General features: G+C 39.7%; 3 protein-coding genes and 1 long non-coding RNA gene across 10 annotated transcripts; 2 read left to right on the plus strand and 2 right to left on the minus strand.

The window, feature by feature from the left end:
• Positions 1 to 20477: 20477 nt before the first annotated feature.
• On the minus strand, positions 20478 to 63676 carry CENPF (centromere protein F). The gene is given in 21 exon segments (XM_032989519.2): positions 20478 to 21169; positions 23709 to 23902; positions 25906 to 26382; positions 27078 to 27264; positions 28870 to 29031; positions 29772 to 29948; positions 31035 to 31187; positions 31743 to 34019; positions 35603 to 39054; positions 40351 to 40486; positions 44193 to 44315; positions 46927 to 47055; positions 49101 to 49226; positions 51969 to 52171; positions 53694 to 53958; positions 56661 to 56752; positions 58835 to 58950; positions 61106 to 61302; positions 62669 to 62793; positions 62796 to 62872; positions 63574 to 63676. Coding segments are annotated over 20 exon segments (8835 nt in total). The 5' UTR covers positions 62830 to 62872; positions 63574 to 63676; the 3' UTR covers positions 20478 to 20959.
• A 10341-nt stretch (positions 63677 to 74017) lies between these two features.
• PTPN14 (protein tyrosine phosphatase non-receptor type 14) lies at positions 74018 to 197829 on the plus strand. 6 transcript variants are annotated; one of them, XM_032989567.2, is made up of 19 exons: positions 74018 to 74228; positions 118623 to 118948; positions 126313 to 126482; positions 153365 to 153462; positions 155665 to 155732; positions 158647 to 158717; positions 160468 to 160555; positions 163022 to 163110; positions 164783 to 164870; positions 165617 to 165699; positions 167994 to 168051; positions 171289 to 171367; positions 172997 to 174486; positions 177135 to 177278; positions 178306 to 178524; positions 182510 to 182638; positions 183587 to 183821; positions 185956 to 186119; positions 190986 to 197829. In XM_032989567.2, the coding sequence occupies exons 2-19, from the start codon at positions 118775 to 118777 to the stop codon at positions 191112 to 191114; spliced, it is 3576 nt and encodes a 1191-aa protein (XP_032845458.1). In that variant the 5' UTR covers positions 74018 to 74228; positions 118623 to 118774; the 3' UTR covers positions 191115 to 197829. The 6 variants fall into 6 exon arrangements, with proteins under 6 accessions (XP_032845458.1, XP_032845459.1, XP_032845456.1 ...); XM_032989568.2 differs by having other exon boundaries at positions 74018 to 74223; XM_032989565.2 differs by lacking the exon at positions 74018 to 74228 and adding an exon at positions 74762 to 75292.
• Positions 197830 to 199080: 1251 nt separating this feature from the next.
• SMYD2 (SET and MYND domain containing 2) lies at positions 199081 to 229244 on the minus strand. Of its 2 annotated transcripts, XM_042789291.1 has the most exons (12): positions 228921 to 229244; positions 225740 to 225803; positions 218264 to 218374; positions 216562 to 216622; positions 213913 to 214037; positions 210332 to 210399; positions 208455 to 208557; positions 205999 to 206109; positions 204091 to 204211; positions 203102 to 203276; positions 201538 to 201646; positions 199081 to 199483 (listed from the first exon to the last, which is right to left on the minus strand). In XM_042789291.1, exons 1-12 carry the CDS (start codon positions 229106 to 229108, stop codon positions 199403 to 199405), a joined length of 1317 nt encoding a protein of 438 aa, XP_042645225.1. In that variant the 5' UTR covers positions 229109 to 229244; the 3' UTR covers positions 199081 to 199402. The 2 variants fall into 2 exon arrangements, with proteins under 2 accessions (XP_042645225.1, XP_042645226.1); XM_042789292.1 differs by lacking the exon at positions 225740 to 225803 and having other exon boundaries at positions 228921 to 229002.
• Positions 229245 to 229391: 147 nt separating this feature from the next.
• Positions 229392 to 241337, plus strand: LOC116960761. The gene is made up of 3 exons (XR_004406555.2): positions 229392 to 229608; positions 230979 to 231148; positions 237132 to 241337. It is a non-coding gene; the product is annotated as an uncharacterized LOC116960761 (long non-coding RNA).
• The last annotated feature ends 47021 nt before the right edge of the window (positions 241338 to 288358 follow it).

Genomic DNA, 288358 nt, shown 5'->3' on the forward strand with positions numbered 1-288358 from the left:
GTTACTTACTGTGTGAGTGATGTAACGGAGTCCTGGCTTGCATTTATTTCCAATTCAGATGTGTGCTGAGCATGGAAGCAGCAAGTGCCAACTGTAAAAAGTAGAGTGATTGTCTTCTCTGTCTGCTGCTTGGTATTAAGAGGAGGAGACAAAACAGTCATTAGTGGCAAAGAGAAGAATTAAAAGTAATAACTTATGACTTGACCATTGATTAAACTGGAAGGGGTTGTGTTTATATATTTACATGCACAGACCAGGATCAGCAGAAAAGAGACAGACTAATTCAAGCCCTTGGGAAATATAAGATGGATCTTGTACATGGTCTTCCTGACCCACCATTCAACTCCAGATGTGTTTCTCCAAGCCTGCAGAAGGTATGTGACATCCTGACAGTGTAGGACCTGTCACACAGGTAGCAGCAAGTCGCGTGGAAGGGACCGGTTTCCCCTTAGTTAGCTGTACTCTGAAGCGCTGGGGAGTGCCTGTGACACAGCAGTGAAGTGCAGGTTTATTCAGCGTGGCTTTTTATAGTCTAGTCAGAGATAATATTTGACTCAGTTTTGCCAACTGGCAGCTATCCTCTCATCTAACTGTTGCTATCGCTACATGGCCTACAATGACAGGTACCCATCATGACTACAGGTAATTGAGTAAATGGTGTCCCTGCACCACCAGCATGAATGTGCACATGCCACTCACAAACCCATGTGTGGGTTTTGCTCCTTTGGCAAATGGAATTAGAAGTTCTAACACAGTATTACATGGGTGCCCAGAAAAAAAAAAAAAAAAAAAAAAAAGTGAACTTATTGAAATAATTTGCTAATTTGCTGATGTGTGTAACAACATTCTTATTAGGGTGATTTCTGTACACAATATTTTCAAGAGAACTAAATCCCAATTATTTTCTTAGTATTCTCACTGAACGCAATGCAATAACTTTACATTGTTTTGCAGCATCCTCTGAATTTCAGAGTAGTATTTACTGGTAAAAGCAAGACCCTAAAGTAATTAATCCAAATTTTATATATTCTGCCAGATACCAGAAACTGTACAACCTCATGCTAATGTGAGTAGGCCTGTTCTTCACCAAATTCTGCCAGTAGACCTCACCTCAACAGACAAAGTCTTGCAACACATTTCATTCTGCTGTAGTCCAGAGTCTCTCTGGGGCAAAAATTCCTCAGCAGACTATATTTAGATTGTAAAACTTTCTATTTGTTGAGAATTATAGTGGGTTTACCACTGGATGACCAATTATGCTGTTTATAAAGAATGTAATCCAATTCAAACATGTACATTATTTTGATTTGTAAAATCTTGCTCCCACTGAGCTATATAGTGAAATGATCGGCCAGAATTTCACCAGTGACATCTGTGAGGATAACGGTGGTTCTGTCTGACTTCAAACTCATGAGATGGAGTCACGCTCACACCTGCATGGGCATACAAGGGTAGAGAGTAGAAGGTGACATGGAAGACAGGATGCGAGATTGCCATTGAGACATCAGTTTCATAGATGAGAATGTACAAAGTCCAAGGAAGAAAAAAAATCTGTTCTCCCTCTGTGTGCCTTGGCAAGCAAAATGGAATTTCTGTAGTTTCCCAAGACTACTTATCATTATCAACCTCAACCTTGTAAAAAGAAGGAAGGAAAAAAAAAAACAGAAGGAGGACTCATTAACTAGCTCTAGCACAGTGGCAGTGGCTTTACTCCTCACTGTGGTTCCCAAGACTCGGCGAGTCATTTAGACCACTTGAGATGGTTTCAAAATAGTTTCTTAAAGTTCCTTCTGTGTGAATCAGCTTGTAGGAGACACGCCTCAGTGAACTGCTTTTGCGATTTTTCTATCAGCTATTTTGTTTTTTAACTTACAGGTGAGGTGGTTGCTGTTGGAAAATGGTCACTTATATTTGACATCTGGTCAGAACAACTGTTCCAGGACAAAGAGAGCGCAGCCCCCCTCTGTATCTTTTCAGAAGCTCACTTCAAGGACTCTGATGCCAGCTCCTGCTGCAAGAAAGACTATCCAAAATACTGCTCAGCATGCTTTGTCTCAGACTCTTGTTCATAACTCTAGTACAGACAGATCATCTGCTTCACCACTTCTGCAGTCTCGCATGCATTTAGGCAGTCACAACAGGAAGAAGGCATTTCAAAAATCTCTTAATAAAACACACTCTGGGGACCTCCTTGACAAACATTTGATTTACTTCACAGAAAACAAGCAGTGTTTTACCCCTCGAATCTTAAAGACACCACACCAATCTTTTCTTGTAAAACATAGGTGTTATAATCCTCCTCCGCAAAAAAAGGAGCACCTCCCCTGGCAGACCATCACTTAAATCAGCAGATGTCAATAACAAAAAGAAGAGAGAGTTGCACATGTACTCACTCAGTTTGTATATACATCAGTTCTAAAAGTTAAGTAATTTTACTCTCAAACACATAATTTGAAGCATAACTGGTTTTCACAGTGCTTTAATCTTTCAGATTTTAGAAGATGCACATGTGAGACCACATTCAGTTCACTTTTCTCATCAGCCACTTAAGGTAGGTATACCCTGTTGGTGCAAAGAAAAAGAATGGAGCTTGCTGTTCATACACAAAAGTCATCCTGGTGATGTGGAAATGAGATGGATAATGGAATCATTGGCTTTGGGAGTATATGTTAAGAGCAAAACAAAAAAAAAATAAATCATCTTGTGAGAAGTCACTAAGATTGCAGTTGAGAAATCTAAGCATATGTGGCTAGCTAGGGTCTACAAAATTCTGTGAATAAAACAGGAACTGCTAAAGTAACTGGTCTCTCTAAGGAGCAAATGAGGCATTATGTGATGTGAAAAACAGTGTATTCCAACACACATCTGTTCTTCTGAAAGCAGACTTTTTTCTTACTTGTCTGACTTCTTAACTGACTTGACTTAAAATTTTAAGCAGTCATTTCAGCCTTTGGTTGATTTACAGCCTTTCACTCCATCCAAATAACAACTTGGAGCCCAGAAACATCTGGGTAAAGTGCTAATCGCTGAGCCGATGGTCAGTACTGTAGTACGCCATACAAGACTTTGTCTGGAAGTTGCACTCCATTAGTCACCTGGATTTTTAAGATGAATGATGAGGGATTAACTTGGTGAACTTTAGTGCTCTTAAAAATAAGGGATGCTTAACACTAGCCAAAATAATGCATGATAGAAAGGTTTTGTATGATTCCTTGGTCCGCTTGCCCCTTTACAGAATCAGTGTTGAATTTCTGTACAGCTCAGCCAAGGCACCACAGACATGATTTGCAATAGCCCTATGCTAGCTAGGAATATTCCATTCCTTGTTCCAACCACCAAAACCTTCATTTTACAATACTATAACAAGAGGAGCTCCTATTCCTGTTTGATAATCCACAGCAAAAGATAATTTCAATATCAATCTGGTTTTCTAAGTCCTGTTTCAAAGATACAAATATATTTTGCACATACTTTTAAAGAGAAAGCTCTCCTACTTGAATGAGGTCTGCAAATATTTTCTGATTTGTCAAAACTTATTATTTCCTTTATAGCTTTTGCATCATTTTTCTCAGGTTATACAAGCTTGTTTCCATTTTTGCTAACACAAACCTAACCAATTAAAATACTTTTTCTTTATTTATATATCATATAAATACACTCAAGACATTTATTTCACATGAGCTGGTATGTCATTTTAGTATGATGATGATGTTGTGATTTTGATATGTTATGAAATCAGATCACTTCCCCCTGATGATCTGAATGGAAATATAAAATGTTAATACAAAGGTAATAAAAAAAAGTCTACTTTTCCTCTTTACTTGTTTGTGGCAGAACCATGAATTATGGATTCCCAATTCTGAAATGCCACTTCCTCCAGGATCACAGCTTGAAGAAAAGTAAGATAAATATTTATTTGTCCCTTGTTTTATATAAAAATCTTAAAGTAGGAATCTAGTGGAAAATTGAAAACATGGCATAGAAGGCAATTACCAGTGGCTGAATGCAGTGAATAGAAAGGACTCCATTGGAGATGCAGCATTCAGCTACTTGCTTGGGAAGTGTGGGATCAGAAAGTTGGAAGAGATTTTCTGAGTCGTGTCACTCAGTCTCCTCTTACTGTAGGCAAACTAAATATGTTAAGAATAAGTACATAATAAATAAATAAACAATGTTAATAATAATTTGTCTTCTAATACCTACACTTTGTTAATTAAAACTTTTTTTTAAACTGATTATTCAAAAAAGACATATATTCTTGATTAATTAATGGATTAAATTAATTAGGGAGATGATCAACAGAACTGTGAAAATCAGTCATTTAAAAAAGTATAAACCAGAACAGTAAAAAATTGCAGACTAGTAAATAGATTCAGCACTTTTGGATATGTTGGCAAAAGTCTATTTATTTGAGTTAGTTTAGTTACTCTAAAGCTGCTACCTCTTTGGATGGTTTTGTAAACCTTATTTGTATTCATTGTATGTTGAAGAAAGATGCTGACAGCTTGTGTATTTGTATAGAGAAGAAGAGTAACTTAGTTTTCTTCAAGATCTTACAAATGATATTTTGATTAGAAGTTGTTATCACAAAGAGTAAGTGCCTTTCATTTCTTATTTATTCCTTTGAGTAACAGAGTTTTGACCAATTATTCAATCAGTGTAAAGAACTGATGGTTTCGATGAGATTAAAGTGAAACTTAAAATCAGTTTAATTTAATTAATACTTTTTTGACTGCGCTTTATAGAGGTCATGATTTAAACCAAGTAGCTGCACAGAAAATATTTTCAACCAGCCTTGTATTTCCCAGTGGCTTCTAGTAGAAACATGGACACATCGTGTTCTCTGACCCTGTTCTCAGCCTTATTCCCACATATAGTTATGGTGATAGGCATTATTTTTACAATTATCTCGTTCCAGTTCCCCGTCAATCCTGAGCTAGCAAGCCATGGAGCTACAATGAGTCTTCCCTAGCAAAGTGCATCATAGCAAGATTTGGTATTTAGAGTTCTTCCTCCCTCCTATAAGAGCAAAATAAATAAATGCAATAATTGCTTTCTTTAGGGTGTACGTGCTATCAATCAAGTCAATGATCCATATAAAGGTGAGGGCCAAATGCAGCATCCTTTGCTGGTTTTGTGTTCTGTACGTGACAGCCTGCCACACACACACCACCTCATACTCCCATTTCTAATAGAATTCTATCACATTTCTAATATTTTAAGAGTTGTAATAAACCACAGCTCTGTTTGTAGGCCTGCTAAAAATGACAACATTATGTGCTACTTTCCTATGCCATTTCCTGGCCTGAACCTTAAATGGCAGAAACTCTTCCTTTGATAGAGGATTTAACCCCAATGTTTAAGATTTCAGTCTTTGTCAAGTGCTGTGCTTTGATGCTGGAGAGGTGTTAACCCCCTGAAATAAATTAAACTCAGTCTGACACCAAACCAAGATATTTCCCTTTCAAACTAGAGGATTTCAGTTAAAATTGCTAAGGCTCTTTTAATGGCCACTTTAAAAAAAAAAAATATATATATATATTTAACACAAGTGGTTAATTTGTTTTCTGAGCAATCAGTTAAAGAGTTCTCCTCCTTCCTTGTAGGTATAGGAGTTTTCTGAGAAACTTCAAGGCCCAAACTGGAAGTGAATTTTCTGGTTACACTGGGAGGAACAGTAGTAGATTTGAAAAACACCAACTCACCACACATTGAAAATGTTGCTAAGTATCATGCCTGCCCATACATAAGTTAAAAAGAAGATAACATTAAAATAAAATAAAACCTCAAAATATTACTGTGTGTCAGACGCCTTATTAACAGGGGGATTAGTATCCTTCAGAAAATAAGTTTTTTCTCTATACATAGTGAAAACCAAACGACAGAACACAAACTTGTACCTGTACGATGCGACAGCAGCCGGGGTTGTGCGTATGTTTGCGCTGAACCCAACTCAGAACACTGTGGGGCACCAGGGCGTCCGTGCTCAGGCATTTAGGGTGAAAGGACCGTTCTCTGTTGACTTTAGATGCTGAGCACTCTTCTCTCAGAAATAAAGGCTACTAAAAATACATGAAAGATCATCTATTGTTTCCTTGGGTAGTCTCTAATAACAGAACTTATTTTTTCTTCAGAATGGAAGTGAACATTCAATAGTGGCCTTTCATTTTAAATCAGTTGAATTTCTAAATAGATTTTGTGACAGACTAGAAAAGACACAACTAATGGCCTTAGCTAACCTGCTGTAGGGATAATATGATAGACACATAGTTTAAAATCTTCATTTATTTAGACCAGTTTCTCTGGTCTGATAAAATTGTAAATGCCCTCCTGATTCAAATATACAGTATACAACCAAAACAGCTCTGCTGAGCCCTCCAGCTCATTGCAGATATTTTCATTTTTTATTAATGGCTGAGAATGCTAACATTGGGTTAGACTTAACTGAGTTGTGATTATAGAACCCAGAGGCTTGATTTCCCTATTCTGTTAGGTCTTGATTTTTACCAGTGCTTATAATCATAAGCACAACTTTTGCTTGCAGCTGGTCATATCCATAAAAAAAAATATTGAGAGCACTTTCTGAAAGCATTTCTCTTTCCCCAGTACACCTGCTTAACAAAACTACGACCATGAAAGTTCTACCTTCGGTGTTTCCCGTAAGAGTTACTGAAAAGGAGGCCCAGGAAAAAAGACACCATGCAAATGACCTTCAGAGGTCTAAAAAGTGTTGGCTAGAGGCAGTTCAAAAGTCCTCTGTGAGTAATGCAGTATCCTGGGCAAAAGAATGACAGCTATAAATGAATCTAGGAAGCTTCCTGCAGTACTGCCCAGCACGCCGGTACCCTCAGCAGTTTCACCCAGTTAACATGGTGGGACAGTACTTGACAGTAGCAACAGACACTTAGGGCCCCAAAAAAATACAGAGGGGGACTCCTGCATTCTGACAGAGCGCTCTTACGTTTCTATTAAATGTGAAAGAACAAATTGGAATTATATACATGAAAGACCGTCCCTGGCACAGTCCCTGCCAAACTGCATGCATCTGGAATAAGAATATTCAACAACCTTAAAATGTTTCAGATTTTATTTTTTAATTCCATTTACAGTTATGGTAGAGACAGGGATGGGATGCAGCATAAGTAAAAAGTTGAGATTTATTTTAAGTGATCTGAAAGACAGGCTAAGAGGTATTTTTCATTTGGAAGTATATGGCCTTTGAGCAGTCTTTTTTTTTTTTTTTTGCACTGATGTTCCTTTTTTTTTTTTTTTTTTTTTTTTTAGGGCATTAGAAGATGTATTTCAAATGCACATTAAAAGTAAGAGGTATAACCTTGATGAGGTGAGCAAAAAACCTCTATTATTAAATATACTGTCACCTCCAGTAGAAATGTTGTATATCAAGACCAAGCAACAATTTATGTCCTATTGACTGCTACACAATTTAAATACAAGGCAAGGAGAAGCTAATTCTACAAAAGCAGCAATAAGGATGTTTTCCATGGAGGATTGGTAAAGAGAGATTTTTTCTGTACATTTCTAATAAGGTTTCTAAAAGACAGATAATGTACTTAACATGCAGAATGGCTTTAATTACATAAAACCTGTTTACAAAGAATGCTTGTTGTTGCTGCACTTTTTTGCTGTGACTGCTATTTTCAGGAGTAGACCAGCAAAAGAGACTTGTAGACTGCAACTAGATCCAGTAAGAAGACCTTGTTTTTTAATAGCTTGTTTTTACGAGTTTGGTTACCAGAGCAGAATATAAAACTCTAAGTTCAACATTAAGGCTCCCCCTGTGGTGCCTGCTGAGACTCATACACCTCAAAATGCTTATCTGAACATCTCACATGCTGAGGGAAGTGGCCTGTAGAGAGACGGTAGGAAATGCCAGGCACAAATACACAGCCACATTCCTGTCCCTCTTCTCTGCAAGTCTGGCATCTTATTTAGGATGAGTGAAAGCACCTCTGCCTGTTTTAAACCAGATGTTAGAGCCCTCTCCTGAAAGCAGGGCTTATAACTGCTCTTTGAAAAAAATGGAAAGAACACACAGGTTTCCTTTAAAAGTCATTTACAGAGAAGGTGGTATTCAGGATCATTGTTGTCTTTGCTGTTATCCCAGATGGGTTGAAGCATTTGCCCCTGACATGGGGTAGGCATGTTCCAGTGCCTTCCCCAGACTGGGGACACCCAAATCCAACACCACACCTCATGAGCAGATGACTCACCTGGGCTTTTGAACTAGTTCCTCTAAGGTAGAGAGTATGAGCAAAATGAGTGACAGTAGCACTATAAGCTGAGGTTGCAGCACTCATTTAAAAGGCATTAGGCTTTCCTTCTTCCCAATAACTGCGAAATGTAAATTTCTTTCTTCTTTACAGTCTCTGCATTAAAGAAAAAAGGAAAGAAAAACGCGTTCCTAAGGACCTGGAGCAGAACTGTGAGCTCCACAGAGGGTGCAAGAGTTTAATCAGCCTTTGACTTGCATTGCCTGCCAACTGCTTGTCAGAGGGCCCCTGCCCAGTGCGCAGGGCTTGGGTCCTGGGGCTCTTTTGTCCCACATTTCTCCTATGTCCACCCAGTAAGGCTGCTAATTCTAGCCTTGAGCAGGATTTGGCGCTCGAGTCCTCCTCTAGATCTGACTTTAAAGGCCTCTGTAGAAGATGACATTTAATTCAGTCTGATGATCCAGAGGATTCATGGTCAGGGGTTGGGACTTTGCATTCTAAAGCTCATATTGCTGCAGCAGATTCAGGTGGGAACATTTCTGAGGAACTGCATAGTGTGGCTTTTAAATGGGCTACCTTTGCTTCTTTGTGCAGATTTGTAACACTGCCATTTAACACTGTGCTTTCTTCAACACTAGGCATGTGCGAGTTACACATACGCTTTGCACAGTGAATGAATAACAAAGGAATTATAAAATAATTAGAATGTAGAAGGTTATTTTGTCTCTTAAAATGCCATGATTAGGGAAGAGGTGGTGTTTTGCTATATGTTTAGATGCTGGTCTGAGTGACAGTCAGTAGGTAGCAAAAGTGTTTGAGGAATAATCAGAGCTGAAATTAGTGATTTTTAAGTTGGTTTTGTGGGGAAAAAAAAAATCAGCAACTGTACCTCGAGAGGATATGCAATTTACATCTGACCAGAGGATGTTGAACATATTTGTAAGGTCAACTCTTGCAAGGCTTTGAGTGCCTTAGATATAGAGCTGAGAATCCTTTAGTAGAAGACTGAAGGTACTTGATTCCTCCCAAAAGAATGAGTTTGTAAACAGTAGTGGATTTTTACTATAACCTGTTGCAACATGTTTGATATCTAGCAATGTAGTGTTCTGCACCTGAGCTGAGATTAAGCCTGGTGTTTTCCTCTCCAAAAATACTGGAGACTTTAAAGAAACTCAGAAAAGAGGAATAGAATTAATCGGCTAAGAACAGATTCAAAAGATTTTTTCAAACCACGTGTTCCTGTGTTTAGTCATGCAACAATGGAAGGAAAAAGACCAAAACTGCCTCTATATATTAGAAAGACATAGCATGCACAGGAGAAAGCAACATTCTTTGGAAAGATTAAATGAGAAGTGTAAACATAACCTACATCAGGAGGAGCTTGCGGGCAATGACATTTATTAGAATAGGCACAGTTCTCACAAGAGAAATAATGGAAGCTGAATCACTTTCAGACTTTTAAAAGTGAATTGGGCAGTGGATGGAATGGAATTCCAGTGAGCAGACTTTTTGTCCTACAAAAATATATTTTTCCCTTTTACTTTGTTGTCTTCAAACCAAACTCTTTTTATTCACTATCACTATTTTCTGAACCAGATAAACAAAATAAGAAGATGGAAATATTTGTCAAGGTCTTTGCAGTATTTTTTTTAACCCATGCTGGATGCCTGCCAACTTGTTATTTGGGTACTTCCTTCTCCGGGCTCTGCTCTTCTGTGTACTTGCTATCCAAAACCCACACCCCTCTCCAAGTTCCTGCTGGCACTTACTCCAGCATAGAGTCTGAGATCTGTTCCCTAAAACAACCTCCACTCTGGTCTACTGCCAGCTCATGCATCATGAGGATGCCTAAACCCACCCAGCTGCACTGCCTGATCCACTGTCTGTGCCTGGCCATGCATCACAGCCAAGCAGTGCTCACCACTTACCAGGGAATTCATGGCTGTAGTACCTGTAGCCTCTTCTCCAGCTTTGAGAAAGAGAGTAGCACCATTGCTCTTCATTGGAGAAGGCTGCACACTCAATGTGATGTTACATGGTGACTGAGAAGAAGAAAGCAATTAATTGCCTAATTTTCTTAGAAAAAATAAAATATGGTAATTGCATAGCAGGGAAGAAGACAGTGAAGAAAAAATACAGGAAACACATATATGGAAGAAAGGACAGTGCCTCAAAGACAAGAATCTTTTGAAATGACTAGCACCTTCACCTTCAATGTTATTTTCTGTGTAGCTGCATGGCAGAGTTATTGGTGCAAAGCGGGGCAGGGAGGGCAGGTCTTTCACTGGACCAATGTAATTTTCAATCTGGTTTATCAAGGTATGTCTGAGGAGCCATTTTCTCTGCTTTAGAACATGCAATTTCAAATAGTGTGCCCAGGAGAAAGCATGCACCAATCCTCCCACCAAGATTTATTTCTGTTGTTCACACTGTTTTACTATCTCTGCAGACTGCATTCTATGGTCTGCTTAGAAATCTTCAGCTGAGGGTTCTTTTCACTTACCCAGCTCTTGAGGTTCAAATTTTCCTTTATGTTTTAGAACTGTATTTTTTTTTCTTTTCTAGCACTTAAGAGACTGGATAGTTTTTCTAACAAGTTTTCACAGAGCAAACATATTCCCCCATTTTCTGTTAAAGACTTTTTATCTAGCCGCTTGCTCAAACCCAACATCAGGCGGTTTTATACCTTTAGAAATGCAAGGATGACATTTCAGTTGCGGAGTAGTGGTCCCAAAACCTGATCCATACTCAGATACAATTCAAGCAGCCATCAAATCCATTAAAATATTTTCTTAAAAAGAAAAATAATGCTCTTTCTTGCTAAAAGGTAGAGGTAAAAAAGTAGTTCTTAGAATCCAGGAGAGTGCAAAAAATGTCGCTCCTGGGCTTGAAATAGCCACTGAAATGGGTCTGAAAGCGCATCAATCTCAGAAAATTGATGGGAAACTAACCCAGTACCTGCAGGGGTGCAGGATCTGGTGCCCATCTCTCTTCCAGTGAGCAAACTGTTCCAAATAACTTATTTCCTGGAACTTTGTCATATAAAGCCAAAAGCTCCTGAAGACACAAAGTAGTATCTTACGCTTGTTTTATGCCTTTGCTTTTAGGAGGATCATAAAGCATTCATTCTCAAAAAAAAAATGTAGTATGAAGGCACCAAAAGATTTACCTCAGGTGAGGGGGAGGTGAAGGGCAGCTGATGAACAGCATCCAGCAGTGTCACCAAATATTTCAGGACTGGAACATAGAACAGCTGAATGCCACAGTGGTGTGGAAGCTAAAAGGCCATTTTACTCAACCAAATAAAACTATTTGCATTGATTACGCTGTTAGTATAGCCTCAGTTATAAGACCTGGCAGGGAGTGTCATAGGGTCTTTCATAGTCAGTAGTGGAAAGGCAAAAAAATCCTTTTTGATGTACCACACCCCTGAAGTCACACCGAAGCAGACACAGGAGAAAGCAACCTCCACTTAATCCCTGGCACTATCTCCCACATGGTTCTTGCACTTTCCTTCTTTAAGTGCCATACCCTTTCTACTTAGCCCATCTCATCTCATGGGATTGCCTTAGGAGGAGATCTATCAGCAGACGAGTATGGTTTAGGATGCTAATGCAATAATTACAGGCTTAATCATCAAAGTGAATAAGCAATTTACCAACAGTCCCTTTCAGCACTGTGCACTGTTACCATTTAAATACAGATTTTTGTAATGTACCCATAATTAGATACTGCACATGGGAAAGTTTTAAGAGTAAACCAGTAAAAATGAAAATGACTGCTCTGAGATGAGCACAGGACCCAAGTTTATTCTTCTCACAACAGAAAATGTCAGTGATCTGGTATGTGGAAACTTTCTTCCAAACCAGTACTGACCCAGTGGCCCCATCACAGGCTGAAGGAGAAATGTCCTGTGAAACAAGTTCTCTTCTGCTTTCTCTTCCTGACTTAAAGTGGGAATCTTCTGTTTTGGCAAAGTGGCATGGATAATATTTTTAGAAATTCCAGTGTGAATAGTTTCATTTCAATTTCATAAATTTCTTCTGAAGTTTCAACTGGACATACTCAATTCACTGCCTGCTCTGGCACTATATGCTTCATAGCTGAGTATACTGAAATGTTGCTCGAGTTCTTCTCATTTCAGATGCACATTCAACTGTGTGTGCATGAAGTGGCAAATATCAATTTCTTTGAGTACACAGGTATCTACCTATGTAAACCAGGGTTTCCACACATGGAGAAAATTGGAAAATAAAAGTGGATGAGTATCATGTAAACATGATCCATTTCACAACCACAGGACGTGTACAATAGAATCTTCACGCCTGTGTAGCTGACCGCTTCAATCACTTCAGCCACTGAAACCAAGCCTAACCCAGACTGTGCTTTAGTTTTATGTCAGCAAGTTTCAAAATGAGATCTAGATTGGAAAAGAGAAGAAAAGGTGACACTCACATAGTTCAAACACAGGATCAAATCTGCTGGCTCAGCACTGTGTAGGTCTGGCAACAAGTTCTCACAGTCCTCAGCCTTCCATAGCCTTAGCTGCCATAATGGATTTTTCCCTTTTGTTGAAGGTTCACTTCAGTAGTCAACTCAGCAAAACAGAGCACAGAAGATATAAAATTACCTTATATTTACAAAGAGCAGTCTTGTGGATAAGTTTTAATAACTTTTAGATTAGTTCAGAAATTATTATAAGAATTGCATTAGAGCCATGGAAGAGGTTTTAAAGTAGCTCTTTCACTGTTCTTGGGCATTTCTTAATGTCTATCAAGGCCATAAACTTCTCAGAAGTAAAAGAATTCCCTTGGCATTGAAGACGTCAAACTGACAGGTGAGATTTGCAAAAGCATGTGCACAGAGAAATCCATTGGATCTCTATCACAAGGAGTTTGGATTTTTCTATATTTTCTGAACACTAGTATGCTGAGCTAGGAGAGCGATTCTTTTTGAAGTACTAGAGGTTACATGTTTCGAGCTCATGAAGAGCGGATTATCCATTGTCCTTAATATGTTTCAACAAAACCAACTAATTTTCTGTTAAAATGCTTAAGATTGAATGCCCATCATAATGACCTTCAAATTCAATTAGAGTCTTAAAACTTTCCCAGTAAGTTCCTCAGAATCTGCCCACCCTTTTTCCTTTTCTACATGGCAGCTTCTATACTCCATTGTGTTAGATACCCACAGGTCGTCTTCCACAGAACAAAGAGAAGCCATCATGATTGTCATCTCTTAATAAAGCAAAATTCTGTAGGTATGCTCTAGCAATCCTAATTGATTAGCACATAATCCATTTTCCATTTGATCCATTCTTACCGTAATATTAATAATTTCCTCAATCTTGAGCAAGTCAGACTGCACTGGTCAGGTGCTCTCAGTCCATTCTGCAATCATCTGTCATTCAGAATCTACTCTTGTACTTTTCAAGGTGGGTGAACTTTTTGATTGCTTACTAACTGGCTGGAATCCAAACTGCAGGCTGTATATTTCATCACCATTTCCCCTTCTCCCATTATGATTATACTGGATCTCTGATGTATTTAGCTCAAATGGTCTTGACTCTTTGGAAGGCTGAGATAGATAAACATATGGGGTCACAGGAAAACATTTAAGAAAGCAGCCTGTTTTGCTCCAATGGATTCTGGAACTTCAAGCTGGTGTCTTACCTCCGAGAAACCTGTGTGTGTGGTAGGCATAACCTTAGACTATATGGAGTCCTAGGCTATGATTTAGCAGCTGTCTTCCACATTATTCTTACAAAGAAAAGGTAAATATGCTGCTACGTTATGCAATGTGTTTTGTGGAGCTCTGCTTCGTGGTAGCTTATCGCACACAGGCTCTTCCCGCAGGCACTTAAGACAGAACAGGTCACACCGAGGGAAGGGGGGATAAAGGTGAGAGCCAAGTGCTTTCAAGCAGTTACCGGCACTGTAGGTGCCTAAAGACATTCTTTCACAGGCACAGGAGTACCCCAGATGTTGCTCAAGCATTGCTAGTGCTGTAATAGCTGCAATTTTGTAACGCAGTGCTTGCTCCTAACTTTGTCTGGTATTTAACATAGATAGAAACTGCATTTGCAACGTTAAAACTAAACTCTTCACTGTGAAGTTACCAGAACGTTCCTGTAATTTGCTGTGACTCCTGACTAACTCAACTCCTGTGCTGTTACTGCAGCACAGTTTCAGGCACGTGGCCTCTTGCCAGGGCTGGTTGAAGAGTCTTCTCAAATGACCAGCTGTGTTTTGCTTACCTGCACCCACTGCAGTTTTGGTTTGACACTGGATTGCTTTTCACCACCTCTTCTGCAGTCTTGCCTCTGTGCTTCTTCCCTGCATGGGATGCATTTTCCAGGGGGATTTATCTATAAGAGATAATCTGGACTGCAAAATTTCTTGCAAATGAAAGATAAAGTCTCTGAGACTACCTGAGTGAGTTAGAGGAAGTAAATGAATGAGATAGTGGGTACAAAAGTGAAACACCTACTTAACTGAAACCTCATTTCAGTCTTTTTCTCCAGTTAATTAAGTATTGAGGAAAATGGATGCAGAAAGCACAATTTAAAGCAATCAAGTACTGCCAGAAATCAAACCAGCAATTTGAAGAGAGAACAACACTGCTCTCTGCCATCTGACAAAGTAAGATATTTGACAGGGAACAATATGTGCTGTACCGGTTAATTGAGAGGCGAGGAGAAGAATAATCACAGCTGCATTACTGAATTTATAGAAGTATCTCCAGTGCACCACAGGGACGATGTGAATTTGTGGAATCCTCCTGCCTGCTACAGCAAGCCAGCAATCACTTACATTCTCATCAACAATTTTACAATGTACCGTAGGCAGCAAAGCAGAAATAGCAACTGTGGTGGCTGAAACTGGGAGTCTCGCCTTTAAAATGACTAAAATCACACACTTTATTCTGCTGGTGAGGAGATATGGGATAAGAAACAAATGGGGAAAAAACCTTTGTTAACGCTTGCTCTCCTTTGTCAGAGCTCATCAGAGCCTGGTACAACCCTTTACCAGTTCACAAGGTATCGAATATAGCTATTCCGGCACCGGTCCTACACAGGTTAGGCTGACTGTGTTTTATCAAAAGATCAGCTTTAGAGCAAAGACAAGACTTTAGTTTTCCCATTTAGTTCTAAGCTGTAGCCAAAGAGTGTGAACTCTCCCCACTAACTTATCTATAATTTGGAAGCTCTGGCAGAACTTTCACAGCTATATTCTTTCCTGCAGTTGATTCACTAACCTTCCATTTTTTCCATGCCATTTTAGCACATTAAAATGATGCTTACAACACAGGCAGTGTGCTGCTGTGTCAAAGATGCCAGCAATGGGGATCAAGATACCTGAACAAACCAGTCGATATACCCTTCCCATTCATACTAAAACCAGTGTGCAAGGGGATGTGCAGCTAATGAGATATGGTTATTTAGATTCTTTGATATAAACCAATACTTCCACATCTAACAACCTGTGCCAGCAGATTTGTTGATCCGAAGATAATATTAGGAGCCAGACACCAAACACTTAAATGAAAAGAGAGGTATAAAAGAGCAGCTAACCAAGTTAAACAAGCAGTTAAGCAAGTAGGAGATCTGGGAATCACAAAACAGATTCTTTCCCTCTGTAATTGCTCACAAGAAACTGACATGAAAAAAAATCCAAAAGGAGGAAGTATCAGTCATCTCCATTACTACTTTTAGCCTCCACTATCTGAATCCAAGTTAATTTAAAAGGATCCAAACTATGCTCCTTAGGAGAACTAATATCTTCGATTGCTTAGTGACAGACAATGACTAAAGCCACACGTATCTTTAAATATCAACAATAGTACTGAAAACAACTTATTTTTCAGCACAAGGTCAAAATACAGAACACTTCCCTTTATAGTGAAAAAAATTAAAGCAGTCCCCAATGACAATTAATAATTTCCCTCATCCCTGTTTTGTGTCTCAAAAAAAAAGAAAAAATCAGTAATCTGATATAGATACACAGACTTCATGAAAAAGGCAATCTTCACAATATCAAATGCATTTACAATGTATTTCACGTGGTACTCAGCAGGTCTTCTAAATAAAGGAACCCTGAAACACCATCCAGTACTGAGAACAGATTCTCACTAAGCTTACATCTGTTTAATTTATGAATCACAGTAGCAAAAAAGCAAAATAAAGTGGCTGATTTTTCTGTGCACCCATCAATCGTCAGTGCATTCACCTAAGTATTTCAACAGCTGAATTGTCAATAGAGATCATGATTTGTCTGCTGTTAAAAAGGCTTCCAAGACAACAAATAAAACAATGCAAAAAACTAAGCAGATTTAGCTTTTATGGCTAAATCCTATTTTTTCAAGTTCCATAGAGTTTCTGAACTCTACACTGAAATAAGTGCTTGGGTGTGCCTGTAAATGTTTCAGAAAACATACACACACACACACATATATATCTATCTCACACTGGAACTATAGATAAATTAGTCCATATTTTAAGCAAATCCACAACATTGCTTTGGAATACTGCTATCGCAATCTGCTTGCACAGTAGTCCACCCTTTATTCAGTTGTCAACATCTTTAAAAAGTTCAAATGGCTGTTTTCAATTACTGTTTTCTGAAGAAAATTACTGGCAGCCTTTTGTAATTTGTGGCTATTTAGGATAAGGTAGCAAAAGCAGAGAGAGGTGGAGTCATTGTAAGAGTTGACAGCTGAAATCTCAAACAGCAGGAACAAGGATCAGACAGCTGAAGAAACCAGTTCTGGGACAAATTCAGTGTTCTCAGCACAGAGGTGGTACTTGGGCCATGGGGTGACACTATTTTCCCTACTGTGCAGTGTTTACATTGTTCATTTATGTTTCCCTGTCTAAAATGATCTCATTTACAATGTACAGTACAAAGAAAATCCCCATTAGATGGATGTTGCACTTTCCTCTTTCATTCTCTTCAAGGTTTTAGGTCATTATAGGATTATTGTCCAATACGTATACCTAAGATTAGATAGATTGGGATTCACCACAGCTCCACCTGGCATTTTTCTTCCTCCATCTAAAGTACATTAATTTGCAGCAACTGTAGGGCACATAAACAAAACTAATAAACTGGGTAGCAAGAATGTTTCTGGTCAGATTCTTCCGAGTGATCCTGCTGTGAGCCAACAAACATTAGTGATGGCAGCACTGTACCCAAGAGTGGAACCGCAATGCAGTTGCAGAGCATCTTCTGGAAGCTGATGTTTGAGGAAATAGCACAGACTCATTTTCAATAAACAGCATTTCTCATACTGAGGATTAAGTCTAAAAAGTTTTGTACAAACTTTACACAAATGGTGGTTGATTAGACTGCGGCTAAGTCATGGGAAGTGCAGGGCTGTCTCAGGCCTGCCACTGCTGTGCTGTTCCTGCACTCGAGGCTTGAGGAACCCCTGAGCATCTCTGCAGCTGAGCAGGCTCCAGAAGTCAGGGCAGGATCTGACGGGGAGAGGGATGCATTTTGAATTCTGACATATGAGAGATCAGTTCAAACAGTGGCCTTTAATAATAAACTTGGAATACCAACAGCCAAACAAGTCTCCTTTTATGTTTCCCTTTCTTTACTAGGTAAAAAGGAGAAAAATAGTTCGAAGCCTGAAGAAAGCTGAACATCACAAACCAACCAGGCCCTTCCATCAGCTCTAAGGGTGCACAGCAGAAGGATGCCAGCATTAATGTGACATGCTTTTAACATACAACTTTGGGCATTTCAGAGAGCATTCAAAGGACAGTAAACTAGATTTTTCACCAATTACAATGTTAACCTTCAGCAAACAAGAAAATGAAGAACAGATCCAACCTTTGGTGGAACAGATCTTCCTATGATGTAATACAGTATCACTAGGGCAACACTCAGGGTAGCATGCTAAGAACACCACTGTAGCACCAAAGACATTTTTACAGGGACTTTCACAATCAGAGTAGAAAGCCCGATACAAGTGTCCTTTCATTTGTTATGGACAGCTGACACTGACAAAACACACACTATGCAATTCTCCTACTAGGAATTCTGATGAGGTATTTTGATTTTTTCCTCCTGCACGCTTGATTTACATATAGGTTGGAAATTGACATGTTTCAAAACCCTACATGTATTGTGCCCTGAAGTCACAATATTCTACATCCTCTTGCAAACTGGTAAGTCCCATTTTCAAGTGATTAATCTACGTAACTTAAGAACTCTTGAAAATCTTATCCTCTATTAGCTCATATGCTAAAAAGCTAAGATTAGCTAGTGCTATGATACATACTAGTTACTGAAAAATAACAGGCATTGTAATCTTTCAAAATGCAACCATTTCACACTTAGTGACATCTAAAAGGTTATAAAATACAAACATGGCCAAGTAGGAAAATATGTAATTACTAAAGCCTCAATCCTTTCTTTTAGTGATGATACTTACTTCCTTCATTGTAACATAGTTGTTTAAATTTGTCTGGTTAAGATTAAACAGCTTTCTAAAGATAGATGTTTTTTCCACACTCTTCTCCAAGTGGGACACTTTTCAAGACATCAGATTAAAATAGAAAAACAATGATTGGGACAAATAAAACATACCAGTTTTGTTAGGGTTTTTTTTTATTGTCTGCTACCAATGCATCTTCACACCCATGCTTCTACCTCAATAATTATTTTGTGGGTTTGTTGCTTTTTTTTTTTTTTAATTGCTACAATTTCACACATGATCCCTAAAATAATTTGAAGATATAAAACCTTATCTTTAGATAATTTAACTGTTATGAGCAGCTTCGTTGGTATACTGACAGAAGATGAGGCAATCAGAATGCATCCATTAAGATGGGCCTCAGTCTCCCTGGAAGATGCCTCTAGGCATAGTGCCACAAGGATTGTTTTAATTACCTAATGCTTAAGTTAAACAACTGAGATATTTAAGAAAAAACTACAAGACCTACTGATCCTACACCAACCACAGGTTTATCTAGTTACTGAAGGATAGCTTGTATATAAAATTTTTGTTAGTTTGAACTATATGGAATATTTTCATTTGTCTTATTCTGTTAGACTTGAGACAAATGCTGAATTTCTTTAAAGGTCTTTAAGTTAGACTGATGAGTAGATTACTTATGTTCATAAACTGTGTTCTAACAGAGAATGCAGTAAGCAAGGCAGAATAATGGTGTTTATATATATGTAAATAGAGAAAACCACTCTGAGTGTAAAATCAACTCAAGTAGAATCTTGTCTTTGGATCATTAGAGAAGCACTTATTATATTTTCAAAGTTCAACTTAGAACAGAAGTATTGTCTTATTTCAAGGAATCTTTTTCAAGGAGTAGAAAACATTATTATCCAGTTTAGTTGAAAGGAGAAACCACATCTTTCTGATAGAAGAATAACATGAAAAAGCCTCTCCGCTGTGCAGCTTGGAGTCTTAGGGCACTGCTGCTCATGTACAGGAGCTTGATTTTCTCAATACCTAGTCTGGGTAGGCAAGCATAAACAGTGTGAATTACTGGAAAGTAATTTCTGTTCAGTTGGAAAATGACTGATTTAGTTGATGTCACCCTTTTCTCTTGCACAGAACTGCTCCGCACTACTGAGCAAGCCCAATTAGACGTTTGAAATCCACAAGTATGAGCTTGTTGTGGTGAGCTAATTTGCAATGAACCATCCTAAATTCAAATGCACTATCATGAACTAGATGGAGATATTTTCTTATATTGATGATGTCAGAATCTTAAATGCTACTTCCAGGTCAGTTACATTCTTCTGGGACCTCCAATAGGATTTTTCTTGAATGAAAAAGGGCTAATTCAGGACAGTCTATGCAGATTTTTTTTGACGCCTGACATGCCTCCAACACATCCACTCTCATTACATCAGGTATAAGTCTGAAAAGATTTTAAATAAAGTGACACATTTGAGGCCAAGCATTGTCAGGGTGGAGGGTGACCTGCAGAGAATCGGCAGAGTGAGCACAGTTTGCTGTTCTGATGCCCTTCCTGGCCAGGTACATAGTGCCCATGCCCAGCTTGCTGAGGATGGCTGGCTGGCCCAGGGCCATTTTGCAGAGGTGAAGATTTACATTTTAAGATAAAACCAGTGCATACTGGGAAGTACAAAGAGATGGATTGGCAGATGCTTAGTTTCAGGGAAAACAATCCTCTCTGGGTTTGTTCAGATCAGGTCTCATCCCAGTTTGCACAATGTTATTCCACCTGGAAGAAGGGATACCAAGACACAGTGCTGGATGCATCTTATATCTGGTTTTATATTTGGTTTTGCATTTACAAATGCAGTTACTGCTTCATTTTGAATCATACAATAGTGTTTGCCTCATTTTTCTTGGAACCTAATATTTTTAGAGATACTTAAGTGAGTTTAGTACCTGTTTGTAAATCAACCTTTGGCACACAGAAAAAATGGCAACAATGAACTACATGCCAACATGTAGTCTGCTTTTTCCATGATTTAATTTTTTAACAGATTTGTGAAGAATTATTTACAGAAAATTCTACAGAGGATCAATTATATGTTCCTTCATTATTATTCCACAAGTTAGAGTGACTATTGGTATTAGTAAATATTGAAGAACAAGCTCTGAAGAACCCATATACTGTTAATCATTGGATAAGAGAAAAGGCTGCCCTCCATATAGTTCTGATAGTTATTTCACAAACTGGTTTTTGATTGTCAGTTGTTCTGAGCTGTAATTAAGTCCACACAGATTTACTGCACCTTACAATTTTCTTTTTGTTCATCTTGCTCAATTAGTCCTTGTTCATTTAAAGAGCTTTTGGCTTTATGCATCATATGACTCCCCCTGGTATTATCATAGACTGTTTTTGTGGATTGCTTATATGGGCAAAGTGGTGACCTTGAAGTAGATCTCATTGGTGGAAGAGCAGTTACTTCTTGGGACTGCTGTTCATTATTTACCTGTGAGACAAACAAAAATGTCCTGTTTTACTGCAAATGGAAAACCATATTAGCTTTCTGCAGTGGGTCAAGTCAACTGCAATAGATTAAATATAGGCAATTTGCAAAAAACATGTACATACATACTGAAAACAGAAAAAAATATTTTGAAGACATATTTCACTTTAAGTATACAATACAGTGAGACTTGATATCAATCCTTTTGGTGTGGCATAAGTTGGAGTACCTGCTACACATCTGGCAAGCTATTTGCTAGGAGCAGCAAAAAGATACACCAGGAACAGACAGCACTCAACCTGATCACTAAAGTACCAGGTATTGCATACCGAGATCTGTATTTCATTTTTCCTGTACATATTCTGCAAACTTAGAACATAGTTGTCACTTTTTTTGCTGACATCTGGACAGAAACCACTGATTTCACATTTCAACTGATGTGCAGTCAAAGCTCTCAGTTTAAATTCTACATTAAATTCACATAGGAAAGTGAATAAATTTATGTATGAAAATGACAGGGCATATTTTAAACACCCTGAGAAATTTGCAACAGTTTGAAATGGGGTGTCTGAAATGAAATACATATAAGTACCTGTCAAATAGAAGGAAACAAGCCTTATTTCACTTTTAAAATAAGATACACTGTTTACTATATTAATATAAAGCATGAAACAGCATGTTTTGATGGTTTCAACAAATGAAGAAATGATAGTATATGCAATTCCTCCACAAATTCCCAGATGTACGTCACCTTGAAATAAGCCATATACATATATCCAGCAATGTCCAAGAAAGGAGGACACAAATTCCTGGAACTGATGACTTCTTCATATTTATACATGGCGGGTGGGAAACCCTGAAATCTTAATTTCTCCTATATAGTTGAAGGTAAGGAGTATCTTTGTCCTTAGACCTAGACAATACAACCTTAGGCAAAGAAGAAGACTGTTTGGGAAATCCCTCATCCAGTTAAAATAAAAACAATTTATTTCTGATTACTTGTTATTTGCTGTAATCTTGACTACAGTCAGCGAGAGCCTACAACAAGCTTACACCATCCTGGCAGGTGATTACTATACAACTTTCTGCAGCGAGGACTTCCTTTCTTTCTTGCACTACTGAGTTTCTTTACAAGTAACACCCTCAACTTTTTTCTAAAGTTACAGCTAAACATGAATATATGAGTGTAAATAAAAGTTTACTGACATCACTTAATGAAACAATAATAAAAAACAGACCTTCCAGGCAATGTCTGTAAGAAGCAGTAAATTTTGGCAAGTAGGGTAATTAACCCTTGAAACAACATACACGAGTTCACTGGACTCACTCTCACTTCAAAATACAGATTTTCTATTGCTATAGCTCGAAACAAATTATGGCTCTGATCTGATCTGTCTTCCCAATAGTGTTTTCTGCACCCAAAACCTATACATCCACTAACTATGTGGCTCTTGCCTTTCCTTACTTTTGCTATCTTGTCAACCTACTTCATGTGCTAACATAAAATAACTGCATTTAAAAAAAAAACCCAAACAACAACCAAAAAAAAAAAAAAAAAAGGAAAACCCAAAAAAACCCAAGCCCAAACCCAAAAATTGTACTCTTGCTTTATGGCTTCACTTTTGGCCGTGTGGCAGACTCCACTGATTGCCAAGAGAACGCTATTGTGTAACCTCGCAAACTGGAAGAACTTTCATCTACTGGCATATTTCTATGTAGACTTCACGTAGAGCAATATCAATATATAATAACTATTCTCTTATTGCTCAGCTTGAGATAGCATGGTTAAGAACTTTGGAGAATATTTCAGACAACAGAAGATTTATTTCTGTCCTAAAGCTGGAACATTTTTCTATGATCTGCAAAGCATTTGCATCAGCTTAGGAAGAACACCTTATTCCGAGGTACTGTGAAACATTCAGTGTGTCATATTACTGAGAACACCTGCAAAGTTAATGTAAACTTCAGTTACTTTCAAAACTTAACTCTGTAGTATTTATTTGTTATGATAACCTTAAAATCTGGTAAACACTAACATTAAAGTCTAGTTTCTTTACCATCTTAATGTTCTCTATTTACATGTTTAACAGTCTCTCAAAGATCTGTAGTTATTTTATAGCATCTTGAATTCCAAGAAAAGTTGTTAGTAGAAAACTTTAAGCTTCAACTCTGATTCCCAGAAGTTAATTATTTTGCTGTTTACTTTTCCTGAAATCTAAAAAAAACACATTATGAGGAATATCTGATCTTTAATGTCCAGTATAAGAAATTGAAAATATACCTGTATTTAATTTACATTTCTCAGTGGATTTCCCTATGAAGCCACAAATTACAACACAAGAACAATTTGCAGATTGCTAGCATGGTTCAGACCTCTGACATGTTTTAGTGATTTAATATTTATGATCTTATCTTCACTGTATTGCTGAGAAATTTAAAGAATGATGATACGTCCTCAAACTTACTTGGCAAGATGAATACTTTTAGTGAATGTATTAGTTTTCCCCACAGCTTTCACGCCCAGATAATTTTTTGTAGTTACCTTTTGTGGTTTGCTGCCACCAGGTGTTGAACAGGAGAGCTCACCAAGATTGTCTGGTTCGCATTTTTGCACATCTTGTGTAGGCAAAGACAGTTTCTCGCTTGGGGAAGTCAGATGGGGACTGGTTCTTAGACCTAGGGTGGTTCTGCGTAAGATGTAGGGGCTAACCTTTCCACTGGGGATATCAGCAAACCCTGAAAAATAAACAGCTTATATTAAGAACAGCTAAATAAGTTACACTTTCTCAAATGGATCTTCTCTTTTATCACAACAGGGATAAAAAATAGCCGATTAAAATAATTTGTTCTATTGAAGAAAAAGGATCAAAAACATTGCTGAACAGATCTTGCGCATTCCAAAATTCATATGCAAGCCCTGAAAACTGTAGACAAGGTAAAACAGTAATTCTATAGAGCAAAGTTTTTCAAACAAGTGTTTGGTGGTTTTCTTTACAAGTACATTATTATTCAGAGAATAATTTCAGTCTGTAATCATGTATTGGTTTTACTAGAATTCAACCAGAACACAATGCCGTGACATGATATTCTTAATTTTTCATCTTTTTCTCTGTGTTGAACTATTTTGTCTATTAACTCTCTATTTAGTCTAGAAGTCAAACATTAACTGGCACATATGTTCTCAGAACAGGTGTATTTCCAGAAAAATAATAATGCTGACGAGACAATGAAATGCAAATAACGTGTAGACTTGGAAATCCCAACTTCTGGGAGCAATCACTGAAGTTGAGGTGATTAAGTATTCCTATGGCTTGTCTGTTAAAATTGCAATTGCATTTATTATAAAGGCGTACTTAATAGGTAGTTGAACATACAAGATATTTTTCAAGCCCTGATTTGTGCTTTCTGCTATAGTGAACCCTTATGTGGAATATATCAGGCTACCTAATTTCACTGTATTCGTAGTAGAATGAAACTGAATTCTCATGAAGATGGTAATATATTGCTGCTACAGGCCAGACAGTTTCAACCCAGGGAATTTTTATCAATTTAATATATTGCCCGTTAACACACTTTTAATTACTGATTCTGATACTGAAAGAAATAAAAGCACACAAATAAACAAACATTTTGGGAAAATACCTTTGCTTCCCTCCAGACACCTCTCCTCCCCAGTTTCTGGTCTCCAATCACTCCTCTGCATGCTACACCTTCAGAGAGGTGATGGAAGAGCAGGAGATGGGGTCAGATCCTACACCTTGTTTTTAACTCAGTTGTTCAGCCATGGAGAAAGCCACTGGCTGTAGTCCCTCTGGGGTCATGCTTCATCCCTCAGTCTCCTCTCAGTTCCCCCCCTTGAGCTGCCCCCAGCTCCTGCCCCTGCTCAGGCCACCACCACAACCCCTCAGCCCCACGTCCTGCTCAGTATATGCTGTTTCAGCATTACTCCTGTCCCTTCAGCCCCAGCATTGTTTTTCCTTCATCTCAGCATTTACCACTTCCTTACTCACATTTTCTCAGAGACATGACAAACACCTCTGACTGGTTCCATTTTGGCGTGCAGTTTTGTCCTTTGGAGACAGCTGGTCCCATCCGTGTCTGGCCCAGAGCAGCTCTGATCTCCTTCCTCAGAGTACCCCTTCAGCCCTCACCACCAACCGCTTGCCAGTCAGACCCCACATGGCTATCAACCAGCTTTTTGACCCCATAAGGAGTAACACTGAAGGAACTGTGGGGCAACAGAAGGAGCAAACATGACTCCATCACAGCATAGTAGTCTAGCAGTCCAGTCCTGCAGCCTTTAGGATTATATTCACTCCACAACTGGTCTCCTGTAAGTTTCAGTGAATGGTTCAGATAATGCTTTTAAGTGACTAGAGCAAGTCTTCTGTCAGCAAAACTTTGTTGCTGTTACATATCATATGCTTAGCCTCTAATATATGCATCAACGAGGAACTACAAAGTTGTGACTGCCAGGACCATTTAACTCTTAGCAGAATGGTAGTTATTAAACCAACATAAACTTCTTATGCTGGTCTAACAGTGCAGCTCCACAAACACTAACTTGGCACTAACTGGAACATCTCCCACTGACTACTTTCACCTTTCATCGTTGTCACCAAAAATGTTTGCTTAGTCACCTACTCACCCAGAGTAAAACTAATTCAGCAAAACAAAAGACAAAAAAAAACTACCTCTATGCTCAGAGAATGTTTGCTTTTATAGAACACTATAAATACCTTTTTTCACTACTTCTGGAAGGCCATCTGGCTCACCATCTGTATTCTCCTGACCCAGCAGATATTGACAGATGTCATCCTTCCTTTTTTTTTTGGACAAAGTCTCTGGCACAGGGGATCTTGGTTCTCCATTATCTTTCTTGTTGTCTTCGTATCTCTGCCTTTTACTTGAAAGCTTAGTAGTATCTTCATCTGACCTCATCTCTTTGACAGATTGATTGCTCATTGCTAATGAGTTTTCCAAATTCAGCAAAGGAGTGCTGACAGCATCCCTTGTTGGCTTTTTCAGCTGAGCACTCAACAAATTGACTTGTGTTTTTAGCATCTCATTTGCTTCCTCTAGTTTATAATATTTAACAATTAGAGAGCAATACTTCTCTAAGTTCTCATTTGCTTCTCTGGTTTTAACTTCTATAGATTCCTGTAATTCTTCCAGTTTTAACTTAATTTCTTCTGTAATGGCATTCTCATCAGCACCTTTCAAAGCAAAATATCATTACTCATATAACAGACATAAAAAATGATGCATATATAAAAATTTATAATGCAATAATCACACATCTTTTAATTAAATATACATGTTCTTTAACTGTGCAACTATAAAAAAAGTGACAGTGTGACAGTGTATAACAAAATCAGTAATATGTTAGACATAATAATATATTTGCTAAATAGAGAACAAATGCAAAATTCAAAAAGAATCCTTGACTAGTGCACGGGCAAACATTTTTCCCTGTCATTTTGTAACTTCTGAACACTTGAGTTTGCACCCTTAAGTATCATTTAAAATACAGTGCATCTCATGAGATGAGCCAAAATATAAAGAATAAAGCATGAGAATCAGAGGGGAAAGCTTGCTGGAAAATTATAAAAATCACTAAAGTTTGTGTACAAGTTCTAAGAAAAACACTCCCCTTCTTAAGTCACTTTTAACCACAAAAATGTAATATTTAAAATATATATTCATAATCCACAGTTGCCTCTGATACTTTAAGGGAAAGATGAACTAGATTTTGAAAATGTTTGACGCATTTGCAGTTGTACTTTATACTAGTTAAGAATTATGCTCTGTATTAAGAGCTGAATATGCAAATGGATATTTTAGGGAAAAAAAGTTTTACAAACTACTGCACTGCTAAGAAAGCATTAAGATTGAATATAGATTGAGTTACCTTCTTTCTCATTCTTTGAGACAGTTAGATTTTTCTTCTTCAATAGTTCATCATGTTCAGCTAGTTGTTTCTGCAACATTTCCTTTTCCTGTTCCATCTGCTTACATGATTTCATCCACAGCTGCACTCTACTGTTGGCAAATTCATTTTCCTTCTTCAGTTGAACTATAATGTTAATATTATCAGCCTACAAAATAAGAAATGTAGTTATTAAATCAGAAACATAATTCTTCCACTTAAACATTACGACGTCAAACAGAAGCTCAACTGTTATGCAGTATTAGCTGTAGAGCATGGTTATAACATATACTTGTTTGCTAGTTTCTGTGCAACCTCATTATAGCAACTCCTTTACTGCAGGAAACAAGAAAGTTCTCGTACTTGACAGGTACACCTCAGCAGAAAAACAAGAATTCAAATACCAATAGGGGAGACAACTCTCTTCAGATGTACCAACAAATAATGAAAGTTCAGATACTGATGTCAAGACTAGCATCCTACCTATGAGAAAGCTGTATGAACTCTGAAGCAGTAGTCTTTTTGCCTGTTATCACTTCATTGACATGGCATATGAAAGTGCTGCTTTCACATAACAGATTTCAAACCAATACTCTACCTTTTAAAGTCCTGTCTCCTAGTCTGAGTCTCCTTTATTCTTCTTTTTGTCCCTAATGCATCTTATTACTACAGAGGCAAGATAAGCCAGCCTGCTTTGCACTCTAAAATTCAGCTCAAAAATACTATTCTGAGCAGCAGCAAGTAATTTCTTTCCACTCACTTCCACTCTCCTGGGCTGCTCCCTGCCCACCTGGTCTGGTAACAACCTGTGTGCAAATACAATACAGTGAGCACAGCTGGAAGCCTTGTATGCCACATTTATACTATTATGGGTATTGTTTTCTGTCACCGACACATATCCTACAGTACTATATAATTGGACTGCTGGAATTAAACAAATTAACATCACAGTGGAGGGCCTGATGGAATAAAGAACTGTTGAGCAAGATGAATGTATTGCAGTTCAGTGTTTACTTGCCAGTAAATTGAATTGACTATGTTTCTTCAAGAGTGCATTTAGAGAGATACTCATTCCCAAAGTGGGAGTAGAGTTTGAGCCAGCAATCACAGAAGCAGAACAGAAAAAAAAAAGATAGATGAGATAAATGTAGGGGAGATTAATACAGAAATTCAGTTGTATAGACAGTTAAACTTCACCTGTGCTACTAGAAAGCAAATCAAGTACATCTAGAACTGTTCCCAGCTATCAGTTGTCCACAGTATGTGGAGCTCATGTTCTATCATCACTGAGAACAGTTCTGTCATTTAGAGAATTATACTAGTTAATAATTGTAATGAGAATTCTATATAAAATGGAATTGATAAACTCTCAAGAATCAAGACTAATGCTTAAGACAGAACATGGTATCTTTTATGATCAAAGTAATTCAGAAATAGAAAACAGAGACACTGCAAAATCTCTTTGAGTGTATTCTAACCATGTTTTAACTTTAACCCAGTTGCAATGTTCAGCATAGACAATAGAGTGCTGTGTTTAGTATCACATAAACCAATTCTAGGTGATCTCAGTCTTGGCATAAGTAACAGAATTTTTTCTAATGTAGATCAATAGTAACAATATGTCCTTGCTGCTCCATATTCTCATTAGTGAAACAAAGGCTGTATCAAAGTCAAACCAAAACTCTGGAGCAGCGGTTCTCAATCCTATGTTTATTTTACCACACAGTGCCTTGCGTCTCATGTAATTGGCAATGATTATATATTTTTTTCTTACCTTAGTTTTTAGGAGTTCTTCTAAGGTTCGATTAGCTTCTTTAAGGGTATTATTTAGTTGTTCTTTATTTGACTTCAAATGCTCAATTTCCAGTTTCTGTGAGTTGATAAAGTGCTCCAGTGAATTCATCTTATCTTGACAGGCCTCAATTTCTACTTCATTCTAGAGAAAGAAAATGTGCCTAATTACTATGATACTAAAAAGGACATTGAGTTGTCTTTTAAAGATGTACTTAAGAGCATATCACAGCCCCCAGGAATTCCACAGCAAATTTGCTTGATATGTTTTAAGGAGTTTCAAACACAGAATAATTTGCCTCAAGTATACATTTTTAATACCAGAATCTTGCCTCTAAGAAGTCCGTCGTTAGAAGGCCCTTACATGTTACTATATCTTGCTGTTAAATTTACTTTATATTCACAAGAATAATTATTTCTTATAAATTTTCATAGTAAATTGTTTTCCTGTGTCTTACTGGCCTCAAGTACATATTCAGACAGATACTTCTGCAGAAAAGATGATGGCTCTTTGTATACTGCATGGCTGACATGCATTTCCAACAAATCTGCCCTTATATCCTAAAGTGGTTAGTCTTCCTTCTCCTTTCATACCTAGACAACAATTTCCTGGACTGAAACATACTGTTGGTTTACCTTTTTCAAGTACGTAGTCCCAGATCAATTATATATACACTTAACACTTACCGAGTTCGGAGGTAAAGTCACCTTTCACTGCTTGCTATATGGAAAAAATTTAACACTTTCTGAGTTCCAAGGTAAGTATAGAGTTTGGAAATATTGTTTACAAAGACAATTTCTTTCGCAATGGCATCAGCAAAATTTTGGAACACACATAGAATTTAATTGAAAACTCACAGAACCATTCTTCCCATTTTGATTTACCTTTCGGTTCGCTTCTGTCAGAGCATCCTGATATTCTTTCTTTGCTTGAAGTAGTCTGTCTCTGTATTCTGATATTTCTCTTCTCATTTCACTTTCTTTTTCTTTTAGTTCTTTCTGGACCATCTCCAAACTCTTAGTCAGTTCATTTTTTTCTGACATAGTTAGATGCAGCTGAATCTGTAAACAGTAACAGCACATTCTTTGGTATTTTGTATTTTCCCTCTGGAGAAACAGTTGACCCATTAAACTTTTTGACTTTATATCTGAAATGTCTTTGAATTTCCAAAAACAGCTTGGTAAGAAAAAAAGTATTTAACAGCAGCTAAACACACTGTAATCAAAGAAAGGAACATGTGAACACAAAAGGCGGGAAAGGAAGCAAAGGAGAGTCTTCTAAAAAGAAACGTTATGATCTGAGGGGTATGCTGAGTGCAAGTTTGCCAACACTGTTAAATCAAGCAGTGCTGCCAAAACCAAAGCTTTACCTCTCCAAACATTGTTCCCTCAGAGTGACTTGAGAGGTGAGGGGTCACTTTGCTCATCCTCCTTAAGATGACAAAACTTCTTAGGTATTTTTATTTTGATCCACTTTTATAACTGTACTTTTTGGAGAGCTAGCCTGTATTTCCATACAGGATTTCTGAAAGTTGCAGAAATGTCTTTTCTTTTCCCACTCAAAATCCTCAACACCACAACAGAAACAAGTCACTGGTTATAAAATTTTGTACATGTTAGTAGTAGATAAAAAGACCACTTAATCTGGTTTAAACACATAATATGTTCACAAATGAGACCTGCAGTCATCTAGATGGTAAGACATCCTCTAAGAATTAAATATGAACAAATTAAAGACTCTAAAACTGTTTCTTCCTTGACTGTCCTGAAAGTACTTTAATGCTACTGAAACACTGTAAGTAGTTTAGTGTTAAAACAAACTTGAGAAATGTTACATTTTTTTATCCATCATCCTCAGACTGGAGATTGAATGACTGTAATAGAGAGAATTTCTTGGCACTGCAAGATTTCTAGATATCCATCCATGGCCTTTATGACAAGAAAACATAGTTTTAATATACAGAAGAGGGAAAAAACTATTTACTAGTCAAATTCCATCTCAAAAGAGAACATTAAATTTTTGGAATTTTGGAATCAAGAAGCTCTAATACCGCACATTAGCACAGCTCCCTTCACCAACCTCCACATATTTACTGCACTTGAACATCTGGCCTTAAACATAGAAATACCATACATGGAGTTACTAACTTTGTTCTTTTCTGAATGTTCTTGAATAAACTGTATTTCTTCGGTGAGCTTGTTTCTTTCCGTAGTAAGTTCTTCCTGTAATTTGAAAATCTTCTGTTCAGTATCACTTAGCTTGACTTGCAGCTCAGTGTGACTTTCAGTCAGTTCATTTACCTGAAATTAAATTTTCCAGAATTATTTTTAAATCAAGTGTCATGATCTATAAATAATTTTTCTATATGCAACAAGCAGTTTTTAAGATGGGTTGTCTAATTGCCATAGCTGGTCTAACTCCAAGCAAAAGTCACAACAGGCTAATATTGCTTTCACATGGCAAGTATCCAATTGTTGTTTCACTTTCTTTTGAGCTCCTAAAGTACTTATTCTCGATATAAAAACTCACTCACCCAATCCTAATTTGTTTTTCCTCCTTTTCTTCTACAGGATTGAGGAAACTATCCTGCATTGTTTGATTACTTAAACTTCTATAGCTACTTCCAAGCAACCTTCCCATTCATCCTACACAGAACAAAGCCATGCTTTCCAGCTCTGTAGATTCAATGCAAATTCATAATTGCATTGGAAACATAATTTTAAAAATAGAATGCTTACTGTAAAAGTCTGAGGTTTAGTTATTTTTAAAAGTAATTTATTAAGGAAGTAATAAGCCCTGAGGACACTGTCCTTACTCCTAAAAAGGGAACTCTACCCTAATGGAAATGGTTTTACCTTTTTACATAAAGTGCTCTTTTCATAAAGGGTAGATTCCAGTTCCTTCTCAAGGTCCTTATAAGACACTTTTAGAACATTCAGGATATCCGGAAAGGTTTCATTATCAGAAAAATGTTGCTCCTTCAGCTTCAACTCAGCAATCAAATTCTGCAGGTTTTTTTTTTCCTGGTGCCAGCATTCATGCTCATGTTGCATTTGTGTCAGTTGTAGAGACAGCTGCTCTGTTTCTTTCACCTGCTTTTGAAAAGCACAATTTTCCTGCATCTTTTCCTCAAGTTTTTGTTTGCAATCCATCAATTCTTGAACAATTACTTCCCTCATTTGATCCAATTTGGTATTTTCATTCTTTATTTCCTGACATTCCTGTAATAGGATTGCTTTATCCTGCTCAAGACAAGCCACCTGATTAATCAAGACTTGTTTTTTTGTTCTAGCATCTGCTTCCTCCTTGCAAGAAAACTCTAATTTCTCACTTATATCTTTGAGGTTAGATTTCAGCAATACCACAGTATTTTCAAACTCATCCTTGATTTTCATCTTTTCTTCCTCCTTTTCTTCTAGCAGTTTTGCTGTAGTCAAATTCAAAGACTCTAGTTCAAGGATTCTTTCTTGCTTTTCTTTCAAATTTTTAGCCAAACACTCTTTTTGTGAGGTGAGGACATCAATCTGCAAGTTAAAACATTTTAGCTTTTCAGTCATCTCTTCCATTTCCATTGTTAATGTTTCTGTCTCTGCTTTAGCAGTCTCTGACTGAATAATTGCATCTTCTAGATTCTTCTCTGACATCTCTAACTCCCTTTCAAGCCTCTCTATTTTATCCAGAAGAGAGTCAGCTTTCCGTTCACTCTCTTTCAGCTTTTCAACAACATGGTGTTTTTTCTTCTCATCAGATTCAATTTTTACTTTCAGCTTCTCAATTCCATATCGCATTTGGTCTACTTCATTCTGTGCTGAGCTGAGTCTAGCTGCAAGTTCACCTTTTTCCATTAACAAGCCTTCCAAAGATCTGGAAAGCTTTGAATTTTCCAGTTCTGATGAATGTAATTTACTCTGTATCATTTCCAACTCTCTTACAATCAGCTCTTTCTCCTTCTTCAAAGCTATTGCTTCGTTTTGGAGTTTTTCTAAGGCGAAAGACATAGCATCATCTTCCAAACTTCGCAGCTTCTGCAGAAGATGATCTTTTTCATTTGATAACTGATTGGCATCAGATTTTGCAGTCTCAGGCAGAGTTGTTTGTGTTCTCATTTCACCCTCTAACCTTCTAACAAATTCAGTAGAATTCACCTTAGTTGACTCTAGCTCTTTGAATTTCTCCTGTAGCTTCTGATACAGTTCTTTTTTATTTTCAGACAAAATACTCAGTTCTTGGCCAATATGGTTTCTCTCAGCTGTGACTGAAACAAGGTGTTCTTGAAAGCTAGAAATAGTTTTCAGATTAACTTCCCTCTCTCTTTCTAATTGCTGACATTTTCCCTGAAGCGTTTCAATATCATGCTCTTTGAACAAGGCATGGTTCTCAATATTAACTTGCTTAGATTTTGGACTCCTCTGGTCATTTTCTGCCGCAAGAAATTGTTCATGACAATCTCTCTTGGTCATTTCTACATCATCCAATGTGTCAGCTGCATTAGACAATCTAACGTTATATACCTCCAGCTCAGACTTTATGTTCTCAGGTTCTTTTTCTAGTGAGACTACTTCAGGATGCAATTGCTCCTTATTGACAGAGACTGATTCCAGTTTTTCCTTTATGTCACAGTTTTCTTCCCTAACAATAGTAGCTTCCTCCAGTTCTGCAAAAGCTGAGCTCTTCAGGGTTGGTTGTGCATTTTGAAAATTTAGCTCTAATTGCTGAACTTTCATTAGTAAATCAATATGTTTATGGCTTTCTTCTGTCTCATAGATCAGCTTCAAATTTTCAGCAGTCTGTTGTTTTGCCTTCTCCTGAAATGTTTCAGTGGTTTTTTGATTTTCACAGAAATCCCCTGCACTCAAAAACATACTACTATTGGAAAATGACAATGCACTGGCATGGTCTGAAGGGCTGGTTAATTTTCCTGAAGTATTTCTACACCCGTGTTCTCCAGGAATCTTCTCAGTATAATCTTCCATTAATCTTGCTTCAGTGGTCTCAGTTACATTTTCACACACAGAGGTATCTCCTACAGCCATTTTCTCACTGGAGATTAGTTTAAGGTTATTGCTTTTCAGTGCTGAGTTTTCAATAGGCACTCCCAATTGATAAGGACTATTGTTTCCTTGTTCGGTGTTCTGCAAGGGTTAAGAATCAATCCATTAAAAAAGTAAAATATTATATGTAAGAAAAAAACAAGTTGAGTTTTAAAAGATTTTTTAAGTTAGTAAAGCTTCTCCTCTTATGAAAAATGAATAGATAGCATCCTTCTCTACATCAGAATCTGCTTTCTCATTGAAAGGATTTACACTTATTTATACACACGTGCATCTCTGGCCAAAAGGTTTTAAAGATATTGAGGGAGAAATTTCAGCCAAATTTACTGAACGACTAAGTGCAAAGATATCACATGACTCCATATTTTGGAAAGACATGTGTCTATGTGACAAAATGAAAAATTATTAGTATCACTAATGGGGGAAAGGTTTACTGCTCACATTCTATTAGACACCAGAGAATCCTCAAGGGACACAAGTCCAAATCCTCAAACAATCCCTTTTCCAAATTACTATTGTTTGTCAGAGCTGGACTTACATTTGGCGCCACCTGATGCTCTCATCTGAAATAATACAAATGAGTAACTTCAAAACTTGAGGACTCCAAAAAAAGAACTGGGTCTGAAGGCAGCACCTAAATGATCTGTATGGAGTTCTTCATCTTAAGAAAGCTCCAGCTACGTATGGTAAGGAACAGTATTTCTTTCTTCAGGTGTCTATGTATCAGCATGGATGCTCTATGTGAATTGCAAGCAACACATACAACTTAAAGATTTTCTTCTCTGCAGGAAACAGTTGCTCAGTGCTGCACAGCTGGACAAAATGTAGAGCTTCAAGATGCTTTGACTGTGAGAGCAGTTAAACTTTCTGAGTCAGTGTTGACTGGGCACTGGAGGCCACTTGCACAGAACTTAATGGTCAAAATGGGAATTCTCACAAGCAGAGAACACACCTGTTAGATTTACTTTTAAGGGGAATTAGTTTCATACACTGTATGCAAGAATTAAACTGTTTTTCCTCCCTTCTGAGTGAAGCTCTGATTCTACCACTCCTTCTTACGAGGAGCAGCAAAATCTAGTTCACCAGTTACACGTCATCTACAGCACTGAAAAAGAGAGACAGAGCTGACTCCCAGATTTCTTGTTCCCTTTGGTATTTTGAAGGAATTCAGGCTGAAATGAAAATTAACTGTTCTGCTACCAGCTCATTCTGTTCTGCTGTTGATGGTACCGAAAGGAATTAGAGGTGTGGACACAGTCCTAGATTTCTTGTCCCATGAAGGGACATGGGAAGCCTGTGCATCTTTAACCAGCTGTGTTAAATCAGAGATCTAAGCCTGTAAGCACAATACGGATACATACAGTGCATGCACACCCACTAGCACAGCAGGATCCACACTGACACAGATATGAAGAAAACCCAATAAAGTAGTATTACATAACTAATAGACAATTTTTTTTGTTTTGTCATAAGTTATTTCTCATGGTCCTTGTCATGCATAAACCAGAACTAAAGGTACAGATTTTTTTTTCTACTTTCTCTAAGGAACAGTACCGCTTCTGTGGGACACAATTTGAAACACATTTAATTTCAAAATTTAAATTTGGCTTGCCATAAATCAAATGGTATACATAAAACTGATTTGCATGACCGCAGTTACTTACATTTTCAATATCTGTGCACAGCAGTGAATGAGAACTTAAATCAAGGACTTGTAGTTGAAGTCTTGCTGCTTCCAGCTCCAAAGACAGATTCTCAGTTTGTTTTCTTTCTGCTGCCAGTTTGCACTCCATCTCCATAGTCATGTTATTCAGTTTCTGTTGCCATTCTTCCTTGTCAGATAGATTTTGCTGTTTGAGATGATCTATTTCTTTTCTTTCAGAGAGTATAACTTCTTTCAGCTCTTGTATTTCCTCATTTTTCATATTCTCTTGAATGTGAAATTGGGCTTCAAGCACCTTGATGGCCTTCTCATATGTTTGACACTGCATCTGAAGTTCTTCAATTCTACTCTCAAGGTTAGAATTTCTAGGAGTAATACTCCTAGGCTCTCCAACAGAGTCCACTTTGTGATCATTATGACAGTTTTCAACCAAAAGTTTTGTTGTACCTCCTGGAATTTCTTCTGCAGAACTGTCCAGCTGACTCATTTCCTCTGTCCATTTGCACGTACCACTGTTACAAGAATCAACCACCTCACTTACTTCTATAAAACAGGGACATTCAACATGATCTGAGGAAGAAATCGTGGACTTAGTTTCATCTAAGTTAGATAGTGTGTCATTTTGGCTAGAAGACAATGGCACTCTGATAGAGTCTATATGAGCACTGCTCAGACTTGTCGACAGTGCAGAATTTTCTGCCTTCAGTATTTCAATACAAGACTGTAGCTCAGATATCTTTGAGCTCATACTGCAGTGTTGTTCATATAATTTTAGATGTTCATTTTGGAAAGACAAAAGCTTTTCCCTTACTTCAGCAAAGTGTACTTTAACTTCTTTGCTGGACAATTTTAAATCTTCATAGTCAGAACTGGGTCCAGTACTGCATTCTTTAAGTCTGAAGGGCATTTCCTTACCATCAAAATATATTCTCAGATCACTGTTATTACTTTGATCCATAAGTTCATCAGAAAAAATAGCTTTCTCTGCTTTTAAATTTTTATCTGCATTCATTATGTTCTCTTTCTCCTTTGTCACTTTATTAATACCTGTGATGTCATTGATTTCTGAGTCTTTAAATCCAGAGGCTAATACAACATTCTCACTCTGCAACCTCTCACATATTTTCTCGAGCTCACTCAGGCTGTTTATTGCTACCTGCAAAGAGGATGCCAGCAAGACAGATGAATAACTTTCATCTATTCCTCTTTTGCCACAATTCTGGGAAGCACTATCATAATTACACTCCAGTGGGTGGCCATCCTCATCTAACACTGTAAGTGGAGAATGGGAAGTTTTCAACTCTTTAACAGACAGTAGCTCTTGCTGCAGGCTCTCTTTCTCTCTCACACTTTTCTCAAGTTCTACTTCCATGACTTTTAAAGCAGTCTCCAGCTGCACGACTTCTAACCTGCAGTTCTCTAGGGAGAGTTCTCTGTCCTCAAAATCCATTTGAAGAAGCTCAAGTTTAACTTGGTATTTATTCAGCTCAACATTCTTTTCTTCCATGGACTTCCTCAACTGTTCTGAATGGAGTCTCCATTCACCACTAATGTCACACATTAGAGGTTCACTTTTTGTTTCTAGTTCCTTCCCCAATTGCTCCTTGTCTTGAAATATGATACCACATTGATCTTGCATTGCATTTTGTGTTGCCTTGACATTTAACATTTCCTGTCTTAAGCAGTCAAGCTCCATAGAAGATACATGTTGGATACTGGAAAATTCTGACTGAAGTTGCTGAAGTTCTTGAACCAAATCCTTTTTTTTTTCTTCTGAAGCTATTAGTTTATATAAGATATCTTTATTCTCACTAAATACCTGTTTCTCTTGTTCTAATTTTGCTTTCTTTTCCTCAAATTCAATTCTCTGTTCTCTCAAAATGCTCATCACATTTGCATTTTCTTCTTCTACCAATTTATACTTTTCTTGCAAAACTTTCAGTTCAGTTTGGACTTCTTCAGTTCTTGATTCAATACGTTGTCTTTCCTCCTTGTGTTTTCCAGACATTTCAGAAATTATTTCTTCTCTTTCCTTTAAACTATTAGAAATATTTTTATTTGCTTCCAGTAAAGTTATTTGTTCTTGCTCTAAAGCTCTGCTTAAATCCCTAAGGGTTGCATTTTCTTCAGTAAGTTCCTCAATTGTTTTGCTATATGAGCAAATCATTGAAGTCATGTCCTTCTTCTCTGAATCCCATGTTCCAGTCATGAACTTCAGCTGTCTTACTGAATCCTCAAGTAATTTATTATTGATCTTTAAATCCTGAAGCTCAGCTTGTCGGTTTTCTAATCTTTCATTCAGAGTTTGAAGTTGCATGTCCTTTTCCTCAAGAATAGCTAAAGTTTTTTCAACTAATTTCTGTCGTGCTGAAATATCTGCTTGCAAGTTACTAATGTGCTGTTTAGTTTCTGCCACAAAGCTTTCATGCATCTGTTCTACATTAAATAATCTTTGCTCCGTTTCACCCTTTATTTTCAGTAAGTCTTCATACTGCTGCTGTTGATTTGAATTCAGCTGCTTTTGAGCCACTAAGGAAATCTCAAGAGAAGAGATCTGGTCTCGTAAAACGGCCAGATCCTTAGTTTTTTCTACTTTTAGAAGAGTAGGACATCTGTGATCCTCACCAAAGGAGTTATTTGCTGCAAGCTGCGTATTATCTAAGCCAGTTTTATCCTGACCGCTTCCTAAATTACCTTCTCCATCTTCTGTCATTTCGGAAGTATCTTTTGCTTTTAGAAGACAACAGATTTTTTCATATTCACCAAGCAGGTCATGGTAACATTGCTCCCTTTGCAGCCCTTCACTTGCTGCTAACTGTAATTTTTCTTCTAGTTCACCTACTTGGTTGGTAAGCTGTAATATTTTACAGGACATATTTTCTATCTCTTTACAGTAATTTTTATCAGAACATTCTGCTTTCCACTGAAGTTCATCAAAAGCTTTTTTTTGATCTTTTAATTCTACAATTTTACATTCCAGCATGTCTTTAAGTTCTCTAATCTCTGTGCTTTTTCTGCCACTTTCAGTTTCCATCATTCTGACTTTCTCACTGTGCTCATGATTTTTGATTTTCTGACTTTGAAGGGAACTCTCCAAGTCATCAATACGAATTAGCATACCTTCCTTTTCAGACTTAAGTTTATTTATAAGATGATCGTTTTCATTTTTCCATCGAGAAAAAGCAGTAGCCTCTTTCTGCAAATCTTCACATTCTCTCTGCTTGAATCCAAGCAGCCTCTGCAAAGCTTCTGATTCTTCTTCCATTTTACTTATTTTGCAGTTTTGTTCTTTAATATGATTATCTTTTTCCTTGAGCAGGTCTTGGGTAGAATATTGTTGCTTTTCCATGTCAGCTAAAGCTATTTTCAGCTTCTCCAGTGAAAGGGAGCTCTCTTGTTTCTTAAGTTTCTCTTCCAGTAACTTCAGCTCTGCTTCCTGAGAAGTATTCTTACCTGGAAAAGAAAACACCATCAAATGTTTGCCAGTCAATACTGGCAATTCCACTTATAATTTTCTAGATGAAATATTACTATTTACTTTTTACTATTTTCAATTCTTATTCTAGTGCAAAGCATTACTCTTAAGTTATATCACTAGATAAAGGATTGTTTATATCATCTTAGGCTATTGGACGCTATGTACTCATCGACATTGACATCAACCTTCTGCTCTGCAGTCTGATACAAGCCTGCACTCCAAGGCAGTCAGTCCTTATTTCTCAGATGTAACTACCTGTTGTTTCTGTGTCTTATTTTCACCAAATTTTTATATAAAGTAGTGTTGCTTTTTTTTTAAAAAAAAAAAAAAACAGGACAGGTCTAATTCCAGTATGTGACTTTCCTGTGCATCATTCTTATATGCCATTTCTGCAAAAGAAAATCTAATTCTACATCATCATTCTCCAAATTGTCATAATTGTTTCTCTGCCCTGATAGGAACAGACTATGAACCACCAAGGACAAGTACAGGGCAGGGGGAGAGGGCAGGGGGAGAGGGCAGGGGGAGAGGGCAGGGGGAGAGGGCAGGGGGAGAGGGCAGGGGGAGAGGGCAGGGGGAGAGGGCAGGGGGAGAGGGCAGGGGTGAAAGCATTACACTCCACTAGCTAATTCATAAAGGCTGCAAATTTTCTACACAATCAAAACCAAATCATCAGTTGAAAGGCAATGAAAATTTTGGTCATTAATTTTAAGGAGAACAGAATCAAGTTCAAAAGCTTCATTATGAAATTTTACCTGAAGTTTGATAGATGCACATCAACAAGAGGCATTCTATCCCATTTTTTCATTAAGATCCAGCAGAACTACAAGGTCTATTTCAACTCAGTTACTGTAAACTGTGTTCTCAATTAGAAACAAACACTTCAAGCAAGACTCAACTATTAGTGATTATTTAACAATTTAACATTTTCCTACTTTTTAAAAAAAAAAAAAAAACACACCTCTGTGAAACACATAAACGAATTATAAAACAGAAATTTTCTGGTTTAAATAGATACTATGAAATTCAGTTTGCCGGTAAGTTCAGTACACTTTCACTAATTTCAAAATTGTTTATCTTCAGGAACTGCATATATTCCTAGACAAAAATTCATTTCCACTGAGGACAAACTCAGTGTTGGTTGAAAACACTAACTGTATCCCACAGCAGAAACCTTTTTACTTAATTCACAATTAAACTTACAGGATTGTAGGAAACATACATCATTACACATGCAACAGGAGTTCTATGAATTTAAATCCGTAACTCACTTTTCATCTCTTCTGCAAAATTCTGGCTCTGCTTTAGAGACTGCTTGATTGTATTTAGTTCTTCTTCAAGATGGTGGATCTCTTGCAATTTTTTTTCAAGTTGACAGTCAAGAAGGTTTTTCTCCTGCTTCACTTCCTAAAACAAAACCAAGTCAGACCATATTTTTTGTGAATTGCCAAGAAAATCAAAGAATTCAGTTCATTTAAATCAAAAGAAAGATATTCTATTAGGTCCTGTTAAGTCTTTGGGCAGCTATACCTGGGTCCCTAAGCACTTTCTGGGAACATAAGCTAAACTACTCTTAACTAGTTGACAGCATCTGAGAGATGATGCCAGTTGATATAGTTAGTATGCCTCTTGTTTGCATATTGCAAACAGCTCCACATGACCTGCCCCAAACAGATTGAGACAGGACAGGTCACATCCTAATAAATCGGAGTTACTGAAGTTAGGCTACATTCCCAAAGCAACAAATGAAACAAATCTCTGTGATGGCGTCAAAATGAGCAAGAAATATATAGATCTGATTTCACCTGTCGTCCCGTGTAGGGACAAGTTCTCTTTCCACTGAACATCATCATCAAGGCAACACTGGTCAAATTTTATTTATAAGTGTTTAAAATTTCAGAGGATTGTTTTGCCATTAAGAGTATTTTCTTCCAAATAAATTGAGGTTAAAAAAAAAAACAAACTTAAAACAACACACAAACAAAACTATGTAACTACATTGCATCTAAGAAGCCGAATAAAAGTTCTTTTAAGGAAATTAATCCTTTTTCTCCAAACTCCTGTGCTGCTGGACAACAGATGGCATGGAACTGGCATGGCCCACTTGGAAACAGGCCATCAATTATTCATCCATTTACTACTAGCAGATGGGCAGCAATTCACAAAAGCCAAGCTCAAGAAATGGAAAGGTCCAGATGAAAAAAATTAAAAGCTTTCTGGCACGGCAAGCTTGTTTTTGTAACAACATAAATAAATCACCCTCAGAACATGATTAAAATTGTCACTGTCACTAACAGTTAACTTCCCTTCTACTCATAGCCTTCCCTACCCACAATTTAAAAAACACAGAAACAGTCACATGCAAGTTTCAATGAAGAATGTTTGCTAGTAATCTTAATAATTTTTCAAATAAGTACAAGTGTCCAAACTTCTTGCATTCAAAGCACCATACACAGGTGCAATCCAAGTACACGAACTAAACAAGCCTGTTCATTAGAAAATCTAGCAAGATCTATGAAAAGAAAAACAAACAAATTTAAGCAATTAAAATGGTTGAAGAGTCCAATTATTTTTATTTGGTGCAAACATTCCCAATAACCAGCACTCAATAAAAAATAATCCCAGAAACCATAATTTAATGGACTAAATATCTGATGGTAACTAGTCATTTACACTTTTCACAGCTATAAGCAAAAGAATCAGCTTGGTTTCAATCCAGTTATTGATTCTACTTGTACACTGTATTACTCAAGTCCATTCTGAAATTATCTCTTGAAAAAGCAAAAATGAAACCAAAGCAAATTCCAGAACCCATGTACAGGTAGTACTATTATTCTGGAGAAACTCCGCACAGCGCAGGCTTATGAGCAGTTAGGGAATGACTGACCAACTTTTCCAAGAACAGTTATGGGCTTGCTTGCACCATCAAAATGTAAACCATATGCTAAGATGCCAGAAATGCTAAGCTACTGATATCGCTGTTGCAAAGCTTAGCAGTCCTCAGACTAAGCACATCCTGTACGTCACACAAGTATATATTTTTGGCAACATTTTTGGAACACCAGTTGACTTATACAGTAAAGACTAAACACAGCAGCAGATTAACCACAGGAAAACAGCTGTATTCTCCTCTGGGTAGTTAGACCATCATTGTAAGACCACAACAACTTCCCTTTAATAAAGGAAAAGAAATGCCAATCTCACTGTTGTTTTCTTTTGGTATAAACAAAAATCTACTGTCAACAAAGCCTCCAAGACTTCAAAACAATTAGATGCAATTTCTTGCATTATACTTATTTATAGGAGTAAGGAAGACAAGCCATGCCCTAAATTCTGCTGACATATACCATGCTTTCTCATGTGCAAGTCTTAACATAGAGAACTGTAGTGTTGCTGATCTCTTCAAATATTAAGCTTTTTTATAAATCTATTGGTAACATTCTAATACATCAACACCATCATCAGCTATTCCAATAATCTGACCAATACAAACAAATATGAAGAAAAAAAAAATCTGACTATAGTTACAGGCTAGTAAGATGGATGCAAGACTGGTAGATAAAATTAAATACTTACAAGAATTTGCAGCAAAAAAGGTATTTCCACAAATTAGATGCTCTTTGACAATAGGATCTCAAAAAACTGTATCTGATCTAACTTCACTCCATAATTCCAAAGCCAGAAAGGGCATGAGGCCACGATATCTGATATAAACTATCTTTTTTTGTCTAAAAATCTGAAAATTTACATTAAGAATGTGCAGAAACTTGATGGAAACTTTCCTCTTCTGGGATACATTGGAAGAACAAAAATTATCTTGATTACCCTTACCACTGGAAGGCACTGGTAACATTTATTTATAAATAGGTTTCAAGGACCACTATCTAGCATTGAGGCCAATTGGCATGGAATAGCTCATATCTGTACCACTAAAGTCTTCTGTCTTCCAAAACAGGTGGCTCTAACCAAACCACTTGCTGGGAATGGTCCCAGGCTCATGTGAACTCCCAAACTGTGCCTGGGAATTGTATGAAAGAGTGCTCATCATCTGGGCCAAAGCCATGCAAAGTGCTGTTCTAACGATGAACATTATAAGTAGTCACATTCCAATAGCTGGGAACGTTCCCAGACATTGAATCTACCAGTATGAATATCCCTAAAGTTTCACAATACACTCAAGTTGTACCAACATTTGTGCTGATCTGAACAAAACCCACTGTTTTATTTTGATTTTGTTCATAGAATTTTGACAGGTAAATTTTTGGCAGAAATTATGTCAGATTATTTTATATCTGCTTATGACAACAGGCAACAAGCAAAATCAGTGTTTAAATAAAACAAACTGTGACATGGATTACGTAGGTATTGAGCTCTTTTTTTAATTCTGATTCTCCACATAAAATTTGCATTGAGAGGTCTCTAGTGGTACAACTGTAACAATTTCAAGTGTAGCTGCTCTAATGGCCACCAAAGCAAAACAATGTAACTGAAAAGACAAAGGAGACATTAAAGAGAAAATATTTCCGCATGTGAGAGTATGGCATAGTATGGCAGCACCCAAAGACTTCTCTGAATTTATCTTCATTTGGAGCAAAGTTTTTACAGCAGTGTATATTTGTTGGACTGTGCTTCTAAGAAAAATGACCTTTTTTTTAAAAAAAAAGGATGATAGTAAGTCTTTGTACAAAATTGCCGAGTTTGGCAGTGTGCATCAAAGCAGTAGTCACTGATTCTAGAATTTACATTTTACATCAGATAAGTATTGATGTATTTTTATTTCAGGACCAAAAGCAAGAATCTCTTGAAACAAAAAAACTATTTTTGATAAAAGGTAAATCCAACATGAACAAGAACTGTATCAGCAGCATTAGCATAGCATAGCACCGAATCCTAACTGCACAGCCAATTCCACAAATTGCATTAATCTACATGATGTTAGTGAAGACCTCATTTTGTGTTAAAACTAAGGTATGTTATTAAGGTAATCCATAAAAGTGTTTAAAGGTTGCTTATGGGAAAATACTCTATGTGAGCAAATGCTCAACAGCATTAGTGTTTTCAGATTGCCAATTTCTGCTATTAATTGTATCAACTACTGCTCTGCATTGGTTACCTCAAAGCTTCTTGTCAAATCTGTTTCCTTAGCCTGGGCTACTAATAAAGCCTGCTCCGCTCCACACAGCTTCTTGGAAAGATTACTGGTATCATTTTCCAAGCGTTGTTTCACTGCCATTACCTGTAAGAACAGTGAACATCGATACTGCGTTAACAGCATATATAATTTTTTTTTAAAAAAAACCCTCCCATTCTTGAACTGCAACACCTTATTACAGAATAAAACTATATTATTTTACCCCACCATGAACCTAAGGTTGGTTTACTATGGTTCAGAAAATAGCAGCTTATTGCTTTTCCACTCCTTTGCCTCTGAGCAGAAAGATGATATGTCTCTAGAATACATATATTTCTAGACTGTCTGAAATTGGAGCTACATCACCACAATGATATCTGTAGGATACAAATGAGGTTGGGAATGCTTTTTTGCTAAGCTATAAGAATCAGAAAGTTAGGATCACAACTGCACTTACGGCTCCACTGACAGAGATTTTATAAAAACTGAAGAGATTTTAACTCTTTCAAAACAGTCCTATGATGTTCCAGATTAAAAAGTAAGGAAATGTCATTATGGGGTCAAAAAAGGAAAAAAAAGTCTATTCTGTGGTCACTGGATAATGTCCTGGGTTTGAGTGCGTGGTGGGACTTTTTGGTAGCAGGGGAGTGGGCTATAGGGGTGGCTCCCTGTGAGAAGCTTCTAGAAGCTCCACCAGCTCCAAGTCAGCTCCATCTCTGCACCAAAACTGAGCCAATTGGCTGCGCCTCTGCGATAACGTATTTAAGAAGGGACGTGGTGACGAGCAGTTGGACTTGTGAAAGAGGAGTTGCAGCAGCTGTGTCAACACCAAGGTCAGTGAAGGAACAGAGGAAGAAAAGAGGGGGGAGGTGTGCCGGAGCAGAGACCTGTGGTGAGATGGCAGGGTGCCCCCCTCCCCAGTGAAGATCTATGGTGGAGCAGACACTGATTTATGGCCTGTATGTTTCACCTGGTTGATCAAGGTGCTGTGCCTGAAGAAGGCCAGGGTCTCGTGGGAAAAGGTAGACCCCACTATTGTAGTTCAGCGCTGGGAGGATTGCAGCATGCGGGGGTGTCCCACGCCAGAGCAGCTCGAGAAGGGCTGCAGCCCGTGGGAGGGACTCCAGTTGGAGAAAGTTGGTGTCCCACGCCAGAGCAGTGTAAGGAAATGCTGCAGCCCATGGGAGGGACTCATGCTGGAGAAAATTTGTGGAGGACTGTCTCCTGTGAGAGGGGGACCATGATAAAGCAGGGGAAACAAGTTCTAGAAGCTCCCCCCACCGAAGACGGACGAAGTGGCAGCACTGACTGCACCCTCCATTCCCTGCTGCTGCGGAGAGGAGGTAGAGATATCAGGAGCAGAGCTTGAGCCCAGGAAGAAGGGAGGGGTGGGGGGAAGGTGTTCAAGATGTGGCAATGCTTCTCACTGTCCTACTCTGTTAAGTGGTGCTAGTGTCTGTAATAAATGTATGTTCTTTTTTTCTTCCCCTAACAAGTCTGCCTTTTGCTCATGACCATAATGGGTGATCTACCCCTCCTAGTCCTGTCTCAAACCCCCAGCCTGGCTCATATGCCCCTTCTCATTGCTGGGAGAGAAGGAGTGAGAGTGGCTGAGTGGTGTTTGGCTGTCAGCCAGGCTGAAATCACAACAGGTAATAAATTATCTTTCTTGAAGAAAGAACTAGAAGGCACCTGTTCTTTTCTCTATGAAATCAATTTCTTCAGTAAGCATATACAAAAGAATGTACATATAAAGAAACCTCCACCAAAAACATTTGACTGAATGCATCCCCATGGTTATATTTCTAAAACAAAACAAGCCTGCAAGAAAGGTGTTGTCAACTTTAGAAACGCTTCTTTCAGTTCAGCCTGCCTGCTAATAGAGCTTCTCAACATGACTTTCAAAAACTTGTGGCCCTTTTTAGAAATTCAGTTAGCTCTGCTGCTTTATAGCTGCTCTCAAGTTTTTTTGAGGTTTTTAAATATTACTCTTTTCCGGTCACCCACTCTTCAGGATTGTGATGCTTTCTAACTTGCTTAAAATTGTGGTTTTGTAATAACTAATATGTTCTAATAGCTAGTTGCTGCCAAAGCTGTGGAAGACCTCCTTTGTACTGATGTTCCTCCCTACACAAGCCCTGACACTCATCTGACTTTTCTAGAGAACCAGTTCAGGGAGTTAAACTGGTAGCAAACACTTGTGCCTGTGTACGCATATGCTAATTTATATATAATTTTTTCTTTGCTCTTTTTGCTCCTGTATCAGCTCTCTGCAGGGTCACAATGAGGGGTAGTACTGCTAAAAAAGTAGCAGGAATGCATGGCCATGGTGTAGGAAAAGGGCAATTACCCAATGATCAGTTTAGATCCATCACCAAACTGCACCTCTGCAGGTTTTCTGTACAAGGTGTCTTTTGTGATCAGCCTTAGCTGAATATCTCTCGGATTTATTTTAGCTGCACTGTTCTGCAGTCACATCTCCCTCCCTGTGGGAAGTGGACTAGCCCTAAACTTTTAAAAGACTGTAATTCACATTTCAATACATAGTATTTTAGTGAGAAGTGATAAATACAAAACAGCTAATACAAACTGTACAAAACATTAATACAAGTCCCCACAATTATTTTTTGCTCTATGTATAATTAAATTAAGGCAGTACTGCCGAGACAACTAAATACGAGCTCTAGTAGAAGATTTTAAGATTAAAAAAGCCTACTTTGTCAAATTCTGCCTGCAGAGCGTTGAAGTCATTTTTGGATTGCTGTAGCTCCTGATTCAGTTTGTTTCGTATCTGGTTGCACTGCTGATCCAGTGTCTGTAAGGAACGTTGCTGACAAGAGAGTTCCTAGGAAACAGTGGTACAGTAGCAAAGAAATAAACACATAACCTCAAGAAGTCTCTCTTTTGGCTACTGCAGCAATAACAACCGATTTTCATTAGCAGATACTGCCTGCTCAGAAACACTTGTCCTACACAGTGAACAACAGTTTAAAACAAACTTTGATGCATTCAGCAAATGTCACATGGGCAAGAATGGCCCTAATGCAATTTATGTCATCTGATTAAAAACTCCATTATGGCAATATTTCTATCACAGAAAGGGAAAAAAAAATAAAATCTAGAACTAGTGAAAGTAATGGTATTAAAATTCTACATCTTAAAGATAAGTTTCATATAAGAATTACATTACACAAGTGGACAAATTAATCTCTGTTATTATTTACTTACCATACTATAGTGTTGATTTTTTTTTCCAAAATGTGTTTAAATCTTAAAATAATACCTAGCATTGGGCTGAGAAACAAGGTAATCTTACAAGAACAGTCATGAAAAGTGCACAAAAAATAGCATTCTCAAAGCAGACTTCCTGAGATCTGTAGAAGGACAATATAGTTCATGTGGATCTTACGACATGCCAAGTAGGCATCCATTAGTATAAACAGCTGTACTTGTCATTTCTCATGAGGCCTGTTCCTATGCTTTTGGATCTTATAGTTTTGATTCTGCACAGATTTCAGAGATTTATTAGGATGTAAAACAATAAAATGTGAGGGTAATAAAAAGCAATGAAGAAAAGCAACCAGGATATTTATCAGCAATAATCACTGTGCAAAAGTTGTAATATGCTCCACTAACAAATTTGAAGATACTTGTGAAGAGGAAAAGACAATAAAGCTCTTATACTCCAAAACTAATATGAGAAGCATAAGTGTAGTTACTTCTTACAGTCAAGCTGCTTCACTAAAAGACACGGTATCATACTGTCACCAGTGAAACAAAATGAAAGGAAAAAAAAAAAAACACACAGAAAAACCCAAAGAAAGGAAATGTTCAATGTCAGTGCCCAAGGGGCACACATCAGGCATAGCAGAGCCAGTATAGACTAGGTTTGTAAGGAGAAACCATGAGAGGAGGTTTGTGGGCCTTCAACCAATTTTTTCATGCTACAACTACTCAAATACAAAGATCAGTTGTTCTTATTTACCACTTCTAGAGAAGGTTCAGTATCTCTTTGAGACCCTGAGTTAGCATCTAGACTAACAGACTTTGTGAAACCACTTTTTCACTTGAGAACATTGGTAGCAGCACTGTTCGTCAGCCACTCCAGCAGAATTTCTCTGCCAATTATTTTATCTTTCTGGATATACCTTGGAGAAAAGGTTTCAGGTTAAACATTTTACACAACAGCAGTCTTCAGGGCAATGCCTCACCCAATACCCCAAAGCAAACTTAAAATGCCCATCTGAAATGGCACTATCACTTCCAAATCTATGTCTTGGATTTCCTAATGCTGATTATGTTATTAAGTCTAAAAAGAAAAATACAAAGAGTTTAGACCTAATCCAAATCAGTCAGTGGTAAACATAATATCAAACCAGAAAAGTTCCTGGGATACTGCTACACTTTGCTTCCTTTGTGCCGGCTCTTGCAGAGAGACAAGTGACATGCTAGTCCCATATTTTACCATCTTCCGAGCATGAACCAAAATTAGAGTAACAGAGATTTAATCCTAAAGAAATTATTTTCTTGTGTACAGATGCATGAAAAATTAACTCAGATTCCACAGAAATAACTGACTCTGTTATTAAGTTTGAACTCACACATACATAATTCTGTGAACAATGAAGCTTAATTTCTCATGAATTTGTATCTCAATAGGGTCTCTCATACATATTCTCTATTGTCTAGTATATATAATACTAACATAGTTCTACATCCCTCCAACAGTCTCTCCCCTCTATTGAGATGTTTGCTTTTAGTTTTTCAATTCCCTTTGCAACTTCACCTCTATATCAAATGTGATTGCAATTAACCAAAAAGCAGATACACAAAACCAGCCATGTGTTTTCGTCTCCTCAGGAAGTCAAATTTAAACAGTTCTTGCCTTACCTGTTGGTATTCCTTTTCCTTTGCCCTTATTTTCTGTTCTAAAGACTGACGAGTACTCTCAGCATTTTGTCTTTGGCAATTCAGTTCTTCTGACAATCTTTTCACCTTTTGCTCCATCATTTGGACCTATAATAATTTAGTTATTAATCACAAGTGTTAAAAACGGAAGTGACATTTCATTTAAATTTATATGCATTAATGTAAAAAGACTCCTTTCACCTACTATAATTGTTCTAGCATTCGTATAACCTACAGTGTAACTTTAGCAGGTACCATATAAATTCTTAGCAATTCAAAGTACTAAACTCACACTTGCTTATGTTAGTGAGAATAGATAAATATAGAGAGAGAATATATATATATACACTTATACATTAATACATATATAGTTGTGTGTATATGTATATATATACACACCTGTACACACACGTATGCACACATACAAAATAATAACACCTTCAGAAAAATCAACGTCTTTGACAGTCTACAGAAATGTACTGTATCTGACACTAAAAACAGATTAAATTTTCATACCTCAGGTTGCTATGAACTAAAGAATGACCACTAAATGCTAAACAACTATGTGTTTAGACTGGAAATAACTGTATATCCCACTGAATTTCAGTGATTCAGTACTTTGATTTGGATAGGAAAGAGGCAACTACCTTAGTCTACTTCAACAGAATAATGTTTTTTGCAATTTAAACTTTGATTAAAAAAAACCAACCACCTTAAAAAAACAGTAGCTGATGTTCTAGGTTACCTTCCACATTAAGAGCATGTCAACTTGTTATCTAATTCAGTTTATTATGTTAACATCATGTTACCTAAGAGTGAAGCAAAGTCCACCTAACTCCCTGAACAGAAAAATGCATTTTTATTACAAAACCAAAGTAATGAAAAATATGTACAATTTTTTTTTTTTTTCTTCCCTGGGACTAAGAAAAATGGCAAAGAGTGAACAGGACTGTTTTCTTTTCCAGCAACAAGGGTTGTTTAATGAGTTAGTGAAATAATAGTCCACCTGTATCATGAGAAAATAAGCAGCAGGTATTAGTACTGGGATGTCCGGTTATTTGGCACAGGGATTATAAACTCCTTTAAGATCATGTGAAAACTTGCCTGCAGAAGGGCTGCAGGCCTCACAAGACGTGAAAATACTTGGCAAGAGAGGAGCTGGTGTGGTCAAGGGCTGTGAATAGTACCAGTGACAGAGAAGTGCACAAGGGACATGCCAGAATTAAATCCAGGCTATGAGGTGGGAAACTAAAATCCAGGCTCTCAATGTAGTTCTATGTCCAAAGTGCGAGAAAGAAGAAACAGAACAGAAAGGAGCAACCTTCAGATGGCAGCCCCGAAGGAACCTTCTGAGACAAAATGCTGTGCTGCACCTCAAGGATGGGCTGCACCTCAATTCAAATGGGGCCAGTCAATCCTACTCCTCCTCACCTTTCCCCAGGCATGTTCTTAGCTGTATAACCTTCCCACTTCCCTTGTGCCAGATTTAATGCCCCTTTGATTCCTTAGTAAAGCAGTTCAGCTCTCAAACCTGTAGAAAGTTAACAAAGCAAAATTGAATACCTAATATCCTAATCATTTAGGAACTTGAATCAGGTCATCTGGGCAATCAAATAAATGAAGAGACTTCAGAAGAAGCGAGCTGTTCGGTTGGGTCAGCTGTCTTCCCACAAACTCACTGTGATGACAGTGCCTTTAGGTATTCAATAGACTGTGTCAAGAATATGATTTTACCTTACTCCCAGACAAGACTTCCTCTAACCAAGTTCCTCACAGAGCTAGCAATAGCTGAATGTTGCTGTCTTTCTCAAAAGGCAGACTGATTAATCCTCAACATGCAAATGTTTATTTTTTTTAAGGACCAATATAGGGGTTGTGGGAAACAGCAGTTTCCCAGTATACTTAGGTACCATGAAGAAACTTGACGACAAAAATGGATAACAATTATTATACACTGAGAAGATACACACAGAAATGTCTTTTTTTTCCTATCCTGTAGATGAATCAAAGTAATAGAAAAAAAAAGGGAAAAAGATAGAAATATGAAGATTCAATAAATTATGATGTCTGTACACTACTTTCAGATTTGTCAAATGTGAAAAAGGATTTTAGGAAGGTAATATAACTTGATTAATCAAGAAAAAGAGAAAACTCTTCTAACTTGTTATCATCTACAGTTTGAATTAAATTATTTTAACCACTGGCATTCTCTTCTTCACGATTATGAGCAAAAATCTGAACCACTTCACATTTTTATATGTATGTATTTAAATACACTCTGTAAATTCTGGACTAAGCAAATTCTACTCTCCTATTGTTTTTTTACTATGAATCTAAACTCCTTAGGATTAGGTTGTGAAATCCCATTTAGAAACAACATATATTTGCAATTGTGCGTAGCATTTTTACCTAGACTTTATTTCACACAAATAATTTACAAAGAGTATGCCCCCACAACATTATGTAGTTATATAAGTAACAGATACTGATTTTTAGCCAAAGTTGCACAACAGTCTAGTTAAGGTCAGAATTTGCCACCAGATGTCATTGTTGCTCTATGCAACTTGATCAGAAAATATTTTTCAGAATTAGTCAATCTTGCCTGAGGATGAAACGTATTTCTTTAGTAGTGTAAGAACCTTCCAGAAAATGGGTGACTGCTTACCAAGTATTTACATTTTTACAGGTAATACATATCAAATTAACATATACTTCTCAAAACTTGATCCTCAGCAAATACTCAAGAAACTTACCTGAGAACCTTGGTTTTAATAAAATGTCTGAAAATGATACACATTAACACTGGGAATTAATTGTAGGGACAGTGAGAAGTGTGATGAAACATTTTACCTGTGTGGTAGCTTGATCAAATTGTGTTCTCATTTGAGTCAGTTTATCTCTGGTTTTGTTCAGAACTTTATCCTTCTCTGTTAATTCCAACTTCATTCTGCCCAGCTGCAGTTCAGCCTCTTGATGTTTATTCATATGGGATCTCTTCACTTTTTCTTGAGCTTGCAGTTGTTGTTCTAGGTCTTTAACAGTGGAATTGAACTCTGAATTTGAAAAACAGTAAAGATTAATGATACTTTCTGCTTTGAAAGGTACCTCTTCCAGGTACTCAAGTTTCCAGGTGTCTACACATTCTAAAATATTTAGTATGTTTGATAACAACCCAAGTTCCTGACACAGGCAGACACCTGTAAAATGTTCAGCAAGCTAAACTAAAAGTTTCAATTCTCTTCTACTACTATATCAATGACTAAAACTATCAAGAACAAAAGATAGTTGACTCTATATCAATAATTTCCACTTCGTAATATATGAGAACACAGCAAAATGTGAGGTCAAGCACAAATGCTACAAAGGCAAAGACAACTTGTTCCTCTGTTGGTTTGGTTTTGTTTGTTTGTGTTGTCTTTAAACACACAGAAACAGATCACTTGACATATCTATTTTTTTTATTATTTTTAAAAGGAAAGATACCCACTACAAACAGTTGTTTGGGGCAACTGCAAGCCCCTGTTTCCAAAAGGCTTTTCGGCTACTAAGCATCTGTAAATAGAGTATTTTATATTGTAGTATTTTCCCTGTACCAAAGCAGTATACATATAAAGCAAAGTCAAGTGATCTTGTCACAATATACATTAGTAAGAGTATACCTTCCAAAATCACAACATAATTTTACAGTAGAAAACATTAGTCAGCTACATGGAATGTTATACAGAATTACTATTATCTGGTGATTAATTTTGTTAAAATAAAACCTGTCTTCCTGGTGCTGAATTTATATGGCTTCCAAGTTAAAAATGCTGCCTAGATTGAAGTTATATATGTAGGTATTTGAATAAACAGTTTGGAGAATACCGGCACTTGTAAAACAGTTCTACAAGAAACAATGGAAAAGCTGGTCCAAATAGTAGGCTTAAGTAAATGTTCACCAGAGCCACAACAAACCAACTATTTGCTCTCTTCCATCTATCAGGTATCAGGAATGAGTATTTCTTCATATCAACATGTGCAATACAAGTTCATATCTTGCTTTTTCATTGTACTTTTTGCATCATACTTCATTCTATGCTTCCAGTAACATCCATTGTGGACCAACTCAGTTATGCATCAAGCAATCAATTAATTTAACACAGGTATTGCTCAGCCATAAATCTCAAGAGTCATACAAAATTAAAAGAAGTAATATAATTGAATTTAACAGTGACACATTCTGAAATCCTGAACAGGTTTTTAACTCTAAGAGAATTATTCCATGAGTGATTATTGGAGAAGGTCATTTTCCTTTTAGCTGATGTCCCTTACCCACCCCAAAAATACAAACTCCTGCCATCTAACTCTCACAACCCCCATATAAAGGTACCACAGCTTGTGGATAATCTGTGTACTGCCTGATCACTGAAAATACAAATACCAGCAGCCAACCAGGCTAGCTGCCAAAGGCAATAATAGGTATTTTTCTCTTTTCCTCACTAAAGCACTCATTTCAGTACTCTTCTATCCACACACCAGCTTTCGTGAAACCATATAGGAGACTGCCTCTGGGTTTTAAAGAAATGTCCCAGATACCTTGGTTCTGTGCTTTTAGCTGGATCACGAATGAAGAACTGCAATTCTCAGCAAAGCTGCCGTCGAACTCATTCTTCTCTGATATGCTAGAATTTGTTTCTTTTTCCCATGGAAAAGAGGATGTTGTAGAACTTCCCCTTGCGGGTGTTTCTTGATTTCTAGGTGGTGTCTTTTCTTGTTGCCATGAAAACACAGATGAGGAAGCCTGATGCCGAGCGATCTCCCTGTGACTCAAAGAGCTTTGAGGATGAGGCTGACTTATTTTCTGTGTCCAAGAAAAAAAGAATCTACCTTTACACAGCTCCATATCCAACACATAACAAAATAATCCATTTGTTAGTCAGTAGATAATAGGTCATGGTCATTTCATGTTTTTATGACACCACATCATCCACCAGTGCTAACTACTGATTCATATTTTTTTTATACTGCATAAACAAAATAACTTTAGCCCAAGTATCCAGGAATAGCCGATAACTATGAACACAAACCAGGATCTCTAAAAAAGTAGCTTGATCTGTATACCTTTATAAGTAACATACCCAGAGTTTTTCTTTTTCAAGAGAGATCCCACCATTTACCACTTACATTTTTACAGACAAGTGCTGACACAAGTAAGCTGCAAGAAATATAGAAGTCTAGACTAACATATCTGACCCCCATTTATTTTCTCTGGACAAACACAGGTAAACTGAGAAAAGACTTATTTGAAGTTATACACAGAGAAAATCCCAAAATTGCAATAATAAAATATGCCAGATAGCAGTTTTAACCCTCCTCCTATGGAAAAATTAAACAAAACCAAAACTGAACAAAAATAGTAGGAGTTTTTTTTTCCTCCTTCCTAAGTGAAAAGACTGAAACAGTAAAGCTCCTATTGTATTTTCAACTGGATTTTCAAATGCGTCTCATTTGAAAAATTCTTTTAAAACTAAAACCCTACCCCAGGTAATACACAATGCGACTTCTCAGTCCAACCAGAGAATATATTATGTAGGAACAGCTGTGCTAAGACCAGAAATCTATACAGTCCAGAATGCTGTGTCCAATCCTGTAAAGTAACTTGTTTATAGATGAAAAGCATAAAAAGCTAACCATGCACACAGTCATGATTCTCCTTATATGCCATTTAAATTTACAGAGTTTCCAAGACAAAAGTTTGAATCCGGGGAATTAATAATCATTTTTCATGAAATAGTTTACAAGTACTCTCTCTTTTGGATGCTTGCATTTTTTAACAATACTCTGTGACAAAGAGTTCTGCCATTTAACACAGTACGGTGTAATAAAATAGTTTTTGTTCTGAACCTGCTGAGCTGGTACTGTAATTATGTCCTATGAAAAGCCGGAAAATGACTGTTCCCTTTTTCCTCTCTTCATCTCACTCATCTTTGCACTGTCTACTTGTACCATATCTGTTTAGAGATGAGATGAACAAAATTTAAAAGGAATATTCAAGATGCGAGATCCATTTGGCTATATATAGGCAAAGAATATTTTCTCATTGGTTCTTAATTCTCTTCTTTAAAAATTATTTTTCATCATTGCTGAACATAATAATGAAGTTTTCAGTGAACCAGCCACAATAATTACTGAATTGCTTCCTGGAATCATTTCATTAAATTTGAAGCCTGAATGTAGCTGGTATGCATTGTTCAGATTATATTTTCCAAATGCATTACTGCATTACTTCACTTTTTTTTTTTTTTTTTTACACTGAACTTTACTTACTATCTTAATTACTGCAATTATTTACTATTACAAAATACTGTGTGGTCTCCAGCCATATTATTAAACTCTTTTTCAGATAATTAATGAATATGCTGAATAGCACAGTACTCTTTACCAATCCTTTTCAGGCTCTGCTGTTGATGACTCCCCAGCTGTAAAAGCTGACCATTTACTGCCACTGTCCTTTACTTTTACATTAGCAAGAACTCCTCCCCCTTATCAAAACTGTTTCATTTTTTTTCAGGGTTTTGTGGATATCCAACAACATTTTACCGAGTCACTTGACTTCTTTGATTCATTCTTCAAAAAACAAAAAATCTGAAAATATGTGAGGCATGATATCCCTTTACAAATAAATGGTTGACTTTTTCTCCATACATCATACCTATGTATGCATCAATAAACATCTTTAAGTTTCTAACAATTTTACCAGTACAAAAATTTGGCCTGAGTACACTACATTTCCAGGAAACGGCACTGTAAAGTTTTTTTTAAAAATGGCATCATCCATGTCACCTCCCAGTGTCAATAGAAGAATGAAATAAATTGCCCGTCATAGTGATTCCTCAGTCCTATACTGCAGTGCCCTATCAATTCATGGATAAATATTATCTGTAGATTTTTTTTTTTTATTTCTATTCATTTTATCAATCTATTTTAAGACTACTGAATTTTCAGTTTGAGACTGTGCTACAGATTCAACCCAAATAAAGAAAGGCTCTGATGTAGAAAATTTCCTAAGCCTTCAGATAGTAAATACAAAAAAAAAATTATTTCAGCTTTTCTGCAATGGCCCTTTTTTCCTTGAGGTCTTTCACATCGGTTGGCCTCAGAGATCCCCTAATACAACTCCTACTAATGTGTTTGAAAAATTTACTAGTGTTTATTTGCTAGGCAAGTTTTCTTATAATCTTTTAATGGCTATTTTATTATCCTATCATATTTAACTTGGAAAAACTGACAGTTTTCTCTTGTTCTTGCTTGCTTGAGACTTCCAGTATTTGAAAGTTGTGTTCTCATTTTCAATATCCTTCTTCCCTTTGCTATTCAATTATGCTAGCTTTTCTGGATTCTCCAAGATTACTTCTGAATGGCAGTACACACAGATTTTTTTTTTTATTTATTATACATTAAGTGATATAGAATATATTTCACTAGTTTTCCACTCCATTTTGCAAGTTCACTCAGTAGTTACTTTCTTAGATATCACACATACAATTCTCAAGAGATACTTACTTTAACCTGGATAGCTCTCAGTTCTAATTCTAGCTTTTTTCTTTCTTGGACTTCCTTCTTGTATTTTTCTTTCAGTTCTTCAAATTTGGCATCTACAAAGACATGATAAATAATTCTTCATAATCTAACTCAATACACAGGTAATCTTTCCTAGCCTGTTGTTACCACAGGAATTATAAAAATGAACAGCTATCAGAAGTGTCAGATTACAAGGAAGAAACAACTGAATATACAATATGTTCGGTAATTTAGAACTGCAAAGTATACTGGTGGGATATCTGGAACTCGATGTTAGAATGAAAACACAACTGTTAAAATTAAGTATCCAATGCCAGATTGTTTTTTTTTATCTCCCCAAAATACGTGTGTATATATATATATAAAATATATATACACGTTTTAAAAAATATACCACATATATATGTTACATTATATATACACATATATTATATGCTTTTTTTTTTTTTAAGGTTTCCTACCAGCAGCCCAATAGCATTAATATTACCAAGAAATTACCAGAAAATAAGGCTGGATCTTTTCCTCTAATTCCTTTCAAATGCAATAGGAATTGGACAAAGAATTTATTTGGGATTCTTCAGCTGAATTTTTAAGAGGAGCACATCAGTCCAAAACAAAAGTCTTGCTTCCCTTTTCTTGAATTTATATACAACATTTTATATATTTGTACAACTCTCAGAAAAATACTAGAGCTAGAATGCTTTGTAGCATTCTAAGGAGCAGTTGAGAGAGGTGACTGTCCCACTCTACAGTGAACTGGTGAGGCTCCACCTCAAGTACTTTATGCAGTTTCAGGCACCTCAATGTAAGGACAAACTATTAAAGCATGTCCAGAGGAGAGCAACCAAGATGGTGAAAGGCCTCGAGGGCAATTTACGAGGAGCAGCTGTGGTCACTTGATTTGTTCAGCTTGGAGAAGGCTGAGGAGTGACCTATCCCTGCCTACAACTTCCTCGAGGCGGGCAGCGGAGTGGGGGTGCTGATCTTCTCTCTGGCAACCAGTAATAGGACAGGAAGAAATGGAATGAAGCTGTGTCAAGGAAAGTTCAGACTGCACATCAGGGAAAGGCTCTTCACTGAGGGGGTGGTCGGTCACTGGAACAGGCTCCACAGGGAAGTGGTCACAGCACCCAGCCTGTCAGAGTTCAAGGAGCATCTGGATGATGCTCTTACTCATATGATTGAGTTTTAGGTAGTCCTGCACAGAGCAGGAAGCTGAAGTCAGTGATCCTCGTGGGCCCCTTCCAATTTGAGATACTCTATCGTCTTAAAGAATTTAAGACCCCAGCTTTCAAAGGAAAATGCCTCCCCAGCAATACCACTTTAAATACAGTTATTTAAATAATTTTAATATAATCCCCATTTCAGGAGTACCATATTTAGTGGAATGCTTGACATTGGCACTACTATAGCCCTTTTCAGATACATATAAAAAAATTAAAATAAATAAAAGTGCAAGAAAGTATCTCAGATTTCCCCTCAGAGTAAGACTGAGATGCCAAATTCACAAAACATTTATTCAAAGCAAAGAAAGATGTAAACATCATGCATAATATTGAACCCATCAAAGTTTTTCAGCATAGACAGCGCAAGGATGTCTGGCTACAGAAAGTTTACCAGTTAAATTAACTTTTCCAGTTTATTCAAATATTTTAAAACTATTTGGTGTCACTAATTTGAGGACAGAATTGATGCTTTGAAATAGATAAAGTGCATAAATTGTGCAGATTATCATGTACAATAATAGTCTAAATAAAAAAGAATTTTCTAAAGAAATAACAGATATGACTGTTGACTGAACTTTAATTAAAGTACTTGTGGTACATGGAAGAAATTTGATCTTCACTGCATGAAGGGAAGAGCTCACATTAGGACAGGAATTCAAAAAATAGCTGCAGTCTGTTGATGGATATTCCTATTACTATTCCATGTCCATCAACGTAGTGCTGGAAAGATGTAATATTAGCAATAAGTTTTCAATCTGCACTAATAATTTTTAAACTTGGAACCTGTGGTGCTATGATTTAGACACTCAATATAAGCTATGTAATAGGCATTAGGCAGCTCGGTACAAGTGTGATGTCCAAAAGATCCTACACCTTCCAAAAAAACCTGACAGTTAACTATCTGTGCTAGATGAAGAAAAAATAATTTACCATTTTGAGTTTGAACTGGTGTTAAAGGAGCAGTAAAACTTTTCTGTGGAGTGCCACTGAATGATAAGTCTCCTGTAATCGATGTTTGATGACTTCTCTCAAGCTCACATTTGTATCTGTTTAGGAAAGAAGCAACAGCAGCAATCAGTAATGGAAACTAAAAGGTTAATTATCTATTTTTAAAAGCCTGAAATACACAAATAAGTTATATGATTTTAAGAACTTAGTTTAAAGATGAAGTTGAGATACAGCCACTGAAAATTTTTAGCTATTATAATACAGAAATAGGAAGAATTTATTTTATTTAGTTTCAACATAGTTAATTAATTACATAGGAGTCAAAGATAAAGAACAAAAACAAACAAACGCAAAGTAGGTGAAAATCAGTTCAAACTGCTTAAGATATTGCTGTATGAAGCTGTAGTCCAGCTAAACACACCTAAATCACTGCAAACATTGATAAAACTCTCAGTCTTCAGGAAATATCTTTACAGTAGGAAGCATACTATTATTCCATGTTCTGATACCGTGCACTTTGAGAAACTTATGCATGTCTCATGAAAATGGAAGGGAATATCTTCCCAACAGTGTATTTTTGCATGTACCGTTTTCATTGTAACCCAAAACACCACAGCAGACTACCCATTCCAGCGACTTTTGTGAGCGTGAAGCTCATCCAGTGAATCTGGATAACTAGTTTGGAGATTATACAGCAACTTTCATCCTGCTCAGTGAGAAAAGGTTATAGGGGAACGGTTCCAGTCTGCAACCCATCACATGAATGACTCCACAACTTGCCTTCCCATTTCTCCCTCCCTTTTACAGTAGGACACCAAGAACTCCTCCCCAGTGGATTGTGAGTTATTATGAAGTAGTAAACGATAAATTATCAGCATAAAACAACACAGAACCAAATAAAAAACTGAAATCCATCACCAGCATCAAGCAACATGCAGTAACTGATGATCTTCTGTAGTGAACAGCTATACAAAGTAATATAATGGGAAGGAGAAAATTCAGTAAACTAGACTTAATTTGGGGAGTAAGTGGAACATGTATCCTTAGTCTGCAACCCCTCCGGCCCAACATTTGGCAGCTGAGGGAGAAAACATGAGTGATTCTATCAACCCTGTTGAATCTCAGTAGATTTCTTTGATGGATCTCAGCAACTCCTTACACAAAGCTGGTGTTTCTACATGCCATAAATTGTTTTGTTGAAATTAGAATCTTCCACAGCAGTCAAATACTTCAACTATCTTCAGTTTTCCCAAAGCAGGAGGGACGGGCAAAGGGAAAAACCAGAAACACCAACACAGCTTCCTTTATTTGCTTCTATTAGGACATGTAGGAGGCATACCATCCAAAAGTTAAAGGAAACAGACATACTTCATGACATGAGAAAAACAAAAACACACCAAAAATCCCCATCAAACCATAAACAAACAATAAGAAAATTGATATCACAGACTGACTCCTCTCTGTGGCAGTAATTCTGCATTACTCGTACTAAAACAACAGTTTACTGCACAGGCGGGACAGTCAGCCTTACTGATGCACACAAAGTTTCAGAAATACTTCTTCCCAAGAACGGAGGGTGACTTTAGTATGAGAGCAAGTTTAACAGGTGACAATATTCACTTCACTACAAGCAACTGTCCCATTTGTGTAGCACCCTCAGATGAAGGATTTTGAGATGTGTCTATCTTATACAAGATTTTTTTTTTATTATATGAATTGCATTCCACCTCTGCAGACAGTACATACATACTGTCTCAGTAATAACACTGTTCACAACCTGAGGCATTATGAATTAGGCACTTCTTTACCAAAGCAAATGGATTCCATGTTTCAGTCACAGCACCATTGCTTTCTCTTCCACTCCAATAGACCTTCATTCCTCCTTCTTCCAGCCATCATGTATTATTGGTAGACTTGATTTTACAGACTGCGTTGTCCATGTACTTTCCTTACAACTCCAAGCTCTTTGTAGGTCACTTTTGCCAAGCAACTCAGTTGTGCTAGCTTTTTTGTTTATTTGAAATCACAGAATGAATGGGTGCTAACTGCTTCAAGCAGCACATAGATTTATGAAGAAGTCCATATATGCATGTGCGTATGTAAGAACAGGGTGATGTTTTGAGATTTGGGCCACAAAATCTAAACAAAATATGAAATTAAGAGAAACTAAAGACCATGAAGGACACATTAAATGAGCAAAACATGAGAAAATAACCACTTTACATAGGTTAGAGCCATATGGCAAGTCCTCACCTTTTCAGTTCTTGTTCTAGCCTTTCAATGTCTTTCTTACTGGAATTCAGCTGCCCTGACTGAATGTTGAGTTGAGATTCTTTTACTTGAAGATCATGTGAAATCTTCTGTTTTGCTTTCTCAAGACTGTCACACATTTCCATCAAGCTCTGATTCTCTCTTTTTAGTGTAGCAGCTTCATTTTTTTCATTTTCAACCTAGATGGAATATAGACCACTTAAAAAATGTCTCAAGTTCTCTACACTTCTGTGCAGTTATTATTTTAAAAACACCAAGTTTACATGCTGTTATTATCTTCCTAGCATTTCAAAACTCTGACAGCACTGAAAACCTCAGATATACACATTGTATAAATATTCTGGTGTATGAACAAAACCACATTTCCTAAAATTCAACTCAGTGACATTAAAAAATTCTATTTATTGACTAAACACAAGCTCATAAAAAAAATTCATCAATCCTTAAATACTAATAATCCACAGTAGTCCACATTCTCCACTGATCATCTTGCTTCTCTGTCCATCCTATCAACTTTAGCAACCAGGATACTTTGACTCACTAAAGAATGCACAACGATTATCAAGAGTCATGGCTTTGAAATCGAGTCTGGCAGTAGAGATGTCCTCCTACTCCCCTCCAGCTTCTGGCAGGAAGGCTACAGTCAGGCTACAACTTTGCACAACATTATTCTTTTGACTGAGAAGTAGTGAGTTTTAGCTGCTGCTTCTGAGTTTTAAAGCACAACTATTCAAGTGCCTCCCTTCTTTTTGTGTGAGGAGCACAGCAGTTCCTCTGGTAGGTGAAGTAAGTTCCTGGAAATTCACAGGAAGAAACTCAAAGAAAACTACCAGGCTTACGTTTTGCTAGAAAGTTGTAGCACCCTAAAGGGAAAAAAAGAGAGTCTTTGTAAATTGCCTCTAAACTGTATTCAAACATTACAAAACAAAATTCAACTATATGGGTCACTTCTGATCAGAAGCATGGCAGGACGATGACCAAGAGGGTCTCTGGTTTCCTGCCTAGAGGGCTGATAGGGTCAGATGAGGTGTAAAATTACAGCTCTAAGAAAGAAAAAGAAAACCAAATCCCAAAATACAGTTTCTACAATGAAAAACCAGAGGTTTACATAAACTAAGTAAAAGATGATAGGTAGCTGCAGGCAAAGTGAAATAGTAAGAGGCTTTCAACTGTGCAGCACTGTTACACAAAACAGGCTGAGTCCTTATCAAGATTTTTAACAAGTGTGACAATAAAGTAATTACTTTTCCTAATCACAAGATGTAGGAAAGCCTCAAAGTAAACCTGAAAACCTGGAGATGGATAATCATGTCAAACACAGATAGAAGGCAGGAATTCTATTATCAGTCAGTGAGAACTAAGCAGAAGGGAGAATATGATGAGTATGTTTATATTTCTATATTTCTATGCTACCTTTCCAGTCAGCAAGTGGGAAGAAACAAAACACTAACCCACTCCCTAACCACCACCAGATACTAAATCCTTAGAATGGTGTTTAGCATGGAGAATGTCATTTCAGGGAAAGGACTGCAGTACCTACGTTACCTTCTGTTTTTGTTTTTGCAAAGCTGCCTCCAAAGACTCTAACTGGAACTGTCTTTGCTGACGTTCCTTTTTAAGCTTGTCTACTTGACTTTCTAGCTCATGAATCTTCTGAAGGACTCTGGGGAAAGACCTTCTTTCCATTCCTCCACAGCCCAGCTCATATTGACAAAATTCTTGTATAATACAAGGTGGGTAGTACTACACCTGAAACACAAAAACAACTAAAATTAGACCTTGAAAGTGGTTAAATAAGCTTCCCTTTTAAATCAGTCACATTTTTAAGCTTAGCTGTGATTACAGATATATACACAAATACAGTATTTCACAACCATGCCAGTTTCCCAATCTAAACGCAAAGCAGCAACTTTTAAGTGCTACTTTGACATGCTTCTATGCAGCTGAGATTTTAAAACTTCATGTTAATCTATATCCTAACAATAACAGGATTTATATTCTTGTAATTATATTTGACTGCTGTATTTCAAAAAGTTTCTCTTCATATCTTATTTTGATGTTCACATTTCAGGTCATTAGCACTTATGACTTCATTGTACTTCTGGTGTGTTTAACCTGAAAGCCTTACCAAAAAACCCCATTGCTTTAAGTAGCAATTATGCTTCTTTCTTTACAGAAGTTTTTCAAACCAATACTGCTGAGTTCTGGCCACTTAAACTGCTGTACAACGCTTAATCCTTAAATAGAGATTCGACACACTCATACGATTTTAGTTTTTTGTTATTGTAATGGCTCCGCCTTTAGAGGCTCTGGCATGGGCCGAGACACTAGCACAGCTCAGAACTTACTTGTGAGAGAGAAAGTACCTAAAAATAACTAAAAATGGAGATCAACGACGGGCGGACATAACCCACCCGGGACTGTGGGGCTCGGAGCGCGACGAAACTCACCGGGCTCGACCCTCGTCTGAGGCAGCGGCTCCCCGGCTCTGCCGTCCCGTCGCAGGGACACACCCCCGCCCTCGGGGAAAGCCGGGGGCAGCACCAGCGGCAATCACCCAAACCCCGGCTGCCTGCCTGCCTGCCCGCCCGCCCTCCTTCCTGCCCGCCTGCCGTCCGTCCGTCCGTCCGTCCGTCCGCTCCGGCTCCCCACAGCCCCCCGCCGCCACAACAGGCTCCGCTCCCCCGCCCCGGCAATTCAAAGCTGCCGCCGCCCGCCCCAGCAGCCGTTTAGTGCCCGCCCAGGCAACGGCGCTGCCCGCGCGCGCTGATTGGCCCCGCCGCGACGCCGCTCGCCACGCAGACCCCGCCCCGTTAGCACTGAGGGCGCAGCGCCGGGCCGCCGGCCCTCCTGATTGGCTGGTTCGGAAGTATTCAAACTCCATTGGCGGCGGCGGCGCAGGGGCGGGGCGGAGGCGGCTCGTGGTTGGCCCCGGAGGCCGTTGCTCGCAGCCGGCTGAGGTGCTGGGAGCTGAGGGGGCTGCGAACACCCCCCGGGCACGGCGGCCGCCGCAATACCGCAACGCCGGGGGAGAGCCCTGCGGCCCGGCCCGGCGAGGCGGGAAAGAGAGGGCTGTGAGGAAAGCGCAGCTGATGTCGGGAAGGGGGCTGTCGGGGTGTAACGGCAACATCTGACCTTTTGTCCAAAATCGCTTTCCCCATCTTCTGGAGAACCTGGGTTTTGAAAATGAAACGTGTCCTGAGGATAACCTATTCACCTGAAAAAGCTCTACAAAAGGATCACGAAGTGGTTCAGGAGTCGGTTCTGCACAAAGTGCTCCTGGGAGTTGTTTTTTTCTTGGGGGGGTGGGGGTAGGGGGAGAGGGGAAAGCAATTCAGCCTAATACTGCACGTTTTCTACCCTAAAATAGAAACACAAAATTAAAACAAAACAAAAAAAACACTACTTCTGAGTGTTTGCTAACACGGATCATAGAATGCAAATGGCGACAGCAAAGGCTTACGGATTCTAAAGCTTCTGTGAACTTCTCTGGGTGTCTGTGGCAGGTTTCCAAAGCTTACTCCAGCATTCCCTCCCTCCCTGCTCCCCCCGACCACCACTGACAGGGGGTCAGGCTTGAAACAGAATGATGTTTTCCATCACAATCTGGGAATTACTGATCTGATTATCATTCCACCTAATTAAATGTCTTGCTTCTCATAATCATTCTGAAAATATTTATACCAGCACTGTTCTTTTAATCATATTTCGGAAATTGAGTTAAACAATTCTTCCTTGATAAGTTAAACAGCCAACTCACGAGAGGTCTGATTACAAATAAATATGGTACAACAAACTCACTAGCACATTGTTATAAAATCTCTAAACTAGCTCCAGAACAAAACAAGCCATCAAATTGACAGAACCAATCCATCATAAATACCTCTTAGCAAATGACAATTAAATAAAATAAGAGCTAGAAATTCCATGATGAACTTTACACACTCTTAGAGATGACTGTGCGGGTGTTACTGAGGGAACAGCAGAGAACAGCAGAGGAGCGGGAAACCCCTAACACCGTACTGGCAATTAATTTGTGAAAGCTGAGGACCAGCCAGAACTGAAGGAGATCCTCCACTTGGCAGACAAGGGGCAAATGTTCTGTAACGAGTAAATACTCATTATATATTATATTTAGTAAGCATTTCTCATTTGACAGTAGCAAATGTTACTTAATCAATTGCAACTTAATCAGTTGCAGAAGAGGAAGAGTTTACACTTACTGAAATGCTATTATAGTGGGACCACTGATGGACAGGGAGCGCTAGTATTTAAACTACTGCATCATGATGAATCCCTCGGGGAAGGCTTCATCGAAACAGCTTTAACTTCCAAGATTGGTGGCATATTTTTCAGGAGGGGAAAAATGAGTGGAGAAAGCCTTCAGGGTTCTTATAAGGCATGAAAAATTAAAATCATCTGGTGGGTGCAAAGCTTCTAAGATGCAGTCTGATGGATACCTGGATAGCTGAGGCTTAAAAAAAAAAAAAGAGCCCAACAGCTGTTGTAAACTTAAATATGAGAGAACACTTGTTCTGAAGCCTGTTTCTAAGAATGGACAGATTTGTACTGGGTTTCTGATGAAAAAGATTTACAAATTAATTCTTTCATATTTGGCATCCTTTACTTGACTATCACAGCAATTAACTAATTATCATGAAAAATAAAAGGCCTCATGTAAAGTACAGAAACATCTTCTTCTTTTGCCATATCAACATTAGTTTGCCCAGTAGCTTCATAAGTATTATGTATATTAGTTATCATGTAAATATAAGATACAAAAATATTATTAAACATTGAAGTATAATATTAGTATAACATTAGTATAATATCATATTAGTATCATATTACATAAGAATATTAGTAAGGATTGAAGTATAAGATACTAGAATCAGGTCAAATACTCTGAACAAATAATAACAAGTTATAAAGGGTGTTAATAGCAAGCATCTGTTTGCCCAGCTCTTGCAATTACTTTTATTATTCTCTACTGGCTAGAGTTCTAGAGGTCTTTCTAAGAGGGTCTCAAAATTTCCTGATTTGGAGCACCTCACTCACTACCTCAGCCCTGTGAAGTGGCTTTGCTCTGTCCTTGAAATTCCATTCAGTTCTTACCAAATATTAAAAATCACCATTTACATTTTCTCACCTGCATTCCTTACTATAATTTTTGGCAAAGGGCCAGAACTGTAAGGAGAACACAAAAACAACTAAAGGGTGAAATCATATTACTGCAGCTTATGTCAAAGCACACAATGGAACAAAACAGAAAGGGAAAGAGCAGGAAAGAGCTTCTGATGAAAAATCCCACCTTGCTTGGACACTATGAGGAACAGAAACCAGTTGAGAGCTTTTCTCCCATATTCTTCCTTGCCAGACTCAGAATCTGTCAGGTAAAGCATATTTCATATATATATATATGTATATATATATATATATACATACACATACACATCAAAGAGCACCTGAGGAGCTGGAGCAAACCCCTTCACGCAGAGAAAGAGAGAAGCAGGCCAGGTGCTCTGTGCCTGACATGGTTCTAGTTTCCCAGCTTCCCTGCTGAGGCGCTAGAGGCAGACACTCAGCCAGGCTGGGTGTGAAAGAGAAGAAAACCAGATCATTTCCCTTAGCCTCACCCAAACCCCACCCTGTACTAAGTGATGCCTCTTGACTCTGGAAAACAATATTCTTCATCTCTGCCAAGGCAGGTAGGTAACTGAGAAGATGGCAGTTTAGGTGTTAGCACTGGAGTTGCAAGGTTGAGTCTGCACTAATAAAGCCCAGTTTGCTCCTGTGGTAAAGTACAATGTTTGATTGCTTATATACCTTCATATAATTGTGTTTCTCAACGGGACTCATACCTTGTTTGGTGAACAGAATAAATGTAAAGGAGGGTGCCATTAGGATGCATAGAGAACCTTACACCTTAGATTTCTTAACTGTCTAGTCTTACGCTCTTAAAAAATGTTTAAGTAATCTGCACAGTCTTTTTAACAGTTCATTAACAAAATCAGAGACCACAGCATATCACCAACAATAAACTGTAACACTGCTCCCAAAAGAAATGGGATGTTTGTCTAAGTGAGTATTTCTTACCTACTGATGGAAACTGCTACTGAAGCATTCATGTTGACACTAGTGCTGGGTCAACTGGATGAACATATTACTGGATAAAATACTTCCAGTTGCTCAGTTGTTTGATAATCACGTTGCCTAGTTTAGCCTACTAAACACCAGTGGGTAGGTTTCCTGGTATTGAGTAGGTGACTGAGGTTACCTGGCTTGTCTAAGGTGACACAGTGAATCACACGCAGGTGCTGGACAGAAACCCACGGGTGCGGCTCCTGGCAGTTGAAAACACCTCAAAGCAATGTTGCCACATTCCCACCCTCCCTCCTGTCCCCCACCTGCATGCTGCCACTGCTCCCTTAGGACAACTTCAGAGCTGATCTGAACTGCCAGGTGAGATGGTTAAACTGGTAAGGGATATCATACTATGCAAGGACCTTTCTGGTAACATCAGCTTGGGTCTCCAAACTGCTGCAATGTGGGGTCAGATACATGCCAGACCCAGATCAACAGATGGAACAGGGATATGCAGAAGAGAGTGGACAAAACTATAGTCACACCATCTTAGATCAGTTAAAACATTATGTAACAAGACCCTAAATCCCCATGCTCTAATCCCTAACACATATCTGTCGTATATGATAGTAAGAAACCTTCCCACAGTAAATGCATTCTTGTGCTTTTATAACTGGTGTGTTTTACAAGGAGAAAACTATCTTACAGCTTCTTCTTTCATTTAAGTCTCTTACATATTAAGTGAAATTACTCTGAATAATTTTCATCACAGGAAAATATTCTCACATTTGCAAGCAGTGTAGTATTATTGTGATTTTTAATAATCTACAGACTTCTGCAGAAGTGTTAACCTCTGAATTTAAAGCTGATGAGCAGTTACACGGATAAACTCTTTACCATAAACAATAGTAAAATTATTTAACAATAAGGATTGAAAACAGGGTGGGGAGGGGGGCTTGTTAGTTGTTTAACATTTGTTAGTATATTGGAAGGGTGGAAGAAGAAAACAAACATATTAAAAATGTTGGTTATTTAGTTGCACACATACTGTCTTGAAGAACTGTGAAAGGTTTGCAGCTATAGTAATGCATATAGCAGCAAAAAGGTATTTATGTCTTTCCTTCCTGTTCTAAAAACATTATTTTTAAACATTGAATACATCCATTAGCATAACGCTTAAACAACTAATGTGCAGTGAAGAAAATGATAAATAATTACAGCAATTACATTATGGTATGACACATCAAGTCCATATTGTCTAGGGCTTCAAATTACCAGTTACTGCACTGTAAACAAAATTGGAACTCTAATTTTTTCTCTTAATGCTAAATTCCCTCTCTTTATAGCTCTGCTGCCAGCTAGAAATGGCAATACCAAGCAAATCTTTCACACTACAGATACTAATACCAAAAAATACATTCATGATCCAATCTAATACTGTTAACATCTTATGGGCAAGGAGTTACCAGATTTCAGGGGACATTTGGTAAGATGGAAACCTGTTTCCTTTATGGCCCTATCCTCCCTGACTTTCATGGGTCTATTGGATCTCCTTTGGCCACCATTTTTGTTAGGATTGTACTCCTAACCTACACAAGTATATCTACACTGAGTATCATTCTGTTCAAGCAAGGGAGAAAAGTGACACTACACATAAACTAAGTAGCATACGCCTTTCCTAGCCATCTCTGCCTCTTTCCATCTCTTTATGACCAACTTCTTAAATGGGGCATGTAGAAAATGCCCACTCCTAAGTTACATTACCTCCTTCTCTTGTTAGGCATCTCTAGATCTGGTTTTTCTTTGGTTTACATTCAGTAATTTCCTCCATCTATCACCTTTAACTCTTTTATTAACTTCTTTTTAACTACTTTTTAATTTCTCTTTTCCCCAAAGGCCAACTCTCACAGTCATACGTGGCCATCATCTGCATGATTGCCTTCAAAAGTCTGAGTTTTGCTTCTCTGTTGACCTCTCTATTCTAAGTTCTTCATCATTTATCATGGCTGCCCTTGTGCCTAATCTCCAGTTGAACATCCCATTCCTATGAACTACCTAAATGAAAGCCTTGAGCTCATACTTCGTTTATTTTTTGTTACGGCCTATATGCATATTTATTATACACATATAATTATTATATATATATATATTTATATATATATAAAGTTATATAACTCTTATGGAGCTATTATCTGAGAATCTACACTTGCTTCTTATTGCGTTCACCTACTGTGAATTCTTTTATCAGTCAGTGACATAATTAAGAACATCACCTACACCATTCATAACAAACTAATCAAATTACTTATTAGCCTCTACCTTTCTTAATGCTGTCTCTCAAATCTTCCAGTGTTTCTCTGTTAAAAGTTTGAATAGATAAGACAAAAGTACGCCTCCTTATCTTACACACATTGTAACCACCTCAACATTACTTCTGCCATTTTTGCAGGCAAGTTATAGAATGAGCTTTCAGTCACCCAACTAATTGCAGTGGGAAACCCATCTCAAACAGCCATAGTTTATGAACCACTAACTGAAATGATCCAATTGAATAAATAAATATTCATGGCGAAAACAACTGCAATCTACATCTTAATGACTTTTGTTATCACTTAATCTCCTCACCTCTTCCAAGTCTAAATTCCAACAGTTTTATTGGTATTTCTTATACCATTTTTGTATTAATCCTTTCCAGGAAAATGTTTGTGTTTTAAATCTTTCCAGGGTATCTAGTGTATCGTACAAATGATAGTAGGCATAGAAGATAATCAATATTTATATATACCTCTCAGCATTCCCAAATTTCTCTAACTCACAGAAAGTTTCCTGTTAATTTTGACCAAAAGTGAAAATGCAAATCAGGGCTCTTTTAGAAACAACATACAGACTTCAAGAAGCTAAGGTAACTCTAGCTGAGGTTTTATTCTTTTATAGTGCACTTCACTGTTAATTTCAGAAAATCATCAAATTCGGTTTCACAGTACTCTCATCCTCATGTATGGTGGTATACACATTTCACAGATATAAGCAAACATTAATGACTGAATTCAAGTTACACAAGTTTGTGACAGTCCCAAAGCCACATTTTAGATTATAACATTAGCTCTTTGCTTTCTCAAGAAACTATTTATCTCTAAGCGGCAACAAAATATTTTCAACTGGGTGCTCACAGTCAGACTCTTAAATCCATGCTGAGATGCATAAAGGTTATGATTATCAGGAGTGAGAAGGCACTAAAATACCTATAAATCAGTGGTGTATGCTGACTTCTAGGATTGCTGCTATATTAACTTCTGTTAAAAGCTGGTGAATTTTTTTTTTGCTCAGGAGCCCACTGTTTTCAGAAATCTGAAGACCTAATGCTCAGGCTAAATGATACGTTTAAAAGTACCCAAATTGATAACCCATGAAAACTGGAAAAATGTTATTCGTTCTGCCATTAGACTATTTTAGCTTGGACAGCAGTAACAGTTGCATAGAAAGTTATATTCCTCATCTAAATCCAATTTGGAGTACTTACAACTGTGGAATCAAAGGTTCATTACTTTACTCACAAATGCTAAAAAGTTTTTCATTTTACAACTATTTACTTGAAGAGCTGAAAAGAGACACAGGCATTAAGTAAGTCCTCAGGCAGAATACAACTCTATGCAAACTAGAATATTCAACACAGCATAGTTTATTTGCACAGATAATCAACCAAGACTTCTGGTCTACAAAACTGGGTGCTGGCTTACTTGTGATAAGCTGTAGAGTACAGTAACATGTTAGCTCATGCTTGGTGGCAACAGGTTTGTTTTCCAAGATTGTGTAATCCAAATTCCTTTTCTAAGAGATGATTTTGAGAAGCACTATTAGATGGAATAATTAATGAGAGCACAGAATACTAGAGAAGTAAACTTTTTTTTTTTTTTTGGGTTGTGGTAAGCTTCAAACATTAAAAGTATCGATTTATAAAGAATTAATATGATTTCAGGAATGGGAATTTCTGCTAGTGCACTAAGTTTCTGCTTATGTTACAATCAGGTCAGCGTACCCAGCTGTAGCACATGACAGAGATTTTAGGAACACAGTTAGGGTCACATTTACAATACAAATTGGGAATGTGTTGCAACTGCATTCTTTGATTTGATTGTAATGTAGATGACTGTAAGACTAATTAAACATCATCTACTGTTCACAGGAGAAACCACCAGCTGTTGCTTAAGCAAAGTTTAAAGACAGTTTTATATGAAACAGGTTATGACATGGTCTCACCAACCAACAAGGACTGAGATTTTTCCGTGTTATAACAAGACTCTAGAATTACTTTAGCCTCAGTTTAAAGACATTCAAAATATGTTTAATATAGCTCTTGCTAGCAAGGTGCTAAGACACTTCAAAATTCATTTCACATAGCTTCAGATAACACTGACATAATAAATGTCTCCTGTATTTTGACCCAGATAAAATCAGTTTTCCTCTGCTGATAATTAATCATTTGGTCAAGTGGAATGGTGTTGGGCTTTATTTTCACAAGGGTTTTAAGACAACATTCAGGCCTGTCAAATCCACAATTTGGAGAAAAAAAAAAAATAATGTTTCTCTCCTATACAATGCTTTCATCTGCAAATCAAAAAGCACCTACTTAAGATCACTATCATTATCTCAATTTTCAGAGAAGAAAATTAAGACACAGGGATATGCTGCTACATGCCCAAGATCAGACCGAAAACTGGTAGCTAAGGTAACTGAGGTACAGTCCTATGTCAATAAGTTATTTTGCATCTACTCTAATATTTTGTAGAGTATCTTAATATAATAATCCTGATAAAACTGTAGAAGGAACCAGCATAAAAATTAATTTATACCAAAGCAGAGTGAATATTTTGTAGGTAAATTCCACAAATCGTTACAGCGAGTCAATAAAGTCTGTAAATTTAATTTATAGTTATCACCTTTAAAAAAAAAAAAAAAAAATTGCTGTAACATGATTCCTTAACAGCATAGAAAGATAATACATAGTCCAGCCTACATATAATTGATAGAAGATTATCCATCACAGTTTTCTGGACAAATCTGAACCAGCACAGGGGTTTGGAACAAAATCAATGATTTGGATCATTTTAACATCCCATTTTGAAACAGCATGAGGAACATCTAATCTCATTTTAGTATTTTATGAAATGACTCCCAAGTAGCAGGTAGGAACTGTTGGTTTTAATCCCAGGGTCGTATATTCCTGCCAGTTCTTGGGAAGCAAATGGGTATGTAAAGATTCCAGGTTTCAGTGGTCCTAGAAAGTGGTAGTAGCACCAACACAACAGATTTCTGTATCAAAGACTCTTTGCAGTAACTGGCTATAATCTCTGGAAAGCTTGGTTTTTCTAAAGCACCTACTACTACAATCTCTGAGAGTCTAACACAGACATTAATCACTGTACTAAGTGACATCATGAAAAAATCATGATCTTCATTCCCAGTTTCAGGAGCTTCTCTTGGTTGGGTAAATTTGAAATACATTTAATTTTGCAGAGTTTGTTGAGCTGACCTTTTAGTAAAAGCTCGTGCTGACAAGTATTTTGATTTTATTTATTCTAGCTGGTTTTATTTCTTCTAGGGTAGCCCATCCTGCAGGTAACCAATACATAAAATCTCCCCTCCAAATCTTCCCGTCAGCATGTTTATGCTTCTTGCAACATTATTTCATTTGCAGTTCAGGTCAGGTCATTAAATAAGTTTACTTCAAATGAAGAGAGACCTATGAAAGTGAAAGTGGCCAGCTGCAAACCGGGAATTTGACTCAAAGACTCCAGGTAGCCAGCACACCACTGTGAGGCACAGATGCAAAAGTCCGTATTTATTGTCTGAAGAACATCCTTACACCTTCCCCAGCATGGGGACAACCCAACAGGAACCAAACAAGTTAAACCCTAGTTCTGATGCACACTACCCTCTCATGCACCTTCCCCCTCAGCAGGGGAAAAGCCATTTTCTGGCATAAAGCCGAACTGTATAAATTCAGAGCACAGTGGCTCTATGATCCATCTGTCTTATCTCATCCTGACACCTGACATTTCTTCCAGATTCTTACTCAAAGATCTGTATCTACATGTGGTCAAGTATAACTCAAGTCAAGGTCTTAAATGGTGTCACTTCTTAGAGCCTCCGTGTAGCCGTATGCAAAATGGGGGTAATTACTTACTTCACTAAGGTGTGGTGTTTATAAAATGTTTGAGAGCCTCAGATGAAAAGGACTTTCCTTACAAAATGTAATTATATTATTATGCCAGAGGTAAGGCATAGGCTTGTGATTCCACATACAGTATTTAAATACAATTACTTATCTATCAAAATCAAGAACCTGTGCTATTTCTCCCTCTCTCAGCTCCTGATCCTCTTACCATTAATAAACTGAGTAATCCTGACTCCAGTGAATCTGCTGACGTACTCCTTCTGTAAGGTGTACAAGTAGCAAAAAAAAAAAAAAAAAAAAAAATCACAGCAACTCAAAAATAGTATAATTTCTCACTTATTATTTTTCATGATTTCCCCTGTTTTGTAAGAGTCCTTAAATTCTGGTGTCCCAGTTTTAGAGGGATGCCTCCCTTCGACATTTCTGCAGGTGCCCGCCGGTACCAGAAGTATTTGCACATGCTTTTCAGAACGTGGATGATTTTAAATAAATGTAGTCTGAAGCAAAAATAATTTTGCAAATTGTCTACCAGCCATGACACGTAAGAGCCCCTACGCAATTTCTAATACTCTCACTGATCTTAAGCCTGCTTGGTCTGGGATGATCCCCTCAACATCTCCCGACCTTCCGGACCATACTCATCGCTTCCGACAGCGAGGTGCGCTCCCTGCCCCCTCTGCCCCCCACAGCAGACACCGCGAGGGCCTTTCCCGCCTCTGCCCCGCACCCACCGTCCTGCCCTCCTGGAAGTGGGGGGGTCACGCAGCGAGCGGGAGGCCCGAGGGGCTGAAATGCGGAAGAGCGGGAGGAGCGGAGACGGGGAGGGCAAGGAGAAGAAACGGTGCTGTAAGGCAAGACGGAGGGGGATGAATGGCGGGTTGCGGAAGGGCAAGGAGGGGCAGCGGGAGGGGCTGGAAGGGGGAACACGAGGGCTCCAAGGCCCACGCGTGGAAAGCCTGCCTCAGCGCCGCTCCCCACTCCCGCCGAGCCTTTCTGAGGGCGTCCCGTGTGTGTGTGGGGGGGTGTGTGTCCCACCCCACGCCCCGGGCCACGCAGCGCCTCCCGGGCCGACACGTGCGCGGAGCCCCACGGCGGGTCGCGGCCGGCCCAGCCCCCGCGCCGACACGCGTGGCGGGGAGGGGTGTGTTCCCCGCGGCGGGGCGGGGGGGCGCGCCGAGGAAGGCGCCCCGCAGCTCTGCCCTCCTCGGGAGCGCCGCAGCCGGCACCCGCCCGGATTGGCAGGACCGTATGCCCTCCTCTTCCTCCCTCCTTTTCCCTCCTCCGCGGGGTGGGCTTCAGCCCTCCTCCTTCCTTGGGGAGGTGGGGGAAGAGTTTTAAAAAAAAAAAAAAAAAAAAAGGGGGGGGGGGGGGGAGGGAAAAAAAAAAAAAGAAAAAAAATAGAGAAAAGAAATCCTAAGTCGCGTCCCCGACGTCTCCGGGCCCCGCGGCCGCAGCGGCCGCCCCACATTCCTGGCATTCCTGGGCCGTGACTCCCCGCGCCGCCCCGGCCCCAGCCCGGCCTCGGCCCCGCCGCCTCCGGCTCGCCCGCCCGCCGGCCCCGCTCGCCCCCGCGGGACACCAGTCCCCTCCCTCCCGTCCTGCCTCCCTCCTTCCCGCACCCCGCGGGCGGCAGCAGGAGCTCCGGGCGCCCCGGCCCTCGCCGCCCCCGCCGCCGGCGGCCCCCCAGCTCCCGGCCGCCCCGCCGAAGTTCCCCGCGGTGGTGGCCGGGCCGGGGCGGCGGGAGCGGGTCTCCATCCCCACCGCTCCCGGGGAGCGGCCCCACGCCTTCCCCGCCCGCTTTGGGTCCCGCCGCCGGCAGCCGCCGCCCCCCGGGCCGGGCCGGGCCGGGCCGGGCCGGGCCAGCACAGCCGCCTCCCCCGGGAGCGCACAAAGCCGGAGCCGAGCAGCAGGTAAGGAGCCGCCGCCGAGTTTGCTGGAGTTTGGGCTCGGGCTGACTTGGGACCAGCCCGAGTTATGGTTTTTACTCCGTGTGTGCGGTAGGCAGCGTTCGGGTAAGGCTCGCAGCGCTCGGCAACGTGCAATTACAGCTCAGCGGCGTATACGCTGCAGTTTGCAAATTACGAAAATAGCTACGCTTGGGTTACAGATGCCAGTCGGTGACCTGCGATAAACAAGCCTCGGATGGTCCGTCCAGCCGGTGAATTTAATCTGCCAGACACCTAGATAACGCGGCATTTGTATAATCAGGAGGTATTTGTCAATAGGCAGGGCGCTGTGCTGGGCTGCCCGTGTTTACACGGCGGCATGCACGGGTTTGTCTCCCCCCGCCCAGGGGTTTACCTTGTCCTTTGTTAGTTACAGCCGAGCCTAAACTAGCTGCTCGTCCTCAGCAGCTGTGCAACGCCGAGCCCTGCAGAAAAGGTCGCAGCGAGGCAGGGAAGGCTGACATCTGCTCTCATTTCTGATGTGGCAAAGTCAATGAATTTTTAAGATCTCAAACTAGCTCTCTTTATTGGAGTGTATTTGGTATGGAGCGTTACATAATGTATGTGTGGTATGTGGATATAATGTGTGCTGGAGCTTTCCTATCGAGAATGTTTTATCTCTGATTTGCATAAAATAATCATATGTTGCCATTATAAGCAACTCTTCGGCTGGTTGTAACTTTAACAAGGTGGGAACAAACAGTGACCGATAAAGGCTCCGAGTCGAGATGATGTTGCCCAGAATGTTTTCTGGGATTTTTGGCCTGTAGCCTGAAACCATTGCTGAAAGAAATACTTTTACCAGAAGACAGTTCTCTTTTCTTAAAACTCTATGCAGATTATCACTGCTGGGTTTGGTTATTCTGAAAGCACTGTTATCTGCTGAAGCTCTTTTAGAGTTTGGGAAAATATACCTATAAAATGGCTCCCCCCCCCCGAATCACAAGTCACCACCTGCCAACCTCCATATTATGAGAGCAGGCGGTCAGGTCTTTTGGGGGAGAGATTGTGAGGGGAGGCAGTCCCAGCAGGGACTGCTCTCTGGTTATCCAGCTGAGAATGTCCTATCAAATATGAGTGACAAAATACAGATTACACAGCTTTTGCTCTTGCCCTCTGGGGGGTCTGTAGCTGACATCTAGTACTTGTTACATGGTATAAAATAAAGCGTGTGTTGATATTATAGTAATGCAAATAAGCTTTAGGCCCTGTTCTGTTATTGGCAGTACTTTCTTGAACTTTTTTTGGTTTCTGTAGGAAGCTGTGCCAGAGTTGCTTACAGGCAGAGGGCACTTGTGTGTATCTAATGGGTCATGATACAAAAGTTGGGAGCTTTGAAGTACAGCCCATCAGCTAAAAGTTAGTCCCCAAAATCTGTGGCAGAGCTTGTGCCCATCAGTTCTGCGAGTGCATTTGTGTGTGAGAAGCTTGAAAGCACGACTGTCTCCATGCAACCTCAGAAAGTCTAGTGGTGCAGATGAAGGCCAGAGCAAGGACTGTGGGACTGATCTCCGTACCGAGCAAACCAAGCTTTTGTATGTACGTTATACTTACAGTTTTAAACGTGTCTTTTAAATGTTTTTGTAATAGTATCAGAAGTAGTTTTGACGTTGTTCATGAGAGTTAATTAGCAACCAATGTTAATACTAATGGCTGACTTTTCTCCTGGTCTTTCTTGTCCAGCAGAAGCCTGTGAGTCAGTTATTGTAACTTAGGTATAGAATGGCTTTCTATGAAATACATCTGCTTTTGTATACTTAACAAATTGTCATGGCCACCAGTGGCTCCTCCAATCTTAGAGAAAGTATTTAATATATAAAAAAAAAGTGTTTACATACTTCTGGTCACTCTATGGTTTCCTTTTTATGTGTTTCTTTTGTACCACTACAGCCAAAGGGGCTGCTCTAAATTCTGTTTCTCTTCATATCCAGTGAGGCTGTATTTGGTTAAATGTTACATAAGTAGCTCATTTGAATCTGCATTTAAGTTTAGTAGAGATATATGCAGTGTGAAAAGTGTACTTGAACTCCAGCTCCTCAGCTGGAAGCAACTTGTCCTCTGTTGCAAGGGTTAGTCGGCTGAGGGGGTTTTCTAAGCTGCCGGTAGTATACAAAGGTAAAAAGTTTTCAGCAGGCAATGCTGCTCAGTAGTGTATGGGTCCGAGTCCTGCAAAGACCCACCCATGTGCTTAAATTCACATTCATGAGTAGTGCTTTTGAAATCATGGAATTTCTTTTTTATACATAATAATAAACAAGTATACAAGTCTTAGCAGGAGCCAGGCTATAATACTTACTATGCAATATATTTGTGCATGTGTATCCAGCTCAGTTACAAGAAGATTTCAGTAAAGGCTTAATTTTTATGCTGAGCAGATGCCATAAAAGTCTTTTTATGTCGAAGTCCATTGTGAAGTGCAGCGTGCCTTGGCCTATTACACTTTGTGGAGTTCCACTGGAACAGCTCCTGATCTGTGAAGACAAACCACTACCCTGTAGATGTTCTTCCTGTGCGGAGTATGCCTGTGCACAAGATTCTCTGAAATTCTAAGTGAAAAGGTCTGGTTCCATTTTTTCAATCTATTGGCTCCCTATTCAGAGACTCTATGAAAGCTGCTGACTCTACCTCTTGGATGGTTTTAAACAAATATATTAAAAAAATAGAAAATAAAGGCTAGATCCTAAAGGAACTGAGGTAGACCTGGTCTGAAGTCCAAGGTGATGATAAAAGTATGATTTTGGTTCCCCTGTCTAACCTCATCCTCCTGCACCTAGTACAGTAGACCTCAAAACTCAGTGGGCACCTGTAGCTTCCTCTGGTTGTGCTGGATCTGGGTCCATGTCCGGAGTGAGTGTAGCCTGTCCTGTGCAGGTGCCCATCTTCTGCTTAAGGCCTTCTGGCTTGATGTGCCCTCGGAGCACAGATGAGATGAGGAGACATGACACATGCTCTGAAGGAACAGGGCACCTCACAAATGTGGAAATAGCCCTGGGAACAGGACCTGCAGTCTGTGACTCTTCCCCTCTTTCCTTTGGGCAGTAGTGGGGTGAGTAAGAACTCTGGGGTATGAAAGGATCAGAGTAGAATGTCCAGGTGTCCAAAAGCTGACAGTTAGGTGTTCTATCAGGGTATGAGGCATTTGTTGACTTGGTGTTCATTTCTTCTGTGAAACAGTGTGATTTAGAGGCAGTAACATTGCATCTTTATTTTGGAGTTGTGTGCCTTATTGGGATGATGTTGGTTTTGTTTTTTTTTTTTTTTCCTGTTTCTTGATAGTATTTGGCTTGACTATCTGATCTTTGGGGATAGTATTTTGTTCTTTTACTGTAAAGTCACCTGACAAAATGAAGCTTATGATTGAAATGTCTGGATACTTTTGTAATGATAAGCAACCAGAACACAAAATTGGAGCTTGCTGAAAATTTTTAAGCTAAAAGATATATCATGGTACAGCTTATCTTAAATATATGGGAAATCAAAATTGTTATTGGCGTTGTTATTTTTTAGATGAAAACCAGATTTGGCTTTGCTATTAAGTGCATACATACTACCCTTTTCTTCTGCTTGCAACTCTTCTGTTCGAGTAAACATTTCTAAAGCAAACTTACCAAGTTCAAGGATGACTTCATGTGAAGGTTTGAAGGATTAGGAGCATTTTAATTTAATTGTCTTTAACTTTCAATGTCCATGCATAATATAATGAAATGTGGCCCGGTTTTAGTGAATTGTCAAGATTAGATTGTGGTCAAATAAAGGTAATGTAACGATGCAAACACAATGCCTTGCCATCTGAATTATGTCAATTGGTATTTTTGGCTTTAGATGCAGAGGAGAGTAAAGAAGGCTTTAGATTGCTCTTTAAAGTGTTTCTCAAGGTCTGCAAATGAATGCTAAAATTGCCATCTGGAATTAAGGACATGAGACCGTGATGCAGCACAAAGCATGTAAAAGGAATGTGCATATTTTTTTGAAAACATATTTCCCCCCATCATTGCTGCCCTAATAAGCACTTGCACATATTATAGTCAACTATATGTGAGCAACTTTTGAAAATACCTAAGGGACTGTAAACTTAGCACTAATTAAGCATAAATTTATGTAACATTAAGAAGGATTTCTAATCAAATAATTTTTCTGGAGGAAGTCAGGTATGTGACATGTTGGATGGGTAATGTCCTGGGAAGAAGAGAATGATGACCTACACCCCCCCTCTAATGTCCTGTAGACATTGTGACTGTCTTGCATTCTGCTCACATTAAGAGTTTAGATACCTAGCTTTGCTTAAAACCAAGCAAGTCCTTTGGAGACTGCAACTCTCCTTTCTAGTTCTCAAAGAGTGCTTTTTCTTATGACTAAAAATTTTTTTTTTTTTTTGTCAGTAACAACGTAAACCCTAAATTACCATGTAATGTAGAAACAACTCTGAAAAGAGGGTGGTGAATGTGTATGTTGGTGATCTAATAAACTAGATGAATGATGGTGTGCCAAAACTTGCTAATGATGCAAAAGTATTTGGATTAGGCAAGATTGAAGAAGACTGAGAAATTGTAAAGGGAATCCAAGAAAGCTGGGTAAAAGGGAAGCATAGCAGATGATGTTGATAAATTCAAGAATATGCACATTAGAGGGAATAATCATATTACTCGTTCATGTTACTGGATTGTAAATTAGCTATATTTATTAAGGTGGAGAGGAAGATTTCGACAATTTTGTATTTGAACTTGTGCACCTCCTTAATGCTTAGCATTGTGTAGAAAAAAGTGCCACAGTGATTGTGCAATGCTGTGTTAATAACACAAAGGACATTATTAAACTCGTGCTCAAATTGCCGTGGAATAATCAATTTGTATTCTATCGAAGAAGAGAGATGGGAAGATATTCATATGAAGTTGAACTGAAAATATTAGTGTTGCTTTGTTTCGAGGAGGTCAATTAGAAGAGGTAGGTTATATATGTGCAAAATAATGTTTGGCCATTAATAAATAATAATTCTATTGTCCTTTGATACAATGACTAGTTATATGGAATAGTTTGAAAGACAATGTATATAATACCCCTAAATCACCATTAAAAAAAAAAAAAACACACAACAAACAAACAAAAAACAAACAAACAAAACCAAACAAAACCCAAGTAATTACAATACTTTCCGCCAAATGTAAGCTTATAAACCAAGAGTCTGGTCGGATGAAAAAGTGAACTATTCCCACGGACAGGAAGAACAGTTACAACTACAACCAAAGGGATGTTAACTGAGATGCTCTAGGGCATAAATCAACAGCATCTGATGAGGATTCAGAAATTTACCTTAGGACAGATCATGTTATTAGTGTCTGCTGTGATATTTCACATGTTTTCTTCTGGAGGACATAGGGTAAGTTGCTGTTAGAAACAGGATGTTGGGCTGATGATTTGACCCTGTATAGCAATGTAATTTCTGTATTGTACTGTGAATGATGGTGGCTTTAATTAAATAATGCAGGTGGAATTGAAAGATTTCTTTTTTATGTAGGTTCATGCTTCATAGAAACTATATACTGGACTCTAACACAATAAAGTTTGATGGTTTAATTTATTGAAGCATGCTCTGCTGCGGCCTGGGCTGGTATAGAGAAGAACAGAAATGATGGTTAAGCTTTATTTAAAAGGCAGTTAGCAATGGTATCTGTTATAAATTGATTTGGTTATGATGATCAATGATTTCTAGTGTTTATTTTAATGGACAAGGAACATTTTGTAATTTGTTTAGTTGATACAAATATTTTTTTCATTTTCTAACAGAATGATAGTTGTATGTCTGATTGTGTGATAAATAGGACCAGTTTCTGGAGGTAGCTAGATCTTTTGTAACTTAGAGGGTCTTTAAAAGAAAATATTGTCAAAGCAATAGTGTACCAACACCATAGAATTCTTGGACATCTCTAGACCGCAAATGTTACTCTGTTGCAGAAGAGAAAGTGGGGAAAGAAATTGATTTAGTAGCAGGCAGTGTGACTGATATAATAACACTTCACGTTAACAGGTGTGTGTAGGGTGTAACACAGTCAAGATTTATCAGTAGAAGTTTCAGAAAGCTATACTGTAACCCAAAGTATAAAAAGCAAAGTATCTTTTCACTTTTAGGTGTTCTGACCAACCAGAATGAGTTGTCTTACAGGCTGCCTGGCAGCTATCTACAAAATAAAACATGGACTGATATTCTGACATCCCTGTTGAAAAGGCTGAAGCTATTTTGAAGGTGGCCTTGCACTGCTTCTGTGAACTCAGAAAATAAGGTTTATGGGGAGGTCCACATTTCTGAAGATGCATAAAGGTAGTGTCCTCTTTTGGGACTCCATCCTTTGAACATGGGGCTCGTTCAAAGCATCGCTACCTGAAGGACACTGGGCAGGGCCAGGAGAAGTTGGCTGTGGAGGAGAAGCGCGAGGTTACCAGTAGTTGTTTTAACTTGTGCTTGTGCAATTTTTTTCTTGTTTTTACAACTGAGAAAATAGTTTGCATTCCTTAGGTTTTTTTAGATTACCTCTTATCATGGAACTCCCTCTTTTGAGAAGAGGCATTCACTACCTTGTAGATAAAATGCCTTTAGCTTTTTATTGATGATGATAATTAAGCTAGGTTTTTGGACAAGCCTGGGCAAAATCAGGGGACTTTGCCAATCAGAGATTCAGCTAATAGAAGCCAGATCCCATTTTTTATGCCTACAGCTACATGCCATTTTTATTTTGACCTCTTTCCTCAACACTTTAATTTGTTCTTTCAATGCAAAACTGTACGCTGTTGGTAGTGGAAACCCTGCATTTTCCAAGTATGTGATATGCAGTGCTTATCTCAGGTGCTTTAAAAGCGAGACAGTGTGTAAAGGAATTACAACACAAAACTCTGTGCCTGTTGTTTACCAGGACAGAGGGAGAGAAGAGGGAAAAGCAATCTATGCAGTGGCCTAATTCGTCTTGTGCTGAGGTGGAGTAAAACTTCTGGTGCCTTCAGTAGGAGCAGGCCTTGAAAGTCCTACCCCAAATATAGAAAAGAGAGATTTCTGAGAAAATCTGAATTCTCCCTTAAGAGTTTTCTGAAATGCCCGATGTGAACAGACCTGCTTCAGGAGAAAGAACCCTGATGAGCTTTGAGGGTGATGGGAATTTATTTCAAAGGTCCTGGAAAACAGGCATCTGAAATGATCGTTTGTTGGGGTTTTTTACCTTGGTTGGCATACTTTAAGAGCTACTGAGTAGGATTGCTGGCTATTTACATTCTTCATAGTGTTGTGAGGATTCAGTCTGTTTAGGAAAATGCTTTGGTTAGCTTACCAGATAAAGAAGTTGGCTGCTATCTTAAGGGGATAGCTGATGCAGTCTTTTGCTGGTAGACAGAAATATTAACGGAGATTCAGAGCTCTGGTGGCTTCAGAACAGAGGGTGGACAGGACAAGTTTCTGCTTGTGAATAAAACAATTTATGCAGACATATTTGAGTAAAGGTCCTGTCATTCCTTGCACCTTTGCCAAGACTGTGTTTTGGGAATCTGTGATAGCAGAGGAAGCTAAATCACAGTATTGACTCTTGGGTGCTGCTGCTTCCCACTTTGTTGTGGTTCTTTCTGAGAACAGAGAAAGGCAATGACAGGGTTTTCTTGCAAGTTTTCTTCCAGGTGTTTGTGTTCCTTTTAGTAACTTGGTGCCCCAAAATGTGTTTGTGAATAGCTGGAAATCTTGTTCATAAAATAGTAGTAAAATATATGCAGGAGAGCATTATTGAGGCAGGTTAGCATTTAGCATTCAAGCATTCATTGCTTGTAGATTTCACTTCCATTTTTTTTTTTTTTTACATTAACTTTCTTTCTGACAAGTTGGAAGTAAAAGCTGCCATTTAAAGATAAAAATTGGTTTTGCTTGTTACATATTTTAGGGCTTTTGGTATGCAGTTTAATGTTTCTTACTATGTAATGTTATGTAGAGAAAAGTGTTTAAATAGCTAGAATGTTGCATATGGAAAGATAGATGTAATTGAATAATTAATGTTTTTTAATTCCTTTTTGCATTGCAAAATGTGCTGGGTGCTTTACAAATAGCAAAAGACACAATACATGTCTTGAATTACAGTCTAAGGAAGAGGAGATTAAATGGTTTGGTGCAATAGGCAGATGGTGTGTTGAGGAGAGCTGGAATGTATCTGAGGATTTTGGTTTCTTTGGTCATAGCCTGCCCTCCTCTGTAGCTGGTTAATTTCTCAGAAGTTATTCTGGTTTCTGTATTTAATTGGTAAATTGTCATAAACATGTGCATTTAAATATGCAAATTCAGGAAGGCACACTTCCTGCAAATTTACAGTTCCGTAATTGAGACAGTTGTTTTGGAAGGGAATTACTGATACCATCTCAGGATCTGACTTTATGAAGTGATGAACATTTCCCTGGAGCTGGAATAGAGGGAGGCATATTCAAGTAGAATACGTCAGTTTGGATTATGAGAACTTCTCTACTTGCTATATATTTTGCTCTAGCTCTTCTTGTTCTTTGTTGCTGGTGTAGTAACCTAAAACAGTTGCTCACTAGAACAGCTCTGAGCTTTTGTAGTATACATTTGCATATAACTCTTCACTGCTGAAAGGATGAATGATTAATGTGGGTAGGATGTGCTTTCAAAAAACATTAAACCTTGTCTAATGATGGCCCAGTTGTTTCTTCTGATGTACAAATGGGTTTATCCAGAGAGACTGATACATTCTTACAGTTTTCCTAGAACCTGATTTAGGTATAAAGATTGTCACCCATGCGTTAATTAATCTGTCAAAACATCTGACAAGGGGTGGGTGCACATGGGACACAATTAGTCATTTTGTTCTATTTTGTCAGTAATGTCACCTTCTGTTGATGTGATATAAGGTTTCTTTCCTACCTCTGTATTTTCAGCTTGTGTTACAATAGAAGTTTGTTAACATGTAGCTTAATTTTCATGTTAGCTTTATGTGTTCAGTGTCCTTGACAAGTACCACTGACTCTTTTCATACAGAGTGAAATTTTGTACTTTCTTTCCCTCTCCCCCTGCCTCCAGAGCAATACACTGAAATAGGCATGAGTGGCAGGACTGTGAGCTTGAAAGAACACCGTAACTTCCAAGCAAATAGATCTGTTAAATGATTGGGCTATTCAGATAACTTTGGATTAAATACCTACTGTTGAAGACCACTTAATTTTGCTTTCTCTGTTCTCCTTAGTAGTGTGGATTTATAATGTAATTTAATTTATTTTTTTACTTGTAATGGAATCAGAGCAAATGCATTTCTTAGTCTCTTCGTGTTGTATGTTGCAATTAAACAGAGCAACAGAGGATATGACAGTGACAGGGAAGGATATCCTCAATTACTCAGATATTTTCTTAGGATGAAAAAAATGAATTTGTGTGTGTTTATCTTCAAAAGTCTTTTTGCCATAGCCTGAGCGAGCTGTGACCACAGTTTGGAAAGCAGAACATATTAGTTATGTTGCGTGCCTTTTTACAAAAGTTAAAATATGGGAAATAAAACAGAATGACATTTAAAAGTTACATGTTAAAAGAGACCCTTATATAATATGGTGAATAAAATAATTTTATAAGATTAAGGTACAATCTATCTTGTTTATCAGGAAAAACTTCCAATAATGAGCTCTATGATTTACTGTGTTAATCTCTCAGGAACAGTAGCTCTGTTGTGCGGACCATGTTGAAATAACACTAGACAGTCCACTAGAGCATTCAGTGAAGGGTCTAAGTCTCCATCAAAAAAGCGGACAAGGTTCTGGTTTTGTAATCAGATAGGTCTCTTTCTTCATAGTGGTTTGAAATAATAAAATTTTAAAAATTTAAAACGTGATATTAGTTCAAGTAATTGTTATTTTTTTGCAGGTCTAAGGATGAGGATGAGATACGTTAATGAACTTGAGAAAAAGTTGTTTGTTTGTTTTCTTTTTTTTTGGCTTGGTTATTTAATGCACATTTTTTAGCAAAGAATCTGGTAAAACAGTAGTATAAAACACATCCAGAGATCTGTAAGTAAGTAGTTTTGGCAGTATAGTGTTTTGGGGCCTTCATGAACAAAGTGTTCTCCTTTGCAATATTTCATACTTTTGTGCCTGTACTTTATGTGCCGCATTTGCTTTATCCTGATGCATTTGACAGGCCATATATTCATTCATCCATGTGTATTCCTGCTCCGGTTATGACTGTCTTGAGGCACGATGGCCAAGCTAGTCTCATGCTACCTACGCTGGGTGCTTTGCACGCCAGGTTTCATCAGACGTTGTTAGACCTGCCCTCTGCAACATGCTTTAAGCAAGGGGCTAAATTAATCTCATGGAGAACCAGTGTGGATAGGAACTGCTTGTGTGATGATTTAAACATAGATTTCCTTCACTGCCATCTCAACAAAGTTATTTCACTGGCATGTGTGGCAATCTTTGTGTACAGGGGTCAAACCTGAAAGAATTTGATCAGTGTAACAAATTGATAGTGCTGGGTATCAAGTGCTGATTGCAGCGGAAGGGAATGTGCACCAAACAGTGCAGAATCTGTTCTGGATGATGTTGTCAGTGCTGGGTGTTCTATTAAATCTTTATGCAGTGAGTCTCCCTCCTGTTAGGAAAAGAGATTGAGAGCTTGAAATGTTGTGGGATTTTGTTTTGTTGTTGTTGATGTTTTTTAAACATGATATATCTCTCATCCACATAATTATAGAGAAATATAGGAAGGGCAAATTAAGTTTAAAAAAATTTCAAAGGTCTATGGCTTAAGAGGAGTTCTGTCAACTGATGAAAACCATTGATCTGCAGTATCCCAAATGCGATGTGTTTTATTGCATACTATGTACCACTGCATCATGTGTTGCCTATCACCACAACTGTTGTGGTATTTTTGCATTGGAAAAGTGATGTCTAGACAAGGCCATAAGCTTTACCTCTACAGTTTATATCTCTCAGCACTTAGAAATGTGTCAGCCAATGAAAAGTTCCGTTTGTAATTAGGAGACTTTGAAATACTGGAATCAATTACAGTATTTTATTGCAATATTTGTCTGTATATGCCTTTAAAGACTATGTGTCAAATATTTTGTATTTTATTTTCAGTGATTTATATACTTTCAGCCCTTCTTGACTTAAGAAATACGGCAATGAACGGTGGTTCTGATGATCTGGTGGAAGTGTAAGCAGGAGTCTTTATCGAGTATGTGGAAGCAGTTTATGTACTGAGTTTGTTTAAAGACAGATGCATTAGCTCATGAACAGCAAGAACTTTACAAGGACTGACTGCAAGGTCAGAGGAAATTAAAAACAAAAGAACACCCGATTGTCGTATCTGGTAAGACTGAGCACAGATTACTCTATCCTTGTCCTGCTAGGATCATGGTGATGACAACTGTGTCTTATGTTGCACGACCAAGTAGTCTGTAAGGCATAGGTAACTGAGACTTTGTTAGGTTAAATTCAGACCTTTTCCTGGAGGAACTTATGGAGCAGCATAATTAGACAGAAAGGGCTTGGAATCTTATGTAAGAGAAGCCTGTACAATCCACATGGATTCTAAGATATGAAAGTTTAAGTGTTGCAGTTGGGTACATACTGGCATTGTAACACACCTCGCATCATTAGGTTACGTGCTAGGAGAGCGGAAAATTACGACTCAGTTATTCAAGACTGTACTAAATCTGGTTAATACCTCATACTTCTGACACATCTGTCAGTGTGGTATCATGATTATTTACCTTGGCACGGTAAGTTCCGAGCAGGAAGTCCAGTTGGTGAGCACTGCATCCCAAAGCCTCCGGCATACGCTTACTGGCCCTGCTGCTGCTGGCGTAACCTGCAGCCCTGCTTACCAAACCAGAGCGTTCATGTGCGTAGAGGTTTGCAGGATCAGGACATCATTTTGTAACAGGAAATTGTATTTCCAAAGGTGAGTGTGTGAAAGGGGTCAGTAACTCTTGACAGTTTGGTGCAAAGTAAGTTCCATTGGGGGATTATTACTTGTGAAGTCAATTGCTATGATTTTATTTTAAAATAAAAAGCTGTAGTGGTAAAACTGATGTGCTTAACCTGAGTTCTTTTAGCACACTTTTTAGCTAGGTCTGGGAAAAAGTAAACACCTAAAATAATCTCTGGTTTTGTCATCTCTTTGGTAGTGTGCTTGCTTCCTGTGTTACAAAAGTCATCATTAGATTAGCTGTGTTTAAGCTTCCTGTCTCACCAGGGTTTTTTCCATTATTTTTACAATCTCTTTCAGGAGGCACCAGTATCATGTTTCTGTAATAAAGGTTTCACTTAAATTATGGGGTGGGTTTTTTTCCTGTTGGGATTTTTAATTTTTTTATCTCCCCTTTATTTTGTCTAAAATAGCTTTTTAACTCTGATATTTATAACTCAGATTATTATTCTTTAATGGCAGATGCTATTGTAATAACATACATGCTAAGAAAGCATAATACTTCTGTATGCAATTGGTGCTCTATAATAATTTGTATGAAAAGCTGAACAACCTGTTTAACTGTATCACTTCTTATTCCCACTCTGTGAAGTACCCCAGGCTTTTAAATGAACTCTTAAGTATAGTGTATGTGTTGTAGGAGCAGCGTCCTTCACTTGGCCAGAGACTGACAGCTCCAGTTTGCATGAGTCAAAAGAGATCCTCAGCATATGGCATCATGGTGTGGGTGTTCTGGTTGCTTGTTTTTGGTTTGTTAGATGTCTCTGTGTCAGGAAGAGGGGTAAACTCACCTGTGTGATATCTCAGGTTGGACATTGAAAATGGCATGAGCTGTGTTGTTTACCTGTTCTAACTAACTAGTATGCTGCTTTTCTTGGCCTCTTGTGGGGAAAGTGCTGTTGTTTAATAGATGACCCTTCAACTGTGAACTATGGCTGAGAAAAAAAGCAACTGAGTTGAACTATGGCATAATACATAAGTCTTGAAATGTATAAATTTTAGCATATTCTCTTACCATTTAAGCATGGTAACTTCGGGCACTGAAAAGAATTGACATGCTGTATTTCACATGTGCTTATTTATTTATCAGAGCAAAAGGCAAAAGTAGACATGAGGTTTTCAAGCAAAAAGTGGAGCTGAATTTTCAGAATAGTGAGGTAGAACTTTTCCAGGACAGTCCCACCTTAGACCACGGGCAAACGTTTTGCTATTGCTGCACACCCTGCTCGAACTTCTTTATGTCCCTTATGGTTAAGTCTCATTTTCCATTAATAGTCATTTGCTTGCCAGGGGGTATGTTTGCCTTGAGTGTTGGTGAGATTGTAGCTTTTAGTGTAAGTGAAGATTGAAGCAACATTTGAATGTGAAGGCCTTTAGGCTTGTCTTCAGGTTTTACCCCTCTGATTAAACTCTTCTGGCTTTGCAAATGCAGCTGCTGCCTTGCCAATTGATGTTTCTTTGTGGATTTCTTATCAACTTTTGTGTTATTGCCATAGAGTATGCATTAACTTTTTTTGTGATCTTTTGCCTTCAAGTGTAATACTGAATTCGGGAGTTACCAGGATAATTTTTAGATTTGTTTTTTCATATTTTATTTTTTTGGATGTTTCTTGATTGATTGCATGCTAATCATTGCCTACAATTTTCCATGAGAGTTTCTTTCTGTGCCTGTTGATTCATTTATCATATCTATGCTTTTTCTAAATATGCACCTGTGGTAGACTTGAATGGGAGAGTTTGCCCCAGTTTGATATCAGCATTCATGTTAATCCACTAACTCAATTCTGTGTTTTCCTAAGCTGTGGCAGCGGCACTGTGGTATAAAATCGTGATCTTGCTTCATAGTGGTGTTTCTCCTATGTTGTTACAGTCATTTAATTTATTTGCTTCTAAAAAGCTATCTATTATTTTACTAAGTGACAGGTTTATATTTTGCATTTTTAGCCTATGACCACAGTAACAAGTAGCCCCTTCCTTTCCCTTAAAAGATAGTTTCGGGGTCATCCGAATTGATTGCTTTCACTCACTTGCCTATGTTGCGTTCTTCATTTGAGCATCATTGTCTTGATGGTAATTAAACAAAAGCCCAATTAAGTCTCACTCTATACTGGGAAGTAGCTTGCCAGAATTTGACAGTAGAACAAAGGACGTTATGTTGACAAATTTCTTCAGAGGAAAATGTCTCAGTGGAGGTCTGTAAAGCAGCACATATGATTTTAGGCACTTACCAGCTATCGCTTATAAATTATTTTAAATCTGTGGCTGAGCCTTATGCTCTGCTCCAAAGATGTGACTCAGAACACTACTTGTGCTGGAGAGCTAATTTCCATCCATCGACAACATGAAAGCTCCCTTGAAATGTCATCTTCCCAAAGTAGGCAAGATGAGACTAAGCGACCTCTTAGCTTCTTGGAATATTTCAACACAGGGCTATATGATTAAAAAGGATTAAAGATTTTATTTTTTATCCAAAATATAAACTTGTAAATCCCACTTAACTGAAGCCATCATAGTTATTACTCTTAATACTTTTGTTTTTAAAGCTATAAATCTGAAGAGTAGCTTTAGGAGTGGAAAGAGAAGAATGAATTAGACCATTGTTTTTTCCAAACTGTGCCTTGCATGGCTGTTGGCATTTGTCCTGCTGAGTAAAGTGGTTTGAGAAAGGGGAGGGAACATGGAAGATGAAGAGGAAAATGGCTGAGAAAAGCCTGCTTCAGCTGGACTGTTTAGAATAGTTGCAGGACCTTATTGCATGAAAACTTGTAAAATGTGTGAAAAGAGAATTTCAGTTGGGTCCCCAGTTTTCTCTCTCTTTTACCATTAACTTTTTTATTTGAATGCCATAGCGCTGTATCCCTGTATATCAAAACCAAGACAATAATAGTCAACGGTTCCAAGTACGTGTGTACATTATGTTTGATTTCCACTGAGCCATAAACACTCTTTGTCCTTTGCCTTTTACTAGCTGTTGGCTTGGCTATTCCTCATGGACAGGAAAGCTGTGTTTAATGCTTTGTAAAGTGGCCATCAGTTCCTTGCTTTTATCTCTATTCAGCATAAATTATTTTCGACAAGGCCACAGAACTGTTTTGGCCAAGATTTGCAGGTGTCCCTTGTGGAGAGCTATTTCAGGATAAAGGCTTAATCTTACTGTTTCTTTCCTTGCCTTCTCTCTATTTCTTCTCTCCTTGAAGAACACTAATCCTGAACGATAGAAGTCCATGGTTGGTCTGCTCCCTCTTCCATGGCTCACTTCTGTTGGGTTTTTTGGGGTTTGATTTTTTTTTTTCTTACCATTTCCAGAATTAACCCTCAACTGGATAGGCTGAAGCATATTCTTTTACCCTTAAGCTTGGAAACTTGATGTGCGCTGCCATTGCAATATTTCTACGGGGAAATTCAGCCCCTAATTATCAAATTAGATGCACATTCTGGTTCTTTGGCATGGCTTTACTTCTGCCCATCTGTTAGGTTGGCACTCTGCCCTCTCAGAAAGTAGCTGACCAGTTTCAGCTGAGCAGAGGAGCCAACCAAAGATGGGTTAAGAGAGGCAGCCTGCAGAACACTTTATGTTGATACCTCTTGCCAAAAGCTCTTCCTGTTTGCAAACAATGTCAGCTTAAGCCCATATGCTTCATTACATGGGATGACATCTGTGGAGACAGATGCAGGGATGGCAATACAAATGACATTTGATAAGGAAGGGCATATGTTATGAAACCAGACACTGCTATGAGTTTAAGACCCTGTCTGTGCTGCACGTGTGTACACAGAAATATAGATTGCTTGTATATTTTGTTATGTGAGTGCATCCATCAACCAGGGTTGGGCCTTTGAAGTTTTTCAGTGTTCAAGGTTTGTGTTAGGTATAACTGCAGTGGTATGATTCCATTGTTGCAGATTATTTAGCCTGGACCGATATTTTGCTTCAGTATGCTTTGAATGGTAATGTGCATTAAAGGTCCAGTTGGTCTCACCGTGTAAGGAAACATGTTTGGATAATGCCAATGAAAAAGGAGTCTGTTGTAGACAGAGGATTCTGCTGTGGGCTGTTTCCCTGAAGGATTTCAGTAGTATCTTCCAAAATGGCTTTTAGGAAATTCACTGATTTGAGTGTTTAGCAATACATTATTTGGATGTGAATTGTCCATGTCTGAGTAGAAGAGCAGTAAAGCCCCCTTCTTTTGGAGCAGTCTCTTCTAGATCGTGCTGCTTTTTCACCAGAGGTCAGGTTTCTATCTCAAGCTACATTTCTGCAATACCTTTGCTTTTTTTGCTTTACAAGGTGAAAATTGCATTTGAAAAACAAAATGTTAAGATTAGTTATTGGAGACTTTAAAGAGATACCATCAAATCAAGATCTAGTTAACTCTTTTAAACTGACGTTCTAAGCCTGTCTGAGGCAGTCATTTATTTTTCTACTACAAAAATATTTTCTGTTGTTGCTATGTGTATGGTACAACAACATATGTGCAAACAACAAGGGACGTAGGGTTATTCTTGGAGCCTTCCAGACCAGCCATGTCCAAGACGTGATGCAAAGTTACAGGAGAGGAGAAGGGAGAATGAGCAGTGGCCCTAAGGGGGGGGGGGGGTGGGGTGGGGGGGTGGCACTGGCAACCGTCTGTCCTGAAGGTGGGAAGACATCAAAGAGAAGTGATTTCCGAGAGCCCAAAGGAAATAAAGGGGTTCTCCAGTACAGTGGTTTCAGTTGCCCGTGCCACTGCCTTCAGAAATTCCTGGATTACATTTAGCGGAAGAGTGATTTTGCAGTGATAATAAGGAAGCAGTAGTTGTTAACAGATGCAGAGAGGGGTGGCCTCAATCACAACAGCTCCAAGTAGGAAGGGGAAACAGCAAGTGAAGGTTCCCACTGGTTTGTGGCAAGATATGGAGGACCTTAGTCTATGTGGAAAAAGTGCCCTTCTCTGACTTTGATGCATCCTGATGTTGAGACTATCAGAAAGATTGAAAGATTCAGATCTTGAAAGAGAATTAGCAACCTTCTCGTGTTCTCCAAATTGCTAAGGCTGATGGAAAAGGCAGCAAGTTTTCTTTAAATAAAGTTTGCATACAATCGATATTAACAAGCTGAAGAGAAAATATTTTTTAACATTTTCACTTTGATTTTTGTGGTCAGTAAAGTGTTAATCACAACAATTCCAAGCAAAATGTTCTGATGCTGAGGTGTAACATAAAGTGATATTTGTGACATTCACAGGCAAGTTAATTTCTTTGTCAGATTTTAGTGTGAGCTACTATTAACTTGGTGTTTAATTTTAAAAATCTACACTGAGTAAATATATTATGTTGGTTTAGAGCACAAGCAAACAAACAAACAAAAAGTGCAGTATTTGGAATAAAGGCCTTGTCAGCCATACTTGAAAACTACATTTTTAGTGTTTGGGTGAATGGAAAACATACCTTTCAAAGAAGATGAAAAGGTACTGGTAAAGTGAATACTTCCATTTAAAAAAAACAAAATATCTTGCACAGAGGTATGTTTTCTATATTCCTTTAATGGAGTTAATATTTGGTGTTCACAAAACTGAGAATGGTTTTTTTTTTTTTTTGACATTTTGTATGGCTTTTTATTGAAAAACTTTTATCTAAGTGAAACAATGTAATTATAATATATTTAGATATGTAGAACTGGGATGAACAGTTGCAGAAATATACCTCATTTCTCTAATAAGCTGTTTTGATAGTTCTTACACATTAAAATCTTTCTGCTTTACTTGAGGAACTTGCTGTATTTTCCAAATCAGGTCTGGTGATTTTGGAGTGTAGGTGACTTCTAATTTTTCATTCATTAGGATTTATTTTTGGAGCATTTCTTTGAATGATGACACTCTTTCTTTGTTAGCTTAAGGACAATGTTGTATTTGCTAACTCAGAGAACTCCTAAAGTGTATGTAGCCGTTTGATGCTTGAACCGAATGTGGTTTGTTGAATTTGCAGTGTTGTGGGGAAACCAGTCTAGAGGAAGAGGATTTCCTTAATCGTACCGGTACGATCACTTTCTCTACACAGCTCTTTTTTTTTTTTTTTTTTTTTTCCACTTCCGGAAGGATAATTTCATTTCCAGTTTGGATTAGACAAAGGAATTCTCCAACGCGTTGAGGAGCATCAGTTTCTCTGGGTCACTGGGTTTATCAAGAAACCTTGAGGACCTCATTTCCATGTCTTATACATCTCAGTTGTTTTATCTGTAGTAAAGGGATAATAATAATATCTGATTTTTATTCTGCCCCTCCCCCAAAGTGCTCCATCACCATTGTAGAAAAGCTACTGCCAAGTATATTTTTCTATGTAGTGTAATGTATTACTCAAGTTACACTCTTTAACTCTTTCTTTAAAGTGCCTCCATCCAAAAGGTACAGATAAACACTTCGTTATTTCTTTTCAAAACTGGTTTAGTAGCTGCAAAATGGGATTTATGATAGCTGTCAAGACTAGATGAAAATTCAATGCAAGTAACAGGGATTAAATTGTAGAGACTGAGATCTGTACTTCTATGTCTTTTCTCACTGTATTGAACTGCTGAAAATTGCACCTATTTGTAAACTGCGCATATTTATATTAAATTATCTGGGTTTTGCAGAAATACAGTGCTTCTGGTGCATTTAATGTCATTCCATTTTGTACAGTTTTCAGAAAAGCTGTCCTTATTTTGCAAGAGATTGAGGATACCCTTATAATTCACTTGTAAATTTTTTTTGGTACATAGAGCCTGTGTTTAAGTGTGCAGTGCTTTCATTTATCAATGGATGTCCCTGCATGTATATCTATGTGTACTTCTTCCTATTGGAGCATCAAAAAAGAATTTTATTTGTTTGGTTACATACTGAATTGCATTAAGTTACTGCTTAGTCAAAGTAGCCAGAGTAAAGGCTTTGGCCTGCACAGTATTTTAATGGCAGTGTTGCTGGAGACAACAAGCACTACTACAATGGAAGAAACTTGCTTGACTTTCCCTGTTTTTTTCCTTTCTGCATTGATTGTCAATGTTGCTGTGCCTTCTGTATTTCAATGTTGCTACAGAAGAGATATTCTGGGCTTTTTTCTTTTTTCTTTTTTTTTTTTTTTTGGTGACTTCTGAGGTTGGCTTGGGCTGATGGGACAGGAAAAGGACTTCTAGGCATGAGGCATTGCACAAGGTGTTTTAGTAATGGGGATCGTCTTTTCTTTAGTATTTACTTTTAGAGAATTGTTCTTCTTGCCTCCTTCTGTTGGTGTTAAGTGTTTTCAGTGTGTGGATTTTTCTGTGCAGGCCCTGACATTCTGCCAGTCATCGGATCAGGCTCTCCAGTCCAAGCCAACCTTATAGCCTGCTGCAATTTTAGGATCTGCACTCGGAGAGTTCTGAGGAAATCCTTTGCCTGGTGCTATCAGCCCAGCAGCTGCATGAGACTTCAAAGCTCTAGTCTGACACACTGGAGAAATAGTTTTAATTTACAAAAACTCTTCTGTCAGTGCTTATTAGAGAATTTTGACATTACGAACTTCCTTAGATAGATCATCTCCAGTAGTGATGGCTTGCTTTGAACAGCCTATCTGCTGGCCCCTCTGGTACAATAGTGGCAGCTATCTGGAAAGGAGGCATCAGACAACTCTGAGATGCCATCTGGACCAACTTGGGGATCAAAACAATTCTCTTTTAGGGAAGCAGTGAAAGGAATTCCAAAATTGAAGGCTGCCCCATCTTGCTAACCAGATGCTCTATGAGTGCTGAATACATTGACACCTGCCAGTAATTCGGAAAACAATGAGTGTATGACTTGCTACTTTTTTGAAATGTGCTAAATTAAACTGACAGATCTACTTAAAATAGATAGCACCACTGAATTTATTTTTTTTATTTTTTTTTTTTTTTAGAAAAAGAATAATGATGATGCCTGCATTGTTGTGGCTGAAGAATAGATCAGTAGAACATTACTGAAAAAAAGGGATTTTCAAATAATCTTGGAAATTCCATTCCCTTAATTACTTTCTTTACAGAGACAACTTGCAGTTTAGCTCATGGTTGTTACAAGATTCAGAGTGGTTATGGCATTGCAGATCTCTCTTCATGATATTAATCCTAACCATGATAACTAATGATATTAATCGTCTGATGCAAATTTTCCGCTACTGTGATCATTTGTGCACAGTGCTTTGAAGACAGGGAGAAAAAACGTCAGCAGCTAGATGGTTACTTGAGGAACATGGAAGTTAAACACCTGACATCTGATGAATCATCCTCTAAGTACGTATGATTGAATGATGGTTAACTGATTGCCTCAGCTGATTAAGACCAAGTGTATCTGAAATGTGAAACACTTTATTTTTGAAGGGAGTAAGAAGTGCACTGCAAACACCCGTAGTTGGCAGACCTTACTACCATATAACTGTCTGTGAAAACCCTCACAGTCGTCCTCAGGATTAGGTTTATGCATTAGGTGTTTGTTGTTGCCAAGCAAGTATTTTTAACACACTTCTTGAATGTTGTTAATTGTTTTCTAATGATAATGAGCACTGATGAGAATTGCTACACCTAGTTTTCTGGTTGATTCCTTTTTAATGAAGCAACTTGCCTGTTTAGAAGTTTCCACACTGTCTTGAATTAAAATTGTAGCTGCGCTCTGTTTGTAAGAGCAAAATGTAAATGGTGTACCAACATTTTTTTTTTTTTATGGTCTACATGTTCAGCAAGACAAAGCAGAGACTAGCGTAAACCATGGTGAGATATGTCCTGTAATGTACGTGTGTTGGGAACACACAGGGTAGGGATTGGAGAAGTTTTGGCCTATCTGATGCAATAGCTGAAGACAGAGGTTGTTTGTTTTTCATCACAAAGTTTCATTCAGCTCTATCAGCTTTTAAGAGAGAACAGAATATCATCGAGTAAGCCACAAACAACTGTTGTAAATAATATATCATTTAAAAATGTGATTATGGTTGTAATCCTGCAGGGTGCAGGTTGGGCCCGGGCATTGACAGACAGGCCTGTTGGAGAGGCAGAATGCCGCTTCGCCTCCTGCAGCTGGGCTCTCACTGACCATTGGTTGTACAAGCAGCTGGTTATTTAAGTGCTTAAATATAGATTGAGGAACTTAATAGTAAATAGCTATTTAAACAATTGGTGTGTCTAGTACAGTACTTAAGCCAACAAGTACTGCAGCAAAATATGTCTTGAGCAAACAGTAATGATAGTATGGATTAATAAAAAAAAATACAAATAGTGAAATTTTGATCTGGATTCATTAGCAGTAACTCATTGCTGGAATGTGAAACAGTAGTCCAAAATTAGTTAAGTTGTTTATAGATGGGTTATTGAAATGATGAAGCTGTTTGGAATGTGGGGTTTTGAAGCAACTAATCCAGGGCAATGCTTATGTTTTGGTAGTTTTGTAGATGCTTTTATATCTTTGGAAGGACTTATGACCATTGTTTCTGGTATTGTACATACTTGGTGCATAAACTTTTAGTAAATTACCATTGTTAGACGTGCATCTTGTTAAACAAACATAGGTTGAAACAGATTCCGTGCTGTAAAAACAAATGCATGCAAGCCAACTTTTTTGTGCATGTGGGTTATGTATCATTTCCCCTCAGGAGTTAACAACATACCTTGAACTCCACTTTTTAATATGATTGAAAGAGAGCCTTGCACACAGAAGAATAAAAGCTCTTGGACTCTAATCTCTTAATCTCCATAAAATGCTTGAATGTTTAGCTTTGATAATATATATATATATATGAAACAAATCTGGTGGTCCATAACATTTCTGATGTGCATTCCCTTTTTTTGCAGCAAAAAGAAATCAAAGCAGACATAAACCAATGTATGACAGATGGGTTGGTGTTGGTGAGAGTTACCCCTCAAGCATGAAGAAATTCTATAGCTCTAACTCTCCCTTCTAATAGGCTAGTGGAAGTCATTTTGGTGGCCTGATGATGATTCCTTTGCCAATGTAACATAGATTTCCTGCCATTGGGCACTATGCAATTTGCGGACTTCTGTATCAGGCCTTTTGGTACTAGAGAAGAGACTATCCAGAAGTAATGTCAAGAAGTGGAACTTTTTGACTAACAAGCTTTTGCACTTGGAGACAGCTTTTCTGAAAAGTATGTGGAGCCCTCCTTGTGCTTGGGATCAGTAACTGGTTGAGATTCAAAATCGAGTGACTGAAATGAGAAGATGCACATAGCAGTCCCAGCTCTAGCATAGCTTTTACAATCAAAGAAAGAGCTTTACAAAAGTAACCTAAGCGAAGGGAGAGAAAGATCTTTCAAATCTGTTTTCTACATATATTTCCAAAGGGAGACAATTCTTGGGGTCCTGCAGGATCCAAAGTGGAACTTACTTCCCTCCCACTTTCCTCCAGGGTAGCAGGAGAGAACTGAGCCCTGTTTTTGGCACATACTCATCGGTGAGGTGATCTCCAAACATGTTGTAACTACTCTGCTATAATTAGTTCTAGTGCAAGGAGCTTCAGCTTCTGGTTTTTAATTCTCTAGGGATGGAAGAGTGGTTTTTTGTTGGTGGTGTTTTTTTTTTTTTTTTTTTTTGTAGGTGCAGTGGTTTGATCTTTCCATTGTAAATATCTCATACAAGTAGCATGTCCTGGTTGTCTAAATGTAAGCAAAATACACATGTGTTAGAACCATTTTAAGAACTAAAAGATACCTGCTGTTTGCATTGAACCACTTGTCCCTGATATTTTTCCAACCTCTGGGCTCTTATACTGGGATTTAAAAAAAAAAAAAAAAAAAAAAAAAAAAAAAAGAAATGAAATGGCTTCAGAGGAAGATTGCCTGATTGAAGAGTCTGCTCCAGAAATGCTTGTAGCACCTAGTCAGAATAAGAAACAAAGAAAATACTGGTGTTATATGATGCATGGATTAGATTGGCAGGAAGCTGGACCATGTTTAACTTCACTCGTGTACTGAAAACAAACGAACCCCACACCCACACTGTTGGTCTTAGTCTTTAAAGTTTTGTTGGCAAAGCTCTGCCTTTTAGGAGTGCGAAAACAAGTCATACCCACAACAGACACAGTTACGCTGGCAAAAAGCTCAGTGTAGTCTCTGCCAGTTGAATGAAATCCTTTGGCGTATGTATTTTATTCCATTCAAGGAAGAGCCTTGGCTACCTCTTCCATGCTCCCCAGCCCTTTTTCTCCAGCCCAGCAGAAACTGCATCTCCGCTAGCGGGATTCATGGAGATAACACTGGCAGTGCAGTCCCTTTTAAGCATTGGTAAGTCATTAGAAGAAGCTACCGTCATCTTGGATCTTGATTTGTTTCAGTAGATAAAGAGAAAAATTCTATCAGAGGAGGTAGAGAGATCACTTGGGTGCAGAAATGGCATGAAAAGAGTAATGTAAGTCCTATCAGAAGTGCCAAAGCCTCTGATGAGATTCCTTGGGACTTGTCAGTCTTAGTGCACCGACTTAACTTTCTCAGTGACATGGTTTTGCTTGGAGGCAGCAGTAAACCACCAAAATATAACAGGATATCCTGGCATGACAGAGAGATGATCTCAGGGCTCTAGGTCTCCCAAGGCTGTGACTAGCTGATGTAAGCGATTACCAAGTGGAAGCCTCATTTTTGGAGTGATTTTTAATTGTTTGTTTGTTTTCTTTTTTGAAAAGAAAAGCTGCATGGTTTTTGCACACCAACAACTGCTTGTGGAAGATAAGAAATTGCAGCAGCCAAAGCTTTAGATTTATTGCTGTGGTCAATTTCCTGTTATTTTTAATAGGATATGGCCCCTCTACTTCTAAACTAGTGAGCTGTATCAAAGAGACTGTATCATGTTTCAAACCACTCTGGCTGTCGGGTCTTGGACACATACATGCTCATGACCAGGGTTTGTGCTTCCTAAGCTGCGTTATATCTAGTTTGACTTTTTTTTTGTGTGTTCATGGACATGTTTCAGCTCTGCGTTATGGGATTTCTTAGGAGCCTTTGCTTGGTTTGTTTTAAAGTTGTATTGTTTGAAAAGAATAATTTGTGTCGAGGTTTGCTCAGTGCAGACAGCAGAAAACAAGGTCTACTTGATTATCAAGGTACCTCTGGCCCAGCGCTCCAGCCCTGGGTCACTGCATGGGTCGGAAATTAGGGAATTCTTGGCTGGCTGCTGGGAGAGAGATTCAGCCACTTTGCAGTGCCTGAGTGGCTGGAGCAGGGGGAGGAAACCTGGCTGGTAAACTTTTAGCAGATAAAATTTGGGTTAAAAAGCAAGGTTTTAACAGAGGGAAATGAGTCATGTATCGTTATTTTCTCTTGATTAATTTTATTCGAATTCTTTTGACTATTTTAATTCAAAACCATTTTGAATGCTATAGTAATCAAAATATTCCAGTGTTCTCGTGTGTGATAAAAATAAGGAAACAGAAAATTAAGCCAGGCACTAACAAAGAACCACAAATAGAGGAGGGAGATCAGCTGTTCTGTAATTTATAAGGTCTTGGTAGGACTTTGAGATGGCAGTGTTATTGTCCTGCATGGCATCCAGCATAACTTGCTGAAATTACACAATGCAGTTGTAATTTGGCAAGCTAAATTAATAATTGTAATTGTTCAGTGGCTATTTCTAGACTTTATAGTAAATTTCAAAACTGCCCTTTAAAAAATGCTTTGTTATTTTGTTTTTCAATTGGGCTTTCTACAGACTTTTTGTTCTTTCCTGGGCTTGGGTGGTTACTTTGTCCTCAGACCATCTATTTAAATTTTATTAGTATTAATGAGCAATTAGGTTAACTTCAGTTGTGTATATGTTAATGTTTTTATTAGCCAAGATAATTAAACTGCAAATCAGATTGAACAGGAGGTACGTTTCTGACTAATATTTTACCAAACTTAAGGCTAGGGAGATCTACCTCTTTGGATTTAGCATTAGCAACTTCTTGGTTTGGACAATGAATTTTTTGTGTCCATACTTAAAGTCATGAGCCCTGTCATATTTTTGACATTATGATAATCCAATCACTTTTCCTTCCTCTGTCCTGGACAAGATTCTTTTACCTTACATTGATGATATTGTCAACAAATAAAAACAAGCATTTAAGATCATCCCGAAATTGCTAATTTGACTTATTACGGTATTTGTAATTGGTACAATCCTGTGGGGATTTTCTATGAGCAAGAGCTGGGGAAGCAAAATAAAGATAATTTTCAAGTCCAGATGACCTGGAATGTTTAAATAGGATTCAGCATGCCATGAGGACTGGTAAACTTTCGTCTGTTGATTCTGGACAGGAGATCAGAAATACAAGGCAGATTTCAATTCTGAAGGTGAGACAGCAATTCTTATTTTCATGGATCTAGTTAATACTATACTTAAAGAATTAAAGTGTTTTATAAATTACAAAATACAACCTGAAGGCATATGTGAATTATAAAGCTTGTTCATAATTGAAACTAGCTAACTCAGTTGCTAATTAAACAGTTTGTAATTCTGAGGAGCCATATTCTGTTGACAGGAATAAATTTTGCTGGTAGTGGAGACAAGGGACTTTTACTGAGGAGAGTGTTGCTACCTTTAACAGCTGCTTAAGGTAAATATAAGGGCCTTTTCATATCTTGGTTTTGGCATCAGTTTTCCAGCACTGATACTCCATTTTTAAGAATAGTCTGGCATTTTGCTCCAGAACCCATTACTACAGGGTTTTTATCCATTTTATCTTATTAGATGCTTGCCTTTGTTGTTTACTGGAACCTCCTCATACAGGAGCAATATGTGCCCTAGTGAACATAAATATTTTCCTTTAAAGGTTTCAATATGTTTATGATATTGCCTAAAACTCAAGTAGAAAATAAACTTTAAAATTCAAGCATGTATGATTTATTTTTACAGGGAAAATATTTATAATCAGCATCTAAAGTATTTTAAAACATTGCATCTCCAAAGGTTTTCTGTAGCTTTATGTCAACAGCGAATGCATTCACCACAGAAGCTTTTGTGTTGGCAGTTCTTATTTAAGAAAAAAAAAAAAGTTACTTTTTTATTTCAGAAAATTCTTTGCTAGTAGTGTCTTGTGTTTCCTGGCTAGATCGCTTGCTCAATCAGGTCTGTTGGCTGCTTATAGCGTTGTAGACCATCTACATTTATATCCAAGTATTTGAGAACTTTGACTTTTTTTTTTAGGGAAAAAACAAAACAAAATTCAACTGTCTCAGATTTTTTGGTTATTCAGTCTGTATTCCCTCTGGGATGTTCATAGTACATTTAACATGCTGGATTTTACTCAGTTTTTCTTGCAAGAACTATAATATGTGATGAAAGTGTGCTTACATGCAATAAAACTGTTTAGCTCTCTGCTTCAGATTGTAGATATGAAAATCTCCCAGTTAAGTTTCTGAAGACTTCTGGCCAAATTCTGTAAGCCGCAACCACAATGACTTTGGGAAAAAATGCATATGAATTACATGCAGACATCACAGTTCCTTTCATGGAGTCATAATATTGCCAATCTCAGTGCTTTCTAAACATGATATAGGGCTTGAAAATGGAGGCAAAGGCTATAAAAACATTATCCTTCTCCAAGCTTTTCCATTTTAGAAAAATTAGCTTATCAAGCTGGCAAAAAGACGTGATGACTTTGATTGTAGTCAGTCCATTTCAGATGCAGAGCCCACAGAAGCCTTGTTTTCCTTATGGGCACTTGTCTGGCTTAGTCTTTACTACTTTCTGTGCACATCATGTACTGTCATAGTTCCTTTCCACTATGACTTGTGGTAACTATTTGTTTCTTACCATCTTTTTCCCCAGTGCTGGAGCAGGAGAACTCTTTGTCTTTCTAAAATTAGATATCCATGGATACATATAATATTTTTCTGTGTTTAAACTTGGCAGTTTAAATTGCATATGGAAAAGAAAAGTACGTTCCACTACAGGAAGTCTGCATGCTGTATTCTTCATTTATAGAATAAAATGTTACATGGAATATCTCACTCTTTGTTATGTAGAAGGAAAACAATACTTATAAAAGCAGGTTTATACTAATGTCTATAGCCAGCCTCTTCCTCTGTTTTCATTGTGCAGTGTTCAGGGTACCACCCTATGAAGGGAAGCTGACTATGTATGGGATATGGCTAAAGCACATAATTTTGATACCACTTGAGGGGTTTTATGTCATTCCTGTCTTGTTTCTGCAGCTGAAAGATGGTGTTCAAACCTTCTCAACTGAATCATTCTCTAACGTAGGTCTTTCCTGAAGATGTCCCTTCAGTTCTCAAGATCCCAGATAATCTTGTCTTGTTTGTAATTTTTTAAGACTCCACAGGTAGCTATAGTAGTGGTAGGAAATTATGTAGTACTTTTCTTGGCTATAAAGGTAGTTGATTTTTTTTTTTTTTCTGGAACCCCTTAAGATACATAAAGACTGCTCCAATGAAAAGCAAAGTGAGAATTTGGGAAGCTATTTGATGTCTAGGGTGGCAGGCAGTCTTGATTCCAGAATGGGCTACTTTGTCTTGTTAACTTTTTGAAACTACTGTAATACTTTTCTTATCTGTACACAAATATATAGTTCTTGCTTCTGTAAGGTAGTAGAGGATAGGAATATGCTAATAGAAACTTATTTTCATGGAGTGGTATAATTGCTCTCTTCTGATCTCTGAATAATAACCCACATATGTGGCTTATCTTGCCTTTTGAAAATGGGTAATGAGTAGTTATGTTGGACCTCTCTACTGAAGGAGCTAAAAGATAAGTTAGGTTTGAGGTGGTTTCTAGCTTTGTTTTTGATCAGTGGTTTGAGTCCCAGATTTTTATGCATTTTTTGTTTAGAACACAAGTTAGATGAGTTAGAGTTGTTTTTCACTAGCTCTCTACAAAAAAAGTAGATTAACTTTGGCTGCAGTGGAAAAAAAGTGCAGCCTGAACAGGCAAAGGAGTTTAGGAGAAGAGTCTGGTCTTCTAAATTATGTATGTTACATAGAACTCATGCCACCCGTTGTTTTACTTCTTCATAACACTTTTGAAACTTGTACAAATTGGGCAGCAACTGTGAAGTTTTTTGCCCTTTCCTATCTGCACTGAAGAAATGTTTTCTCCATGTTCTTTGCTTATTTTTGCCAACCTTTTTTCTTTTTCTCCCCACTCTCTCTCCACTTTATGCCAGAGAAAGCAATGGGTTTTTTCGCCTCTGCAAACTAAATACTTACTCTGGCTTAAAAATTAATAAAAAGTTGTTTGCTTGTTTGTTTGGTTTTTTTTTCTCCTGTAAGGCTGAATACTTTCATATGCCGTGGTAAGGAGAGGGTGCTATCTGAGTCTCACTAAGCAAGCAAAACATTGTTTAGCCCAGTGACCTGAAGAAGGATCCTGCAATATGAGCCTGGTCTTGTGGCTATACTAATTTATTTATTTATTTTTCCATTGTGAAAACATGGTAGAAGATTTTGTGCTGTCAGAAGATGTGTATCTGCCAGTGCATACATCCTACTGCCAGTTAAAGTGATTGGTTTACTTGAGTGTTTAGAGATTGTAACAGAGTTTTGAAATTTGTCTGTCATGAGTAGCCAGTGTCAGGATGGTCCATCTCCCAAGCTGGTACACGCTTGCTCCTGTGGGAACTGAAGATACCTGTCACTTTTAAGAGTTGAATTCACGGCAGGTTATTTATGGCGCAGCCGGGTTACTGCTTTCAATAGCCGTGAACAGCGAACACTGTGTGCTGCAGGAGCTGATTGCTCAGATGGGATAACATGGTTAGGAAGAGGAACAAATCCTTTCATAGCATGATGTTTAATGATCCCCAGTGATGCTTTACTTGGAAATTAGTGATGATTAATTTCCTCTGCCAGAATACCTGATGGAGTAGGAGGATCACAACAAGAAGCAGGTTCTTGGTCTGTCTTTTAGATTTTCTTTCTGTGACCTTTTGGGATTCCCTGTCGGTCTTCTATCTGTGAGGGTTTGTTGTTTGTTTTTTACCTGTTTACTTTTCTTCTAGGCTCCACTTTTTTCCCCTTACTTTTTCTTGATATAATTGTAATACTTATGCTTGGATATTTTGCAGTATTCATTTTCCAGTTGAATTCTAGGCTTTGTGATTCAAATAGTTCCATATTATTTTTGGCATAAACTGTAATATTAAGGGCCAGCTATATTTTATTCTGACAAGTTTATATATCAAAGTTTAGAAAAAAGACTGAAAAAATGTAGCAGCTTGATTTTGGGGTATGTAATCAATGTTTGCCAATGAAAACTGATGTTATGAAATCCCCTAAGAATATGACCATATTCCATCAAGTCTTCTTGGCTTGTGACTGAAGAGAAACACCAAGGTATATGAGTAGTTACTTAAGAACATTTCTTGGTTCCAGAAACTTTATAAATAAAAGTTGTAACAATAAATTCATTATTCTTACAAGCATATGCTGAATATGACATGCCAGTATATGACTTTGAACTGTAGTCTTACTTAGAAATGGAGGTTGTTTTGGAGATAGCCCTTCAGAAGGATTCTCCTATTTATGCTATGTGAATGCCTGCGTTATATTTAGGCACTGAAAATACTTTTGGACTGAGTGTCCTGTATTCTGCAGTGGGGGAGAGTGGCTGGGGAAGATATGAGCTGTGCTTCCTTTCACAAGAATACTTAAAACTCTTTCCCAGTGATCATGTTCCCTCTTGAAGAGTTAAGGCTGAATTCTGCTGCCTCCAGTCTCCCTCCCACAAGAGCAGGTTATAAACCCCCTTTACGCTGAGGTGCGGGACAGTGGTTTGTGCTGCAAACGTAGCTTTTATTTAGCTGAAAAGGGAATACTTCAATTCTGTCATAATTGAGCTGGATGCCTTTGTAAACAAAAGCAAGGCAACATCACATCTTCATAATGTCTGTTGTGTGGTGGGCTTAATTTCTTCTTTATTTTTCTTCTTAAGTAGATCCAGTGTGAGGGTCTTGAGTCAAATTTTGTATTTTCATTACAGACTATCAGTATCAAGTGGGAAGAGCAGAGATGGTGCTATCTCTGAGCTGAATCTCTCTTCACAGCGATTGTCAACAAATTGCATGAGTTTCTCATTCCTTACTCTGCATGGTCTTTGTAATTGCTTTATCTGCCACTTCATCCCTGGCATCAGTTCTGTAAATAATTACCCTGTGGCCCTTTGGTCCTTAGTAACTCTTTCAAAAGCACAGCTAATCATTTTATAAAAAGGTCAGACCAGTTAATTCTTGGCAAGTTTGTCTCGGAGCCTTGTCTCTGCAAATGGAAATGATGAAGTTCAGCACTAATAACCAGCTTGGGTGGAATTGCAGCGCACTGGCCACTTGGTGGGGTGCACTTTTCTTTCCCTTCCACTGGCACCGTTGCTTTGTTTGCAGTAGATGTTGCTGTAAGACAGCATCATGTGTGGTTTTGTCTTTTCTTTTTCATCACATACAGCAACTTACTATTCAGTGGTAATAGGAATTTGTATTATTGCAGACTTGTCTTTGTGATAAATTGTTGAATAAAATGCACACCGGTATCACATCTTGGTCTGCAGTTTGATTTCTGTCCAACCTGTTGCCATTCTGCACTGCTAATAGAAAGGCTGTAGTTGGAGACATGGCACAGTCCTACTCTGTGGAAGTACAGGTTAATTGATTTCACAGGAGTGGTGGCCACATTTAACAGTACTTCAGTAGTCACAAGTGTCTTGACAAATGCCAAGGACCGATTTTCCTTTTGTTTAATGCGACCAGTACATCCATAAGGCATTGCCTACTTCTGCAGTAGAACTGGGGATTATGATGTTTTATTTCCTTTTTCTTCAAAGTGGACGTAAACATAAGATTTCTTGCTATCCATCTTGTAGCTTGTAGGCTTGCTGTGCTAAATCATTTAGCTCCTTTAAGACGTGAGTATGATCTGTTGTCCATGTCCACATTAAGCTGCAGAGGGACGTGAATATCAAACTTCAAGTTAAAGAAATGAAGTGCTTCCAGCTTGCTGACCAGAGACAGAATTACAGGAAGGGCTGTACCGCATGGGCTTTCTCCACTTATTTTTGCTCCTTGTTTCTTCTCTTGCTTCTCCCTGCATTGCAGTTAATGTTGAGTGTAAATGTTAGGGATACTTCATCTCCTTAGACTTCTGCAAATCCAGTTATATGATAGCAAACAAGAGAACATGATATATACAGAGAGATGGTTTAACCATTTTTTTATTTTACTTCACCTTCTGTTCTGGTGTTTAGGTTTTGTACTTATAAGAAAATAAACTTACATAATTTACATATAATATTTTTCTTTGCCTGCATTGAGTAGCACTTCAATGGCCACTACAGTGGATCAAAGGCCTATTTATGCCACTTTGATATGCACATACAATAAATACACCTACTTGTGGTTATATAGAAGATGTTTTGATTTTGTGCAAGTTGCGTTTAGATCTGGGTTTTTATAAAGTTGTGCAATTTAAATTTGGAGTAACCTTACTGTTTTTCATATGAGAATTTGAAGTCAGACTAACTTCCATGTTTTAAATCTGAATTGCTTGTAAGTAACAGCAAAACAAGAAAATCTTAATGTTACATGTTAATGTTTGTCCTTTCCATTTTAACACAGAAAGTCTATTTTGTGAGCTAGGGAGGGTCACAAGCTTACAAGTCAGGCCTTTGTTGCTCTAGTCATATGCTAGAATGTTAACATAAAAATGGATTAATCTGAGCCAGGAATAAAGCTGGTTTATTTTAAAGAATAATTTATTTTCAGCTCAGGGCTAATTAGAATTTTCTGCAAAGTATTTTTTCCCTCTGAAGTGTTATGAAGCAACTACCTTCTCTAATAGGGTCAGTTAACAAGAATTAGGATGTAATCTCATTAAAAGCTGATAACCTCAAGTATTATTCCAAATAAAGCTATCATCATATGTAAGGAGTGATTATTTTGTCCAGACTTATGGGGAGAGGTAGTAAAGCATTCACTGAAGCACTGTTATGAAAGCTGAGCAAAGAATGGCACGGCACAGTTTTTAGAATTTATTACAGTGGTTTTGTTTATAAAGCTGCAATTTATGTTTTACACTCCAAAACTAATACAGTTTTACTAGCCTTCAGTGCAAAGCTGTTCTCTTGAGTAGAATTAATGACAAATAATATGTTGGAATAAATAAGTAGCCTAACTAAACTTTCCTTTTTAGTTATAATCATACCATAATAGATAAAATTACACTTTTGTACAATGACACAGTATAGGATTACAGTTTGCACAGTTCCTTCCTCTGCTGATGCAATTGGCTACACTTACTGGAATGCTTTGGAAGTAAATTAATAATTTTTCTCCCAAGCTCCTCTGAAAGGTTTTGAAAAGAATACTAGTGCTGAAGGATTAATTTTGTTGACTTGAGTGGTATTTGAGGCATAAGAGTTTCCCTGCTAAAAATTAGTAGAAAAAACCCATGACATCTGTTGTTAATATCATCTCAGTTTCTATGTGCTATCCAACTCCATGATACTCAGGTAATTGTTTTCAAATCTTGAGGGCTACTCACAGAGAGGGGTCCTTTTGTAGCCGTGTAATTCTGAGCCACCAGTCAAAGAAGTCAGTTGCTTCAAAGGCCCTCGCTACCGCCCTGTCTAGCCATAAATCTTCTAAGTATTTTGACTGTTTCAGACTAGTGATTAAGCCCACACAGTGGGCACTGGAAAATAATCCTTTAATACAGAAAGAAAAGTACCATTAGCTCATTTCCGTCAGATCTTCTGTATTTCAGATGAGGTGTTTTGCTGTCGAAACAAATGCAGTTATTCATAGACTGTGGATGCGTGATTTACATCAAGGCCTATATTCAGTAAAGATAACAGATTTACTTTCTTCTTGCATGTACCCACAATATAATCCTCCTTTGATAGAACTTGAAGGAATTTTTTCAGCGTCTTGTAGCATCAATGTTTTAATGCATTGAGTAGTGGAGAGGCTTTTTGCCATGCAAGCTCAAAAGTTCATGTTGTGATCTTGTATGAAATATCTACTTATATAACTAAATGTGCCCGGTTGTGGGTTAGGATGTGCAGTATGCATGCTTTTTTAATTTTATTTTTTCACTCTCCCTCCCTTCCCTGTCTCCTCCAGCCCATCAGACTTGGCTCTCACCGCTTATCTGCAGCCACACTTCCTCCACTGCATTATCCTTGTTCATTATATAATACCTGAATGGGATTAATTGGGCCTCTCTTGGGAACTAGACCATTGCTCCAAACTTCAAGAAAAGGGACAAAGTTTTATTCCTGCTCTAAGCCTGCAGGTATGGGTCTTGCTTCACCTGGTGCCAGTCTTGTTACTGACATCAGTGGGGACAGTCCTGGATCCTATTCCCCTAATGAAAAGGGCAGATTTGCAGTTTGGAGGGGCCACCACACTGTTTACATTTGATTTGCTGCAAGTTGGGTGCTTCTTGCTGATCTTTTCCCTCTCCCCTAGTTGTTCATGTTGATTCTTCAGGTTTTACAAGACAGATTGTTAAAAGAAAACATTTTCTTTCCTGGTGGGCCAAGAAAACCTAATATGTTGGAACCTCCTTACATTAAATGGGTACCTTTTTGACTTTTGCAATCTTTAGAGTTAGAGGTAGTGTGATGCATTTTGGAAATCGGTAGTTACAACCCAAGTTTTCCCAGTTTCTGCTCATTTGAAAGACTATAATCTTCCAAATGTATACATTAAAGGAAGCGAAGGAGAATGAGAGGTACACAAGCATGACCACTGTTTAAGTATAAATTATAGAAACTCAGTTATATAAACCATATTAAAGTCAGAAGAATGTCAAGAGCAGAAATATTACACTTGTATTAAATGCATAGGACCATATTTTGCTGGGGTAACGTTCTGTCCTGGCAGGGTCTTGGCTGAGAGCAGCATTGTGTGAACACAGGTAGGCAGCTTTCTGTCCTTATCTGGCACTGGAGCGGTGGTACTTGTGTAACGAGCTGCAGGCAGGTCTTGCAGTCTCACAAGTGTTGTGATTATTTGCTTCTTAGTCTCCAAGTGCTCTCTTGTAAGTGTCTTGATGCAAAATCCCAATACAGAAGTGAAACTGCAGCCAGCTCTTTTTCATTAAAGCAGGATAGGTGATGTTTGAGCTTTTTTTTTTTTTTTTTTTTGTGGTCTTTATTTTTAACAAACTTTTTATTTCATCATTTGAAACTATACAACATCTGGCACCAGTTTGTGCTAGTGGATGTTTAACTAGTGTGAATGCACGGGGGTGTATAATTTTCCTCTGTATAGGCTATTTGCCTCTAGTAGAGCTATTGCTTCTACTTTTCATGTTATCCTGTGTTTAGGACTTTTATTTTTAGCTTTACTAATGTCTTTGTAACATGAGAGAATAATGAAAACACACTGTAAGAAGTTTTTCTGTGGTTTTTACTAAGCATATCCTTCACTGTTTTTATAGTGGTTTTTCATGCCTATCAATCATATTTAGCAGGAAATGTGATCTCTAAAAATCACTATAGCTCCAGCAACTCTGAAGGAGTTGAAAACCTTTCAAAAGGGAGACTAACTGAAAGGAAAAGTAAATGGCACCGATACTATGTTGCTACTGATTGTAACCAGTGGGGTAAAGTAGAGACAAAAAGTGAATAATCCTGTCAAATCTTCTGAGAGGTTTTAAGTCACTTGAATGTAATTAATTTGAAATAGTTGACCCAATAATGGTTAGGTTTTCCTGATATTTGATTGCTAGAAAGTATTTCGTGAAAATTTAGGATGCAGGACCTTGTGCCTTTGGTGCTTTTTCTGAAGGGTGGCACTTAGAGAACAGTGTAGTACCAGTTCTGAAAGAAGGATGTGCCAAAATACCAGAATGCTGGTCTTGCTTCTCTTCTGACTGGTTTGTCCCTGTAGCAAACATAACCCATGTAGATTTTGCAATATTAACTCCTCTTATGGTCAATTACAGAATAAATTGCTTTATTTTGAAGAAAAAAAATTAAAAATATTGCAATTTGAATCAACTGGCTGTTTCAGAGAAAATAACTTTTATTCTAAGGTAGCTTTTCCATACAGGAAGAATGAGAATGTGTTCTGGCGAGTTCCGTTGCCTGTTGAGACCAGGCAGCCTTCCTTGGGCTGTGATTTCACAAACTGCTCAGCTGGCCTGACCGACTGCTGTCAATTAAGATGGAATTGCTCTTATTTGTCCTTCTCTGAGCTGTGTGGTTCTGCTTCCTTCCCTGTGCCAGGTGAGCCACTCATGCTGGGCTCCACCACGAGCTATTTAAACTCACTAGCCAAGCTGTAAAGGATCCTATTCTTTTACTAAGTTAGGGAGGTGAAGTGGCTCAACTGGGAGGAGGTCTCAGCAGATTGTCAGAGCTGGTGTAAGACAAACTGTGCTCTGAAATTGGGGGGGGTGGGGGGTGGGGGGCATGGGAAGAGCAGGACCTCCCTCCCATTCCTGGCAGTAGTGAGCGCTTAGATGAGACTGCCGCAGGTACAAAACTGCATCATTGGAGAAGTGCCACGCAGGCACCAATCGCTGTTGGCTGTGTCTAATTTGAGGTCTTGCAGTAATACAGCCAAAGGGTGAGAAGGTTGTAAATGGTTAACTGCTGTACCCTGCGGACCTAAACCCTGCTGTGGCAGAGAGGTGGAGCCTGCAGACACCTGGCATGGACAGACCGGCAGCCCTTCCAACTCGGGAGGGAAAACTACTGGGGTCTGCCATTGTTTGTAGGGGGTTTTTTAACTTTAGAACACAAAATCCTACAAGGTGTACAGATGAGTCTTGAAAACTCCAGCTTCATTACTGATATTTGTGTGGATTAAGACTGATCACAATGGCAACCCAAGTGTCATTTAGATATGTTACTTTATGCAGATGTTACTCCTAATTTGAATGCTTACACTAACTTAAAAACGGCCCTTCATCAGTGGTTGCATTAGAAAGACCTCTTGGATTGTTGAGGGTATTCTGGAACGATGACTAAGGAAGTAATGGATAAGGTGCTACTTTGCAGTTTGGGAAGTTCACATCTTTACTGTCATAGAGACTGTTGGACACTGACTTAGTGAGATCCACAAAAAAGCTTGGTACTTGTGCACCTTGACACAGAACAGTAATTAGGTGTCTGCCTGATAGATTTGTATCCACAAAACTCCATAGTTCTGTGGATGCACAAGAAAGGTGTTTTTAACCAAAAAGAGTGGTGTTTTAGTAGGGGAGGAGGGAATAACAAATGGTGCACCTACTAACATTTATGCACTTCAGAGTCAGTGAGTACATGCTGTCACAGATATTGCAACAAAAGAGAAGAAAGAAAGGGCAGAATTTTAACTGGTCTGAATTGGACTGGTTCTTTTGGCTTTATTTAAACCTCTCCAGATATTTTATTTGGACTACTGAAAGCAGAACTTGACCCAAGTGGGGTACAGTGAAAATACACAACTTAGATTAAAAAAATCTGTTACAGTAAGGATGGATCTGATGGAAAATGGAAATTCTCCTGAAAAGGGAAAGCTGTGATAGAATTGGGAAAGTAGAAGTGCTAACTGAGATGATTTTTGATCTTTGGCCACTGTGTGTTGGTGTCTAATGGTGCAGAGTACTAGTGACAGTAGCAGTTGTCTTCTGCTGTGAATGTTCTGGAGAGTCCTTGGCATCTGTTCATGCATACAGGTATGGGCTCTCTAGATGGTTAGAGACTTTAAAGTTCTGCATAGGACATTGTAAGAGTTACAAAAATGAAATTAAAATATAATTTGACTTCCACAATTCTATTCTTCCAGAATGTAGAGGTGAGAGTGTTATCAGTTTTATTACTATTTGGATTAGGGTAATACTTAAATCCTCCCAAGAATTTTTAAAGATTTAAATGCCTGAGAATGAGGTCCATGTCTTGCCAGGGACTGTATAAACAAGCAGTTGAAAACAGTGGCCTTGCAGCAAGAGGCTTGTATTATGTAAGGGTTAAAACCCCCTTTCATCTGCCCAGAGATGAATTTGTCTCATGAGAGTTTATCAGGCTTTATGGGAATTCCACCCATGACTGGGTGGGATACAGACACCTTGTTAGGCACAGAAATACTCCTTGCTGTGCTCTACCTGCATGAAACTCTCTCATGGGAGCAATCAAGTGAAAGCAAGCTATTTCACAGGGAGAGATCTCCTCCTCTAGACAGAACTCAACTAGATGGAGATGGATTGTGCCAGACGTCCTGTCTCCTGTACACTGTTATTTTTATTCTTCCCTAAAACTGTAGGCTAGCACACCACTTGAAGCTTACATCAAATGCTGTGGTCTTGCGCCCAGCCCAGGGTTACATACTTCTGTTAGGTGTGCTGCTGCTCCTGCAGTGCCAGGAATGCTGGAGGAGTGCCACGTGCTGTTGGTAAATACAGGCTGCAGTTTGACAGTAATTGCTTTCTTCCTGGAGTTTCAGAAACTACGTATAAAAGCAAATGAAGTGAGAGAAAGCATTCTGCTTTAAGTGCATTTCATATCACATGTTTTTTTGTTTTTTTGTTTTTTTGTTTTTTTTATGCTCCTTTGAATGTGGTACAGCTAAATACATGAAGTCTGTAATAGAGGAGCAAGTCACGTACTTGGAAATGTTCTGAGAGTTATCTTGGCCTTATTAATTTATAAGCCTTTCTTCTCTCCTGGTCTTTAAATAAATTTAAGGAAGCAGGAGAATGCCCTGTGACTGGAGCAGTACCCTTCACCATGCAAATCAGCTTCTGATATATGGCCTCTTCCTTGTGTAAAACCTGGAAGCTTCCCTTGCTCACTTCAGTCTGTCTTTTAAAACTACTAAGAAAAAAATCTGGCTAGCCCCAGCTGTCTTTGAGAGAGTGAAGGAAAAATTTTTCATGTTTCTGGCTTCTTTTGGTTTTAGATTTGGAAATATGTAAGATATTCCTTTGTTTGCTTTTTGCATACTAGTGGTTTGACCTGGTTTTGCTGTAGTGTCTCATAAAGAAAAAAAAATATACTGTTTTGGAAAGGCACAAATTTTTATCTGCATCAGGTAATTTAAGCCCATAGGGATATTTGATGTTTTATACAGAAACTAATCAAGTTTTCTTCAAAATCAGAAGCAATTCTGCGTTACATATCACAGTGTGAATCTGACCTAGTTCTTCATGGAGGACTGGCCAGTGAAGAAGGCTGGTTGCTAATAGGTAGTGCTACTGCTCCAGGTCATGATTAGCCTTTTCCTCCCTAAACTATTACAGCTTTGCCATCTGCAGCTTGAAGATGTTTCAGTTTGGTGCCCAGTGTTGTGCTTGGAAGATATTCTTGGAAGACAGGTGGTTTTTCCTACCTCTGTGTATGTGAATAACAGTATTCTGTTGCTGAATGATGGGGTACTGGTACCTCTTCAAGCCTCTTTTGTACAGGGAGAGATTTCTTGCAGGAATGCTGTGTGATTTCTCCTCTCTCTCCTTGCAAGATGCAGTGGTGTTGTTGGGGAATCAAATACCATTGCAGAGCTCATACATTCATATAAGCTGCCTTTGCATGGGCAGTATGCTGCTGAGGCTTCAATGCAAAGTAGAGAGTGAGATAGGTAAGCATGTCTTGAGCTAAGACATAGATGGTTTATTATCAGGCTCCATCTTTAAGTTGCTTTCTAGTGAAAGCTATTAAGAGAACTTATGTTCTGCTTGGAATGAGATCGTGGGCTACAGGTTTAGTTTTATTCTGTGTCAAATCTAGTTTGACTTTTTAATTCTCTTTTGACATCTTCGGTCTTCCCATTCCACAGCCATTGACTCTATCCATACTTATTTTTTGTCGTTTGTTTGTTTCAAGTAAATAACATAAGAAGTAGGATTCCAATGTCTGTGATAACAAAGGGGCTGGCTCGTTGTTCAGTTTTTCCTTGGTCTGCTGAAACAGTGGAATATTAAACTTCAACAATCCAGTGAGATATGGTATCTCTTCATCTTTGTACTGATGAAATTGCATTTAGGATAGATGTTTTTTTCAAAAAGTTGTTTTGATTTTACATTTTATAAACAGGATTTGTCATCAAATTGTTTCAGAAGAAATATTTTGCAGAATGGAATTTGTCTCAGATGAGCATGCACTGAAAGAAGTTAAAGGTTTAAAATGCAGTCAGAGTACTCTGCTGGCCTAGTTCTGCACCTGGATATTATGTCACTTTTTCTGGCCCTGAGTGCACCCATCTGCTGTCTACCTTAATGGCCCTGACCAGCCTCACCTGGTGCTTCCACCCCACCCTCTGCCCACAGGTCTGGGACCTCCCTTTCGGATCAGCCCCGGGGCTGTCAGTCTCTGCCTGGGCTATGGGTGACCTCCAGCCCTCTCCTGGCCCCCAGCCAGGGCTCCCTGCGTGGCTTCTGGACCTGGTTGAACGCCGGCCATGCCTGGAGCTGCCGATGGACCCATTTGTAGCACCCAGCTCTGCTCCTCCGGCTCGTCCTCTGCGGGACTGCGCTGCGGTGGGGGAGGACCCTGTCCTGCCGGGGTCACCCTGGGCTCCCAGCTCGTCCCCCCTTGCGGGGCAGCCCCTGCTCCTGCAGTTCCCTGGCAAGGCCTGTGCTGTTGTACAGCACTGTCCTCGGCACACTCCCATTTAAGCATTACAAAAGTCTTAGTCTCTCAAACTGTTACTTTCTGAGATACTTGAGAGTTTTAGTGCCATGTTTTTGTTTTTCAGAGGGACCCTATTTCAACTTAAGATTTTGTAGTTTCATTTTTGAATTGATATTCATATCAGATATTAGTGATGGCTCACTTATAGATGAGTGATTAGGTAGACAAGTAAATGTTTTGTGCTTCTGCAAAGGCGCTTTTTTTTTCTTTTTGGTGACTTTGGTTTCTGGGAAGTATTTGAGGGACATTAGGTTTTTCTGTTTTGTATGCCTACAAAGTATGTACTCTAAACAAATGGAATTTCTATTTAACAGAATGTTTAAATTCTCAAGCATATGCTCTGATTAAAAACTTTTTTTAATTCAGCATGCTTGATAGAGTATGCTTAATTCACAGAGAACAATTGATACCCAAATCTGAAGTATGGGGTGGGGGGAGGGGAAGAAAGACTCCAAAATAATCAAAATGCGGAACAGAAAGAGAAGAGGAAAAATACCCAAAGTTTAAAGAGCTCTGTCTAGTTACTTTTCAGAAAAATAAATCCTTAAATAGAAGATGTCAGTTTAAAAGTTGTCATCTCTTTCATAGCTAAAATATTCTTAAAATAAATCCTTTTTAAAAAATAGAATAAATTCATGGTTATCTGATGAGCTGTTTATAGACTTGCTTTAGTTTTACTGTTTTTGTGTTGTTTTAAGCGAAAGTGTGAGTTTGAGGAGGGGACTGTTGTGAACACCTGCATAGCTGGGTTAGCTTGGTTAGGGACATGGCTGCTCCTTGGCAACCCTTTAACCAGGAAAGGATATCCTGTCATGGAATAATCCTTCATTTGGAAGACCAAAACCCTTCTATCTATCATTGTCATCTTCTTTTTTCAGTTCTCTGCAACATAACTGTGAATAAAAATGGGTGCTCCTGATGCTTTTGAGACTATACAAACATAAAGAACCTTGTTTGGTTGAAGAACCTGTAAGTGATCAGGGCCTGTGAGATCTTATTTAGATATCACTCTTAAGTGTAGGCTCAAAAGAAAACCCAAGTGCGAAGTTGGTCAAACATCGAGAAGATGTGTAAACAGACAAGTTAGACATGTGCCTTGAATTGAGAATTAATAGTTGTTACAGGCTGGGCCAATCTGAGCTGTTTTAATTGGTCCCAGCCTTGCCATCCCAATTCATTCTTTAACTGGAAAGTAATTCAAGTGTGATATTTTACATGAAAGAGCTGTCATCAGGTATTCATGTATATTTAAGTGAAATGAAAAAGTAACCCAAACTGTATTACACAAAGTGCATCCGTTAACGCATTTATATGTCTGTGTCTTTAGAAGACGGTGCTGGCTGATTGCCTTTGGCAGAATTGAGAGAAAGCTCCCATTGCTTTACTTATTTTTGAAAAGTGGGGCAAATACTGGCCTTGTTTACCTGAGCATATGATACAATTTACCGAGAAATGCATTTGCAATTCATGTCGACATTTCTGTTGTGCAGGAATTGGTGTGTTTATTGCAGAATAACGTGTTTGCACACATCTTCCAGGATGGCTTATCCTGCAATAGCTTTAGTGTTTAATGTGCCTGATCAGCAAGGCCAATCAGTTGGGTTTCTTTACTAACATTGATTTCATCTTTAGGCTACTACTAAGTACACAATTACTGTACAGAGGATGGCTCATGTTCTGCAAGGAAATGTGTGCAACTAACCGTAATGAAAGATAAGTGGAGTTTTTTCTTTAAAATGAATTGGCTAGCCAAAACCGTGCATGTGTCTGACGAATAATCTTCAAAGGCAGAGACTGAACAAAAATGCTGTTCTTGATAAGATGTAGTCCTCCACACCCTTCCTTCTCCATAATTTCCTTCCATTCTTCCCACTTTGCGGCTTCGTGCTGTAGTATCAGATAGGTTGGTCAGCAAGACAATTGCCAAATAGTTGGCTAGGGATGAAGGCAGTAGCCTGGACTCTGTTTTAGTACCTAGATCTGCTGCCATTCTCCCAAGTGATGTTGGACAAGGTAGCTAATGATTCTTTCAGTTCCTCTTCTGCAAGTCACGGGTAGGGGGGACCCCTGCCTCGTTAGATTGTTGTGAGGATGTATTCATGTGTCTTTGATGGCTTCTGATGTTACAGTGATACAAGGTATAACAGCGCTCTCATGCAATCATGTGAAAATAATATATTATGTCTATACCCATGAAAGTTAGAAATGGGAGATTAAACTACAGTAGCTGATTTGATAGGTTTGTTTGCACTTCAGTGAAATAGCACGTGCCCCTTTGCAAAGCCTCCAGGCTTTTCTCTGGTGAAGCTAGTAGACTCCCAGGGTAGTCACCCACCTAACCAGTGAGAGGTTGCTTGTGGTTTTCTGTTTGTGTGTGGGTTTTTTTTTGTTTTGTGTTGCTTTAGCCCCCTAATAAATGCCAGGATATACTGGCTTTGGAAAATACACTTAATCACATGTGTGATAGTCATGTTTCTAGGGTAGTGATAATCACTGTAGTCAGTCGGGCTGCTTTTAATAATGTCCATATCAACTGCATTTAGTAAAAAGTGAAAATAACTGATTCATGCAGTTCTATGCCAAATGATACATGTGAGCAATGTACTATCTGTTTGAATTGTCACATTCAGCTAAATGATGCATACTCTGCTGGCAATGCTTTCCACTGCTTCTCTTAAGAAGCAAGGAAATGGGAGCTAGTTTTTGTTTGCAGTACAGTTTAAGCGAAATGAACTTTTAAATGCCAGAGGTAGTGTCCCTCCATCTCTTTCTTCAGAGTATTCAAAACAAGATCAGGAAGGCTTGGGAGCAAATAATTTGCTTTTTATTTAATTCCCCTCTGCACACGGACAGTGACATTTTAAAGCTGGTTATACCAGTGCAAATGCTTTGTTTTGGTTTAGCTTGAACCTACTCCTAATTAAACTCTTTTTTTTTTTTTTTTAAAAGTAGTGTATCTTGCAGATGACAATCATAGCTTCTTAAATGTCATTATTTCTGTATCTCTAGTTCTCCCGTCTACTTTGTATTTTGGCTTAATGGTTGCATGTGTCCCTGATAAATTTTAGGACTAGTAATTAGAAACAATACCTAGAATATGTGTTCTCCTCCCATGCGCTGTTATCCTGGTCTCTCACAGCTATGTTCGTGTAGTTACTCATTCTACCTGAAAGGGTGAAATGCAGAATTGCTTTGGATCTGGAAGGAGCAAAATGTCAGGGATTGCCTCAGAGGAGCCTTCTCTGAAATGGCTGGGATGTTTCTTGCCTTTCACATGCATACTTCAGGTTTGATTTTTTTCAGAGGTGCTGAGCGCCTGCATTTCCTGCTGACTGCAGTCAGCCTTTCTTCTTTCAAAATCACACCTCTTTTAAATGCCTCTATTCCTTAGCTTTTTAAGCTAGCTTTCAAGGCTGGCCTGAGGGCACCAAAATTTAACTTGAAGATTATATTATAGACCCCTGTGGTGGGGGTAATGGTGGGAGAGTTAGCACCTCTGGATGTGTGCCCTGTAGAGTTGCTGTTTGTACTGAGCTTCTCAAAGAACGGCTTTGCAATTAAAGCCATGCTTTAAATTCAGCGCCAAAATAGAGTTTTGAAAGATTCCTTGTATAAGGTGTTCTTTTGGGAGATGTAGTAAGTGCCTGGCAATCCTGTGTGTGGAGGTGTTTATTTTATGGTTTTAAATGTGATTCTTTTTCTTTTAGCTTTTTTCTTCTCCACTGATCTTTAGGAACATCTTATTTCACACTTAATTCTATTTATTGGTATGTATTTTGCAGAAATCCCTTGAAGCTCACCCTGGGAATGGACAGCTACCTCCATTTCTGGAGGAGAGTAGTGCCAATTGAAGAGGCCTTCAAGGCAAGTCAACAAGCGCTCTGATAACTCTCGGAAGAGAACAGGGAAGGGACGACCTTCCAGGCCACCAGCCATGCCTTTCGGGCTGAAACTGCGACGGACCAGACGTTACAACGTCTTGAGCAAGAACTGCTTTGTGACAAGGATCCGTCTGCTGGACAGCAATGTGATCGAGTGCACTCTCTCCGTGGAGAGCACGGGGCAGGAGTGCTTGGAAGCTGTTGCTCAGAGGCTGGAATTACGTGAGGTAAGAGTAACCTGGGGAAGACCATCTGTCACTGTATAATTTGACACGTTTTTAGCTCAGGCAGTCTGTTTGTTTGAATCATGTTGTTCTCAGGGCTGGCCAGATACGATCAGCATCTGGAGCCTGGACAAATGTAATCTGGTTGCATGAAAACTGAAGGCAGAAGGGCACTCAGGGTGTTGTTGCTGTTGCTCGTTCTTCTTAGATTTGTGAGCTGTTTGTAATACGAAGATGGGTTTTCTTCTTTTCTTGGAAAGTGATGGGTGTGACTTTCTGAACTGGTGGATGCCAAGTTACAGTAACTTTTATCTGAATGTGACCCTGGTTTCACCAACACTGCTGGTTGAATTATGCCAGTGGGAAGGAGACCACTGGCTTTTAAGTATGCGCCTTTGTATAAATATGTTCTTGTTGCTAACATATTGCAAGAGGCGATGGTGGTTTTGTTCTTCCTTTTGTTTAACTGAAATATTTCATATCTGAAACTCTGAAATGCTGCTTTTACATTCCCAGTGCTTCTGAAAAGGCTGAAGAAACCCAGTCTTATTTTATTAAAGACTTAAATCCTTTATTTTCCACTTGTTGCTGTAGAGTTCAGTGTTTAAGCGTTGAGGCCTTTTGAAATGAACTCTTCAACATGAATGGCACAAATGAACTGTCTTTTCTCACCTTCTGTGGACTTCTTACATGTATCCTGCATGTTTCTAGGCTTTTGCAAATCACACGTTGAAAACCATTGCCTGGAAATTGCTGCATTATCATCTCACTGTCCTGGCTGGTGCTTTCTGTAAGCACAGCTGGGAAATCTAATAACCTTGCAGTGTCTTACATTTGTAGGTCCACGGCCCTTTGTGTTGATGGCAACTGGAAGGTTAACGTACAAATAACTAGTGCAGATGAAAACTAAACAAAAACTCCTTTTTGTACATCAATAATGATAAAGAATGAGAGAAGAATTTCACTCTGTGTGCAGAATAGGCAGGAGAATATGCAGGCAGGAATAGAACAGAGAATCAGAATATTGCATTGTGATTTTTCATACTTGTTTGTTTGTTTTTTTAATTGGATTTTAGCAGAACCATCCTCCCCCTCCCCTTCTAGATACGAAGATTTCCCAGTAATTACTTTTCTTTCTTCTTTTTTCTTTCTGTTGGTGATACTTTAGGGTGTCCTTACAGAGAGGTTAGGTCCTTCCCTTTCCTTCCAGTGCAGAAAGGAGTGAAACGAATGAAGTGGTTCTCCTCGTATTCCCTGTGGGATTATCTAGTTGGTGCAGCAGAACTCTGGGACCCAATGATTCTCTGGAGGTCCACCTGCCTTTGCGAACAATAGCTCTGTCAGCAGGTTAGCATTCTTTTCCACAAAGCATTTTGTGATTTCAGAACGTGTTTTGTTCCACTTTGGAACAAAGCCTGAAGCTTCAGAATTTTCCGGAGGAGAGAGATTGGATAGAAGGGTAGCAGAGGAAGCTGTTTTGGTCAGTGTTCAATTTCATAGGGATTTTCTTTTGCTTTGAGTTTTTTCATTTTCAAAATTATTTGTCATGCAAAAAGAAATATGTCAGCACAAAAAGTTTGTGTTTCAAGATAAAAAAAGTATTTTAACAACACAGAAGAGAATGCTTTGATGTTGTTGGAACACTTTTTCCTTCTTTCATCACCCTCCCCACTTTTTTTCTAAACAAAGCTTTGGCAACGTTGAACCAATTTTGTGAAGTTCAGATTTCAACAGTACAGCATTTTTTGACAGAAGTTGGGTTTTTTTGTTTGTTTGTTTTAAATCTTTCTGACTGATCCTGGTAGCATCCATTGCAGCTTTAAATGTTTAGGAGAGAAGAGAATTACTAATTTCTTTCAACTCTGAGAGGGTCTCTGTGCATCCTCTCTTTTCATGAGGAATAATTGGAGCTAGCAGACTTGGAGGTGCCTGGTGATGGGTGCTGTCCTTTCCCTCAGACCCAAAATTCAATTCTTCTGCCCCTCTAGTCTTCCTGCTGTAGTTTGCAGTGAAACAAGGCTGATGTCATCTGGTGACTATCCCCTTCCCTCTCTAGGTTTACCATCATTTTTGAACTTGCTGGCCAATCAAATTCTACAGAAGGGTAAAAATACTTTGACAAAGCTCAGATTTCTACAAGATTAGTGCAACTGGCTATCTGAGTACAGGAGGGAAGCCCATTAAGTGTAGCGAAGAGAAAATCCTTGCAGTTGTCCATATTGGATAGAGACTTTTTAAATTCCCCAAATGCAGCAAAAACTTCAGCTGGAATATGCCTTTTCTAAGAAATCCTGATTAGCAAACTACGATATACGAGTAATGAAGAAACTAAGCTTCATTAAATCCCATGCTTACAAAACAGTACTAACACCCTGTTTGTCAGTCTCAGGTGAGAATGTGTGTTCTCTTAAAAGTAAAGATCAATTTTTGTTTGATACTGTAGTTTGGTTTTCTGTTTAAATAAATCCCAGGTGTACCCCAACTTTTACCTTCGTGTTAAGGATACATTCATATTTTACTCAAGCTGATTTCTTACAAATAAACAAAAAACTGTCTAAACCCCCCCTGCTAAAAAGTAAAACTGTTTGAGATTACTGTATGCACTGTTGTGACAGACTGTCGATCATTATACCACACGTGACTGAAAAACAGTATCTAATTGATTATGCATATTTCCATTTGATCTCTGGGGAATGCAGCTCCCTCCCTGACTGTATCAGGGTTCAGGAACAGGTCAGTAGAAAGTGTGGCCATGTAACTACTGTAAAATCTAGTTTTCTCCTTTTCGGCAAAGCTCTTGACAAAGCATCAGGTCTTCTAATTGTACAGTTAACCAATTTGAATAAAATGAGTTCTTATGCCAACGTTATGTAAAATAAAGACGAGAAGGGGGAAGGAAGTGAAAGAGAAGAAAGACAAGGTCAAAAATGTCATTTTGCAATCTTGTCTGTATGTGCATGGATTCTAAAAAGGATTTTTTTTTTCCCCAGTATGATGGCATTTTTCCCTTCAAGTGAGACTAAGTGAACCTGCTTGAAATAGCACAGTAACCTGTGCAAATCTGTCGTGAGACTTCATGTCTGTCTCTCCTTTTTCTTCTGCTTAATTCACTTTATAAAATGATTAAAAGTTTAAAGATAGAACATTCTGATGTATTGTAAGGTTGGGAGATGGGGTAAGGTGACAAGAAGGTCCCTTCCAACCAAAATTATTCTTTTAAGCTAAATTTCACAATAGTACCTCCAGCACTATGATGCTGCAAAACCCAAACAAGAGCAGGAGGATGGTGGGCCAAGCACCACAGGTGGACGATGATCAGTGTGCAGGGGTGGCTGTTTGCTGCTATTCTGACCTTTTTTGTGTGTCCTAGAAGGTGTCCCCTCCTTGTAGGACACAACTGAAAACCTGTGTTCGGCAGCCAGGTTGCCTCAAAGTTTGGCTTGATTTGACTTGTTCTGCCAGCAAAGCTGGGATGGGGTTGAGGCAGCACTTGGACAACAGACCTTCCAGGAATCACTGGCTGCTGTAGGTGGTGCCGTCCCCTCTGTGCGAGCGCCCCAGGATAGCAGGGTTTAATGCTTTTTGCCTGGAGGAGCTGGAACTCTGCCTCTTTCTCAAGGATAAATATTTAGTTGGCTGCTTAACCAGATGCTTTACTAAACACCAAGCTGGTCTCGCTGGATCCTTTTGAATGGGATTTGCTGGTTTAGTAAGTGTCTGTCATCTCCTGTTGTTGACAAGTCTACTCTTTTTGTCTGATATAAAGCCAGGGTTAGTTCTGCACTTGGGAGTATAGCTCAGTCCAGAATGAATGTGTTGCCTTCTGAACTGGCAGCTATAGTGTCATCTCTAAGACTTCTCAGCATAGGTTTTGTGTATCCAGTTTTCTTTTATGGCTCGCCATATTTTGAGGATCACCTTTTCATGTCATGTTGTTAGGGCATGCAGGTGCTCTGGTTCTTGTCCCCTGCTGCATCAGAGGACAGCAGTTCTTGGAAAAGTGTAAGCCAGTTTCATTGTACCACACATGAAGTCTTGCATGGTAGGTAAGACAGATTTAAAGCCTTGCGAAAAAATAAATGTAATCTATTTTCTAACAGAGCTCTTCTTGTATTTGCAGATTAGGCAGACCAAAAAGTGCTAGCAACTGAAGCTCATTGTCTGCAGAACGGATGTGTGTGCATACATTTAGCATTACGGAAAGTGTTCCTTTGGGGTGTATTGCCAGTCTGTCAACTGTGGCTGGAAGAAAGATTTTTGCTTTTTAAGAAGTGAAAGCATCCTTCACTTCCTTTGCCACTGACTGCTGATGTACCTGCTAGATCAGCCCATGTTACTTCAGAGCCTGCCAGGTGTAGGCGTAGATCTTTATTCCATGAAAACTGGAGTGAAGTCAGTGGTTCATTTTGTACAGATAGAGCAACAAACCAACTAGGTTGGAATCAACCTGGTTTTCAGCCAGCTGCTTATAGGGAAAAAGATCGCATTTTTATATCCCCTCATCTAATTTATGTCATGTCTGTATTGTAAAAATGTTTTGTGGCTGGAGTGTATGGCAATGCCTGACTTGGATTCTGTAATCCTGATCATTGCCTGGTCATAGCATGCTGAACTTGATGGTCCAGCCATTTCTAGTCCCACGTTCCTTTGTTCCTGTTCGGGAATTACTAATGTTCCTAGGGGAGAAAGTCTCTTCAGGCATTTGTGGTAGTGGCTACAGAAGTCCTTCCCCACTGTGGGTTGTTTAAAAAACTCTTAACATTTTCAAGAAGTGAAGTTCCTGTCAACAGGGAGCTGATATTCAGTTAACTGTGTTAGTTGTCTCTCTAAAGTGCATGCATTTGTGCCTTAAGCTCTGCTCTGCATTCACTGTGCTTCATCTGCAACTGCTCGATTCTCTCCAGGCTGCTTTCCAGGAAAATGGTCATCTTTTACTTGTGTGAAATGCATGCTGCCATGGTCAGTCCACCGTATCTGCTGTAGTATAGAAGCTTAAACACTGCATTCTCTTCACTTTTTATTCCTTGGAGGTGAATCAGGATTCTGGATTTGGTACTTGAAGAGCCTTCCTACTGTAGCAAATTAAATTTTTGTTGTCCCCCTGACCTCACTCAAAGGGGAGGAACTGTGTTCATTTAAGCTGTTTAATTGCAATACCCTTAACCCCTCTGATAACTCTTTTAGACTTCAGACTCCAAATCATTTTAGTTGCTGGATGTTTTACAGGTATTTGGCACTGCAAATTTGGGTCCTAGGTGTTGTGAATGTTTACTTTTTAAAGTAATATGGAAGATCTGTTTTCACAGCTCTGCACTGTTTCTTGCTGAGGATGAGCTGCCATTCAGTGATTTCTCAAGAGTTTGGATGCCCTTATGAGGTGGTAAAATCACTGTTGTTTTTTTTTTGCCTTCACATTAATTCCTTTCCTTTGCTGTCTCCACTGTCCCTCCCACCTTCATTTTAATCTAATTACTATCATGGTGAGCTCCTCAAAAAGAACTTTTTATTCAGTGATGACTACAGAGGGAGAATAGACATGCATCAGTGAACTGGTTAGTTTTGTTTTAAGTTTATCCTATGGGAGATCTTGACTTCTTGATTTATTTGTGCCCTGGATTGATTGATTTGATAAAGATACCTTTAAATTCTAAAAGGAAATGCTACATTGATTCTCTTCAGAAAAGAACTAGCTTGCTTCACTCTATCAAACTGAGCTTAAAGACAAAGGACTGAGCGGTGTTCAAGCTATACTGCAGGTTCGTCAGGCTTAATTGTGGAATCAAGTTGAATTAGTTAACACCTTAGTTAAATGCTAGCCTGGATGTTCTCCAAAGCTGAAAATATGTACATAATGAGACCCTAAAGTAAATACACCTGCACTCCAATTCAGAGTTTTTGCATATGATTCTCTCTTGCATGCCCTCAGCTATAAAATAATTGGAACAATGTTGCTTGTGCTGTCTACTTGTCATTTCTAAGCATTTTAATTTTTCAATATGGCATTAGTTGTTCTTGTGTTGAATGCTAAGTCATGGTACATGCAATGGTTTTTAGAGCTATAACAACAAAATAAGTAATTTATTTGTTCTAGGTTTAGTCTAATTTAATGGAAACTACTGGAAAGTTTTAATTGAATAGGGAGTCAGTTGGATTAAACACCAAGAAAGTTTACTGAAATAAAATGAGAGAAATAGGCAGAAATAGTAATGATTCTATTTTCAGATCCTAAATCTGCTTGGTGTCCACCAAAATTCCTCTCTAAGTTTCTGTTTCGTACATTCCAGTGTTAGTACAGCATGGTATTTCATATTGAAGGCATTGCTGGAAATTTCCAGATGCTGTCAGCTGAAATATTGAAGAAAAAGATGTTGATACAAACTTCACAGTTAGGGCTACAGTCAGATTTCCAAGCAGCTGATGGATTAGTTTTCCTTTGTTAAACATAAGTACTTGGTTTTTGTCTTGTCTTCAGATCTGTAGTCGTAGTGCTTGCTGTTATCATATGAATTCGCCTGCAGTAGTAGATCAGTGTGTTCAATACAGTGGTTTAAGGGCTTTTCAATAGAATCCTTCATGATGGATTGGCTACTCTTTCAGCTGCTTATTACCAGTTTGGACTGTCTGAAGCTCTAGTTCTGAACACTGTTCCTCATTAATTGCTCTCCACCAGCAGCAGTCCCATGAGGTTTATACAGGAGGTACTACAGCCATTGAGATTTACACAGGATAGGGAATAGCTGAGGTTTTCAACCTGATATTTCTGGAAGAGCACAAAGCAAACAACTTGTGTGTGAGATGCACATTTTAAGTGTAATACTTGTCCATCATAAAACCTTGTGAGTGCGTTAGGAAAAAAAAAAAAGGTGAATGTGTTCTGTACTAGGTAAATGGTTATGGTATTGGTAGGTATGTTTTGACATATGTGTGTGGTTTGCATTCTTTTTTATTGTTGGAAGAGTCCTTATCCTTTGCCTTCGGTGGGACTGATCCAAAGTCTAATGAAGCCTTGGTGCTTTGATTCAGACTTAGTGTTTGCTGTCTGTTCACAAGGCACAAGTGTAAAAGAAAACAAAGACACTTTCTGTAAATCATTTATGTCATCTGTGCCATAGTGTTAGGTACAGCTCTTTAATATGCATTCAGGGGAGATGGTAAGGGGCAGTTAGTACTCCAGTGAGTATATTATATTGCAATATTAATTTGTCATTGTCTTCAAGATTGTCCTAAAAAAAAAAAAAAGTAAAAAAGATTTTGCATATGGAAAATTTTACACCGTGCCATCTGTTCTTATTTGCATTTGTGTCATTGATTGTGTGTGTGATCTAGCTGAAAAAGGTAAACCGACACTGTTTTGTTTCTTTATCTAGACACACTACTTCGGCCTTTCGTTTCTCAGCAAGAGCCAGCAAGCCCGCTGGGTTGAACTGGAAAAGCCTCTGAAGAAGCAGCTGGACAAATTTGCCAATGAGCCTTTGCTTTTCTTTGGGGTAATGTTCTATGTGCCCAGTGTTTCCCGACTGCAGCAGGAGGTAACAAGGTATGTGGTTTCCCTCTGTTCACACTACTGTGGTATAGCTGGGAGGGAACGGGCACTTGCTCTGTTTCTGGCATTCAATATTTGCTCAGGTATCATCTGGTTCTTTCCATTCCTCATGATTGCCCAAATGGAAAAAGTGAGAGAAGTCACCACTTGATGATATCCATTGGAGGGGTCTGAGAAAGCAGAAATGGTGAATGATTATACATGACCAACTGCAGAAACAAAATGGGAGTAATAGATATATATATATAAAAACCTGACATAAATTTTAGAAGGGACCATGGTGACCATACTCTTTTCCTGTAACCTTCTACTGATTAAAAGGAAGCCATAGGCAAAGGATCTCTATATACAGTTTGAGTTTATTATTCTTATGTCTACCTGTACTTTGCTGAAAGTGAACTTTAGCATCTTTTCTGGGTTTTGCCCATCCCACTCCTGATTCTTCCCCTTACGCTTCACAAAAGGATTAAAATTGTTAGTCCTTTAATTATCATCAGGGTGCACCTTTGCAAACAACTTCAGTGGGAATTACTGTTTTATTCAGAGCCCTGTGCTGCAGTTGTAACAAAGCAACTGTTTTGAGGGGCTATTCTTGTAAACCACATCACTGTGTGGTTTTTGCACATCTGTGCTTTATTTAAATAAAAAAAAAAAAGAGAGCAGCAAAAGCCCACCTCACCCAAAAAGGGGTGGGCTTGTTTTCCTTTTAACCAAAATTATTTCATTTATCTGGTCTAGAGCAAAGTTGCATCAGCACAACTAGAGGTAAAACCTGGAATAAGTGGGTGAGGGCTACAGGATGGCAAAAGCTGACAAAAAAGTTCTGTTGCTGCAAATCTGGAATTCACAACCTGGTTATCATGTCTAGAAAAGATGTATAAATAATGGAGAAAGAAAGGCTTTAATTCTAGGAGGTGTGCAATGTATGAAGCATTTTTTATATTGCAGATTGTGTATTTTAAAGAATTGTTTTCTTAACACTCAACTTGAGAATTTACTTTGGTAGGACGTGAAAGATTTGATTCTTAAAATGACAGCTGTTAAGCGGTCTATTGACTACTGTATATGCAGAATTCTTGCCAAACAGTGGGCTGAAAGTACCACAAAAATTTTCCTGAGAGTAGACTGAACATCAGTGCATGTCTGCATCTCTGTGTTCCTGCTTTGTACCTGCTCGGAGAGGGAAGACTCATAGGTTTTCCTTCAGAATTATTTAACATGCATTCGGAATGTCTGAACTGTTCTTTTGCTCACTTTTGTTAGCCCAATCCTGGCTTGCCTGTGTGCAAGGAAGCATTGTAGCTACTTGGATGCTATTATCTCTTCAAGCCACAGCCTGCAGTGCTGATTGCTCATTCATAGCTCACCTGCAGAGGTGTATTTGCTCATTCTGCCCAGGTTGGTAATAACAAAACATTTCGGTGACAATTGAACTTCACAGCACTCTCAATCGGAGTAGCTGATGAATTGTTTTCTTTCTGAAGTGATTGATAACATAAGCTGCAGAGTCCTATAAGTGCCTCTTGTATTTCTTTAAATATCTGTAGCAAAACCAGAAGCTTACTAATGGATGTCAGGTACAAAATAGCCTGTTAAGGTGGGGTTTTGTGTTTTTTTTTGTTTGTTTGTTTGTTTTGTTTTGTTTGGTTTGGTTTTTTTTTTGTTTGTTTGTTTGTTTTGTTTTTTTTTTTGTTTTCCCCTGAAGTGGAATTGCTTCACTGTAGATGATGTGATGGCAGCAAACTTTTCAACTGTGCAATTCCAGATCGATGTGGTAAATCTCATGTTTGAAGCCAAGTAGTGTGGGGACATGGAGGACTCTTCTGAAACAAATGGTGGAGAAAGGCTTAGTCTAAAGTGTAGTTAAATGGACAGATGTGAGGGTGTAAGGGTTTTTTGGCTTTGTTTGCTCTTGGTAAACTGATTAAACATTTGTTTTAAAAGCAGCCAGTCTCAGTCTCAGGATTAGGCTTAATCATGATACGATTACCTGTGATGATGAGGTAGGCACCAGACTTGCCTACTCAGTGCTTATGCATTTGACTTAGATTTGTCATTTGTATGTAAATATGTCTTAAGCAAAACTCATGATCAGACACTTCATATGCTTCTGAGAAGCTGTAGAACCATGACAAACAAACAAACCCAAATCCAAAACAAAACCATCACCAAAGGCTGAAGCTGCAGAGTTAGTGACAGCACTGCTAACAGCGAACCTGTTACCTTTTTAACCTTCTCCTGGTGGAAACATCTCCAGCCCTGAGCTTCCCTGGCCATGTTTGGAGGTTGAGATGAAATCCATCTTTCAGTCCAGGCTTTTAGTTAATGATAAACTTCAGAATTTCAATGGTTGATTAATAGTCCTTGAAGATGATGAAAAGTCATCTGGGAATGCTGCAGCAAACACTTATATAATCCACATATATTCAAAACCCAAGGAATTGGTTTTCTGAGATGGTTTACTCTGCCTCTCATCTGTAGGATTATAGACTTTGGCTTGATAGCTGGTTTTGAGAGACTTGTCCTGAATTGAATATTCCTCCCTGCTTCCAGGTACTGCAGCCCCCGACACGTCATGTGCTGTCATCACAAAGAGGGAAAATTATCCAAGGCTTTTAGGTTTTGTTGGTTGAGAGGAGCATTACCTTTGGGGTTGGTCAGTGGCTGTGAGGCGGTGTTCCTTAATAATTTTTTTTTTTTCTTTTTGAAAGACCATCTGACTCTTCAGAACTGCGGGCTGCTTTGTGTTCTGCTTTTGTTTGGTGATTGGGACTGACAGGAGGAATCCTTGTAAAATAAGACAATTCATATTTAGGTGAAGCCATAATAAGCTATTTATAAAATCATAACATCTTTAAATTTTAGCATTACTGTTGGAAGTCTGAAATGCTAATTATGCCTGTAGGCTCCTGGATTTTAGCTGCCTGCAGGTGTTGGTAGTGGTCAGGAGCTCTTCATGGTTTTGCTGGTAACTTCCTGTGTTGCACAAGCCAAGTGTGGATGCAGAAATAAGGATAAGACTGTTCCAAGCACTATGTCCCCCAGTGGTGAATGGACTCTATGGAAACTTGTCTTTTTGTGATGTGCTGGGCGAGCAGTGGAATAGTAATCTGGTAAAAAGTCAGTGCTGTCCTTAAGAGGTGCAATGTGGGAGTGTCAGTTGACTTGCTGAAGCTAAACTCAAGAAGCAGTGCTAACCACAGAGTTGCAGAATGGTTGAGGTCGGACGGTACCTCGGGAGATTGTCTGCTCAGAGCAGGGTCAACTAGAGGAGATGGCTTTAGGACTGTGTCCCATTGGGTTTTGAGTATCTCCATGGATGGAGAGACTCCACACCTCTGGGAAACCTGTTCCAGTGTTCAATCACCCTTGCAATAAAGGGAGTTTTATGTTTAGAAGGAATTTATTGTATTTCAGATTGTGACCTCATTGTTTCAAAGGTGTGGATAGGTATGGAGTGACTGAGTAGGTGAATGAGTTAGCTGGGTTGGCCATGTAACTGGTTATTGAGGACCTGTAGAGCTGCAGGCGCCCATCGTATAAACAAGCACAGCCGTGACTTACCGTGGGATGCCTGTAGTTAATTTGTAAGAGGTATTTCTGATAATACGAGAAAGAAGGACCTGTGGGATCCTTGGGAAAGAAGATGAAAAGACAAGAGCCAGAGCAGTTTATTCAGCTAACAGCTCTTTGAAGTCAGCCTCTGAGGCCCGCAAGAAAAGATGAGGCAGAGTGTACTCTGGGGGACACATTGATCGTTTTAGTAGGTCAAATCTGACTCTGGCTTGCAGTTCTTCACTTCTTTTTTACAAAAGTGACACTTTCTTAAAGATGCAAACATTAGTGGTGTGTGGATTTTTTCCTCCTCAGGCAAAGTGGAGCAATGGGACAGGGTAAGAAGCACCAGCAGGACATCATTAGTCTTGTTCGGTTGGTGATTTTGAGTGCGAATGGTGAGGTTTCTCAGGACAGTGAGTTTCTCCTACACCTGTGACAGAAGCTTCCTGTGGATGTCCTAGGGAAATGTATAGAAAAGAGCCGCCAGTTGCAGAGTACATGTCTCTTCTTTCTGGTACTGGCAATGAAATAAATGTTATTGCTATGTCTTCCTTTCAGCATAATCGCATTGTACTCTTAGTATTGGGCCTTCTCTTAGGAGAGCTATTTCCTACCCTATAGTCCTCTTATTTCCCTACTCCTTCTACTCTGTTTCCTTTGTTTTGGGTTGAAACTCCGATCAGTACATATCCCTTGGTCTTAATCTTGTCTCCTCCAAGATATGAGCAACGCCAGCATCTCTCCTGCTTCCAGTCCTAGCATTCTACCTGTACCCAGTCCCATGGACATTTTCCAGGAGAAATTATGAATTAAAGCCCCATGATAATTTCTTAAGGTGTCAGTAAGAGTTTCACCATGTTATAATTTGAAAATTTCTAGAAGAATTTGTGATAAACGAGAAAAAAAAAAAAAAAAAAAAAGTCAACAACCAACTAGCCAGAAAAACTCTCCAGGCTTGATGGCAGCTACAGCAGGAGCCATTTGGGTGGGAGTATGGGGGTTGGCACATTAGCAAAAGGCGTTTTTCATGGAAGGCTACTTAGACAACCTCTTTTTAGTCATCCAGCTGTTCTCAGAATGAGCAGCCATTGCAGGTGGAGATGCTGCATGTGCTTTTGGCATATTTAAAGCACCTGGGATAGGCATACTGTGATATAAAGCAGTCTTTGTGATGCCCTGTAGAGTAGATATTTGCATAGATTAGAAATATAAATCTGCCTTTTATTTTCTGCTCACTCCTCAGAGGGGAGGCATCCTTTCAACCATTTATTTTTAAAAAAATAAGTCTTTGTACAGTGTCTAAAGTAAACAAGCTTGCTTTCACTGTGCTCTTGTTCCAAAAACAGAGAACCCACACACTCTTGTGGCTTTCTGAAAATGTGGGTGCGATGCTGCTTTCTGTACAAGTAACAGACAATCCATGGCTTTCTTCTTTCTTTTTTTTTTTTTTTTTCTTCTCTTCTGTTCCCACAGTTTTAAAGGAAAACTGAAGTTATGTTTTGTTCCCCACAGTACCCTATCTTCACACGTGATACTGCTGTGCCTCCTGTGATGGAATGTAGGTGTGCTTTGGTCTGGTTTTCTTTCCTGGAAGAAGTGTTCAGTATCTTACTATGTGCTCTGTACCTAGTAATATCCAGTGGTGGTTGTGCTGTTGCAGATTGAGGCATAATCCTGCAAAATGAGAGCAGTTCCTAATGTGGGGGCCGCCAGTAGGGCTGGGTCCCCATGGTGCTTGGCTTGGTAGGTCTGGTATGCACGACTGGGGAGGGAGGGACATAGTCCAGCAGCTGCACAGTGCTGCATTGGGCTTTTGCCCCACATTGAGCTGTCAGCTCTGCATTTTCCCTGAAGAACATGCTGTACAGCTTTCCTGTGAAAGAAAACACAGTGTTTGCAATGGTCTGGCTGCACCTGCAAAGTATGTGAGTGAATGTGTTTGCAGGTGGAAAATTAGAGCCTGTGGCTGCCAGGCCTCTTTTTTGGAGGGCCTCTGAAAAACAGCCTCAAACTTACTCTCCTTTAAGTGAACTCTTATTTTCTCTGATGTTTTGCTGCCTTACCCTTTTTTCCACCATTTCTTGTGGCTGTTTTTTTCTGTTTGTCTTTTAAGAAAATATTTCTTCTTTACAATTCCTCACCTTTCCCTTTCTTTATTTTTTTTCAAGTGTTAGATGAATTATTTTTAAACAGACATTCTTCTAAAACACACAGAGCTACAGAATCCTAGGACTGTATGAATTTTTAAATCACGTGAGGATAAAGTAGAGGGGAAAAAAATGGTATTCAACTGCTTCATATTTACAGGGGAAAATGTTCTGGCATATCTACTTTTTTTTTTTTTCTTTTTTTTTTTCCCCTAATAAATTCTGGACTTTTCCTCTTTTCCTTCCCCTCAAAAAAGTCCTTCTTAAATGTCTTGCCTTCTTGAGCTTATCTTTGCTTTTAGTCTACTTTGCTTTACTTTTTTTGAACAAGCTAAAGTTTCACATCCTCCTGTGTTGCTAGCTTTTAATACAGGTTCAAACAGCTGGAGTTTTGTACCAGTCACTGCTGTCTTTACATCAAGCTTTTAATTGCTGTGTTAAGTCTGGATATCACATATCTTCCTGTGCCAGCCTGGTTTTGTGGCAAGCTCGGCGATGTGGAACTCTTAGCTGTTAAGGTTGTAAGGTACATGAGGCTGCTTTGCTTTTCATGCTTGGTCACACCTGTGGCTGGTGTCTGAGAAGTCTCTGTGTGTACCTTTGAGTTCATGGTAGTTAATTTGAGCACTGTGGTGACTTCATTGTCCAAAATTATTATTTTATGTATCACAGTGTGTCAGAAAAATACAGCATGACATGTATCATCTGATTTGTTCAGGACAGCCTTGACTGTGCTTGCCTGAGGTGATGGACTGTGACAGGTTGCATGGCCATGCTTGTGAATACACCTCTGTTAGGCCCATAGGATTTTTTTAATGCCAGCGGTTCTTAAAAATTTAGCAAAACTTAAAAATGTTTTTTTTTTCTATGAAAGTACGAAGAAGTATCATGCAGGATAGGAGGAGAAGAGAAATGTGTGGTTAAGTTGGATGCATCAGCAAATGAGTGAGAATTGAGTGATATACAGCAAGTGGGAAGGTGGATTATTTAAAAAACAAAAGGCCAGAGTTTGGTGTCTCACACCTGGAGATCTAAGTCAGGATTTAACCATTCAGTACTACTGGTGTAACTGAACAGAGAAAAGTTTGGTTTTCTAGCAGTGGAAACCTTACTGCCTTGTCCAAATTTGTCTCTTCCCAAGAACCTGCTTCATTTCACATTTATGGTGTACTTCCGAGCACATGCTTTAAGAGCATGCCTGCTCTCTTGAAAACAGGATGTCCGGGAGCAAGCTGTGTAGCTTCCAGAGAAAGGAATGCATCCAATTTCTCATTGCCCTCTCTTCTGGGAAAGGTAGTAACTGCTGTGCATGTGCCGATCGGCTGTGCTATGCTTACGGAGCAGCTCTGCTCACACCATGCAGGAAAGGCCACAACACATAGCCCTGTCTTGGCACTAGGAAGAGCTGTGTGGTTTGACCAACTGGGAAGGTGATGCATCTCTTCACTGAGAAGCAAGACTGTTCTCTTCAACATAAATATGATATTAATGATCAGAACGGTCCCATGTCTTTAAGTATTTCCAGTTAAAAAGTGCCTGTCGGTTCTCTTTGTCTGTTTCTTATATAAGGGCTGGATTCTTGTGTAGCATAAACCAGTGTATCTCCTTCCTTCTAACAGAATATTTCCAACTTCATAATTATATGTATTTTTATATATCATATTTCTGTTTTATAGAGCACTATAGGTCAATGGACTGTAATTTTAAATGATTCACATGAATTAAGACAATCACTGCTGTACATGGAAGTCATATCAAATGAACAGAAAAGGACAAGATGTTCTGTCAGAATAGCAGACCTTAGAAATGGAGGATAATTTCATCCCATGAATGCTGTCAAACCTTTTATTCTCAGATAAATGATTTGGAGAGTCAAACTACTGGATAATTTTTACAAGGGAATGGTGGGGGACAACTGTGAAGTGACATGGGGTGCCAACTGACCTATGTGTGGAAGTACTAATTCTTTTTCTAATTGAGGAACTAATATATAGTGCTGTAGGTAGGTGCTGTGTCGTGAAACACAGTAAAAGAAGAGTTAGGACAAGTACCAACGTAAACATCTTATTCATGAAATGTTAATGAGACATTGTGGTGGGGTCTCCCAGAGGAAGCAGAAGGAACTCTGGAGCTGAAATTTTAGAAATTGACTTGAGGCAAAGAAATTTATACTAGAACAGAATCCTGTTTTGGTTTAAACTGTGGTAGCCAGCCTACCTGATCCTAGAGGTCCTGATCCTGATCGTGGTCCCAGTGCTGATCGTCTTATGACTGGAACGGCACTGCATCTCCCAAGGCTGGGAGAAAGGCAAGCTCTGGGATTCATTCCTAGGTGAAGGTAGTTGTGAACGCCCAGGGAATCCTGAGTCCCTGGGGATCCTAGCTCTCTTCTGTTGGACAAGACTGTGGATGGGTCCTGAAGGAACTTGGTAATGTCAACGTTTGTTTTTTTCTTTTTCTTCCCATTGCACTAATTTAGGACTGAACAGCAGTGCTCTCAGCCACTCCAGCTACTGTCCAGGTGCTCACATAGCCCAGTCAGTGGAGCAGCTGTGGAACTGCTTTCAAGCTGGATGAGTCCTAAGATCCCTGGGTGGCCACCCAGGCTTAGACAGTTTGGGGTGTTTGTGTTTTCATGCCTCTTTTGGTTCTATTGGTTTGTTTTTAATTATTAGACATTTTTAATATTAGTGGCTACTGCAGCATAAAAAAACACACATCACACTTGTAGCCTGCCTTGTTGTAAACAAGCTGATACTTAATTATCTTTAATGTTGTTTTTAGAGGACAGCAACAACAAATAATGTGCAGTATTTGCTTGGGTCTTCTTGTGTTCATATTATTGCAGTGTATGTGTTGTTTTGCTTTTCAGTAATATTCTTCAGTTGGTTCTTCTTGGATGTGTATTTTAGTGGATGTTTAAACTTTGACTTTAAAATAAGAACTCCTTCAAGCCAGACCTAAGATTCAACATTAATTCCCTGTTTATAAAATAATTTGCTGAGGAGGGCAAACCCTTCTCCCAGCTGACTTTCTTCTGTGAATGGGGAGCTTGTTCTCTGTGTGTTGATTATTGAAAGCTGAGCTCTTTGTGCCAGATATTTTAAGAAACTGTTGACGCTTAGATCTAATCTATTACGTTATACTGTGCTTTTAGACCAGAAAGTGAATGCGTTTTCATGTGTGTGGTTGGGCAGTACATATGTAGCAATTATAAAAAATGGTATTGCATAACTATAAATGCAGTGTTGGATACTTCAGCCTGCATTCTTGCTTTAGTGTGTTTTGAAGGCAGTGGCTGTGATGGCTAGAAATGTTGTAACAGGAATGTCTCAGCATTAGGCAGTATCATATTTACATCTGATCATGAGGAAATAATACTTATTTTATGTTCTGGGTCTTAGTCACGTGTTCTTACATATCAGTCTCCTGATAGGAACTATTTGTACATTCAATTTTAGTAGAACAGATACTTCTGGAGTACTCTGGACTTTTTATTGGGTCCTTCTAAACGTCAGCAATGGTTACATTTTGAGTTTCTACTCTTTTCATATGATAAAGATACACCATTTACACACAGTGCCAGAGTTTCCCCTCTAGTCTTACTTAGGTAGGCCAGCTTGAATTCTTCCATGCCAGTCTTGCTGGTGGAAGCATTTGCACTTGGGAGAAGGCACTTCATATTCTCCTTTCCTGTCTACGTGTGCTGTTGGAGCCATTTGCTGAACCTGTATGTTGGTTGGGTGGCCTGAGCTTACACTGAATGCTGAACAGCTCTTGCTGATTCCTGCTGGCGGGTGAGGAATGTGGATAGCTTTTACCACAGCTGGAAACCAGAAATGATTCCGATTTTTTTTAAAAATTCTGCATCTGAGTAGAATGATGTAACAATTTTAGTGTCCATGCTTGTGGTTTTTGAGTATGTTAGGGTTTTCCTTAAACTTTGCAGCTCTTGAAATGAGGTAATGATATGAATTTCAGCCTGAGATTTTTTTAGATGCTTGAAAAAAATTCAAACTAGATTGGTAAGACAGCAAGGAGACAAAGGCTTAAGAGGTATGACTCTAAGTACTCGAAAGTTTTCAAAAACCAGAAGAAAAAAGAGCACCTAGCTCTACCAAATAAGGTATCATTCTTCAGTAATAGCGTGACTTTGAGGGGGATTGATTCATGGCTTGTGAAACTTCAGAGATGACAGTACATTAATTTTGCATCCATTTCAGAAGTGCAGAGGGAGCCAGGTGGATAGAAAATGTAGGTATGTGCAGCAGGACAGAGAGGGAATCATAGAGACCTAGAATATCTCAAGTGGGAAGGGACCCATAAGGATCATTGAGTCCAACTCCCTGTTCCATGCAGGACTACCTAAAACTCAATCATATGAGTAAGAGCATTGTCCAGATGCTTCTTGAACTCTGACAGGCTGGGTGCTGTGACCACTTCCCTGTGGAGCCTGTTCCAGGGACCGGCCACCCTCTTGGTGAAGAACCTTTTCCTGATGTCCAGTCTGAACTTATAAGTATAGAATAGTTTGGGCTGGAAGGGACATTTAAAGGTCATCTAGTCCAACCCACCTTACAACGAGCAGGGGCATCTTCAACTAGATCAGGTTGCTCAGAGCCCTGTCCAACCTGGCCTCCACTGTTTCTAGGGATAGGGCACCTACTACCTCTCTGGGCAACCTGTTCCAGTGTTTCACCACCCTCACTGTAAAAAATTTCTTCATTATATCTAGCCTGAATCTACCCTCTTTTAGTTTAAAACCATTACCCCTTGTTCTATCACAACAGGCCTTGCTAAAAAGTTTGTCCCTGTCTTTCATATCAGTGCCCTTTAAGTACGTCCTCTGACACAGCTTCATTCCATTTTCTCATGCCTTATTCCTGTTTGCCAGAGGAAGCAACTGTTCATGATTAGGACATCGCTGAAAACCACCACATAAAAATTGTCTTGAATTGCATAGGACAGGCATGATTTAACTTTAATTTCAGAAAGAAGAGCTGAAGGTCCATTAGACTGTTTGAACCTGATACTTAGGACATTTTATGATCCTTAAAGAGAAGGAAACAAATGAAGCATTTTGAAACCTGCTTTGGAGTTCTAATCAACTTTTGATGCAGGAGAATCAGTCTTCTGCCTTCCTGTGAGGAAACACAAACCTTTTGAAGGACCTATATGTTCTGTGATATCTGACAGTTGAAATGGTGCTGAGGCTAGAAATCTGGCCTTCTGTTTTTGTCAGTGAAGAGCTTGCTTTGTATACGAAGCCGAGTGTTTGGATGAGTCACGCCTACCACATTTATTTCTTAGCTTGTAAGGAAGCTGTCCTCAGCGCTGTTGGTGATAAACCTTTGTGTTGTGTGGATCACTGGAATAACCCAAAGCATCAGTTCTCTTCCATTTAAATACTGTCTTTCTTGGCCTTTGGTTGTCCCTTGTTAGATTTCCGAGTGCCATACACACATATATGGTTGCATATTCTTAGCTGTATTGTTAACTAGTTTTCCAGTATTGTCACTGGGTACTGTTAGAAGTCTGCTTGTATGATCTGAGCATGTTCCTCTGTTCTTGTTTTGCGTTTGTAGCAGGTTATCTTAAATAGTGCTGAAAAGCAATTTTAAATCTTGCTGTAATTGGCAGTAGAGCAACCTAATGAAAACTGCAACTTCTTGGAATGCAGTGGAAAGTTGCTTCCTGCCTTTTTTGAACCGCAGACTGTCTTAAAGTGAGTTTGAGTGTATGGATAGTGAGCTTCTGCATACACAGCTGGAGGATTTGTCAGAAGTTGTATTTAACGTTGCCCAGCTAGAACTACTCACTCTTGAAGGCTCTATAAGAAACTTTCAGCTAGGTATTCACTCTCGAGGACTGTCAGGCTTAAGATAGGATTTAGAGATATAAAATGACAAACAAAAAGTGGACTTTATTTTACTGTAGTTATATTTCTAAACAGAAATAATATTTGTAGACTTGAAATTCAAGTCTAATGTTTCTTGACGGATGGGAGCATGCGTCCCATCACCACGATTGACAGGGGGTTCCCTGCCGCCTTCGTTCCCTTCTCTGAAGCAAAGACTGAACTTCGGTCGGGAGGTTTCTGTAAGCGTAGTGAAGAACCTTCTGCAGTGGTGGCTTTTGGAATGACTGTTGATAGGATCAGTTTTGATGGATTTTGTTCCCTGAAGGTTGTCTTCTTAAACCAGGGACGCAACTAAAAGCAAGTAGAGGGATTGTTTTCTTTTCCTGTAAGGCAGATTTGCTCCTTTAATTTACACTTCATGACATTCTGCATTGAATGAAGAGAAAAGACAATTTGAAGTAAATTAACCGTTCACCGAATTTAGGGGTGAAGTATCTCTTTGTTTCTTGGTGCACACATGCCAAGAGTAAACTTCTTTAAAGCTGAGATACCTTTTTAAAAATCTCTTTTCTCCTTGTTTCATTTACTACTAGCATCAGGAAGAGCCCTGAGAAGAGATCACAGTACTTGATGACATTTTCCTGTACCTTAAAAAATGAAACAGCAGCAGAGGCAGGAGGAACATAGTTCCTTGCCTTTGCTGTGCAGCAGTTAAAACATTTAAAAAATTTGTAAGGACAGTATTGTTTTCAAAAGGGAACACTACTATCTACTGGCAAACTGGCAGTGTTTCAGGGCAACTGTTATATTGTCTTTTCAGTGTTTCTAGTGGTCTCAAACTGCATCAAAGATCTTGATTCTGAGCTGCTAGGTGGTGTTAGTTGCATCTCCCACAGGGGTTGGCCGCAGGTAAGAATAGGGTCTGGAAGCACTTGGTAAGTGTAGTAGTTGATGCAGTCCCGTTTTGTGTGTGTGTTGTTACAGCACATCAATATAAATGTTGTATATACAGGTATCTCTCTGAACTGGTGGGTTGCATAGAGAACAGGACTTGGTTTGTAGCGGCATGGAAGAGATGCAAGAAGTAATTTGCTAGCTTAAAAATAGCCCATATTTTAATACAGTTCTATGAAAATAAACAAGCCTATGGAGTTCTAGTATCAACCAAGTGACATGCTGGTACTAGAACTGTTTCCTTTTGCTTCCTTAATTGAGGACAATAAAGAGAAAAAAGAAAATAAACTCACGTTGCCCATAAACTAGAAAGAACATTTGCATAAAATGATACAGATTCGAAGTAAAGGCCAAATGATGCTTGCTTACTTGTGAAGGAGGAACCGCTTATCATCCACTTCACTTGTGATTGCCCTATGAAGGCCCTGTCCAACTTTTCAGAGCTTGGTTCTGACCTGTTACACTTAGGGTCTTATTAAGCAAAGCTTTTTTGATAGAAGGCATTGTGCATGCTTATGAATATATTTGTCAACTTTTTAGGCAGAAGAAAGGAGTTATTTCAGCAAATATCTATTTCTAATTTTTCATTTGTGGCTAACAGTGAGGAGTTTGAGAGTTATTCTGAAAATTACTGAATACATAATATCTGTTCTATGCCTCTTCTGTGAAATTTTAGTACAATAGCTATAGTTACTGTCATGAAGTGATTTTGCTTTCTTCTCCAATAAAATGTTCTTTCTCCTGTAAACTGAAAAAATTAAAGCGAATGAGAGAAGTGGAAAAATCGAAGAGAGTTGTCATCCCTAGCTTCTTGAGTCACAGAAGCATCCATCAGCCTTTATGCATCTCCTCAAATGAAGATGAAAAGATTCATTCCTCTTTTAATCTATGAACTGTGCCGCTCTCTGTCTTTGTCATTTAGACTACTGCAAAGTGCTTGACTGCCTTTTTTACCCCTTAAGGTGTAGTAGCAATGTATATCATTGCAGAATGAGGTTGCCCATTCATTAAGGTGAACTGTGTACACAGTGGATATTATGGCGTACCTCAGATTGGCGTGCTGCTTCTGACTTGGCTCCCAGTGTAGTTTAAGGCACTGTTTTTGACAGATGAATACGTTACCTAGATTAGGGCTAGTACTCTCTTTATCTTCCCATGTGATGCAGTAGCAGTGGCTAGCAGTTTCTCCTTAGGGAAGTGCAGACTGCTACTAGAAATACTAAAAATCTTTATGACCCAGATCAATCTTACCTCAGTCATGGTGTTTCTCCTGATGAAGCCTCAAGAATGAAGGTTGCTCTAGACTTCCTGTGTAATCAGTGAGAAGAAATGGGCATTTCCACTGCATGATTCAGGAGTATTCAGTTGTGCATCATTTTCTGTAGGTGATTCATTCTTTCTTTTCTACTGCATGTTTTTAAAAAGGGAACTGCAGCTCACTGGTCTTCTGTTTAGAACTCCCACAGAGATGTCTGAAATTTGGCTACAGCATCAGAAAGAGGGTCAAGCCAATAACAGCAACCTGTGATTTTTGATTGGGGTTTCTAACTGCTTTTAAAATTTTGAGAATTCAGTAGGCAGTGGAAATCTTGCTTACAGTAGCATTGCCAGTCTTTAATTAAATTCATTGAATTTTGATGGTTGTACTGCAGGCTGAAGCCAACTTTTCCCCTTCTCTCATAGCTGAGACACAAACCACAAAATCTAGTTTTAAATATACCCTTTCTCAGGGAGCTGAATACCTTTAATACTTTTTGCCTTGCTGGCAGGGTATGAAGCTAAAGAAGCTGCAACTGGATGTCAGTACAATCCCAAAGTCTCTGTTTAAAAGAAGTGTTTGTATGGAGGCCCTTATGCAGTTGAAAATCTCAACAAGAATTTGGCATAAATCTCAGTGTTGGAAGATGGCAGATTCCTGTGCAGTGAGATGTTTACTGGTTCACTGTTTTATCTTTGGCAGCTGCTTTTGCACTTGATATCTTCAGCTGTTTTTGAAGCCTTTACAAAGAATAATTATTCATTTCATGAAATGGATCTACTTTACTCACCCAACAGGGCACTGATTCACATATTTCTCTGGCAACATCCCGTTGTTATCAGAGCTGTGTTCACTTTTGCAGGGTTGCGTTCACTGGGACGTTAGAACTTCCTGGGCCATGGTTTTATTGCATGATTTATTGATGTGTGGGGTGACTGTTTTCAACAATTCCTGTGAAAACACTAGGGTCACCAAGCTCTTCGGGAGGTGGAAACAACCTGAGTTTTCCTGTTTTCTTCTGGCAGTGATCACTAATGTAGGTGTTTCAACAATCTTTTCACAGGAATATGAGCTATTGTACTGATGGCCTGTAGATAGGCAGCAACTTCATTGTATCACATTTCAAGCAGTATTTTCTTATTACTAGGGCAGAATACTGTAAAAAGCAGTAGTGAATGGACTGCATTTTAGCTCCCTACAAGGTAAAATTCCACTAAATCAATAGAGCTTTCCTGGACGTTGATTATGTGAAGTTGGGATACTACCTAGAGTTTTTACTGATAGGGTTTTTTTTTTAAATGAGTTCCATAAAATCATGAACAGGGTTTCACTGCAGGCTACCAGAGCATTTATTTTTTTTAAAGTTCAGGTTAAACACATATTCTGTAAGTTTGAACATGTTCACTTGCTGTTTGAATAAAGGAACACCTGAATATGCTTGCATGCGGCTCTGTACCCACAAACCAATCATTTTGTGACTGGCTTCTGGATGTTTACATATGCATACCAGTCATTCACTGGTATATGCGTTCACTCTGTTCAACTTCTGCATCAGTGCATAGTGGTACATTTAACCAGACTGGTGGACTTAGTCATTCCAGATTTTAGAGCCCTACTAGAGCAGAATATGTAAAATATATAGTGAAAAATGAGACAGAGTTTATGGGGCATATACAGTAAGCTTTATTACTCCAACTGGCATAATGGAGATGGGGAGCATGGGGCAATCAGAACTCTTCATGTTTGTTTTGTGTCCAGAGAATAGTTCAGAGTTATGCTTGTACTTAGCCCAATTTTTAAAAAGAGTTATCTATTTGTTTTCAGTGTTGAAGAGTACGAGCTCAAGTATACATATGTTCTGGTTAACTCACCACATTTTTTTAGCATGATATTCTAACCTGTTTGGCCATTAGCCTGGCTGGCTACCAGGAGAACTTTCAAACTGTTGACTCATATTGCTTCTATATGTAACTTAAACCACCTTTTCCCACAGCAGAGACAGCTTGAAGGTTAGCTGCGTTTTATTTTCAGGGCAGGGAACAGCATATTTTGAACTGAGTCAACACATACAAGTAAAGGAAGTAAACCTAAGTTGTTATTAACTTTTTGGGGTCTAATCTCATTTTTGCTGAAATCATTCCTGGTTCCAAATCTTTTTGTGCACCTCTTCCCCTTGAGGTTTAGTAGTCTTCAGCTTACATAGCCGTGGCTCACCTTTTAGTTTTTACATCTTTGTGAGGATGGATTTTCACTGCTGCCATTACTTTCATGCTATTTAGGGGCATGAGTTGCTCTCTGTGTGGAACCCGATGTTTTGAGGATGTGACTAATTAAGTGGGAAATGACATGTAGCCTGCATGCTATATTATTGAGCACCTATATATAGGTGGAGCCTATATGTGGTTGGAGCTCCTATTTGTAGTCGGAGCCCATGTTTTCTGTCATGCAGTGAAAGAGGGGTGATGGCTTCTAGAACCGCTCTGCAAAGTGATACAGATCAGTACTCTACAGTGTTGTCCCTCTGATTTTGCTGTCAAGCCAGATGATGGCTTTGCACACAAAAGCCCTGGCAACTCAAGAGTCCCACACCAGAGCAATAGCCACCTCTGGTACACACAGCCCAGGGTGAGGAGAAGGAGCCCTGAGATCCTGTGTGGGAATGGGGGAAGTTGTGTTAGTAGGAAGGTGAAGGTGGAGGCAGCAGTTGTGTGAGACCTTCTGGGTTTGCACTCAGAAAAACCCCCTGTTGAGTACTGATATTTTTTTTTCTTGCAGACTGCACAAAAAAGCTGAAGGAAGTTTAACGAGGGATTTTTCTCAGGCTTTGATATCCATTTGACCTGTGGATCCTACTGATGAAGAGGCAGTCTGGTTTTAGTTCCAGTGTTACTACTATTATGGGAAGTTACATCCTTCCTCGGGCCCCTGTTTTTTCACTGTGTTGGGGTTTGTGGTTTTTTTTTGTTGTTTTGTTTTGGTTTTTGTTGGTTTTTTTTGTTTTGTTTTGTTGTTGGGTTGGTTTTTTTTTTTTTTTTGTGATAGAGTGGGAGGGGAATGAGAATGCTGATCTTCCTCTCCAGCATTTAAGATCTATGTATGAAAAGCTGTACAGGTATTGCTGCAATTCACCTACCTGACTCAGTTTTGTTTTTTTGTGTGTGTGTGATCAAAAAAAGAAAGTGAAGTTAATAAGAAAAAATAGTCTTCTGTATTGTATCACATGCATCTCTGTAGCCAAATGCAATTGTTCTGCTCAATTCAGGAGACATGAGTGTGTAGTTAGTTGTGTATTTAACTATGTGAGTAGCCTGAAATCAATAGGACTGCCATGTTCAACAGTAACACTTTTAGCATGTTCTTAAAACCAAAACCAGATGGATACATGTTTTGTGTGGTTTGTTTTTTTTTTTTCCCTCAAAAATATGTGGCTAACAAACTCTTCACTCCTGAATGTTTTATTCTAGTGTTTCCATGTAATATTTATGCTTGCATTAAATGCTGGTTTTCAGCTGAAAACACTAAAATGCAGATTTCTTTGTTACATGATTGTGATTGTTTTGCTTGACTTTTGCAGTCCCACTCCAGCCTTTATAAGGATGAATGCTAGGGTGGTGTCACCAGGGCCTGGCTTTGTTGGACTCGAGCTTGCAGAGACCAAATGTAGCCTTTGCTGTGAGAGATGTCTTGGAAGACAAGAAAATACGGCTTCCCCCATTTTTTTACTCTGAAAGGCATGTTGGAGTTTTGTGCTGTATAATTCTTTAGGCATTTGGATTAACTCTGATAAAATTATAGGTGGTTGTAAGGGAGTTTATTGTGCTTATAAATTGTAGTGGGGCTCCCTGTAATTTGTTATAATTAATTCAAGAGTTCAAGGGCAGAAAATCAGGATCAGGTTGTGGCATGCCGTCCTTTCTTGCTAAAGCATGCCATTACTGGCCTTTTTATTTAAGGTTTAACTTCGTGTTTGTGGGTTTATTTGAACTTGGAGTATCCAAAAAGTATAATACATTCTTAACAACAAGTACAAGTACAGAGAATGGACCTGCTGTGGTTGGGGGGGGGTTCCTTTTTAAATATAGATAAATTAGTGGATACTGTAAAGCTGCATCTGCTGGCTAAGCCTCTTGCGAAAGGAGTGCGCATTTTGGAAGGCTTGTGTCGTGTCTGCAGGCAGCAACAAGGCCTGGGTGCATGTCTGTGCTTGTGGCCCATCAGAAATGGCAAGGGAAGAAAAACACCCGCAGAGCACTTCTTTGCAATCCCAGCTCAGCCTTTTGCTGCCAGTGATGGTGCTGAGTGTGATGCTGTTATCTTGTGTCCAACTGCTAAGGGTTTCACTAGCTATCCGTTTAATGCTGGATGCCAAAGAGCCGCAGCACTTTGACACCAGGCTATACTGGAAGCAGCTGCTTGTAATTGAGAGGTTATAAATTGTGTGTTACCTTCCTAAACAGTCCCATGTCCGCTTGCAATACATGTATTTTTTTTTCTTTTTTTTGAGTGCTCAGTTTTGCTGCAGAAATTTGACTTTGTCTGATTCGCACCAGAAAAAAAAGCTTATTCCTCCTAAAACATTCATACTTTGCCTTTGCCTTTGAAATCCTCCATCAGCTATGTAAAGAATTGATAGAGGTGGAGATCTGAAATTTTAATAGAGTCTCTTTCAGGGAATGCATGCAAACGATCAACCTTTTAGTAGTAAACTGATGAAATAGAGGTGGTAAACAACAACTAAGCAATGCAAAATTGTGATCAGACTGTTTTTAGGTGCACAGAAGTTTTCCTGTTCTGGTATCCTTAGCCAGGTGTGTAGCTGGACTTTAACCTTTGGGAAGACAATGGCCTTTGGTAGGAACTTCACTGGACAGATGTGGTAGCTTACCTTTCATTGTGTGCCTCATTGCAGCTCATACAGCAAGCCAGCCATCAAGGCTGTGTATTATTTGTCCTTATGCTCACAAGTTGCATATCAAAACAAATGGAAAGAGACGATCATTGTGAAATTATCCTGTTTTAGCCAAAGCCCCTTTTCCTTCCTTTCAGCTCTATACAAACTGTTGCTTTTAAAGAGAGAAATTGAGCTATGTGGAAGTAGGTGATAGGGACTGTGATTTGATCTGGTCTCCTTTTTCAGTCCTATGTGTGAATATGATGCTAACCCAGCATTGTTCTGTCTCATTAAGAAGGGAAAAAGAATGACACAGATCTTTCCATGTATTTCATTTATTTTATTTTCAGTTTCAGTCATGTTTTCCATCTAGCTGCTGGAGGCAACCAGGATGTAGACAGTTGGATGCTGCTTTTGAACAACTTAATTTCTCAGGTACCCGAAGCTAACCTTGACCTGCCTTATAAGGTTGTTGTGATCAAGGAGTTCCTACCCTAGAAACTGTTATGACTGTGTTTTTACTATTGGCATTGACAGTTTGAGCTTCTGAAGGAATTTCTTCCTGCATGTGTGACAAAGGCTCTTTTGTCTCCTTCCCTTTTTTTCTGGCAAGTCTGCTGATCTTTCTGGTCTGTGACAGGGTGTGGTAGACTTGTTCTCCATAATACCCCTTCCAAAAATATTACCCTTTAGTAGTGGAATCACAGTCGTTGCTTTTTATATTCTACCACAATTCACAGATAAATCACTATTGTCTAGTACTGTGAAACATCAGACTTTCCCTGGGAGAGAAGTTGATGAAATTCCAGAGGAGCGAGCTGGAGATGTTCTGTTTATCAACACCATCTAAGTTTTTTACAATGGCAAAGCCAAGGCCTTAGCACTGTGTGTTACTGACAATGACCTCATCAATGGATATACCTCTTTTTAAAAAGTTACTTGAGATTAAGTTGTGCTGACTGAATCCTTGCATCTAAAATATGTTTCAGCATGCTCAAACCCAGAAATCATAACACCATCCTTGCCAATATACTGAACCTTGGATCTGAAAAGACCAGTCTTGTCTGCCTGCCTGCCTTTCTTGCCATATAAAATCCAGTCCAAGTTTGCAGTCAATTCTGTTGCAGCATATTGAGTGACCCACATGAAATAAGCAGCATCCAGTAAGTAGTACTTTGGATTAAGATTTGGGAACAAAATCTAGATCTCCCAAATCTTCCTTGTTTCCTGCCCAAGTTTACACAAGTAACTTCACCAGCCATGTGCATCAAATACTCTATAAAGTTAGGCTAATGATCATTAATACCATTTAAAGCATGTGTTTTCTCAGAAAAGCAACCAGTAAGAGTTAAGTATTATTATGATTGTCTCAAATATAATAAATAACAAGAAATAAGCTTTTGATCATTATCAGTTAGTTCTTTTGTCCATTGAATAGCTGAGTCATTGACACATCTAAGTCAAAGGCTGAGAAAATATGAAAGACCCTGTGTTTAAAATAAAAAATGGGTTTCTCTTTAAAACATGGCATATAGGTATCTGTGGAATCTTGTTGCTAAATATCGTCAAAGCCAAGATCATGGCAGATTTTAAGGTGTGAGATGAACAATAGACACATCAATATCAAAGCTAATTCTTAAAATAATTTTAGTAAATTATAAAAGGCCTCTGTTCTAGAGAAACTGCTTCCCTTGTGGGCAGATTATTGCATAAGTGTACATTGCAGTGTCTCTGCTCAGAAGTATATTACCATACTAAGATAAACCCTAATGAGCTGAGCTGGACTGTTGTTGTGATGCAACGACCCTCTTACTGTGTTCCTAAATTTAGAAGATCATATTGTACTCTAATTGCAATTTTTTTTTTTAATTTGGAAAAGAGCTGAAGGTCTTGAGCTAAACCACTTGTGGGCCAATCTCTTTCTCCTTTGAGTCTTAAAGACTTCGTATTTTGGAGATATGAAAAGGTAAAGCAGTTTTCTTTTCCTCCAAAGAAGTTAAACTACATAGCTATGCAGTTATCCAATAGATAGGCTTGATGCCAAAAAGGTACCTAATGAGTTATAAGAAAGTTAGTCATGCCAGTAATTGCATCATTACAAACGATTTTAAAGGAATTGTACTTCTTGGGTAACTAATGCCTGTTTTGTAGTGCTTTGTGTATTTTCAGATACACTTAAGGTAAATATATATTGGTACTGAAGCTGTAATGCATTTATTCATACCAGCTTGAAATTTCCAGAAAAACACACTGATTAAAAAAAAATTTTTTTTAAGTGTTTCCTGCTGTACTAGAGATAACGCATATATTCCAAACCCTTCCTGTTTCTGATGTACAGAGAAGGAAAGTAAAACCAGGGAAAAATAACAAAAATCCACACTGATCACAATACAGCATTAAAACAGTATTAATCCTTATTATCTCAATTCTGTCATCTTTTTGTATAAACATGTAGATCTATGTATGTGTATGAAATGTACACTTAGATTGTAAATCCCTGGGGCAATAAGCATTTTTTTCTTATGTTATTGTACATTTCCTAACAGAATTGAATGCTGCTTGATTACTAAGGCTACCAGGTCTGAAAATATTGAATAATTATTAACGAAGTATTTGCCTTGTGGTTCTTTGTAGAAGTCACTAGTAGGAAAATCATGAAGATGCAGTGCACCAGTGCAATTACTCTGCAAAATTAACCCACATTCTTACTTTTATCAACGATCCTTTAATTTCTCTACAAAGATCTCACTTCCAGTATTGATCAGGCCAGGTTCTGGTTGGCTTGTGGTATCTGAAACGTTAATTGTTGAAGAGAAATCACTAAAATTAATGTACTTATTTTCTGCATATGTAAAACAGCAGCAGAGGTTATACACCAGATAAACAGTGGTGATGGAAGGGTGCAATGAATTTGGTGACACTACACACACGTTCTTTTTTGAAGTGACAGGAGAACAAACACGAATCCTGATCTTGGGAGGTCTATGCAGAATTGTATGGGCAAATGCAGTTTTTCTACATTTACACAGCTGTAGCTGAGTCTGAATTCTCAGTGTTGCAATTAAATTTTAAACCAGTACCTTTATCTCATGCTTACTAATACTATTTGTGTTTAGTTTTGTGTTGTTTTGTTGTTTTTTTTTTTCCCCTCTGATGCAGTATGGATGGCTAAAATGCAGATGTTCATTCTGGTGTTCAGATGTCTCCTAGTTGTCCAGTTGCAGCTTATTTAATTTATAAAAAGTGTGTTTTTGATGCAATGGATGCAAATATACTTTTAATGTTTTCTGTGTTGGCTAAATAGAGTTGTGGGAAATGATATCCTTATAATTATGGCTTTGTTCAGACTTGTTGTCCACTCCCATTCCCCTTGGAATTAGCTACAGGCTGGCAAACTGTAGTAGCCTTTATTATATTGAATACACAACAGCTCTGTTAAAAATGTTTAACCCCAAATGAGCAATGAAGGTGAGAGATTTCTGCACTCAGCCTACTTGGCTATGTTGGTGTCTCTTCTGCCCCGGACTCCCCCTAGTATGCCAGAATGGGTCTGTGATTAAAGCTTTGTAAGTCTTAATTTTGAATTTCTTGCCTTTTATTATTTGGGGGTTCAGATTGCAAACCTCTCTTTTGTTCACTTTCCATATGCTTTCCCAACTAAACCACCTAATAGGAGGCTTATGAAATGCATGTTTTTATCTGCTGTTCTGACACAGCTTTCCTCGGTGAATCTATAGCTGAATCATTTTTAAAATCTTTGATTTCCCTCAAATTATAGATCTACTTTTGAAATCCAAGTGAACAAAGAGCAGTCTCAGCTAGCATAGTGACATAATAACAGCATTTAATGTAATTTCAGATGGAGGAGCCTCAAATCCTTGACAGAATATGGGCCAGTTTCTCCTCTCTGTTGGCTGGGCAGACAGCCTGACCACAGTTTTGCAGCACAGCTGAGCCATGAATCTGTGGCTGGTAGAGCTATTAGATCCTGCTAGCAGAGCTTCCTCCAGGGTATGCTCCTCCTCTTCCTTGACAGTGGAATTAGCCACTCCAGTTCATGCCTTGTGAAAGGAGATATCCTAGTTTGTGCCTTATGTGGCCACAGTGAAAGGAGATGTCAGAGAACACCTTAGGTGAGTGACCATTGTCACTGTCAGTCCAGGGGTAAAGATGAACCTGGTACAGACCATTGTTTTCTGCCTCAATCTTCTTCAGTTTGTCTTGGCACTTCCATCGGAAAAGGCATTGGAGCCATAGCAGGTGATTGATTTTCAGTGGGTTTGCCTGGGAAAGGTGACAACTTTTTCCATGAGGTTTTTCCTGATGGATACACTAGTTAATCTCAGAGAGCTAATTATACAAGTCTTTAAAACTCTTACTGCATGTCAATCTAAAATATATATAATAAATCCTAAAGTTTTATTCTGCTGCAGTGTTAGTAAGCACAATGCAGTACCATAATATTGTAGATTATTCCTATTAAAATTTTTAAATGTGACCTGTTTCTGATAATCAGAGTGAAACACCTGTAAAAGGGCATCTTTCTCATAAAGTGGGTGCTGATTGCTGTCGTAAAACAATTTTTCTGAAATATTGGCAACTGAAATTGCAACTAAAACCCCATATCACTGTTTCTTTTGAAAGTCTTGATTGTGGTATTTGATACTACAGTAACTGCATTGACACTGTATTTTTGATGATGCCTACCTCAATAATCCTTTCTATGGATTATCTATAATTTTGTGGGCACTGTGGCTGAAACCATAGCTCCACTAAAGCTGACGACACTTTTGACTTCTGTAGAGCTAGGATCTCAATATAAGTGGTGGTGTTCAATGGTTGGTGTTGGAACTGGTGCTGTTTAACGTCTTTGTTGGTGACAAAGACAGTGGGATTGAGAGCACTTTTAGAGAGCTTGACTATGATACCCAGCTGTGTGGTGGGTGACAGGCTGGAGGGCAGGGATGCCATCCAGAGGGAGCTGGGCAGGCTGGAGAGGTGGGTCTGTGCAAACCTCATGAAGTTCAACAAGGCCAAGTGCAAGGTCCTGCACAGGGGTCGGGGCAATCCCAAGCACAAATACAGGCTGGGGGATGAATGGATTGAGAGCAACCTTCTGGAGAAGGACTTCGGGGTATCAATGGATAGAAAACTGACTGTGAGCCAGCAATGTGCACTCACAGCCCAGAGAGCCAACCTTGTCCTGGGCTGCATCAAGAGAAGCGTGGCCAGCAGGTCGAGGGAGGGGATTCTCCCCCTCTACTCTGCTCTTGTGAGACCCCCCTGCAGTGCTGTGTCCAGCTGCGAGGCCCCCAACAGAAGAAGGAGATGGACCTGCTCGAGTGGGTCCAGAGGAGGCCATGAGGATGATCAGGAGGCTGGAGCACCTCCCTTATGGGGACAGGCTGAGAGAGTTGGGGAAGAGAAGAGAAGGCTCTGTGGAGACCTTATAGTGGCCTTCCAGTACCTGAAGGGGGCTACAGGGAAGGTGGGGAGGGACTTTTTACAAGGACGTGTAGTGATAGGACAAAGGGCAATGGTTTTTGACTGAAAGAAGGGAGATAAAGATTAGATAGAAGGAAGAAATTCTTCCCTGTGAGGGTGGTGAGACACTGGCCCAGGTTTCCCAGAGCAGCTGTGGCTGCCCCCTCCCTGGAAGGGTTCAAGGCCAGATCGGACGGGGCTTTGAGCAACCTGGTCTGGTGGAAGGTGTCCCTGCTCATGGCAGGGGGGTTGGGACTAGATGGTCTTTAAGGTCCCTTTCAACACAAACCATTCTATGATTACATTTTATGGTAAAATTTTGAGGTTGTTTTGACATTCATGTAGTGTCTTAACTTTGTGTTTGTTTTAACAGTAGCTTTACCTTTATGGCAGATGTGGATTTTACTTTGTTCTGTTAGACTAGAATATGTAGCTCATGCGTGTACATGTAGCATTGACATAAATAGCCTGCTTGGGGATTACAAGTCTTGAAGACCAAATTCAGCGAACACTTGCTTGCCTGTATACTTGATAAAGCAGCTTATGTCAAACTTGTATGCAAGCATGTGTGTTTTCAGAATTGGGATTTAGTCATCGCAAAGAAGTGGAAACAAGCTGATTTGTCTCCTGGACTGAGCCAGTGTTAAACCTGGGACTGAAGCACAGGGCTGAAGCTGTGAAGCTGTGTACTTTTTACGCTGCCTCTCTCAATCAAATTTCAAAATTCCCTGAAGTTTTAATCTTCATTAGGCTGTGTGAAAGCTGAATCTAAACATTTTAAATGATATTATATTTTTCCTGTTTGAAAATGTTCTGCGTTTGGTGTGGAGGGAGAGAGGGGAAGAGGAAGCCTAAAACCAGTAACCCAACAATTACTTTTTAAGTACAAGTAAAAATTTTGAACTCCAAAGGGAACTTCTCAGATGTGAAGAATACGTGCACAGGCCTTCCCTGGGAAGATTGCTCTGCTCTGCATTGCCTGTAGCCTCTAAACACCCTGCTGCCTTCAGAGTACGGGTCTGGTCAGAGCGTTGGTGCTGTCTAGTGGCAAGTTATTGTATCTCACATCACTGAAGGAAGAGTTAACTGAAGAAAAATGTAAAATGCTGCATTTAATTAATAGCCCTCAAAGCATGGCTTTGGGTTATGCTGGTTTTGAAGCACGTAGGTATTTTCTAACACCTCCACACAGAATTAAACAGTAGCATTTGTGAGTATAGTTAAGGCAGTGCAGTCCCTGTAGCATGGGTAATGCTACAGTGGCTCTTCTTTCCTGTTGGGTCTGGGAAGGTGAGTTACACTCTAAAACAAGACTAGAACAGTTTCTTTGCTATTCCCAGAGGTTCAGAGGTAGGGTCAGATGTGTGCTGGTTGCAGCAGAGTCCAGTGAGTAGTTTAGTGCCCCCAGTTTTTCTGACTGCTCTTTGCTGTCCACCTTGCAGAGGCTGCAGTTGCTGAGACTGGTTGGCATGCTTGTGTACCGTTTCTTTCTAACCCAGTTTGTGTCAGGTAATTATTTTTAAAATCCATTCCATTTTAACCAGGTGCCCTTTGTGTTAGGAGGGTGAACAGACATGCGGCAGAAGGGAGCAGTAACCTCATAACCTGTTTCAGCTGCAGCCAGACTGGCATGTCTGGTCACAGCCTAAGAAACCTCTTTGTTGGTTTTTGGGGTTCCCTAACTTGTGTCACCTAGGTGTATCAGTTACTATCAACCCGTCTGGGGGTTGGGTGCATGAGGCTGAGTGCACACTGGGACTGTGGCTATGCTGGTGCAGTACCTCTGCCTTTGGGCTCAGACCTGGTGAGGGGTTGCATGAGAAGGAATTCTGTTTCATCTCAGCTGGGATAGGTTACATATGTCTGCACCAAAAGTTTAAGCTGATGAGCAGAAGATCATTATATCACCATACTTCAACTGTATAACAAAGCTGTCTCCACTGGACTTTAAGCTGATATGCTAGAGGGACAGGTACCTATCCCTGCTGCTTTGGCCAACTCCACTGTGGGTCTGGTCCAGTTCAGCGGATGGGAGAGATGCATGGATGGGGACAGTAAATTTGTTAAGCTTTATGTGGAAAACTTCTTGTTTGTCTTAATCTACTGCATTTCACATGTAAAGGTGAAATGTGACTTCTGTTGCTGTGGTTAAAACTAACATAGTTTGTCTTGTGATTAGTTACTGCAGATCAGCAAGTGCATGATATCAGAAGCTGGTTTTGCTTGATTTGTGTGTCTAAGTCATCCTTACAGACAAGAGATGCCAATTAAAAAAAACTTCTTATGGGCCATAGTTAAAGTTGTGCCAGTAGACCAAAGTATATTGCTAAATTTCTTTTTCTTCTATCAAAATGGTGACACTGGAGCAAAAACAATAGAAAAAATATGGAACAGCCTCTTTTTGTATTGGTGACTGCATGGTCTTCAATAACCTCTACAAAATTTATGGAGGAGGTAATCCCAGCAGGTGTCCCTCTTCTGTGTGGAAAGACAAATCAGAACTCTTTATTTTCCTTTTCATCCACCTGGAAGGACTGCACATATAGGCATCATATTGATTTGTTTTGATAATGTGGAACTTCTGAAGCCAGGTACAGACTGCTGTTTAAGAGCCTGATCTGTTTGTGGTGAGTTTTCTTGCTTTCAGCAGTCTTTTTTTTTTTTTTCTGTAGAAAATGTACAAACATATAGAAGTTCCAATTTGTGCTCTTCTTTTGTTTGTAGATACCAGTATTACCTACAAGTGAAAAAGGATGTTCTTGATGGACAATTACTTTCCTCACTGGAGCAGGGAATTCGACTAGCTGGTTTGGCAGTGCAAGGTAAGATGACGTGACCTGACAGTCCTTTTCCAACATTGGCTTTTTTGGTTTGTTCTGTATGTTGACTGGGCACTAATTAAGGCCTTGTATGACTCCTACACACAACAGCTGGGTTTTCTATTGATTTAAAAGTGCATAGGTGGACTGTCGTTGATGAAACACACCCTCAGGGAGGGAATCATGGACCACATCACAGTGTTCAACTTTCCTATTTCTAAAATCCACGTAAGTGAATCTGAACAAAACTTCACTTCTTCCAACCCCAACCACGGAGTACTTTTCAGTAATGAATTTGCTTCACGTTCTCTGGTTTGAAATGCAATTACATCAAAGAGCATAGCAGCAGCTTTAATTTTGCCTTTAATTAAAAACTTGTTTTGCTGCATAGTGCTGTCTGAAGTATGAAAGAACACATGACCGTAATTGTTATGCGAGTTATAAATTAAATGTAAACGACTTCTTACAATGTGATTTTTATTCTGAGCCTCCTAAGGACATCGATAACAGTGGGATCATATAATGTGTATGGGCAGAGGAAGAAGCCCTGTATTTGGAGAAGGTATGTTTCAGTCTACCCACAACTGACTGTGAGAACTTAAGTTAGAGTTTCAGCAACCATGCTCTGTGCATGTCCTCCGATGGGAGGGAAGGGTGAAGTATATATATAAATAGCAAACATGAAGATCTGATCCTTGAGAATTAAAGGAGAGTAATACTAATATGATCTTTCTTAGGGCAGTAGAAATTCTGGTGTATTATCTTCTTGGTTAAAAATTGAAGAAAACAAGTTTCCTGTCAAATCTTGAAATAAAGCTAAGTACATGTGTAAGATTCCATACTGAATCTTGAAACTTAAGTAAATTAAGTTTTTCCAGTATATAAGTTAGGGCTAGGTAGATGCTGACTATGTTTTACTGGTCCTGTGTTTTTGAAGGGTTTTTTGCTAATTTTGAGAGAGTCGGTCTTTGTAATCAGCTTGAAGTAATCACTTTTATTCTGAATTTTCTACATAGTCTATTATATTTCAGACCACTGCATCAGAATCCTGCACCTAATCTTGTTTGCTTTATACCTGACCTTGTATTACTCCCTTTGTCCTTTGCATGTGATGCAAAGGAAGATATTTGAAATATTTATTTCTTTTAAACTTACAGACTCTGTTTCATGTCCATTTTGATTTCTTTCTGTTTATGTTAAAACATAACTCAGAGGTGAAAACAAAATGAAACTGCATTTTTGGCATCCTGCAATATGTGAAGTTGTCTAGAAGCTTTGAAAGAATGTTTAGATAATATGATTTATGGCGGGGATTTCCAACTTCTATAATATGAGAATCTTGTAGATGGTGTTTGATCCAGTTCAATTAATATAAAATAAAAAGCTCCTGGCAATATATTCTTTTGATATAAGCTGTTGTGTGTTTAACAGATAGATAAATATAGGCTTTGTTTTGTATTTTTTAACATAGTTTAGCCTTTAGGAAGCATTTTCAAAACTCCACGAGGACATTTAGACAAGAATCCTCAACCTGACATGAGTGAATGGGAGCATGGAGATGAGTACCTCTTAGAGATTTGCAAGAAGTAGAAAATCAAGTAGAAAGGTGTGGGCCAGTCAAACTGATACAGTGCCTGTACTATTGGCTGCAGAAGGGTAAGACACCCACATACACACACCCCCCCAAACCATGTTCATGGTTGACAATTTTTAATAGAATAGACTAGTGGGTTTTAACCTCCTAGGCTGTAAAAGTAATCATTGTTTGTACACTTGTGTAGAACAGTAGCAGAGGTAGGTTAATTTTTTTTTCCTTGGTCAGGGTTGTAAACATTGGAGAAGCAAAAGTGTGCACCATTTTTAAAGAGGCTGAGCAGTGTCAGCCTTGTTAGGTGGTGGTATTAGTTCATGAAAGCTACAGAAAAAGAAACTCTTCCACTCCTGATGGTTAAGCATTGCAAATGGTCATAATATTAGGGATCAAAAGAGAGAAATTACTTGTTGGCTGTTATTTGATCTTTGGTAATAACACTATTATTTTCAGACCTCCATGTTAAAAGCTAAAGTACAAGTAGAAATCTTTGTGCTGGTTTGTGGCTTCAGAGAGGACTCGCCCACTTGAAATCAAGCATCTGTGCAAAGGTTGAGTGTGGTCTTAACATCTGTGGAAAGTGCTAAAATGAGTAATTGTGTTGTTTTTTCCAGCCGATTTTGGAGACTATAATCAGTTTGAATCTCATGACTTCCTCCGGGAATATGTCTTGTTTCCTATGGTGAGTTCCTTATCCCCCTTTTTTGTGGTCTTTTATGAATAATTTCTCCATGCCTCAGAGATGGCTTTGTTGATAACAGAGTAAAAGTACCAGCGCTGAACTCTTAATAGTGGAAATAAACTTTGCTCCCCAAAGCCTGCAATATACTTGATTGTATCTGAAATAATATATGCTATGGAAATTTAGCCCTTTTTCAGTTTCTGTTAAGCCTCCACTAGAAATAGGTATCAGCAAAAGAAGTGTGCTTCTTTGAATCAAGGAAAGAATTTGCAGCTATTTAAAAAGGTGTATGTTAGCAGTACTGCAGTATTAGTAACATGGAATAACAAAGGAATATGAGGGCTGCTGATGTAGTAAATGTTGTGTTACAGGACGAATCATGTAGCCTTTCCTCAAGAGAATGTGAATTTACATCAGGTGACTATCAGACTCAAGTGAAGTGTGAATCAGGTCTTCTCAAAATGTTCTCCAGAGACTATGCTGTAAATTTGTTTTAAATTTACACTGGAAACTAATAAATAACGTGAATGCTGAGGGAAGTGTTTTAGGTCACTAATGATGTTAGAAACTCTGGTGACAAATGCCAAGCACTTGCAATCCCTGACACTGAGCCTCTCTGGGAGGACAAATTAGAGAGGAGGAAAAAAAACAAAACAAAACAAAAACCAACCAAACAACAACAACAAAAAAAAGCCTGTTGAGGTTAAAGCTAGATTTATTTTAGATGAACAAGTCCACCAGCACGAGTCTTAGTAAGTGTAAGCTTCATAAAATGTAAAAGATCATGGAATTCTATCTAACTGGAAACAAAATTTAGAAGTGGGGTGGTGTTCCCATGCCCGGAGTGTAGCTGCCTAGAAGTTAAGGCATCTGGTTTCCCTCTGCAATTAGTGGAGCGGTAGAGGGAGAGTGATTCATCTCAGTGTAATTTGAAGGCTTGAGAAAGGCACTTCCAGAAGCATTTAATCCCATTTACCAGTACAGGAACTGCAATGGATAGTCCCTTCTGAAGTCCAAAAAGGTGGCAGCTGCACAGTGTCTTGAAGTGAAAGTGCGATTTTGAGCTGGTAGACAGACTTCAATACCACCTGAAAAACGGAGTCATCAGGAAGAAGGGGAATTAATGAATGTATAGAGATGTGAACATGCCTTGTATAACTAGAATGTGGCTTCAGTATTGAACTTTCACTAAGAAACTTCTGTTAGCCTAACTAGTGGAGCAGGATTTCTTTGGTAGGCCACCTTTATCTGTTGATAAGTAATTAATGATCTTGTGTATAGTTGATGGCTTATGAAGTTGTGTATGATAGGCTAAGTGCAAAAGAAGATGTCTGTAAGTATAGGCAGGAATGTGCTGTCAAGCTGTCACTTGGTAAATTACTGAACTTCTGCAAAGTTCTTTCAATTTACTGATACCATTTTTCTATTCAGAAAAAAAAACAGGGGAGGGTTTAGGCCTCTAGATGAGCTTTCAGGTAGTTAATTTCGATGTGGTTCAGCAGTTTACTCTTTGGGCCCGTCTCCTAGAATGAGAGCCTCCCATTTTTCAGTCAGCTGCCTACATGGTGGTGTGGTCAGCGCTCTTGTGTTCAGCATGTGCTCACTTTGTGGTATCTTGCCTTTCATCCATGCCACTATTGCTAAATTTAACAAGTTCAGCAAAGTGTCTGCTTCCTACAGTCTTCAGAAACCTACTCTGAACTCAACTGTTTCTCTACACATTTCTTTACTTGTCTTTGCTCTTCTGGGGAGGAGTGGATAACGTAATAGTAAATATTTTACTGGAAGTTCAGTGACAGTTGCTAAATGCTGCAGATATAAATTAGTCCTGAAGCAACTGTGAGGATTTGAGTGAATCTCAGGCATAGAAAGAGCCTCCAACAAGAACTTTGCTATAAATTCATTAGTGAAGAGAGCTAGTGGATGAGGGAGGGGCAGCTACATTTGTACTGTTTGATCTTGTGAGGCTACAATGTGTGTCAAATGGCATTTCTTCAGCAGTGAAAAGAACAAAGTTATGTACACAGTACACCCCACAGGTGTGTAGCTGTGCATAGGCATGTACCATGCCATTTTTCATTAGCATGCTACCACTTTCACATTTTTTTGTGGCAGAAGCAAATATCAGAGGGAGGGCCTCATTGAGCAAGAAACAGGCAGTGTATTTAAGTACATTACATGCAGCCTCAAGGCTTTTTTAAATAAAGTAAGAACTTTGAGGTTTTGCAAGAAAGTTTTTCAGCTTCCTTTTTTTTTTTTTTCTTGAATTTTTGAGCAGCCTTCCTTTATTAACTTGCTCCCAATTATTTCAGAATTGTTTCTGCCACACATTATTAAATTTGCAGAAGATAAAAAATTTCTGCTCAGAAATGTGTTGCAAGCATAAAATACAGTTTATTACATATTTGAAGACATAGAAAAACTTTCAATCCCTTTTAACATGAGGAAGGGAGTACCTGTAGATTGCAGGACAGAAAATACCTGTGACTTCATTTTCCATGGTCTATGCATTATTTTGGTCAGTTTTAAAAGGTATATATTAATCTGTAGACGTCCAAGTGTTTTTAAAGAGTTGTTTGGTCCTTATCCAGGAACAGATGCCTTATCCATCCTCTATACTCTGTTCTTTATTTTGGAATAATAAGCATTTTACTGCTATTTTTAGCAGTATCTTTTCATCCTACCCCAAAAATGTATTAAAAAAAAAAAAATCAGACACTTGTGTTCTCCTTGGGCATTTTCAGCATCCCATGGTCTGAATCTTCAGTGCTGTTGGTGATAGATTCTCTCTCTAACTACCTGGAAGAGCATGAACAGGAAACAATCTCAAAACTGCTGCTGTAATTCCTGTCTTGGATTTTACCCTCTCTTTCTTTGTATGACTAGTTTTTCATGCTACTTCATATTTTTACAGGATTGGACCCAGGATGAAGCTGTTTTGGAGGAGCTGACTCAAAAGGTTGCTCAGGAGCACAGAACTCACAGGTGAGTTTGACGTGTTAGGGTTCGGATTATTCTTTTTTTTTTTTTTTTTTTTTTTTTTTGACATCATTCTCCCAGTACTTCCCTTTTCTCCCATTCTTTTATGGCAAAGGTAAACTAGCCTATCTTCATGTTACTATTATGCTACATCTTACTGGATTTTTAATTAGTCTTTTATAAAAGATTATCTGCCTCTTGTGAACACAAAATGGCAAGGAACTTAATCCCAAATAAATGAGCATTTGCACCATAAGGTTTAATAAGCATGTGTAACAGTACTTACAGTGTGTAATAGACTCCTTTTTCTTCGTAGTTTCATTTAAATCCTGAGGGTGAAAGACCCTGTGACTTGGTCAAAGGTGGCCTGAGGGTTTTCTCTCATGCAAGAGAAAGGGGGATACACATGCTTCCAATGTAGTGGAAATTAAAATAACTGGAGTTGGGTTTTAAGTCTTGTTGTGGAAAAATTACAATATGGTGTTACTAGTTAACGAGCTAGGAGTGTATGTATTAGTGCTTCAGTACAAATACCTTCCTTGTAAGCAGGCTTCTTTCATGTCATCTAGGTGTTTTGCTGGTGGATGTATTCCAACCTCTAGAGTGCTGTTCTCAGAAAAATGGCAGTACCTGTATGTCATTGGAAATAATCTTTTTTTGTTATATTATGATTTTGCATTTAAAGCTTTATTACATGAAATGCAATAGCAATACTATGTGAAGGGTACAGCACTCCCCATTATATGACAGAAAATGGTTGTAAAGTGGAGCATACCAATCTTGGTGTCTAAGGCCATTCTCAGTCTGTGTTTAAATGCAAGCTTGGGCCTTTGATGCAACCAAAGGGTTATCTTCCAAGCTGGCCACGAACAGGCCTGGTTCTGTTCTTCTCTCTCTGCCATGGGCTGCTTGTGTGATCTTGGTTAACTCAGACTTGAAAGGAAAGATTTCCCTCCCCTGCTGTGCTCTTTAGTGCTATTTCTGCAACACAAAGAACAAGCACTTATCCTCACTTCAGCAGGTAGATCACAGTCTACCTCCTTTCTCTCCCTTTTTTTTCCCATTTGTCTGGTTCCTATATTTCTGTTTGTAAGCTGTGTGAAGGAGGAGCAAAGAGGAGAAATACTAATAGTGGCCTTCATTTGGAGCAACCTGCAATCTATTCTGACCTGCTTTTGAGAACTGAAATCTGTCTGAATTCCTGAGCTGTGTGACAGGAGCATGTGTAGACACGTGTATAAAAGCTTGCAGCTGGTTTGTTCTCTGTTATGAAAGAGTATCTGTTCAACATTTGGATTTAGTGCCTGTGTTTTTGAACAGGCAACTTGAAAATGTAGGTCTTCCCTTTTAAGAAATTTTAAGAAACTTCAGTGGATTTGTATGCTATTTATGCAAATTAGGACCCATATGGCTCAAATTCGCCATCCAACAGTAGACACAACCTGATGCAATGCCCTGATGTTTTAATAAAGCCTGGAAAACATTTGATGTGTGAAGAAGAAAGTGAGTAATATGATCAGTTCAGTTTGTTCCTCCTCTAATTTGAATTCTGCTTTGTACCTTCAACATTTAGTAATATTCCTCCCACTGCTGATTATGATCCTAATGTTGGAACTTAGTTTTACGTTGTGCATTTCTAGGCAGCATCTCCAAAGGGTCTTCTAAAGTGGTTTGTGAATCCCCCATTTCTTCACTAGTATTTTTTGTGTGCATATAATGTTGAACCATTTGCTGTCTTTTGTTACTCTAATTGCAGTGGCATTACAGCAGCAGAGGCTGAGCTAATGTACATCAGTGAAGTGGAACGCCTTGATGGGTTTGGACAGGAAACTTTCCCTGTGAAGGTATGTCAGTGTATATTATAAAGGAACCTCTGAATCAAACGATGCAGCGACCTTTGGAACACATGCAAGTCATGTTTGTCTAAAAGAGACAAGGCTGGTTTCCCTGTTCTGTAGGGTGAAATGACTGCTGGTGGTTTGAATGGGCATTGCAACATGAGGGTATCTTCAGCCTGTAGTGTTACTTCTCTTCCACCAAAATCCTGTTCACAGAAGAGGTTGTTATGTGCTAGGGCCTGCTCATTTGGGAAGCAGAGATGCTCCTTGCTCTTCCTTGAGTGCTGCCTGAGGGAGAGTGGCTGGGGCAAATGAACCTCAGCTCTGGTTGTCTTTAACAGGATAGGAAGATAAAAGCTTTTCATGTATGTCTAAGCTGCTGTTTACCAAGCATAACTTTACCTTTCCATAGCTTTACATATGCACACAGGTCCGCCACATGTTTAAAATTGAAGGGGGGGGGGTTTCAAGGTTTATTTTACATTTGTAGTCACTTTACCTTTGGAAGCTCCTTTCTGCCATGGATGCCTGGCCTTATGGAACATATTGCCACCATGATAAAGTTGTGCTGAGAATCAGGAAACTGCTTTTACCAGCATGACCTATTTCTCTTTGCTAACCAACACAGTCACTGTAGGTGGTGGACTGCTAGCAATTTTTCTGTTAGTTAAAGATTACTTTGAATTTAAAACCAAACCAAAATGAAGAAACAAAACCCAACACCAATAAAAAGACCTTTCTGCTGGAGTGAAAATTGATCCTTTGGCCAATCTCAAAATTGACCTGAAGAGAAGGAGCTGAATGGCAAAGACTTCTACACAACAACAAAAATTATGGAATGATTATTGCCAATGAATTAAATCAATGTTTTCCTCGGATTAATTCAGATTAATGTTGCATGCTGCTGTGAAGGATTTCTGTGTTGAAATTGTCATTAGATATTATCATGTGTCGTTAAGATATATATGAACAGTGGACTGGGTGCTCTACAAAACTGCAGGAAGTTGTTATCCTTGTATCAAAGAGCAGTGTGTTGGCCTTGTAGACAAATCAAACTGCATTCAAAGAGAAAAATTAAAGATTTCTTTTGTTCCGGTTAGAAAATGCTGTTCAAAATATGTTTCTCTTTCTTTTTATATAGACATTTATGCATATACACATGCACATATGTATATTTGTATGTGTACAAATACATACATTTTCCCAATCTCTTTGCCTTCTAAAACTGCTTCTGGGATGAGGCAGAGGAATGTGTAGTCCTCTAATCACACCAAACTGAAGAATTTCAGCCACAGGACCTCTGCTGACTTGTATATGTGGAAGAATGCTGGCCTATGCGGCACCGAGAATCGGTGCATAGGCTGGGGCTTGAAAATTGGCATCCATCATTTGTTTGCAAAAGGCCTAACACTTAGTAGTTAGAAACAGGTGCAGATACTGTATTGTTGCCTTCCTGAGATCAAGTACAGCAAGGCCATGAGAACAGCTCTAATCTGATCTATTAAAACGCAGGGGTGCCTGATGATTTCTAGAATTTGCTCATGCGCAGTGCATTAACTTCTCTCATATCCTTTCCTCTAGCAATTCTTTTTAACCGCAGTCTTTTTGTTAGCGTGATTTTTATTTACCACTTTAAAGTGTGAATCAATGACTATATACGCAGTTGAGGGGGAGTTGTTTTTGTTGGTAAATATAGGAAAACCTCTTTGTCAATAGCATTAAGCTTTGGTAGGAAAAAAATTTAAAAAAAGGGGGGGACATTTTTAAGAAAACAACTGATGGCAAAATAGAACAGAGAACATGGTTTTCAAACAGGAACCTGCATGGAGACATGGGTAGGCACAAAAGCAATAGAATTTCTGATAAACAGTGCAAAAATAGTGGACATTGTGGTGCATGCAGATTAATAACCCAGTAATTGAAAAACACTGGAGGATGCATCTATATAGGGTACAAGTCCTTTTTAGGGTGACATGCTGTGAAACCTCTACATGGAGTACTGGAAGGAGGAAGCATGAAGGGTATAGCGTTTGAGAGGGATTCCATCTCCAGGTGTGGTTTTCTGAAATCTCTACATGTTTTAACAGATGACTGGAGAAGTACTGTGAATGTGAAAGAGGACTATTGCTTTTGGTAGTCCTACAGGCTCTAGATAGCTATGATCACAATGATAAGGGATGTGGGGTATTATACAGTGAATGGCGGTTTGTGGTGTGCGTGTTTGATAGAGGAGAACCTTGGGCTCGTTTACCCTTTGTCTGTTCTCACTAATCAACAGAATGAATCCAGCTGTGTGCTAACTGCTTTGAAATAATGAAAATCAGAGTCCAATCAAGCAGCAAAATATAGGTTAGTCAAGGATTAGTCCTACATTCATTTTGAAGAAGGGCTTCTGTTTGGTAGTTCAGCATGAATTTGTATGCATGTATTGGCCAGTTTCTTTATTAAACTAAATATATTTTTTCTCTGCAGGATAATCATGGAAATGACATACATCTTGGAATTTTCTTCATGGGCATCTTCATAAAAAACAGAATTGGAAGGACAACTGTGATTTATAGGTAAAAACTAGGGTCTTCTGTATTTAAAGTGAGTTTCTTGTCAGAGCTCCACATGTGGGGTTTTTTCCCTTACATATGTGACTTCAATAGTGCCAATCCTCTAACTAAGGAGTAGTCACCTCGCTGTTTTCAGGATTGGCCTCTTGGCCATAAGAGATGTGATAAAGAATAATTTCTGATGTCTGTGAATAGGTTTGGTGGCAAGAAAGAAATAGTTGTCTGTCATGTATTTTTTCTGCTTACAAGGCTTTGATCCCTTTTCTTTTCTTGCCTTTGTCTGCTGCTTTGATGCTTCTGAATGCAAATCTGTTAAACCTCACGGTTGGCAGCCTAGGCGCTCAACACTTCTGAAAATCTGGTTGTCATATTTAGATAGCCCCACTAAAAAAACCCTGAACTTTCTCATTCTGTAATTTTGAAAATCCTGGCGATGTCACCTGTTTATCGATCTTTTTGTTTATTTTGGTTATTAAGAATAACGTAAGCCTTTCCATTAACTTTCTTTCATGGGTGTTGCTTCTTATAAAAATTTGTTCTGTATGAAAATGTTGTAGAAATCTCCATGATTCCAGGGAGGCTAGGGTTTCACTCATTCTTCTTTGCTACTGTTCTGGTGGGTATTTCCATTACTGTTGATGTTAACTGGAAGAGGATTTTTACTAGTCCCTGTTACTAGAATATGAACATTTGTGCAGCCAACAAGTTGTGCTTTATGAGGTGCACTAATTTTTAGTGAGTAGCTAAGGCTTGTGTCAGACTTAAGCTGGAACGTTGGAGTTTTTTTGCCTTAAAAGGGCTTTTAATGGTCATCTTCAAAAATGTTAGGGCTCCCTTTTCCACATAACTGATGTTTTGCATATTTAATTTTGAGAAGAAATTAGATAATCCTTCAACTGCACCAGGTGACAAAGCAAGAAGTTTCTTTACATGTAGAAATGATAGTTGGTGCTGGGATCCTTATTCTTTGGAAATATGCACTTCAAGCATCCTGCCATGACATGAAGAGGAATGCATGCTGCAAACAGAACAAACAAGTCCTTTCCATCCCTGTGGATTGCATGCAATGTACGCAAATGTCTGTCAGCTATTTGTAAGAAGATTATAATTCCAATCTTGGGTAACCTGACAATTACTTGAAAAAAAGATTGCGAACATAAAACCAGAGTATTAACATGGTATATATAGCCTACTTAACCATGTTGTCAACTTAACTTTCTTTAGGAAGAATTGGCACTGGAGGAAAGTTAGAAACAGCATTTGGAGAGGAATGGCACTATAATTCTTTTCTTTTTTTTCTTTTTTTTCTTTTTTTTCTTTTTTTTTTTTAAATTTCTATAACATGTGGCTAAAATCAATCAGTTCAAAATTGCCATAGTTCAGTAAAATATTTGTCACTAACATATTTTCATTGTTTTTTCTATTATGAGTCTTCAAATTGGTGTTTTTAAAGAGAGCTTTTAACCTTCCTCCTTTGGGTTAAGAGCTGAATATCTATTTCGCCTTTAATCAGAGCATAACTTCCTTATTTTCCTGAGCCATGTTTTTTCACCAAAACAGCTACTGAAAAGCTTTCACATAAAATGAGACTCATGTTGACTAAGGGATTCTTAATGTGTTTGTGAAATGTTTGAATGTATGCATTGGCAAACTACTGCATTTTTTTACTCTGCAGGTGGAATGACATTGGGAATATAGCACATAACAAGTCTTCAATTGTTCTAGAGTTGATCAACAAAGAAGAGAATGTACTCTTTCACACAGTAAGAAAAAGATCTAATCAGTGTCATCAAGAAAGTTGCTTATGTAAAAAATATACCTTTAAAAATCCACTTTCCCAAAGGGGCTTACTCACCATAAACCCTTCCCTCCTGACCCCCAGGTCACATTTTATTTTATGCAGAGAGTGAAATGAATTTAATTTAGCTACCAGTATTTGTATTCTCTTCTAAGCATCTCCAAAGTATGCTATGATGGGAAGTCAGCAAAAACCTGAAGCGCTTGTTTGGTGAAACATCCGCAGTGCCACACTATCTTTCATGTTGGCATAAATATAGCAGCATAAGCAGTTGTAGAAACCGGGCATAAGCTACCATGTGTGCACATATGGGAACTCAGAGGGCTGCAGTGCTGTTCTGTGCTATTTAAAATCACTCCATATCTCCCTGAACCAAGGCCAGTAAAGAAACTGGACCAGCAAGCTTGAGCCATTTTTTTGTTGTTGTTGTCACTCCTCTTCTACTGTGGCTTAGCAGTGAAGTGGCAGCATGTAAAGGCATGCCACTGTATTTCAGTAATTCAGTGCCTTGAATGCTCTTGAGGGCACTAGACATGTTCTTGGCAGCCAGATTCTCTACCTGACAGACCGGACCTTACCAAACATTACTGCAATTGGATTTTTAAAACTCTAATTTGCTGCTACTTGGTAAGAATAACGAAAAGAATGATTATGTTTGTGTATATATATGTGTATATCTATATGTCTTCCTATTTTTTCTTCTGTTTAAAGGATGATCTTGAAAATGCCAAATATATTTCACGGCTGTTTGCAGCAAGACACAAGTTTTACAAACAGAACAAAATCTGCACAGAGTGAGTACTCTCTCTTCAGAGTTGTTTTCTGACACCCTGCTTTGGAATTGATCCGAGTTTTGGCATGTCTGGTTTTGTTTGTTTTTTCTAGTCACTCGTGTCAGTTATTCTTTTCCCTTTCCCTTATTTTGTTTTAACCACCAGCAAGAACAGACAATTAAGAATGAAATTGCATTCTGTGCCTTGAGAGGCTTGATGCTCCCCAAGCAGCCAAACCTGACAGAGCCTTGAATTGAAGCCCTTGGTCTCTGTTGTTCATAACCCAGAGTCTTACTATAAACTGGAGTGAAAGGTGACACATGTTAACATGCCAAAATGTGAATTGCGGTAGCATTTTGAAGATGCACTACCTATTTAGCAGCTAAGGTTGGTGGAAAACACAGGTTGGCATCTTCTAATTTGGACAGTATAATTTATCTGCTGCTTAGGTGCCCCAAACAAGGGAGGACACCTGGGACTGTTAATCTGCATAGCCATACTAGCACAATGCAGCAGGGACTGTAAATCTGAAGCTGAAGTCTCCTTTAGGCTCTCCTGTGAGCACTTACAGAGGAACTGGCCTTGAACTAGTCCTCTCGCACAGGTGGATTCATCCTCACTGAAGGAGGAATAATTCATGAGGGTTTAGTTATAAGTCAGAAGTCTGTTTGTTAGCTGAGGATGTTTCATTTTTACCGCCATGCAGCAATTTTAGTTTGAGATAAATTTAGCTTACAAAAGTTTAGACTTTTGAGAAATTTTCATGATGTGCTGGGTTTGTATAGCAATGAGAACATGAATTCCTTGCAAAACTTATCAGCTTAGTTAGCTGGAAAGATATGAAGAAGTCTCATCTCTATCAACAGCTCTAGTTAGAACTGGACATCCCATCTGTTCAGCTGGGTGATGCCATCTGTTGGAAAATAAAGCCAAAACGATGAAGGAAAGATTGGAAGGTCTAGCTTCTTAATATTACGTATGCACACATTATATTAACATATGGTGAGTTAGAGTATTGGGGAGACCAATGAGTTGAACTGCACAGAATGATCTTTTCACTTACAGAAAAAGAGATGTTGATTAGATTTCAGATGGTGCTTACAGTTCTTGGGATGTGAGTGGAAGACCAGTAAAGACATTTCTTAGCAGCATATAATGCATTTCAGTAGTCCAATACTAAATTAAATTTTAATGGTTTCAGAGGAATTGAGTTCAAAGGAGACTCCTGATTGTCTCCCCTGTGACAGTCAAGAAAGAAAACAAAATACCATAGTCTGTCACTGTGGAATATTTCCCCTTTGCAACTGTATTTTAGGGTCAACAGAGAGGACTGTTCTGTTACCAATAATAATCCAGACTGCAGAAGCAATAGCTTTTGATTGTGTTGATTTCTAAACACTGAGCCTTAAGTATGTGGGTACCATGAACTGGATGCGTGTAGCAGCTTCATATACAACTTACAGATATTTGGACTAATAAAGATAGGGAATGACTGAGATAACTGAGGTTTAAATGTATTTTTGCCATTAAAACTGCTCTTCTTACCACAGTCTCATGTGGTATCAGGTTCCGTGTTAGAGCCACAGATATTGATGACAGCATATGCCAATGTGTGTTTTCTAGCCAAATAATTTTCCTGCCCTCTGTGTTAAAATGATAGTTGTTTGTTTTCCTGTGTGCATTTCCTCTAATCACACATAACATCATTCACCAGATCAGAAACTGTAAGAGGACAAATTCTACCTTTCCTCTCTTCACGTAAGCACTATATTTCTGCCTCTTTCAACTTGTTTCTCTCCCTTCCTCATTTTTTTTTCCTCCTACACTCCTTGTTCCTTCCACTGCACTTGGCAACTCTAACGTTGTATGTAGCTCTGCTATTATTATCTAACCAGCTGCCTTTTTTTTTTTTTTTTCCTCCTCACCTGTGTGCATTGCTTTGGAGTGATTGCTGTGAATTTCATAAAATTGTCATTGTTTTAATGTTCACCTTAAGTTATTTGAGACTGTGCTTGTGCGCTGTGTTCAGTTTTTATTGCTTAAGAGACTTGATTCATTTTTTTTAAAACCAAAGTTTTTCTTTCTTGTGTTTCCAAGTAAGCGAAATAGGATAATGAACAGAAGGCATGTATATTTTGGAACTGGAATTCTTCCTGTATTTAGAGAAGAACCTGAATTATTTTCATTTATTCATATTTTTTAAATTCTCAGTAATGAGCAATACTTACTGATTCTTCATCTCTTGTTTTTTCCCATTCATTCTTGAATCAGAATTGGAATATTGTAGTTTCTAGTATTTCTCTTTACTTCCACAGACAATCAAGTTCTCCTCCCCCTATCCGACGACGGCCCACTTGGAGTAGGTCATCCTTGGTATGTGCCATGGTGGGGTCTTTAAGAATGTCTATACCATTTGTAATGGGATGGGGCATTGTGTAAGATGGAATACTTTCTAAATTTCAAATAAGTGCATTAACTCATTTCTTGTAGGCAATATGATTGGAATGAATTTCAAGGGTGTGGCTGCCCAGGTTGATTAATTTAACTGGATAATATCACCACTGAGTATTAAAAATTACAGTCTTCAAGGCATTATATTTTTATTTGCCCTGCAGAAACTGAGCATCTTTTCTACTGGATTGAGGTTATTTCAATATGTAGAGAAAATAATCCTCTAGAAAAAATTTGAAGTGTCTTGTGCTGTATACATCAAAACCTAGTCATTACATAATTTTACAGCTTCTCATTTCATGTTTCTTCCATTCCCCTTGTTTTTATATAACTTGCAGTTTAACTGCTTCCTGGGTTAAGAGCCGATTTTCTGTGCAAAGTTACTGTGATTTTAAGTAAAACTATTATAATCAGCACAGAATTGTGTTTCAGAGTTTTTCTTAAGCTGTATTTGTTTCCATTTAACTAATCTCCATTAATACTATAAATCTGACAAAACTTGGGCAACTTTTTCCCAAAATCTTTACAAAAAAAAGTCTATGGGAGTCTTGGGTTTTTTCCCAGTCAGTTCTAAGGACACTGTTTTTGCATCCAATTTTAACATCTAATACATCAGTATTTCTGACAGTAATTCAGAGTCTGTTAAATAAGCGTAGCAACAGCACTGCTGATTCCTTAGACAGAGGGCAATATTATCTGTGTGCAGGTTGCTGGTTTTCATGTGTGATATAGGTTTTACCTGCTGTGTGGACCTTCCCAGAGTGATAACTCCATTAGCCTATAGCTGCATGGCAGAAAGCTAATGTGTGCAGGGGTGTTTTCCTGACACATCCCCATGGTGTGATTACAGCTTGTGAAAATGTTCCAAAATTAAGCTTAAGCAGGTACTGATATTAGGATAGCTTTATCTTTGCAGGTTTCAGCACAGGTTATTTTCCTGTGTGCATATATATGGTCCGTTAGATCTAAAAGTTGCATTCTGTGTTTCCCAGCCATTGGCAGGAAAGCTGTTGTAGCTGGCTCTGGATTTCTTTGTACTTTCATTCTTAGTGTGTTTCTAAGGCATCACGATGCAACATACAGGCTGTGTATTAGGTTCTCTGAGACATATTTACAATATTGTTGGTATCTGCTAGTTTGGTCCCTGGAGGTGACTATGAAAAACTGAAGGTGAAGAAATTGAAACTTGCTTTGCATTCTTGTGATACATCTGAGGCCATAGCATAAGGGGAAGAAGGGAGCTACCTTCTATATTAGATATGAAAAATGGAAATCTACTTTTTAAAAGGAAAAATAAATCCTGCTGTCTCTTTATGTTTTGAACATAAGCATGCAACAAGTTTTAAAAAAAAGCCAAAGTCTCAGGAAGATCAAGAGGAGGAATGTATGCTCATGTATTAAAAAGCGAACTGGGCTGCTAACCATTCACATTGAAATTTCAGCTGCTTTTTTTGTAATTGTTTTGTTAACTTGTTGGAACAGTTCTCTTTGGGGAGAAGCTAAAAAAAAAAGCCCTCCTGACTGTTGTCTGCACTGTACATATCTTTATACACCTACCTATTCATTTGTCTTGTACAGTAATAAATCAGTAGGCATAAATGGGAGGTGAGGTGGAATCTTTGGGGTGAGGGTGTGCTACTTCACTGAGGATCATGTTCATTACTTTCAGATTAAGACCCTTTATATGGTTCTGGCATCATGGTGAACCTGTATTTTATTAACTATTACTTTAAAGTCATTTTATGCTGTTTCTTTTTCCTGTTAGGCCACCCAATGATGCTGTTTCTCCAGCAAAACCTCCTTTTCTGTCAGAAGAGGCAGATGGGCCTTCAAAAACAAACAAACAAACAAAAAGAATAATCCCTAATTTCTTGCAGATACCTTTCATAACATCTGCCACAAAGAAAACTGTCTGCTCCAGATCTATACATTCCCAGTAGAAATCAATTCTTCCTTGCACTTTTCCTCCTCCCCCCATTTGTTAAGCTTTCCAACATCTTGGTTTGTCCCAGACTAAGCTCCGCTACTTGAGTTGCCAGCAGCCCAGGTTGTTTGGTGAGAGTAGGGTTTTATACCCTTGGAAGTTGTAGCAGAAATACTTCCTGTCATCTTCCAGCTCTGGTTTAACAACAGCAATTTTGTATGCAAGAGTTCATATGTATGCTCAGTTTCTTTGATTCGCATTCCTTCTCACCATTTACATAGAAAACGTGAATTTATAACACTTTCCCCACCCTCTCTTCGGTAGCTAACTTGCATGGTGCTCATTTTGGGCAAGTGCATGCAGAAGTAAATTATTTTGTGTTTGTTTTTTGCCTTGGACATCCACAGTATTCCTTAATAGTTTGAACTACTTGAATCAGCCTAGATGAAAAGCCCTTATTCTGCTGTTAAGAAAGACATATTTGTGTGACAAGAGTGTCTTCCTTCTCTTTCTGCTTACTTCTTATATCAAAATATGTTTTCATAAACTTTGCTTAGTGACACCAGACAGGACATTACAGTGCAGGTGGTAAAAAGTGATTGCAAAACACATCAGTTTACTGGTGGACAAAGCTGGTGAATGCGGTGTGAGCTGTGATTTATTTCACTGCAAATGATCCTGCTGATTTAATGCTGAATTGCCCCTGTGACACTTGTGTTAAAAATGTTGCTGCAGTTCACATGGTTGGAGGAGGGCTCCAATTCATTATCTAGGGAATCCAATATGCATATAATTTGCAGTTATTTTAAGTCTATGTGTGTTCCTATTACTTGTTAGGTCCTTGAATTTTTTCCATCTCCTGCCTTTGTCCTGATTTAGGTGTTTGGGATTTTTTAATTCTTCAAGGGCAAGAGCTTTTAACAAACTTTTGAAAAGTTTGAAGTGAGCTGGGAGCCTGGATGTTGTTTTCTGAAGTGGTTGAGCTTAAAGGAGTATTAACTGGTCAGCTTTGGGCTTTGTAACAAACTGTAGCAAACAATTTACAAAATGTTATTCTCTGTTCCATAAAGAAATGCCAAGCCATGTGTCTTTGGCTGGGTAAGAAAGAGCAGAATTCAGTGGAAAGGGCATAGAACCATTTTTCCTGTTTCAGCTGCAAAAACTGTAGCAAGCAAAGTTCCTAATGTTTTTTTGGTTGTTGTTTTTTTTTTTTTTTCCTTATGCTTTTATTTCAGCCAAGACAACATCCATTTATACTGCCTCCTATGCATGTCCAGTGTGGAGAACACTACACTGAAACACATAATTCACAAGGTACTTAAAGCATATATTTTTACTTTAATGGACTTCAATTTTCTGTGTATGCAAAGAATCTCCTAACCCTTATGTCTAGATTTCTAATGCTGTCATGGTGAAATGGGAGCTGCTGCTGGAGGAGAGCTAGCAGTTTTATAGTTAATGTTGCAGTAAGTCTTCTGTTTAAATTCCAATTTCAGTTTTCAAATTTCTCCAAAATGTCTATGCATGATTATATGGACCTTAAACTTGGTATTCCAGTTCAGTGAGCTGAAAAAATAATTTCTAAAGGAAGTATGATGGCCGTACTCAAAGGCAGTGCCAGCTGGAGCCAGGGAGAGAAATGGAGTGACAGAAAAGGAGACAGCAAATATATTTTACTGTAGGAGAAATCATAGTGCCCTGGTCACAAAACTGTATATTTAGATAATCTTTTCTGCTGTTTTTTTACCAATATCTGCCTACACTATTAGTCTTACGGACATAAGGAGGGTTAACTATTTTTACCCCTGTGTTTGACAAATAAATTCTCTAAGAGGTTGTACGAGGTTACTTTGATCAAGGCTGGGAATGGAGCCCAGCCCTGAAACACCTTGAGTCTCACACCCTTAACCACACCACCTTTTGGAATACACGTAGCCAGGTCTGCTGGGCTATGTTCTTTGCAGTTCATGAGAGGTACAGTTGAAGTGTTCTCACCAGCAGAGGAGCTCTTAGTCATACCTTATGGCATTTTAGAGTTGTGTTGGTCTGACTAATTTAAGGTCGATTTCGGTAAGTTTTGAAAGGAGCCATTCAGTATAGTTCCTTGCATGCAGTAGGTTTAACTTAGTGGCTGCTACTGTTTTACTGTGAAGCTGGGGCTCTGAAGCAGGGGATATTCTGTATTTTAGAAGAATTATAAAGTTCCCTTAGTTTTTCCACAGACCTCTATTGTTGAAGAACTAGCAGAGTTTTGGGAGCTGCTGCTCTTTTCTTAGATGGATAGTCTTGCAGTAAAGTTGTGGTCCACCACCTTTACCACCTTGATTCCCTCTCAGTTATCCTTTGCTGAAGTATTTAATATTCTTTAGCACGTCTGTAGAGTTGGGGTTTCTTCCATTCTTTTTTTTTCTTTTTTTTTTTTCCCCGAGTCTTGGTCACTCTGATGTGTTTTATTTCAGATCCTCAAAACTGTTGGTTGGTCTGACGTAGGATTTTCAATTTCATAGTCCTCTGCTACTTGGAATTGCATGCATCAGTGCATCAACAGAAGAGAGAACTTTTGGGATTACCATAGGCTAGCAGGACTGGACTTTTAAGGTGGCAGCAGCAGTGAATCCTTACAGGATGCTGAGGGAGGAGATGCCCCTTAATCCTTCCTTGCCACCCCAGGCAAAAACACTTCCTCTCTTTCCCCTTTCATGTCTCCCACAAGGATCTGAACTACCTTATTTTGCTAACTGTTGGGAGTGTTTACATGAGTAGCTTTGTTTCAGTTCTATTTCAGTGACTCAGTGATGCTCCCAAGACCACACATTCCCTGCAGCTGTTGTACACTAAGATGTCTGTGTATTTGTTGGTGCGGACTGCATGTGAAGTTTTGTTAACATCGAATGACTTCTTGTATATTAAAATTGTCTGTGTCTTTATCTCTGCTCTACGCAGATAGCATTTTCCATGGAAATGAAGAAACTTTCTACTGTAGGTCTCAGACCAGTTTGGATAGGTGTCCAATGGACTTCAGCTACTTGAATGGTAACGGACCCAATGGGAGTGTATGCAGTGCCCACAGCATGAACTCCCTCAATCGCTCACAGAACTTCATCCAGGCATCTCCCATGTCTTCAAATCTGAGCATCCCTGGAAGCGACATCATGAGAGCAGACTATATCCCCAGCCACAGACATAGTGCAATCATAGTACCGTCTTACCGGCCAACTCCAGATTATGAAACTGTCATGAGGCAAATGAAGAGAGGAGTGATCCAGATAGATAGCCAAAGTCAGTCTTTGAGAAATCTCAATATTGGAAACACACATGCTTATAACCAGCCAGAAGACCTAGTTTATAGTCAGCCTGAGATTCGAGACAGACATCCTTACACAATTGCATACGGTCCCCAGGGTAGTGGCTATAACAAGCCCGTTGCCCCGTCTGACCAAATGAACCCTAATACTGCTGCTCAAAATAAGACAGCAGCCAGTGCCATCTCCCACACTGTCAGCACACCAGAACTGGCTAACATGCAGCTGCAGAGCAGCCAGAGTTACAACACTGCTCACATGTTAAAGAACTATCTCTTCAGACCCCCACCTCCATACCCGCGCCCACGTCCTGCAACTAGCACGCCGGACCTGGCAAGTCACCGGCACAAGTATGTCAGTGGGAGCAGTCCCGACCTGGTCACTCGCAAAGTCCAGCTCTCGGTAAAGACCTTCCAAGAGGACAGCTCGCCGGTCGTCCGTCAGTCGCTGCAGGAGGTCAGCGAGCCCCTCATGGCAGTGAAGCATCATGCAGCTGTGAACAAGCGCCATAGTTTGGAGGTCATCAGCAATATGGTACGTGGTATAGAAGCCATGGCATTAAAGACTTTAAATGCCCCTCTGCCACGCAGGAACACTTTGCGGGAGCAGGTGCAGCCAGAAGAGTCGGTTCAGATGGCGCATGAAGTTCAGCAAGTTCCTCATTATCATCACAAAAAGACATTCTCTGATGCCACGATGCTAATACACAGCAGCGAAAGCGAAGAGGAAGAAGAAACCCCAGAATCTGTGTCACGGATAACAGCTCTCCATGAGAACATGGAGTACAGTGCTCAGCTGCAAGCTGCCTTGGCTAGAATACCAAATAAACCTCCTCCAGAGTATCCTGGGCCTCGTAAAAGTGTCAGCAACGGAGCCCTGAGGCAGGACCATGTTAGCATTTCTGTGGCTGTGGCCAGGGCCAAGGCCATGAGGCCAGGGCCTTCCAAAGCCATTAGTGTCTCTCGAACTGATCAAATGGCAGTAAATGGGTCTTCGCTCGGGCCCTCTATCTCAGAGCCTGACCTCACAAGTGTGAAGGAGCGGGTCAAGAAAGAACCTGTCAAGGAAAGGCCTGTGTCTGAAATGTTTTCTATTGAGGACAGCATTATAGAAAGAGAAATCATGATGAGGGTAAGTGCTTTCCTCTGTTGCAGTGGCTTCTTGAAAATTAATAATCATGCAGGTCGGTTTCCATACCAGAAAACCGTTGGATCAGTCAACTGTGGGGAACACGTGGGCGGGAAGATGTGGATTTGCTTAAAGCTAGGAAATGTGATATGAAATGCCACATACAATTTGGTTTCGTGGGTCTGTATGGCAGCCAAAGGCGCCGATCCCGTGCACTGCTATTGGGCTCATCTGCTTCCTCCGCTCTGGTTGTTCGGCATCTGGCCAGGTCCACGTCTGACCCAGGCGACGGTGCCAGCCCCGGGCGGGGGGCAGAGCCTGTGGCCGGGTGGCGAGGGGGCTGGCTGCAAAGCCCCCCTCAGTCCCTGCTCCCCTTCTGCCCGCGTGGCCCTCTGGCTCCTGCAGATTTGAGGGCAGGCTGAGTCTGAAATGTGTTTGCTGAGATGGGTGGGAGATTGGATTTTGGCTCTAGCATTTTATTCTTTCTTTGCAGAGGTGTCGAGTTAAGTATCACATAATATATAACATAATGGAAACTCTAGAGTTTTTCAAATTATCTCTTTGATTGCCCTTCCTGCCACTTTATATAACACAGTTATCTGAATAAAACACTGTTAGCTGTAGAATATGGATTGCTGGTTTTGCCAATAACTAAATGAGTGACCGGATATCTAATTACAGAAGCAGCAGATGTAGAGGCTGTGTGGTTGAGGATCTGGATTGTTTATTTTGAAAAAATGTACTCAAGTATGAGAAATAGGGTCCTTTTAAACTTGCAATGAATTTAGAATAAAAAAGCATTTAAAGGCTTCAATGCCACTTCAAGCAATGGCAGAAATATGAGGGGTGCTTACCGTATAGTGATTTGTGTGCTTGATGTAACTCTGTGGGGTTTGCAACTGCAGTTATGGAAGGCAAAGTGTGTGCCATAGTTCGTTCTTTCAGAACTGAGGCCTGAAACAAAAACAATTCCTGAAACAAGTTAATGAAGCATCTAACTGGTCCAGAGTAGAATAGACTTTGTAATGTACTATATCAGTAACTGGTTAGATTTAAATACTACTATATATTCAAAGAAAATTTCTAAACAGATGTATAGTGCTTCTTGTTAATTAGTGATAATTACACTGATGTAATTGTTAGAAATCAAACTTGGGCCACTAAGTTGTATCATGGAGGCTGAATTTACTCCTTGCAGAATCTTAAACTTTAAATGTAAAATAGACACTTGACTAAAACATAATCTTTCATGAATGAATACTGTAGACGTTGATGTAACAACAAGCATATATGTGCTCTTTTGATCTTCTGAGGAAAGACAACATTGAGAAGCAGGAACTCAAAGGATTTTAGGAGGAAAGGAAGGTGAGATTAGAATTTAGGGACATTGTTTCAGTAGTCTTCTGAATAATCACTCAGATCAGCCTTTGGTCAAAAGGCGCTGCTTTGTTGTTTTGAAAGATAGAGGGGGTAGTTTTAGCAATAAGCTCTTACGGTGGTTTCAGCCTCAATCATCAGTCTTAACACATGCAGACCTTCCTTTTGTCGTAGGAATCACATGTTATATTAATGGTAATTTGATGATCTTGATTTTTTAAACACAGACTTTTCTATTCTACCTCACAAGTAATAATAAAATCTCCAAAGAAAGAAAAAATACTTGCATTTTTCCGCTTTCTGAAAGTATGGAGAGAAAGCAGAGCAGGTTTGCATTTTTGTTTTGCTTTTTTGTTTGTTTTTTTTTTTACTCAGTGCTCTGGAGGAACCCAGTGGTGAGGAGAAAGCTCACGGGCTTTTGAAAAATCATTCAGGTTCAGTAGTGTGTTTCTAGGAGCTGAGCTCAGCCTGTGTGGTGACCACAGTTTCTATATGCATGCTGAGAACCAGGCTTCCCTTGTGTTCATCTCTCCTTCCAAATCCAGCAGAAAGAACTGTTAAGGAAATGGAATAAAACATTCCTAATTTGTGTACTTTTGGAGATGGTCTGTCTTCTTTGCTGATGTTTCAGTTCCCAGTAGCATAAGGAGGGCAGCAGCAGGTTGAATTTTAAATTCATACTCTGGTTGTCCATGTCACAGCATAATACGATGCATGAATATGATAAATGATATCCTTCCCTGGCTGCTGTTACATTCAATTTCTGGGATGTGCGAGCTCACCATAATAGTTGAGTGCATCAGAAGACTTCTCATTTTAAGTATTTACCATCACAGAAGAGAAACAATGACCTGTGTTTTAGTGTGTGTTGTAATAGATTGAAATTATTGCTTTTTAAAAGATGCCCCTGGTATCTTGGCTGTGGTTGTACTACTTTAACGTAACAGGGTGATGCTTTATGTGTCCTACATTCAGAATAATGTTTGCAGAGAAATGCTTAAGATTGTATTTGTATGTCTTCTGATGGCATGTAAACTGTATTATACATGGGGATGGCTTCTTTGAAATTAAAATTCTGTGCTCATGTAGGAGCAGGCCTTTGAGGAATAACAGGAAGAATAGAGGTTGTATTTGAATTTATGATGCTAATGGTGATCATCTGCATTCCTTGGCCAGAGAGTTGCAGATTTTGGAGATTAAAAAAACATTCCAGCATTTTACTGGCATTATAAATAATCACACAGAGATGAAAACGTGCCTTTTCTTGCCAAAAGAATCTAGAAAAGCAGAAGATGGCAGGCCTGGAGGCCCAGAAGAGGCCCTTGATGTTGGCAGCACTGAACGGACTCTCAGTTGCTAGGGTTCCGGTGCCGGAGGACAGCCAGGATGAAGTCGCCAAGGTGCCAATGGATGAGAGGGTAAGATGGAGGCTCGTGAAATGTTGCTTGTTCCCTTTGTTCCTAGCAGGATGAAATTTCTAAAATATTAAGATTCTATTTAAAATGTGAAAAAAATTATCTTCAAATTTTTCAGCGCCTTTAATGGAAAAGACCTGTGGTTACCACTAGCATGTCTTTGGATACAGGCAAAGGGTTAAACATCTTGAACTTTTACTGAAGTCGGTGAAAACTGAGGCTGTTCACTGTTTCACGTGGCCATACAGTTGTACAAGACCAAGCTGTAAATCTAACATTTTGCACACTTTTCACTTGATCAGTCAGTCTTTCTACAGTGATCATCCATAGACAACATCTTTCATGTTCTGTACAACTAGAGTTCAGTTAATGTCTCTTAATGGGATTAAATTTAAGGAAAGGAAAAAAAAAAAAGCCGTTTACTTCCTGATGTTTGCACACGTGGGTGTGTGCACATATATGAAATTTCAGAAATTAAAAATAGTTACTGCTATTAAGATTTGGGACATTTATTTGCAAAGAAGCTTTCTGGATAGAAATTTGCAGCCTTGTGTTGTCTGATATGCAGCTGACAGAGCTTAACCTCCACCTGTGTATGTGGGGTTGTGTTCAACCACAGAAATGGCAGACTTGCAAGTTAGGGAGTATTTTGAAAAAGTGGACCACGTCACGCTTCTCGCAGTATGGTCTTCTTCCTAAAAAGATAAAATATTTTTACAAGTATCTATTGTGGTGAAATCACATACAAATTCATACTGAATCAGGATTGTATTTAGCATGGTTTTGCTTTTTATGGTATCAGTCTTAAAAACTGTGGGAGTGGAATGTAAAAATGTAAAATTTGCTTGTGGTTTCATTCAGTAGAAAGACTGTGTGGTGTTTCCTCAGAAAGCAGCAGCTGTAAAAAAGCAGTGAGTGAGAGGATGCTATGGCTGTACATTAAAATTCAAAGAATGGATGGAGGAGTCTAGTGGTAAATGTTCTTCCAGGAAGAATTAATGGCTAGGTGTTCCTTTCTGTTAAATCTTAGTGCAAAATCTTGAAGAGGAAGTTGGAAGAGGGGATGGTGTTTACAGAATATGAGCAGATTCCAAAGAAAAAGGCAGATGGGATCTTCACCACTGCTGCCTTGCCTGAAAACACTGAGCGCAACCGCATCAGGGAGGTCGTTCCTTATGAGGAGAACCGAGTAGAGCTGGTGCCGACCAAAGAAAATAATACAGGCTACATCAATGCTTCACACATAAAGGTAAAAACTTTCTTGAACTTTTCTTTGCAAATGAAGGTATGTTAAAGCTTTGTTTGCATTTCTGGATACGCAGTGGAATTTTCTGTAACTCTGGAGCTCTTGAAAAGGTAACTTAGTTAGAATGCATCATTGTACCTTTGTGTCAGCATGGGCATCTTTAAAGTTCCCTGTCAACTAACGTACATGAGTTGATTTAATTGCTAGAGTCTGCGAAGTTGTTTTAGAGATGCATCCTTACTTTTTTTTATGCCCACCTCTGCCAGCTGGTTGTGGAATGTCTCTGTTGGTTAATGTAGAAGGAGTTGCCATGTTTCTTAAACCTCATGAAAATGCATTAGATCAGCTCCAACACCTGCAGTGTAATATGGTTGTCATGACCCGGTACCTGAAAGAATGAGCAATCAGTACGTGTTCTGTTTTATGAGTCCAAATAGCCTTCCAGGCCACTGGGGAACTACAGCAACCCGTGCAGAATGAGTCCCTGCAACCGACTGGTGCAGCCTGAAAGAAATACTGCACAATATTTGACCAAAATATTTTTTCCATTTACTAGCATATAGGGTACAACTTTTAAAAATCAGGGGTGTGGCTCTGTGTATGCAGTTCCATGTCTAAAGACAAAGTATGTGGTTATGAGTAATGCATGTTCACATAGACACTGCAATTATGTATATAAATAATGTATTTCTTCCTTTTATGATAAGAGTTGAGCAATTTTAAAATAATTTATTTTTAAGTATGCATTAATAAAGAGAACACCTTGCTAATGAGGTCCCTGTGTCTCTGGATACTGCGTTGAACTTCTATGTTTCAAAATAAGTTTTTATCAAGAAACTTCAGATTTCTTGTTAATTTAATGTAGAAATAATTTAAGATATGATCTAAGTATTACTTACAAACATGGCCACTTTTAACAGTGAACTATCCTGCAGTGGCTACAGACACTTGTTTTTCTTTAAGTTTCCAGTACTATTTGCAAAGTCCTTTGTTAGTTTTTACTCTACCCTGAAAGAAGTACCAGCACTCCTCTCCCTCAGATGACAGATTTTCTTGTCAGAGGGCTGTCTGCTTTTTTTCGTTGTCAAAATCCAAATTAAAAAAGAAATAATTTAAATATAATAAATAAAATATCCTGTTAAATTAATATTTTCCTGGACTAAAAGCCTTTTAAAAGTTTAAAGAGACTTGCTGGCCAACAGTGTTAAATCCTGTTGATTCAAAATAATTTCTGAACCAGGATCCTGGCATCTTATCACTCTTCTACATAGTCTGGTAGTTAGCAGATACTGAGTTTTTACATAATCAGACGTTGCTATGATGGTGGATTTCTGAGCCCGAAATTTTTCATCTACTTTGTAGGAGGCCAGAAAAAAGAGATTCCTAACATAAATTATGCCCACAGAGCAGCACTAGCCAGAAAAGAATTTTCCCTGGCTAGTTTTGCATCCACTTTTTATCTTGTGTGTCATTGTTGGACACGCACACATCTCGCATTCATAGATCACCCAGGAACACGCACAAATGTTCTAGCGTGTGACATCAGTCCTTGCCAGTATTTTCCTCGCACACTCGTAGTAGTGGCGCGTACAGAAGCCAAGCAGATGTGCTTTTGCTTAGAAGGTGAAATTGCATCTGCGAAATTTACCTCAGTAGCACAGTACGTGTGTGTTTGCAGCCCAATATGCAATTTTTAATATCCTGCAGTTAGGGCATTAAAATGCAGTAAACATTCCAGGCATCCCATTCCCTCCAGACTATTTATTTATGGTCCTTTCATGTCATGTGCCAGGAGGCTGGATATTTGGACCAGAAGTCAGTAGACAAAGAAAACTCCTATATCATCCTGATAAGATCCGTGCCTGGAGGATTCCAGCTCCCACTGCTCAGTCTGTGAGCCCCACAGTTTTACAGCATTTTTCTGCTTATTTGCCATAGACCTTCACTGTTAAGATGGTCATTTATATCAGAGAGAAAAACTGTAATTAAAATTATGGGTTAAGCACAAAAGTTCTTAAGACCACTTCATCTGACTGTTTGGGTCAGGTCAGTGTTAACTTAAAAAGCTCAGTAATGCTGTACCAGCACTCAAAACCGCCGACAAGCATGCAAGCACAGGACCAGTCCGAGTGCAAGAAGCTGGCTAGGGCTGTACAGGTTCTATTCATTCCCACTTAGTATAAGAACTTGAGGAGTCTACCTGCATTGGTCTTGCAGATTTTAACCATCATTCAAAGAGAGGAATGCTGCATAGTATGAAATAGGAAAATGAGTCCATGTACAGGGTTGAAAACAGTTGTCAATGCAGTGGAAAACTGGTTATCATACAAATGTTGTGCTAGTTACAGGTGTAAAAACCCAAGTATCTCAGCTTAATGAACAGCTATTTGAATAACAAATAAATTGATTCTCTTTCTGAGAATGTATTCAAAGCTCTGTACCTCAAACGTAGGATATGATTAAACCTGTCAGAGTTACTGATTGCTCCTTGTAGCGTTATCTGCCAGTACCTTGATATTTATGGACATGTCAGTATCTCTGTTGTAAATCTTCCTCTCTGGGATTTATAACATTGTTGTGAGAAGTGGCTCTGGGCTAATATGTAGAATTAGGAGGTCTTAGCCTGAGAAGGAAAAACATTTTAACATTTCAAAATAATTAGTTCATCTGGTTTTCCTTTTTGCTGGTAAGCATATTTTCAAATGTTATCTAGTAGCTCTAAAGGTGCTTTGGCTTTACCTAAAATGTTGGGAAAAAAATTTTGTTATAAAACTTCCTTGATGTATAGCAAATAATCTGTCATTAAATAATCATTGTTTTAAACACAAGTGGTTGTGGATGTTTTGGGGGTTTTTGTTTGTTTTTGTTCGTTTATTTGTTTGGGGGTTTTGTTTTTTAAATTGCCTAAATATGAAGATGTGCCTCAATCAGGTAGATGAAGCAGTGCTTTACACTGGTTAATTCCAAGGTAACACTGGGTCTGTACAGGGCACTACATAATATATAGTGAGTAAATCTGTGTGTTAGTGCTCTAGAAATAATTTCATTTATGTCGTCATGCAAATACACAAATATATAAAATATGGTTGGTAAACCAGTTAGGTATTGGGAAACAGATTTATATGACTACAGCTTTAGATAATTTTAAATTTCATGTGGCATTTGAAAGCCATTTAATATGCTGGATTTACTTTGTAGTAGTTTGGAGCTTCTGAACTGAAAAACCCAAGATGAGTGAGGAAGAGTAACTTGAAATAACTTGAAAGGAAGCCTGTCTGAATCTCATCACTAGCTGGCAACAGGCCTATCCGAGCTCTGTGTTACGTACAGCGTGGGGGCATGGCTGCATCCTCTGGGGACAGCTTGGCCACATCTTCAACAGTGACCAGTGTCGTAAGAGTCTCTATAAAAAATTATTTTTCACCTGAGTGGAAAATAATTGAGGGAGGATCTAAACAGCAGAGGCCTTTAGCTTTTGTTGTGCAAAATGTTATTTGCATTCAGGCTTTCTACACTACTGTGTGTTCATTTGCAGCAATGCAATGACTTTTTAATGCATATAGACACTTCCTCTGGTGCTCGGTTTTCCTTTCATCATGGGTCTGTCACCAAGCCTAGGGAAGTCAGTCAGCTTCTTATTTGTATTTAAGCCATATCAGAAACAGAGCCTCAAATAAAAAAAAAAATTTATTTTTTTTTTTTTTTTATCTGTATGATCCAGATGCAATGGCAAAAAATATAAATGGCTTTTTGGTCAAAACTTTATATTTATGGGCATCAAGAAAGGACTTGGAAGCACCAAAGATTGTGTTTTCTCAGATTTGCTCTTATCAAAAGGATGATTCTTGTTCAAAATTTGGAAGAGAAGTGGAAGAACAAGGAAGTAAAGATTTAATTCTGTCTCTTGTTTAAAGTGCAGTTCTGGCACAGACACTGCTGAGAATTTGGGCACTGACTGTATTTTTTTATTTTTTTTCCTTACTCCCAGGTTTCTGTAGGTGGAGAGGAATGGCACTACATTGCTACCCAAGGGCCTCTGCCACACACGTGCCATGACTTCTGGCAGATGGTGTGGGAACAGGGGGTTAATGTTATAGCCATGGTCACAGCTGAAGAGGTACGTAAAATCACAGAATACAGTTCTTTCTGATGTGAGCAAATCTCCTGTTATCATCACTTCCCACTCCAGTAGCCTTTTCTTTTTTTTCTATCAACAGCACTTTTTCCTCTTACTCTGTTTGAACATATGCCTGTACTGCTATAATACTATACTTTGTAACTTTCTGATACTCAGTTTGGCAACTATTACAGTGAAACGAGCAGAACCCCCCTTCCCCCTGCTACAACTCAGTTTGGCCAAACCAAACAAAGATGTTTCCATTGGAATGTGAGAGCGCTGAACTGCTGCTGGTTAAAATGACACAGACTTCCACCCTGTCCAAGGCCAGTTCTGTGTACCATCACTCTTATCAGCTGAAAAGAGACCAGAAGCTGTTGTTTCCATAGAAGTGTCCATGTTTGTTTGTTTTTTTTTTTAAAAAAAAAAACACCATCTTTTTATTCTTATGCCAAGCAAAATAGTTATTTCTATTGTAAACCAAGAACTGTGTGCTATGTTATAAAAACTGGCACACGTTGCTAACTAACACTGCATTCAGCTTTATGCCTGGTTGCTTTTAGCAAACACAGGGAGTGCCACAGCACATCAAGTCACTGTCCAGCTCCCAAGGCTGATCAACAACAGATACTTAGAAGTTGTGGAAGAAAATCTCCTTCCATTTAAAGGAGAGGCGTCCCTAGGAGAAGAATATTCACTGAGGTGGTGTAGGCAGTAGCTGGCCTTCGCCACAAGACAAAAGTTAGTTCTTCAAGCATTTTTACACTTAAAACTTTCAGCCATGTAATATTTCTAAGTTTTAATGCATATTTACTTTACTGGAAGAGCAAGGAGCATCCCACAATTTGAAATAAGAATACTTATCTGCAGAGTTTTATGTCCTCTGTTTATAGAGAATTATAATTGCAGGAACTAATGGCTATTTTTAATTTTTTTTTGGTCATTAAGGAGGGAGGAAGAAGTAAGAGTCATCGTTATTGGCCTAAGCTGGGCTCTAAGCACAGCTCAGCCACTTACGGGAAGTTCAAGGTGACAACTAAGTTCCGCACAGACTCCGGCTGCTATGCTACTACTGGTCTGAAGGTCAAGCATCTTCTCTCTGGGCAAGAGAGGACAGTGTGGCATTTGCAGTATACTGACTGGCCAGACCATGGGTGTCCAGAGGAAGTCCAAGGCTTTTTATGTAAGATTTCTTTAACTTGCATGATAAAATACATGAAGGAAAAGGTTGCTCACATTGGATTTGGTTCACTGCGCCTAGTTACAGCTGGGATTTATATTAAATGGTTATTGGTGTGGCATACAAAGGCCTCAACTAGGTTGTACTTTGCTGTGATTTGGAGAAAAAAAATGGGATTCAAGAGATAGGAGCTAAGGTGATTGAGGATCTTGGTCCTGAAAGACCTGACATAACAGGAGGAGAAATCAGAGGCAGCAGGAATGCTAAAGACTCAGGAAGTTTTAAATAGGATACTTCTGCTGGCTGATCTGTCAGTATAAGTTATTGCCACTTCCAAGCTACCTAATGAGTGTAGGAGCTACTAGGCTGCACACAAATGTGATTAGAGAGGTCTGGGTGAGAGATGTTCAGATGTTAGTGAAATATGGCACAACTCCTCCAGTTTCATGGGAGGCCCTTATTGATGACAGCAGCATTTAGTAGTCCAGGGGCATTGGATTTGTTGCAAAAGAGCAGAGGGCTCCATCACATATGCAGCAAGTCTGAACTCACTGCCACTCTTCTAACCACATGTACCCAGGGAATGCTAAGGGTCTGCCCAGATAAATATGGTCCTCGTTCATGCATTTCTGAAAATGCAGCCATTATAGTCATCTGTAATGAGTTAATAATGCTTCCTACTTCTTACCAAGTAATAAACACTACCATATTAAGTAATAGGAATTCAACAATTATTTAACCAAAGCTGTATCTTTGACACTACAGTAGAGTGTGATGCAGAGATCTTTAGGTTACCACTGAAGGAGTCTGTACACAGTGTACTGGTGCACTGGAGATGCCTGCCCTCTTCGCTCCTGAAAGCTTTGCAGCTGCAGCAGCGTAGCTCTGTCAGCAAGGTCCGTTGGTTCAACTTCAGTCTGGGCACAGCTACAGTCCTTTAGTGATCCACTCTTCTTTACATGGTGTAAGCTTGATGTAAATAACTTCTCCTTTTCCCAGCTCTGTCACCAGGCAGAAAATAAAAATGACATTTCAGCTTTGGCAAAGGAGTGCCATGGGATCTGTCTTTAAGGCAAAGCTATTGCCCAATTCCTAGTTTGTTTCATACTTTTTCTCCTACCAACCCCTGTAGCTGTGGTTGGGCATGTCAGTAATTGGAACCTGATTGTCCCCATTTCCTCTGTCCCATTGTTGGCCACCACATACAGTCCCATTTCACTGTGTGCATTAAAATGCAGCTTCTCTGATGTTCGTAGGCCTCCAGCCACAGCCTGCCTGTGTCAGAAGGACTGCTCAGCCTGCAGTGCCATGACACCAAGAGTCAGGACAGGAGAGTTTAGCTTAGATCTCACTTTCCACTCTGACTGGTGGGAAGCAAAGTGTCTGAATTATGCATCTCAGTATATCTTCCTGTTTGAGGTCCCTCATCTGTCATGCATCTAGACTATGCTAGAACCATGTTTAGAGGTCAGAGTTGTAGTTTACGGTGTGTTTATCTAACCAGGTAGGCTTCCAGTATATAAGGTTCTCTGTGCTGTTTGACAGTAGAATGCATTGAACAACACTTAGGACAGCTGCACAAGGCAACTGTTCTTGAGTTATGCACTTCCTAGAAATGACTTCAGGAAAAACAAAGACAGTGAGCTCCCAGAAGGGAACAAACCCTGAGCAAAGAGATGGGTGAGATTCTGTCTCACTCTAGATCAGGGAAGAGAGAGGGAAACAGGGCATCTGGATGCTTGCTTCCCATCTGATATTGGCTTTGACAGGCAGTAGTTTCAATGGGACTTAGCTGTTGTTTTGATCCCAGCCTGTTAATAGCAGGAATTGCTTAAATAATGTCTAGAATCATCTGGTTAGGGTATCTGGAGATTTGCAGAGGGGAAAAGATAATTTAATTTTTTAAAAGAACTATTTAGTTTAAAGGAGCAGACTCCCAAGTCATAATTGACACCGAGCTGGTACTTGCTGGATTCAGTGCTGTTCACTGCACCCTGACCAGAATAATTAGTATGTTTTAAAAAATGTAAATTATTGCCACTTTGACAAAGAGTGACTTTCCTATATTCTTTTTTTCCCCAGTTTTTACAGTTTGACATATAGATCTTTGCAACCTTGCCTGCATTTTACCTTGCAGCTTACTTGGAGGAGATACAGTCCGTGCGTCGCCACACCAACAGTGTGTTGGACAGCAGCAACAACTGCAACCCTCCTATCGTGGTTCACTGCAGCGCAGGGGTAGGAAGGACCGGAGTGGTTATCCTGACAGAACTCATGATTGGGTGCTTGGAGCATAATGAAGTAAGTCAGCTTCTTTCTCAAGACAAACTCTGAGCTCGCTCCGTGACTAACTAGCTACATTTCTGAGGTTAAAATTAAAAAGTATGGAAGTGCTTACTTTCCATCACCTTTGTGAGACAAGGGTCTTAAACGCAACAGGCGGAGACTTCCCATGGCGGGTTTTTTGTTGTAGTTTTTTGTTGAGTTGATAGTATGCATTTTTTTATTAGTATTATTTTAATACATTCAAAATTAGGGCTTTTTTCTCTCTTAAGAATTTAGTCTAATTCATACCTGTATCTAATTAACAGTCTAGAGACAGCATGTTTACAAGGACTACCTGAGAGAGACTAGAGAATAATGTCAGCTTCCTTGCTCTTCTAACAAAAGTTTTCTGCTCTCTAAATTCACCCCTTGGGCTCCCGTCTCTCTCCTGTGTTGTCTCTCATCTCACCTGGAACAAAACTGTGTCTTAAGAAAAAGGTGTGTGTTATGTCGGGGAGTAAGGCTTTAGGAACTGCAGCCAATATTGCAGGACTAGTAATACATTTTGAAATTAAGAATAGAGCATGAACAGAGAAATCATGTGTAGCAACTTACTTTTCATCTGTGTCCTGTGTCACTGGGGAACTGTCCAGGAAGAACATCACGTCTTGAATAACAATGTACCACACAGTTTCAGCGCAACAGCTATTGAAACCGGGAATTTCTGTTGCCAAAGAAACTGCTCAAAGACCAAAACCTCTTGTAGAGATAAGAATGCAGCAAGAGTGACAAGTAGACATAGATCATCTGTCCATACCATTAATCATCAACTGAATGAGTTGCTTGAGGTTCAGGGAAGACTGGATTTACACACCTGAAATGCTCACCTACTCTCTGTGTTACTGTAGAGGAGTTATAGATTGGAGCCTTTCTGTGCAAGGCAGTATGCAGAGTGCAGCTTTCTGGCTCATTCAAAAATGTGGGTCCTAAAGCAGGCAAGTACCAGTGCACTTTCCTCTTCATTGCTATTTATTAAAAAGTTGATGCAAGATGTAATTTTTTTGTTCTCTACTCTGCTATACCCCTCCAGCAGCTTGTCATTCTGTAGTTACAAGATCACCTAGAGATCCTGGGCTCAGTTCAGATGAGATGAACCTACTCCCTCTTTGGTTGGGCCTCACTAGGGTTGAAGCTGCCCTCTAGATGTGTGTCACAATTTACACATTTTTCCTTTCTTTTTTATCTGGGGGCAGGGTAGGTGGGGGAGGAAGGGGAAGGAGGAGCTGGCCCAGACAGAAGGGACCCACAGGTGTGTGGTTTGGGAATCCTGCAGCCTTCCCTGTGCCAACTGCTGTTCAGTAACTGCTCCTGTGTGGGGCAATGACTGTGACTCTTGAGCCTGCTTGACTTCTTTCCTTACGCCCAGGCATCTGGATGTGGCTGCTTGTGTTCTTCACACAGCAGCCATGAAATTTCTGCACACCCGAGGAAATCTGGATAGTTACAGGAGCCATACCTGACTTGACTTGCTTGTGAGCATCAGTGTAGCTGTGCCTGCTTTACAGTAACCTCTGCATGCTAATGGTGGGCCAGGAGCAAACGCTAACTGGTGTGCAACATGCTCTGGCCACCGCCGTTTGTCTGTGGTTTACAGAAGTCACCTATTTGGCAAAGAGTAGCTGAGTAGCAAGTGAAGATAAAGGCAGTACCTCTGCTTCTGAGCATGGGGGTGAGCCTTGATATTCAGAAGAATTCTCATCAACTTCACTAGGAGCTGATGGTAGTGCTCAATAGTAAGGGATTTCTCTGATGTCCCTTAATTAAAGCATTCTTTTGTCTTGATTAATAGTGAAAATCATAATTAAAGACAATTTTCCTTAAGGGCTTCACTGCTCCAGATTGTACTAGCTTAATAGTTTTGGTTTGTTAAAACCTAATTAAAAATCTTAACAGTATGGTTTTGGTTTGTGACAGATACTGCATTCTGCAACAGAGAGGGTTCCTTTTCATGCAGCAGTTTTACTGGTTTATTTTGAAGTAGGATTAATTGACGTTTTTTTTTTTTGAAATTAAATTACTTGTTACTTAAAATGCTTTAGTCTTATGAATTGGTTGATTTCCTCAGAAGTATCCTAGTAAGTAGAGGTATTACTGCTAAAACATTAGGGAGGGAGGTTGAAAATCCCGACACAGACTGTCTTGGAAAGTCTGCAGCGGTGCTGGAACTAAAATGAGAACTCTTGAGTCTGAAGTTTCAGGTTTGGGTAAAAAGACACGTTTAATCAAATTCTATACAGCTTCAGTCACTGTGGCTTCCCAGCAATTGCTGGTTGAGTCTAAAGCTGTGTATCTCATTGCAGGGATACAATTTCAGTACCTTACTGTATAGTAATGTGTCACATCATTACATCCTTACTGCTGTAGACACGTAGAGCAAGTAAGTAATTGAGATTCTGCTCTACCAGCTTCTAGTTCGGACTTGGCACTGGGATGTTAGCTGGTGATTGCAGCTGCAGTGCATGTTCATAGGGCAAGTCTTTTAGTTTGGGAGTCAGAAATGAGTAACGTTTTTGTTTGTTCTTTTGGCAAATGCTACCTTAGCAAAGCATTACATGTCTTTTTTTGACATGTATGTTGTGATGAGAGTTTGAAGACTCTGCTTACCTGGAGTAAAATGCTAAATTGACTACAAATAGCAACTCTGCATAGGCAGGATGGGGTTTTCTTTCATTTCCGAGATAAGCCAAAGCCTAATACATTTTGAGGAGGTGCACAGATCAATGTGTGCCCAGTAAAAATCAACGAGCTGTCAAGCACTGAACTGCTGAGAAATGAATGTGGTGTGCAGGTTGAAGCTGGCCTGCATATTTGTTGCAGTTGCTCAGGTGAGATCAGGTTCTGCATGACCCTGCTCAGCAAAGACTGCATGGCTTTTGGAAGCATCCGAGTCCACGGGGAGGCTTTCTCAGAGTTAGATGAGTTAATTGGAAAGAGCTTGTGTTTTCCTTTGCACTTGTTTGAAAATAATATAACTCATCACAGATCTTTATTTTTGTTGACTCTCTAGAGATGGCCTTTTAGAACAGCTTGTTGGTGTATGTGGCAGAATATTGAGTCTTGTTTTCAGAAAGTGATAGCCTATGAGTTAGGGCTTGTTTACATGGAATGGAGATGCTGAGTTTTATATATATATGGAAAGAAATGTGTATGCAGTGTGATTTTTTTTTTTTATTATTTATTTTATTTTTTTTTAACTTTCCAGAAAATTTTCAGTGTGCATGGAAGCAGACTCCATGCTCAATTGCGCCTCCAAGGGTTTGCAGCAATCTTAATTTGTTTCTCTGTCCGTTTGTCCAGGCTTGTAACATTTCTCATCTCAGCCAAAAGACTTGCAAAGTTCCTTTTTATGTTTCTGGAGTGGCAAATTGGCATTACCTGTTGCCTAATAGAGTAACTGTTCTTCAGTTTTATACCTTGAACTGCTTAAGAGCTTCCTCAAATAGCGTACATCTTAGTGCTTGCGTTTACTGCTGCCATAGAAAATTTGTATCCCTCATTTGGGGTCATATTACACGCTCTTTGAATTTGAGCCTGGCAGGCTGAGCTTCATGGCTCAATGACTTCTGAATAGCTCCTCGTGTACCTGTTGTAACAGATAAAATGCAGTAACACCGTAGGCTTTTTGCTCCCTAAATGTCAGAGATGACGGTAACACCGAATGAAATTTGCAGTGATTTCTAACGCTTTACCTGATGGACCTCTGTTTCACATGACTCATTTGGTTTTTAATTTGGACCATTATAGGGTGCCTGTGCCCCAGTGTGCTCGATGGGGTTAGGGATGTACTTCACCGTGGATCTCCTGATCCATACCCACCTACTGTGCTTTAGTTCCTGTTGCAGAGCATTTTCAGGGCAAGTGAGTGAATTTCTTTTGGAGGAAATTAAGCTGGAAGATGCTGCCTTGGAGAACACCTAACGTGTCCCAGCTGTTAGTGGGCCTTCAGTGGATGGCAACAGACCAATGCTGGCCCGAAGTCTGAAAAACATGTACTGTGGATACGGGGTCCTCGTTTCACTTTACAGGTGTATTTCTTCTGGAGCATTATTTGCTAGCATAGACTTGGCTGTGGGAGGGCAGGTGTCAGAGTTGCTGGATCTTTGGTGACAGTGAGTTCCCTTCTCTTTTTGTGGAAGGATCAGTATATTTGCCTGCACTCCTAATTTGCTCTTATGATCCTGCTGCCTGCTTGCCATTTGAAAAAATCTCTCAGATCCTCCCTCTATGAATAAGTTTGACCACGGATCAGAGTGCAGTATGCAAGTGGCCACGGGGCCTGTTGACGCACTCAGTGGTAGAGACTGAACTGAGCTATATAATACTGGCTGTTTAAGTTTTGTACTAGACCTTCCTGATATATCTAGCTTTTAACCTGAGATTATACAATATATTTGGTTTATTTTGCTGAGTTGAAAATGGGTATGTTGAAGCAGAAAAAACTCTGAAGAGAAGCAGCCCTTTATTAATGTGTTCAGTTGATGATCGACTGAGAGGTAATCAGTGATACACAACTGGAAGACAAGTCTTTGGTCATCTGCCCATTTACATCAGTCCAGAAATTCCTATAAGCTTTAGGGGGGAAAGCATTGCATACACAGTAACCTGTATATATTACTGTAAAACTCCTTGAAATGAATCCAACCCAAATCATTCTATGATTCTATTAAAGTTGTTGGGAAAAAAAAAAAAAAAAGTAGCATTTCACTACAGTTGGTTTTAATTCATTACATTATATAACTGCAATACAGTTTCCTGTGTCAGATAACTGATATTTGAGACAATGATTGTTTGATTTTAATGAACCTACATCCTTAAGCTCTTTTTCTCTCCTTTGTTTTACAGAAAGTGGACGTTCCTGTGATGCTGAGACACCTGCGGGAGCAGAGAATGTTTATGATCCAGACCATAGCCCAGTATAAGTTTGTCTATCAAGTGCTTATCCAGTTCCTGCAAAACTCCAGACTTATTTAATCTTTTCAAGCATCCCAGACCAAGCTTTGTGGATCTGACTGAACCTTACTGATGAACAAGGGGAACTGCCTTGACAACACTGTGTGCATATATTGCACTTTTTAAAGTTGTCTTGAAAGTAAGGAATGATTGTTCTTTACTAGAGTCTCCCATGGATTATTTTATACAAGATATAATTTATTTTTCTTGGAATAACTTGTGAATTACTTTAATAACTTTTAAAACTTATAGTGACCTTCAAATTGAACCACATTTGACGTGACTGGTCTGCATTGTAACATGTCCATAAGGAAAGCAATCCTTTGTAAAGGTAGTTTTTACTGGCTTTTATTTTGCTACACAGCTTCTGAAACGAACAGTTATTTGGCAGTGGGCTTTTTCTCACATAAGAACATTTTGGGTGTAAATAGATGTCTTCCATGGTAAAATCAAGATCTGCTACATGTCAGCTCCACCTCTGTATGAGTAGAAGCTGAGGGAACACGGTCCTGGAGCAGGAAGACCTGAGCCGCTGCACATGCAGCAGGGCACGTTACAGAGGGCACAACCACAGGACGTTGTGAGGGCAGAGAGTTTTGGGTGCTAAACTGTTCAAATTCCACAAGAATTACGGTTTTAGATTAGTCCTGGAAAAAAAAGCAATATTGGATCTTACAAACAAGGCCTTTGCTACTGTCTGCAATCCTTGAAGGGATTCTTGAGAGTTGTTGAAGCAGTGCAGGGTGGAGTGCAGGGACCCAGAGCAGGCTGAAGTCAGTGAGTGAGTCTTTCCAGTAACTCTGGTGGACTGTGGGTTGAACAGCAGAGGAAATTCAAGTAAATGCAGCTGAAAAAACCCTCAAATCAAGCACCTTCTCATTAATTACATGGAAAGTTTTATTGCCTTGAGCTCACCTCCCGTAGAAATGGAATCTCATTTAAGTTAGGCATCTGCAGTTGCCTTAGTCTCACATGTGAACTATTGTCTTCAGCACGGTAATCCTTTTACTTTCTGCTCATTTGAACTTTGTCAGAATGATCAATATAGTCTTTCCTCCAATCTCTAAACAGTGACCCTTGAACTTTAGCTCAGTCTGTCTTGATTCTTCCCTCATCACTGTCTTGTGTATGAACATACAGAGCAGTCTTCCTTTTGGTAGTTGAGGCAAACCTCACTTTGTTAGGGTGGTTTTTGTATTAAATTGTACAGGTCCTCTCTCTTCTCTCTCTGGTCACTTTGGATTCTCCCCCCTATTTATTATTACTGTTTTATCCTGGTGGTGTTCAGGGATTCCAGTTAGGATTAGGAGGATGTTGTATAAATACATAAAGGAGAAACAGTCCTTGCCTGAAGTTTACAGTCAGAACAGAAAAGGGAAACAAACCTCATTCGCTGCATAGCTAGGGCACAGATTTTTAACTGGCTTGCCCTAGGCCAACAGTGAAATCTGTGACAGGGCTAAGAAAAAAATCCATGTGTCCTCTAAGTACCTCAGCAGATAGACCTGTCCTCCTCTCTCTTCCTCATCCTCTGTCCCTCAGTATCGGCTAGCTGTTTTGTACAACTTACTGCATATCCCTTTTTCCAAACTGTTGATTTCACTGGAGTAAATGGGGTTATGAATTGCCTTGCAGTGTGTGCATGGCAGCATTTCCTTACAGTTGTTTAGAAGTGATAGTAACTGCACTTTTAAAAATTTTTAAAAGGGAAAAAAAGAAAAAGCTTTAGCGAGTTGTTGTGGGACTCCCACGTTGTTATTTCTGGTGTAAGAGAGGGAAAGCTCCTGCACTGAGGTTGCTCCCCTCCTCACACTGCTGAGTCCTCTTCCCACTCTTGCCACCCCCCTGTGGGCAGCCCAGCCCTGCTTTGACTTGGCAGTCCTGCCTGATGGCGAGAGAATGGGTCAGGCTGGAGAGGAGCCCTGGAGGCCCCCGTGCCAGCCCTGCTCACCCCACAGCTTGCTCAGGGTCGCATCCAGTTTCAGAAATCTCCAAGGGTGGAGGTTTCGCAGCCTCTCAGGGCACATGATGCAGTGCAGTTACTCTGTCATGGTGAAATTATCTTTCTTGGCATCCCTTTCCCAGATAAATTTCATCTTTCAGTCTCATCATCGTTTCTTTTCTGTTGCCTCCCCACCTCCGACCCCCTGGCCGATATGCAAAGGCCCAAGCCTACAAGCACTCTCAACTCCAGCGCTAAAGGGACCTACGCACCTACCTTTCCCTAAAATCCCTAAAAACTAAGGCTCTGTACCAGAATGTTTCTTAAATGTATTTAAAACTGTGCTGTGCCGATTTGGTAGTCTGCAATACAGGCCTAACAAGGTGACAAGGATTCTGGTGGAGACTTCTAGTTACCAACAAATCGTGAGGAGCTATTTAGCTGTAATATCTTGACCATGGTCATTTTAGGGATCAGCTGAGTTTTCAGTCAACTTCCGTTTTCCTCTGATTACTTCTGCCAATGCCAACATATCTCCTGTTAAATTAGCAGCAACCATTTAAAGTCTTTTCAGCAGCATCTGCATGATAATTGCAGAGATGCTTTATATCTGGGAAACAAGCCAAGGAATAAACCTTGAAGCAAAGTGTATTAAATTAGTTATCTTGTTATAACTTTTTGAATAATTTCCTAATGATGAATTAAGTTTGAACTCAGATCTGTCAAGTCCCATTGCTCTACTTGGATGTGAGAAGTAGAAAATCAGGAGGGAAAAGAATCTGTTCCTGTGTTGTCTTATTCAGCTGCTCTTGGATGAAACGTATACTTCTGTTTCTGCAGTGAGCACAGGAAAGTTATTGCATAAGAGAATGTAAAGAGCTGTGTTTGAAAGGAAGAAAATTAAGCAAATGTTTTTTATGCAAAGATGCATCATAGGTGTCTTAGAAAAATATTAATTAGAAAATGGCACCAAAAATCTTTTCCAAATTAAGTCAGTGCCTATTAATGAGCCAAATAAGTGGCCACATAGTAAACAGTCATTTCCAATTAACTCCTAACGTGGCTGGTATGGTAGATAGAGGCCAATGTGACTCACTTTTTCCCTTTCATTGTCAAAGAATGGTAATTTTAAACTTTTCCTTTCATCTGACTTCAATGTATTTTTTCCTACTAGATTTTATCTTGACTAGATCTGCTAATATCGTGAATTGGGCTGGTACACGTCTTCAGAGGTTCCTTTCCACCCCAGCTTGCAACCAAACCTCAGCATGCCGATGCTTTATGATTGAAATGCGATACAGTTTTGTAGGGGAAAAACTGAACCTTCTGACTTTGAACCTGTGGTAGTTTTATCAGACCGAAATTGCCTGGGCAGTATTTCCTCACCTTTAGGGAGGGACAGGAAAATGCATTTTGCATCCAATTTTATTAGTCATAGCAGGAACGAACACATGAGACTTAAAGCAAAATACTGTTTACTTTGTCCCACGGACTTTAACAGCAGAGCCCTTAAGTGGAAAAGGAGGACAGTTTGGAGTTGCTGTATGTTGTGTTGCACAGCTTTTTTAACATCAAAGCATGACAGTGGGTAGGTTCTAAGACACCGGTTTCATCCGTTTGGAGTAAAGTCTGGATTGAAAATCTTGAAGATGCATCAACAGTCAGTGAACAGAGCTGCTGACACAAGCAGTCTTGCCCCAAGGCGCCCATGTTGCAGTCTGGCACATTCAGCCTACGCTCCCTGACTCTTTCCAAGAGGGAACGTGGAGGGGATGAGGAAGTCTGACTTGGGAATCCATTGTGTATGTTTTCCTTTTTGTGCCCTCTTCACCTGTATTTTACAACCTTTTTTTTTTTTGTTGTTTTTTGTCTTTAAACTCTTACCGATGATAGTATTGAGGTTGCTGGTGTCGAATTTGTGGTCAAAGTTACGGTCTGAGCATTTCATGCCTAACGCTGCCCGATCAGGGAGGGGAGAGATGACAGCTGAGTTCTGATGCTGCTCAGGGCTGTGCGTGTCCAGCTTCCATCCTCCTCGGGCTGCACTGGAGGATGGGGGGCATGAGCTGCCCAGGTCCTACTTGTTTCAGCTCCTACAGAGGGACCTTAAATGCTCAGCCTTATCAGAAATACCTTTTCCCTAAACTAGCTTCAGCTGTCAGGAAACACATCTGTGAGAACTTATTCAACCTATTGCTAATGCAGTTCTTTATAAAGGACATTTCTGTTCCACTTATTTCAACCAGTTGCCTCAGCTACAAATATTATTAAATATTTGCATGATTTCAAGAGCTTTTTTTTTGTTTGTTTTTAAATTACTTTCTTGTAAGCAGAAATGCAAATGGCAAACCATAGGTTAGGAAAGAATGAGTAAGTCTCAGTGCTTCAAGAGAGATGGTCATTTTAAGCTAATACACTATTTTTTTGATCCAATGCCTGCTCTGTCTGTGTAGCCCACAAGCGACTCTAAAACAAATAGTGATGGGCAATCTCATACTTGGATACAGCACACAAACCTGTGGGGAAAATTCGGCAGCTACTGACTGTGCTGCGTTCTCAACAGCTGACTTCCCGCCGGTTTCCTGGGAGGAGATGATGACTGAATTAGCTGTTGTCAGTCTCACTAACAGTTTGTGAACTGTGTGCTCAAAAAGTGGAAGCATCAGTCTGTCTGACACCTGCTGCAACAGCTCTCATGCATCACAGGGAGGTCAGAGCTAAACTTTGGTGCTTGTCTGTGTGGAAAAGAATGCTTTACAACCAGAGAGCTAGGGTAGCACCCCCTGCATGAAATAAAGGATGCATCATATTGAGGGAGCAAATGCCAGAATTGACCTTGAAAGGGATGCACTCCATGAAAACATCATTTGGCCACCTCTCTACAAACCCGGATATAATATAAATCTGCTGATGTGTTGTTCAAGTCATATGGAGTTTGGAGATGGGTTTTGATGCCAACAAGAGAAAGGTTGCAAGTCCAAAACCCCAAGTGCAATTGCCCCCCAGCTTGTTCTTAACATTCTAGAGAGGGGTTTCCTTGTAGAATCTGGTGCTGTGGGAACTCCAGCTGCCCTCTGAGTCTTCAGAGAGGAGGACATTATACGTGCAGCCCCACGCAGCCTTGGCTTGCAGGGACAGTGACTTGAGGAAGGGAAGAGCTGGCTGCTAGGGCGGCGAGGCAAAGAACAGAAGATGGAGGTCTGAACCATAGATAAACTATTGTTAGAGTGTGAAACAAACATTTAGTGCACAGGTCAAAAATAGCAGTGTGTATTTACTTTAAATATTTATATGCATTTTGTCAGTGCTTTTAGAGGATGTTAGACTACAGTTCTGTTGGTTCCTCTCAGCCTTTTTTTTGGCTGGTGTTTCTTTGAAGTGTTGTTGCTTCTGCTTTATGTGTACCCTCACTGTGAGCTTTCCCCATGCTACAACAGCAGGACTTTGACATTGCAATGTGAACTGGAAGTCAGTAATTAAATAGCAGCTTTCCCTGAGGAATCCCAGCACCGTTTAACAGCAAGGGAAAGACTAATACTTCAGCTGATCCCTGAAATGAATGCAGTGCACTTAATAGTTTTCCAAATCATCTACATAAGGAGTCAGTGCTTCGGATGCTCAGGTCCAGGTGTTTCAGGGGCAGCGTTCCCTGATTAGGCAGGCAGGAATAAAAGAGGAAGGCTTCCCACAAACGACTCCTTACTTAAGGAAGAAACATTAATGCATTTAGAAGAGGGAGAGGGTGCTCAGCCCCTCTAGCCCACCTGGCAACCCATCCTTTAGGGGCTTCCAGAGGCCAAAGTTATATCCTGCTCTCTGTGCTTGGTAACTACCGATGGAGCCACTTCCCATGAATCCCATTATCTTCGCTTTAGAACCCTTTAATCCTCCGGCCTTCACAATGTCCTGTGGTGGTAAGTTCCACAACTTAATTATACATCACATCTACAAGACCTTCCTTTTTGTGTACGTTAAATGAAAGTATATTCTTGCTGCTACTCGGTCTTTAAACAGAAACAAATCTTTAGTGCCAGAAACGCTATTAATAGGGTGTTTCTCCTGTTGAGATTGCTCCATATGGAAAACAGGTTTTGCTCATTCATACCTTTCTTTTGCTATTTTACAAAGGAAAAAAGTTTACACATGCAGATGACTGTAATATTCCCATGTATAATTGTGTGGGACGTGTTAAATGAAATAATATGTTTAAATTTGATGTCACTGGATTTTACTGTCCTGTTTTACTTCAGTATTTTGATGCTTCCTGTTTTATTTGTTCTGTAATTCTGTACACAACAGTTTAGCACAAAACAGTGATCTGAATCTCACACCTTCATTGTACGTACACATTTTGTAGAGAAATGAGACATCAGTTATATGCCCTTCCTGCCCCCACTCCTTCCTCTTAGGGCTAAATGGCAGAACTATTCTATGCTATTGAAAGCCTTTTTTAAAAAACAAACAAACAAACAAACAAACCTATGCATGCTATTTTATATTCTAATGTATTATTCATATCAGTACATAAGCTTATGCTTGTCAGTTTTATCTTGTGTATAGAACTGATTACTTTTGACAGTATTTTTGCACTGTTTCTTTTTCTTCTCTTTTTATAAAGTTCTATTCAGCATTAATTGACTGCAATAATTTTTTACCCCTTTCACTGCCTTTGTGTAAATAGTTTCTTATATGCTTTTGCAAACATGAGAATGTCTTCAGTCACTAAGGTTTTTTGGTAAGGCTGTCCTTCATATTCACAGTATACAATAAAACATTTTTTTTTTTCAAGGAAAACCATGCTTGTGTTTCCTGTACCAGCTTAAGCTTTTGTATTTGCACCTACTGTGCTGGTGTTCGTTTCCCATGGTAGGCCCAGCCAGGGCCACAGTGAGCTTTGAAGAACCTCCTGCAACCAGCAATCCCAGGTTTCACAGGGACAAAGCTCCTACAGGTGCTCAGGCCGGGCTCATCCTGTTCTTTAGTGCTGAAGTAGAGTCTGGACTGACCTTCTGAAATGAAGGTGCCGTTTCCCTCGACAAGGGTTTACCTGACAAGAGAAAGTTAGGATGAAGAGAGTCAGCTGGTGCCCTTGTGCTAGGCTGGGCTGTAGTAAAGTGGCCTTGGCTTTCCAGTATCATAAGATCTGGTGCAGTTTTATGTACTCCAGCAACAATTGCTGGCTAGAGAGCAATGAAAGCTTTCAGCAAAACGAGCTGACAAACCCTTGTTCTGGAGCAGTTTTATTTTCAGAGCAGTGCTTGCTTATGAGAAAAAAAATATGATTAAGTTCTTAATGGTGATGTGTTCTCTCTCATCTCATCATACTTTAAGCTGTAGTTTTACTGTGCAACATATTTCAACTTCAGTGCTGCAAGTACACAGCCACACTCTCCCTCCTCTATCTTTCCCCATCCTTAAAAGCAATCTCCTGCCATTGATCTAAATGGAGAAAAACAAAAACCACTCTGGTCTTATATAGGGGCAGAAAAAGCCCAGCCCTGTTTTTTTTTTTCCTCAGAAAATGTCCTTGTTCCTCCATTAAAAGTAATTGCTAACATATTAACAGAATAGTTTTAATCCACTGGAGGGAAAGGTATGGCTGTAAGGAAATACAAGCTCTCCTCTATAATACATTCACTTTAACTTGTAAAGGGGATCAAAAAGCCAGAAGTTGCACAGTTCATGTCTTGTGCAAGCCTTCAAGCTCTGAGGTAGGTGCCAGCATTCTCTGTACAAGCCCTGGTGAGCTCTAGGTCCTCCCAGTGATGAATCCCCACCTGCCAGGAGCAGCACTGGGCCTGCAGCTTCACTGCCTGAGGGAGCAGCGGTGGGTGGCTCTCCTGCACAGCACACAGAATTCATCACCCCCCTTTCTCTCAGCTAAGCCACTGCAAACAAAAATGATTTGTGAAGAGACGAATTAGATACTAAGTCACAACAGAAAAAGTACAGCTTTTGCTAAATAATTTGTCAGATTAAATGAAACAACTTGGGCAAATGCAGATGCCACAAAACTATTGCACCCATGTACGTGTACAAGTGGAATCAAGAAGGGTCAACACCACTTTATTTACTTTACACAAATAAGATACACATTCAAATGCGTAAAGAAAAAGATGACCATTTTTGCACATGAGCTGTCAAAAGGCATAACCTTGAAGAAACGAGGGATGTTTCCTTAAAAAAAAAAAAAGGCAATTGTAGATGTGTGGAAACTAGGAACATTTTGCAAGGCCTAAGTGTGTTTGTCATTCCAATTATAGGACAGAACTGTGTTCATACTCTACCGCTTTTCAAAGCGCTCCTGAAGGTTTCCATAACAAGGCTTTTTAAATAAAGGTTTGAAGGATTGCATAGTTTCAAAGGCTCAGTGGTCCTCTAATTCCTTTTTGATCTCTGAAATGTATGGATGATCTTTCCCATGTGCTACTTCCATGATAGCAATTGCCTATGAAAAGAAAAAAAATATTCACACAATTGATTCATATATAACACCAGGCTATAAATACTCTCTTTAGAGGTTTGAAACAGTCTGACACCTCTAGCTACTTTTTGTCCCCTTGTAGTCATAAACCCAGTAGGAAATAAAATGAAATTCAAAACTAAGTAATAAAGGTTTTACATTCAGAGACTACGTCTTTCATCTTAAAGGATCCCAAAGCACCTTTCAAAATTATATTCCTGACAAAACTACTTTGAATGCTACCAGCTCCAGGACAGAAAACTGTAAGTGGGGTGGGTAATATTCTGGCAGAGGACTTAGCCAGTATCAAACCGACAGAGTTCTGTTCCTACCAATTTATCCTTCAGCTGTCTGACAAGCAGGCCTGTTGCAGAAGTTACGCTAAGGCGCTTCAGGCTTGATTCTGTGAGCCCTCCGCATTTCCAGGGGCCACCCATGCTTTACAAGGGAAACAACTGAGTAGACAATCACTAAGACAAGAGTGGGGTCTCATCAGATTTGGACAGAAGCTGCTACGCCCAATCCCCTTTTCACCTACAGCCTGCTCTGACCCTAAGAGTGAATGTTTCAGGCAGCCAAACCCACTGACTTGCAGTTTCCTGCCACAATCCCCACTGGACCAGATTCCCACTTGAGAAAAGGACAGCAGTGGCCCCAGACGTACTAAAAGCCAGCAGTAGATTGGATTGGAAGAAGCAAGTTTGGAGTAAGCCTGACAATATTTAAAGACCAGTGTTAAGATAAAGCAAGGAATTGCAGCATCCTAGCCCCCCGAGCAGTCAGTCATTTTTCTCCTCAGGAAACTTTTATGGAATTATGCTCTTATATTTATTAAGACAGTGCAACAGGAGCCTTAGGTTCCACCTCAGCAGCAGTGAGAAATGACTCCGTTTCCCCTCCTGCCCCAAAGAACAGAGGGCCTTCTGGAGGAGCTGCTTGCAAACTGACAGAGAACAATGGTTTTGTTTTTCCACTAAATCCCAAATATCAGGGGCTGGGATAACTTTGGGCAGTTCCTGTAGGCAGTTTTGGGAAGTGAGTCATTAGAAAATGTTTGTGTTAGGAAGCTAACTATGCCAACAAATCTACCTACAGTTCCCAACCCTCCATCCCAGGTTCCTACTGGCAAAAATCCCAGTTTTAGTCAAAGCTTTAACACCACAGCAAAGGAAAACCTGTGCTAACTTTAAACTAGGTAACAGTTAAATTTTAGAGCATATATTCTTGTAGTATCTTTCACCATGGCTGGATGGCTCTGTTATTGCTGGCTAAAAACTTGTCAGCATCTAAAAAGGGGAAAAAAAAAAAAGAAAAAAAAAATAGTGACATTCCACACCAAGCCATTATATGCTACAGTAGTCACTGATGCTTAAGAAACTAAAATATACCTCTGTCCAACAACAATAGGGGAAGAAAGTCAAGAAACGTGGTACAGACTAATAAAAAAAATAGAAGAACAAAAAACTAAAGAATAAGGAACAGACTAATAAAAAGGGGTGAAGAAAAATGTAAAACCAAATGCTGTATTTGCCAATTTCAGCCTTACCAGATGCATTGAATTCCCTTCAGCTATTTAAAAATCAATTGGTTCCAGAACCAATAACTACCAAAAACACGCCTAGTTTAACTTGGATATAGAAATCACAGACTTCAATGAAACACTGTGTGCCTTCTGTAAGAGCAAAGCTTTTTTTCTGTCTTTACTTAGCAAGTGAGGAAAAGCTAGAGTTCTGCTTCATTTACACGAGCACAGCTCTAGCTCTGTGAAGAATGTATAGCAAATGTTTAAGCATAATGTTCACTCCAGCTGCTGCTGGAGTAGAAGTCCACTGTGAAAAGGTAAGAGCCCTTGTATGCGAGAACAGACCTATGCTGCATCTTTGGAAAAATCAAAACTGAGCCAAAAATCCAGTAACCAACTATATTAACACATGGTGCATTTCCTACCGAGCCAGGCTTACTGACAGAGAAGCACATAGTGTTTCAGTGATCCCATGCCTAAACTGGTATTATTAATGAAGAAACCAGGAAATAAATACCCTCTTCAGAGCTTTAGCTGCAGCCATTCTGTTCTCCAGCGCCATATACAGTCTCCCTAATTTCAGCCACATGGAGGCAACGTTCAGCGAGTAGGAAGGATAATGTTTACTGCAAGAGAGAAAGAAATTCAGCTTTATCAGACCTGGCAGTTTCACAGCATTTTCCCAGCCCCCGTCCCCCTCTCAGGGGGCAAGAAGCTGCCTTTCGTTGCCCCTGCCCATTCACTGCCCATCCCCTCTGCCACGACTGCCAAGAGTCAGTGCCAATTGTGTCTGGGATGGGGACGCCTGTCAACTGGGAATTGAACTGAAACCACCATATGCCTCCGAACAGCTGTCAGATGGCAATGACTTTCTGCCACTAGTTTTAATCTAGCCAGCTACAGAAAGAGACTGCATTGTTACAAGTTTTTGGAGCCACCCTACACCCGCAGAAGTAACTCTGCCTATTCCACAATAGTTGGTCTTTAATGGAAAGCGAGGGGCCCTCGGCAGCGCGTACAACACACATGCCGTTCTGTACTTGCACACACGGAGCCAGCGGAGTCCGGTTCAGCAGAGCTGACCTGGAATGCCAGGCTCGGAGCCAGAGGAGCTGGGCAAGTCCCAGAGAAGATAAATAGTACTGAGCCCCCAGGGGGGGAATGTTGGCTCTGTCTTTGTATCGCTGCTCTCTGCCAAGTGATCTGTGACTTTACGTTGGCATCTGCTCCAAAGGGAGAGCTTTACTTGCACTCCCCCGAGCTGGCAAGAAAGTCATGTCTCAAGACAAGAACCTGCTTGGGAGATTCATGGCAGGATCAGATACAGCGCGTAACTGGCTGGCTCTAACGAACGAGAGCACTGCTGGAAAAGCACAGAAAAATTTATCACAGTATTATTTTTTTCCTGCAGAGGCTGTGTGCTGTCTTGCCCCACACAGGGCTTCGGCCTGCACGGTCTCCCACGCCTCCCGCTCTAGGGCAGGGGAGATCAGGGCCATGGGCACCCACGGCCCCCGAGCGCAGGAGCTGAGCTCAGGGGACACAGGGCACCCACGGCCCCCGAGCGCAGGAGCTGAGCTCAGCTCCAGCTCCCTCTGCTGCTCAGCCCCAGCCCGGGGCCAGGGCTCTGCTCTCCTGCCACCATGACCACTGTGCAACTGCAGAGAGAAAGGACTGGGAGAGGGCGGGGGGCTGTCGGCAACACCAGGCTTTGCCTCCATTACCTTACACAAAATATTGACCGCAGATGCATTTCGAAGCTCTGCTTTAGTAAAGGATTAGAATATTCAAAAAAACCCGGCATTTACCTAGCTAAGCAGAACTAGCAGAGTACCCAAGGTAGTAAACTTACTCTGAGAACTCAAAGCAAGGACTTCAGAGTCACCTGCTATATATTGCAGACCACATTCTGACAGTAACAAATCTGTCCCAGCTTTTAAACATTCCTTTTTGAGCAGTGATGTCATGGGTAGTATGCTTATACCATTCGCACTGAGAGAAGTGATCTCTGTCCCAACATGTCTCAATTATCCAGATTACTGAATTAGAGCACTAAAAAAAACAGTGAGTCTCATATTTACCTGTATGGTCTGATAATTTTTTGCCCGTAACGCAGTGCACCTTCCCAGTCCTGCACGTAGAGACAGACACCCATGGCCTGATACATCATATGTAACATATAAACATTACTGTCTTCAAACACTGCACCCATCTTGTCCAGGCTGAGTTCACAAATCTCCAGTAATTCACTAGGAGGTATGAAGAAGTCAAGGAACCCAATAAATAGATGGCCTCTCATTAGACAACTATTGGGTAACGCCAAAGAAGAATCAACTTAAACTTGTTCAGAATGGTTCTGAGAAGTCTTCATTTCTCTCAAACGGCACCAAAGCATCCCTGCTACAACCCCAGAGCTACTCTGAGAGCTATTTTATACTCAGAGGTATTCTGCTTACGAGATTATTCCTCCTCTTACTCAGATATCCTACAAAATTAGCTTTCAGATTTAAAAAGCAACGAAAAAAAGCGGCTTTCCTGCATCACCCCCGCACCAGCAACGTGTCAGAAGAAGGGCGAGTAAAGTTCCCCACGCGGTGAGTGCTGAACCAGGCATGGGACAGCCTGGTCTGCTTCTGCCCCAGTGAATCTTGCAGTTTTGTCTACATGGCAGCGCTGTTACAACAGGCGGCAGGCTCGTGACCACCAGCAATAGCCGCAGCCTCGCATGGAGTCTCTCAAAAGGGGGCAAGGCTAGAGCACGCTGACACAGGCACTCACCGAGGCTCGCTCCAGCCTCTGGCTTGCTGCGTGGACAGCCGTACGCTGCGCTCCATGCAGCTGAGAGCCGTCCACAAAGGAACGCACACAGGGGCTCATGATCCCCCAGCCCCTGCAGCGGTAAACTGCCCCTTGTCTCCACAGACTGCTCTTCAGACACGAAGAGGACAGAGGGAAGCTTAACTTCTAATGGTCACAGTATTTCTCCTGCAGGTACTTCTGAAGCAGTCCAGCAGGTAAGATTTTTAGGTCACGCACCAAGCCGGCAGAATCAGGGTGAGACAAAGGATATATTTGTACTGTTTGGCTCGCCTGAATTCCTCAATCACATTCCTGGCATATTTGATCATGTCCCGTACAGTCCCTGCTGATGGAGGATCATTCAGCTTGCGGATTTCCAGTTTCTCTTTATCCTGAAGGAAACACAATGGATGTTATAAATGCAGGTTCCAAGCCCTACAACTAGAGATGCACCTGCTACACAAAATCGCTCTAATAAAAAGACACAGATGGGAACTTAAGCTCTTCAAAGAATGTAAAAACAAACGTAGAATGTGCACCTGCAATTTTTCTCTAAAGCCTTGGCTGAGAATCCTAGAATACTCTGCGCCTTCCAGTTCATCTGCCATTCTCGACTTTCATGAAGTCCCTTTCTTTTGAAAGATCCAAGAGCTTTGCGATTTTGTGATGAAAGCAGTTTTACATAGGAAATTTCACTGCTTCCGAGAGATTAGGGATTAAAACAAATTTAGTTTTAAGGCTAGAAAAGTCCAAATACCTTAGGCCTGCTGCCAAGTGATAGCTCAGTGGAAAAGGAGATGATATTAAATACAGAAAAGGATCCTTCATATCTACAGGCAAAATCCCATTTCCACATATTTTGTGTTTTTTGCTGGACAGCTCCACTTACTCTTATCTTTCTGTCTAACTTCCTCCTTCATGAAGAGTAAGTCAGCTGCAATCTGCAGACAATTTTTTGCTGTTTAAGCCTCATATTGTTGCTAGATTTCTTTTTCCTTTATTATTTCATCTGCCAGCTGAGAGGGCTACAGGGGACTCTTTCCAGAGCTGAAGGAGGCTGAATGACAGGTGATTCCAAGAGTAGCACGTTGTTGGAAATCACAGTTGAAATCCTGGCTTTGTTAAACTCGGTGGCAAAATTACCAAGGTAACTGTGGGGAAAAACACAACTATGGTATCAACAGAACAGCCTCAACAAGAATACTGGGTACTATTTGGAAAAAAGGTTACGAAAGATGACAGCATTTAGAGGAAGGAGATGCTTATCTGGTCAGTTTGGCAAGCAGCTCTTAGAAGGACACCTTTGTGAAAATGGGAGGGGAAATGAGCTGGAACTTAAGGATCACATTATGCCAGTCAGACTGATCTTGGCTGGAATGACAGACGAGCCACACAAAGCTCAATTCTCCTAGGACCTTCAGTGAAGGAGGTCCAAGTGGTTGCACAGGCACAATTGTTTCAGTATCTGTTGGGTTTGGGTACCTTCTTCTCCCCCCCCACCCCAAATACTTTTCTTCAAAATAATGAACACCTTTTTTTTAAGGAACATTGTCTGGATGTCTTTGTCCTTTGAAGGGCACCAGGTGTTATCTAATGAACATATATCTGGCCTGCACATTACAAGGAGCTGTGACCTAGGACCAGCCTGTCTATCAGAAGACCAATATGATGCCATGGCAGGAAAGCCTGTTTTGCAGATTCTGCTGGGTCTCCAAACTGTCCAGCAGTGTCATACAACACCACCTAGAACTGTCCGAGATGTCCCAGCCAGGAACTGCAGCAGGACTCCATCCTAGAACAGGACCCCAGAAGTGCCCCAAGCAAGAATCACCCACTGGGAGTTGACAGAAAACACACAGTTACACAAAAACAAGTTCTGAGATAAATTCTTTTGGCCAGGTAGAGTAGGCACAGTATAATTACTGACTTTTAACTAAAGTTTTCATCTTTTCTTTGTAGCTCAACTTTAAACAGGCCTCCACCAGGAAATTTCCTGATGTGTCATGATTACAGCGGAAAGAATGAGTATCAGAAAGTCTCCTAGGCAGAAAAACACAACCACCCCCCCTCTCTATTATCCTACTTTCCAAAATGTAATTAAAACAGATAGAATATTACATCTAAGGACCTGGATAGGTGCCTTGACAGTCAGAAGCACATTTCACACCAATTTTATTACCTTTTCTTCCGTAATGCACTCCCTGCAATCACAATTAAAGAAATATGAGTCTCTTAACCGGTCATTTCTGTCTTCTGTAGGATACAACAGGTCAATATAGCTGGTAAAAACCTAGACAGTAAAAACACAGCAGTCAGTGAAAAGCAGTGTAACTATACATAGTTACCACTACTAGTTCTGGTACATGGAGTACGGTGACTACCTATTCATGCAACTTGAGGATCCCTGCAGCCATATCACCTGTCTGTTCCCTTACATTCCAAACTTCTCAGTAGCAACAGGAGTTGCCATCTGTGAATGCAATCTGACACGGAAGTGTTTCCTTTCCTATTCATTATGGAATTTCCCTCAAATATTACCCTGGCTTAAACCCAGGACAGCAAGATTCAGGTGTGGATAAGGAAGCTATCACAGCATAAATCTCATGCTCCTGTCAGACTACAAAGAGATGCCTACTTTACAGAAGTAAGATAACGACTTCAGGTATCCAGCCTGGGGTAAATTACAGTGGCCTGTTCTTTTGGAGGCTGGAATCTCACACTTTTTGTTCTGAAAACGTACAAAAATTGGAGCAAGAGCAGTCACTAGTAGCTTTAGAAACTTAGGACAAGACCATTAGCTCTCTGAAGAGAGAAACAGTGCTCTAGTTCTAAGAGAACTAGTATCGGATTTACTTCAGCAGCAATATTTTAAAGCAAAGAAAACCTGCTTTTGAACATTTTAAACACCCTTCACATGCACTAAGTTTTCTTCTACTTCAACTGTCTTCAGAAAAGAACCCCTGCAACTAGCTGTAATACTCTGCTTTTAAAATGAGATCTCCCCCAATAAACATGTCATATGCACAGCACATTTAATCATTCTGCAGACCAAGGAACAGCTTTAGTTCCATTTCCTCATTTATAATTCTCTGAAATGTTTTGCTCAGTCTTTATGCTGCAAGTTTCTTTATTCTTTAAAGTACAATGGACATGTAATTTCATACAGTACATGTTCTTCTTATTCTGTGTGATCTCCCACTCCTCTCCTCCCTTCCCTATTTTCAAAGCATGCAAAATGCAGGAACCTTATTTACAGCAAAAATTTCAAAAATGTTGAGATGCAATGGCTATATTGAACCTGAAGATGGAGACACAGGCCATAAGACCGTATGGAGCACAAGCAAAACCAGGAGCCCACATTTATAAAATTTTTAAGTGTCAGAAAAGCAAATTCACAAAAGCGAGGAGGTCCTGGAGAACTGATGCAGCTTCTAAGACACAACTCAAAGATGCCAAGCAAGGTAAATACTCCACATTTCTACCTCTCACAGTAAACCCTCCCGAAAAAATCCAGGATTCCACCATAAAATTCCGAAACCAGGATCAGCCCTTGCCCATTACCAGAATGCCTTTGCAGTGACTGCCAACATCACAGACAAATCATCATTAGTAAATGGCATGAAAAGAAGTTGCTCACCCGAGTCATTCACCCTTGGCTCCAGCAACTAAACTGGCTTTGTTCATAATGGTAAACAGTTATAATCCAGAATAACCTCTCTCCCCTTCTTCAAAACCAGTACCACATACTTCAGAAAGCGGTAAGAGTTATCAAAATCAAATCTGAACTTATTTTGCCGAGCATTAACCTTGCCCAGTAAATTAATACTAACAAATGAGCCACTGAAACTCTATGCAAACTCCATCTCCAGGGAGAATGTTGCATATCTTCATTCCCTGCAGATATTTGAACATCCTCCTCAACTGTTTAACATCTTTTTTCTGTTTGGTTTTTTTTTTTTTTTTTTCTTTTAAAGCAAAAAGCAGCTCTGCTGCTGAAGACTCCCTATCAAGTTCATTATTTGATTGAGAAAGTTTCACAGTAAACCCAAAACCTTAGTCAATTTCACAGAGTTTTATCCATCACTGTTCAGCTTCACCTAAAAACACACACTTGTTCTTCTGCAACATCCCAGCAAACACTGCTGAGGTGATATGACTAAGTCCCATGTTTTGTGGACGTTCTGTCCAAACAGAAGTCAGAGGACTTATCTGTACCCATTCACCTTGTTTATTCTGGCTTCAATATCAATACATTACTATTATACTGGGAATTATTACAGCAGTAATAACTTGCTTTGATCTTGGAATTTCAAAGCACCAGCCAAACACCAGTAAACTCAGCCTCATTTTACAGACAGATAAACTGAGACAAGAGCCTGGCAGAAACACAGTGACCGCTGCAGGTTCCCTTCCCTTGTTTTAGCACAAAATAGGATACTGCCTCCGAGAATCACTTCCATCCTCCAGAGCCACCCCAACTTTTCCAAAGCAACACCTTACACTTCTTTGAGAAACAAGTGATCCTTCCTCACAATTATTAAATTGTCATCTACTTGAAATAAATTCTGATAAGTAGAACGGATCCTACTTCTAAGATGCATGCATACAGAGTACATTCAAACACAGAGCATTTACCTCTTCTCCAGGCTCAATCTCTTTAACAGCTCTGACTTCAGCCAAGGTCCCCTTGTAAGTTACAACAACATTTGGGCAACAGCTATGGTTCATCAATGCAACACTGTAAAAGCAGAAAAGTAAACCTTTTTTTTTCCCTCCCCACCACCAAGAGCAACAGGCAAAAAGTTAAGTACCACTTAGTAAAACAATTATTGAGCCAGGCTCGTTCTGTAAGCTGTTTTTATTCTGAGGCTCAACACGAAGGTAACCTTGGGAAAATCTGTTGTACTGTTATTTATTCCAATGATATGGAGAACGGCTGTGCTAACGAATCATTACAATTTTTAAATCCTATTATTGCAGGACTAGGCAAGTGATTTTCCATTCTTACAGCGGTGTGGGACAGCTGACAGAGGCATTCACCATAGCTTAACTATCAACATCCTATTTAGGTACCTATGATAAACCATTGTCCTTAGAGGAGAAAGAAAATCACATTTAACCTAAAGAACAGAAGCAAATACAGGAAAAAAGTAATTTGCTGCATCACAATTTAGGATGGGTGTTAAAATTTTAGTGGGCTTCTGTGCGAATGTAAACAGCCTCCACGTTTGAAGTGGGAGGGAAGAGATCTCCATCTGTTATACAAGCACACGACTTGCACAAAAACTTGGGACTGCCAGAGAAAAGTGCTTCCTCTTACTACCAAGCTTGAAGAAAGTGCAATTTGCTGCTTATCTGAGATAAAATGTAGAAAATCTTAATTATTTCTCTTCCCACCTAGCAAAATAGTAATTGTCTCTTCAGTCTTTTTAGCTCACAGGCGTAACTATTAAGTAGGAAAGATCTGGCTCTTGCATGGTGGGAATTTACAAAGGATGGTGTTGGACATGTTTCCAGAACATCCTGGTTTAATGCTCTCCTCTCCCCACCATGACTCTGACCCTGGGCATTTCAAGGCCTTAATTTCCAGTCTGTAGATCAGGGATACGGACTTCAGACAGACCTGCCTGAAGAAGGGAGAATCTGTGAAGCAAGGACCATCTGCTACTGTCTGCATGCATCACTCAGCAAAATCAGGTCCTGCTTCAATTGGGCATCTGCAAGTTTCAGATTATTTTGACATAGATAAGCTACTAGTAATCTATGCCTCACAAGGAAGTCAACCTAAGCAAACACTGATAATACTTTCAGTATGGGGTTTGCAAAGAACAGGGGCAGAAAATATCCTCCTTTGCTAGCACATTGAGTGGGAAGGACAGACTTAAAAGGAAGAAATGTTCCTCAACCTTCAAGAGAGCTGTGCTCCCCTGTACACAAACTGCAGTTAACACTTAACATCTAGAAATTCTCTGTAAAGCTAAGAAGCTTGTACATATTTTTTCCACTGTCATAGCAACATAAAGCATTGCAGTTTTTAAAACACCTGAGGAGGCTGAAAGTAGTTGTAAAAGGGATTTACTGTTTGCCGAGCAACAAAGGTAGAAGGGATGCTGTTCACAGAACACCAGGTAAAGGATTATACCCAGCCAAAACAGAGAGTTGTGAATAGAACAAGTCACCTACAATCCTTTTCATTTCAATTTGATCATTATATGATGTCCCTGTCCAGAACCTGCTAGCCAAGTAAGTAATTGTTTCCTACCAACCTGCATATAGTTCACAATCTAAGCTTCAAAACAAATTACAAGTGCAATTTTGGCAAAAGTACCACATTTTAAAGAAAAACTGCTGTAAATCATTGGCTACATTTTATTAGCTAATCAAAGATATTTAAAACAAGACAAATTAAGTGTTTAAATTTCCTTCAGTAGAGATCTAATTCCATACATGTGTAAGATCCTTTGTTTTTAAATAAGTTAATTTTAGTTTTTACAATATTTAAATCAACCTACTCAGGAAATATTGCTGATCCCAAATGAGAGAGTTCTTCATCTTCAATTGTGAAGCCATTACAGTTAACCTAAGGAGAAAGAGAAAGAGGCTCCTGGTCAGCTAAGTACTCCACACTCACATGTCACATTCTCATACTTCAAAGTCAATTGCAGTAATTTGCTTACAATTTTACTTCCACCTCACCAGTACTCACAGGGAGCTATACAACATCTCAAAAAGTGAAGTGAGGACAAAGTCCCTATCCAAAGCAATGTGCAAAACACTAAAGAACTGACAGTCCAACACTTGCACCTGCTCAAGGCACATCTAGTGAACTGCTCCTCAGAAGGCCAACCAAGAGAAACGGGGCTTGAAAAGAGTGGTAGGAAATGTCAGACAAAGCACGACCACTGCAAACACGAAACAAAGCCTGACACTGACAGGGCAAAGAGATTTAATTTGGCTATGACAAGTAAAGGGCCAAAGCAGAGCTACACACGCGAGGAGCAATGTGGGGATGGATGAACAGCAGCAAACTCAGCCGGGCTGGGGCAGTACAGCGCTTTGATGGAGCACATGTTACAGAGACCTGCCACAATGACATCTGTCATCAAGGGCTGCACATATCAGCTACAGCTAAAGTACATATAAAGAACAAAGGCAGTGAGAAAGACTTGAACCTAATAAAGACATAGAATAGGGGGGGATAGAAAAAGGACAGGGTATGAGAGGAAGTGCATTCTTAATTTAAACAGACACAGGATCAAAGAGCTCGTTCACAAATCGATTTGATTCAAACAGGTTTTAAAACCCCCTCTCTCTTTTATTCTCACTAAACTCAAGGAATCTTATAGGAGTTTCAGCTTTGTTTCATGTGGTGTGTGTGACTAAGTGACCAAAATGCACCTCAGTCAAGTACTTCATTCCACTTTCACTGCAAGTCACATATATGACAACACGAAGAGAACCCTCTCCACATTCAGCAACATCTCCCTACAACCATCAAAATGTTCACAGAAGCGCCAGTAAAGCACTAAAACAACTACTAACAAGTAGCCAAGTCCAGCTGAAGCTACAATGGGTACAGGAACAGGCAATCAAGTACAGTGTATTTGTTCTGGAAGGGCAAGAGTTGACAACAAACACTACCAACAGTGATATGCCCCACAAGCTGGAATGCAGCTCAGACTGCATTTCAGAAATATGCAAACACTTCCCAAAGCCACTCCTCAGGTATGAACTTCTCAGGATGAGTTCACGATTAAAGAAAGTGTCCTGTTTCTCTGATTCACTCACCAGTATCTTTGCTATCTTTGCTTGATCTTTATCCTGCTATTTTTAGCAAGATAGGATCCAAAGGCTCCCTGTCTCTCAAAATGAGCACGTTACCACGCTAGCCAATGTATGAGCATACCTGAACCAAAACCAAAGTGTAATTGCTGAATACAAAAACAATAGGAGGGAAAGATTATAGCAACAGCAAGTAAGGACATAAGGCTACAAAGGCTGACACGAACAACAGCTTGATGGTTCTGAATCACAGGGAAATATTTAAAAATATGTAGCAAGTTATCATCAACTCCCCTCCACTAAGCAAGAGTGGATTGATTTTTGAATCACTGATTTCACCAGATGAATGCGTGACTGAAAAAGGCAACGTGAAAGGAGTAAAGAGACAACAGCGAAAAAACAAGAGTTTGAAGTTGTTTCCAATGGTAGAAAAGAGAACGTAAAAAGGGAGGAATAAAATTATGCAAGGTCTTCAAGGAAAGGATGAGATGCTGGAACTTGAGACAAGAGAGAAACTGTTTGAAGAGTATGCCAAGGTGAGAACGAGAAGGAAGAGTGCCAGTCTTGAGAGCTATGTTCCACAGGGACAAACGAGAGTAGAATGATACCAACAGCTGGGGAAGAGAGCAGTAAAAGGCAAGGATGGTTTGGACAAAAATCGTTGCTCCACTCAAAAGGACCGATTACACTTTAGCTGTGTTGAATAAGAAACAACATCAGACAAAGTCCATAAAAAGCAGTGAGCAAGGAGTCGGAGGTATCAAAGTCCCCAACGACTGCCCTGAGCCACAGGGAGAAAGAATGCCAAATGGAGGAGCAAAGTAGACAACACAAGGCCAAAGATAGCATTGAAGCAAAACAAAGGAGCAGCAGCACATCCACACTATTGGTTTTAGGTCAAGTTAACTAATTATTATGAAACTTGTTTGTAGATATTAAGTACAGACATGCCTCCCCTTCTTCTAGAAAGACTTACGCTGGGGCTAAAACCTCAAAAGGTTGTGTCCTGTAAAACACTTCTGAGGAACATCTAGATGACTTTTGGGGATTTTAGTTCCAAAACGGCAGTGTCCGCAGTGGCAGATAGTTGCCTGGTGGTCAGGATGAGCTTAAGGTGACACGTAAGCATGACATTAGACATATACAGAGAAGAGCGGATGGAATATCAGTCTGTTAAACTACCATGATCTGGAGGAGCTGGTCCAGGACAGGACATGAAGTGAAAGTCATTACAGCCAAAATAATTAAGTCTTTGGGGATTCTGGTTGCATTCTAGCAAAAATATTCAGAAACACCACAAGAAACTGGATGTACTGATGTCTTTAAAGTATCCCTCTGGCAAATATAAATTGTAATGTCTTCAAAACAGAAAAAAACTTTTCATTGAAGGGAAATGTGTAATTAGAAGCAACGCAATGGATGACAAGCAGATGCTAAACACGCTAAAGAAACAATCCCCTATAGAATAACAGTATCTCTATATTAAGGAAATAGTAACTGTGCCTCCTTGTTGGTAGATGCCCAGCTCTTCCAACTAGGGTATTGCCATCTCAGCTTTCATCACAGCAGTCAACATTTGCACCCATCTCAAAAAAACTAAACTTTTTACTCAGATGTTTAAGTTTAAAGCTAGCTTATTTTGAAGTACAGGAAGAAAAAGAAGAAAATGGCACGTTATTCCATCCACTACGATACATTCAATTCAGACGTCTATGAAAAGCAGGTGAGAAAAAAAGAGGTGACACATTTCAGAAGTTATCTAACAAGACATCCTGCCTTTCCTTCATCTCTCCAGATGACCAAACTACCTGACTGCATCTAAAAGCCACACACCAGATAAAAGTTTCAGACTGCTCTTTTCTACTTCTCTGAAGTTTACTCCCTGTGAAGGTCAAACACAATGACAACCTGACCAGCAAGGATTTCCACAAGTTTGAAGCCTGAATGAAGGATTTTGCCTCTGCAGGGTCTCAGACCAGCAGCTTTCCATCTAAGTCCACCAACAGCTGCACTATGCTTGGCCCCCAAGAATCCTAACTTTGACAGGGTCTAATACAGATTGTTTCCCCTTTTCTTCAGTGTTTGAGAAGCACCTCATAGAAAGTCCGCAGACAAGAGTCTTTCCCCTCAACACTGAAATGGGGCATGTCCAGCCACTTCTGCTCAAGGGAGTAGATCTTCATCAAGGACACTCGGCTCTCCCTAAGATAAGCAAAGAGCTTACCATCGCCATTAACATTTTTACCCTTTCACAAAGGCCAAACTCCTACAACACCATCCACCTAAGCAGGCTGTGTTCTAGCCAACTTACTTGTGCAAAGAGAACTACAAGGGCAGCATTGTCAGGGCATTCCAAGTGCTTTGAGTAAAAGTGATGAAGAGCAGCAATGTCGTTCTGAATCAGCTCTCTCTTTTCATTGTCTAGTTTGTCAAGGTCTGTGGACAAAGAATACATTCCATTTCAGTAACAGGAACACTCCTCCATGAACTGCATCTAGACTTAGTTTAGAACAGGCCTGGACTTAAACAGAAACCCCTCAAGGAACAGCTACTTGGAAGTACTGCAAGAAGCATCTGTTCTTTCACAAACATAATGCTGCTCCTGCCAAAGCCACACATGTGCTACACGAACATACAGGATTAAAAAGCATTTTCTAACATCTTTACATTAGCAGGCAATGGGACACAAATTTCCCCTTCTTGAGAGAAGGGTTGCAGTGTTTAAAGTGCATTTTTAACCCTAGCAAACAGACCAGCCAGCCCTGGCCCTCTATAAGCCTACCAACTGTGGGTAGCTACCATCAGCTGTGTATCACAATTGTATTAGCTACTTGGTCCCAATTTCTGTGGTATGAAGTCACACTCAACATCACACTTCTTAAAACATGCTTTACATAGTGAAACTTCCTCATATGGACCTAATTCTTATCAGTACAAACCAGCCCAGACTCCTGCTAAGGAAGACTGCTTATCCCTGCTTTTAAAAGACATGCTCTTTCCCAGCACAGAGGCCCTAACTATTTGTGGCCACATGTGGTAGGGACCTAACAAAGGCTGACAACATTGCTGGAGCTAGTTGCCAGGGGTTCCTTTTGCAGCAAGAGGAGGATAACGTGAAGGTGCCCAGGAGTGCAGTCCACCTGCCCTATTGCAGGCACCTGCTTCACGAGGTAATAAACAGTGCTTGAGAAAGCCCATGTCTCCAAGGGCTGGGGGGCGACCATCAACAGAAGTGTGTTTAACCTGCAGGTATCTGAAGACAATAGGACACAGCTGCAACATCAGTGGAAAGTCCTGGCACACCTGCCAAGTGCATTCCCTCAGGGGGTTGTTCAGAGATTTGCCCTCAGGACCATGACAGGTTCTAGCTAAATCTGTGGCCACTGAACCTTCTCCTTGGTCCATACAGAGCAAGCTGGATGATTGACCATATATTCCTGGTCCCTTCTCTCTCCCTGAGCACAGAATGTTGGAAAGTTTTTTCCTGATCCTTTCTGTCACAGTGGCAGTGTCACCAGCTCTCTCCTGCTCTAAGAGAGCCAGCAACTCATCAGTTTCCCCTCTCCAACTTAAAATAATAGTGGAGATAAAAACATGCAGGAAGAGAAAACGCTGCACAACAGTGGAAGAACAGGGAAATGATTTGTAAGAGCAGATGTGAATGACAGGACAGTGACAAAAAATACTGAGGAAGGTGAAATGGGAGAATTTGATGAGAATTAGGACAAATTAGAAATAAGAAATTTGGAGCTCCCAGCTGACAATCAAGTGCCTTTTCCTCTCCTGTGCAGGGTGTTTGCGAATTGTAAGGCAACTGCTGAACTCAGCAAAGGTGTGCTAAGAGATGAGGAATCAACAAGGCAGAAGGATCAGGGGATCTTACCAACAAAACAAGGGCTCCTAGAGGACAAAGGGGACATTGCAACAGAAAAAACATTTCAGCCTTTTAGCTCCCGAATTAATAAATTGTTGAAGACAAGCTGCAATGCAGAAGAATATACAGAAATTACTTCAACACTTACCCATCTTCCTCAACCTCAATCCTACTAACCTACCTGTAAAAATTATCCTTGCCTTAGGCAAAGTCAAATGTTGGCATTTTTCCCCCTTATTTCCCCCATTGTCCCAACAACTGACAGGAGTTTTTGTTCAGGAAAGCAAATAAGACTGTAATCTTGCTGTGCTTGCTTACTCTGCTACCTCAAGTCCTAGCAATGACTGCATTTATCCAGCATTTTATACAGGGTTTTGGAAGCCATCAGAGAAAGAAATGTGAGTATACGAACCTATTGTCTCCTTGTGTATTACACCCAGCACCAAGAAAGAGAAATGACAGACTAGTGAAAACTGCCAGGATGGTTACTAGTCCCCTAGTTGCTCCATTTCTAACTCTTCCTCACCAGACACAAACAGTAGCCTTCCAGTTAAAAGCAAGCCATTGCCTCATCTCCTTCCTTGGATTATTTTGGAACATTTAGGACACGGAATTTCAACACAATCATATATAACATGTCAGATTTGACTGGCAGTGACAGATACTGAAGCACAGTCCAGAGGGTTCTGCAATTAGCCCCTTAGTCACTGTCACCATCAAGCAACTGTGCTGTCTCTGATTTTATGCCTCCTGGTAACAAATACCAGCTATTTTAATTTTACAACATTACAAATCTCAAAAGACACTAGAGTACCAGAAAAGCCATGAGATGGATGTATGCTACATAATTAATTCTGTCTAGGTTTTCACCCTTGTTTCACAGCCCTGACAAACGACCAAGAAAAAAAAAGAAAGAAAGAAGAGCACAGCACTTTCAAAAAACGAGGAACCACAATTCTCTTTGTTTACTCCCTCCCTCCAACAGGAGTGGGATGCTCTGAAAGGTTTTGATGGAGGCGGGGCAAGAAGGAAGCAAATAATTAATATAGATAACTGCCTCTTTACCTGCAAGCCTTTTTTACTTACGTGATTCAAACTCTTTTACAGCAAGCAGCTTCTCTGACTGTGTTCTTTCAGGGTGAGTTTTCTAGCAATAAGGGGAAAAAAAGAACAAGAAAATATTTTAATGTTTTAAGTTGTCAGTTTTGTCTACTCATTCATAAGCTGGGAACTCCTACCTGTAAAACAAACCCAAATCCACACTTTATGGAATTTATAGAAGTTGATGAACAGCAATGAGTTAAATTGACTGCCCTTAGTAAAGCCATAGAAATATTCTCTCCACACCAAATTAGGCAGCCAAAGATTAACTCCTATCAAATTTATATACATAAACTGAACAGTATTTTAAATATGTCATTTGCTTTGTTCTAGACACCCAGAAAGCTGCTAACAATAGCAAGCAGGCAGGAGACAGGCTTCGCTTTGAGGAAAGTGAATAAACTGACTGTTGACAGAGTTCAAAAGCAATGCTCCATTGTTGGCCTAAGGCCACTTCTTTGTAATCTTGGCCATTAAATATGGCTTTGCAGGTGGCCCAGCAGCTGAGGTTCAGGGACTATGGTTTGCATATTTAGCTTTTATATGACATGTAGAGTTCTCCCCCCTCCCTGTAAGTGATAAAAGCACAAATTTATTCCAATGACTTTTTGTCATTAAACATTCGATTTTGTTTGTGGATCATCACTAAACCATGCTTTAATTAAGTCACACACATACATTCACACACACACATCTACACACACAGCAAGTACGCAGCTACCTTCCCAGCAGGCCACCAAAATCCTCACTACATACAGTATCCAGGTTGCCCTTGTCACATAAGCAGACCTCAATCACACAAATATGCTTCAAAGAGGATTTGTTTTTGTGGAGAGAGTTTAGAGCTCTACAAAGATACACAGCATAATAACCTTGAAACTCATGAATCCCATTCCCTCCCTGTAAGCACCTGTGCTATCCTCAGTATCCATTTAGTTAGGGAACACTGAAATGGAGGCTGACACTGCAATCTTATTTCCTCAACTAACAATACTGGTTTTCTCCAAAGACTAAGGCCCTGAGATTTCTCTTCTCAATCTTTGTTTTTCACCAGTTAACTCCAGTAATGCTAAACATTTGTACCCAAATACCTCAGAGATGTTCTTGACTCACAGATGTACTGAGAGTTACCTACTACCTAATGCTACACTGATATAGCTGAAAAATAGTACAACAGGCAACTACTTCATAAAGACGTCAGTGCCTGCAGACAGGTAACACTAGCAGCATTCCTCAGAATTTAACCACATATACCAAGTCTCATTCTTCTTTCTTCTTCACCACCATGACCTTGGTGCTAGCCCACACACACAACCAAGAGTTGGACCAACCTACCAGAATGGAGGCTGAAACACCATGCACACTGCAAAACTACCAACAAACTTTTCCAGACTCTGTTCAACAGTACCTTGGCCATAAATTATAGCTTCGCAGCTTTAAACTAGCCTTTTGCCATCTTCCCCCAAAAGTCTCCAGCTGGACTATGGTGGCCTTGATTCCGCTGCACAGGTCTGATGGTCAGTTGGTTCAGCGGCTCATGCTCTGTACTACACCCATTTGTGGACAGGAAGCCAGTATGGTATGTATGTGCTTTGCAGGGACAGTTAGTGTCGGTCAATTTTCATTTTCCTGCCTTCCCTGGCACCAAGAGTAGGAACATACCTCCTAAATCTAGCCTCCTGCTCACCTGTTTGGCAAGGATCCTCGCTGTTAGCCTCACAGTCTCCGAGGGATTCCAATTCTGCCCAAAAGCGCACATGGCAGAACACTCTAGCTTGTGCATTGGCCAGTCTTCCTTCTGAAAATGTAGAAAACTATTAAAAAAAAATAAACCATGAAGATAAAGTGATGAAAAAGAGGATGCAGTAAGTCCTGCCAGTTCCTAGAGGTCAAGTGAAATGTGTTTCCTTTAAAAAAATAAGATGACGCTCACTAAATCTGAACAAAAGCTTGAGTCACATTCAAGGGGTACAGCTATCCTGCTTTTTTCAGACAAATTCACAAGGGATGAGTTAAGGTCAGAACATCTTCATTTAGTCAACGGAAAAAAATAATTAAATGACGAAGAAGCAAACAGACAACATGATTTATAAATCACCAGTTCTTATTGTTCAGATCAAGCACGTGAGGACAGAGTAGGTCTGAGCTTGATGGCTTTATTGGGTTCATTTCCATTTAATACCTTGGCCCCTCATTATGAGACAACCCTGGAGTAATCAGGAGTAATGTGTCTGAAGTCAGTGGATTCACAGTCACTGTAAGAATCGGTATATGTAAGGTCAAAACCAGACCTACTGAATAGAATTACCAGATATTTTCCTTGCATCTTGTAGAATATGTACAGCTAGGCAACGAAAGCACAGTAATACAGATAAACACATTCTAGTTAAGAATACTGCATATTCCTAGCTCAACATACAATAATACTTGGAGCGAAGGCATAAGCCACTGGCTTTTGGCACTCTACAGATTTTCTCCAAATCAACAGAATCTTTCAAAGATGAGCACAGAATCACAGATCAACACTGCACTGGCACACAGAGCCTGGCATGGGCTGTCCTCAGACTACATCAAATGTCATTTTATGTGTTTATTTAAACATGGAAATATTCTTACTTCTATATTCAAACAATGCACAATTATTTATTTCTATATCTCATCGCAGACACACATTTATAGCACTGTGTTAGAACAGACCTATAGTGTTCTGTCTGTATAGGGAGCACCAGGTTTTGTTTTACAGACTAGATTTAAAATGGTAGAAAACAGTAGCAGAGGAAAGAAGTTACAACAAATCCCACAAATTTATAATTGACTGAAAGTGAAAACTTGAAAAACCTTTTGTAGCCTCCAGAAAGTTCTTCATTCCCCTTATGATTCACCCACTATCACAAATCCTGTATTAGCCCACTCAAAAAAAAAAAAAAAAAAAAATAGTAATATATCCCATCAGAGTGAATGAGTGACAGAAACAGAAGAAACAGAGAGTTTATGTTTTCTTTCAAAGAAACTCAGCTGACTAATCAGCGATGGCAAGAGCCATTTGAGACACCCTAGGCTATCTAAAACACCCACATAGGACCAGTAGCTGTGATACAGGTCTAGTGGGAGATGCACTCCTCATGGGAGCTACATTCCTTGTGGGAGCTACAGCTGGAGGCCATATGGGACAACCCAAGGCACCTCAAACAGCCAGCTGAATCAGGACACCCAGTGTCTTCTGCCTTGGTCGATCCATGTATTTACAGGTTTTGCAGATCAAAACAGAAGCTGAGATCACTAATTTCAGCATTAGTACACCAAAAATTCTTCCATTGAAAATGGCCATTTTAATTGCCCTGGGCATGGACAGCTTTGGGAGTTTATTTTATCAGGAAAACAAAGGTGAACACCCACCCCAGCCTCATGTAGGATTTGAAGCAGTTCAACACTGCAAAGGTATTCAACCCCTCACAATGTCAACTTCATTGTCCTTGATATCTCTGTATGGTACTTCCAAAAAAAAAAATCTACATACAGGCTGCCTGAAATAAGCTCCAGTGTAAATGTTCTAAGAGGATGTAGCAATACAGACCAGGAGAATCAAAATAGTATATTACACTGCAACCATGTCATATGAAATTACACTCTCAACTCTCCTACAGCTGTCACACTACAAAATGCATTCCCAGAGAGGTCGCTTTCCTACGTATGCCCCAAGACCTTTTTCTGGAAAATTCCCAATAGCCTTTGCTTAGGAATCCACAGGCTAAAGGCTAAGAAGAGACAGAGGGGGAGATCTCATCTCTCAACACCCACCAACTTCAGCATGATTGCTGGGTGTGCAAGAAGGGAAGGCACAGAAACCTGAAGTTTTGTAGGACCCACATCCACGCACAACAGCTAAACAAACAGGAGACATTACCTGATAAGACACACACACACACACAAAAAAAAAATGTAAAATCACGTGCCTGCCTCAAAGCAGTGTTTTTAAAAATCCGTTTGTTCCCTTTATTCTTTACACATTGTTAATTAAAATCTTTCCCCAGGCAGAATCATACTGAGTTATATGAACTAGTAGGGAGGTTAAAGGGACAAGATACGGCTGAATTGTGCAAAATGAGATAAAAGTCAGAAACACCACAAGAAGAGAGAGTACTGATGACTGAGTAATACCTGGGATGGAAACACTGTGACAGCAGCTTTCTCTGCGATCACAGCAGGGCTGTGTTTTGCATTCTTTTTCACGTTTTTCTCTACATAGTTTGAATTATAACAGGTAGCATTGTTCTCATTGAATCCCTAATGCTACATTAATGATATTTTCTTCCTATTTTCATTACATCCACAGTATTTTTCCCTTCATTTAGGAGTGAGTGACAACATTTTTGGAAGGGAAGTTCTTTAAAGCTTATGCTTTTCACATCAAAGCATGGAAACAATCTTCTCCACCAAGTTCTTCAAAACTACTCCACCATCCAGGGATACTGGATTAGTTCCCAGAACAGTGTCATACAGCTCAGCATAAAAAAAAAACCACACAAACAACAAAATGTAATACTCCAAAAAATAAAACTCAAGTCCAAACAAATGTTCTCGCACCTCCTTCCTCACATGGACTTTTTCAATAAGATGTAAAATTTCTGTTATATTTCACTTGCTCAAAAAGAACCATACACAAATATTGGGCAAAAATACTGGGCAAGCCAGCATAGGGTGTAAGCCTACTTCTTCAAAAGCTTCAGGCCTGATTATGCTCAAATGGCATCCAACTCTAATCGAATTTCAGTGAGGAAACTTCTAATGTCCAATATTAACCAGTAAAGTTCTCTGATACTTCAACTGCTTGGTGAAGGACAGTAAGACTTTTACATGTCTTCACATCCATCCCTCCCTACCATCATTTGCCAAATGCTGGACCACAGAGGGTACCCGACTTCCACGGGGGTTAATGTTCAAAAGGTTCACAGGAGACGTTTATCAAAGAAAGTTACATGGAGAAAGTTTTTGGATAGGGGGACAGACACTTCCCCAAGGCAATCTTAAGCAGGGTCTTGCAGTGTCAGGTTGCTCTTGTGCAGAATCATTACAGCAAGAATTCCATATTTTTTCTGCAGCTCAGCAAAGAGGAGCGGGGAATTTCTACAAGGTCGCATTTAAAACACATCTCCTTGATGCTAATTCCAGGTCTAGAGCTACATTTTGAGACTTACTAGCTGATTAAAAATACATGTTTCCCTCCCTTCAGAAATACCAACTAAAGCACTCTTTAACAATACATGTTAAGAAAAACCCAAAAATATTTTGTTCAAAATATATTTCAAATATGGCAAGTCATGACTAAAACATCTCTTTCTGCACTTTGGCTAGTTGATCTCCACCCTGTCTGGGATAAATAATAGCTATGTGTAATAACAGAAAGAGCTCCAGTAGCTGGTTCAAGTTCACCAGTTCCACAATTGCAACCACATAACCCTCTTAAAACATTTGTCTTCAAAGTGTTTCAGCAGCTAATTTCTGAGGAGAAAAAATGAGCACAGGTCTTCTGCTATTTGACTAAAATTATTATAATTTAAGAAGTCAAGACCCAAACAGCTGCAGATGGGGTCTGAAAGCCACTACTACAATAACAGGCCCGTGCTTCAAGGAGGCAACAGTGGAGTGAACGGTATGAATCAGCAAGAAATCACAAACCCTTTTAAAAGGAGCATTGGATTAGGGGCTGGGAAAAGAAAGACTCAGCAAACCCGGGCTAGATCCTACCAATCCACAACACATTCAAGGCAGCAAGGACAGGCAGCGAAGACAACTTCCACTCTCACATGCCCTTTATCTGAGACTTAACCTATGCCTATGCATACATCCAGCTTAATATAGGTCAAACTTAAGGTTATCTATCTTAAAAGCAAAATAATAGACCAAAACAGGCAAAAGACACCTTAGCAATAAGGGAAGCATGCCAGTGCCAACATGCATGCATATGTGTCTGTATAGAGAGTGCCCTAAACAAATCAGACACTGTATCACTGCAAAACTGTCTTCCCCTGGGTTCAGTCCCTCACACTACAGTGTGACACTACCTCTCCCTGTGACCAGGGCAAAGGAATTACACTGAAAAGCAGGACTTGGTCAAGGTGTCAAACACTTGGACATAAGGCAGGAGACACACGCTTTTACTACTTGGGAGATCTTCAGCAAGCCAAGGTATCTTTGTGTACCTATACCCCATGTGCAAAACCAGAAATGCCACAAAAGCTGCTGTGAAGCTTCATTCATTAAATGCTTGTAAAGTATTTTAAGAACCTCAAAACAAAGATACTGTATGGCTCAACAGAATGAGAAATACATGCAGTGTCACCAACTTTACTTTCAATAACCACGTTATTCTGAAAGAGAAAAAAAAAAAATCTCATTCAACAGAAATGCACTAGAGAGGAAGTTGTCTGCAGTTATAAAATCCATAATTCTGAAGATGACATCAGAAGAAATTGTTTCCTGCTGCACACTTTAGCACTCTTCTCTTATCTCCTTCTGATCCATCTCTCCCTACCACTAGAAAGAATCCTTATGAATTGTGGTATAGCAGGTCTTTAAGAAAGGAAAAAGTAAGCTCAAAAAATGGAGGTTTCTATACTACATAGTATATATTACTTCATGTGATAAACAGGTGTCAAACTGAATTACATTGAGTAACAAGGTACTAACCAACATGTGAAATCATGTCCTCGTTGAGTTCATGTAACTTTTAGCTGAACTGAGCAAAGAAAACATGGATTTACAGAGAAAATTAACTTTAAAAAATAAAAATCAAATGAACAATGCCATCACAATTCTCAAGTACATCCCTGCCTTTTTATCAGTGTTGCATGACGTCTCACATCCATGGAGGCAAAAGGGACACATTTACTGTACATCCCAGTGTTACAAGTTCAGTATCAAGGCACAGATGTCCTTTTTTGCTTTGACAAAGAATTGCTGAACTGCTGAAAAGTGCCTTTGAACAAGACAGGGATGAAGATGCAGTGCAGATTGTCTGTGCAGCACGTACAGTCAGTGGAGACAGGTTTCTAGAGAATATTATGCTTGAAGGTAACTTTGAAAGAATGTCAAAGAATTCAATCTCAGAAACATTCATACATTTCATCAGACTGACTCAGAAGGGCCCAAAACATGGAAGATATATCAACTAGGGAGTGAAAAGCCATATGCATATCACCAGTAAGAGTGAAGTGCTAGTAGCTGTGCTTGTCATACTATTGTCTAGACAATCTAAAAAATGCCTTTATATCTAAAGCATCATACTGCACATTAACAGGTAGAACAGATTTTAATTCATTAACGGATCAGACAGACAGGCACGCTTTTGCTGAGCATCATCTGCAGTCTTAAGCACACTCAGTTTGAACCATTCAGTTTTTCATTCTTGGAACGTGCCCCACTAGAGAAAGACTATTCTGACAACCATTAAAAAAAAAAAAAAATCACATTAAGAAAGCAACAGAAAGAGTTAAGAAAGAAAGGACTTGAGGTTTAAAAGCAAATGAGAGTGGATCAGCAGAAATAAGTTCTACTACTTCCACCATGATATCTACTTGCTCTTTTTCCTGGAAGAAATCACTGAATTTGCTTACTTCAGTAAATCTTTCTTACCTGCTTCATAAAGCATTGTGAATTTTATATGTTAAGAGAAGAAACTCACAATCTCAGATAAACAGTGCTAAACAGCCAATAAATTGCTTTGTTCAAGTATGTCCTTCCCTCATTTAGTTAAAAGCTTCCTAAGAAATAATGTCATATGGAAATATTTCTTACAAATAAGCATTTCTCATGAATGAATCACGGATTTTCTCTACACTGCCTTTAGAACTCACCCAGATTTCTCAACAGCCTTAAGGATGCTCATACAGTAAGTGTTCTTTTTTCTTCCCAAAAACTCCTGGCTGTCAGTCTCTCAATACTCTGTAAACTATTGCAAATTTTGCAAGAAACTTATTTCTTTTGAGCATTCTGAGTTCTCCTGGTGCTTCAAAACCAAACGGCCATTTGAGTCACCCACAATACACTAAGACACTGCAAGAATGCAAGAATCTGGGGAGTCAACAAAAGGAAAACTAAGGGGAGGCCAGGCTCACTTTGCAACTTGCACAATGGGAGAATAAGACACATCCTTGAAATAAAAGCGATAACCATCTTCAAAGTGCTTGGGAACTGAACAGCACAAATTGCAACATCTCCATCCATATAATGGTAATGGAAAATACTTCGCATGCAACCCCTGCACTCAACAGCACACTACCATGTAGGAGAAGGCTTGGATTATTTACAGCTAACACACAGTTGCATGCCAGACCTTTGGTGACCTAAATCCTTCAGGAGCACCGTTCCATACTCTGTGCCCAGCACCACAGATCTTACATAGTTTACGTTATTTAGCTAGAAATCCAGTTGAGTTTTTCACATGTGAACTGGATAATTCTTCTGTATCGAGTTGACAGCCCATAAAGGCTAGACAGAAGTTCTAGCAAAAAATGTTTTTTTGAAAGGTGCTTGTTCTAGTTTGAAGTAAAAATGGAATTAAAATGACATGCAAATGTCTTCGATGTCTTCATATTGCTCTACTTTAGTGTACACTTCTATTTTCAGGGGCTTTAAAAAAAGCACAAAAAGAATAAAAAGTTGGCAGAATGAGAGAGTCAGGGAGAAAGCATAGTAGGTTTCAAATGGTTTTTACTACTGTCAGCTGTGGCCACCCAAAATATTTGCAGATTCTAAGAAAAAACAAAACAAAACATCAAAACCCTCTTAAGATAGCTATTTAGTGATTTCCATTTTTCCAGACTCTCTTACCAGTTTAGTGAGCTAATGTTAAATTATCTGGTCTGTGCTTAAGAAAGAAGTAATACAGACATAATTAGTGGGCTGACAGGCAGCTCTAATCAAAGTCCCAGTGGTACCAAGCCCTAGAGCTACTGATCTTGAAAGACTCATGCAGACCATGTCCAAATCCTGTAATTGTCCAATGCACAACTCCATGGTCAGCATCTGTGGGATGCTGAAACTGAGTGGACTACTATTAACTATAGCTCCAATTAGAGACTATCAATGCTGCACAAACAAAAACTGGAGTTCAGCAAGCCCCACCCTCCTTCCCCTCGCATCCTCATGAATTGCATTACCATACCTGACATTCCACATTGCAGTAAAAGGCCTGTTTACATCTTCCACACTTGGACAATCCTTCTTTCCTTAAAAAGAAAACAGAAGTCATTCTACTATATAAATCTGAATGAAATACAAATGTATCCTGTATCACTTTTTGTACAATGTTTTGCATTTCACAATGAAAACTGTATTTTCTTCAGAACACTACAACTACAGCTTGAACCCCATCTTCCAATAGCAGACACTATTTTTATTTGTTTAGAGATTCAAAAGCAAGTTTTCCCTAACAACTGTTATTATGCAGAAGCACTCTCCTGTTCCGGTAGATTGCTGGGTTTGGAAACACGTTATTCTGTGCTGTTTGACAGACAGCACCATTATTTGCCGCTATATTATGCATACTTACAGCTAACTTTTAGCTTCCTTCTCAATTGTTCGGTATACTTGCTCACCAATATTAACCCTTTGCTATTGCTCTGCCAGTTCCATTGCTTCTGTCTGGTTACAGAAAGCATGACCATTGTTTCATGAGCAACTGCCTCCCAACAAAGAGAAAACATGCTGCATTACTGTTTGATCTCCTGTCACTACACAGCCTCTTACTGTCCTGCTAACATCTGCTCCAATATCTGTGTATTCTAAGGTGACCTAAGGCTCATGCTCTCCTTTTTTTATATCTGTATCCATCCCCACACAAGGAAATGCCAAAAGGAAGGTCCTTTTCTGCTTCAAGGTACATGTGTTGTAGCAGATCCCATCAAAAACAGAGCATTGTTACCCAACACATGGCATTTTGGTGTGACATCAATAGGGATCTCTCAGCAGTACTGAGTGCTTCAAAATATCTACACACCCTCCCCAGTACAAGTGGCAAAAAAACTGTATTAATCTGAGGTAAGTTCATTGGAGTAAAGTAAGAGTGAGTGTCCTTGGACAATAGGATAGGGTACAACGCTTCAGAGGTCACTGGCACTCAGAGTCCATAAAGCAGAGCAAGTCTTGACATCCTCTGGTTGCTCTTGCAAAGTAGAAGGAGCAACATGAGTCATGATAGTATCATAACTCTGCTTGCTAACGACATGTACCTCAAGCACAGCTGCGTCTTTAAAGTAAAAGATACTATCAGATGGAAATACAACTTTCGGGTCTCATTCTGCCCATTTTACTACAACAGTTTTATGACTACTTAGAACAGTTTCTCTTCCCAAGACTAGTGCTGAGCCCACAACGTTCCACCTAACACTCTGCAAGTCCAACAAGCACAGTTCAGAATCTAGTACGTGCTAGTTCAGAGATAACACAACAGGGCACAGACACAAACACATTTCTGAGCACTGGCAGATCAAGTTACATCACTGAGGTACCTTTCCTCTTAGTGGAACCCCATGGGCCTGGTGTGAAACAGGTTTCAGACTACCCCACTGTAACTGCTATGATACAGCATTCAGTATACTCCTTGATCACTGTGCTCTTCCAGAGCTCCATGGGAGAAGCTTGCATGGAGAACAAGCAGCATTTAAATCAGCTGCTCCTGGAGAAGATCTTTAAAAGTTATTCAATGAGATAATAGTTATCTCTACAATATTACTTCATATCAATGGAGCATGGAAAGTATTCCTTGGTCCTTTTACAGAGAGGAATATTCCTTGGTCCTTTTACATCCTTTACTGGATGTGATAAACAAAACCAACCAGTTTCTTTGTCACAGGGGGGGGAAAAAAACAAACACCTTTGGGGCTGGGAAAAGTGCCTGACATGAAGAGAGGAGAATCACCTCAGTTCAACAGTTCTTCTAATTAATGGGACTCACTTCACTGACTTCACTAGGAACAATATTAGGTGCTCATATGCAAAGAGAGGTGTGAATAAAGTGAGTAAGTCATATAAGTAGATAATGTAATGAGGAAAGAAAAAGGACAAGGTCAAGAGAAAATGAGAAGAAAATGAAAAGCACAAGTGAATTAAGATAACAGGACAAGACATGAAAAGACCTGCTAGAGTGTAATAATTATATTCTTCAGGCTGCCTCTCAGCCTTCAAACACAAGCAATACTTACGTATTGATAAAAACAAAAAAAGTACAACAGTTGTTTTCCTTTACCAAAGCAAACACTAACTTTAGCTCCGAGTTATAATCATTTGAGTTATAACTGCAATTCTTAAGTAAGCTGCCAAAGGTCAGGAAAGTACTACACTTTTTAAAAACTTGGTGTGATACAACGTGCCACAGTGTCACGTCCATGACTAATTTTCTAACGATAACCCTAAACTGCAATTTTTTTGTTGCTTTTCCTGCTGCAGCAGCTGACATTGAGAGGTTTACAGAAACCAGAAGAACACCTGCAGCAGGCCAAACTGTCCCCCCATACAGGCGAGGAGGGCAGCTGATGAGCCCCCCAGAAAACGAGCCCCCAGCAGCCTGCCAGAGCTGGGAGCCACGAAACGTGGGGCAGCAGGCGGCACTCAGGTTTAAACGCTCAGACACACGGTAACGAACCTCTCACACCGCCCGCGCTTTGCCTTAGTAAAAGTATTTGCTAGAAGACTAAGATTTCTGACAGAGAAGCAGAAATATGCAGATATTTCTGTGTATTTTGTTAGAGGGGCATATATATATATTCCATTCATATATATTCCATTCGCTCCACATGGAAGTGCAAAGCATGAAACAGGCAATTGCAGACCCTTTCTCCCTTGTCAAATCTTCATTAAAATCAGTGAATATTACGTTACTACAAAACTCGGTGGCTCGACGACACTTCCCGTGAGAGCAAGGTTACGCATGTGTCTACATAACCGCCAAAGCACGTGAAGGGCACAACCTTTTTTTTTTTTTTTTTTTCCTGAACTGTTACGCAAAGAAAACCAGTTTTGAGCTAAAAGTTTCATCGCGTCGCTGCCGCCAGAGCACCAGGAGCCGGGGCGGGCAGCTTTGCCCCGAGAGGCCGCGGAGCCGCACGGCAAAGGCGCCGCTGCGACGACCGGCACCCGTGGGGCCCGCGGAGAGGGCCCACTCGCGAGTCGAGAGGGCTGACACGGCCCGCGCCCTGGGGGACGCGGGTGGGCCGAGCCGCCGCTGGTTTTGGGGCGGGCCGCCGCCGCCCGAGCCCCGGGAAGCCGCCCCGGGGCCGGCCCCGCCGCTGCCCGCCGAGCCGCCGCCGCCGCCCCCCGGGCCCGCCCCAGGCCTCCCCCGGCCCTACCTTGCGAAGCAGCCGTCGCAGTGGCTGCCGCGCTCGCTGACGGTCAGCACGGCGGTGTAGGCCGGGCAACTGAAGAGCAGCTCCCCCAGGGCGTAGCGCCGCCGCGCCCGCAGCCCACGACCCTTGCCGGCGCTGGCGAACCTCTCCAGGCCGTCCGGCTGCGGCGGCGCCGCCGCCTCCGACCGCATCCCGCCACGGGCAAGCGAAGCGAAGGAAGGGGCGCCGAGGCAGGGCTCCCGGCCCGGCCCGCGTACGCCGGGTCCTAGGGCGCTGCGGGGCGCCGGAGGGCCGCTGCCGCCTGCCCCGGCCCCGGCCCGGCCCGCCGTGCGGCGCGGGGAGCGCCTCCTCCGGGCGGCGGGGGATCAGCCGGCGGCTGCGCACCCGGGCGCTCGGCTTCCCGCTGCCGGCGCGGCTTCGGCCCGCCGGGCCTCGAAAGCCTGCGCAGCAGGCGTGCTGGGAGAGCCGCCCGGCCCAAGGCCCCCTCTGCCTGCCCGCCGTGGGCTGGCGTCAGGGAGGAGGGGCTGCCCACGCGTGCCTCCGCTCACGGACGCGGCGGCAGCCGCTCTGAGGCCCGGCTTCCCCCTCAGATCTGGGGCAGCGAGTGCCTCAGGGACGGGGCTCGCCCCGGCAGCCGCACAGCCCCGGGCCGGAGCAAGGGCGAGGCCTCCTGAGGCGAAGCGCTTCAGTGGTGAGCAGTTGGGCTGTTCAGGCCCTGGCAGGCAGCGGGTGACATGTCCTGCGTGGTAACTAGGGCAGGACTCGGCTCACGCGAGTCCGGTGCCGTTCAGGCTTCCCCACCGCGTGTGCTGGTTTGCGCCACCCGCGCTGGGGCTGTGGTGGCAGAGGGACCCCGGCATGGCCCGTTCCTCTTGTGGTGCGAGGAAGCAAGGCCACTGAAGATGGTAGGGTGGGCAGGAGGTCACAAAACGTGCGGGGAGGGGGCCAGTGGAGGTGGCTGGCCTACCCCGGCGGCAGCTGGGCCAGTTGGAGAGTCAGGCTGGGGCCTAGGCCAGCATGGCGCTGTCCTGCGTGGCTTGTGGACGCCAGGTTGAGGTTATGGCCCAGAGGCTGCAAAGCTGACCACCCTTTCCTAGTATTTTAGGATAATATCCTGTGGTCTGAGCCAAAAAATCCCATGGAATTAATGTAAAAATGTCAATAAGGGGTGAGCTTCTCTTTATAATAAATCAGTCAATGAGCAAAGAAACAAGAATTCTAATGGCGACAGCCATGTTATAAGTACAAAATTATACAAAAAATACTGAATTTACGCAAAGTAAGAATTCCTATATTAAAATTACAATGGATAAATCTACTGAACTCCAAATGCAACCCAAGGGAAACCAGTAAAGCTGTCTGTACTAAGAAAAGTGCTGCAGCTTTGTGCACATGTATTTTGCATATAATTACAGGTTGTACGGCACTAAGAGAATACTCCTTTCAGAAATACAAGGAAAGTATTGAAGTGAATGAAAATATTTTTGGTGCCACTTGTAGTTCATGAGCAGTGTAGATTGATTGTAAGCATCCAAAGGTTGTAATCTCTGTTAGTCTGTGTGTATTTAGTTTTGTGTTAAATTATTTGTACAGTAAATCATTGGTAAGCTCCTTTTTGACTAAACACACCAGTTGACACTTGAGGCTCAAAATTTCTGTGAGGAAGTAAATTAGTAGAGGGGAAAGAAAAGAAGTGCATTGAAGAAGCAAACTTGAAATAAGAAATGAGCTTGCAAAAGTGCTTTGAGAATGTTACTAAATGAAAATAAAATAAAAATTGATCCAGGAGGATCAAGATGAAAGGACTAGTTTTAATCTTATTAACAGTGCAGTATTTGACAGCTATTTATTTTGCTAAAGCTACTCTTGTGTCACTGAGCGGAGAATCTAGTCCAAAATTAAAACAGCAGCAGTAGCTATTCAATATTAATATTCCCAGTCTCTTTCTCTGGATAATTTCAACTAAGTAAAAGTAGAAACAGTAAAGTAACAGTAGTGAAAATAAGCATGTAAAATTAAATGTGCAAAAAATGTAACACATCCCATACTGCCTCATTGCAGACACGAGGTGACAGCTACATTGAGGGTGAAAAGCAACGCTGAGGTGTGAGACACCTTCCGCAGCATCATGGATGTCTGTCAGACTGGGTGCTGCAGGTCCTCCTCTGCTCTCGGTACCCGAACGAGCCGAGTCAGCGCTAGCTCAGCACACCACCTGAGCTGCAGCACAGGTGGGTCTGCATCTGCCCTAACCCCGTCACACTTTCAGCTGTGAAACACCTCCCCGGCTGCGTAAGCTCAACTGTTTGTGTGGCCACCCATAAGATTCAGAACTTGGAAGTACTCCAGTGTAAGGGAAACGATGCGACCTCCCCAAACCCCAGCCTCCTCCTGTTTTGAAGCTGGATCCCTCACCCATTGAGGCACAGTCCTGCAGGGGCTGAGCTGGACAAACAATCCATGTGCTGGAATCAGGTCTATCGGCAGCCCCAGGCATGGCCAAGGGGTGAACCCGATGCAGAGGTTGTAGGTGGGGATGCCCAGGGAGGCTGGCCAGCGAAATTAAGGTCTATTCATGCCCTCAGAGCTCAAACAATTAACTATTCTGTATAACATATTTAATAGCCTGCTGCATACCTTTAACATCTTTGACATTCTCAGCCATCCTTAGGATGAAATTATTGGAGCCACTGCAAAAATAATGTAACTTTCTGGCCTGCCATTATTTGAACTGGTTAAAACTTGGCTTTTTTACAAGGAAAGAGTGAGCAATTAAAATAGGCTCAGTCACTGAATAATGTGCAATCGCTCTCTACTAGTGTGCTAAATGTTAATCATGACCCACTGTAGATCTGTGGACAGGATGGGATGGAATTAGTGTATCCAGTTAGAATAATAAAAGCAGTATCTAATTGACCAACCAAGTACTGCATCTTGCATGCGAGGACTGCCATTTACTCTATCCCAGTTCTGTGTAAATCATGGATGTCTAGCTCAAAGGTCTCTACATTTCTACAGCTAAGTATATATGAAAATAGTAATTGATAATGTATTCACTTTATGAATTAATTGGCATTAACTTGGAAACTGCCCTTATGTTGAATCCAGTTTGATTAATTGATGGGTCAATTATAGATAGACAAATAGAGTCAAAGCTCCTAAAATCATCTATTCTAACTTCTGCACAAGCTATTGAATTCCTTGAACTAATTCCTGCTCAAAGTAGAGCAGAACTTTTAGGAAACATCCAGTCTTGATTTTAAAATGTCCTTAGTAAGTGGTTTTACCAAAAAAAGTACTAAACACACACGCTTTATTTCTACCCTTAATATGCCAAATTGTCTTTTCAGCCAGTGGATCTTGTTAGAACATTATAAACTGCTTTGAAAAGTTCTCAGCTTTTTTCTCTCTATATTAGTACTTGTAGACATTGGTAAAATGAAGTGATTCAGCATTTGCTTCTGAAATCTGAAAACATAACATTGCATACTCTAGTAGTGAAATCCAGGTCACACTGAAATCAATGACAAATTCCTACATTCTTTAATGAAGTCAGGAATTAATTTGTTTCAAGTAACGTGTCCAAATAAAAGAGGTCTAACAACTCATATGCATTATCAGATCATTTCTAAACGATACCTTGTGCTGGGTCATAGACTTCTCTAAGATCGTTAAGATAGTGTAGGTTCACTGAGGAGAAGCTTGTGAGGTTTCTTTTTGGGGGAACCAGCTGGGATAATGGCAAACGTTATCACACTCCTGTTCCACATTATCACCCATGTTGAACAGCTGACAATTTGATTATGCCTCAGGTAATGAGGAAAAATTTGAATTTCAGTAGCTCTCTTTTTTAATAAACAGTCATTTAGTTTTAAAAACAAAAATAATAATTTACTAAATAGGCTTTATTCCACCCTGAAAAACATTGCTTTCCAAGAGATAATGCATGAATTTATTCACAAGAGTGAAATTCAGCACCGGCCTGCAGCTCCATTCAAACCCTCCAGGAGAAATTCAACCAGCTGCCTGCATAGCTTTTAGGTTACTTTGGATGTTTTCAAGAAATAAAACTGGTTTGATAAGTTATTAATGAAACCAGTTTTGTACCTACTTTGTTAGTATATTTATCCTGTCCCCATTTTTCTGTATTTATACAAAATCTTTAAATAAAACATACTCTTTTGAATCTCCCTATTTTATCTGCTTTCATACCATGTTCGTCAGATAATCTGAACGTGGGTTTTTATGAATCAGTTTGAATGCCTAAATAAATACCATTTATTGCAAAACAGACTTGTTAATCAATTTAGGAAGATTCTCAAGGCTTTAGCCAGATAAATATGCATGCAACTGCTGAATAAATAGCCAACACCAGGGAGTTTCAAGCAACCAGAAAAAGACTGGAGTGCTCTCACTCCCTGCTGCTCACAAGATGAGCGGAGTCAGTACCCCACAGGATGTGTTGAGGACCTGGCAGGATTGGGTGATAAAATGATATTTTGCTAAATTGTACCTCACATCTGCAGAGACTTCTACTTCTCATCTCCTCTGTCTTTTTTTAACTTCCGTTACGCCTGTTTTAAATATGAAAGATGATGGCTCATGAAAGGATGTGGAGTAGGGTATAGGTTTAAGAAAGTCACAGAACAAAGTGTCATGCCTGGTCTTTGAATTTCTTAAAATTAAGGAGCCTTTAGAAGCAGAGCTGTTCACCTTCACTCACAACCTTGGAGCCGCTCTACAGAAAACTCTGCATGTTTGACAAGAAAAAATCCATCCCTATTAGTCACTTTTAGTTAGGCTTAGTCACTTAATCTTCCAGAAATGGTACCACCGAACCACGGCCTGTGTTCTCCAGGAACGGCTGCACGCCCTGTGCCCAAAGCTGTCTTTTTGTGTTATGTGTCACTGTAGACTTTAGCCAGAAAGGTTCTGAACTTGGAAAGGGAGCGGGGAGTCACTCACTAAGACACAGGGCCCCGAGCAAACTAAAGAGTGAGCTAGGAATAAACAGTAAAATCAGCTACAGGGTAGGTACAAGAAACAATCATAGGCCAGGAGCCTATGGGAAGAGAAAGGACAAAGGAAACCATTTATAACCTTTTCTATATTTAATGCAATTATTTCCAGAGAGATCTTTTACTAACCTTGTCTTTTTTTTTTTTTTTTTTTTTTTTTTTTCCCAAAAAACTATTGATACCAGCAGCTGCTTTCAGCTGGCCAAGTGCAGGTACTGACAACAGGATAGCTGGGGCAGCTGGAAGCACATCCTGTGCTGTGGTCCGAGTAACAAAAAACTCAGCATAAACTGGTCTAATAGGCTTTGTAGGCAGATTTCACAGCTCACCCTAAACTCTGTTCTGCTGTAGCTAGGCAGCTGCTTCTGGTATCTTGGCAATTTATGGGTAGTTTAGGCTCAGAGATTTGCACCTTTTCAGCAGGTGAGTGCAAGTCTATTATTCTTTGCCAACCAGAGATTAAGTGTGAAGGTAAAAACTCAGCAGGAGCTGGGAAATGCTGCCTTTCAAAGCGGAAAAGTGCAGTTAATCACTTTTAGGAAATAACTTGCAAGGTGGGAGTTCAGGGATGACAGTGACTTCAGAATTCAGTAGAGGCTGCAAGGACTGCGCGTTACCCGTGTGTCTCTCAGGCTGGTGTGCTCCCAGCTCCCAGCCCTGGAGGGGCCTGGGCTTGACATTCAAAATCCGTCCTCATGTTATCTTCCACATCTATGCCACGGATTGTTGACATGTTGACAGTATTGACATTGCCCAGTACTGATACACAGACAAAAATGCTCTAGAGATGCCCTGTCTCTGTTGATAGTCAGGGTGTTCCCAACCAGAGGACTGTTGGAAACAGGAGCCGGGCAACCCCATGCAGATGTCTGTCTCTTCTCTTTAGAGACATTTGTGATAGTGAAAGACTCAGAGATCTAGAAAGAAGTTCCTCAGTCTTTTAACGAAAGTAACAAGCTCTTTGCTTTCACCCATCAGATACCTCCTACAATTTTATAAATACTATCATCCTTACTGCAAGTCTTTACAGGGCTGAGTGCAGACCTAGGAGTAAAGACTGAAGTTTCTGCCTAATATATGGAAGTGGTTTGCCTGGGTTAAATATATTTTAATCCACTCATTTGAAGTTTACAAGCATTTTTAGTATGTCATTACAGAAAGCCTGTACACAAATTTCCAAAGACAAAAAGTGACAGCAGCACAAATGTGGTTTCAGGAACATATCATGATGACAGAACTGGATGACTGTGGGGAACAGGCAAGGGCAGCTGTTAGGTGTGAATGTGACACTCAACACTCAGATGCTTGCAGTTCACAATTTGCTTTTATCAGAATCAGCAACCTCACAACTGCCATTCTGTGTTAACTCCAGCCTGCCCCTGGCAGACCTGCATTAACCTTTGCTTATGGAGCCACGGCAGGACTCAAGCAAATAAAAAAATATAATATGTCAGATTCTCCACCGGTGTAAATCAGCATCTCTCCACCGACTTTGAAGGAGCAGTACCTGCTTGCTCAAACTGAGGATCTTACCTGGTGCTACTGTAGCATCATTAAGTTGTCACATTCTTCCCCTGCCTCTCCTTTTGTCATCTAGCTGCAACTTTTCTGCGTTGAAGACTAGAGAAGGGTCTTTGATCCTCTGATAACTCCTTGAGGCTCCCTAAGATAATTGGCCAGGACATTTCCTGAGTTATCCAGGGTCATTTTATCTGCCCTTTTACTTGGAGAGGGATTACAGGCAAGAGAAAAGTCTTGGAGCCTTCACAGATGCAGACGACCTACAGGAGTGCAGTAGGTCAGGCACCCCCCCCCAACATGAGGGACACCCCATGGCCACTGGACTGTGCTTAACCTATCCTGCTACTGATGTGGAAACAGAAACCCTTCCAGGTGACATGGGCCATAAGACTGCATACCTCTTCTGCCCCAGCTCACCAGGGGGACTGGAAAAGGAAAGTGAGTGAGCTGCTTTTCTGCCGACGGAGTTATTTACACACTGTAATCAAGCAATCTCTCCATATTCTCTAAAGTTCTCATGGTACAGCACTTTCTTCAGTTCTAACAATGATTTTTGCAGGTATTTTCCAAACCTCTAGTTTTCTTCAGCTTCATTAAACCTGTGATCACCAAAACTGTGTGGCATTTCAGTAGCCACACCAATGCTGTATAAAGATGTAACATCACATCTATATACATATTGGTTGCTTTTCTATTTATATGTGCAAAGATTGCATTAACAGTACAATCAACAGTAATTTGTATTTAACTCAGCAACAGAAATGCTCAAGTGCCAAGCCTAAGACTGACCCCTTTCCAGCCTTGCTAAAAATATATTCAGTGATGACTTTCCAGTGATAACTCATTTTTGAGATTTGACACTTAATAAGACCACTGTTCTCCTAGTAGGTATTTCACTGAGACTGCACAATATTATTTTTAATCAGAATGTTTTGCAAAATTAAATCAAATGCCGTACAAATGTCTCAGTGTATCACACTGAAGCAGTTACCTTTTCAGCCAAATTTGTAATCTAATCAGGTTTGTCTGACAAGACCTATTTTCCATAAAACCATGCTGACTGGCATTAATTACTTCCTGTCCTTTCATTCTTTATCAGTTGAATCCTATATTCTATTATTTTGCTCCCCCCTCACCTCCTCTCCAGTTTGATGTTAGGTTAGCTGGCTTATATTTACCAAGGTCATCATGTTTGTCCTTGCTGAATACTGGCAAAACATCAGTCTTCTTCCAGTCTTCTGGAATTTCTGTATTATTTCAAGACCCATTAAAAATTAACGCGTGGAAGGAAGAATCTCCTCCACCAACTATTTGAGACTCCTCAGGTGCAAGTTATCTGGGCCTGATGAATTACAGGTTTTTATCACAAGTAGATATTTAACATCCTATTTGGTTACTAATGGACTGAAAAAGGCTTTGGCTGCCCGATATGATAGTGCTGTCATCCTACTTTTTCCAAATGAAGGAGAGACATGTTTATTGAACATGGCTTTCTTCATTATTAATGATTTTACTGCCTTCATCTGGTAACTGGCTAATTCCATTGCTGGGATTTCTTCTGTTTATAATGTACTTGAAATTTTTTTTTTTTTTTCTTTCCTTGCTGGATAAGGAGATATCTTAAGCTTCAATTTCCTGTGCATCTTTATTCTCTTTTTTCTTTCTTTTGCTGCAGGCCACTATTCCTTCTTCTAATCTTTGCCTCCTACAAACTGAAGTAATAACTCGAAGGAGAGAGAAGGGGAAGAAACGAGTTCATTCTTCTGCTATCTTCAGGGTCTCTTTAATTATAACTAATATTCTTCTTATACCTTACTGTCCCAGTTTAACTTCATGAACGATTTGGCTGCACCCAGTGCTCTAAAAAGCATTGAGTGGATGGATTCTGGAAACCAAAGAGCATTTTCTAAGTATGCTGCATGTAAAAGGAGTAGGAGTGATTCCTATCACTTCCTCTTACTGCCTTTTCCAGTTTTCCTTATCAACCAGGGGACCCATCTTTCAGCAGGCTAATTCACATCCACGTAGTTGGTGGTTTCTTTGTCAACCACCTCTTTTGCTTTTCCTTCTGTGACTGCTTTTCTACATGGACAGAAGCTGAGAATACACAGCCTTTTACTGAGAGAAGATCCACCATTCATCATCAGATGACAGGCACTTTTACTTCCTGAAAGATGAAATCTGGTCCAGCAGAGTACTAAATATTTGTAAGTGACCCTGTGCTGAGAGGCATCGCACCAGCAGCAGCTAGGAGCCCTCCAGATGTGTTTATATGGAAAAGCCATGCTCCCTCGGCTTTGCATGTGGTATCAGCAAGAGCTGCGTGTACAAGAGTGCATTTGAAAATGAAGACAAATGTAGAGTATTCTTACTACAATCGGTAACTTGGGTAATTCTCACTCCTTGCAAGATTTTTTTTGGTGGTGGTTTTGCTTGTTTGGTATCATTTTTGCTTAGTGAGAGAGAAAAAAAAAGCCTGGGAGTTTTGCTCTGAATGAAAGTAGGCTTGTGCCTCTTTTAGGTTAATAGGAAGATAGCTATCAGGCCATGTAGTACTGTTACATTTACACTTAGTGAAATAATTATTTAAAGAGAACTTGCACCTCACCCATGTGCTTGGGAGCTAAAATGTGTTTGGGAGCTATGCTGTTAGCTGCTGGCTGAGTCTGCACTGCTGCTAGGAGAAGACATGGGGCTAGGGGCCTCAGTCCCCTGGGCCTTCGCAGCAGGCTGGCTGTGTCTCCTGGGCCGTCACTTCATGTGGGCTCACCTTTGGGCCTGGGGTGGTGAGCCTTTGGCCCAAGGAGAGCACTCTTAATTTGTGGTGTTTGTTCAGTGTATATGAAATAATGTGGCCTCTAGGCTGCAGCCCCTCTGGTGCTAGTTCCACTGAACAGAATGCTGCGGGCCCAGGGATACGGCACAGGGGAATATTTGGAGGGCTTGAAATTCATGGGGAAGGGGAAGGGAGATAGATAATACAATGCAGGCTTCTCCGTACTGCCTTTGGCAGTGCTTTCTGGAGGAGACCTTTTTTGGGGATGTACTTGGAGTGGTCCAGAACAGAGCCAGAGAATAAGCTATCAGTGTGAACTGATCAGGGATTTCAGGTATTTAGTACTGTGGAGATTTACATTGTGAAAGCATTTTATATTCAGAACTGGTACATTTTGGATAAATACTTGCTTCTTCCTTGCCTGATATTAGTGCCTACTAGCTTTCAGAGTTAAAAGAATGGCAGTCACAATAATAATAATAGTGATACAACTAGTGGAACTTTTACCTTCAAGTGCAACTGTCTGCAGGTTCATGTCACTGAGAAGTCTGTGAATGTGATGAGAAGGGAAGGCTACATGAGACTGGGAGCTGTCAGACTCCATACGTATGGTTGGGGCACCTGGACTGCACAGGGTAAATGGACTGTAGGGCCCAGTCGTGTAAAGGGACCAAAATAGCAGATATGAGTGACCAAATGGTAAAGCAAATGTTCTTTAAGACAATATGGAAAATCCCAGTATATAAGAAAGAAAATGAGTCTGTTCAGCAACATATCTGGATAATATAGCAGGGTTTAGATCCACCCAACAATTTGGTGCAAATATGAAATGAAAGTAAAAATATATTGCTTTGATTTCTCTTAATCTTTTTCATGAAATTAATAAAATTACAAGCAAGAGTGCATGGACAAATATATTGACCATAAGCTCTGTGCCAGATGATGACTGTGTTAATGAAAGTTAGGATCTCTCCAAACACTATAAAACTAGAAACAGAAATCAGTATCCCCAAAGATTAATATGGTACTTTTCCTGCAGTGCTTGAAGAGGAGTAGGGCTTGTCTGTGCTTCAAGAAATGTTTTAAATGATCAACGGAAAGACAGCAGAAGATGCATTAGGATTACAGTATTAACAGTTGAAAACTGTGTTCAGCTGGACCCATAGTACCAACTTCAACAAACATACTTGTGACATGAATGAGACTCTGCTGCTCAAGTCAGCCTGGGAAACAGTGTTGAAATCACAGCTCATCAATTCCAAACATCTTCCGAGAAAATCCACAGAGACAAAACTTTCTAAAAGAAAGGAAAGAAAGAAAATGAGTCAATGCAAAGCTGCATCTCAAGTGAGTTACATAAAAAATGAAAAGTAAATACTCAGATATGCAGAAACGAGATGAATTGAAACAATCATGAAAGCATTAGGACAAGATATTGTAGTCTCAGGAATGAAATAAAAATTTGATAATAAAATTAAGTAGATACATTATCCACATAAACACTTTGGGAGTTTAAACTTATCCCTTTATATGACATCTGATGGTGCTTTGGATGGTATTGAATTGTGGTTCATGTATTCAGAGATCTTTTTACACCATCAAAGGCATCCTCATGAGCTAAATAAGCTCTTGATGAGTCAAAACTAACACAAAATAGTTGCTTAACAAATCAAGTTAGTCATCTCGAGGGTTGCTGTAACTTGTATTTTTTCTGTGAGTCATTTTAAAAGACACTTTGACTTCAACAAACCTTTCTGGGGCCCCTTCTCTTCAAGGCACAAAAGCTGGCATGGACAATCCTTCTGTCAAGAATCAGTGACTAAAAATATTTTTCTCAAATTGATAAGCTAAAGCCTGACACTTTGCTTTATGCTTTTATTTCCTGCCTCTTTAAAACTTGGTTACTCTATGAAATTCATAGAAGAGAAAAAAATAATAGACCACGGGACCTTCACTGGTCTTCTACACATTTCTTATTATACCCAGCATTTGCCTTCATAGATGTCAAATTACTTATTTTGATCACTACCTCTGTAAATGCAAAAAACTGAGTAACGAAAGCTATATCTTAGACAGCATCTCTTCAGTCACTGTAATTTGTATTGCTCATCATAACATCGTGGAATTTCTTGCAGCCTCCTTCCCACTGAGAGACATACATGAAGACGGTTTCACATTTGAAGCCAGGACCATGACAAACAGGGACTAGTGAATCCAATGTTGTTATAACATACCCAACTAGGTGAACTTTAAATGAAAAATTCTATTTAAATTACTGCCAATTCTCCAGTCCATTTTAAATTAATTTGACCTCTCTGATTACTAGCTCAAACAATAGTCTGAACTATATTTCCATGGTAGATTGCCACCTTCTGGTTATAAAGGTATCAGATCATATTAATCTTCTGTTTCAGCCCTCCCCATCAAGCCCTGGGATGAAGAAAGGCAGATGAGCATTTTGCAGAGTTCTGCTCTCAGCCTCTGTTGAGATAAATTAGATGTTCCTTTTTAACCGAACTTGCTCTGAGTTTGGGTCACTTGTGATCAGGCTGTCACAGCCACCTGCCTGACAGCATCACCATCCTGCTGGCACTGCCACTGGGTCTTGGCAGAGTGTGAGCAGCTTGTCCATGTCTCCAGGGTCCAAATTCCAGCCACAACCTGCCCCTTTCTAGGTGGATCCAGAGTCTGTTCAGGAGATAACGGGACGGGAAAACAGAAACAATGACTCTGCTGGAGCTCACTGGGAGCAGTCAGGAGAGAGTAAGAGGTGGGTAAGAGCAAATTGTGAAAATTTTGATTGATTAGAGGAAGAAAGAAAAGACAACAAAGTTACCTTAAAAGCGGGTTAGTCAGCCTTGAACTACCTGCTGTCTTTGTGTCCATTGACAAACAGTCCATTTTCATGGAACTGCTCGAATCAACACCTAAGACAACAGCCACTGTATTCCAGAAGGACCGGATATGTAAGAATTACATCAGAATTGTAGGACTATAATGTGCCAACACTACCTGAAGACTTTCTTTATTTAGCTGAGGAGCTAAATTAACTCTTACACAACTTATTTAATCTTGGAACATAATGTCCTGAGAGAACGTTCACAAATAAAGGTTTCTGTAAGTGTTTATAAGTTGGGCTTTGCTTCAAAATTATAATAAAAAAATATTGAAGGCTCATTTTTCCCCCTCTTTCACACTAGTGCTGTTTCATTGGACTAATCAAGATGAGAAGGCAGTTGCTATTTATATTTGTCTGGTTTGACAGTTTGCTTACTGGTTTACTTAGCTTACTAGTCAAAAGATAAATAATGCCTTTACCACATGTGGTAGTGCACCTAAAATCATGGAGTTGTACAAAGTACACGTTGTAATATATATCTCTATACACATTTTGTTATACTTGAAGGAAAGTGGAGAGAGGGAAAGGGCCTGTTATAAATTGGGTCTTTTATGAAAAGTTCTAGATAACATAATTGGAAAAGAAAGAAGGGGGTCCTATAGAAATGTAACAGAACACTGCAGAAATTACTCTAAAACCTATGGAGCATTACATCCTTTATATAAACTTTTTTGAGCCATTGTATAGGATTTAATAGCTGAGGTATCTGAGCTATAGGATGGTACAAAAAAAAAAAAAAAAGCTGCAGAAAGCTTATCATTTTGTGTTAAATTCCACAGGAGTTTTCCATAAGGGCTGGGCTGTTTCTGAGGTGTATCCTCTGTGTGTTTCTTCTCTACTCCTGTGGTGAGCTGAACTTTGGTTTCAGTCTGCAGCACATTCTGAATACGCGAGTAGCCTTTTGTAGGTGAAAAAGAAGATAGTTCTCTGTCTCATTAATCTGCAGATTCATGTGGAAGTCTATACTGTCTTAAACTTCATTGGCAGGTCACCATCCAGCTGCATGAGCCATTGTGTTTGAGTTTTAAATGGGGATGTACAATAGGCACTGTACCTTCTGGTGTAAAATGTACACAGAAAAATGACATACCACTTCCATCAGCAACTGAGGTTTTGTGTTATTTCAATGGACTGAGGGCCCTTTTTTAGTGCATTAGGGAGCTAAGAAAGTGTACATAAAGGACTGCATAACAGCATCCTTTCCTGACTTGGTAGAAATGAGAGAAACTACATTTTTTTGTCGGTGATATCTGAGGCAGGTAGATTATGTATGAAGCACAAACACACGATTAGCTGTACGTTAAAAATACTACTTTTAGAAAGCCAACCAATTCAGATATTGAAACTTCTCAATTATTCCTACCACAAAATTAAAAACAGAGTTTGGGAAGATTGCTGCTGAAGCCAATACGACAGAGATTAGAAATGTCAAAAGAGTCTAAGGTGCTCCAAATTTAGGAAGGAGAAAAAATGTAAAAACAGTAATAAACCACAACCAGGTCAACAGGTCCATCCACATGAGAAAACCAACATTTAACAGGAGGGCCTCTGAAACTTCTGAAGAACAGAAGACTGGTAGGAAAGCATTTTTATGAGAAATAAAATGTGCCTTCCTGTTAGGGAGGAAGGGAGTTGCAGGGTGCTTGAGAAATGGAAAAAAAAATTGCCATTAAACCCCGATATGAATAAAGATCAGGTGAGAGAGGATGTCACCCTCTGGCCTTTGGAACTGTATTTCTGCTGCCTCTTGAAATTATGTTTTCCTGAAACAAAGGAACAGTGTTATGGAAAAGTGGGTGCCAGGTACTTTAGGAAAATGAGACACAGCGAAGCGGATAAAAGAGACAAAGACAATAGCAATCATATGCAATAAAGTGAAGGCAGCTGAGGTCTGAGACAAAGGTGAATATTCTGAGCCAGCAAGATGACTGAAGCAGGGGAAGGAAGGAGGGAAAGGTGATTCACAATAACATTTGAAAGACATTGGCTTGAATATTTATCAATGTCACAGCAAACTTAGCTTGGCAGCCTTGGTGGCTGACTTTGTTCTTTTTCCCACCCTTAAGATGACAAACAGGAATGTGGTTGGAAGTACAGCTCTTAATGGGAGTCAAACACAACAGTGCTTAGGCTCGCATGCCAATTACGTAGGCATTGTCATGCAGTAGCTTTTCTATAGGCATAGCTGCGGTACTTACTTGTATCAATATCCAACAGAGTGGATTCAATCTAGGCAGAGTGGACTGTTGTACACTTACAGAATTGCAGGGGCAACATGCCCCCACCACCGGGACATGCAGAAAATTCTGTGCAGCTGCATCAAGTACCTCACTTGCTACGAGTCCATTCTAATTACAGGGTAGGTCGTATGCCCTGGTCAATGATTCTGCTACATCTTTAGTTTAGAAATAGCTAAAATAACTCTGAAGTGATTAATGCACCTGATTGATGATGAATACAGAAGTACTCAAATAATTTAGGGTTTTTTGGCTGATAACAAAGGTCTAATTCATACTGCTTTTCTAAGAGCTATTTCGCCACATACATAATGGTATTCTGAAGTGTCTGGTTCCCGAAGGTTAAGATGCAGGTACTGTTAAGTATTTTGGAGAAGTGCCCAATCAATAAATTTCAGAGCTATACTCAATGCTGTATCCCAGCTTTTCCAAAGTTAAAACTGCAGCCCAACTTTTATCTATAGATAAGGACAGAGCACATGTCACGGTATAAAGACAGAAAAAGGATCATGTCTGCTCGCGGTGGCATTGGTAAAAGTGGAGTTAACTCCAGATGTCATACTGCTGTAACCAAGAACTGAATTTGGCTATTCGTCTTGAATCAATGCTATCAATAAAAGTCTGCCAAAAATAACCAACTGGTAAATATTAATTTAAACATAAAAATTGGAAACCAGTTTCACACTGAGTTGCAACATGGGGCCACTGCATGCTGGCAGTGAGAGGATAATGACACAAAGTGCCAAAAAAATACCTGGAAAGCATTACTTCTATGTGACATCCAATAAAGATGCCGCACACACCCCTACATTTTTCAGCAATTAAATATCTGCAAATGAAAGTGCTCTCTCCCCAACTCCCTGTCTGCAATGGCCAAAATACAGCCCAGCAGTGCTGTAATAGAAGTTTTTCAGGGTGGCCCCTCTGCACAGCAGCTGTTTCGCAGTCTGATAGTAGCGTCTCCAACCAGCTGCTTCAGTTTGCTCCTGGCTGTCACTGCTATAGGTTAATAGGAACAGAGGCAAGAGAAGGGCCTAGGCCAGCATAAAGCAGAAATAACAAATTTTTCTGCCAAAAGGGAGTGTGGGATAAGAACTTTAATGGGCAAGCAAACAAAGAATCAGACTGAAGCCTGAGGCGCTTCAGTGTGTTGGCAACAGACAAGCAGTCCTGGAACAAGTGCAGCCCAGAGTCTCAATTTGAAATGACTGTGTGGCCCCCATGCCAAAAAAGTTTGGCTCTGTGTATACATGTGTGCATGTATATCTATATCCCCACACCAAATATGTAGTTGTGATAATCATGTAGTAAATTACAAAGCCATATGATAAACTGCATGTGCCTTTGACCACCTCACCTGCCCCCTGCCAGCTAATCCATCTCCATTTGGATTTACTCTGTCATTCTAAATGGAGGCTTTAATCCTGCAAACACTTATGTGTATGTTTAACTTTAAGCACTTGAACAGTCCAGTTGCAAACAAGTTTGGCTGCATGTAATTCCAGCATCGGCTCTAGGTGCACTCATAGTCCTGCCTTTTACATTCAATGGAAGCAGTTTGGGCTTGTGATTTCTTTTAGCTGATAAGACACCACCTCGAGCAATGGTGCTGACTGTTGATTTGGTGTATGCACTCGATAAATCCATATTATTCCATTGGCTTCAATAGCGTTACACCAATTTACACCAACTGAGAATCTGCCCTGTCAAGAAAGAAAAGTCATAAGGATTACTAGAGCTAATCTACAAACACAAGGTGCGTGTCAGTCCACGCATAAAATGAGGGCAGGGTGCAAGTACCAGATTTCTTATTCCCACAAGATGGGGGTGCAGGCTGATGGTGGTGTTCTACCATGAGATCTATGCAGCCACCCTCTTTCATGAACATAAGAAAGGTCTTGCAGAGCTTCCATCACCTGTTCTCTCATGGCTTCAGATCCAGATTTTCTCTCTGTCCTCTTCCATAAACTATGCAGAAAACAAAGAGAAAGGCAGCAGAAGAGAAGTGTAATTGTATACTGCAAAATAACATTCATAAGTCACACAAACACTAAACCCTACGTATAATGAATCTGTCCTTTAGGGACAGTCCTTTCCATGTCATTGTCTGGTACTTATGTTGTTGTTCATCTAGCTAATTACTGCTTTGAAAGGTATAGTCCTGCTGTCATGCCTAGATTAGCAGCAAGTGTTTGGCCAGCTACTTTCTTGTCACAGTTGATAATTATTTAATGAGTTCTGTTCTTCCCTAGGAAAGCAAGATTGGGATAGAATTGGACTTATTTTATCACAGTAGCATTGCTGCGCCTGTTGGCAGGTTTGACAGCAACAGTGCTGGATTTCAGTAAGACAGAAGAAGAAGAATTTCCATAAGTAGTTCCTGAATCAGTTGGAAGCGATGGGGAAATTAATAGTAATGAGTGAATCTCAATAGATTCTGACTCATTATTATGTTAGCTGCCAGTCTTTTCCTGCAGCTGTAACTATGCTGGAAACTGGGTGATGCTCTTAGCTAAAAGAAAAGCCATCATAAGTTAGTACAATATGTTGCTAAAATGGGAAACCTAACTTTAGATCTCCAGATTTCTCCATCTGCAGGGGGCCACTGAAGTCACATTATCCTTTTTTTTGCTGTAGAAATCTACTGATAAATAAAAGAGCATCGTCAGCAGGACCATATGGACCCTTCCTTCAGCTTACCTGTCTAGAACATTTGGAGCAATGAAGGCAGGTAAAGAAACTTTGTGCTGAGACCAGGTTAGAACGGCACTGGCAAAACCTTACAGTATGTGTAGCTACCTGCTGCAGTGGAGTGTATTTTAAAAGCTTTGTGATAGCTCTGGTAGCTCTTCCCAATTCTTTTCCCTGCCTGTCTGGAAATTTTCATAAATAAACAGAAAACTGTATATGGAAAATGTTAACTCCTTGAAAGCTGATTACAAAAAAAAAAAAAAAAAAGTAAAAAATACCCAAACAAAATAAAGGTGTTACATTTTTTTATTTTAATTTCAAAATGTATTTTAATTCAAATATTTTAAAAACTTCAAAAGCAAGGCAAATCATTTGGGTAAATCTTAAATACTGTTAGAATTTTACTTCAAAACTTGGGAAAACTCGGGAATAAATTTTATTCTATTTCAGAATAGGAAAAACACTTTCAAAAAGGTAGAATTTCCCACAAAATGGAAACCATAGTTCCTGCTTACCTTTATTGTCTCCCCTCACATTAAGTTGTGGTTTTCTTCCCAAAGCTGTACAAACCTTCTAGTTACTGAAGGCCGTAAATCATGGGGATCCTTTTCTTTAAGGTTACAGATTCATTTTGAGCTTGTGTGCAGTCCATTCCATTATCCCTAACTCTCTCTCCAAAGCATGATTCACCTGGGTATGTATGAGATACACAGGTGGGTTTGTCCGTCACTTGCTTTTCCTAGAAATGGCACTGAGTCATCAACTAACCACCACTAGACAATGCCATGATGTCCTACATTGAAGTGCCTTCTGTATGGCCACATCACTCAGGACAGCAGCGGTAGCCAGACAGGGAAAGGTTGGTTTGTCAGAAATAAATGACCTGAAAAGCTGGAGGACTGCTGGTATCAGCAAACTGCTCCTATAAACAGCAGGAGCAAGTGAACTCTGAAAACATAAGAATTTCTTGTTAAGCAAGCATCCCCAGCAATGCTAATAAATAATAATAACTTATTAAAAGTATACAAAATGGACATCTGACTTTTAAAATTATTATTAAATCTAATATTTTTTCCAAGCAAGATGGTTTCTTAGCTGTCATAATTTCATAATTTTCCATGTCCCTTTTCCTAATGTCCATGTCTAATCCTAAACTCACCAAAACCAATGAGGAATTCCTATATTGACTCTGGTGGCTTTTGCATCGGGTCAGAAGTACTGAAGACAGTTGCTTTCTCCTCACAGTCTTCATCATAAGTTCTGTAAAATGTATCCTGACATGGTAAACACAAGTTTTTCCAGGAAAGCAAATGCAAATGTAATATGTTATAAATATTCAGGTTGAAAGGGGATTAAAATATATGTTTAAGTAATCTATGGGAGAAATCAGTCTTGGTTTAAATTACATTCCTGCTAGGAGATGTGGATTTGTTACCCAAACTGAATGACGTTCTATCTGCGTCACACTGGATTGTTTTCCAAAGAACACTGAGCAGAAAGCACGGTACACTCGTGGCTACCAACACCAACACCACTGCAGTTTAGTAATCCACACTTTGACTTCTTTCACAACATGTCAACTAGTAGCGTAGGAGTAATGGATTTATCAACAGGTCTATTACTACATTTTTCTCTAATATCTGTGTGTATTTTTTTGCTCCTGTTACTGGCTATGGCACCCAAATATAGAAAATTCATTGTTATCTGCTAGCAAGCCAATTTCTTTGGAGGTGTTTTCTCTATGCTAGTAGAATAAGAAAGTTATGTTCTGTGAAGATATATGTGCAAGAGGTTGTACAAAGCTGCTAAGGAGAGATTCTATGCCAATGAGGTTGTTGCTCTTGCAGTTTAACACTGGAATTTATTTTTTCTATACACACATTTGTATACAGAGCTATGCCTTCATTCTGGATGCCATTTTCATGGCAGATAACCAGTTACTGAGTCACTCCTGAAATGTGAGGAGGTTTCAAGTGATATAATTCTTGCTTTACCTCCCTAATTTGATATATTCTGTATTAAACTCACTGTCATCCCAGATGAGGACCATGTCATCAGGGAGAGAGGTTTAGCTGGTTATCTGGATGCATCTTAAGATTATATCAAGGGTATGGATAACCTGTACTTGCTGAAGTAAGGGAGCAAGGGCATCCCTATCTCTGAGATATCCTTTACCCTTCCTTCCTGCCTCACTGGCTGAGCTATGCCGTGATGTTTGCAGAAGGGATACAGCCCCAGAGAGGAGCCATTCACGCAAGATAAGGCACCAAACAAAGCCTAAATCCAGATATCCCCTAGTCTGGAGAGAGTTTAGGGCTAGATTTGCCTCTGCTCTTTGCTGCCATTTTCAAATGTATGCCTATTTTCACAATAAGCTACTTTTGCCTATTTCTCTTATCAGAAATTTATATATATGGCTGCATGCTGAAAGGAATATCAGAACTAGTGTTATAAATGGCTACTAATAATCTTTATATTGAAAGTATTATCCTCCTAGCGTTTCTATCCAGTCTTTATCTATGTCTACCCATCTCTCTATATATACATTTAATCAGAGTATTTTGGTGATGTTCAAGGTGGCATAAGAGCTTTGTTTTTTTTTTTTTTTTTAATCCAGAGGTTGGTCTGGAGCTGCTTTGCCAGTTCTCCACATACTTTGTGTGGTCAGGCTTAAACAGGATTTACTTCTCACTAGTAAGATGCACAACTCCAACCTGAGTGTGGAAGGACACCCCACAGCTGTATGGTCACAAGCATATCACAGTATGTGGGAGTGTCTCCATGCCCAGCCAGTGTTACAGTGAGTCCTTCTTGCCTCTGCCAGTAAATCTATCCCCTCGTTACCTTCTTTCATTTTTCACACTATGGCAGAAGAGTTTAAGCCTGTTAGGCAGGTCTTGTCAGGCAGACAATGTCTGAAGGAACTTCACCCACTGTAGATATCATAAAGGTAGATCATAAAGTTAAGGGGCAACTCTATTATGTTTTCTGCAGCTGTCCAGGGAAATGGAAAACAAGAATCACGAGCGGTTAGAATGAAATCCTTGTCTGCTCTACGTCAGTGCAGTATGACTCCCAACAATACGTTTTCTATGTGTAAAAATCAAAAGGAGTTCTGCCTGCAGAAGAAATACAAGAGAAAAGTATTATGTAATTGCTCTGTGGATAAAGTAATTAGCAGTGCAAAATGCAAGCAGCAATAATGCCCTTCCATTCAAGACGTTCTCATTTTATTTTGAACTGAGCATGCATGTGATAATGTTTTAAAGTACTGAACATTTACTCATTTGACAGGGGTGAATGACACAGAAGTCAGTATCTTGTGATCAACAGGAAAAGAAATGAAAAGAAGAATACTCTCTATTCTGATGTCATCTCCCATTGTTATTGTTGTTGTTCCTCCAAATAATGGAATTCTGGAAGCAAGACCATAAATCTCAAAGCTCAGCATTGTCTCATTTGGAGATCAAGGTCCTTGTTGCTGATTGATTCATGCATTTTTCATTTGGCTAGCTAATATCCTTTAAATGGAACAGACACTTAGGCAGTGAAACTGGAGCTATTCTCCCCTCCCCCCAGAGGACTTAGCCTATAAGTTAAGCAATTTCTTGGATGATTTTTGGTAGAAAATATCATTTATGAAAAACAATTAATATTACTCACCTCAAAAGTCTAACATTAATTTTCTCCACAATGAGCATTCAGCTATTGTGCATTAAGAGCACTCAGCTTTTAAGGTTAGATTGTGATGTCTTTCTCAAGTTGAATAATACCTAATTCTTTGAGTTATCCCATTGGAATGAAGTATTAAGATACCACTTGACATGGGTATGAGTATCACAATTTGGTCCTTAATGAAATTTGTAGAACCTGAGAGTGTCCTCTATAAGAATGAATCTGTAATCCATATTTTTCTATTTTTATGGATATGTTCTACCTTCATTTGTAATCTTTAGACAGCTGCATGGTAATGGCCTGTTGTAGCTACTTATACTTCCCTATAACTTTGATAATTTTAAAACTGTCTGAGATTGTACAAACAATACAATCATAGAAAAATTGTCTTTTCTTCAAATTTCTAAATGTTATTTTTTTATATAAACTATAAAAAATAACTTTTAAAAAATGCAAATTCATGAATCACAGAACTCGCTAGGCTTGAAATGGGATGAAGAGAGAGTACAGACCAATTTGCTCTAAAAAGTTATTTGTTTTTTTCTTCAGACTTTTAGGTAAATTCCAGTTTATCTAAGGTTTATGATATAAACCTCAATTTCTCAAAGACTGTTGATGTCTTTCCTCTTTGATCCTTCTTAAGTCTGGCCACATTGCCAGTTCTTTAGAAATCTCACCCTCCTGTTAAGTATCAGGATTTCTGAAGTGTTGCCTTGCAGTGGAAGGTGTCACAAGGAATAATTTTTCTTACTCTTTTAGACACAAAAGTGCATGTTGAACCTGTACTACCTCCTAAAATACAGCCAAAGATATATTTGGATTGCTGCTTAGCACAACCAAAATCTAAGAGGAGTGCGCAGTATCAAGATTGAAATAAGAGCTCAAATACCTCCATCCATTGGGTAGCAACAAATAGTGCCTGATGGGAGACAGGACTGCATCCAAGCTAGACCCTTGCCATTCATGTTTCTGGAGGATCCCCACTAAAATTTGCTTTCTGTCATAAAATATTTCATGCCTCATGGCACATTGAGTTACTTGCCATCAGCACTCCATACTGTGCATTGGGATTCCTGAAGGACCTGTACTCACCCTTCCTGATCTGGGGTTTGGGATCAGGATGACTCCAGTGTGGTCAGAGGGAGGTGAAAAAGATAAGAAGTGATAATGGACTTCTGGGAATCCTTGGAAAAATTTGAAGAAACCCATGGATGACTCCATTTCCACAGATGAAGGGACATTGCCAAAATGCCTGCTTTCCTGGACATAACAGGCTGTTGGGAACTGTGCATCAGCAGCTGAGATGAATCCTTGTTTTGTCTGGAAAAAAAAAATAGGGCAGGAGTGATGAAAACAGCTGAAAGAACTTTCCATCGGAGTTAATTCAATCATCAAAAGAGAAATCTGACAACACAAAGAAAGGAACAGTGAAAGACCTAAATAGTGTGAATATAGTAAGTTAGAAAGAACTGTAAAGTGCTGAACGGTGCCTTTGGAGAAGAGTGCTGTTCATCCTCCAGGTGTCAAACATCCCACTAAGAAAAATTAAAATACCTGATGCATTCTGGACTGGAGAAATAAATCATAGTTTGGGGTTATATCTGTAATTAAAGGAGGAAAAACATGACTTTTAAGCCAAAAGACAGGGAGATTGATAAGAAAGAGATGTACAGAAAGAATGTAACAGGCGTTCTGCAGTATCATGCCAGGCATTTGCTGGGCTCAGAGCTTTGCTGGTTGAGGTAGGTCCATCTCCACATGCTGAGAGAAGAGCAGCCATGGGACAAGGAAGATTTTCACATCTGAGCAGAGTTCTTACAGTGTTGGGTTTTCCAAACAGAAAGAGGGGCAAGATGATATGACCTTCTTCCTGCTGGACTGTGAAGGTTGTTTCCTGCTTTGTCAGAACATCGCATCTGACATTGCATCTCTGCTGGTGTTTTGAGAAAGGTTGTTGTTTTGGTGGATACTGGAAAAAAGATTAAACTTTTCTGGAAACCAGGGACGTTTTCTGTAAAAGCTAAGTATTAGAGGAGAGCTTTGTCTTTTTCTTCTTTCTTTTCTTTTCTTTTCTTTTCTTTTCTTTTCTTTTCTTTTCTTTTCTTTTCTTTTCTTTTCTTTTCTTTTCTTTTCTTTTCTTTTCTTTTCTTTTCTTTTCTTTTCTTTTCTTTTCTTTTCTTTTCTTTTCTTTTCTTTTCTTTTCTTTTCTTTTCTTTTCTTTTCTTTTCTTTTCTTTTCTTTTCTTTTCTTTTCTTTTCTTTTCTTTTCTTTTCTTTCTTTTCTTTTCTCTTTTTTCTTTTCTTTTCTTTCCTTTCCTTTTCTTTTCTTTTCTTTTCTTTTCTTTTCTTTTCTTTTCTTTTCTTTTCTTTTCTTTTCTTTTCTTTTCTTTTCTTTTCTTTTCTTTTCTTTTCTTTTCTTTTCTTTTCTTTTCTTTTCTTTTCTTTTCTTTTCTTTTCTTTTCTTTTCTTTTCTTTTCTTTTCTTTTCTTTTCTTTTCTTTTCTTTTCTTTTCTTTTCCTTTTCTTTTCCTTTTCTCTCCTCTCCTCTCCTCTCCTCTCCTCCTCTCCTCTCCTCGAGGAAAAGGTAGTTCTCTGAACTCCATGATTAACTTCTTGGGTCATTTGTTGATTCTTCCTTCATGCTGAGGAGAAACTGAGGGGTTTCCAGGCCTCAATTTCACAAATCATTTAAGAACATGTTTAAATGCTTCTCTGTTCAGCCACACAATTGAAACATCTGCTTTAATCCTGCAAGTACATGTTTAGGTTTACAGCAAATAAGCTGGACAGGCGAATAAGGACCTAAGAACTGGGTCTGAGCATTATGGAAACCCTATGGTAAAACTCACACTGGCACCGGAGAGCCCCTAGGATTACAGCCCCCCTTTCCAAGTTTTGCGAAAGATAGTCCAACATAACAGAGGTATTTTCAGAGGAAGGTAAGGAGCAGGGGGTGAGAGGGTCGGATGACAGGGAGCTGTGTTGCTGCTGTTGGGCCCTGGGGAGAAACCCTGCCATAACAAACACGGCTGCACCTGTGCAAACATCCTTAGGTTCATGTTTTCTTGGGGTTACTGCAGCAATAGCAATTTAGCATAAAAGAAAACACCAAGTTATGTAACAGCCTCTGTGGGAATCTGCTCTGCCTTGTTTTATTGAGGTAAGTATTAATGGTATCTTCTGAGTTTGGGTTACTTTTTATTAGTGCACCATGGGCATGTGGGAGCCTGAAGAATTAGCTACCCCAACTCATAATAAGATGTAAAATATCATGAGTTGGTCTTTAAACCTAATTTTATTGATTTCCAACTCTGATTTTATAAATTTTATTCAGTAGTGTTTTTATGGCCTATATTCCTGAAAGTATAGATCTTTGTGGAGCTTCTTTAACCCAGCCTGTGTTTTAGACTTTCTTGTCTGTCTGAATGGACTTAAATCCTCTGCAACAGGTGTTGCCAGATGATCTGCTGCCCCTTCGGCCACATTGCCCATTTTCCCTGTACTCCTTCCATACATAAGTTTACGACAGGAAATTTCCTATAACTTCCCAACATCATCCAGAATTTTCACTGATGAATTTCAGCATTCTTACTTTCATCCACGTTCACCTTCCTCATTGGTTTAAACATAGATGAAGTGGCCCCTGCCTGGACAACTGCCTGAGAGGACTAGAGCATAAGGGTTTGATCTTACTTCACTTTAGCAGCCCATAAATGTCAAGGAGCAATTCCTTTGGGGCTGGTATTTTCTGTGCTTGGTGACAATTCAGACAGCTGGGGTGGAACTGACAAAGCCCTTGGCATACTTGTATGAAAAATACCATTTTTCTGCATAAGTTACAATCCATTTTCAGGCTCAGATAATTCCAAACCACCTGAAATGAGGAATTGCAAACCAAGGCCAAAAAACTTAAGTTATCCAGCTCATACACACAGTGTCAGTGAAATCAGAGGGTTGAGCTATGTGAGAAAGATTTCTTTGTGGGTAGTTGAGACTTGAAAAGAAAGCCCAATATGAAGAAAACAAGTTAGGCAATTTTAAAGGTGCAGGCCATACCCTCTTATGATGCCACTTGAATGCCTTTTATTTCTATTTAAAAATTTCCTTCATTGCTTTTTAATCAGATGCTTCTGTAGTCTGATTGCTTTAATCAGATGCTTTCCAGTCCTTCTGTAAAGGCTGGAAGTCTGAGTGACAACATTATGTGTGGCCCCAAGTGAGAAAAGTAGGTATCTTTCCAAAGACCCACAAAGAAGACTTAAACCCACCACTGTATCTTGGTGTGTGCTGACCTATCTACCTCAAGGGTTCAGTGGTTCACTCAAAACTTCAGCTGCAGTCTCCAGGACATTGGATTTTATTCTGCTTTCCTGAAGGCCTACAGAGCTCAGTGCAAACACAGATTACTCCAAGCTTAGTTGTGAGGCTTTACTTCAAAATCCTAGCAAATATACAACAACTTTCCACATGCCTTGTCAATGCTCACACAGCTTCAGTTTCCTTGATGAAGGGATGAGTTCATCCAAAAGTGCAAAAAGAATTAGAATTTGCTACCTTCATCCTTACTTCTGCTAGTGAGGCCAGAACAGAGTTTGCAGTCAGCAAATAACTTGCAGGATGTTGGTCTGGGATCCTGCTTGCATTTACTACCTGAGGCACTAAAACCACAGTAAGAACTAAACTGCTCTTATACTGAGCAGCTGATAAAAGTCCTGACATGAAACTTGCTGCTTATGTTAAATAGTGTTTCTGAAAAGATAGGTATATTTGAAAGATATATTTGATGTTTTGCAGAGAATCAATATGTTTTTCAGTTGAATGCATTCCCATTTCCACTTCTGGCTGTGGCTATATTAAAATCTAAACCTATATAAAAGTACACTACACTGATATAAGTGCTGTTATATAGGGATTATATGCAATGCTATTTTGCCACTTGAGGTAATTCTTAAATCTGTGCAGTAAGTTTTGGGACAGAGTCTTAGAGTTTGAGGGTTTTTTGTTTGTTCTTCTTAACTGTGTTTTCTTGTCCAGTCCAGAGACATATTGGCTCTTTGTATACTGCAAAACAAGCAGTGCCAGCAAATACTCTCAAGCACTGGCACTTTGGGAACATTTCAGTTATTAGTGGAGGTGTAGCAGCTGTGTTGTCTCCACTGGGCCAGGCTCACCTGATGCTTTTGTGTCCTGTTAGGCAGTAGCCCCCACTCTCCAGGTGACCCCATGTCGGCATCACGGCAGCTCCCCTCATTTCAAGGATGGTGGGCAGTTCTTAGGAGGGGATCAAGCAAACAGAAGGCAGCTGAAAGGTGACTGCAGGTGGGCATGGCTCCTCCTCTGGATTGCGATGCCACCGGTGGCAGTGCACCGCGCTGCTAGCTCCCCTCAGAGGCTCCGTGTCCCACCCAGCACCCCATGTCACCCCTCATGCCCCCGGCAGCCAGGGCCCTCCACGCAACCCTGGGGCCGCTGGCCTGCCCCAGGGCCGGAGGGTGACAGGGAGGATTTTAGGGCCGGGACGCCTTTCTCTGCTCATACTCATGTGCGGGCGCACCCCGAGGCCTCTGTGCACACACGGGGTGCGGGCAACCCCAAATTCATGCTCTCCTGCCAGGCTCGGCCTGCGTTTTATTATCACTTGCTGACATCTGCTGGCTACGGCACGAATTATTTCGGAGGGCTACCAGGCCGGGACGAGGAGCCGGCCTGGCCGGGGGAGGCTCTCCTGGGGCAGAGCCAGCGGGACCCTCCGTGAGGAGCCAGGCCCGACGACTAACGGGCGACTGCAGACCTCTCCTCGGGGTCGGCATGGCCATGTGGGCCAGCGGGGCAAGGGGGCCCTGCTCCCTTATTCTGCGATATTCCCTGTTTTGGTTGGTTGGGTTTCTTTAATTATTTAAGAGTAGTCCCTTCTTTCAGTGGTACATGCAGGTGTATTTAGTTAGAGCGAATATTTGTGCTTGTGGGGACACTGAAGGAAGGTCAGCCAGGCGTGGGCCAGTGGCCTGTCGTTCAGAGCAAGCACCTTGTGCCAAAGCATGTAAGCAGCTTTTCACACTGCCTTGGGGGAGCTGGGAAATGGGGGGGGATTGCAGGCAGATTGTGGGACTCACCTGACCATGCTGTGTCCACTTATGCGCTCCCTTTCTTCATGTTTGCAGAGGGAAACTGTAATGGACTGCCCTGCTTTGGAAGAAGTCTGTGCTCTGACATGGTGACGGTGGCCAGTGCATCCCTCAGAAGCCCCTTGCCTCTAACCATTTAATTGAAGATACAAGGAATGTAAATAATATGCTCAAGGCCAAAGGGTGAGTTAATGATAGAATAAAATTCCAGTTCTTCTTCAGCCATGTACTTTTAAGGTACTTCATAAGCACCAGCAAATGAAGGCTAGAGTAATCCCTGGCTGCTGCATGAGTTGCTATAGCTGTCCCTGTCTTCTGCATGGGTCAACTGACATGAAGAATTGCAGATAACTGACTCTGAGCCACATAAGGAGAAAGGTCCAGGTGTAGGATCTCTACACAGGTGTTCAGGTTATTTTTGAGCAGATCTCTGGTGTTTCAAATTAGTGCTGCCTCAAAGTATTTACCTGGAAATGTTTCAAGCAGTTATTTGTCCTTAACATGCCACTTAGGAACAGAAGTGTTTATGGTCAAAAGGAATAGACATATAAGCAGGCCTTTAATGTGCACTGTGTGTCCGAGCCCTCAGAGCACCATGTAGCACCATGTGCTTTTATTATGCACGCTGCTGGCCAATTGAGTTTTGTGGCCCTCCACTGTCTTGGCATAAATGCCAGTTTGGGTGGCTCATGTTGTGGAGTTGCCTGGAATTAAGAGTTACATTCAGAAAAAATAATCAAAAGCAAAACTGTCCAGGTGAAAGAAAAATATTGATGCAGGAGAAGATACTTATTGGGAATCCAGTGCCCCTTTTACTCTACTGTGCTCTTTTTCACTGAGCTGGAAGAAAATAAAATTAATCACTTTGATGTACATTAATACACAGATGGTAATTGTGTCATTTACTGTATCTTAAATGCTGGAACTGATTAGCTTTTATCAATCTTCTCAGCACTTTAAGAGGACAAGATACCTAGTAAACAAAGACAAAGTATTCTTCTCTGATAGAAGTGATGAAAGGAGAGACTATTTAAAACAGATAGGAAGGTATTTTTTACTTTACTCAGTGCAAAACATGCAATCAGCTTGCTAGCCATGAGAGCCTGTAAAAGCAACTTGAGTTTACTAGCTATCTAAAATCTTGTCTCCTGCTATACATTAACGTGTATATGGGTACTGGAAATTATTTATTTGTTTTTAATGTGTTGATGTACAGCTAAAAATAGCTCTGTGACATTCAGGGTTTATCCATTGCCAAGAAATAGAAGTCAGCACTGCAAATCACAAAAGGAAAAATCCAAAGGTCTGCACCAACGAGAGGTGTGGCCAAAATATTCCCTGAATAGCAGACAGTGTGGACTGATATATAAGCACTTCTGGCTATTCCTATTAGAAATGATGCACTGTGTGGGATTCACTGATCCAAGCCAAATGACAAACACAAAGAAATCACGAGTTGTGCAAAGGAAGCTTTCACTGTTCTCAGAGCTCAGGGAGTCATCTTTTCGGCGAGTATATCTGAATTGCGTTCCCGGAAAGAATACACTAAGGCAGTAGCTCTCAACCTTTTCTGATTTCTAACCCTTGAAAATTTTTCTAGTGAATGTTTAGATGCTTGCAAAGAAAGTATAACTATCTGCAATATACTTGCTTTACTTAGGCATTCCTTAAAAATAGCTCACAGATCCCCTAGGGTTTACAACTCATGTTTCACTGAAGGCCCAGATTGAGTAAAAAGAATTAAAACAAAATCTTTCTTACATATGGATGATGCAGACTTGAAACTCCTGATTTCATGAATAAATGTTGCAGGAATGTGTTCAAAACACTATCCGGTATGCTTAAATAAGGATAAAATCAAGGAGATTAAGAGATTCATAACTAAGGAAAGGAATATGTTTCCTTTTGACACTTACTAGGAGATGACACACGTGTTTTGGGCCAGGTAGAGAAGTGGACAGCACATGTACACAGCAGGGAGAAGTCATAACACAGTATGCCACAGCTGGGATCTCTGAAAGATAGTAATCCTACAAATCCTTTGGGCCTGGGATAGTTGTGCCAAGTGGGCTGACTTAGAGCTGCCCTTGCATGCCAAATTTTAAGGATTGTTTCCCAACTGACACGGAACTGAGAAAAGCAAGACATTGTGGCTAGCACCATGCAGACCTTTTGGCAGTGGTGGTGGAGTTGCATGTTTCTTGGTTTCCACTAAAATTCTGGCTATTCAGACTTCTGTTAGCATGGGCCATGAAATGGTGAAATGCCAAATACTAATCCAAAATTTTAAGACACAATTCAGGGATTTCTGTATTAAATGGACACTGCATAATGAGAATTTCAGTTTTATTGTGTTCCAAAACAATTGTACAATTGTGTAGTTTATTTTCCACATCAGATAACTACATTGTTTTCAAAACCATGGCTGAAATGCAGAATGGAGACTTCACTTTCACTAAAATAATCCGGAAATACACAGTTGAAACTCCCACAGCAACTTTATCCTGCCATGTTACAGCTATATACCTGCTGCTAGACTTGCAAACAACCCATTTCCACTAGGGTAGAACACAAAGTGGAAATGATGCAGATTCTAACATCTGCAATGTTTTATATTGCAGTCAGCAATGCTGGCGTTGGGTTATGTTTCCCCATTCACTTCTGTTTCTCAGTAGAATATGAAATATATTCCTTCCACTTGTTTTAAAAATCAAAGTTCAGTGAAAAGCAAAAATAAATGGTGAAGAGACTGCTGAGGGAAGTTAACTCATTGTCTCTGTTAGAGAAATGATTTGTCATGGCTTTTTTGCCTTGGTTGGTCTTTCTTTTCAGGCAACTAGCTATCTGGATAACACAGGAAAAAGCTTCTATGTCAAGAACTGACACTGCTGCACATTACTTTAAATGTGCAGAGAACTCATGCAGAAAGCCCACTTCTCAACCTGCTAGCCATTTAAAATCCATTATTCATTCTTCTAGTACCGTTATATCCTCTCAGTATCTTTCTTAGTCACTTCCCATATTTTGGACTCGAATGCTTGCCAGGAGTGTTTCTCACGGCTCAGTGTCACAGTAACCCTCTCTCAGGCAGTGTTTCAGCTGTGATGAGGAACCCTACAGGCAAGCCAAGAGTTAATGCCCCCCCTCAGACCAGCCAGGGGCCCTACAGCTGCTCCAAGCTGCCAAGCAATTAGGCTTGTCAACATCCCTCAAATAAACTCCGGCAGTATTATCAAACCCCATTGTTACCTGATCCCCCAGAGACTGGGGAGGCTGTTATATCAGGACTGCAAGCTGCAAAGAGCCGTGTCTGTTTTCTTTTTTTTAATACTGGATGACCCATCCTTTACTTTACTGGTTGGAACCGAGGCTCAAGAAAGATGGATCTTTTGGCAAAGGATTAAATCTCTACTGTAATACTAGTCTGGTGGGAAATCATGGTGTGTTTTACCAAGAAACCACGTATAGAGCTGACTTCCTTGTGGTTTTGCCTCAAAGCAAGAGCCTGATTCAGCGGACTACCTTAAAAATAACTGGAAGCAACCTGCCATCTTAAGGAGAAAAGCATTGCCAGAAAAGAGTATTTATTGTTCCATCTAGGGTTGCTACCTTGGAAATACAAAACTCAAGTCACTTCAGACAAAGGTCTGCTGTGCAGGCGGAGATCAGTCTATGTGTGGGCCAAACTGGGCAGTGTGATTGGAAAGCAGGCAGATAACAACCCTACCTGAAGCCAAGGATGCATTTGGAAGACTGAGTTCCAGGTTCAGTAGTGGCACAATAAGCCCATGTATTTGCAGAGACATACAAAGATGGCAAAACCACAGTTTTTCCTTGAATACAGTATTTTTAGCTTTCATTTTTGTACAGAGACACTGAAAATTCAGTCTAAACTAAGCAACGTAATTTTGTCCATCTGAGTCTACAACCCATCTAAAACAACTGCCCTAAACTGCTTTTGTGATTATTCCAGTTATTTTGCATTTTGAAGCCTGTTGCTCTGGGGACAACAGCAGCTAGCACCAGTGGGACAAGGAGGTGGGACTACCATGCCACCACAGTTTTATTGGAATGGGTAGAGGGCAGTGATGTAGCAAGGACTTAGGAAAAGGCACGGCAGTCCCAGACATCCCTCAGAGACAGACAGTACCCAGGGACAAAGATTGGCAAGCCCTGTGGCTGGATGAGTGCCAGGCATCTCTTCCAGGAAAGCATTTCAATTATGAGCATTTAGGTTGAAATCTTTTTGGTTTTTAGTAAAGCATAGTAGGCTTTGCTTAAAATGTTTTGGGTTTGGTGACATTTTTAAGAGCAAGTAACTGTACATTCTTTGTAGAATGCTGAACAATTGCATGCAAACCCGCCCAAGCTGACATCCACACAAAATAGGCTTTCAGCTTTTGGAGTTTCTTTTTGTTCAAAATCCAGAATTTCTATGTAAATCTTCATTTGGGTTCAAAAGCATAAGATTTTACTGGCTGCAGACAAAATATAAAGAGATGAAAAACACCTGATACGAAGAAAAAAGGATCTTGCAAGATGGAAAATACTCAGGACACAAAACTATTCTCTTTCAATGCACACATAACACACTATGCATTCAGGTGGATACTCTTTACGTTAGCATGAACACCGCTAACCCTTTTACATGCGTATGGAGAAGCTGACCCTTTAATACAGCAGCCATGATTTATTCACTTTCATTGTACCAGGATGACTCTCAGCGTTCAAATATGCTTTTTTCCACATATGAGAAATGATATTGTATCAAGGCCAATGCTGAACTGCAAACTGATTTCCCTTCCCTACCCGAACCAGTTTGTGCTATTTGTAAATCTAACAATAACAAAGATTCAAAGGTCTATTACTCAGCGTCTCTTGATTTCCCTGTTTTATTTTGTGCCCCTTATCGATACTCTTCAGAGCTCAGGGCTGAAGCAACATAATGGGAGCCTGGAGACATTGTCTGCATCTCAACTAGGGTCTTGGCATTTGGTAACAACACCAGGTTGTCTTTTTTTTTTTTTTTCTTTTCAGAGCAAAACAGCTGGTGAGTATTTGAGTGTGTACTGGTGGCAGAGAACTTGTAGTAGAACTGGCCGTGACTCCTGCTGCAGAAGCAGTTACAAGATACTAGCACTGAGCAGAGAGGCATGACAGATGAATAAGACAAAATGCAAAATATGCTTCTTTTCTGTTGGTCAGAAGTTACAGATTTTTCAAAAGGCTCAGGGTCTTTTCAGATGCTTTCTTCCACATTATGTACATGTCTTGCATGACCGAACAAAGTCTACCCCTTAACCTGCAGGCTTCTTTTAAGTTTTCTGAAACACCTTGCTATTGTAGTGATGGAAGTTAGAGATTATTTAATGATGAATTCACTGACATGTCAATAATGTTTATCTGATTACTTTGGAGGGTGAAGAGGGACTGTAATAGCTTGAGGGAAAAGCCCTGTTTGTTTCTAATGCCTCAAGAGGTATCATTTCTGAAAAAAGGAGAGTCTCTGTAGAAGAGGTTTTTTTTACTGGGCTTGGCAGATACATATTCGTAAATGTGCACATCAAATGCACATTAATACATTATTCACTCAGTCATTCAAATGAACTGACACATTTATTTAATCCTCAAAGACATTATAGTCTAGATCAGCGGTACCAATATTAGCAGGATACTGATAAAAATTGCATATTTGCTTTTCTTACTGTATATTCCCTTCTAAAGTATTAACTCTTGGCTTTGTTATTCACAAATGCATCCATCTCTTATTCATGCATTACATAACAAACTGTCCATGTTGCAGCTGTAGACATATCGGATAAATGCAGATTCTGACTTTATAAAGGTAAAATATAGACAGAACTCTCGAGCCTGTAACTTTAACTTCAAAGTGCATGCACATGCACACCCACATGCAAACCCTAAATATTTAAGTTTCTAAAGGTGCTGCCATTAAATTTCATAAATATCCTGGGAAGGCCGGCTTGAAAAAATTAAATTCCAGTCTTTATGAAACAAAGAACAGTCATTTAAAAGAACTCTTGAGTTAAAAAAGAAGATTGAATTATATCAAATGACAGTTTCCCCTGCTTGTTTTTTTTCTGAAATCATGCACATTTGCTATAGCTACACTGGAATATTATTTAAAATTATGTCAATCTGGAAAAGCTCAGCAAAAGAGCATGCAGCAGCTCCAGACGAATGCTAATATTATCGAGTGCCCAGTCAAGTCTCAACAACTCTCCGACACTGATCATTCCGAGTCAATCCTGGGATGCATAAATTTCTCTGTAACAGACAATATATTCCAAAGCATGTGCAAAACTACCTGCCCACACATTCATCAAAGTGTACGGTGAACTTTCATAAATCTCCTGTTACTTTTCCACTGCTCTTTTTTTCTTGGCTGGTAAGAGTCACAGAGGATTTTTTTTTTTTTTCCTTTTAACATTTCAGTATTTGATATTATACCAAGGCAGGGTGCTGCCTACATATTGGGTTAGTTTATGCAATACACTATAAAATACAAAAATGACATGACAGAAAAGAAAAAAAGAGTTTTCTAATGTCTGTGACCTGAAAAATAAAATGTGAGCAGCAAATACCCAATTGCAATTTTTATTAGGCAATTAGCTGATTGCTTTTGTGAAGTAGTGACAAACTTGAGATACCTACAGTCAGTTGGCGAGCGTAGGGGTTTGGATCCCCACCCGTCTCAAGTGCAATAGATTCATATACATCAGCTTTGATATTTCCCATGGCTCAGGTTAAAAAAGCCACACACAATAAACAACTGTTCTGTCTCAATCATTTATTCCTCAAACACCATTGTCAAGGGGTTGCTGAGGAAAAGTCTATATAAGAATACTGCCAGATGGATTTGTGCAGAAATGGATAATTAAGTAATGCCCAATTAAAATACAATCTATAAATCTAGTAACAGGAAAAATAAATTGTTACCATATATGTTCATTACTTTTGCATTTTAAATTGTTCATTCCTAATAATGAACTAATATATTTTAATCTCAAATTACAGTTTACTGTTTGTCTTTTTTCATCTGTATTAAAAGCTGCATGTCCATCGACATACATTCATGTATAGATTCACATAGCTACTTTCTGAATAACACTGCAAAAAAATGGGACTTAGTTTCTGCACAAAAACCTATAGGAATCTGCTTTTCAAAAAGGTAAATCTGCAACAGAAAGATACTGCTAATATAGAAGAAAATGAGACTTAAACTATCCTCAGCAAACATCACTGGTAAAGCTTCATTAGTATGTATTTTCACATAATTCAATTAGCCAAAATACATACAAATGCTGGCAGTGCTGTTCCCTGCTCAGGGAGCGTCAGTGAAGCTTTAAACAGATCTGAAACAAAATTGCATAAATGGCATGTAAAGCCCTGTGCATACAAAGATACCTTCAGGGTTCTAATAAATTCATGAAACTTTTTAAAGTATGATTTCCTAGCAGGCAATCACTTTTAATTAACAGGATCACCTACAGCAACACATGTCCTTCAAAAACTTACATTATTTTTTCTTTTTGAATTTCAAAGTTTCTGTAGTAAAAGTTGAATAGCTGAGTAGCTTAACCTCAAAAGGATTGCAGGCTTTTATGACAGTTATAAACCACTGTGGTGCCTTCTTTATAAGAAGAAAAGATTCTTAACACAACAGAGAAAGAAGGAAATCTCTTTTTAGTCATAGCTAGAAGCAAGCATTTCCTCCAAAGGTCAGAAAACTTTTCCTCAGTTAAAGAATATTTTTAAGGACATTGCAGGCTACTTGTACAAGTAATCTCTGGTAATTTGCTGTATGAATTAAACATATAATTTCCAATATTTATATTTTATATACTTCTGCATTTTCTTTTATTTCTTTGAGCTCTCAGTATACAATTTTGGTAAACATGAGGGAGAAGTGGTGAAACTGTCTTCCATAATGAGCTTTACACAGGAGAGAGCAATGGGAATCTTATCTCTCTATTAAAAAAAAAAAAAAAATCATACTAGTTTACTGAGCACATCTTTCAGGCTGCATGTTTGAGTCGGTGCTTGCCACTTGCTTAGAAGCACGTTTCCATGTTCCAAACCTGACTAATCTTCTTACCTGCAGATTTAAAGTGACAAAATATTCCATATTTTGAGTTGGAAAGAAAATAACAGGAGAAATATGGTAAAAATTATAGTGCCAAAGACAAATTTTGAAGGGCTAAAATCCTCTCCAGCCCTCATTTACATGCATCAAAACATTGATATTGGTACCTGAGAAACTTGAGCAGGATTTGCATAAATGAATTTAGGAAGAAGGACAATAAACAAGGGTACATTGTGCCTGGTTTGATCCGGGAGGTTTTACAGGCTGTAATGGCTTGGATGCTATGTGTCCTCTAACAGTGAGCAATGGTAAATATATTTTCTTTGCTTGATTTTGCGGCTTCCTTCCAGGTGACCATCCATTTGGAACACAGGGAAGGTGATAGAGGCTGTATTTATGTGTCTTAGCAGAACAGTCAGCCTGACATCAGTGATATGCATGATGTCTTGAGTGAAAGCATTGGCACATTTTCCTTAAGTGCATTTTCTGACTTGGAGAACAGATACGGTAAAGCTGTGGGAGTGGAGAGGGGAACAAGCACCCTTGGAGCATTTGAAAGTCCCACTCAAGAATTAGTTCTGAGGCACAGGTGGGTTTCTAAGAGGAGCAAAAGAGTAAAAAGTGTGTTTATGGATCAAACAGCCTTTCTGGCTAAAAGGAGCACGGCGCTTACAGCGCACCTGTGTTTGAAATGAACATGTGAGGACAAAGTCATATGCCATACAGTACCGGCTGTGTACATACTGAGGTGCTCCAGTGCCTTTCAGGGCACCCCAGCCAGGGACAGGTTGAGCACATCCTTCTGTCTTGGCGCGGGGCGCTTCAGGTCTTTATTGCCCTTCTTCAAATCCTCTCTCTTCAACTGACCTCTCTCGTTGGTAATTATTCCTATAGCTGCTTTCCCACCAACAGCAGTCTCATCCCTTGTCTGGTGTGAGTCTCATCTTGCTTTCAAGCAGAAGCTTACAGGAGCTGAATACCCGCCATGCACCTGGGACTTGGGGCAAGTACCCTCTCTGTGTGTTTGCTTTCTACCTCTTGTCATCTCTTTCGTATGTTAGACTGCCTTCAGAGCAGTGGCTTGTTCTTCTGTTGTGCAGCACCCAAGAAAGGTTGCTTTTATCTTGGTGGAGGTCTCTATTTCTTACAGATGGCCAAATACAGGGGTTTACTCCAAAGAATAAAGTAACATTTCTCTGTATGGGGAATGCTAATGCTTTGTTGTTTGGAAATGCACATAAAACTTTAGTCTAAAATCATATTATGCACATAAAACTTTAGCCTACAGTCATATTATACACAAACAGCTACTCTACCTATAGTATTTCTAATCAGTTCAACAGACTGAATTTTCCTTTATTTTTCTTTAAATTAATGAGGCCTTGTGTACATGTATGCCTGTCTGTCTACCTGTACAACACAAAGTGTAATCCATGTCTGGTATACAATGTGTGTGTGCAGTTGTGTATCTCATGTTGACATGGATTACTGTATATTTTACTGTAGTCAGCAGCTGGATTATAAAGGACAACCACTGGACAATTAAAAAGCATTCAGAAGAACACAGCCACAGCACAATCATCAAGATATGCTGAAATAAATTAGCATCGGGCAAAATTAGACAATGTTTAATTCATAGACTGTGCCTATATTTAGCCATCTTATTATTTGCAATATAATCCATTCATTTATTGAAGGTTAATGCCAAGTTTTTCTCCTGGGTATTTGGTAGATGTGTCACAAGGCAGTGTAGCCCTTTTGGTTTCAATCTACTAGATGGACTAAATTTGCTATAAAAATATATATGCTTGTGTGTGGGTGTGCACATGCAAGCCTGCCTGATGTAAGCACACTCAAGAAAAATAGGGAGAATTCCCTAACCATCGTTGAGACACCTTCTGTCGTCCCATTTTTCCTGGGAAAGACCACAAACACAAAAGAAATATTAATAGTGGTTTATGAAAGAATAGTGTCACTGCCTTCATAAAGAGAATGCTGTTGATTTCGCAAATGTACACATAAAGGATAATGACTGAAGAAAAGACAAATCACCATTCACTTTTGACACACTCCATGAGACGGTGGAGGAAAGTCTCACAGGGCACCATAGAAAGAAATCCTTTGAAAATGATATGAAATGTAGGAAGAGGACTGGGGAACAGAAGAAAAAGCATCAAAACAGCAGAGTTTGAGTGGAGACATTAAAAGGTGAATGTCCTGAGACCGTATCTGGGAAATGATGTTTGTTCTGGTGCTGATGTGATCAAAAATAGAGCTGGCCTAATTGAATGGAGAATATGAATAGCCTAACCAGGTTGAACAGGGTGAATTAAACCGTTCTTCTGCAGAGAAGCTGGACTGGATTATGTAGAAATTTAATATATTTTTGACAGGGTTTTGAAGGAATGTGATTTGGAATTAGTGACAAGATTTTGAAGGAGAAATACTTTTATATAGATCACACTATCTAGGGATACGCCTGGTGCCAATCATTTTGATAGCTAAGCACAAGAGAGCCTGATTTTCAAAGGTGCTGAGCACACACACAGATCTTGTTCACTTCACAGGGTATTATTTTTTTAATGGTCCTTGACACTTGAAAATCAGGCCCTAGGTTTCTGACCATTAAGGAACTACAGTGTTACTGTAAATGAAGAAGGACAAATCATAACATGATATGTATATATGGAGAGAAATACTAAGTGTTTTTGAACACGGGATGAGATCTTTTATTCAGAAGGAAAAGCTGAAGTCTATAGAATTATCTTGGTAGCTGCACAGCTTAAAAATGCAGAAGAGGAAAGGTGTATCTGTAAAGTTATCAAGGCAGGGTAGGTCTGACCAAAAATCTGTATTTCTGTGTAGTCCGCAAGCATTAAAGAAGGACTTGGAAGCAAAGGCTTCACTGGCACTTCAGACTTTTGACTCTGGAGGAAGTCTCTACCCACCTCTTTTGCATGTCTGATTTCCACATCTCTCTTATCTTCGTTGGCCACGTCTTCTATCCCATCTGATCTTACTGGTGCCAGTGAGCTTCCCAGCTCCTAGGTTGTTCTTTGTGACCTTTCCTCAAGATATCAGAAAGCACGGTGTGGTAGATGACATTATTGACAGTCAGTGAATCTCTTAGACAATGATCATATCAGCAAAGGGGATTTCCTGCACACAGTGATTCTTCTCCATGGCCACTCTATTTCCCTGCTGATACCCTTCTGCAAGGCAAAGTTTCTGCGGCAGACAGAAGTGTGCAGAACCCAGAAGGAGATAGGCAAGGTTTGGAAGAAGAGTATCTGCTTCTAGGTCAGGCTAGAGATTCAGGTGTGGTTTTTGGTACACAAAACTTCCTTCTAATCTGGATCAGAAGTGTCAGCAAGCTTAGTAAAAGCTAGGAGCAGTCTTTCTGGGTTGGACTTAACTATTCTGGTCAATTGGGCAATTTGAGAGAAAAGAATGGCTAGTACTTCTGGAGTGGGCAAAGCAGTTATTTGGTTTCCTTGGACAGAAAGAAAAGTGGGAAGGCTAGGAGACAGGCGGTTGCTGCCGCTGGGCCATTAATGACTGGGCAGTGCCTGACACCTGTCAACACCTACCCAGTGAATCTGTGATTGTCAGTATCCACTGGCACTATGAGTGCTTCCCCTCTGCTTCTCAAAAGTACATGTTAATACATACATATTAATAGCATATATTTGTTCATTCTTAGGCTTGCAATCAGCATGATTTTAGCTCTTCCATGAGGTTTTGACAACAAGAGTCACCCATGCCTTCCCTTTCACTGTACACAGTTGCATGAAGTGAGTGAAGTTCTTCTTTACTGTCAGTCTGAGAAGGCTCAGGGTGTTACACCTCTGGTTGGCTTCTCCACTGTTAGGACAGAAGAGGATGGGTAGGCTTCCATGGAAGCTATCACTCTCAGATCATATTTGGTTCTTAATTTTCTTTTTGAGTAAAACAAACAATATTGACAAAGTGCTTACTCCATGAACTGTCTGTGGCTGCCTCATAACAGAGATTATCAACTATGGGTGCCATATTGTCAGACTTTAAGAGGTGTGGAGAAACGAGTCAAACCCCACATATACTTATAGTCTTATACAACCTACTACATAAATGTGTAAAATGGGTAAAATATAAATGTACTCAAACTCACCTGTAGCTGTTTATAATTGTGAACTACTGTGGCAACACTGTGAAGTACAGTCCAAGGATTTTTTTTTTTTTTTTTTCCCCAGAAAGACCAAGTGAAGGCATCCAATCAAGAGTAATAAATACTGGGGGTCTGCCTGGAAACACTAAAGGATGTCTATGGCCTCTTCTAGTGGGTCCTTAAGAAGGCACGAGTAGAGCTGTATTCTACTCTTAGCTCTGCTATGTAACCTTATTAAGTCACTTCACCTTTGTGCTTCTCTTTCCATTGCCACTTTACGTATGTCTTTTTTATTTTCATTGTTAGTCCTTTGCATAAGAGACCATATCTTACCTTGAGTTTGTACAGTACCTAGGAGAACGGGGACTTAACCCCACTTGCAGCTTCCTGTGTTACTGAATGTAATAAACATGCCTATAAACTTTCCTGTCAATGAATTTCTAAAGGTTGGAGAAAATACAGCTTTTCTGACTCAGAGTGGAATTATCATTGAAACTCAGAAAGACAAAACAAGTTTTGGGTACTTTTCTGCTCATATTTTCAAATAAACTTAAATTCAGAAAAATTTAGGCTTCCATTACTCCTGCTGATTTTCATGAAGCTGGAGAAGGAATGGGTCATGCTTCTGCCAATCACACTGGTGCAATCTTCATTCATTTCACCCCCACTAATTTTGCTTTTTGACTTTGTCTGTAGGTTGCAAGGCATTTGTCCTTGATCTTGGTACTTAGACATAAGCAAAGCTGCAATTCCCTCTCCCTCTGGATTTACTTGATAAGAAGTAGGTGTGTGTCCATCCACCATGAGATAGAGCCTGACCCAGTGTGTTTAAAGCAAATAGATGAGGCAAGTACTTTTGGGCCACATCCTGGAAAATACTCATTGCTTTCTGTGGACTAATGACTTGCCCTGCTGTCATGGGTTATGCTGCTTTGAAGTAGCTACTGGGTTTTGGTTGCCTGCAGGTAGAGAACCTAAAAAAAAAAATGGCTCTTTAAGAAAAAAATAATTTTTTTAGGCTTCACCTTAGCCCACATTAAGATGGGCTGCATGTTACTTACCTCAGAGCAGGGATACAGTAATTAGGTAAATAGGTTTCGATCTGATAGCTGATGCAGGTGGTGGAAGGGAATAGCAGAGTGAAGGTGGGAACCGTGTTCCCTTTTACAGATTGCAGCACAGAGAAAAAAGATACTGATAGCTGTAGGGCAGGATACATTTCTAATCAGGATTTAAATCCTAAATGAATGAATGCTAATGAATTATTACTCCTTTTCTATTAATTAACAGAGTGTTTCACAGCACCCTCTAGAGAGCCCAGCCAGAACACTGTTGTGCGATACATGGTTTGTGTAGTTCTCCGCTATCTCGATTATCTCGCTATTTTGTAGGGACAAGGGCTTTTTGATACTTAGACATCAAAGTGCTTGCAAACAGCTGAAATTAGTTGTTACCTCCCTAGACCAGCTGGTTCTCTGAAGATTGGTGCCCAGTCTCAACTTACAGTCGTCTTGCTTTTTCTGGTTCATCTGAAAGTTACTTCAATATTTAACTTGATTTAATGCTCACAAGAAACAGAGTTGGAAAAAATCTGTTAGAAGAGGACTGAGGAAATGAGGAAAGGAATGATTCAAGAATGTTAGCAAGTAACAGGAGGCTGCCTCTCCTCTAAAAACTCCTCACTGCAGCAAGGAGAAATACTAAGAAAAGTATTTTAATTTCTACTTGGTTTTGCATGGCTGAGAGCCTGGATATTTAACTTCATGTAGGGAAAAAAGGCAGTGGTGTGTGTGCAAGTATCAGCCATGATGTAGCTGAGCAGCAGTAAAGCTAGTGCATGAATTAAAGTAAAGAACATATAAAAGGAAATAAAAGGATCTGCCTAGAGATCAAATGTGGCATTTGTACAGAACCTTATTCAAAATGGATACAAATGCATCAGTTCCTCAGAATTATAGGTGAATCAAAGGAAAATTACATCCAGGAAGATAAAGCAATCGACCAGCAGCCTTACCATGTGAGAGGCAGAGATGCAACTTTGAAGCTTCCCGTATGGCTTGCCAAAGAGCCAGATGTTGCAGGTGGAACAATGTCCTTTCTGGCTTAGCATCTGGTTCCTGTCGTTCTGATCCGTAGAAAAAGGAGATGCGGAAGGATGTGGTAAAAATCATTTTATAACTTCATTTAAGAAAAGAGTCTTTTCAGTTGCTTTTGTAATAAAATCATGTTTGAAATGAGCATTTTTCTTCAGAGGTGGAGGCTATCACAGACAAATGGACATGGGATCTCCACTTTTCACTGCAGTATGCCATCCTGGAACCTGTTAATTCGCCTGGAGCTTGCACAACTAATTTCTTGGCCAATAAGAGGTTATGTAGCCTCAAAGGGTAACATAACCCAGAAAAATCATCCTTCTTCACATTTGAGGGGAAATGCTAACTATTTGTCAGAGCAAGGATTTGGGATTTATAGCCCTTTGGTTCCATCCTTGCCTCTGTCATCCTCATGGGCATTTTGCGGCCTGAATGTACTCTAGGTTATCCTCACCTCTTAAGGTTATAACAGTAATTAGCTTTCTTGCAAATGTGGATAAAACAATACCTATCTATAAAAGGGCTTAACATCTTTTTTTGTTACGTGTGAAAGCATTTCAAACTCTGGGCTCCCACAATCTTGGTAATTCCTGTCAGTCTTTACTGGTATTTCTGTTTTCCTTGAACAAGATGTATCACCCAGATGTATGAAAATAGAACAACATCAGTTGTTCTTCCTTCCTTCCTCTCTCATCCTCTCTCTTCCTCTCTGTACATAGTCCTTCTCCAACAGGAAGAAAGATACAGTTGCTATTGTACTAGGGCACTGTAAATCCTACTTCAAATAATTGATTACAATGATTCTCCTTCAATTTACTGCCTTTATGATGAAGTCTTATTGCTATTAATTAAGTTACTTTGGTTGTGTGGTAATTTATATTGTTTGGTTAATCTGTTCTCTTACTTGAGTACTTTTCACCACCAACACTGAGTTTGCAGCATATGAGAGTGGTAATACTGCTGCAAAAAACAAAGATCTGTAGATTTAGGATGTAATGTCAGGTTCACCTGGACATTGCTAAGCAGATCACAAAGCAAATGACAGGAAGGATGAGTACAAATTAGTCGATCACTCTGCCAGAATCCAATTTTATGTGGCTGATGGATCCTTGTGATGGTTTACTGTGAAGGCCGGCAGGCACATTTCTTGTCCTTTTCATGATGCACCATATATCAGGCCAACAGCAAAGTCTCTGAGGTCAGTTTTATTGTTTTAATATCCAAAAATGTTTTGTATTACTCCAGAAGTTGTAAAAAATACTGTTGCTCCAAACACCCGCCGTGACCACTGGAAAGGAGCTCATGAAACTCCATATATGCAGCCCCATAGGCAGTGTCACATAAAATATGATATGACATGGTAACGTAACAGACACTGACAGGTTATCCAAGTGCTTCCAGCAAGAAGGCAAGTATCTTAGTGCCACTGGCACATCATTATAGAAATTACCAGTGAGCTATTGTCCACTGTAGGTTTCAGAAGGTGCCTCTGGGGAGAGGAGTGGGGTTTTTGAGAGGAGTCAGTTTGTAGGAGCAGATCTCACTGCAACTGAGCCACCAAACAGAGATTAGCAATCAATTAATGCATAACAGTGAGAACGCTGGTGGCTGGGAGAATCCACAGCAATGCTTGCACAAAACCTTAAAAGGTTTTCCTCTTATTATTTCCACATCATGATCACCAGAATCAGACTCATGTTCTATGAGAAGTACTGCTGAACGCTTGTTATAATTTTTGAAAGCAATTATTGCAGCTTATATTTGACATTATGGCCCTCACAGTTAAAAACAGGTGATGTCCGAGGCTTCTGGCAGAGTCTGGGTGCTTTGATTATGTTAGCTTAATCAACTTTCTTGCTTTCTCTGTGTCTCAAAGGCCAGAGCTTTCTGCTTTACTTTTTTCCACTAAAAATGTTTGTGACTAGATCCCTCTGTGTTTGTGCCCTATGGTTATAAAAAAATTTTCCTAGACTTGACCTCAGATCATGAGTTGAGCCTGCCCAAAAATTTTACATCCAAATTTTCCTCCAAATTGGAGTATTTGTCTCTAATGTGTAATCTTTTCTCCGGGAGTGAAAACCTAAGTCAGAGGCAATGGAGATAGAGTCAGGCCCTATATTTGGACATATTACTCCATTTTAAAATCATACAGAACTGTATTTGACACCAATATTACTCATTAATTTTAGCAGTCTGAGAAATTATATACACATGCCTTTTATAAGAGCATTGGCTTCAATTAAGCCTTAATCAACAATCTCGTTATAGATGAGTTCTTGTGTGTTTGTGTGTGTTTTTTTTTTCCTGAAAGCAGTAGGTTGATATCATCTTGCTTGATTTTTCAGTGTAGCATATAAAGATTAAATTAAATCTTGGTACAGAATTCTTTCAGGGTAATATGCCTTAGTAAGGCTTATTATGGCTTGGTAAGGCTTATATTCATGAGGAAACTTCTACAGGTGCTAAGATAGAGAGCTGGTGGGAAACTGAAGCTATGTAGTAACGTTCTTTAGCAAAAAGAAAAGGGCAGTTATGCTTTTCTGTTCAGGAAGTCCTTCCAGTTTAGTGTGAAGAGAGTTGCACATTTTGCCCTCTTCTGGCTCCTCATTCTTTCCTTTTCCCTCCTTCCAGACACTCACTCACTTCGTGCTTCTCTTATGCCTTTCCTGCATCATCCTGCAGCCCCCTCACGCCACCACCGGGTCAGAGCTTCTGCATGTACCCCCTTCCCCAGCTACCAGCATCTGCAGCTCTGCAACTCTCCCTTCTTATTATACCAGGAGCTTATCATAGTAAAAAAAATGAGGCTGGGCATAGGCTTGAGCACTTGTATGTGACTATATTGCTCAGGTGTCAACAGGCTTCTTGGTGTGGTTTTAGCTGACAGCCACTAACACTCTCCCGGACAGTGCCATAGTTCCCTGGCATTAGCCAGGGACTAGTCCCAATAGGCAATTTGAAGGCAGACACCCTGTTTTGGGGGAAAGCAGACTGGTGTATATGGGCACCAGCCATTTCGTTCCACTTGGCCTCTGAACAGAGAAACATCTAGGGCCTGTTTTATTTAGTCATACTGATAGAGCGTGTGTGTCCATTCCCCCTCCCTCCCTTCCCAGCCCTGCTATGCTATTTTGAAGGCCTCATGTGCCTCTCCCCTGTGCTATTTAGTGCTGTCTTTTCACAAATATCTGTTTTAGGCTGCATTATTAATACTTCCGAGTGCTCAAAAATCATAAGATGCTGCAGCACAGAGAATTATGTCATTGGCTTAAATATCAGAAGATTAAAAATAATACCTTTTAGGCTCCTTTTATTACCTCTGAGGGATTTTTTGGCAGGAGAGGAGAGGTTTTAGGATATATTCTGGTCATGCTTCCAAGCTTTCCTTTGCATCATTGATGGAAATTACCTTTTTATTATTAAATGAGAGTAGAGATTCTCAGCAAATCATATGATCCCAGGAGTAGGGGCTTTAAGACTGATACAGTTGGCAACAATAATTCAGAATAGAGGGATATCATTAGCGTTATCTCCAATCTTCCATTTGTCAGAGCTAGATGGAGAGCGTCTTGGCCCTAAAGCTAACTTTACCCAGAACTCCTGGGAATGTACCACCGTAAACACAGGTTTAGGCTATGTTTACATGGCACAGCGCAATGCCATGTAGAGAAACTGCATTTTGTCAATTAGAGCTAGTTTGGGTATCTTCATACGGCACTATATTTGTTCACTGTAGATATACTCATTACCTTCTTTCAGCCTCTGCCAGAGTTTTCCTTGTGTGTGATAATGAAGGGGTCCCTTTGTTCCATGTTTGCTGCTGCTGCAGAGGGTAATGGACCGTGTTCAGGCAAGCCTGCTGCACTGACCTCCAGTGCAACTCTCAACATACTTGAAAAATAAATGGCCAAATCCATTCAAACATCAAGGCATTGATTTGGGAGCTTAAACTTTATGCTTCTGTTCTGAAAATTTAGAACTTTTGTACAGCAGTTAGGAAAAAATATGGTTGCATTTGTGCTCTTATTAGTGGACACTGAAATATTTTTCCCATTTGGTTATCGTCAGAGTGAATCCACGTAACTGATTTCAAAGCTTAGAGGCACAGTTTCTCACCCACACGAATGGTCTGACCGTAAAACTTGATATTGAAAACAGAAAAGAATTACTGGATGTTGATCTTCTCAAATATAGTCTAGAAAACAAAGAAAAGTGTTCAGATAGACCTATGAAGCTTAATACCTGATATCTGGAAAACACCACACATAAACACATATATAGACACAAATAAAAGGAAATCAGCAGTAAGCAGGGAGTAACACCTTTCTCTCTTCAGATAAATGGTTCCATCTGAGCTACAGCAGCTTATTGAACCATGAAGGTAGTGAAGCAGGGCACATAATTCATGTTTCAGGCCACTTGAATGAATTGAGTCTCCATAACTTTATAAAAACATCATCTCTTTAGCTCCATTTAAGCTATGTACTCAGCCTGAATGAATGCAAACAAGTTCTCCAGCAAACACCATTTTTTTAAATGCAATAAATACTCTCACAGTCTCAGTTTTAGTGATGGCTTCTTAAATGATGATTTCAGGTCTTGGGAAAATGTAAATGGCATGAAACGCAGTAAGGACAACTGCAAAAAGTCCATGCAGGAAGTAATGAGAAACTATGGCTGCTCCTCCCAGGGTGTGGACTAAATCATCAGACCTGCAGAAAAAGTGGACCTTGCACTCCCACCAGTAATTTCCACCTCTCCTCTTCAGAAGCAGAAGCACAGATGTATCACAAGTACCCTAACAGGATCATAGTTGCTCAAAATCTGATCTGGACACCTAAATAAATGCATAAGCACCTCCTTCTTCTAGCTCATTTTGATGGATCAGAGGTCACCCCCATGGGTGAGCTTGTTTAGATTCTGTGCTTCTTTTCTTCACCCTGCCACCAATATTATTCCTTACTTAGACTCCAGTGTTGGTCACTTTTGTATATTTACAGACCATAGCCACAGTCCTTCCCGATGCACTATAAACAATAATAATCTTTCATTTTGTCACATTTTTCACAGTGGCTGCTGATTCTTGTGACCAGATTTTCCTCAAGGCTATCCTTGGTGAGATGTTTGGTGAGGAACAGTAATGCCAATATTGTTTTTCTTGTTTAAGTTATTCCCATAGCTGTGGAGTATCCAGATGGCACTTCTGAGTGTGCAGAGCCCTCCTGGTGTTCGTGGGGTCACGTTAGAGGGGGCAGCCAATGCTGGCATAACGCAGTCTAGTGGCAAGAGCAGCAGAGTAAGACTTTTTAAGGTTCCAATTCTGTTTTCTCAAGGATTTGCTGGTGTAGGCAAAACCACATATCCCTGTGGCAGTTTGCCTGTGTGCAAATGGCTTGTCTTGTGGGGTGTTCTGAAAATTAAACCTATTTACACACATTGTGGGATCATGGGAAGGAAGATGTTGGAGAAGCATAAGGTATTAATTTCACTGTACTAGTTGGCTCTGCTCTATGGAATTAGCATCACCTCCTAAGAGTAGATCATGCAAAGTTACCTTGGAATTGCTGAACAGCAGGAGATATTTGCCACACAATTTCATTAAGAACTGCGGGTGTGACTCTGGAGTGTGGGATGATGCAGTGAAAGCTTGAATGGTCCCCCATGGCATGAGAAATAAATGCCTTAGCCTAAAATTGTGACTTCTGATTAAAGTGCCACATGCAGTTATTTGGTTTCAAAAGTTACTCGGAATGAAAACACATTTATTAGAGTAAGTGCAATCTATATCTGATAAATGGGAACACATCTGGTCCATATCCCTGATACAAACCCCTCAGTATTAATTATATTGATGGTTAAAGCTGAGGAGTGAGTTGAACATTATTTATAGTGATCTTTGCTAAGTAAATCATTTTAAAAATGGCTTTCTAAATGTAACGTTTCCCTTTTAAGAAGCCCTACAGAATTAAAGAGGCTTTACAATGGAACATGAAACATATTGCAGAGGGAGAGACAGAAGCTTGCTTGATTAATGCGCACGATTATCAGCGATGCAAATCACTTTCACTTATTAAGTCTTGTTTAATATCCTAATGAAGGCTTCCTGAGCAGATTTGATAATTCCAGAGAAAGTGACTGTGAACTAATGCCCTTTCAACATGTTGAGAATGAGCAGTGCTATAAAGAAAACCTCATTTACTATAATTCCCACCAAATGTGGTATCCTTTTCTAGACTTCTACCTCACAGCAGGAGACAATTAACCTTTTCGGTGCCAGAAGTGATTCCCAACATGTTCCAGCTGTGAAGGCCAGCAGGTCAGGCATGAATGAAGTTTACCTTCCGCTTTTGGTCTGAAAAACCACAATTATGCAAACATGTCAAGAAAGCCCTGAGCAACTCTGCGCTTGCACATGGGTTCTGTCAGCACGTGCAAATGTGCTTCTTACCTTCAACAAAGCACTGTGCCTCTCACATGGAATGCTGTGTATCACTCAAATTAATTTAAAGCAGGTCTTTCTGAATGCACTGCAACAACGCAGAAGATTCACTTGCTGAATATCTGGGTAATTAAACTCTTGTCACTTCCAGGCCTGTAACAGTCATATTACTGTAGCAGTGATGGTCTAACGATAGAAGAGAGTCAAGGCGTGTTGTGAGAGGTAATGGCTTTTTCCATAGACCTTGCCTCGCTTCTAAATTTGGAAGCGGTGGAAAGTGGTAGAGAATGGCACATTTTCCCTTTTCCTCCCTTGACCCTGTCCACACAACATATGACTTAACATTGCCGGACTGTTCCAGAGTTAGGGCAGCCACACCTACACACAGAGAAACGAGCTGTTAGTGCCGTGGGTTGGAAAGCCCTTAACATGTGGTGTGAGCTGGGAGTCTGCATGTTCAACTCCGGAGCTGGAAGCTTTGCCTTAAACCATGGCCTTTCCCAGACAGAGCTGCAATTCAGTCCTTTGCAGTTTCAGAGATTTACAGATTCCCCCTTTAATTTAAAAGAACAAAAGCAATGTCAAAGATATAAAGAAATAGCTTTGATGAAAAAAAAAGCTATTTCAACTTGTGCTTATCTGGAGATTTTCTAGGAAAAACAAGACTCATCGTTAGATTTGTTTATAAAACAATCAGTCCCCTGGGAAGGAAGCACCTGAGGGGGAGAAATTGAAAGGCAGCAAACCTTTAAGAATTTTGTGAACATTTTTATTAGATCTGTATTAGGGCAAGAAATATGGATTGGACTGTGCATTTGTAGACATGTTCAGGAAACACATTTTCTAATCCACATACTCATATAGGACAGGCTTTTAATACAGATTTATAATAAATACAGTTTGGTGGTATATATCTTGCACATGACTGAGAGCTGTCATATAAAATGAGACTGTAGGACTGGATTTGTACCTTTACTTCTGTGTATAATGAATTGAGAACAGCATTTCAGACAACTATAGGTAACATGATGGATCTCAAATGGATAATCACATTTCAGCTGGTAATATAGTAGCAGCAGTAAAAATAAGGATACTTTAAGAGCTTTCTTTGTTAAAAATAAAAGGCGTTCAAGTTGTATCAATCTCAAATTGAGAGGAGCTTTAACACACTTTCTGAAACTATGTCAAAGCCAATAATTATTGTAGTCCATCAAGGAACCTTTCACAAGGCGAGCATTTCAGTATATAGCTATATCATGTGTTTAATTTAAACACAGAACATAGTTGTAGCTGAAAAGCCCACATGGGCTACAAGAGCGAAGAAAATGTGCATATGTTGTTGACTTTGGGATATCAGCTGAAGGAGACTGAACCGCTGCTGTCAAAAAACTGGAATACATATGTTTGTTGCTGTATGTGCTGGTGACATTGAAGTCCTGTGTTCACATGAGAAAACTTTGTGGTTTGGAATTCCTTGAGACTTCAGCCAGAACAGATGTCACTTAAAAAAATACCTGATATCAGGTCAAAGGAGAGGGGTTGCTCCAAGCCCTCTTGTCATTTAAATGAAAATAGAACATTTAAGTAGAATAAAGAATTAGAGATACTTTAGTCAGTTTTGCTTCAAAGAGTATGAAACAGCTGCTTTTTCTTTTTTTCTTTGATAAGTGTTTCAAAATAAGGGTTGTCAACATTTTTTTTCATGAGAAATGAAAAAAGATCATATTCAAGCCAGTTCTTAGCCCTTTAAAAATGTTACTATAGAAAAAAAAAAAAAATTCACAGCCTACCTCTTGAAAACTTTCCAACAGAGCTGTTGCACATGCAGTGGCAGAAAGAGAATAATAGTCATGGAGATATGCACAACATAGAGACTAAAAAGGTGTAACTGGAATAACAGAGGCAAAACTGTAGGGGAAAGGAAGATGAGGAGTGGAAAACTAAATACATTTGGGGTTGTATATGTACTAGTGTTATTCTGTTACTAGATAATAGGCATAGGGACGTGCATTGCTAATTGTCACTAGCAGTTGGCCCTGAGGCTGTCACTGTCCCTCTCTGTTATCAACATTTTCTTGTCTTTATAACTTTTATGTTACTATAATACATTTGGCTTGAGTAAGCCCATAAGTATCCCTGAAGTAAGTAGTACCACTGCATATTTGTGTGCCTCTAGATGAGGTGTCCAAGGCTGCAGGCTTTATGATAGATACAGGTGTATCCAAAACCATCTTTCCCCCTTCCTTGGGACAGCCTGTCTGCTGGATCCAGCCTCTGTGGAGCTCCTGGGAGCTGAACTCCCTAAAGCTAGTAGCATGGTATTCTAGTTGAAGTTGTCCATCATACCTGCTGTCACAACCGGTGTGGCCACATCTGAGTGGGTTGTAGTGTGCACTGAGAGCTTTACCATTTTCGTTAAGCTGTGAATTGACTGTGCAGTAATATCTAGAGGATACGGCCAGGTCTACTTTGGGGGAATCCTGCATGCTTCATCTGTCTCAGTGTTCAGCACAGTTTTGTTCTAAGTATGGACAGTCACATACGAAAGGTGCCAACTTTTAGTGGGTGTTTTATAAATTAACTATATATCTTCAAAGAAATAGAGGCGCGAGGCAACTCCTCCTACTTGCTGAATTGATTCTCTGATATCAAAATTTATTAATGTTCATATGCCAGCACCTCATTTTTTGGTAGCAGTCCTGTCTAGATAGGCTTTCTCCCTCTTTTCCATGTTCTTTACCTTCTTACTACAAGTACAAAAGGGCATTTCCCTCTAAGCTGATCTCATTCACATGGCCTGTATAATAAAAAGGGCTGCCTGGAAGAGTGCTCCTAAAAGACAGGTATCTGTTGCCTAGCCCCAGGTGTTTAGTATGTGTAAACATCACAGAAAACTTACACCTTTAGCATGTAAAAGCATTTAGTAGCCACTTCCAGCAGTCATAAGTAAGCAAGTGAACCACAACACTGAAAAATATCCTAATTTTATGTTCCACAAAGATATGAAATAATAAACTCCCTTCCCCCTAATTCCACTTAATCATTAAAGAATAATTTCCTTTAGAGGTAGTAAATGGTTTGCAGGGGGTAACAATAAATATGAACCTCCTGCAGATCATTGTTTCTAGGTTGCTGAGTGACTTAAAAGTATTCATGGCCACCAGTCTACTTCCAAAGTAGGCAAGTGGCCCTGCTGCAGAAATTACTATCTTAACTGATAAGAGAGGCCTTGAGCTAAGGGACATGGAGCCCATATTACCCTTTTAGCTACAGAGGTGTTTGCTGCCTGTTCAGCTTAAGGCAGTGTTGGGATGTTGTAGAGAAATCACCAATCGTCCTGTACATATTGGGTGAATAAAGAGAAGAAAGGAGTCTCCATGGATACTAATCCACCATCTTTTATAATACTAACCACACTGTTCCCTTCTTTCTTTTTTACCTTTATGAATATACTGTATTTCTGTGTATTTTCTGTTCAGCAACACTTTGTGTTTTAAAGCTCATTGTGCCCAAGCAGATGAATATACTGTATTGTCCAGCAGAGATTGGCTCTTCTTGTTGATCTTGTCCTCTTTTAGTATGAAATCACATAAGCATCTCCCTTGTGGACAGAACCAGCTTTTGGTAACTATGAATATTTAGGAAGACTTTGCACAAGTCACTACTATTTACAAATGAAAACCTTCACTGAAAAACAGAGCAAAACATTGGTTGCTTTGAAGTGAACGCACCCTTGACCTTAGTATGCCCAAGATTGTATATAGGCTGTTTACAAATACATGTATTATTAATAATTCCAGCCTACTTGCTACAGAGGCTGAAATAAATCAGTGGTGAGGCACTAGATGATAATGATACGTATACGTACAGATTGGCAGAGATTAAAAGAGAGTAAATTTCCTAGATGAACTGTAAATTTCACCACCCACCTGTGGGGTGTGTAAATATAGATACTGGGTGGGAAGTGGGTTTTATTTTACTACTGACGTGATGCAGTGATGAACTCTGACATGTTGCTGACTGTGGTTACTTGATAAGTGTAAGATGTGAAAAGCCAGCAATAACACTAGATGGTATCAGATCTCTAAAATAATATGTGTTTGAAGGTGTTAGGTATAAATATGGCAGTACAAAAATAAAAACAGACAAAAGTGTAGTTCATTCATGGAGGGAAAGAAACATCAGAGGAAACAGATCTTTCTTTTTCTGTAGACTTTTATCAGGGAAATTGAGCACTAAAAACCAACAACTTTAAAATTGTGTTTAATACTCTGGTAAAGCCAAGTGATGTGCTGCCAGAATTTTAACAGGAAAAGCTCTGCAGTAGTGCTCATCCTTCACTGCTGATGCCAACTGAGTAAGACCATTCTCTCCCCATCTTTGCCTCATACACCAGCAGTTACTTGTCTTCCTTTCCTCCCACTGCTTTTGCTGCTACTGCCTGTGCTACAGCTGCCCCCTGCAACCAGGCTAGGGCTGTACCCAAGCAGAGAGTGGTGTTGGCCAGGGCTCTCTCACATCTCTTGGTTCCAAAGGCATGTGAAAAAAGCTGTAAAAAAATAATTAACAAAAAAATTTAAATAAAATAACATCCTTATGTCTTACCTTGAATCGTCAGACTACAGGCAAACATCTCTTACTGGTCCAAATCAGTAAAGCCTTATTTGGGCCAAATCACTCTTGATTACTTCTTTAACCAGTTGTCTAGAGTGTGTGTCTGATGGCCTCATGTCATTCTGGCCAAGATTCCACCAGGTGCTTATGTGTTCACCTGCCTTTCTCTGTCATCTAGGGGGTGGATCCTCTTGTGAGATTTTCTAGTTCTTTCTGGCATTGGGTAGACCAGCATGATATACTGCTACTTTTCTTCATTATGTTCTGGAGCTTCCAACTTCTTTCACTGGAATGAGTCATCATGTTCAGGATTTACTTGCTCCAAAAAATCCAGATTTCTTGGATTCTCAAAAATGTATGCAATGACTTAGAGCTTCAGATCCAGAGCAGGAGGAGTACATCTGTTCCTCCATCAAGAGACCACATTATGCGGAGAAGTGAAACTGGGTCAAATTTCTGGGCACTCTGAGTTAAAGCAGCTTCTTTGAAGTAAATGGACCAATTAACACCAGCTAAAGATCTGCTTTGCCGAATTCCTGGTGAGTGTGAGAGGGCAGCCTAATGAGACTCAGTGGAGACTGTAAAAGAAGGGATCTAAATAAGTGACGGCCAACCCATCTACTCTGCTTGAAGTTGTTCTAGCTGATAATGCAGTTGTTAAGATCAAAGGCAGGACAAGTAGGATATATCACAAACGCTTCTGGCTTGGGGAATCCTAGGGAAGAACTGTAGGCTTCCCATCTTCACTGTCCCCTGCAGCTGCCTTTGCACCTGGTCTAGTGCTAGAAGTTCCTCTTACTTCTTACAAGGAACACCTGTGCTTTCCCCGGCCCTCTCTTCCATTGCTTCAGCTAGAAATGGGCATGAGCATTTCCATTTCTCCTCATCTCCACTGATTTTGCTCTCCCTAATGGCAAAGCCACAGGGGTACAAGGGAGCATGGATGATGTGTGGACTCTGGGGGGGTGGTTAGGTCAAGATGTTTGGTGATAAACATGAGTTATGGAGATGTCAGATTACTATGTTGGACTTCTTAAAAATATCCTGCTTATCAGCAAGTGCTTAGTATTTTTTGGAAAAAGAGTTCTTCTGAATTGATTCTGGTTGAGCACCCAAGAGCAGAAGGGATTTTGTAGAGGGTTGGCCTCCTTGTCTTGTGCTGGTGTGAACAACTACTCCTGGAGCTCAGCTGGGGCAGGCGGTGCTGGGAGGCAGCCCTCCACACAGGAAGCTCAACATAAAAGCAAAGGCTGAACAGGTGAGTAATAAAAAACAAGGCAAGCCCACGTGCCTTGCAAATAGCAGTACCAAAAGGTTATGGCCATTACCAGAGCTTTCACGTTAAAGTCACCTTCCCTGAATCAGAGACCATGTTCAGGATGTCTCTGAACCATTACCTGGAGCATGGACACGGAAGGGAATAGAAAAGGGAAAGTTCCCATATCGAATGCCATCTTGTTGCTTTGACCAGTCACCTTTTAAATATTTATGTTTTATTTTTATCTGCGTATTAGTGAGACATTATTTGTGCACAGGCTGTTAAAAACAGTTCTAAGGGAAACACACTTCCAGCTGGTTTCCTCCTGTTTTCCATCTGCTGTGTGTATGTGTCTTTAGAGGCATTTAACTGTTTCTTGTCATGGTAATTGGTATTTTTTCAGTAGTGAAGGTGGGAGGGGTGGAGAAGAGAAACCCTAAGGCATCTGTGTTTGTGCTCAGTTGATCTGAAAGAGATTATCCCAGTTATTTCCTAATAAACATTGTGTGCTTTAAAAAAGATGGGGTGGGACAGGGGAAGGGTATCAAGCATCAAGTAACTAAGTTTTTAAGAGTTAACTTCCCTAAATTGTATCTTTGTATTCTTCTATTTATGCATCGCTACTCTTTCCCCATTTAATCTTAAATATGTAAATCCTCAATTTATCTGGAATTACTTAGTGAAAGGCTGATGTGTGAGTGTGGCAGATTATAATATTCCATCGCCACCCCTGATCCTCTTTACCTCTTATTCTTTTCATAGCAGATCAAAAAAAGCTGTATGCGTGCCACAAGAATATATTATTTTAAGAGACTTGGACTTAGAAATTGATTTCCTTGATGAGAAAAGGCAAAGTCTCCTTCTGACCTGAAGGGTCACTTCATAATCCTGTCACTCTACATCAAAAAAGCTTTTTTTTTCTTTTAGTAGAAGATGAGAATATTTCTGAAAAGGAATTAATTTTTCAGATACAGTGAAAACGATGACTTAAAGAGACTTAGCAGATGATAGAGGGCTGTCCTATTCAGAATACATCTCCTGTGATTAGAACAAGCTCTGAATATATTTTAGGGTCAGGCAGTTTTAGATGGAGATTGGGATTTGTACTTTGGGATGAAACTGATCTTATATTTTTATCAAAGTACTTAAGGTTTAAGCTGTAGTCTTCCCGTTTTTTTGCAAAGGGATTTCACCATTTTTTATAATGGGGATTGGTGCAAGCAGCCAATAATTTCTATGTATGGATTTTAGTTAATAGGATGTTTGAAATGAAATTACTTTCATCACCAATAATTAGGTTCAGCTACTAATACCTTTTTCATAGTACATTTCTTAACAGAAAGCACCTGATACCAGTGTAGACTTTCATCATCTATTTATTTAATTTCTGAATATGTCTTAAGGAAATTCCTTTAACCCATATGCTTAAAAACCAGCAGTCCCAAATATTGTTCTGTATTAATACCATGCTGTTGACATGTGTATGCACAATACACACAGGTGCATATATGTACGTATCTGATCATGTGTGGAGACATGTGAAAAGCTGGGTTTATATATATAATTTATTTAAATTATGAGATACGTAACATGACACATAATTTAAGATATATATAATATAATGTATAAAGCATAATATACAATAATAATAATTCGATATTAAGTAAATATATTTTAGTAAATATTAATTATACATTGTATATTTTATATATGTAACCATTTGATAACTATATCATAGGAGTAGTCAAAAGCTATGAACAAGAGGCTACAAAATATCTGAAACAGCTTAAAAGCTTTTGTGCAGGTGCACTATAAAAATGAAAGGTCACTGCTCTGAAGACATTAGAATTATAATTTGTTTATAGAGTGATAATTATTGTATGATACTGTATATCTTTAGCATAAGATATATAAAGAGAAATGCAAATTCCCTTTCTGCAGATAAAATGGCTATTGTCTGGACTATCTGTTAGCTGTTCTAATTGCTGGTCTGAAGGCAGCAGCAAAATATTGCCCACTGGTAAAAACTGTTCTTGTGATGATGGCATGAGGTCCTGAAGCAAAATCCATTATTGAATAAGTAAAGAGATTTTTTAATTTGAGAACAATTCTACCAGGAGAATTTTTCTTCTTTTGCTAGGCTTTTAAAAACTAATCATTTATGAATATTTAGTGAAGGTTGCTAGCTTATGTTACTGGCTGCATTTGGAGATCGGCAGAGAGCTGTATCGCGTTCAGGAGCTGCAAAGCCAAAGTGAATCTGTGGCATGAGCTCTCACTGGTGATTCCTGTACAAGTCTGGCCCCTAAATGCTGATGATAGCTTCAAATTGTAACCAGAGGATCCCGACTGCTAACTTGGGCTGAATTGAAAAGCAGGGTTTTAGTCTAATAATCTAGTTTAGATCTGATACTCCCACAGGAATCTGACGAGAGGAGCTGATACTTCTAATCGTGTTCACTGTGTTCAAGGTAGCAGAGGTCTGTGAGATTTTTGGAAATGTGGTAAAAGCCTTAATTTGAATCTAAGGACTGCATTTATATCTAAACCAGATAATATAGCCTTTACTAACAGACAGTATTTGCCTGTGTTTAATTTTCTGAACCTCAGAAATATAACTGTAAATCTTTGAGTAATAAGTAGAACTAAAATGCGTGGAAGTTGTGAGCTCCTCCAGGGCAAAACAGGAAACAGGAAAAATGATACTTTCACCCAGGGAAATAAGAAAGCTGGATGTGCCCAGGTACCTGCATGGGAAAAGAAGAATTCAAAACAGGGAGTCGGGGGCAGTTCCCGACTCTCAGCCGTGTCCTACGAAGCTGTTCAGAAGTCAGAGCTGTGTCTGCTTAATGGAGGAGAGAAAAGAAAAATCCCAGGGTGAAAGCTGTTTGCTTTTTCTACCCTGCGAGAAATTCAGGGAGTTCCAGATTGCTTACTTCTATGCAATCTCTTGCAGTCATTTTTAATTTCACAAGTGCGGGTTGCATTCTGATTTGAAGTACTCACATAGGCTGGGATACGGCCCCTCTCCCCCTCGCCGGAGCCCCCCCCGTCTCGGGGCTCCTTTATTCGGGCTGCCGGAGCGCACCCATCACCATGGCACTCACGTGCCCCCCGACAGCGCGCCGAGCAACGCCACCAGCATCTGTCGGGGCCGCGCGCCCTTTCTTCCCCCGCCGCCCCTGAACTCGATCCACCCTGCCCCCTGCCTGACCCCCTCCCAAAGCCTCTCGCTCCCCGCCGCCCGGGTGCCCTCGCTCAGCTCCGCTTTTCAAACTGTCGCTCCTGGAAGTGCCTCCCCTCCCTCTGCATCGGCTGCGAGACGGAGCCAGCAAGGAGCGGTCTTGCCACGTGAACTTCCCTTTGTTTTTCTTTGCGCTTAAGACGGACCGTCTCCCTAGTAACTTTTGTGGCACTATATGCGAAGGAGCTCATTATGTAAAACATACGTTTTCCTCCCTGCTAAAACTCCGCGGAGTGTTGCTCAGAGCCTTTCAGTGTCTGCACGTTATACCGGGATATTAACTGCCACAGCCGCCTGTTTATCAGCTCGTACATCACTCCACCGTAGAGCAGCTCTAAAGATTGCTGAAATACAAACTTACTGCATTTGATCCCAGTGGAAGCTGGATGCGGCTGCTCTCCGAGCCAGCTCTCAGAGCTGAGCCTTCAGAGCTCTTGTACCTGTATTTGATCAAAGATGCTAAACCCCCAAGTAAAATGTGTAAATATTGAAATGTATTGTGAAAATAAAGCCACCCCACCCCTCGGGACTGAGAAGCCTAAAGGCTGGAAACAGCACGGTGGTGTAGGATTTTCCTATTGTCTCAGCAGAGGGGAAAAAGTTGACTTCAAGAATGGTTTGCACATACCAGCTCCCTGAAAAGAAAAATGCGGGGCCAGTTCCATAGTTTCCAAATGAAATCTAACCTTCAGCCAAAAATTGAGCTGTCCAGGTTGACAACATTCAGGAAACTGTGCTTTTCTGGAGAGAAGACTGCAGTGGCAAAGATAAACCGGCAGGAAGGTTTCTTTGGAATGATATGAATTTAATGAATCATATTCACATAAAAAAATTCCCAGCTGGTCTTAAATTTCAGGGAGATTTAAGTGATAAAAGATATTTTCCCTGTCCCTTTAGATGTGTATTAGAGATAAGAGGCCTTAGATAAGCCCTCCTGGGAATCAAGCTTTCCTTTTTCTTTAATTTGTTTTAAAGAAAGAAAAGAGCCAGGCATGCTTCCGAGTCTCAGACGGTTATAATTAGTTATTTGCTATTACTGGACTTTTAAAGTTGTCTACTCCCACTCTTTTTATATTAAATCATTTTCTTTTTGTTAAACCCAGGCTAATGACAAACTACATTACACCCTCCCCCCCCCCCCCCAAAAAAAAAAAAAAAACCAAACTGTGCTCATTTGCCTTCTGCCTTCCACCATCCTTGTTCAGGGTGCATCCTTTCCCCTATTAACATATTGATTTATTTAAATTAAAAATAATGATCTCCTTTCCCCTATCCTCCTCTTCCCAGCAGCAGAGTCTGTCTCTGATCCTTATTAACAAATTGATCGCAGTATTGGTGTCAGTATGGCTCATTTAGTAGCTCTTTTGCCTAAGGTCCAGAAGGTTGGAGGAGGGAACAGCTTCCACACGTAGATGCTGGCCCATCTCCAAGGCTGACACTGCTCCAGTAGAAGGGACAGCTGCTAGAGACGGCACCGAGACACTTAGTGGGGCCCCGTTTTGGGTGGTGAGGATCTGGCTGGAAGTTGGAAACCCCAAAGCGTCTCTTAAAATGGGTGTGAGGAAAGCATCACCACCCTGCTCGACATCTCTTCTCCTGACCTCCTGCACAGGCGAGGAGCCGCGCTGGTCCCAGCCCCTCCAGTCCCCCGGCCCTTGCTGACTACAAGATGGCAGCTGTGTGATGCTTGCCTTGCCAATACCATACACAAAGAGCTTGAGGATGTCGCAAGCTCTAAAAATACCATGTAAACCACAGCTGCCTTATGTCTGTTGAAAACAAAGCATCCAAATGTGTTTCAGTCTTCTTTGGCCCCATCCTCATTCCCCGGTTTTAGGGGCTGTGCCATTCCGAGTTGAGTTGGAAACGCGTGAAGGTCTCCCGGTCACTTCCTTCGGTGCGGACATTCCCATTAATGAACAGAAGCTGTGGGGCTGCAAAGGTCAGCAGCCATGGATGAAAAGCTGCAGCAGGATCTGCTTCCCTACTGGACTTTTTGTCTCTGGCATTTAGCGGCTCACACCACGCTTACAGCTGATACTGCTGAAGGGTGAGATGTGCCTGCCCGCACAGTGCCGCCAGGTAGTGTCCAGGAACACGCTCGCTAATGTAAACTCTGTCTGAATGACTTTGGGGGAATTTTGATTTTCTTCTCCAGCCTCTGTCAACTGCTGGTCTGGTTATTGCCTTTCCTAATTCTACTGAATGCTTGCAGGCTAATAACAACACACACCTTCCCACATGTTGCAGGGTTATAGACGCAGTTCCTGCTCCGTGAGCCTTGCTGTTTCTAAGGGGAAGGAGGCAGAGAAATGAGGTTGTGCTGCCCTGTTCTGCAGCTGAGAAGTGAAGGCACAGAAAGGCGGAGGGACTTATTCAAAGTCACAAAACAGGACACTGGTTTCTCCTGTTAAGTGCCCTTACTTTGGGCCAGGAGAACGCATTTCCACTGCTGTACCACCAGTTTTTAAGCAACTGACTGATACCACTCTGTTTTCAGTTAAGCCCTCAGGCTCCTGACGTGGTAGTGAAAACTGTGTTGTGGCCAGAACTTTTTTGGTGGTTTCCCCTTCCTCTGCACCTCTGAAGGGCAGCTGCT

Source organism: Tyto alba, unplaced genomic scaffold (assembly GCF_018691265.1).
Source record: "Tyto alba isolate M040663 unplaced genomic scaffold, T.alba_DEE_v4.0 Super-Scaffold_16, whole genome shotgun sequence".
NCBI lineage: Eukaryota > Metazoa > Chordata > Aves > Strigiformes > Tytonidae > Tyto > Tyto alba.

What these genes read in the sequence shown, in the direction of transcription:
- PTPN14 (XM_032989567.2), top strand. Translation starts at nt 118,775, where the DNA reads ATGCCTTTCGGGCTGAAACTGCGACGGACCAGACGTTACAACGTCTTG. An exon ending in AATATGTCTTGTTTCCTATG is followed by an intron (nt 155,733 to 158,646) that starts GTGAGTTCCTTA and finishes ATATTTTTACAG; the next exon opens with GATTGGACCCAGGATGAAGC. An exon ending in CAGAACAAAATCTGCACAGA is followed by an intron (nt 165,700 to 167,993) that starts GTGAGTACTCTC and finishes TTACTTCCACAG; the next exon opens with ACAATCAAGTTCTCCTCCCC.
- SMYD2 (XM_042789291.1), bottom strand. Translation starts at nt 229,108, where the DNA reads ATGCGGTCGGAGGCGGCGGCGCCGCCGCAGCCGGACGGCCTGGAGAGG. An exon ending in ACTGCAATGTGGAATGTCAG is followed by an intron (nt 218,375 to 225,739) that starts GTATGGTAATGC and finishes CTACATTTTCAG; the next exon opens with AAGGAAGACTGGCCAATGCA. An exon ending in GCGAGCCAAACAGTACAAAT is followed by an intron (nt 203,277 to 204,090) that starts ATATCCTTTGTC and finishes ACTTCTTCATAC; the next exon opens with CTCCTAGTGAATTACTGGAG.